At 39.3% G+C, this 220,561-nt stretch overlaps 9 protein-coding genes and 5 long non-coding RNA genes across 18 annotated transcripts; 7 read left to right on the forward strand and 7 right to left on the reverse strand.

Annotated features, from left to right (window-relative positions):
- Positions 1 to 5,306: 5,306 nt before the first annotated feature.
- Positions 5,307 to 6,111, reverse strand: LOC131996939 (uncharacterized). Its single transcript, XM_059367142.1, has 2 exons — positions 5,422 to 6,111; positions 5,307 to 5,312 (listed from the first exon to the last, which is right to left on the reverse strand). Exons 1-2 carry the CDS (start codon positions 6,109 to 6,111, stop codon positions 5,307 to 5,309), a joined length of 696 nt encoding a protein of 231 aa, XP_059223125.1.
- Positions 6,112 to 8,884: 2,773 nt separating this feature from the next.
- On the reverse strand, positions 8,885 to 62,867 carry LOC106094227 (COA8 family protein CG14806, mitochondrial). Its single transcript, XM_059366567.1, has 4 exons — positions 62,746 to 62,867; positions 62,451 to 62,693; positions 14,028 to 14,591; positions 8,885 to 13,966 (listed from the first exon to the last, which is right to left on the reverse strand). The coding sequence occupies exons 1-3, from the start codon at positions 62,779 to 62,781 to the stop codon at positions 14,376 to 14,378; spliced, it is 495 nt and encodes a 164-aa protein (XP_059222550.1). The 5' UTR covers positions 62,782 to 62,867; the 3' UTR covers positions 8,885 to 13,966; positions 14,028 to 14,375.
- Positions 62,868 to 72,559: 9,692 nt separating this feature from the next.
- LOC106094050 (protein YIPF5) lies at positions 72,560 to 125,332 on the forward strand. The gene is made up of 5 exons (XM_059367949.1): positions 72,560 to 72,734; positions 72,788 to 73,025; positions 116,621 to 116,731; positions 116,788 to 116,972; positions 125,110 to 125,332. Exons 1-5 carry the CDS (start codon positions 72,649 to 72,651, stop codon positions 125,270 to 125,272), a joined length of 783 nt encoding a protein of 260 aa, XP_059223932.1. The 5' UTR covers positions 72,560 to 72,648; the 3' UTR covers positions 125,273 to 125,332.
- On the reverse strand, positions 79,979 to 84,392 carry LOC131997271 (uncharacterized). 2 transcript variants are annotated; one of them, XR_009398160.1, is made up of 3 exons: positions 82,626 to 84,392; positions 81,542 to 81,683; positions 79,979 to 81,477 (listed from the first exon to the last, which is right to left on the reverse strand). XR_009398160.1 is itself a non-coding variant. In XM_059367951.1 (2 exons), exon 2 carries the CDS (start codon positions 80,797 to 80,799, stop codon positions 80,179 to 80,181), a length of 621 nt encoding a protein of 206 aa, XP_059223934.1. In that variant the 5' UTR covers positions 80,800 to 81,477; positions 81,542 to 81,710; the 3' UTR covers positions 79,979 to 80,178. The 2 variants fall into 2 exon arrangements, 1 of the variants encoding a protein (XP_059223934.1); XM_059367951.1 differs by lacking the exon at positions 82,626 to 84,392 and having other exon boundaries at positions 81,542 to 81,710.
- LOC131997275 (uncharacterized) lies at positions 88,865 to 89,929 on the forward strand. Its single transcript, XR_009398169.1, has 2 exons — positions 88,865 to 89,803; positions 89,864 to 89,929. It is a non-coding gene; the product is annotated as an uncharacterized LOC131997275 (long non-coding RNA).
- LOC106094052 (uncharacterized) lies at positions 104,105 to 107,091 on the reverse strand. The gene is made up of 5 exons (XR_009398164.1): positions 106,990 to 107,091; positions 105,658 to 105,880; positions 104,871 to 105,596; positions 104,642 to 104,779; positions 104,105 to 104,573 (listed from the first exon to the last, which is right to left on the reverse strand). It is a non-coding gene; the product is annotated as an uncharacterized LOC106094052 (long non-coding RNA).
- LOC106095519 (uncharacterized) lies at positions 106,094 to 107,028 on the forward strand. The gene is made up of 2 exons (XR_001222751.2): positions 106,094 to 106,337; positions 106,396 to 107,028. It is a non-coding gene; the product is annotated as an uncharacterized LOC106095519 (long non-coding RNA).
- A 1,075-nt stretch (positions 125,333 to 126,407) lies between the features above and the next one.
- On the forward strand, positions 126,408 to 132,947 carry LOC106094053 (uncharacterized). 2 transcript variants are annotated; one of them, XR_001222460.2, is made up of 4 exons: positions 126,408 to 126,737; positions 126,911 to 127,408; positions 127,546 to 127,649; positions 132,669 to 132,947. It is a non-coding gene; the product is annotated as an uncharacterized LOC106094053 (long non-coding RNA). The 2 variants fall into 2 exon arrangements; XR_001222461.2 differs by lacking the exon at positions 132,669 to 132,947 and adding an exon at positions 128,897 to 129,341.
- Positions 132,948 to 143,219: 10,272 nt separating this feature from the next.
- LOC106094055 (uncharacterized) lies at positions 143,220 to 145,807 on the reverse strand. Of its 3 annotated transcripts, XR_009398163.1 has the most exons (7): positions 145,720 to 145,807; positions 145,583 to 145,648; positions 145,339 to 145,446; positions 144,218 to 144,374; positions 143,888 to 144,102; positions 143,676 to 143,808; positions 143,220 to 143,612 (listed from the first exon to the last, which is right to left on the reverse strand). XR_009398163.1 is itself a non-coding variant. In XM_059367954.1 (3 exons), the coding sequence occupies exons 1-3, from the start codon at positions 145,689 to 145,691 to the stop codon at positions 144,289 to 144,291; spliced, it is 303 nt and encodes a 100-aa protein (XP_059223937.1). The 3 variants fall into 3 exon arrangements, 1 of the variants encoding a protein (XP_059223937.1); XR_009398162.1 differs by lacking the exon at positions 145,583 to 145,648; XM_059367954.1 differs by lacking the exons at positions 143,220 to 143,612; positions 143,676 to 143,808; positions 143,888 to 144,102; positions 145,720 to 145,807 and having other exon boundaries at positions 144,289 to 144,374; positions 145,583 to 145,691.
- A 904-nt stretch (positions 145,808 to 146,711) lies between these two features.
- Positions 146,712 to 149,809, forward strand: LOC106094054 (uncharacterized). Its single transcript, XR_001222462.2, has 2 exons — positions 146,712 to 149,328; positions 149,391 to 149,809. It is a non-coding gene; the product is annotated as an uncharacterized LOC106094054 (long non-coding RNA).
- Positions 149,810 to 176,668: 26,859 nt separating this feature from the next.
- Positions 176,669 to 180,653, forward strand: LOC131997270 (uncharacterized). Its single transcript, XM_059367950.1, has 2 exons — positions 176,669 to 177,020; positions 177,284 to 180,653. The coding sequence occupies exons 1-2, from the start codon at positions 176,669 to 176,671 to the stop codon at positions 177,607 to 177,609; spliced, it is 678 nt and encodes a 225-aa protein (XP_059223933.1). The 3' UTR covers positions 177,610 to 180,653.
- Positions 178,827 to 180,287, forward strand: LOC131996940 (uncharacterized). Its single transcript, XM_059367143.1, has one exon. The coding sequence runs from the start codon at positions 178,827 to 178,829 to the stop codon at positions 180,285 to 180,287; it is 1,461 nt and encodes a 486-aa protein (XP_059223126.1).
- Positions 180,654 to 184,635: 3,982 nt separating the features above from the next.
- LOC131997272 (uncharacterized) lies at positions 184,636 to 193,673 on the reverse strand. The gene is made up of 2 exons (XM_059367953.1): positions 192,973 to 193,673; positions 184,636 to 185,451 (listed from the first exon to the last, which is right to left on the reverse strand). The coding sequence occupies exons 1-2, from the start codon at positions 193,173 to 193,175 to the stop codon at positions 185,262 to 185,264; spliced, it is 393 nt and encodes a 130-aa protein (XP_059223936.1). The 5' UTR covers positions 193,176 to 193,673; the 3' UTR covers positions 184,636 to 185,261.
- Positions 193,674 to 193,814: 141 nt separating this feature from the next.
- Positions 193,815 to 194,926, reverse strand: LOC106095232 (INO80 complex subunit C). The gene is made up of 2 exons (XM_013262473.2): positions 194,173 to 194,926; positions 193,815 to 194,117 (listed from the first exon to the last, which is right to left on the reverse strand). Exons 1-2 carry the CDS (start codon positions 194,435 to 194,437, stop codon positions 193,918 to 193,920), a joined length of 465 nt encoding a protein of 154 aa, XP_013117927.1. The 5' UTR covers positions 194,438 to 194,926; the 3' UTR covers positions 193,815 to 193,917.
- Between the last annotated feature and the right edge of the window lie 25,635 nt (positions 194,927 to 220,561).

The raw sequence follows: 220,561 nt of genomic DNA on the forward strand, positions 1-220,561 counted from the left end.
ATTGTCACAACAGAGTGTTATATTCAAACTTCTGGTGTGCCTCATGGTAGTAGGGATCGGCTTTCGACTAATCGATTAGTCGACTTTTTGCGTAAAAAAGTCGAAAAGTCGAAGTGGATTTTCAATTATAAAAAAGTCGAATAATCGATTTTGAAGTCGAATAGTCGAAAATAAAGCTGCACAGGGATACAAGTTTGGCTTTGCTAATGATGCTGATAAGTATCTAGGTAAGAAATGTTTCTAATTTTACGATTCATTGCTCTTTGGTTTACTCTTGTTGCCATAAATAACTTGTGCCAAAGTTTGTGTATATCCAAGCCGAATTTTCGGATTATATATTGTATATCATTATAAGCGTAAGATTCATCTTAATAGCTTTATATTTATGGATTCATCTTAATCTTAGATTCATCTTAATAGCTTTATATTTATGGAAGTTAAATTTGGGCACAAATTAATTTTTTATCCGATATGTTCGAGGATGGGCTGTATAGGAGTACATATTTTCATTGCCCCCGCATAGAATGGACTCCAGATTTGAAATCTTCAGCTCCTAAAAGGCGTATTTAATGTCCGATTTTGCTTAAGTTTGGAAAAATTTTTAAAAATATACTAGGAGTCGTACGAACCACGAGCTGTATGACGACGATAGAACAGTGAAACTTATCAAAATAAAACTTTTGCGTTGGCTAGGTCATGTTGTCAGAATGGATGAAGAAGCTTCAGCAAAGAAGTCTTTTGAAGGCGAACATAAAAGCAAACACAAAAGGGGAAGACCAAACTCCGTGGGAGTGATCAAGTGGAGAGCGACATCTCGAAACTGGGTGTCAAATATTGAAGAAGAAATCAATTGAAATCAAATCCTTCTACAAATTTGTGAATTCAAAGCGCCGTTGTAATAGTTTACCGAACTTTCTTAGATATAAAGCTAAAATAGCTGATAACGACTCAGGCATTGCCGACATCTTTGCTGACTTTTTTAGCACTACCTACTCAAATTATTATTATGATTTATGTAGAACATATCCATACACAATCAACAATTCAGCTTTTATAGACGTGTCAGTTAAAGTAAAGTAAAATACTCATCCCAGTCCATATTTTGATGTAGCTACCATATAGATCGATCTCCACATTAAACATCTTAAGCCTATAAAATGCGAATATATCGAATAAGATCGGTCCAACTTAAGGTGTAGGTCCCATATTGACGTACCCCCAATTTTCGGTATTTTTGCCATGAAACCCACATTTTGGCCCAATTTGTCTAAAATTTTCTCGGCCTAGCAAAAGTATAATCCATGGACGAATCGGCCATTATAAGAGTACATTTCACAAATAAAGATTTTGCACCGAATATAGCGAAGTCCAAATGGAATTTCGAATAGATAGACTGCGATTTCGAGTAAACGGGATTTTTTTCATGTTAAATGATGACGACACACAACACAATTTGGAAAATTCTAAATTTTTTATAATGCCGGATACATAAAATCGATTAGAATATAGATATTTTTGTTTCTTTTTGGGTTTTATATACAAAGTGATAGAGAATAAAAGTTCGTTACTCATATTTGCAATAAAATGTGACGTTCTACTTGGGTTTTACCATTCAGAAAAACGCTAGTTGAAAGTCGGCTAGGATATATACAGCGGTCAAAAAAAGTATTCATCATTCAATGTTTTTTTTTTAATAAGTCTACAAAAGACAATTGGAATAAAAACATATTAAACTAATGATGCAGTAGTGCTTGTGTGATATATATGTACACAATTTCATTGTTTTTAAAGAAAAAAATAGTATTTATTGGAACAAAAAGGGCCATTTTACAGCTGAACACAAAAAATTAAACAAAAAAAGTATTCATCATTGCAAAAAAACAAAAAAATAAATAACATAATTTAAAAAAATTAATACTTTGTTATTCGACCACCGCGTCTTATAACTTCTTTTAAACGGTTTGACATCGATTGGACTAATTTAGCGGTTATATTTTGGTCTATATTAGTCCATTCCTCCATTATCACCTGTTGCATTTGACTCTTGCTCGAAAAATTGCGCGTTCTCAATTTGCGTTCGAGATGTTCCCAAAGATGTTCAATTGGGTTCAAGTCGGGACTTTGAGGAGGAGTTTTAATGACTTTGGGGCAGTTATACAGCATCCACATCTTGGTATTTAAAGCAGAATGTTTGGGGTCATTATCTTGATAATATTGAAAGTTATTACCAAGCCCAAGTTTTTTTTTTTTTTTTTTTTTTTTTTTTTTTATTATTCTTAAGTCTATAGATTATAATCCTTACAGACTAAATTATATGCTAAATATTTACGAATATATACATATTTTAGATTCAAAATAAATAAAACTATGTGTTTAAGTGAAGTATTAATTTTCTTTTAACAGAATCACGTTTTTCAGAGAGATCGATGAGGCTATAAAATTTATTAAATTCAACAAAGAGGCGGCGTAAAGGGTCGTTGTTTGCATAGTTTGATGTGAAATAATTTATTTGAAATAGCTGATAGTTTCGGGATGGCCTTAAGGGAACATTTATGTAAATTCTATTCAAAATAAAATCGGAGATTATTTTGCCTTGCATTATATTGATAAGGAAAGTAACATTCAGCATTATTCGTCGGCTTTTTAATGTTGGTAATTTTATTAAGTTTAATCTGTATTCGTACGATGGTAGAGCCCGAGGGTCCCAGCCACGCCCCTTAAGGCAAAATAAAAGAAATTGTTTCTGAACTGACTCAATCGCATTCGAATGAATGGAATAGGCTGGATCCCATATAATGGACCCATATTCCAAAGTAGAACGTACAAAAGAAATATATAATTGTTTCGTTACTAAGGGATCTGAAAATTCTTTACTCCAACGCTTGATAAATCCCAAACTTCTATAAGCTTTGTTCGTAATTAAGGAAATATGTTTTCTAAAATCCAACCTGTGGTCCAACAGAATCCCCAAATCATGAATAGGGTCCACATACTCCACCATACAATCATTCAAATAGTAACTCGTATCAATTCTTCTCAGCCGAAAGAAAGACATATGTTTACATTTTAAAGTGTTTAGTTCTAGCAAGTTAGCATTGCACCATTTATAAAACTCATTAAGATCGGATTGCAGTATACACTGGTTTGCTTCCTCATTAAAAGAGTAGAAAATTTTAACATCATCTGCATACATTAGAACCTTTGATCGATGTATCACGCTGGGCAGGTCATTTAAAAACAATGTAAATAAGACCGGTCCAAGATGACTTCCTTGAGGAACACCGGATGTCACAATTATCTTGTCAGAAATAGCATTTCCTACTTTCACCATCTGAGCTCTGCCCATTAGATATGATCTTATCCACTTCAATAACGCATTGGAGAAACCCATAAGATGCAACTTCAACAACAGTAATTCGTGATTGACCTTATCAAAAGCCTTACTAAAGTCTGTATAAATACAGTCAGTTTGATATCGTCTTCTAAATCCTTCATTTACAATCGTAGTTAACTCTAAAAGATTCGTCACTGTAGACCGATGCTTCCGGAAGCCATGTTGAAATTTACAAAAAACAGATGAGACCTGAAAGGATAATATCTCAGTCACAATTTTTTCAAATAATTTAGGAATTGTATTCAGTTTAGCGATTCCTCTATAGTTCGATGCATCAATTCTACTACCCGATTTAAATAAAGGTACAATAAACGATTCTTTCCATATTGGTGGTAAATAGCCAGTATCCAGGGACTTATTGAACATTATAGAGAGAGGAAGAGCAAAATTCTCTGCACAGTATTTAAGAATGCATGAAGGGATTCCATCGGGACCTGGGACCGTTGTGTCCTTTAGACTCTTTAAATTGGCCAACACCGTTGTAATATCCAATAATGGAATAGTAACGGTTGAGAATTCCTCAATATAGTAGGGATATTGGAAAGTGGAATCATATACATTATCAGAGTAGGTAGTTTTAAAAAATGATGCAAATATATTGGAAATTCCAGTATCATCATCTGCAACATCAGATCCAAAATGTAAGCTCTTTGGACAATCATTAGATCGACGCTTAGACTTTATGAATCCATAAAAAGATTTCGGGTTGGATACCAATTCATTCTTCATTCTCGATATATAGCCCTGATACAGTCTTCTATTTAAGATGGTGTATTCCGATCTTGTGACTGAATAATTTACAAAGTCCAAAGAAGAACCACTTTTTTTAAACTTTTTATAATGCTTATTCTTTCTATTCTTTAATCCTGATAAAGCAGCCGAATTCCACGGAGGACCAGTATTCCCACATTTAATCATCTTCGGAACAGCTATAGACAATCCATCTTTCAAAATAGAATAAAACATTTCAATCATCTCATCCAGTGAGTTTAGTGATTTAAGTACAGACCAATCAATCGATCTTAAAAATGAATTCATCTGATTATAGTTTGTTTTGGAGAAACAATATCTTGTCTCCTCTAAATAAGAATTAGCAGAGTCACTAGAGCATAACAATAAGGGAGCTTGAATTTTTATGGTGGGATGATATCTATCCTCAGGGTGGACTAAAGGATCCCATGGACAAACAAAAATGTCGTGAGGTTGACTTACGAATACAAGGTCAAGAAGTTTACCAAAAACGTTGTGAATATTATTAATTTGTGACAAGCCGGAACCAAATAATGGACCAATACATTGGTTAGTACTCTCACTGATTGCAGTAGGCAAAAGATCATTACTATCTTGACTAAAAGTCCAATTAATACTTGGTAAATTAAAGTCTCCGAGAACAATTAAAATATCGTTTGGTTTTGCTGACTCAAATGCACTTAAAATAGACGACGTGTGGTTGGTATAAATATCAACGCTCGAACTAGGTGGTACATACGAACATGTTACAAAAAGTGTTAAGTTCTTAAGAAACACTTTAACAGCGACTATTTCAGTACCAGTAGACAATGAAAGAGGAATTTCTTCTGCCGTAAATCGAGAAGCTACAGCTATAAGAACCCCGCCACCTCTAGTTTTGGAAGTCTCATTGCGATCACGTCTAAAAATTTGATACTGTTGACATAAAATTTCCCTATCATATACATTATCTTGAAGCCATGTTTCGGTGAAAGCAATTATATCGTAATTAAATTCAAAACTATTAATAAATAAGGAAGATAACTTAGAATTTAAGCCTCTAACATTTTGATATACAAGACTAATGTCTTTAACGGAGGGTGTTGCAATTAGTTTTTTGAATCACTGTTTGGCAAATAAACTACATCAGTTCTTGGAATATCCCTATAAACATATTCGTGAATTACAGCTTTAGGAGGCCAAAAAGATGGGTTTACAATTGTTTCAAAAATATCATCAGGAACAATTATTTTAAATGAAATTTTACTTCTTTTTTCTGCATATTTAAATTTAAAGACCTTTATCTCATGATTAGAGCCAATTTTACTATTAATATATGAAATTATATCGTTCTCAGAAGTTTCAGCCGCAAAACGGGCAGCAAATATAGTTTTCTTCGGTACGACAACACGTAAATTGGGACTAGCCGGAGTATTCGGAGCATTTGGAGATTTCGGCGAAGTTAGAGGGGAATAAAATTGATTAGTTCCGGATGGAATAACTTCCGCTGTTAATTTGTTTGCATCGGTAGGTTTTGACGAGGATACACTTGTAGAGAAAGTATCCGGAAGATTGATTTTCGGAACAGATATGACATTTGTTTCATCGTTTGCTGCAGTACGGACAGTAATATCGGATGGCTTCTTTCTTTTGCGTAAAGAATCAGAAGGAGATTGAAGGAACTGATCCAAACGGGATGAGTTATCAAATACTTGTTTGTATTTATTGAACTTTTCCAAGACAGAGTTGAGTTCCAGGGATATTTTATTAAACTCTATACGTGTAGTTTTGAAAAAGGAATAAAATTCAGCATCGTACGCACGACATTTAATACAGCACCAACGTAGACCTTTATTTTCTCTTAGATTATCAGCAGTTCGGACGGATAATTCTACACATTTGTCGTGATAAGAGTCCAGACAGAGCCAACATGATACCATCGAATCCCCAGACGTCGAACTTTTGCAGTTAACTTTTGAACAGCCCATTTTAACAAGTTAGTTACCTTGCCTGCAGGGAACTTGAATGTAATTGTTATAAAAGCTTTACCACGTTCGGAAACCACTTAGTGAAATGTGTTATAAAAAGCTTTATCACGTTCAACAACCAAACTTTAACACACTGTAGAAAATATAGCTTTTATTTAGGAAGGAACAGCTGCTATGTTAACAATATCAGCAAAATATGCGAAGAGATGTTTAAGGTAATGTTGGTTGACAAGTGTGGATCAAAGCTTTTCGTGATTTGTTACGAACAAAGCACAAAAGGTAAATGGCCAATGAAACACAATGTTCTTTAGTTTATTTGTTTTGTCGAAAACAACTTAAAAGCACCAAATAACAGATATGTTTATAGTCACTTTAATGTAGAAACACTTGCAGGATTAACTTAATCTGTTTTTGTAGTGTAAATTTATCGTTTAATACGAACAATTTATTGTTTTTAAGGAGCGAATAAAAAACACGTCCACACAGTATAGGCTCTGTTCACAAAGCCGACTTTTCGCCTTTTACAGCACTATCTTTTAAATTCCTCTTTAAAATGTCAATGTAATACTTATGATCCATTACTCCATTAATAATTTCAAGATTTCCCGCTCCTGAAGCCGCCATACACCCCCAAACCATTAAACCACCTCCACCATGTTTTACAGTAGCAACTGTGTTTCGTTCTTCAAGCTCTGTATTTGGTTTTCTGTACACTATGACCTTTCCATCGCACCCAAAAAGATTAAACTTGCTCTCGTCTGCAAAAATGACTGTTTTCCAAAATGATTCGGGCTGTTTTACATACATTTTTGCGAAGTTTAGCCTTTTCACTCGGTTTATTTTATTTATAAAGGGCTTCTTACGTGCAGTTCTTCCTCTGTAACTATGCCTTTTGAGTGTATTTCGAATTGTTTGTGTAGTAACTTCCTTCCCTAAATATTCCATAGTGTTTTTACGAAGAATGGTCGCATTTGTCTTCGGAGTTTTCTGAACTTGCCGCACTAGCCAACGCACATCTCCAACTGAAAGTGCTTTTGGTCGACCAGATCTTGGTTTATTGTCAACAGTTTTCGTTTCTGTCCACTTTCTGATGATGGATTGTATAGTAGATCGTGGTCTATTTAATATTTCACTGATAGTTTTTTGAGTTAAACCATTCCTGTGGTGTTTTATTATCAAAACTTTTACCTCATCAGAAACCTCGTTTTGCTTACGACCCATTTTGACAAAAACTATATTTTCAATGAAATTAAATATTTGCTGTCAAGGGCAAAGCCTCCTTTACTAAATAAAACAGAAAAGGGGGATTCCCAAATAATATTTGAATTTGACTTTGATGATAGCACATCAATGATGAATACTTTTTTTGTTCTGTTTTTGGTGTTATTATATAAAATTGCATTTTTTGCGCTAATTAAATTTATTTTTTGAATTTATTTTAAAACATATTACGAAAAATAAACTATATAAACAAATTTTTGAAAAATGTCGAAAGACTACTTTTTGCAAAAGTCGACTTTTTGATAAAGTCAAAAAGTTGACTTTTTGCAAAGAAAAGTCTAAAAATCGCCTTTAAGAGTCGAAAAGTCTAAAAGTCGACTTTTCGCCTCAACTTGGGATCCCTACATGGTAGTAGCTTGGGGCCCCTATTTTATGCTATAAAAATGACATTTCCTCGTCCTTTTTAACATTTATGGGTCCATTATGGATTGCAAATCGACTGCAGTTGCGTTGCCAACAAGTTGAAGTATTAGCAACAAATAAATTTGCAAATTTTGCCCGTGAACATTCCACTAAGGAACAGGGGCTAACTTCTGACATCAATGAGTGCAGTCCGATTCAAGTTTAACCTCAATGATAAGGGGCCTCCTTTTTATAGCCGAGTCCGAAGGGCATGCCGCAGTGCGACACTTCTTTGGAGAGAAGTTTTACATGGCATAGTACCTCACAAATGTTTGTCCCGCCAGGATTCGAACCCAGGCGTTCAGCGTCATAGGCGGACATACTAACTTCTGCGCTACGGTGGCAACAAGCTTCTTATAAATTTATCGAAATGTACTCACGTGTCTTTTACAGATTGCGTCATCCCATCCGAACTGTATTCAAAATTGGAAATTGTTTGCTTGAAAAATCAACGTCAGTTCGAGATCTTATATACAACTTCTGTTAGATCATCGCAATCATTTGGAATCCTTATTGTATTTCACATATTGGTCGTATTGAGCGAATTAAACATTTTTGTTCTGAATTTCTCCCTAGCCCTTTGTTTACTCTGTAACCTTCACCATATCGGTCGCGATGTTTGCTCCTGGGATTCGAGTTTGGATTGTCGTAGAAAATTTCAGTCTGCCTTGTTCTTATTTTTGATTTGATATATAATCTCGTCAATTCTCCAGATTTGTTGGCTTTAGTTGCGTTTTTGTTCCTGTAAGAAGTTTACGATTTATTGATTTATTTATCATAACATTTTATTGTTGCAACTATACCCGCAATAACACGATCATTTTTAAATTTAAATCAAATTAATTTAAATTTTCAAAAAGAACCGAAGCCAAGTATTGATACTATCACAACTAAAGATGTATTTAAGTAAAGTATATATTATGCTTTTCACCTAAATAATTTTTGTAATTTTTTTATATTGTTGAATTTTAATCTAGTCTGTAAGGATATGAATTTCCATTGACTATAATAAATAAATTACACAAAAACTTTCACCTTAGATTTATACTTTGTTAAGTTACATAACTTTGTAACTTTAAAACCCTTTGAGTACAAATATTACTGACAGAACATCTTATATATTTAGAAAAAGTATAATTATGTAAACATGTTTACTTAACATTCCTTCTTAATTTTAATATATTTACTATTTCTACTCGGAAAGCCAAAAATAATATTTCAAAGTTTTTCCAATACCACGAAAAATTGTATAATATATGAAGTCGTCTATTCTTATCCAGGAATAACTTATAAAATTCACTTATTTTATCTGGTGATATATCGTCTATTCCGCCAAAACTGTGGAGTCGAACAAAATCTTTTTTCTCCGTAAACGAAAAAAATAAAAAATTATAAGCGCCAATTGTTCATACATTAAAATCCATTTTCACAATAAACCAAACGTGAAAAGTTTTATGAACTGAATATGAGTACATTTAAATATGATATGAATAAATATATTCTGAGCAAAACAATGTGGAAATCGAATTGTTATGATCTTTGACAAAGATTGCTTGACGTCTATTTGACCTAAAGACGATTTTCTTTGTAAGTATTGGCTTAAGGTATACATATCACATGACACATGTGAAACATTCAATTCAAATGGGTGTTGAATAAATAGTATTCACATATGATTGAAAATATTTGTCCAAATCGCCATTTTTGCTATCACATCTGCAGGTTATATTCGTATGATATAACCTAAAAATGTGAGCAAATCTGATTTTTTGTATGCCTAAATATTGTTAAAGTTGTGAGAAAGGGGGTTAAATCATAAATTTGTGAAAACAATTTAATTTGGGGTTGCTTTCATTCGAATCGACAACAAAAACAGCTGATTTCATAATGTTTTTGTCAGAATGAAAAGAAAGGGAGTGAAGATAAAGTCCCCGATTTAAACTCTCGTTCTTGCCTTGGGTAAACGACGTATACAGAAAATTAAAGTCTCGTATAACTATTATGAAAAAAGAATTTAACGGTCCTAGATAAAGAAAAAGTCCTCCCCTAAAGTCTTGCTGAAAAGTGTCATAAAAATAGGAAGAAGGCAATGAATAAAAAAGGTAATTTAAAAAAAAATAAACATATGAAATCTACTCGATTTATAAATATAATATAAAAATATAAATAATATAAAAATACCAATAAATTTTACGGATTTATTTTCTATATAAAAAATAAGGTAATGTGAAACAAGTAATTAAGCATAGAACCCATTTGGGATTAAAAAAAAATCAAAAACACCAATTTAGTCAGTTAGGCCTTAGGGAGTTCACATCCGGCCAATTTTGTGGATATAAGAACCCTATTTCGATTTTGTTTTATATGGGCCAAATAAGGTCTTGCGAAAAGCCCTAATATGCAATTTTACTAAGTATATGGACGCTAGAAAAAACCAAAAATACTATTTTTTTCCGCTAGACCTTAGGAGCCCCACAAAGCTCAGTAGAAGAGCTCTATGCCGAATTTATTTCTTATTGGTGAGATAAGTTCTTGTGAAAAAACCTTATATGCATTTTTAGCAAGTATTTAGACTCAAGAAAAAAAAATCAAAAATACTCATTTTTTTCAATAGGTCTAGGTAAGGTTTAAGTGGCAGTCTGCCATCAGACTTACTTAAACGTTTTCGCCCATTGTGATACCACAGGAACAGAAGAAGGAAGATGCCTTCACGTTCCTACCGTTGAATCATTCCGATCGCTTTAAAAAGCCCAATAACTTGCGAATGTTCACATCCGTCAAATCAAAGAGGTTCTCAAAGAAATGAGTAGAACCCCTTCCGACTGCTAGTGCGGGACACACACGTAGAAGGTGTTCTATAGTCTCTTCTTCCTCGATGTCCTCACAGCTTCCGCAAAAATAGTTGCTGGCAATCTTCAGTCTGTCAGCATGTTTTGCATGACTTCTCATGACGGACACAGTGACTGAGACGTCTGTTCTAGCCAATGGCAGCAAAGAAGTAGACTTCTTCAAGTCTAGATTAGGCCACATAGTTTTGGAATACTCACAGCCCCCTCTTTGTGATCATTCGTTGTCCTTCGGACAGGTCCTGAAAACTCAGTTTAAATACCTCTAGAGGAATACCCACAGATTCCAGTATCCCTGGAATGTATAAGTTGCTAGTCTCGCAAGCTTGTCCGCAAGCTTGCAAAAAATTTCAAACTAATCGCATTACCAATCTCCGAGATCTGATATTTTTGAAATTAGGGTAATAAGAAAATTGGATATCAAATTCGTTTTCTACTCTCAACTACCTTTCATTTGAGTCCCATATTGCCATAATGGGTCAATTAATCTATTCGACGTATTTTAAGGAAAAGGGCCCCCTTGACTGAAACGTAAGTTTTAATGCCATATTTTTAATCTACTCCCAAAATATTTTTCATATGAATCCTATATAGCCATGGTCGACTGATATGCCCATTTGGGAGTGAGGCGACCTCCCATTACTTGAGCTAATTTTGTATGCCATATTTGCAATCTACTGCCGGATACTTTTCATTAGGGTCCCATATTGATAGGCACGTCGAATATTTCTGTTTAGAGGAGGAGGCGGCCTGCTGGGTACTTGAACCCAAAATTTAATATGATTTTCATTTTCCAGTCTCCACTTCCTTCCATTTCATACCCATATTGTGCCCATCAGTCCTCTTTTGGATTTGGGTGGCGTTTTTGGTGTAAGTGGGAGAGTCAGCCGCCATCCGATATCTTAAAATTATATAACCTATGTTTCCTTTTTTTGATTCTACGGAACAAACAAACAAATCGAGTCCCATATAGTCATGATGGGTCATAAGCCCATTTGGGGAGTTTTTGGGGGGTGGGGTGACCCTCTACACATCGATCTGATTTTGTATGCCAGATACGTAATCTACTCCCGAATACCTTTCATTTAAGCCCCATATTGCTATGGAAGACCAATTTGTCTGTTTTTAGACATTTTGAGGTTTGAGGCGACTTCCTGGGTACTTGGGCCCAATTTTTAATACCATATTCGTATTCTACTTTTTATTAACCTGCATTTGATATCCATATTGTCTTAATCGATCCACTTGTGATTTCGGGTGGTATTTTTGGGGTAACGGGGAGGGTCCGCCGCCTTCCGATATCAACAAATTATAAAGCATATTTCTTCTTCCTAACCATATTCGTAATCTATTCCCGAATACCTTTTATTTGAGTCGCATATTGTCATGATCGTCAAATAAACCTATTTTAAGGGGTTTTGGGGATGGAGCGGCCCCCAAGTACTTGGACCCAACTTTTATTATGAAATTCGTACTCTACTCTTGAATACCTTTCATTTGAATCCCATATTGTCCCGATCGCTCCACTTTTATTTTTGGATAGTAGTTTTGGGGTAAGGGGGAGGGTCCACCCCCTCCCGATATCAAAAAATTATATAGCCTATGTTTCCTTCCAAACCAACCTACGCAATCTGTGAAAATTTAATGTTATCTGTTCAGCCGTTTTTGAGTTTATACGGAACAAACAAACAAACCGACAAACAAACAAACACAAATTCAATTTTATATATAGAATTTTGTTTATTATTTTGCATCTTTGTTAATTTACAATACCAAGTTTTTATTTTCACTGATGATTGCATGTAATGGTAATTTTTGAAATTTCCGAGTTGGACTGTACTCAATGTATTTAATATATAAGGAGATTTTATTCTGATTTTCTATAGAAAATTAGGAGCGAATGCAAAACACGATTTTCTATCTCTTTTATATTTCCTTTCTTCATCTTAGCCATTCCACCACTTCCTTAATTGCAAGGATCTCCGCTTGACACACACTGCGGTGGTCGGGTAACCATTTCGATATGACTAGTTCTAGATCTTTAGAGTACACCCCAAAGCCCACCTGGTCGTTTAGTTTGAAACCATCCGTATAGAAGTCTATGTAACTTATGTTACCAGGGATATCGTAGTTCTAATCGGTTCTATCAGGAATAGTGTTACAGTACCTTTTATCAAAAAGCGGCTCAAGTAAGGTGTAATCCACACTGCCTGGAACATCGGATATTGTATTAAGGATAACACAGTGAGAAAGCTCCCTTAACCTCAGGCAGTGGTCGCTGCAATTTGGGTAGCCGCAATGTCAAGAGGCATAATATGCAGCATTAAATTCAGTGCGTCAGATGGTGTCGTTTTCTGTGCGGCAGTGATGCACAAACAAGCCATCCTTTGGATCCGGTTAAGTATTGAGCAGTAGATGGGCTTTTGAATCCCATTGCAGCCGGTTGCACGCACCGGATTGATCCGATGGAACTTTCACCGGCAAGGGCTGCCGTCTCAGTGTACGTGTTCGTCTTTTTTCGTAAGCTTCTGGTCCGTGCCGAGATTGAAAAGAACCCCAGAACCGCCTCCATCATCGGTTGGGGTCGGTGAGGTGAACCGGTGTATGGAGCGGGTACATTTCCGATCTTGCTATGGCCTCACTTCACTATGCCCCAATATTGCTAGGCCAGTGCCGGGAAATGTATCATTTCTGCAACTTAACTGCAACGGAAAGATATATTGGTCCCAGAGATCCAGGAGACAAAGCTGACCAACACCTGCAGCTTGCGCAGTCACGGATATAATGTTCTACGTAAGGATCGCTCAAGAAATAGAGGTGGGGAATTAGCCTTCATGATACACCATTACGTGCAATATAATTCTATCTCGCCTGCGCCTGGCGGTAGTGACCCCTACATGGAGAGCATGGGGATAGCAGTCAGGTCCGGTACTGCCGACATGGAGCTATACAACGTGTACATACTGCCGGTTGGTAGCTGTGCCTCGATTAATGCCCAAGCTTACAACCCCGACATAAGTGGGTTACTATCTGGCCTTAATCGTCTAGTTCTTATATACAACTTCTGTTAGATCATCGCAATCATTTGGAATCCTTATTGTATTTCACATATTGGTCGTATTGAGCGAATTAAACATTTTTGTTCTGAATTTCTCCCTAGCCCTTTGTTTACTCTGTAACCTTCACCATATCGGTCGCGATGTTTGCTGCTGGGATTCGAGTTTGGATTGTCGTAGAAAATTTCAGTCTGCCTTGTTCTTATTTTTGATTTGATATATAATCTCGTCAATTCTCCAGATTTGTTGGCTTTAGTTGCGTTTTTGTTCCTGTAAGAAGTTTACGATTTATTGATTTATTTATCATAGCATTTTATTGTTGCAACTATACCCGCAATAACACGATCATTTTTAAATTTAAATCAAATTAATTTAAATTTTCAAAAAGAACCGAAGCCAAGTATTGATACTATCACAACTAAAGATGTATTTAAGTAAAGTATATATTATGCTTTTCACCTAAATAATTTTTGTAATTTTTTTATATTGTTGAATTTTAATCTAGTCTGTAAGGATATGAATTTCCATTGACTATAATAAATAAATTACACAAAAACTTTCACCTTAGATTTATACTTTGTTAAGTTACATAACTTTGTAACTTTAAAACCCTTTGAGTACAAATATTACTGACAGAACATCTTATATATTTAGAAAAAGTATAATTATGTAAACATGTTTACTTAACATTCCTTCTTAATTTTAATATATTTACTATTTCTACTCGGAAAGCCAAAAATAATATTTCAAAGTTTTTCCAATACCACGAAAAATTGTATAATATATGAAGTCGTCTATTCTTATCCAGGAATAACTTATAAAATTCACTTATTTTATCTGGTGATATATCGTCTATTCCGCCAAAACTGTGGAGTCGAACAAAATCTTTTTTCTCCTAAAACGAAAAAAATAAAAAATTATAAGCGCCAATTGTTCATACATTAAAATCCATTTTCACAATAAACCAAACGTGAAAAGTTTTATGAACTGAATATGAGTACATTTAAATATATAGAAATTCTGCCACATAAGCATTCAATCCAATGAATAAATATATTCTGAGCAACACAATGTGGAAATCGAATTGTTATAATCTTTGACAAAGATTGCTTGACGTCTATTTGACCTAAAGACGATTTTCTTTGTAAGTATTGGCTTAAGGTATACATATCACATGACACATGTGAAACATTCAATTCAAATGGGTGTTGAATAAATAGTATTCACATATGATTGAAAATATTTGTCCAAATCGCCATTTTTGCTATCACATCTGCAGGTTATATTCGTATGATATAACCTAAAAATGTGAGCAAATCTGATTTTTTGTATGCCTAAATATTGTTAAAGTTGTGAGAAAGGGGGTTAAATCATAAATTTGTGAAAACAATTTAATTTGGGGTTTCTTTCATTCGAATCGACAACAAAAACAGCTGATTTCATAATGTTTTTGTCAGAATGAAAAGAAAGGGAGTGAAGATAAAGTCCCCGATTTAAACTCTCGTTCTTGCCTTGGGTAAACGACGTATACAGAAAATTAAAGTCTCGTATAACTATTATGAAAAAAGAATTTAACGGTCCTAGATAAAGATAAAGTCCTCCACAAAAGTCTTGCTGAAAAGTGTCATAAAAATATGAAGAAGGCAATGAATAAAAAAGGTAATTTAAAAAAAAAATAAACATATGAAATCTACTCGATTTATAAATATAATATAAAAATATAAATAATATAAAAATACCAATAAATTTTACGGATTTATTTTCTATATAAAAAATAAGGTAATGTGAAACAAGTAAATTAAGCATAGAAACCATTTGGGATTAAAAAAAAAATCAAAAACACCAATTTAGTCAGTTAGGCCTTAGGGAGTTCACATCCGGCCAATTTTGTGGATATAAGAACCCTATTTCGATTTTGTTTTATATGGGCCAAATAAGGTCTTGTGAAAAGCCCTAATATGCAATTTTACTAAGTATATGGACGCTAGAAAAAATCAAAAATACTATTTTTTTCCGCTAGACCTTAGGAGCCCCACAAAGCTCAGTAGAAGAGCTCTATGCCGAATTTATTTTTTATTGGTGAGATAAGTTCTTGTGAAAAAAACTTATATGCATTTGTAGCAAGTATTTAGACTCAAGAAAAAAAAACCAAAAATACTCATTTTTTTTCAATAGGTCTAGGTAAGGTTTAAGTGGCAGTCTGCCATCAGACTCACTTAAACGTTTTCGCCCATTGTGATACCACAGGAACAGAAGAAGGAAGATGCCTTCACGTTCCTATCGTTGAATCATTCCGATCGCTTTAAAAAGCCCAATAACTTGCGAATGTTCACATCCGTCAAATCAAAGAGGTTCTCAAAGAAATGAGTAGAACCCCTTCCGACTGCTAGTGCGGGACACACACGTAGAAGGTGTTCTATAGTCTCTTCTTCCTCGATGTCCTCACAGCTTCCGCAAAAATAGTTGCTGGCAATCTTCAGTCCGTCAGCATGTTTTGCATGACTTCTCATGACGGACACAGTGACTGAGACGTCTGTTCTAGCCAATGGCAGCAAAGAAGTAGACTTCTTCAAGTCTAGATTAGGCCACATAGTTTTGGAATACTCACAGCCCCCTCTTTGTGATCATTCGTTGTCCTTCGGACAGGTCCTGAAAACTCAGTTTAAATACCTCTAGAGGAATACCCACAGATTCCAGTATCCCTGGAATGTATAAGTTGCTAGTCTCGCAAGCTTGTCCGCAAGCTTGCAAAAAATTTCAAACTAATCGCATTACCAATCTCCGAGATCTGATATTTTTGAAATTAGGGTAATAAGAAAATTGGATATCAAATTCGTTTTCTACTCTCAACTACCTTTCATTTCATGGGACTCCCATATTGCCATAATGGGTCAATTAATCTATTCGACGTATTTTAAGAAAAAGGGCCCCCTTGACTTGAACGTAAGTTTTAATGCCATATTTTTAATCTACTCCCAAAATATTTTTCATATGAATCCTATATAGCCATGGTCGACTGATATGCCCATTTGGGAGTGAGGCGACCTCCCATTACTTGGCGATAGGCACGTCGAATATTTCTGTTTAGAGGAGTTTTGGGTTGTGGCGGCCTGCTGGGTACTTGAACCCAAAATTTAATATGATTTTCATTTTCCAGTCTCCACTTCCTTCCATTTCATACCCATATTGTGCCCATCAGTCCTCTTTTGGATTTGGGTGGCGTTTTTGGTGTAAGTGGGAGAGTCAGCCGCCATCCGATATCTTAAAATTATATAACCTATGTTTCCTTTTTTTGATTCTACGGAACAAACAAACAAATCGAGTCCCATATAGTCATGATGGGTCATAAGCCCATTTGGGGAGTTTTTGGGGGGTGGGGTGACCCTCTACACATCGATCTGATTTTGTATGCCAGATACGTAATCTACTCCCGAATACCTTTCATTTAAGCCCCATATTGCTATGGAAGACCAATTTGTCTGTTTTTAGACATTTTGAGGTTTGAGGCGACTTCCTGGGTACTTGGGCCCAATTTTTAATACCATATTCGTATTCTACTTTTTATTAACCTGCATTTGATATCCATATTGTCTTAATCGATCCACTTGTGATTTCGGGTGGTATTTTTGGGGTAACGGGGAGGGTCCGCCGCCTTCCGATATCAACAAATTATAAAGCATATTTCTTCTTCCTAACCATATTCGTAATCTATTCCCGAATACCTTTTATTTGAGTCGCATATTGTCATGATCGTCAAATAAACCTATTTTAAGGGGTTTTGGGGATGGAGCGGCCCCCAAGTACTTGGACCCAACTTTTATTATGAAATTCGTACTCTACTCTTGAATACCTTTCATTTGAATCCCATATTGTCCCGATCGCTCCACTTTTATTTTTGGATAGTAGTTTTGGGGTAAGGGGGAGGGTCCACCCCCTCCCGATATCAAAAAATTATATAGCCTATGTTTCCTTCCAAACCAACCTACGCAATCTGTGAAAATTTAATGTTATCTGTTCAGCCGTTTTTGAGTTTATACGGAACAAACAAACAAACCGACAAACAAACAAACACAAATTCAATTTTATATATAGAATTTTGTTTATTATTTTGCATCTTTGTTAATTTACAATACCAAGTTTTTATTTTCACTGATGATTGCATGTAATGGTAATTTTTGAAATTTCCGAGTTGGACTGTACTCAATGTATTTAATATATAAGGAGATTTTATTCTGATTTTCTATAGAAAATTAGGAGCGAATGCAAAACACGATTTTCTATCTCTTTTATATTTCCTTTCTTCATCTTAGCCATTCCACCACTTCCTTAATTGCAAGGATCTCCGCTTGACACACACTGCGGTGGTCGGGTAACCATTTCGATATGACTAGTTCTAGATCTTTAGAGTACACCCCAAAGCCCACCTGGTCGTTTAGTTTGAAACCATCCGTATAGAAGTCTATGTAACTTATGTTACCAGGGATATCGTAGTTCTAATCGGTTCTATCAGGAATAGTGTTACAGTACCTTTTATCAAAAAGCGGCTCAAGTAAGGTGTAATCCACACTGCCTGGAACATCGGATATTGTATTAAGGATAACACAGTGAGAAAGCTCCCTTAACCTCAGGCAGTGGTCGCTGCAATTTGGGTAGCCGCAATGTCAAGAGGCATAATATGCAGCATTAAATTCAGTGCGTCAGATGGTGTCGTTTTCTGTGCGGCAGTGATGCACAAACAAGCCATCCTTTGGATCCGGTTAAGTATTGAGCAGTAGATGGGCTTTTGAATCCCATTGCAGCCGGTTGCACGCACCGGATTGATCCGATGGAACTTTCACCGGCAAGGGCTGCCGTCTCAGTGTACGTGTTCGTCTTTTTTCGTAAGCTTCTGGTCCGTGCCGAGATTGAAAAGAACCCCAGAACCGCCTCCATCATCGGTTGGGGTCGGTGAGGTGAACCGGTGTATGGAGCGGGTACATTTCCGATCTTGCTATGGCCTCACTTCACTATGCCCCAATATTGCTAGGCCAGTGCCGGGAAATGTATCATTTCTGCAACTTAACTGCAACGGAAAGATATATTGGTCCCAGAGATCCAGGAGACAAAGCTGACCAACACCTGCAGCTTGCGCAGTCACGGATATAATGTTCTACGTAAGGATCGCTCAAGAAATAGAGGTGGGGAATTAGCCTTCATGATACACCATTACGTGCAATATAATTCTATCTCGCCTGCGCCTGGCGGTAGTGACCCCTACATGGAGAGCATGGGGATAGCAGTCAGGTCCGGTACTGCCGACATGGAGCTATACAACGTGTACATACTGCCGGTTGGTAGCTGTGCCTCGATTAATGCCCAAGCTTACAACCCCGACATAAGTGGGTTACTATCTGGCCTTAATCGTCTAGTTCTAGGGGAATTTAATGCGCATCACACTTCATGGCATTCTGCCCTAGGTAACGACCAGCGTGGCATAGCTTTGGCAGAGCAGATTGAAGGCTCCACGTTTGCACGGTGAATGAGGATGCCCCCACTAGGATTACCTCCTCGTAATTCTAGTGGGGCAGCTCGCCGGACATTTTCATTGCATCCCCTGATCTCCTGAGAGACGTACCCTGGCAAACCGTCATCTTTTTAAGGTCAGACCAACTCCCGATAATTCTCACAATCGACCGACCCGACCTCATAACCTCTGAGCGCCGGACGTTTATCAATCAGAAGAAGACCGATTGGACTGGCTTCAGAGAGTATACCAATCGCCGCTTCAGTGAAATGCCACCACCCTCAGATGTGCTAGTTGCCGAGAGAAAAATCCGAGACATCATTAACGCAGCAGCCGCTCGCTTTATACCAGCCAGTCGAATACCCCAAGTGAAGCCCCATTTCCCGGTGCACCCAGTGGTACTCTCAGACGAGCGTGATGGGATTCATTGTATGGACCCCACTTACCTCAAAATCAGCGTGTTGAATCTGGAAATAAACAGGGTAGTCAACGAACATAACCGGAATTTGTGGCTGGAACACTTTGAGCAATGTAACTTAGGCACCGGTTTAGGCAAGCTGTGGTCTACTGTTAAGACACTCTCGAACCCCGGTAGACGAGATGACAGGACCTCAGTCACTTTTGGCGCAGTAACCGTGACTGATCCGAAGAGATGCGCAAGGTTGTTCAACCCTCAATTTATTGTACATACCGAGTGTGACAGAGCAAGGAGGAGGGCCCATCGCTGTATTCGCGGTCTCCGAGCCGATGAACAGCCATCGCAATTTGCCGTGGTCAAAGTTACGAATGTCACCCGTGGCACCAAATCATCCAAGGCGTTGGGCCCCGACGGAATCTCTACATTGATGTTGAAGAATCTGGATTTACCTGGAGTTGAGTACCTTACTACCGTCCTCAACCTGTCTTAGAACTCACTCTTATAGTTCCCGATGTCTGGAAAATGGGCAAGGTCACCCCGCTACTGAAGCCTGGAAAGGACCTGAGTTTGGGGGAGTTGACAAACCGATCTCCCTTTTCTCACCAGTAGCAAAGACGCTTGAGGCATTACTCCTCCCAAAACTCGTAGAATTTCCATTCGTCGACCATCAACATGGATTTCCGCAAGACCGCATAGCGCAACAGCTGCTTTGCATGCCATCACTGCACACATTTGCCTTGGCTTCAACCAGCCCAGGACATGTGATAGGAAGCCATTCGACACGGCCAACCGTGGCAAACTATTTGAGGACAACGCCAACACGTATCTCCAGCCAAGCCTGAAACTCTGGGTTGCGAATTATCTGTGTGGTCGCCAGTCATTAGTGGAATTTAGGGATAAGAAGTCGAAGCACCGTAGAGTCAAACAGGGAGTTCCCCAAGGTGGAGTAATATCTCCCGCACTGCTTAACTTCTACCTATCCTCCATTCTACCAACTCCACACGGCATAGAGATAGTATCATATGCGGACGATTGTACGATCATGGCATCAGGCCCCCCACTAATTGTTTACATCTGCGATGGGTTGGACGTCTACCTCAACGAACTTGCGTATTTCGCTGCAATAAATCTGAAAATATCTACCACCAAATACTGAGCTGACTGTGATGGTCGATGGAGAAATGATTCCGACCTTCAAGTGTCCCAAAATACTTGGCATCACATTTGACAGCTTTTACACATTCTCCCGTTATGCCACAACAATTTGCGATAGCCAAAGTAGAAACGAGGTCCTTAAGTCACTTTGGGGTGCAGACAAAGAAACCTTGTTAACCACGTACAAAGCAATTGGCCGGTCTGTGGTAAGTTATGCAGCGTCAGTGTGGTCTCGTCAGCTTTGTGACACTTAGTTGAATAACATTCAGATCTGTCAGAATGCCGCCCTTTGAACTGCGACGGGCTATTTTCTCCGTTCTCATGTGGACCACCTCCATCAGGAGACAAAGATCCTACCAGTGCGAAGACATAACTACATGCTGTCTAAGCAATACCTTTTGGGCTGTTATCGCAGAAACTATCCAAACCATCATCTTGTGGATAGATATCCACCGCCCAGAAGCCTTAAGGTAGATCTACATGATCTAGAGCGCGAGGTTCAGCGCTAAAAGGGAGAACCTCTAGATCAAGCGGCATATTAAGCAGGTCTAGACAATGTAGTCCTGTAGTCCTTGGAGAACGACCGAACGAAGAAATTGATCTCCCCCGGCAAACCAGTGTAGTTCTGGCCCAATTACGTTCCGGCAAATGCAGCCGCCTCAACTCCTACAGAGCAAGGACTGATGCCGACGTGCAAGATGTATGTCCCGATTGTAATCAGGGACCGCACGATACACTTCACCTGTTTAACTGCCCAGCCAGACCCACTCGAGTTAGCCACAGATCCCTGCGGACGCACCCCATGTTAGTCGCAGAGTTCCTGGATGTTGACACTCAACAGAATTAAGCCAACCCAACTTTTGCCAATGGCTCTCTTGCAGGTGTATAGGGCAAGATTTACCTTTCTTGCCCTTTCCAAATTGTTACATGTAGAATGCTGGGAAATTTTCCCCTAACCGCAATTGCAACGTCATCAGCATACGCGACCACTTTTACGCCTTTTTCTTCCGGAGACAATAATATTCTTAGATCCACAGATCTCAAGCCTGCCGTAATGCATCTTTTAGTAAGTAAGTCATTTATATACTTTCTTACGGTAGAGTTGATGCCTAGAAACTCCAGCTCCTTCATGATTGACGTCGGATTTACATTATTGAAAGCACCTTCAGTGTCAAGAAATGCTACCATTGCATATTCCTTGACAGCGAGAGAACCCTCTAGGTCGTGAAGGGCTGTTTCAGTGTATTTGCCTTTATTATATGCATGCTGTTGCCGTGACAGGTGAATTCCTGGGATATTTGCCTTAAGATATGTTTCTATCAACGTCTCAAGAGTCTTCAGCATAAAGAATGATAGACTGATAGGACGAAAATCTTTCGCCTTCGTGTGGTAGGGGTTTCCTGCTTTCGGAATAAAAAAAGACCTTCGTGTCCCTCCATCCCAGTATATCTCCCTAAGCCAGGGAACCAGTGGCAACCTCTTCTGGCGCCTTGTTATCCGTTGGAGAATTTCCCGCGAATGTGTATCAACGAGTAGTTCTAGTGTTCCCTCACTATACATTGTCAATACATTCTCTGACTTCTGAATATACCCCACCGTAATAGGTCTCGAGGACAGAATCTTCCTTAGCCTAGAGGCTTCAGATGTATCCTCCACGGAGCTGCAGAATTCTACCCACGATTCGTGCTGAGCCTTTCGAAGCTCGCCCTTATTTTTTCTTAGCTCAGCCTTATAGATGTCCCAATCGTTTGGTGCTCTTGTGACTTCTGCTGTGTTGAAGAGTTTTCTGCAGGTCTTCCTTAGACCAACCAGATCTGGCGTCCAGCATGGTGGTCGCTGTTTGCCCCGTGGCTTGGCACTAGATCATGCTGACACAAGCGAGTCATTCAGACCCTTCGTGATCCGCTGACCACTATGTCAATATCCTCCATAGTTTCCACATCCTTTTCTGGTCTTGAAGGGATAGACGTGCAGAATTTGTGCCGAAATTTATCACAATCCGTCTTTCGTTTGTTTAGCCGAGGGACCACTTCTGCAGTACTTTCTCTAAGGCTGAAACTAATATTACGATGATCAGAGAAGCTGTGGTCATCTAACACTCCCTAGTCGTATGTTCTTGCGCTTATATCTTCCGATACAAAGGTAATATCTAGTACTTCCTGTCTGTTCCTGGTAATAAAGGTCAGTTTATCCTTTTTATTACAAATCGCCAGATTGCAACTTATAATATATTCAACAAGCAGCTCATCCCTTTCGTTGACATCCGAACTTCCACATATCTAGTGATGTGCATTAGCATCACTTCCTACAATGAGGCTCTTCTTCCCTTCAGAAGTGGCTTCAACCAGCGACTTAAGGATTGAAGGTGGCATCTCTGAAACGTGTACCATATATGGGGAAGCCAACCAGTAATGAGACTTGTTTATTTCCATTCTGGCTACTACTAAATCTTCAGTGCTTAGCGACGGAAGAAGAAAAACAGTTAGTGTACTCTTTGCAAGAATACAGGTTCTGTTTCTCCCGTTCCCCATACCCTTGAGAAGTTTAAATCCCAGAATTCTTAGTCCAAGAACCATTCCTCCACACACCTATGGTTCTTGGGTAAGAACCACGTCAAATCCCTCTGCCATCAGGAGGACCTTAGCGCCTCCGAAGTGGCCTTACAATGGTGGAGATTTATCTGTAGAAACCGGACCAGGATTCAGAACTTACACCACTGTTGTGTAAACCTCGTCTTCTGATTCCACCAGGAGTTCATCCTCACAAGATTCGTTAGATCTTGTCTTGATGACCTTCCGTCGAATCCTTGGCAGGTGAAAAAGCTGTGGAACTACCCTTCCTCAGGTCACTGGACACTTGTGGTGTGGACGATTTTTTCTTAGATGCGTCACTAACTGCTGTTGTCGAAGTAATTCTTGAGTTCCCCGCTGTCGCACGCCTTGAGCCCAGTTCATAGTGGTACAGTACTTTTTATCAAAAAGCGGCTATGGTAGGGTGTAATCCACACTGCCTGGAACATCGGATATTGTATCAAGGATAACACAGTGTTCGTTGCCGACACATGACCAATGAGAAAGCTCCCTTAACCTCATGGCAGTGGTCGCTGCAATTTGTCTAGCCACAATGTCCAGAGGCATAAAATGTAGGATTAATTTTATGCAGGATTATTTTTCGCCTGAGACACTTAAAGAAATGTGGAAAAAACATTGCACCAGACGAGGGATTCCTACCCAGACCACTTCGCTCGCAGTCCTCGACTCTTTCCACTACGCCACGTCACAAGACGTGATAACAGTTGCCAGATCAATAAAATTAAAGAAAAATGTAGAAAAAAAATCAATTTGGAAAAAGGATTGAGAAAAAAATTCCAAACTTCCCAATATTAACAAGAATACTAAAAATGGAAAATATGTAAAAAATTTGGAAAAATGGAAAAATTAATAAAGGGTGATTTTTTTGAGGTTAGGATTTTCATGCATTAGTATTTGACAGATCACGTGGGATTTCAGACATGGTGTCAAAGAGAAAGATGCTCAGTATGCTTTGACATTTCATCATGAATAGACTTACTAACGAGCAACGCTTGCAAATCATTGAATTTTATTACCAAAATCAGTGTTCGGTTCGAAATAAAAAAAAAAAAATAAAATTAAAATTAAAAGAAGAAAAAACGGTTAACTGAAAATGTTGCGATTGAGTCTCCAAATCAGCAAAAGAAATACTTTGCAGCAAAATATCGGTCACCGAACAAACGAGGACAAACTTCGTCCACCTCCAATAATGGTATCTTAAGTGAGTGACTACTTGAAATTTCATCAAGATATGAAAAATGTCGTCAAAGGTTCGTTCTTAATAAAAATGTTGAGCAGTAACACACATATAAATACATACAGCGGTCAAAAAAAGTATTCATCATTCAATGTTTTTTTTTTAATAAGTCTGCAAAAGACAATTGGAATAAAAACATATTAAACTAATGATGCAGTAGTGCTTGTGTGATATATATGTACACAATTTCATTGTTTTTAAAGAAAAAAATAGTATTTATTGGAACAAAAAGGGCCATTTTACAGCTGAACACAAAAAATTAAACAAAAAAAGTATTCATCATTGCAAAAAAACAAAAAAATAAATAACATAATTTAAAAAAATTAATACTTTGTTATTCGACCACCGCGTCTTATAACTTCTTTTAAACGGTTTGACATCAATTGGACTAATTTAGCGGTTATATTTTGGTCTATATTAGTCCATTCCTCCATTATCACCTGTTGCATTTGACTCTTGCTCGAAAAATTGCGCGTTCTCAATTTGCGTTCGAGATGTTCCCAAAGATGTTCAATTGGGTTCAAGTCGGGACTTTGAGGAGGAGTTTTAATGACTTTGGGGCAGTTATACAGCATCCACATCTTGGTATTTAAAGCAGAATGTTTGGGGTCATTATCTTGATAATATTGAAAGTTATTACCAAGCCCAAGTTTTACAGCACTATCTTTTAAATTCCTCTTTAAAATGTCAATGTAATACTTATGATCCATTACTCCATTAATAATTTCAAGATTTCCCGCTCCTGAAGCCGCCATACACCCCCAAACCATTAAACCACCTCCACCATGTTTTACAGTAGCAACTGTGTTTCGTTCTTCAAGCTCTGTATTTGGTTTTCTGTACACTATGACCTTTCCATCGCACCCAAAAAGATTAAACTTGCTCTCGTCTGCAAAAATGACTGTTTTCCAAAATGATTCGGGCTGTTTTACATACATTTTTGCGAAGTTTAGCCTTTTCACTCGGTTTATTTTATTTATAAAGGGCTTCTTACGTGCAGTTCTTCCTCTGTAACTATGCCTTTTGAGTGTATTTCGAATTGTTTGTGTAGTAACTTCCTTCCCTAAATATTCCATAGTGTTTTTACGAAGAATGGTCGCATTTGTCTTCGGAGTTTTCTGAACTTGCCGCACTAGTCAACGCACATCTCCAACTGAAAGTGCTTTTGGTCGACCAGATCTTGGTTTATTGTCAACAGTTTTCGTTTCTGTCCACTTTCTGATGATGGATTGTATAGTAGATCGTGGTCTATTTAATATTTCACTGATAGTTTTTTGAGTTAAACCATTCCTGTGGTGTTTTATTATCAAAACTTTTACCTCATCAGAAACCTCGTTTTGCTTACGACCCATTTTGACAAAAACTATATTTTCAATGAAATTAAATATTTGCTGTCAAGGGCAAAGCCTCCTTTACTAAATAAAACAGAAAAGGGGGATTCCCAAATAATATTTGAATTTGACTTTGATGATAGCACATCAATGATGAATACTTTTTTTGTTCTGTTTTTGGTGTTATTATATAAAATTGCATTTTTTGCGCTAATTAAATTTATTTTTTGAATTTATTTTAAAACATATTACGAAAAATAAACTATTGCATAAAACTGCATTATTTGTTTACTTTAAATGTTCTTCAATTACCCAAAATAAGTGAATTTATTATCAATTTTGCTAATGATGAATACTTTTTTTGACCGCTGTATACAGTAAATACTTTCAATTCAGAAGATTATAGGAATTTGACAAAGTTACTATCATCAAATATGGTACCGATAAGACAACAAAAAATATTGCCCTAGTGTAAAAAATGTCAAAGTTGCGGACATACTACATACTTGGGACCATGCTGCGTTAAATGCGCTGGAAACCATAGTTCAATGGAATATGACAAAGAAATAGAACATCCAAAATGCTGTAACTGTGGCAAACAACATCCCGCATCATACAGAGGATGTGAGGTTGCAAAGGAACTGCAGAAATTGCGAAAAAAAACTACAACACACAGGTATAACCACAAACGCATTCGTCAATCTACGAAAAACTGTTCATGATCCAAAACCAGCAAATTCTTAACGTTCATACAAGAGTGCCACCAAACCAGTCTCTTCTGAGACATCAAATAATGTATTCCCAAATACTTCAAAGATTTTGTGTACAGGAGGAATTTTTTAAAACTATAGAAACCAAAACAAACTACTAAAAAGTCAATTTATTTTCGGAGCATTTTCAGAAGACTTACGATGCGTCAAGAATTATTTGGCAGACAAGTGAGAATGCAAATTTCTATTGGTGAAGTAGTAAATGAAATAAACAATAATATGAAGCTTAAGAAATGTCTCGGCTTCGATCTAATAACTGCAAAAATTTTACGGAAACTTACATACAATTATGTTGCCAAACTTACCCAATATTAAACGCTAGCTTTAATTTAAGATATGTGCCGAAACTTTGGAAAACAGCGGAAGTACTTATGATTCGAGAACCTGGAAAACCAGCTACAGAAGTTAGTTCGTACAGACCAATATCCCTTCTACCAACTATGTCAAAATTACTGGAAAAATTATTCTTAAATAGACTAAAGCCTATTATTAATCAGAACAATCTCATTCCAACCTCCAATTTGAACAGGTTCCAAACTTCCCAATATTAACAAGAATACTAAAAATGGAAAATATGTAAAAAATTTGGAAAAATGGAAAAATTAATAAAGGGTGATTTTTTTGAGGTTAGGATTTTCATGCATTAGTATTTGACAGATCACGTGGGATTTCAGACATGGTGTCAAAGAGAAAGATGCTCAGTATGCTTTGACATTTCATCATGAATAGACTTACTAACGAGCAACGCTTGCAAATCATTGAATTTTATTACCAAAATCAGTGTTCGGTTCGAAATAAAAAAAAAAAATAAAATTAAAATTAAAAGAAGAAAAAACGGTTAACTGAAAATGTTGCGATTGAGTCTCCAAATCAGCAAAAGAAATACTTTGCAGCAAAATATCGGTCACCGAACAAACGAGGACAAACTTCGTCCACCTCCAATAATGGTATCTTAAGTGAGTGACTACTTGAAATTTCATCAAGATATGAAAAATGTCGTCAAAGGTTCGTTCTTAATAAAAATGTTGAGCAGTAACACACATATAAATACATACAGCGGTCAAAAAAAGTATTCATCATTCAATGTTTTTTTTTTAATAAGTCTGCAAAAGACAATTGGAATAAAAACATATTAAACTAATGATGCAGTAGTGCTTGTGTGATATATATGTACACAATTTCATTGTTTTTAAAGAAAAAAATAGTATTTATTGGAACAAAAAGGGCCATTTTACAGCTGAACACAAAAAATTAAACAAAAAAAGTATTCATCATTGCAAAAAAACAAAAAAATAAATAACATAATTTAAAAAAATTAATACTTTGTTATTCGACCACCGCGTCTTATAACTTCTTTTAAACGGTTTGACATCAATTGGACTAATTTAGCGGTTATATTTTGGTCTATATTAGTCCATTCCTCCATTATCACCTGTTGCATTTGACTCTTGCTCGAAAAATTGCGCGTTCTCAATTTGCGTTCGAGATGTTCCCAAAGATGTTCAATTGGGTTCAAGTCGGGACTTTGAGGAGGAGTTTTAATGACTTTGGGGCAGTTATACAGCATCCACATCTTGGTATTTAAAGCTGAATGTTTGGGGTCATTATCTTGATAATATTGAAAGTTATTACCAAGCCCAAGTTTTACAGCACTATCTTTTAAATTCCTCTTTAAAATGTCAATGTAATACTTATGATCCATTACTCCATTAATAATTTCAAGATTTCCCGCTCCTGAACCCGCCATACACCCCCAAACCATTAAACCACCTCCACCATGTTTTACAGTAGCAACTGTGTTTCGTTCTTCAAGCTCTGTATTTGGTTTTCTGTACACTATGACCTTTCCATCGCACCCAAAAAGATTAAACTTGCTCTCGTCTGCAAAAATGACTGTTTTCCAAAATGATTCGGGCTGTTTTACATACATTTTTGCGAAGTTTAGCCTTTTCACTCGGTTTATTTTATTTATAAAGGGCTTCTTACGTGCAGTTCTTCCTCTGTAACTATGCCTTTTGAGTGTATTTCGAATTGTTTGTGTAGTAACTTCCTTCCCTAAATATTCCATAGTGTTTTTACGAAGAATGGTCGCATTTGTCTTCGGAGTTTTCTGAACTTGCCGCACTAGTCAACGCACATCTCCAACTGAAAGTGCTTTTGGTCGACCAGATCTTGGTTTATTGTCAACAGTTTTCGTTTCTGTCCACTTTCTGATGATGGATTGTATAGTAGATCGTGGTCTATTTAATATTTCACTGATAGTTTTTTGAGTTAAACCATTCCTGTGGTGTTTTATTATCAAAACTTTTACCTCATCAGAAACCTCGTTTTGCTTACGACCCATTTTGACAAAAACTATATTTTCAATGAAATTAAATATTTTCTGTCAAGGGCAAAGCCTCCTTTACTAAATAAAACAGAAAAGGGGGATTCCCAAATAATATTTGAATTTGACTTTGATGATAGCACATCAATGATGAATACTTTTTTTGTTCTGTTTTTGGTGTTATTATATAAAATTGCATTTTTTGCGCTAATTAAATTTATTTTTTGAATTTATTTTAAAACATATTACGAAAAATAAACTATTGCATAAAACTGCATTATTTGTTTACTTTAAATGTTCTTCAATTACCCAAAATAAGTGAATTTATTATCAATTTTGCTAATGATGAATACTTTTTTTGACCGCTGTATACAGTAAATACTTTCAATTCAGAAGATTATAGGAATTTGACAAAGTTACTATCATCAAATATGGTACCGATAAGACAACAAAAAATATTGCCCTAGTGTAAAAAATGTCAAAGTTGCGGACATACTACATACTTGGGACCATGCTGCGTTAAATGCGCTGGAAACCATAGTTCAATGGAATATGACAAAGAAATAGAACATCCAAAATGCTGTAACTGTGGCAAACAACATCCCGCATCATACAGAGGATGTGAGGTTGCAAAGGAACTGCAGAAATTGCGAAAAAAAACTACAACACACAGGTATAACCACAAACGCATTCGTCAATCTACGAAAAACTGTTCATGATCCAAAACCAGCAAATTCTTAACGTTCATACAAGAGTGCCACCAAACCAGTCTCTTCTGAGACATCAAATAATGTATTCCCAAATACTTCAAAGATTTTGTGTACAGGAGGAATTTTTTAAAACTATAGAACTCCGCTTAACCCACCTCGAACAAGCATCTAAAATCCAATAAAAATGTCAAACTCACTAAAAATAATGCTATGGATCGCTTATGGGCTCTTCATTTTACAAAACATTCTTTTTTAAACTTTAAAAATTATGACACATACCATACAACTCACCCTATGAACACCGCCCAAGGTGGAAGCGCTGTTATCGTCAGATAAAGTTTGAAGCATATCGAAGAAGATGAAATTCAAACTGAAGAATTTCAAGCAACAACTATCAAATCATATACAAAAGCTAAAAATTTATTAATAACGTCACAATATAGTCCTCCGCTGAATCAAATCAAATCGGATCAATATAAACTTTTGATTAAAAAATATAATACGAGGTTTATAATTGGAGGGGACTTCAACGTAAAACGTACTGATTGGGGATCTCGCGTTACCACTGCTAAGGGAAGAGAGTTGCTCAACGCCGCAAATGCTACAGGTTGTAAAATAGTCTCATCGGGCAGTCCAACTTATTGGCCAACAGATATATTGTAAATAAACTTCCAGATATGATCGACTTCTTCCGTTTCAAAAAAATATCTATTTCGCAAATAAAAGTTGAATGTGGTTTTGATTTGATTTGAATATATTAGAAAAAAATCCCATCGAAACCTAAACTACTTAAAAAATGGCAGCAAACTAAACATCCATTATACAGAACTCTTCTCAATAAATTAAACAAGGAATTAAGTGTGGAGATCAAAAAGTTTTCGGATATGTCAAACAATAAGCATCTTCAAATACTATCAAGTGATAAGACAACTGAATTTTTTTTATGCAAAGCAACGAAGAAGGCCAAACGTCCAGCAATAAGAAATTCTCCAGTTAGAATCGATGACTAGACATGGGCCAAAACAAACTACTAAAAAGTCAATTTATTTTCGGAGCATTTTCAGAAGACTTACGATGCGTCAAGAATTATTTGGCAGACAAGTGAGAATGCAAATTTCTATTGGTGAAGTAGTAAATGAAATAAACAATAATATGAAGCTTAAGAAATGTCTCGGCTTCGATCTAATAACTGCAAAAATTTTACGGAAACTTACATACAATTATGTTGCCAAACTTACCCAATATTAAACGCTAGCTTTAATTTAAGATATGTGCCGAAACTTTGGAAAACAGCGGAAGTACTTATGATTCGAGAACCTGGAAAACCAGCTACAGAAGTTAGTTCGTACAGACCAATATCCCTTCTACCAACTATGTCAAAATTACTGGAAAAATTATTCTTAAATAGACTAAAGCCTATTATTAATCAGAACAATCTCATTCCAACCTCCAATTTGAACAGGTTCGTCGTATAACAAATGTCATTCAACAAAGTTTTGAAAATAAGAAAATATGCTCGGGAGTATTTCTCGATGTATCACAAACATTTGATAAGGTGTGGCATGCTGGATTAATAAGAAAAATGAGAGGCGTTTTACCAGTAATGTATATCAATTTTTTTCAATCGTATCTCGATGACAAGGGAGTATACTTGGGCCAATTTTTTATATCTATTGTATACCTATGATGTACCAGAACCACAAAATACAGTTGTTGCTACCTTTGCCGACGATACCGCAATTATGTCAGTTGCAGATTCTGAAAGTGATGCAAATCATAACTTACAGCAAGGAACATTTAAGAAATGTCAGGAACTTAATATGAAATGGCCTAAACTTAAATATCTAACTAGAAGAAGATCGGTTCTATCAATCGAAAATAAACTTTTAATCTACAACCAACAATTGAAACCAATCTGGCTTTACGGCATACAACTTTGGGGATGCTCCACTAATGAAAACATAGAGGAGATCCATCTATATATAATACCCCACCGTAATAGGTCTCGAGGACAGAATCTTCCTTAGCCTAGAGGCTTCAGATGTATCCTCCACGGAGCTGCAGAATTCTACCCACGATTCGTTCTGAGCCTTTCGAAGCTCGCCCTTATATTTTCTAAGCTCATCCTGCTGTGTTGAAGAGTTTTCTGTATATCTTCCTTAGACCAACCAGCTCAGGCTTCCAGCATGGCGGTCGCTGTTTGCCGCCCCGTGGCTTGGCACTAGAGCATGCTGACACAAGCGAGTCATTCAGGGCCTTCGCGATCCGCTGACCACTATGTCAATATCCTCCGTAGTTTCCACTTCCTTTTCTGGTCTAGAAGGGATAGACGTGCAGAATTTCTTCTGTTTAGCCGAGGGACCACTTCTGCAGTACTTTCTCCAAGGCTGAAACTAATACTACGATGATCAGAGAAGCTGTGGTCATCTAACACTCCCTAGTCGTAAGTTCTTGCGCTTATATCTTCCGATACAAAGGTAATATCTAGTACCTCCTGTCTGTTCCGATTTTTATTACAAATCGCCAGATTGCAACTTATAATATATTCAACAAGCAGCTCATCCCTTTCGTTGACATCCGAACTTCCACATATCTAGTGATGTGCATTAGCATCACTTCCTACAATGAGGCTCTTCATCCCTTCAAAAGTAGCTTTAACCAGCGACTTAAGGATTAAAGGTGGCATCTCTGAAACGTGTGCCATATATGGGGAAGCCAACCAGTAATGAGACTTGTTTATTTCCATTCTTGAGTTCCCCTAAGAATAATTGGAGTGGGATAGTTAATGGACTGCCATCAGTATACTCCGATGCCCTTGCGGAATTTCTTGGGTCTCCTCCAGTTTGTGACGATGCAGGCCAGGTGACCGCAGCCTTTTGGCTGACTACGTTGCTGTTTCCGAATCTATACGTGTAGTCTTTGGGGTACCCTGTACAGCGAGTTCCCGAGCCCAATTCCCATTCGCACAAAGCCTCTCAATAAACCTGAGAGTGATGCGTCTTCTATTATTGCCGGGGAAGGCCGATGGTCTAGAAAAATTATAGGTATACGAAGAAAGAATAAGTTCGGCCTTGTCCTTTAGACTCGAACCAGGTGTCTTCGTCAAAAGGCCCTTCTTCGATGTCCTCACAGCTTCTGCAAAGTCGTTGCTGGCAACCTTAAGTCTGTCAGCATGTTTTCCGATTAGACAGTGACCTGTCATGACGGACACAATGACTGAGACGTCTGTTCTAGCCAATGACAGCAAAGCGTGACCTCTTCAAATCAAGATTAGGCCACATAGTTTTTGAATGCTTACAGCAATTCTTTGTGACCATTTATCATTTGTTGTCCTTCGGAACTAGTCTGGTAAGCTTGTCCACTTTACAATTCCCTGGGATATCTCTGTGGCCCGACACCCAGAACAGGTGAATTTTGAACTGTGAACAGCCATCTCGTTGAGAGATCTGTGACAATCGATGGCGGTTTTTGTGTTCAGGAATACGTTCTCCAGGGATTTAATGGGTGCCTTGCTATCTGAGAAGATATTTATGCCAATCGTTGTAATAATATAATATCTTAGCCATTCCACCACTTCCTTAATTGCAAGGATCTCGATATGACAAGTTCTAGATCTTTACGAGTACACACCAAAGCCCACCAAGTCGTTTAGTTTGGAAACATCCGTATAGAAGTCTATGTAACTTCTGTTACCAGGGATATCGTAATTCCAATCGGTTCTATGAGGAATAGTGGTACAGTACTTTTTATCAAAAAGCGGCTATGGTAGGGTGTAATCCACACTGCCTGGAACATCGGATATTGTATCAAGGATAACACAGTGTCCGTTGCCGACACATGACCAATGAGAAAGCTCCCTTAACCTCATGGCAGTTGTCGCTGCAATTTGTCTAGCCACAATGTCCAGAGGCATAAGATGTAGGATTAATTTTATGCAGGATTATTTTTCGCCTGAGGCACTTAAAGAAATGTGGAAAAAACATTGCACCAGACGAGGGATTCCTACCCAGACCACTACACTCGCAGTCCTCGACTCATCAATAAAATTAAAGAAAAATGTAGAAAAAAATTTAATAAGATGGGAATAATTTTAAAAATTTACAATTTGGAAAAAGGATTGAGAAAAAAATTCCAAACTTCCTATATTAACAAGAATACTAAAAATGGAAAATATGTAAAAAATTTGGAAAAATGGAAAAATTAATACTAATATATTAAAAATACATTAAAATAATAAAATTTAAAAAATAAAAGAAAATAAAGGAAAATTAAATAAAACATTTATGGTGGTCACCCATAGGAGTGGCGATATAATGCCCCCCTGTGGCGTGCCTTGTGCCACTTTCTCCCATGGGACACACAATTTATCCACCTGTTCCTTAGCATATGGTTTATCCAGTCTCTAAGGACCGGGTTCACCCGGTACTGGTCTAAGGATTAGATCAGTGTGTCGGTCCGCACAATGTTAAAAGCCCCCTCGATGTCAATGCATAGCGCCAGATTGTACGTTTTGGCATCGAAGGATTCTTCTATTTTATGCACAACCTTCAACCTCTTCAAGCTCTGTATTTGGTTTTCTGTACACTATGACCTTTCCATCGCACCCAAAAAGATTAAACTTGCTCTCGTCTGCAAAAATGACTGTTTTCCAAAATGATTCGGGCTGTTTTACATACATTTTTGCGAAGTTTAGCCTTTTCACTCGGTTTATTTTATTTATAAAGGGCTTCTTACGTGCAGTTCTTCCTCTGTAACTATGCCTTTTGAGTGTATTTCGAATTGTTTGTGTAGTAACTTCCTTCCCTAAATATTCCATAGTGTTTTTACGAAGAATGGTCGCATTTGTCTTCGGAGTTTTCTGAACTTGCCGCACTAGTCAACGCACATCTCCAACTGAAAGTGCTTTTGGTCGACCAGATCTTGGTTTATTGTCAACAGTTTTCGTTTCTGTCCACTTTCTGATGATGGATTGTATAGTAGATCGTGGTCTATTTAATATTTCACTGATAGTTTTTTGAGTTAAACCATTCCTGTGGTGTTTTATTATCAAAACTTTTACCTCATCAGAAACCTCGTTTTGCTTACGACCCATTTTGACAAAAACTATATTTTCAATGAAATTAAATATTTTCTGTCAAGGGCAAAGCCTCCTTTACTAAATAAAACAGAAAAGGGGGATTCCCAAATAATATTTGAATTTGACTTTGATGATAGCACATCAATGATGAATACTTTTTTTGTTCTGTTTTTGGTGTTATTATATAAAATTGCATTTTTTGCGCTAATTAAATTTATTTTTTGAATTTATTTTAAAACATATTACGAAAAATAAACTATTGCATAAAACTGCATTATTTGTTTACTTTAAATGTTCTTCAATTACCCAAAATAAGTGAATTTATTATCAATTTTGCTAATGATGAATACTTTTTTTGACCGCTGTATACAGTAAATACTTTCAATTCAGAAGATTATAGGAATTTGACAAAGTTACTATCATCAAATATGGTACCGATAAGACAACAAAAAATATTGCCCTAGTGTAAAAAATGTCAAAGTTGCGGACATACTACATACTTGGGACCATGCTGCGTTAAATGCGCTGGAAACCATAGTTCAATGGAATATGACAAAGAAATAGAACATCCAAAATGCTGTAACTGTGGCAAACAACATCCCGCATCATACAGAGGATGTGAGGTTGCAAAGGAACTGCAGAAATTGCGAAAAAAAAACTACAACACACAGGTATAACCACAAACGCATTCGTCAATCTACGAAAAACTGTTCATGATCCAAAACCAGCAAATTCTTAACGTTCATACAAGAGTGTCACCAAACCAGTCTCTTCTGAGACATCAAATAATGTATTCCCAAATACTTCAAAGATTTTGTGTACAGGAGGAATTTTTTAAAACTATAGAACTCCGCTTAACCCACCTCGAACAAGCATCTAAAATCCAATAAAAATGTCAAACTCACTAAAAATAATGCTATGGATCGCTTATGGGCTCTTCATTTTACAAAACATTCTTTTTTAAACTTTAAAAATTATGACACATACCATACAACTCACCCTATGAACACCGCCCAAGGTGGAAGCGCTGTTATCGTCAGATAAAGTTTGAAGCATATCGAAGAAGATGAAATTCAAACTGAAGAATTTCAAGCAACAACTATCAAATCATATACAAAAGCTAAAAATTTATTAATAACGTCACAATATAGTCCTCCGCTTAATCAAATCAAATCGGATCAATATAAACTTTTGATTAAAAAATATAATACGAGGTTTATAATTGGAGGGGACTTCAACGTAAAACGTACTGATTGGGGATCTCGCGTTACCACTGCTAAGGGAAGAGAGTTGCTCAACGCCGCAAATGCTACAGGTTGTAAAATAGTCTCATCGGGCAGTCCAACTTATTGGCCAACAGATATATTGTAAATAAACTTCCAGATATGATCGACTTCTTCCGTTTCAAAAAAATATCTATTTCGCAAATAAAAGTTGAATGTGGTTTTGATTTGATTTGAATATATTAGAAAAAAATCCCATCGAAACCTAAACTACTTAAAAAATGGCAGCAAACTAAACATCCATTATACAGAACTCTTCTCAATAAATTAAACAAGGAATTAAGTGTGGAGATCAAAAAGTTTTCGGATATGTCAAACAATAAGCAACAATAATTCAAATACTATCAAGTGATAAGACAACTGAATTTTTTTTATGCAAAGCAACGAAGAAGGCCAAACGTCCAGCAATAAGAAATTCTCCAGTTAGAATCGATGACTAGACATGGGCCAAAACAAACTACTAAAAAGTCAATTTATTTTCGGAGCATTTTCAGAAGACTTACGATGCGTCAAGAATTATTTGGCAGACAAGTGAGAATGCAAATTTCTATTGGTGAAGTAGTAAATGAAATAAACAATAATATGAAGCTTAAGAAATGTCTCGGCTTCGATCTAATAACTGCAAAAATTTTACGGAAACTTACATACAATTATGTTGCCAAACTTACCCAATATTAAACGCTAGCTTTAATTTAAGATATGTGCCGAAACTTTGGAAAACAGCGGAAGTACTTATGATTCGAGAACCTGGAAAACCAGCTACAGAAGTTAATTCGTACAGACCAATATCCCTTCTACCAACTATGTCAAAATTACTGGAAAAATTATTCTTAAATAGACTAAAGCCTATTATTAATCAGAACAATCTCATTCCAACCTCCAATTTGAACAGGTTCGTCGTATAACAAATGTCATTCAACAAAGTTTTGAAAATAAGAAAATATGCTCGGGAGTATTTCTCGATGTATCACAAACATTTGATAAGGTGTGGCATGCTGGATTAATAAGAAAAATGAGAGGCGTTTTACCAGTAATGTATATCAATTTTTTTCAATCGTATCTCGATGACAAGGGAGTATACTTGGGCCAATTTTTTATATCTATTGTATACCTATGATGTACCAGAACCACAAAATACAGTTGTTGCTACCTTTGCCGACGATACCGCAATTATGTCAGTTGCAGATTCTGAAAGTGATGCAAATCATAACTTACAGCAAGGAACATTTAAGAAATGTCAGGAACTTAATATGAAATGGCCTAAACTTAAATATCTAACTAGAAGAAGATCGGTTCTATCAATCGAAAATAAACTTTTAATCTACAACCAACAATTGAAACCAATCTGGCTTTACGGCATACAACTTTGGGGATGCTCCACTAATGAAAACATAGAGGAGATCCATCTATATATAATACCCCACCGTAATAGGTCTCGAGGACAGAATCTTCCTTAGCCTAGAGGCTTCAGATGTATCCTCCACGGAGCTGCAGAATTCTACCCACGATTCGTTCTGAGCCTTTCGAAGCTCGCCCCTATATTTTCTTAGCTCAGCCTGCTGTGTTGAAGAGTTTTCTGTATATCTTCCTTAGACCAACCAGCTCAGGCTTCCAGCATGGCGGTCGCTGTTTGCCGCCCCGTGGCTTGGCACTAGAGCATGCTGACACAAGCGAGTCATTCAGGGCCTTCGTGATCCGCTGACCACTATGTCAATATCCTCCGTAGTTTCCACTTCCTTTTCTGGTCTAGAAGGGATAGACGTGCAGAATTTCTTCTGTTTAGCCGAGGGACCACTTCTGCAGTACTTTCTCCAAGGCTGAAACTAATACTACGATGATCAGAGAAGCTGTGGTCTTCTAACACTCCCTAGTCGTAAGTTCTTGCGCTTATATCTTCCGATACAAAGGTAATATCTAGTACCTCCTGTCTGTTCCGATTTTTATTACAAATCGCCAGATTGCAACTTATAATATATTCAACAAGCAGCTCATCCCTTTCGTTGACATCCGAACTTCCACATATCTAGTGATGTGCATTAGCATCACTTCCTACAATGAGGCTCTTCTTCCCTTCAAAAGTAGCTTTAACCAGCGACTTAAGGATTAAAGGTGGCATCTCTGAAACGTGTGCCATATATGGGGAAGCCAACCAGTAATGAGACTTGTTTATTTCCATTCTTGAGTTCCCCTAAGAATAATTGGAGTGGGATAGTTAATGGACTGCCATCAGTATACTCCGATGCCCTTGCGGAATTTCTTGGGTCTCCTCCAGTTTGTGACGATGCAGGCCAGGTGACCGCAGCCTTTTGGCTGACTACGTTGCTGTTTCCGAATCTATACGTGTAGTCTTTGGGGTACCCTGTACAGCGAGTTCCCGAGCCCAATTCCCATTCGCACAAAGCCTCTCAATAAACCTGAGAGTGATGCGTCTTCTATTATTGCCGGGGAAGGCCGATGGTCTAGAAAAATTATAGGTATACGAAGAAAGAATAAGTTCGGCCTTGTCCTTTAGACTCGAACCAGGTGTCTTCGTCAAAAGGCCCTTCTTCGATGTCCTCACAGCTTCTGCAAAGTCGTTGCTGGCAACCTTAAGTCTGTCAGCATGTTTTCCGATTAGACAGTGACCTGTCATGACGGACACAATGACTGAGACGTCTGTTCTAGCCAATGACAGCAAAGCGTGACCTCTTCAAATCAAGATTAGGCCACATAGTTTTTGAATGCTTACAGCAATTCTTTGTGACCATTTATCATTTGTTGTCCTTCGGAACTAGTCTGGCAAGCTTGTCCACTTTACAATTCCCTGGGATATCTCTGTGGCCCGACACCCAGAACAGGTGAATTTTGAACTGTGAACAGCCATCTCGTTGAGAGATCTGCGACAATCGATGGCGGTTTTTGTGTTCAGGAATACGTTCTCCAGGGATTTAATGGGTGCCTTGCTATCTGAGAAGATATTTATGCCAATCGTTGTAATAATATAATATCTTAGCCATTCCACCACTTCCTTAATTGCAAGGATCTCGATATGACAAGTTCTAGATCTTTACGAGTACACACCAAAGCCCACCAAGTCGTTTAGTTTGGAAACATCCGTATAGAAGTCTATGTAACTTCTGTTACCAGGGATATCGTAATTCCAATCGGTTCTATGAGGAATAGTGGTACAGTACTTTTTATCAAAAAGCGGCTATGGTAGGGTGTAATCCACACTGCCTGGAACATCGGATATTGTATCAAGGATAACACAGTGTCCGTTGCCGACACATGACCAATGAGAAAGCTCCCTTAACCTCATGGCAGTTGTCGCTGCAATTTGTCTAGCCACAATGTCCAGAGGCATAAGATGTAGGATTAATTTTATGTAGGATTATTTTTCGCCTGAGGCACTTAAAGAAATGTGGAAAAAACATTGCACCAGACGAGGGATTCCTACCCAGACCACTACACTCGCAGTCCTCGACTCATCAATAAAATTAAAGAAAAATGTAGAAAAAAATTTAATAAGATGGGAATAATTTTAAAAATTTACAATTTGGAAAAAGGATTGAGAAAAAAATTCCAAACTTCCTATATTAACAAGAATACTAAAAATGGAAAATATGTAAAAAATTTGGAAAAATGGAAAAATTAATACTAATATATTAAAAATACATTAAAATAATAAAATTTAAAAAATAAAAGAAAATAAAGGAAAATTAAATAAAACATTTATGGTGGTCACCCATAGGAGTGGCGATATAATGCCCCCCTGTGGCGTGCCTTGTGCCACTTTCTCCCATGGGACACACAATTTATCCACCTGTTCCTTAGCATATGGTTTATCCAGTCTCTAAGGACCGGGTTCACCCGGTACTGGTCTAAGGATTAGATCAGTGTGTCGGTCCGCACAATGTTAAAAGCCCCCTCGATGTCAATGCATAGCGCCAGATTGTACGTTTTGGCATCGAAGGATTCTTCTATTTTATGCACAACCTCGTGCAGGGCAATCTCCACCGACCTTCTCTTGACATAGGTATGCTGTTTGTATTATAGAAGTTCGCTGAATGTCCTACTCTTTATCATGGTGTCCACAAAACGTTCCATAATTTTGAGTAGAAAGGACGTAAGGCTTATGGGTCTGTAGACCTTTGGCGTCGCATAACTTACCTTGCCTGGCTTGGGTATAAACACCACCCTTGCCTCCAGCCAGGCTTTCGGGGTATATGTAAATCCTAGGCACACTATGAAAATATTGGCCAGATGAGGTGCCAGATGGTCTCCCTCTTTCTGTAGTAACGCCGGAAATATTCCATCAGGTCCGGGTGACTTAAATAGTTTGAAGCTCCTCAAGGATTCCTTCACCATAAGTTCCGTAATTATAAACCTTCGATCAACGTAGTAATTCAAAGATTCCGGTGTCTCACTGCATTATCTCAGTCATTGATCCTCCAGTAAATGAGCATCTTTGGAGTTGGTGATGATCTCATCGTCTGCTCCCTGTTTTTTAGACTGCATTGACTTTCCTGTCACTGCACTGCCTGATGTCATCGTTTTAGTTTCTTTGCCTAGTTTAGTCTTCCGACTCTTTCAGCCCAATTCTAAAAACCCCCTGGGAATTAACTTCCAGGAACTTAATTTCTCCCTCAAATAAAATCCTCCTATTCTGATTGAATGGGGAGAGGAAATTTTTGGGAGAAGGAACTTCGAATTCTCGAAAACATCTGTTTTGCTTCGGCTGTTTTATTTTGGCTAAACATGTTACTATTATTTTTTTGGAAAAAGAACATAAAATGGAAAAATGGCAAAAATAAGTTATAAAGGTTGACAAAAAAGTTTACAAACATGTTACTTGTTGCTTTTGTAATGTTTTTTTTTTAATTTTTGTATTTTAATAATCCACAATTATGGCCTACAGCTTATCACCATATTTATGTGTTGTGATAACAACTTTCCGTCTTCATCCAACAATCGTTGGCTAAATTAGTTGCTTCCAGAGTGGTCTAGTAGACAGATTATTTGTGGCGTGCGGGGCACACATCCTGCATGATGGCGTTTTCCCTTGCCAAAATGAGTTAAGGTGGCTGAATCATATGAATGCTGTGGTGGTCTGCCTCATACGCCGTTTTATCTAAAGGCCTACTTTTATGGAACTAGAACTTGAAGATCTAATCGACATTTCCGGACGGCGGCCGCTTTTCTTGGTGGTTGGGAGGGCTGCTGGACATAGTGCTGCCCGAAAGCGACTTATGGATTTATTCTTACTCTTGTGGAGGAAATGCTGCCAAATGTGGCGCCAAGTATCTTTGAATAATTGCCCACTAACATTCCATTAAGGAACAGGCAGAAGACTTCTTGCACATCATTGAGTGCCGCCCAATTCTACTTTAAGCTCAATGATAAGGGACCTCCTTTAAGTATCCGAATCGGAACAGAGTGCCAATTAAATTGAAAAACTTAAGAAAATCTTCTATATTGTGTACATGACATATTTAAACTGGGAGAACCTAACAAAATTTGTACTTGTTTTTGATGAAAAAGTGAAAAATAATGTCCATACGTTTTAAATTGGTCGTAAGTAATAAGAAGTGGTACTATTTTTTTATAAAACATAAAATTCACAATTTTTTATCCTAACTCCCTTTTACTTGTTTGGGGGAATTTTTCCCTAGTTTTATCGCCTCATTCTCCCTTTTATATCGATTCAGAATAGCTAATTTTTCCTCTGGGAGAGATTTCCCTTTTTCGAAGTTTGTTTAGAATAAGGGAAAGGAGATTAGGAAAAAAAAACTCCCAGTAAATTGTTATTCAGAATAGGGGAAAAGGGAGTAGGGAATAAACTCCCAGTCGGGTTCGACCCCTGTTCGTTGGGCGGTGTTGAGTCACCTGCCACTGTACGGCCTGATGTCTGCATATCCTATTCTTCCCAATCTTGAAAAAGACAGTTTTGCTCCCGTAGTGCCCATGCCTTTAGTCTTAGCCAAACTCGTCACGGAGACTTTATCAATGCCAACCACAGAGTTCCTTCCTACTTCTCCTCCCTGTGGAAGACCTCCCACTTCTCTGCTACCAAACCTTGGTTTTGCTTGCCCAAGAATCCCAACATGCGTTCCGTCGCAAATTTACTGCCCCATCCCATGATGAAGACCGTCGCCTTTGTGAGCTGGGCCATATCCATCTTTCTCACCAGGTCGAGCTTTGCGTCCTCCCAGGGAGCGCGAATACCTCTGACGAGCTGTTTGACGGGATCAATACATTCCGCCGACGCAAAACACAGCGTAAAGGTGTCCCCTCTATACTCGCAGCTCATCATTTGTATGGGCGGACCCTCTACAGAGTTACACACATCTTCAAAAATCCGATCGTTAACCAGATCCTCCACTTGGGACCGATGATCTGGTGGAATCCTACCGGATGCACAGCCGATATTGATGACTGCATAAGTCAGCTCATCTCTGTTGTGCTTCCTTGCCGCACTGGCCTAAGAGGGCGGCTCCTTACCATTCTCAGCGACCATCTTCCCTCCTATTGGAAGTCACAATCCTCCATGAAGACTCAGGGGCCGTGCGCGCTTCCTTCGTCCCTGTTTCAACTTTATCTACCTCCACAGGTAACTGTCTGGGGTCTCCATTGCGGGATGACTTGCTTGGTTTTTCCAGAGTACTTGAAAGCAAGGAGCTCTTTTTCTTCTTCAGTATTTTAGCAGTGTTATGTTCTTCGAGAGATCTGATTCTTTTTCCAGCTTCCGTAGAAGTGCTTGGAATGTCAGTTCTATCCCTTCCAGCATCCTGCGCCCGATTACGCTGCCGGCACATACTCCTCTGTCTCCTTCGTCGTGCACCGAATCGCTTTCTCGGTCTGCTTGTGAGCATAGCAGAGCCATCGCTCACTTCTGCCGTCATCCCGATGCCCTCATCTCTCGATTCGGCTGCGATGACTGTTTCATTGACACCGTCGCTGTCTGAATCCGAGTCAGAAACACCACCTTTACTTAAAGGCTAGGGACGAACTGTGCATTTTCTGGTTTATCCGTCTCTTCCTCATTAATTAGTCTGACGACTAGTTGTGCGCTTGAAGCATTACTCTCGACTACAGGTGCCAAGACACTCACAGCTATAGGTAGGGAGGACAGCACGCTACGGTCTGACACCACCACCGCACAATCACATGGCAGCCGGTTGTACGCACCGGATTGACCCGATGGAATCCTCATCGGCAAGGGCTGCCGCCTCAGTCTACGTGTTCGTCCTTTTTCGTCATGGGAGAGGCACATCCCGGAGTGCCTTCTCCGTACGCTTCTGGTCCGTGCCGGGATTGAAAAGAACCCCGGATCCTGGTTCTGTTCGGTTTGCCAGAACCGCCTTCATCATCTGTCAGTGTCGGTGAGGTGTAACCGCTACTTGGAGTGGGTACATTTCCGTTCTTGCTCTGGCCTAACTACAGTCGTACAGACCGATCTCCGTTCTCTCACCAGTGGCAAAGACGCTTGAGGCATTACTCCTCCCGAGCCTCGTAGGAGAATTTCCATTCGCCGAGCATCAACATGGATTTCGGAGACTGCACAGCACAACAACAGCTTTGCATGCCATCACCACACACATTTGCCGTGGCTTCAATCAACCCAGGCCATGTGATAGGACGGTCCTCGTGGCACTGGACCTATCGAAGGCATTCGACACGGTCAGCCATGCCAAATTATTTGAGGACATCGCCAACACGTCCCTCCAGCCAGGCCTGAAACGTTGGGTCGCGAATTATCTGTGTGGCCGCCAGTCATTTGTGGAATTTAGGGATAAGAAGTCAAAACACCGTAGAGTGAAACAGGGAGTTCCCCAAGGCGGGGTGATATCTCCGGCTCTGTTTAACCTCTACCTATCCTCCATCCCACCTCCTCCAGACGGCATAGAGATCGTATCATATGCGGACGATTGTACGATCATGGCATCAGGCCCACCACCCATTGATGACATCTGCGATAGGTTGAACGTCTACCTCAACGAGCTTGCCTCATATTTCGCTGCAAGAAATCTGAAGATATCCGCCACCAAATCTTCAGCCACACTGTTCACTACAAATACGCGTGAGGTGAATACTGAGCTGACTGTGATGGTCGATGGAGAAATGATTCCGACCATCAAGTGTCCCAAAATACTTGGCGTCACATTTGACAGCTCCTACACTTTCTCCCCACATGCCACAGCAATCTGTAATAAAGTCAAAAGTAGAAACAAGGTCCTCAAGTCACTCGCTGGCAGCACTTGGGGTGCAGACAAAGAAACCTTGTTGACCACGTACAAAGCAATTGGCCGGTCTGTGGTAAGTTATGCAGCGCCAGTGTGGTCACGTCAACTTTGTGACACGCAGTGGAAAAATATTCAGATCTGTCAGAATGCCGCCCTCCGAACTGCGACGGGCTGTCTCCTCAGTTCTCATGTGGACCACCTCCATCAGGAGACAAAGATCCTACCAGTGCGAAGACATAACTACATGCTGTCTAAGCAATACCTTTTGGGCTGTTATCGCAGAAATCATCCAAATCATCATCTTGTGGATAGATACCCACCGCCCAGAAGCCTTAAGGTAGATCTACACGATCTAGAGCGTGAGGTCCAGCGCTACAAGAGAGAACCTCTAGATCAAGCGGCATATCAAGCGGGTCTGAACAACACTCATGCAGACACGGTAGCGGACGCGTTAATTGGCTACCGGGTGAATGTAGACCTTGGAGAACGACCGCCACCCATTGCACCCGAAGAAATCGACCTCCCCCGGCAAACCAGAGTGGTTCTGGCTCAATTACGTTCCGGCAGATGCAGCCGCCTCAATTCCCACAGAGCTAGGATTGATGCCGACGTGCAAGATGTATGTCCCGATTGTAACCAGGGACCGCACGATACACGTCACCTGTTTAACGGCCCGGCCAGACCCACTCGACTCAGACCCAGATCCCTGTGGACGCACCCCATTTTAGTCGCGGAGTTCCTGGGTCTTGACATTCAACAGAATCAAGCAGACGAAAGATAGTACACAATAAACTGCTACAACAACAACAACAACCACCACCGCAGATGTTGCGTCTTTGGAGTCCATTTCCAGCCTACTCCAAAAGGCTTTAAAATTTTTCGTAATAGGTAGAACCTATTTCGAGATACGGATATATATGTTTTTTCTTTAGGAGCGAAATAAAAACATGTCCGATCCACTTAACGGCTACAATACGGAAGGTGATAACTTTATGCATATGTTTCTGAAAGCTGTTGTAAGTACCATTAATTTAGGGTATATCTTTGAAAGCATGGTAGAACAAATATTGCGGCGTTTAAAAGGCAGATTATTCAAATTGGATATACCCCTAACTGAGAATTTCTTATAATTTTTAACAAAAACTATCGTTTCTCTCTTTTTGGAGTGATTCCTATCGGAATAAATTAAATATATGTAAAAACTCCATTTTTACATCTGGCCAAAAAAATGGGTCATTGGAACCATAGTGCATAGGATGGTGCTATAGTAATTTCGTCATTCCGTTTGCAACACATCGAAATATTGATCTTAAAACCAACAATATATATATTTTCTTGGTCCTATCATTCTGAGTCGATTTAGTCTTGTTCGTCTGTCAGTCTTTCGAAATATCTCCAAAGTGTGTTAAATGCTTGCCGACAACTAAATGTATGCAATCGATTTCTTCTTTATTAGAGAGTTCAGGCTCCAAAAAATGTCTGAGTGACTCGTACTCGTGTGAGTGAGTACTCGTTTTTTGATAGCAAATTCTTTGGAACACATGAATACATAATGGAGGCCACCGTAGCGCACTGTTTAGCTTGTCCGCCTATGACGATGAACGCCTGGATCCAAATCTGAGAACATCAGAAAAAACATTCAGCGGAGACATTTGCGAGGTACTTTGCCATGTAAACACTCTCCCCAAAGAAGTGCTGCACTGCGGTACGCCGTTTAGACTCGTATATAAAAAGGAGGTCCCTTATCATTGAGCTTAAACTTGAATTGTTCATTAATTGAATGTTCATGGGTAAATTTGCATGAAAACATGATGAAATGCTGCATTAGTTTGGTCAAACTTCACATTCGGTAAATCCAATAACATTAATTTTGTGGGGTTTCTTTCTCAAATCAAATCATGTTATTTTCCATTTCCAGTCTGGTAAGTCTATGATTAAGAATTTAGAAATGTAAATACCTTCTGGCATTATCTATTACTATAAAATGTCGTTTTATTATTGCTCAAAGTTATATTTTTTAATAAATTGAGCAAAAATTGAGCAAGTCGAACATTATAACACTATTAGTTAATTTGTCAAAAATATATTTAATTTTGTTTCGCTTTTAGAAATTTTCGATAGGGAACAAAATTCACAACAATTTTTAAAGAAATGTGGATATAAGATAACAAACTTACGTCTTAATATCTTTAAAGCTAAGGGAGATACGTCAAAATGAAAAGTTGAAATTGAAAATTTTGAAAGTACGTACGGTAAAACCCTAGAATGTGATCCCAACTCAAAAAATTCCAAAATGGCTTATGAAATAAAATAGCATTAGATCGACTATAGCAACCGCATAAGTTGACATATCTTTTTCAAACTTCAATTAAAACGCATCTACAATATAGTCACTTTATAAAAGAAAAAAAGCGTGCTAAGTTGGGCCGGGCCGAATCTCCACCCTCCCTCCACCAGGATCGCATTTGTCGAGTTCTTTTCCCGGCATCTCTTCTTAGGCAAAAAAAGGATATAAGAAAAGATTTGCTCTGCTATTAGAGCGATATCAAGATATTGTCCGGTTTGGACCACAATTAAATTATATGTTGGAGACCTGTGTAAAATGTCAGCCAATTCAAATAAGAATTGCCCATTGGGGCTCAAGAAGTAAAATAGAGAGATCGATTTATATGGGAGCTGTATCGGGCAATAGACAGATTCAGACCATAAAAAACACGTATGTTGATGGTCATGAGAGAATCCGTCGTACAAAATTTCAGGCAAATCGGATAATAATTGCGACCTCTAGAGGCTCAAGAAGTCAAGATCCCAGATCGGTTTATATGGCAGCTATATCAGGTTATAAACCGATTTGAACCATGCTTGGCACAGTTGTTGAATATCATAACAAAATACCACGTGCAAAATTTCATTCCAATCGAATAAGAATTGTGCACTCTAGAGGCTCAAGAAATCAAGACCCAAGATCGGTTTATATGACATCTATATCAGGTTATAGACCGATTTGAACCATACTTGGCACAGTTATTGGATATCATAACAAAACACGTCTGCAAAATTTCATCCCAATCGGATAAGAATAGTGCACTCTAGAGACCCAAGAAGTCAAGACCCAAGATCGGTTTATTGGCAGCTATATGAAAACATGGACCGATATGGCCCATTTACAATACCAATCTACCTACACTAATAAGAAGTATTTGTGCAAAATTTCAAGCGGCTAGCTTTACTCCTTCGAAAGTTAGCGTGCTTTCGACAGACTGACAGACGGACGGACATGGCTAGATCGACATAAAATGTCGCGAGGATCAATAATATATATACTTTATGGGGTCTCAAACGAATATTTCGAGTAGTTACAAACAGAATGACGAAATTAGTATACCCCCCATCCTATGGTGGAGGGTATAAAAATTAAGATATAAGCAAGTTGAGATTCCATATTGTCCGACTTTAGACCATTGTTTATTTCTTTCTAGTGTTCTTTTAAATCAATGATAATACATTTGTTGCTTCGTAAATAAGAAGCCAATCTAAGTAAAAATTTAATATAAATAAAAAAAATTGAAAGGTCAAATATCACCGAAACCAGTGGAGATATCTTAAGCGGACTTTTTTGTAGGGATTTTTTTAGTACTATACAGCGCCGAGAGGCGCCAGGACCACATATGGCCTTGAAATTTTGCACATGATCTCGATAACAGCTCAGCATTACCGAATTTGAATTTCAAAGAGTTATCTTCATCCCTTCGCAAGTTCCATATTTTTTCGTTTCTATCCCACTGTGCGATGGTAGGACAATTTTTACGAATTTTATTTTATTATATTCAATACTAACGGCCTTATTCACTAAATTATGTAGACTTGAAATAGGTTTATTTGACGTATTTTCCTTATCGAAATTATTTAGTAGGATATAGAAAGACAAGGCAAATTTAATTTCCACAAAAACAAGTACTTTACACAATACCAAGGTAATTTTCTAAAAAGAAAATTCAAATTTTAAGAAAACGAATATGGAGAGCTTAATATTTTGTTAACCTTATTTCGCAAATAAACACCGCCTTGGTGTGACGCCCCTACGGCCGGCAAAAAAAATTAGTATTTTTGGTTTTTTCTTGTGTCCATATACTTCTTAAAATTAAATATAAAGGCCTTTTTACAAGACCTTATTGCGCCAATAAAAAATAAATACAGCATAGAGCTCTTAAACAAAACTCTTACATGTCGGAAATCGGCCTGTTGTGGGGCCACTACGACCTAGCGGAAAAAATTAGTATTTTCGGTTTTTTCTTGTGTCCATATACTTTCTAAAAATGAATATAAGGATTTTTCACAATACCCTATTTCGCCAATAAAAAATAAATTCGACATAGAGCTCTTACACAGAGCTCCTATATGCCGGAAATTGGCCTCTTCTGAAGCCCCTATGGCCTAGCCAAAAACAATAGTATTTTTGGTTGGTAATACTTGCTAAAAATGCATAAAAGGTCTTTTCAAAAGATCTTATTGCAATAACAACAAATAAATTCAACATAGAGCCCTTACATAGAACTCTTATACGCCGGAAATCGGCATTTTATAGGGCCCCTACGGCCTAGCGAGCCTTTGGTTTTTTCTTGTGTCCATGCATATTAGGTCTTTTCGCAAGATCTTATTTCGCCAATAAAAAATAAATTTGGTATAGAGCTCTTACACTGAGCTCCTTTATGCCGAATATCGGCCTGTTATGGGAATCCTAAGGCCTTGCGGAAAAATTAGTATTTGTGGTTTTTTCTTACGTCCATATACTTCCTAAAAATGCATATAAGGTCTTTTCACAAAACCTTATTTGGCCCATATAAAATTCGAAATAGAGCTCTTATATCTACGAAATTTGCCGGATGTGAGCTCCCTAAGGCCCAACTGACCAAATTGGTGTTGTTGATTTTTTTTAAATCCAAATGAGTTCTAAAAATGTTTAATTACTTGTTTCACATTACCTCATATCGGATATAGAAAATAAATCCGAAAAAATTGATTGGAAGTTTTTATCATTATTCGTATCTGACCAAACAGCCCATGCACAAAATTATTTTCACAACACTTTTCAACTAGACTTTATCTTCACAATAAAATTTTTTTATAACAGCTATACGAGACTAATTTTCTGTATAAGTCGTTTAGCCAAGACAAGAACGAGACTAACTCGGGGACTTTATCTTCACTCGCTTGTTATTCATAGAGGATCTAGACGTCCCCGTTCATCTCTTTGTTGAAATCAAAATGGTCTATATCTTGATATAAAACCCCGATAAGAAATCTTGAGTTCATAAAGTCTTACTTCTACCCCAATTTCAATGGACAATCGTGCCGAGTTTGGACAAAGGGATCTACCAATTTAATAGCCGAATTCACAAAAATGTACTAATGAAGCATTAAAGCGCACAATAGTTATTAAACGATTATTGTACAATAAACCCACATAGCATTTCGTATTCAAAAACCTACAGCAGCTGAAATCCTAAAGCGCGATTATTTATTTGGCACTAGCACTAAATAGACATAGAGTTAGCCTATTTAGTGCTAGTGCCAAAAAAAATAGTTATTGCATAATTTTTTTCACAATCGGTTCCAGATATTGTCAAACTTATTTGTGTAATAATTATTCAAAAAAAGTTGAAATGCATTTGTTTTTGTCAAAAGCATGCAATTTTAAACATAAAATTTTTTTTTTATTTTTATAAACCGGTGCAGGTCGGATGTTGAGTTTGTTTTATTTAGTTTGCATCACCAAATGTAAGCTCGGCTATTTTATTACTAAATCACCAAATTTGCACAAAAAGCCATCGGAACATCTCAAATTACAATGAATTATAAACAGCGTAACTTTAGAACAACTCCTATTTGTTTGTATAACGCCTCTGAATTTTAAATGAATACAATGCATTCTAATATATTTGCAATGAGCTGATTCACACCGTACAAAAAAATGGGAGACATAAATTAAAAAATTTTTATTTTTGTTTTGACTATTTGAGGCTTTCATGTCCACGCTTCAAATATGTATACACGTCCGTTCCAAATGTTTTTGATTATCTGTCAAAGACATACAATATAAAGAAATCGATTTTGCCAATTTTTATTTTAAATTTTTAATACAATTTGTGTTAATTAATAAAGGAGTATAACATACATTTGCTATCACACTATTATGCTATTTTTGTATAGCATACCCTAAAAATGTGAGCAAAAGCTGATTTTTTATGACTACAAATTGTTAAAGTTGTGAAAACAATTTAATTTGGGGTTGCTTTCATTCAACCTACAGCAAAACAGCAGATTTCTTTGTTTCTGTCAGAAGGAAAAGAGCACCGCTCTAATCAAAAAAATAACAGTGCTATTTTAAAAAGTGATTTTCATGTGTTATTTTTATTCGTATCACACTATGTGTACAACTTTAACAATAGCAAGTTTGACATGTCCTAAGACAAGAACACGTAGTGTGATGGCACCTTTAATAGGCTATTTAAGGTTTGTGAATAGGGTTTTTGGTGCAAATGCCTTTTAGTTGTTGTTTTTGTTGTAACAGTTTGTTGTGTTCTATCTTTGGTCTGCTTGATTCTGTTGAGTTTCCAGATCTAGGAACTCTGTGACTAAGATGGGGTGCGACAAAAGGAATCTGGGTCTGAGTCGAGTGGGTCTGGCTTGGCAGTTAAACAGATGATGTGTGTTGTGTGGTCCCTGGTCACAATCGGGACATACATCTTTCACGTCTGTATCAATCCTTGCTCTGTGGGAATTGAGGAGGCTGCATCTGCCGGAACGTAATTGAGTCAGAACTACTCAGGTTTTCCGGAGGAGATCAATTTCTTCAGGAGCAACTGGAGGCGGTCGTTCTCCAAGGACGACATTCACCCGGTAGCTATTTACCGTGTCTGCATGAATGTTGTCTAGACCCGCATGATATGCCGCTTGATACACAGATTTGCTCTTATTGTCAGGCCAGAAATAATACCTCTAATTGGAGGCCACCGCAGCGCAGAGGATTGCATGTCCGCCTATGACGCTGAACGCCTGGGTTCGAATCCTAACGACACCATCAGAAAAAGATTTTAGCGGTGGTTTTCATCTGCTAATGCTGGCAACATTTGCGAGGTACTATGCCATGTAAAACTTCTTTCCAAAGAGGTGTCGCACTGCGGCACGCCGTTCGGACTCGGCTATAAGTAGGAGGCCCCTTATCATTGAGCTTAAACTTGCATCGGACTGCACTCATTAATATGTGAGAAGTTTGCCCCTGTTCCTTAGTGGAATGTTCATGAGCAAAATTTGCTATTGTCAATACAAGTGCATATTTGCTCGGTTGAGCATCGCCGGTTTTGAGTAATTTCAAAAATAATTAACTTTGAATATACAAAGAAAACTAATAAAAAACCAAACAAAATAACCATCGACGAAGCATAAAAAAGCAAAACATAAACAAAAGCAACAACAATGTATGTACTCTTATCAAACGACATACAAGAAAGCGGAGAAGCATACACGTCAAAAAAGTCCAAAGCAGCAAGATACTCTCTTTTAGCAGCACCTCAACGAACAAGAGAAATTGAAATTAAAAGAGTATTCTTGTTCAACAAAAATCCCACGAACTTCTTTTTATGACTCACCGACTCGTTTAATATCATAGAAAGGAGATTCGAGAAGTTACAGCATGGTATTTTTCAAGGAAAATGTTTTGACTTTATCTAATTGTACTTTGGCTGTTGTTCTTCTTGCGCCTGTTCGAAAAAAAAAAACAAACATCAAACAAGGCACCAGAGGCGACGTAATCCACATATTTTTTGTCCTCGTTCACATAAAACAACAATTTATAGTGTAAAAACAGTAACATATCGTAAAAAAAAACAATTGCGTACGGTTTAAAAAGTGTTTTATTTATTTTTTTAAGTAGTAATAACTTTTTTAACAGCAACCATTCGCTTTGTTTACCTTTGAGATGGCAAAATATGCTCAGCGTATCGATTCTTTCTTCCCCAAAATCGATCTTTTTTAAAAATTACGATCGTAAGCTATGATCCAATTTGCACTTACGGAACGGAATAAACTTCGAACAAAAACTCGCTCGATAACGGGTGCGAGAATAAGGCCCCTGGTTTTCGATCAGGTCGTAGCTGCACCACGGTGTTGGTTGATATTGCAGAGGAATTAAGATAGAATATTGATGACGAGTGCTTTTAATACGGTGTGGCACGAAATTTTGTTGAAAAAATTGAGGAATATGTATGGCTTTGATGACACAGCTAGTAATATGATTTCTTTTTATTTGAATGGAAGAGAACTTTACTTACTTTACTTTAATTGGCTATGGCAGAACTTTTGTTCCACTAGCCGAACTTAGAATATCGTTCCATGCGCCTCAAAGTGTCTCCCACCACTTGATCTTTCCACCGGGCTTTTGGATGGAGAAATTATTCCGACCATCAACCCAAAATACTTGGCGTCACATTTGACAGCTCTGACAAATTCTCCCAACATGCCACAGCAATTTGCGATAAAGTCAAAAGTAGAAACAAGATCCTCAAGTCACTTGCTGGCAGCACTTGGGGTGCAGACAAAGAAACCTTGTTGACCACGTACAAAGCTATTGGCCGGTCTGTAAGTTATGCAGCGCCAGTGTGGTCTCGTCAGCTCTGTGTCACGCAGTGGAATAATATTTAGATCTGTCCGAATGCCGCCCTTCGAACTGCGACGGGCTGTCTCCTCAGTTCTCATGTGGACCACTTCCATCAGGAGACAAAGATCCTACCAGTGCGAAGACATAACTACATGTTGTCTAAGCAATACCTTTTGGGCTGGTATCACAGAGTCCATTCAAATCATCATTTTGTGGATAGATATCCAACTCCCAGAAACCTTAATGTAGATCTACATAATCTAGAGCGTGAGGTTCAGCGATATAAGGGAGAACCTCCATATCTCACATTGCACCTGAAGAAATTGATCTCCCCGGGCTTACCAGAGTTGTTCTAGCTCAATTACGTTCCGGCAGATGCAGCTGCCTCAACTCCTATAGAGTAAGGATTGGTGCCGACGTGCAAGATGTATGTCCCGATTGTAACCAGTGACCCCACGATACATGTCACCTGTTTAACTGCCCAGCCAGACCACTCGACTCAGACCTAGATCCCTGTGGATGCACCCCATCTTAGTCGCAGAGTTCCTGGGTCTTGACACTCAACAGAATCAAACAGAAGATAGAACACAACAAACTGATACAACAACAAAAACAACCGGGCTTTTGGTCTTTCTGGTTTGCGTGTACCACCGTGTTTGTCTTCAAAAGACTTCTTTGCTGGAACTTCTTCATCCATTCTGAAAACATGACCTAGCCAACGCAGCCGTTGTATTTTGATGCGGGTAACCATACTATCGCCATCATATAGCTCGTGGTTCATACGACGCCTATATTCTCCATTAACGCAAATGGGTCCATATATTTTACGAAGAATAATTCTCCAATTACTCCAAGCACTGCCTCATCTGCTTTCACAAGTACCCATGCCTCAGAACCATACAACAACACGATACTACCCGTGTTGTTACATGTGTCTTGTATAGTGTAATTTTCGTCTGTCGGTGGCCTTGTTTCTAAACTGCTTACTTAATCCAAAGTAGCATCTGTTTGCCAGTATTATTCTTCAATTTAACTCAAAATTGGTTTCATTCGTTTCGGTTACGCTGTGCCGAGGTAGATAGAGTTGCTGTCTATCCCAAAGTTGTGGTTCCCAACTTTCTCCTTTTTCTTCATCTGCTCGGTTGTACAAGGCGTTTTGGGAGTTGAAACTATCCATTTCGACTTATCTCCATTTACTGCCAGACCCATTTTCACTGTCTCATTTTCGATTCTTTCAAAGGCTGCAGTTACTACTTCCGGTGACCGACCCGATGTCGATGTCGTCGGCATAGGCAAGTAGCATGTTATCTCTTGTCATTACGTGTGCCATATCTATTCACATCTGCATCTCGTTTAACCTTCTCCAGCACGATATTAAAGAGATGACACGATAGGCTGTCTCCTTATCTGAAACCTCGTTTGGTATTAAATAGTTCGGGGAGATTCTTTCCTATTCTTACTGAGGAACGCGTATCAGCAAGCGTAATCCTGCAGAGTCTTATTAATTTTGCAGGGATACCAAACTCAGACACGGCTTTGTAGTCAACAAAGAGATGGTAGAAGCTGATTTGTTCTTCTCGGGTCTTTTTCAAGGATTTGGCGCACTGTAAATATCTGGTCCAGGGTGGATTTACCAGATTTAAATCCGCATTGATAGGGCCCAATTATATTATAGGTTTTAATCTTTCACACAGTACGCTCGAAAATATATTGTATGTGATGGGAAGGAGACTTATTCCTCAGTAGTTGGCACATTCCGTCTTGTCTCCTTCCTAGTGTACGGGACATAGTATGCTGCGGTTCCAATCATCGGGTGTGCGTTCTTCTAGCCAGATTGTACAGATAAACTGAAGCATACCCCTTATCAGCGTGCCGTCTCTGATCTTAAATAGTTCAGCGGGTAACCCGCTCCTGGTGCCTTGTTGTTCATTAGACGGGTCACTGCTACTTGGACCTCGTTCTCACTAGAAGGTAAGCAATCTATACCATCATCGTTGATTGATTCTGCGGTATCCTCATCAGCGCCAACGTCGAACACTAGCAGTTGGGTAAAATGTTTTTTCCATATCCTCAGCATGCTATCTGTGTCAGTTACCAAATTTGTTATTTAATTCTTTGGTAGAATTTCCGGACTTTATTCTGACTCCTGTACATCTCGTTTCGCTCACATTCACGTCTTTCCATTGCCTTTTTCTTTCTGCGGAATAGACGTTTCTCGTTTCTCCTTTTCTCCCCTTCATCTGGTGCGTTGCTTCAGATTGCAGCGTCGCTCTATATGCCACATTCTTGTCTTCGGTAGCATCTCGAAACTCTTGGTCGTACCATGTGTTTCTTGGGGGAGGCTTCCGATTCCCAAGTACGGATTTCGCGCCATTTTCAATGGAGTGGGCAATAGTTTGCCACTGCGCCATTATATCATCGGAACAAGGAGTGCTTTCATCAAGCAGTTGGGACAGTCTAGTGGAGTATGACGCTGTCATCTGTTGTGTTTGCAGCTTTTCAATGGTGAGCTTCCGTGCGGTGTCAGATCGTACTTTCCTCGCCATGTTCAAACGGTGGGAACCTTTGCTTCATACATCTAACATGCTGGATGAATGCCTTTATTTATCACAACGTGATCAATTTGGTCCCGTGTTTTGATCGGATGACAAACATATGGCTTTGTGAACCTGGGAACAGACGCTGATGTTGGCTATTGGTTATCATAAAGCGCCAATAACTCGCCTTGTCATCTCGAGTATCATTGGCACTCAGTATTTTAATAAGAGCCAGTGCCACTTGACTTCTAACTGACACTCTCCTCTCGAAAATTGCTGACTGCCCGCGGCCGCATTTGAGACGATAAGAGAACGGGTAGTATTTTCCAAGGAGACTTATTCACAACCGATTAGAGGATTATCAAGAGGAGTACCGCAGGGGTCTGTTTTAGATCCATTGCTCTTCTCCCTATACATTAATGACATAGTCGGGGTACCTGGTGGATGTCATATTCATATATTGGTTGCCCAAAATTGCGGATTTTTCATATAGTCGGCGTTGACAAATTTTTTCAACGGCTTGTGACTCTGTAATTGCATTCTTTCTTGTGTCAGTTATCAGCTGTTTCTTTTAGTTTGCTTTAGAAAAAAAGTGCGCGAAATTTTGTTTACATTTGTTTGTTTGGCGTCAATTTTAATATGGAGCCCACAAAGGAGCATTTTCGTCATATTTTACTTTATTATTTCCGTAAAGGAAAAAACGCAGGTTGCTAAAAAGTTACGAGATGTGTATGTTGATAAAGCCTTAAAAGGAAGACAGTGTCAAAATTGGTTTCGCAATACCGTTCTGGAGATTTTTCACTTAACGATGAGCCACGTTCAGGTCGGCCAAATGAAGTTGATGATGACCAAATCAAAGCATTAATCGAATTGGATCATGTAACTGAGCGTGAGATAGGAGAGAAGTTAAAAAAATCAACCGTTCATTATCACATAAAAAATCTTGGACTGGTGAAAAAGCTTGATATTTGGGTACCACATGTATTGAAAGAAATTCATTTAACAAACCGAATCAACGCTTGTGATATGCACCTTACGCAATGAATTCGATCCGTTTTTAAAACGAATCATAACTGGAGATGAAAAATGGATTGTTTACAACAACGTTAGTCGAAAACGATCATGGTCCAAGCATGGTGAACCAGCTCAAACTACTTCAAAGGCTGATATCCACCAAAAGAAGGTTATGCTGTCTGTTTGGTGGGATTGGAAGGGTGTGGTATATTTTGAGCTGCTTCCAAGGAACCAAACGACTAATTCGGATGTTTGCTGTCAACAATTGGACAAATTGAATACAGCCAACAAGGAGAAGCGACCAGAATCGTAAAGGTGTCATATTTCACCAGGACAACGCTAGACCGCACACATCTTCGGTCACTCGCCAAGAACTGAGTGAGCTTGGCTGGGAACTTTTGATGCATCCACCATATAGCCCTGACCTTGCACCATCAGACTACCATTTATTTCCAATCAATTACAATCCCATGGCAGCCGGTTGTACGTACCGGATTGACCCGATGGAATCTTCATCGGCAAGGGCTGCCGCCTCAGTGTACGTGTTCGTCTTTTTTCGTCATGGGAGAGGCACATCCCGGAGTGCCTTCTCCGTATGCTTTTGGTCCGTGCCGGGATTGAAAAGAACCCCGGACCCTGGTTCTGTTCCGTTTGCCAGAACCGCCTTCATCATCGGTCAGTGTCGGTGAGGTGTAACAGGTGCTTGGAGTGGGTACATTTCCGTTCTTGCTCTGGCCTAACTTCGCTACGGGAGTATAGTCATACTGGCTATGTCGCTAGGTGCTGTGCGAACTCAGCCAGCAGTGGGTCACAAGCGTCGCCGTCGTCGCCTTCGGCGTCCTCGTCGTCGGACTATGTGACCCCCCCGACCTCTCCCGTACGGCAATTTATGCAAAGACAGCACCCTAGCCCTACTATTGCCAGGCCAGTGTCGGGAAATGTATCGTTCCTGCAGTTAAACTGCAATGGACTGCGAGGCAAGATTGATGAGATTGTGGATTTTATGAGTCGGAAGAGCATATCGGTCGCAGCGATCCAGGAGACAAAGCTGACTAACACCTGCAGCTTGCACAGTTGTCACGGCTACAATGTGCTACGTAAGGATCGCTCAAGGAATGGAGGTGGGGGATTGGCCTTCGTTATACACCATTCCGTGCAGTATAGACCTATCTCGCCTGCGCTTGACGCTAGTGACCCATACATGGAATGTATGGGGGTAGCAGTCAAGTCTGGTACTGCCGAGATAGAGATATACAACGTGTATATACCGCCGGTTGGCAGCTGTGTCCCGATTAATGGCCAGGCCTACAGCCCCGACATAAGTGGGTTGCTATCTGGCCATAGTCGTCTGGTTCTGGGGGATTTCAATGCACATCACTCGTCATGGCATTTTCCCCTAGGCAACGACCAGCGTGGCATAGCTTTGGCAGAGCAGATAGATAGCTCCACGTTTTGCACGGTGAATGAGGATGCCCCCACTAGGATTACGAGGAGGTGCAGCAGCTCGCCAGACATCTCAATCGCATCCCCTGATCTCCTGAGTGACGTATCCTGGCAAGCCGTCATCTCTTTGGGGTCAGACCACCTCCCCATAATCCTCACCATCGACCGACCACCCGACTTCATTACCTCTGAGCGCCGAACGTTCATCAACTATAAGAAGGCCAATTGGACTGGCTTCAGAGAGTATACCAATCGCCGCTTCAATGAACTGCCACCCCCCTCTGATGTGCTTGTGGCCGAGAGGAAATTCCGAGACATCATCAACGCAGCAGCCGCTCGCTTTATTCCAGCCGGTCGAATACCGCAAGTGCGACCCAATTTCCCGGCGCAAGCAGTGGTACTCGCAGACGAGCGTGATGGGATTCGTGCTATGGACCCCGCTAACCCCAGAATCAGCGAGCTGAATCTGGAAATAAACAGGGTAGTCAACGAACATAAGCGGAATTTGTGGCTGGAACACTTGGAGCAATGTAACTTAAGCACCGGTGCAGGCAAATTGTGGGCCACTGTTAAGTCTCTCTCGAACCCCGGGAGACGGGACGATAGGACCTCAGTCACTTTTGGCGAGTTAACCGTGACTGATCCGAAGAGATGCGCCAGGTTGTTCAACCGTCAATTTATCGTGCATCCCGAGAGAGACAGGGCAAGGAGGAGAGCCATTCGCCGTATTCGTGGTCTCCGAGCCGATGAACAGCCATCACAATTTACCGTGGGCGAAGTTACGAATGTCATCTGTGGCGCCAAATCTTCCAAGGCGTTGGGCCCCGACGGAATCTCTACATTGATGCTGAAGAATCTGGATTTACCTGGAGTTGAGTACCTTACCACTGTCCTTAACCTGTCATTGAACACTCTTATAGTTCCCGATGTCTGGAAAATGGGCAGAGTGATCCCGCTACTGAAGCCTGGTAAAGACCCGAGTTTGGGGGAGTCGTACAGACCGATCTCCCTTCTCTCACCAGTGGCTAAGACGCTTGAGGCATTACTCCTCCCGAGCCTCGTAGGAGAATTTCCATTCGCCGAGCATCAACACGGATTTCGGAGACTGCACAGCACAACAACAGCTTTGCATGCCATCACCACACACATTTGCCGTGGCTTCAATCAACCCAGGCCATGTGATAGGACGGTCCTCGTGGCATTGGACCTATCGAAGGCATTCGACACGGTCAGCCATGCCAAATTATTTGAGGACATCGCCAACACGTCCCTCCAGCCAGGCCTGAAACGTTGGGTCGCGAATTATCTGTGTGGCCGCCAGTCATTTGTGGAATTTAGGGATAAGAAGTCAAAACACCGTAGAGTGAAACAGGGAGTTCCCCAAGGTGGGGTGATATCTCCGGCTCTGTTTAACCTCTACCTATCCTCCATCCCACCTCCTCCAGACGGCATAGAGATCGTATCATATGCGTACGATCATGGCATCAGGCCCCCCACCCATTGATGACATCTGCGATAGGTTGAACGTCTACCTCAACGAGCTTGCCTCATATTTCGCTGCAAGAAATCTGAAGATATCCGCCACCAAATCTTCAGCCACACTGTTCACTACAAATACGCGTGAGGTGAATTCTGAGCTGACTGTGATGGTCGATGGAGAATTGATTCCGACCATCAAGTGTCCCAAAATACTTGGCGTCACATTTGACAGCTCCTACACTTTCTCCCCACATGCCACAGCAATCTGCAATAAAGTCAAAAGTAGAAACAAGGTCCTCAAGTCACTCGCTGGCAGCACTTGGGGTGCAGACAAAGAAACCTTGTTGACCACGTACAAAGCAATTGGCCGGTCTGTGGTAAGTTATGCAGCGCCAGTGTGGTCACGTCAGCTTTGTGACACGCAGTGGAATAATATTCAGATCTGTCAGAATGCCGCCCTCCGAACTGCGACGGGCTGCCTCCTTAGTTCTCATGTGGACCACCTCCACCAGGAGACAAAGATCCTACCAGTGCGAAGACATAACTACATGCTGTCTAAGCAATACCTTTTGGGCTGTTATCGCAGAAATCATCCAAATCATCATCTTGTGGATAGATACCCACCGCCCAGAAGCCTTAAGGTAGATCTACATGATCTAGAGCGTGAGGTCCAGCGCTACAAGAGAGAACCTCTAGATCAAGCGGCATATCAAGCGGGTCTGAACAACATTCATGCAGACACGGTAGCAGACGCGTTAACTGGCTACCGGGTGAATGTAGTCCTTGGAGTACGACCGCCACCCATTGCACCCGAAGAAATCGACCTCCCCCGGCAAACCAGAGTGATTCTGGCTCAATTACGTTCCGGCAGATGCAGCCGCCTCAATTCCCACAGAGCTAGGATTGATGCCGACGTGCAAGATGTATGTCCCGACTGTAACCAGGGACCGCACGATACACGTCACCTGTTTAACTGCCCGGCCAGACCCACTCGACTCAGACCCAGATCCCTGTGGACGCACCCCATCTTAGTCGCGGAGTTCCTGGGTCTTGACACTCAACAGAATCAAGCAGACGAAAGATAGTACACAATAAACTGCTACAACAACAACAACAACAACCATTTATTTCCATCTTTGCAGAACTCCTTAAATGGTAAAACTTTCGGCAATGATGAGGCTATAAAATCGCACTTGGTTCAGTTTTTTGCAGATAAAGGCCAGAAGTTCTATGAGCATGGAATACTAAATTTGCCAGGAAGATGGCAAAAGGTTATCGAACAAAATCGCAATTATATATTTGATAAAAGTTCATTCTAAGATTTATTAAAAATGCATTTACTTTCTTTTAAAAAATCCGCAATAACTTTTTGGGCAACCAATATATGGTGATGTTCAGCTTTACTTATCATGCAATATTTCCGATATTTTTCCCAATAAAAGTGTTTGGTTATATCCAGGAACAGATAAAACAGCGATAGTCTTTCATCAAAGAGAATAAATGAATGTGATATTGAGTGCACACCATTTGCTAGAAATCGATCGAGTTGAATCGATTTCAAAGTATTTCTCACTACGTTAAACAATTGTTTTGTATGCCTTTTATAGACTGCTAGACTTCCGATGCTTACTTTTTCTACACAAAATAATTTATCTTGCCGAGCCTTTACCTTTTTGTACCTTTTTGACAAACTAACCTTCTACCGGTCATCGCGCTTAAATTGTATTAAACCACACAAAACCATATATTTAGTGTCAGATAGTCAGTTCTTCATACACGCAATTCGATTGTGGAATAATCTACCATATAATCTTCGTACTATTTCAACTTTTCCCAATTTATGAGAGAATTACAGTTACATATTACTTTGATAGTAAAACAGAAGCAACTTCAAATTCATTTTGTATATTACTTGTTTGTGTCATATTATTTTTTTAACTAAACTATTATGGACCTCTTATTTGTATGCAGCTGCACAAAACCCGCATTTCCTACCCTGATTTACGAAATTTAGTAGAGATCCCTTAACACTCGTACCAGTTAAAGTCAATATGAAAACTTACGCCCTTTTTCCTGAAATTTGAAGCGGTGAGACCCCTTGTAACAGAAACGACATGAAGTGAATTAGTTTTGAGTTGTTGCTGGAAATTTTTCGGTAATAAACTTAGTAATTGAGATCACTTTGCATTTAGAATTCGTCTGAAGTGGACGCTTCGGGATTCGGTGCATAGTCATCGTTATACTCAGTACAGTTATAACTGTACATTGTTTTTTAATTCTGTAATTTTATTACACGTGTCAATATAAAATTACACTTCTCGTTTGACGTTTGGCTGTGTATGTTGTCTGGCTGTGAAGAAAAAATTTTATCGTGAAGCATCGTGGTTGTTCTAACCTGTTAATACGTGTTACACATATTATTGGACTCCTGTGGAGCTCCTAGATTTACTGGAAGCTGTATTTTTTATCAATTTTAACTGGAAAAAGTGTTTTTGGTGTTTTGTGGTCAGCGGGCCTGCTTCGTTTTTAATCAAACACTATTATACCACTCACACTGGGTCTTGGAGCTGTCTCCCACTGCTGCTTGGTCCAACATCGTTTTATCTACACGCCCCTGAGGGAGGGGTATAGGAGAAGCTGTTCATCTGATGTAGACTGGGTCTACATGCAGTAGTTAATAACCTGGCTTTTGGTGCCTTATAAGCATCGCCATAACTCAACCCACAACCCAAAAAGTAATTGAGATCAGCCTGCCAACCTACCAAGAGGATAAAAACCTACCAATTTTGGAAGGAACCTACCAAAAACGGCAACACTGGACGATGATCACCGCTTTCACACGAAAATGTGGCTAAAACAACAAGAACAACAAATATCTACATATTTCATTCAATTAGAAGAACATTTTTTTAGAAGAGTTAAGAATTATGGTTAAGGTGTACGAATATTTTTACCTCCAAGTGTATATATAGCAATATTTTAATAAAAAAGAATGCACTTACATCATAAAAACGTTTATTATGCCTTGACCAAAAAGAATGATTCCATTCTTCCACCGTCGTTCTCTTCAATCTCAGTTTTTTTTGAAGTTCTGTTTCATTGTCAGGTATGCTTCGAACAAACGGCCGAATGTTGGAGATTTTATCTGGTGGACCTATATAGTCACATTTTATCAAATTTGCGTCCGGCTTTTTAAAACATATTTTTGACGGAGGATTGCAGGAAGAACAGAACGTTCTTGATATCTAATATAAAGGCACATGAATAAGTTGAATATTTTAAAGAAAAATAACTTACTCTTCCAATGTTGACAATAACCAGATTTGCGACCATAGCACAGAATAAAAAAAAAACAGAAAAAATAAGCTATTTCTGTGAATACATATGCTCGGGGCATCAGTGTACAAAGCTGAGCTGATTTAAGCAGTAGGCGCACCGCAGTTGTTTTCATCGGCTCGTCCAGCTTAAATTGAGCCGCCGATATCAAGATATTTTCATTAACAGGTAGTGGCAGTTGCCATGACATAATTACCAGGTAAAGTACCGTAAACAGCTGAATGCAATTTTTTCTCGCGAAGTTCACTATCTGTCAACGAGTTTTGGTTGTGTGCGTATTATAGTTACCCTTGAACAGAAACATTTGCCGAAATATTTTCGTTTCGTCATAACTTGTTTGTTATCTAGGGCAAATTTACATTTCGGAACGCCCATTGAGAGAACAACCACAGTCGCTGAGCAACAAGTCATTTTCTTACGCAAAATAAACGCGATCGTCAAACTTCTTGTAACTGGGTGTTTGTTAGGGTTAGTGATGTTGCTCACATGTATTTCCTCTGGGTGAAAAAAATAAAGTGTTTGTGGATGCATAAATAAGAAAGTATTTTTTAAATATAAATAAATATATTTAAAAGAACTATAAATACTTTATTCAAAAAAATTCACTTTAATAATATAATACACATGGACATGTCCAACGCTGGATAAATAAAATGTTGCAATGAAGCAAATAAAATACGTACCTCAAGTGTGTGCTTATAAAAAAACTTTATTAAAACGATTATTTAATACTGGGATACGGTATGCAATATTTTATCTCAGCATGTGTGGCGTAATAAAGGTGCCATCACACTGCATGTTCTTGTCTTATGACATGTCAAGTTTTGCTATTGTAAACGCATAAACAAAATAAGCGAGTTGAGGAGCGTCGCGTTGAAAAATGCAACTCTGCAAACAAATGTTACAAAATCAACACGCAAAAGTTAAACAATTTTTAACTTTGACGATCCAACAAATGTTAAAAAATCAACACGCAAAAGTTTTTTTAACTTTCTCGACCAAACACACTACTTCAAGTGTGGCAACACCGAAAGACGCTTGGTTTCAAGCGTCAAAGTAAAAAGATTTTTAACTTTCCCGCAGGCAGGAGGTACTAGATTTTGCCTTTGTATCGGAAGTTATAGCCCCAGAATACTCCATTGGGATTCTCTGGTCATCGTTATATTAGATCTAGCCTTGGAGAAAAGAAAAGAAGTGGTCCCTCGGTTCAACAGAAGTAAAACGGATTGGAAGTGGCAACTGAGCAGGATATAGACATAATGGTCGATCGGATCACGAAGGCTCTGAATGACACGCTTGTGTCAGCATGTCTTCTCAGACAGCCAATCAATCCCTGGAAAACGTATTTCTGAACACAAAAACCGCTATCGACTGTCGTAGATCTCTCAACGAGATGGCTGAACAGTTCAAAATTCACCTGTTTTAGTTGTCAGGCAACAGATTTAACTCAGGTAATTGTAAAGCGGACAAGCTTGCGAGACTAGGAAATACCTTTCACATTTCAGGGAAACTAGAATATATGGGTATGCCTCTAGCGACATGTAAGCTAAGTTTTCAGGACCGGCCTGAAGGAGAACGAATGATAGATGGTCACAAAGAGGGGTCTTGCAGAGGTCTATCGCTTTGCTGTCACTGTCTAGAATAGACGTTTCGTCATTGTGTGCATTATGACAGGTCACAGGTCAACAAAATATTGAGTGCACTAGCTGTCAAAATCAGCGATTAGTGCAACTCTGACTTTGAGTTAGTTACTACTTCGCACCATTTTGCGTTATTTATGTCATAGAACGAACCATGATATATTAATTTACATGTAGTTGCAGTTGCCCAACAACAAAATATTGAGTGTGTAATATGATAACTTGTTATACTCGTATTTATAAGAAACTTTTAATGAAACTAAGTAGACTAGCTTGTTCCTTTAATGTTGTTTGTTTGAAAAATATAATAAAAAGAGTCAGTTTGTTGACAGAAGCTTTACAATTCAGGTGTGGGGTTCCCAAAAAAAAAAAAAAATAAATAAAAAAAAAAAAGAAGACTCAAAAAAAAAAAAATTTTTTTTTTTTAAATATGGATTCACGCCCTACTCTAGAAAGAATTCTTTCAGCTTTGAAAGCTTCAAATGTGGAATTTCCAGAAACAGCGTCAATTGCACAATTGAGAACATTATATGATTCTTTGCAAGTTAACGGTGGTCCATCAAAGCAGACTGAATTGCCTTCTGGAAATGTGGTTTCTTCTGATTCTGCTGGGAATTCATCTGTAACTGTCACTACAATGTCATCCAATACTTTGAATGAAACTCCCGTTATTAATTCCGCAACTGCCGATCCTGAAAATTTGCTTCAGTCATTTCAATGTAATGGTGAGTCCACAAATCAAACTGAATTGGTTCTTGGAACTGCCGCTTGTTTTTCTGCCGCACGGACTTCAACCGATTTAATATCTAGAAATACATTGAGTGTCGCTTTTAATAACAGCGAAATTGGCGTATCCTGTGCAAATCTTCGGCAAACACAGACTTCAGTGCCTCCTTCCGTAATTTCTTCCGTACCTTCCGTCTATAATTCTTCTGCTTCCGTTCCTGTAAATACAGTTCAAAGACAATTTCCTGGTACTTCAGGGACTGCTGCTTCTGTTTCTGCCGCCCGGACATCATCAGTTATTTCCGATTTAATGAATACAAATACATTGGGTGTCGCTTTTAACAATAGAGCAATTGGCGTGTCCTGTGATGTTCTTCCGCAAACACAAACTTCCGTACCTCCTTCCGTATCTTCTTGTGTTGTTTCTTCCGTACCCTCCGTCAATTATTCCTCAGTTTCCGTTCCTGCAAACTTACTTCGAGGACAATTTTCTAGACCTTCTGTTCCATCACAGGTAACAGACCCTTTCATTCGTTCAAGCGTTTTATCCCGTGAAGCTGATGAACTAGAGAGTGAAATTAGAGTTTTGAGATTGAAGCAAGAAATGTTGGCTCTTCGAAACCAAATTGAATCTTTAGAAAACGGTGGAAAAAAAGTTTCTACAAATATCAATTATGACGAGCTCTCTATGATGGTTCCGAAATTTTCTGGGAATGATGGACGAAATATTGAAAAATGGATAAACTCTTTTGAAAGCTACACTATAAATATGACTGACCAAGAAAAATATATGTGCTTAAGATATTTGCTGGTTGGAACTGCGCGAGAGTTCATGGAAAATTAAAATTACAAAGAATATAAGGAGTCTTAGACATTTTCAAGAGAACGGTAACGCAAGAAGAAGTTTATCAAAAATTGCGTTTGCCCAAGTTGAAGCCAACAGAGCCGTGTATTGCCTATATAAACTATTGCAGCAGAAGGCGAAATCAACGAGCAAGAACTGGTTGACATTATAATAGACGGAATGGAAGATAAAACCAACAACATATCCATTCTATACGGATCAAACTCATTACAAGAATTGATGCATGGAATAGATAGATACGAGAAACGCAGGTCAAAAACAGTCAGTACTCATAAAGAAGGTCGTGACAATACTAAAAGTTTCAGTTGCTCTCAATTTGGACATATGAAGAACACCTGCAATAAGCCTCGACGTCCACCGGGATCTTGTTTCCATTGTTTCCAAATGGGACATTTTTACAAGGATTGTCCTAAAAGGATGAATATTACTGCTCCCATATTTTGTAGTAATGATATTGTAGACACTACACAAATGGTAAGTGTGGCCTTTAAATATTCTTGTGGATCCAAATATACTAATTCTGCGAATATTTCGTGCTTGATCGATTCCGGTAGCCCAATTAGTTTGGTTAAGATGTCTTTATTACCGACTGGTGTGATACGTTCGAAGAATTTAATACCAACTTCGTATGTTGGAGTTGGCAATACCCCTTTGAAAATATATGGAAATATTTCTTGTTTAATAAAATTTAAAAAATCGTCTAAACAAATAGAATTACTTGTTGTTCCGAACGAGAGCATTCATGTTCCAATGATTCTTGGACGGAACTTTATGCATGCATTTAATGTAAAATTACTTCAAGTCAAGGAAACTACGAATGATATACAGCGGTCAAAAAAAGTATTCATCATTCAATGTTTTTTTATTAATAAGTCTACAAAAGACAATTGGAATAAAAACATATTAAACTAATGATGCAGTAGTGCTTGTGTGATATATATGTACACAATTTCATTGTTTTTAAAGAAAAAAATAGTATTTATTGGAACAAAAAGGGCCATTTTACAGCTGAACACAAAAAATTAAACAAAAAAAGTATTCATCATTGCAAAAAAACAAAAAAATAAATAACACAATTTAAAAAAATTAATACTTTGTTATTCGACCACCGCGTCTTATAACTTCTTTTAAACGGTTTGAAATCGATTGGACTAATTTAGCGGTTATATTTTGGTCTATATTAGTCCATTCCTCCATTATCACCTGTTGCATTTGACTCTTGCTCGAAAAATTGCGCGTTCTCAATTTGCGTTCGAGATGTTCCCAAAGATGTTCAATTGGGTTCAAGTCGGGACTTTGAGGAGGAGTTTTAACGACTTTGGGGCAGTTATACAGCATCCACATCTTGGTATTTAAAGCAGAATATTTGGGGTCATTATCTTGATAATATTGAAAGTTATTACCAAGCCCAAGTTTTACAGCACTATCTTTTAAATTCCTCTTTAAAATGTCAATGTAATACTTATGATCCATTACTCCATTAATAATTTCAAGATTTCGCGCTCCTGAAGCCGCCATACACCCCCAAACCATTAAACCACCTCCACCATGTTTTACAGTAGCAACTGTGTTTCGTTCTTCAAGCTCTGTATTTGGTTTTCTGTACACTATGACCTTTCCATCGCACCCAAAAAGATTAAACTTGCTCTCGTCTGCAAAAATGACTGTTTTCCAAAATGATTCGGGCTGTTTTACATACATTTTTGCGAAGTTTAGCCTTTTCACTCGGTTTATTTTATTTATAAAGGGCTTCTTACGTGCAGTTCTTCCTCTGTAACTATGCCTTTTGAGTGTATTTCGAATTGTTTGTGTAGTAACTTCCTTCCCTAAATATTCCATAGTGTTTTTACGAAGAATGGTCGCATTTGTCTTCGGAGTTTTCTGAACTTGCCGCACTAGCCAACGCACATCTCCACCTGAAAGTGCTTTTGGTCGACCAGATCTTGGTTTATTGTCAACAGTTTTCGTTTCTGTCCACTTTCTGATGATGGATTGTATAGTAGATCGTGGTCTATTTAATATTTCACTGATAGGTTTTTGAGTTAAACCATTCCTGTGGTGTTTTATTATCAAAACTTTTACCTCATCAGAAACCTTGTTTTGCTTACGACACATTTTGACAAAAACTATATTTTCAATGAAATTAAATATTTGCTGTCAAGGGCAAAGCCTCCTTTACTAAATAAAACAGAAAAGGGGGATTCCCAAATAATATTTGAATTTGACTTTGATGATAGCACATCAATGATGAATACTTTTTTTGTTCTGTTTTTGGTGTTATTATATAAAATTGCATTTTTTGCGCTAATTAAATTTATTTTTTGAATTTATTTTAAACATATTACGAAAAATAAACTATTGCATAAAACTGCATTATTTGTTTACTTTAAATTTTCTTCAATTACCCAAAATAAGTGAATTTATTATCAATTTTGCTAATGATGAATACTTTTTTTGACCGCTGTAGAAGTATTTGAATCCACAAGAAAAATAAATGACAATAATAATATAACCTCGGTGTCTACACCATCTACGATAAGCAATTCTTATGATAGTCCTGTGAATTCCAAAGTGATACGTACGGACGATATTGATCTAAATCCTTTGTTAAATTCATTCCAGAAGAAGACTTTAGAAGATCTTATTCATAATCGTTATATAACTCCAAAGGGAATTGATAAAAAGTCATCTGATTATAGGATGCAGATTAAATTATCTGATGATATTCCAATACACTGCTCTCCCCGTAGATTGTCGGTTCGTGATCGTGAGGAAACGTAGAAGATTGTTAGTGATTTGTTAGAAAGGAAAATAATACGTTACAGCAATTCTCCATACACGTCAGCAATTGTGTTGGTAAAGAAAAAGACAGGGGAAACGCGGATGTGTGTCGATTATCGAGCGTTAAACAAAAAGACTATTAGGGATAACTTTCCTTTACCCCTCATCGAGGACTGTATTGAGAGCATATCAGGCAAAAAATGGTTTAGCCTCATGGATTTGAAGGATGGATTTTTCAACATAGAAATGCATAATGATTCAATTCCATACACTTCATTTGTAACCCCATTTGGACAGTACGAGTATTTGAAGATGCCATTTGGTTTAAAGAATGCTCCAGCAAACTTTCAACGCTTTATAAATGGTATATTTCGCGACTTAATAGAGGACCATAGAGTGGTTATATATATGGATGACATATTGATTGCATCCTCTGATTTCGATTCTCATGTTCAGACATTGGCGGTTGTACTTGGACGTGCTTTTGAGTACGGATTACGTATCAAGTTAACTAAATGTAAATTTGGTTATCAGAGTTTAGAGTATTTAGGATACTTAATCAGCCCAAAAGGTATACGGCCGACAGAAAATCACTTGCGAGCTGTGAAACAAATACCAATGCCAAGGAATCATAGGGAATTACAAACTTGTCTTGGATTGTTTTCCTACTTTAGGAAATTCGTTCCGTCATTCTCAAATATTGCAAGGCCATTGTTAGATTTGCTTCGTAAAGAGAAAAAATTCGTTTTCTCTGAAGAATGTGTAAAGGCCTTTAGTGAATTAAAGTCTCGTTTACTTCGGGCCCCAGTATTAGCTATCTATAACCCTAAAAGCGATACGGAGTTACATTGTGATGCAAGTTCTCATGGATTCAGAGCAATATTGATGCAGCGTCAGGATGATAAAAAGTTCCACCCCGTAGCATTTTCTTCAAAGGCTAAAACCAATGCAGAATCGAGATATCATAGCTTCGAACTGGAAACACTCGCAATTATTTACGCGTTGCGCCGGTTTCGTGTGTATTTAGAAGGATTACATTTTACCATAGTCACAGATTGCAATTCACTTACAATGACCTTGAACAAGAGACAAGTTAATCCTCGGATATCCCGCTGGGCATTGGAACTAGAGAACTATGACTATTCTATCAAACACAGGAAGGGTTCGTCTATGGGTCATGTGGATATGTTAAGCATATGTATAGAAAAGGAAATATCCCCTCATGTGGGATGTAACATGATTTGCTCTGTAGATTCGAATCAACTCGATGTCCAAATTCAACTGACCCAAGCTAGAGATCCTGTTATTAAGGACTTATGTAATCGTTTGGAAAAGGAAGAGATATGTGATTTTGACCTAATAGACGGTCTCTTATTTAAGAAAGTGCAACCGTTTGTTTATAGGTCCCAAAGGAAATGGAAGATAATGTGACAAGAATGATACATGAGAAGCTTGGACACCTGGGGACAGATAAATGTTATTATAAGATTCGAGAGAATTTTTGGTTCCCAGACATGCGCAATAAGACAGATAGCTTCATTAAGAATTGTATAAAATGTATCATTTATGCTGCTCCAGCTAGAATAAACCAACAGAACATGTACAGCATTCCAAAGGTGGCGGAGCCATTCGATACGATACACGTGGATCACTTCGGACCACTTCCATCATTAAAATCGAAAAGAAAACACATTTTAGTGGTAGTTGATTCTTTTACAAAATTTGTTCGACTTTATCCTGTAAATTTGACGAGCACTAAGGAGGTTTGTTGTTCTCTCGAAAAGTATTTTAGTTATTACAGTAGACCAAGACGCCTAATCTCGGACAGAGGATCATGTTTTACGTCATTGGAGTTTTCTGAATTCATTTTGAAAAATAATATTAATCATGTTAAGGTGGCGGTTGCCTCTCCACAAGCAAATGGGCAGGTTGAGCGTGTAAATCGTATTATTAAGTCCATGTTGAGCAAATTGAGTGACCCAATAGATCATTCCGATTGGTCATTGAAATTGTCCCAGGTGGAATATGCTATCAATAACTGTGTTCACAGTTCTACAAAGGAAACCCCAGCGAAGTTACTCTTTGGAACGAATCAACGAGGGGTGATGGTAGATAAGCTGTCGGAATATCTAGATAAGAAAATGAGTAATGAGGAGAAACTAAATTTGAGGGATATGAGGGTTAAGGCATTGAATTCTATACAGCGATCTCAGAACTACAACGAATTATACTTTTCCAAACATCATGAACCGGCAAAACGTTACGATGAGGGTGATTATGTTGTTATTATGAATATTGACAATACAGTTGGGAAGAATAAGAAATTTTGTGAAAAATATCGTGGTCCCTACATTATTGAAAAAGTATTAGATAATGATCGCTACGTTGTGAGAGATGTTGACAATTGTCAACTGACACAGATCCCATATAAGGGTATAATTGAAGCAAAGCGACTTCGGAAATGGTTGACACCTAGGTTATAGATTTATGTTATTGGTCACACTTATATAATATACACAATTTTTATATCATGATTGTGGGCAATCATATTGTCAGGTTGGCCGAACTGTAATATGATAACTTGTTATACTCGTATTTATAAGAAACTTTTGATGAAACTAAGTAGACTAGCTTGTTCCTTTAATGTTGTTTGTTTGAAAAATATAATAAAAAGAGTCAGTTTGTTGACAGAAGTGCACTATCTGTCAAAGTCAATGATGCGTGCAACCCTGATTTTGTGTATGTTACTAGTTCGCGCCATTTTTCGTTGTTTGTGTGCGTATGTTTCTAAACTAAACTACTCACACTCAACCAAAACTCGTTGATAGATAGTGCACTCGCGAAAAAAAATTGTACTCAGCTGTTTACGGTACTTTACCTAGTAATTATGTCATGGAACGAACGCTGCATTCGACGTCTAGACAGATTAATTAGGGTGGTCTCACGCGAACAACTGTTACCGGCCGGCCAAATTTGACTGTATTAAGATGTCAGATTTTTGTTTGCATTCTCTTTGTTGTTAAATTCTTTCTCGCATATTCTCTGTTCATGTACGCACACGTATACATACACATACACAAATTTCTTTGTGTGTTGGCAAAACGTCGATCAGCTTGATGGCAAGATGGCGGATTGCACCATATGATTTGTAGTTATTGTACAAATGAGACCACCTTTAATTGTTTCGCCATAATTCGATGTCGACAAACTATTGGGTTGCCCAAAAAGTAATTGCGGATTTTTTAAAAGAAAGTAAATTCATTTTTCATAATGAACTTTAATCAAATATACTTTTTACACTTTTTTTCTAAAGCAAGCTAAAAGTAACAGCTGATAACTGACAGAAGAAAGAATGCAATTACAGAGTCACAAGCTGTGAAAAAATTTGTCAACGCCGACTATATGAAAAATCCGCAATTACTTTTTGGGCAACCCAATATTAATTTTATTGGAATGTAAAAAATTGAACGATAAATCTGCAACAAATTAAAATTATCTATCAAAATCAGTTATCAGTGCAACCCTGGTTTTGTATATGTTACTAATGCGCGCCATATTTCGTTGTTTATGTGTGTTATGGTTCTTAACTATAATACTCACACACAACCAAAACTTGATGACAGATAGTGCACTCGCGACAAAAAATTGTACTCAGCTGTTTACGATACACTACCTGATAATTATGTCATGGATGCAGCTGTCGATTTTAATTTTTCAATCGCCTCAGCCGACGAGTCGCCGTCGCCGATCAAGATTTTGGCCAAGCCGCCTTCGTTCACTGTCCCTAGGGTGACGTGGTATTGTATTGTTTTTTGATTTGTAAGATTAAAATATAAAAAAAGTAAATCAAATATGGCCAACTTTGGTGGACAAAATGAATTTTACTCGTCTGGCGATAATTCGTATAACTTTGATATGCCGGAATTTGATCAGGAGTTGTATGTGAAAACTAAAATATTTTTTAGAAAAATTTTATATACTCGTTTTTTAGAGACTTTCAGAATTTTGAAAATACGCAAACATCGGTTCCGCCAAATTATGACTTAAATTACGCGAACACCAATAGCAGTGGAATGAGCTCTTTTTATGACCCAAGCGCATATTCGCAAAATGCTTATGACCAAAGTGACAAACGTTTCAAAGCTGGTGGCAGTGTAGGTAATGACTTCGAAGATGAACCGCCCTTATTGGAAGAGTTGGGTATTAACCCTAATCACATATTTCAAAAGGTAAATTATTCATGATGTGAGTCACAATTTCTGGTATATCTCGCATGTTTCTTTTTGAGACTCATTCGATTTGAATTGTTTTTGTCAATAGGAATTTAAATATTATTGGACCTCCTGCGCCGTTAAGTTAGGTTAGGCTAAGTAGTTAAGTCTGAATTTTAAACTGTTCAGCTATCTCGTTGGAAGATCTGCGAAAGTAGAGGACAGTTTTTCAATTCAGCAATACGATTCCCAGAAATTTAATGGCTACCTGGCTGATTGAGAAGATATGTATGCCAGTCGTTGTTATGACTTAGATATTCCACCACATCTTTAATTGCAGGATCTCCACTTTGTACCTATATTTTAATGTGTAATACTGGCTCATTTCACTATCCGCAACCCTTAGACGTGTCCGGAGGCTCTCAGCTGAGCTATATATGCCAACGGTGATCTTTACAAAAATCGGAGTTCGCAGTCCAATCTGTCGGTTCTCATAATTATCCCGTGCCGCCCGGAACTCTGTTATGCCCTATTATGAACCCAATGACTGCGCCAAAATCATCTTTTCATTGACTATCAAACGTCATTGTTTATTTTGAACGTTCGTACAATAACTTCGACCGCTCGCAGCTTTCGCACGTATTCCAGCGAATAAACCACGCTTCCTAGCAAGGCTCTTAATATGTGACATGGAAATGTTCGTTTCGGACGTTGCAAGTACGTTGGCCTGTCCTTACATTGGCAATCAATCAAGGGTGGCCGCGGGAACAGGTTGGCCATTGGTTATTTAAAGTAGAAGTTATTTAGTAACTTCTTATTATATTTATTTTATATTTAATAAACGTGCCGTTTAAGGCCTGATAATATGAACAGATGACATGTGCCGTGTTGTACAAGCGCGACACAAATCTAGGATATAGGCATCTACCCTCTAGCTCTAGATTATGAAGACGTGTTCGTGTGTGTTTTGGCGGTGGTTCCCCTTCCACAATGATTTGGATGTCTGCTGCGTTAGCATCGCAGTAGATACTGCGTAAGTTGCTATCACACTATATGTGCTTGTTTCATGACATGTCACTTTTGCAATTCAGCATGTATGTCAAAATTGCCAATTTACATATTTTTGCTATCACACCTGTAAACTGAATAAATCGCAATGTTGTGAAAACAATTTAATTTTGGGTTGCCTTCAGCAAAAATTTGATTTCTTTATGTTTTTGTTAGAAGAAATAGAGTTCGCTCTAATCCAAAAAATAACATGTGCTATTTTGAAAAGTTATTTACATATTTTAGTTTAATTTGTATCGCACGACATGTACAACTCTACATGTGCATTATTTGACATGTCGTAAGACTAACACATATAATGGATAACACCTTTAGAAACACAGGTAGGAAGATTTTGGCTCATAATGGAGTTGTTCCACATAAAAACTGAGGAGACAAACCTTCCTGACCTTAGTATATCATTTCGTCAGCAATGCTATAACGTCAGGAGATTATTCCACCGGTCGCTCGGCTTGTAAGTCGACACTGGCGTTGCAAAGGTCACTACTGACCGCCCAATTGTTTTACATGTACATTAGTTTCTCAAAAAACAAAAATTGTTTTTAAGCGCATATCCTTGATTTATTTACTTTTGACGCCAATAATAGCAATACGAAAAATAACGATTAGTAAACGATAACACGTGCCGCATGGGCGTTCAGAATTGGGAAAAATTTTTAATTTTTTGGTGAAACTTTATTTATTTATTTCTTTCTGCACAACAACACAAAAATCTTATAAATTACAATGCAGTTTCATAAGAAAAGCTGCAAAGTCAAGATTAGTTCAAATAAATTAAATTATTAAGGAAAAAAATCTAAGAAAAAAAAAAAGGAAATACCTTTCTGCATAAATTACATTTTAGGTTTGGCTGAAAAGAGGGTGCAGGTATTAATCCGCCCCATGCCACTATGGACGTACACCTAAGCCAGTAATCGGCTTGTTGTGCGCTCTAAAAACTATAAAGTAACCTCTAAAAAGAAAATTTTAAGTTAGGATTTCCGTGCTACTTACAAAATCCTTAATTGTTTTCAATACCACCCGCCTAAGTTGGTTCATGTCTGGTGTTTTGTCTTCACCTAAGTGCCGGTATCTGTTGACGCGAAAGCCGGGCAATGACAAAGGAAATGCTCCAACGTTTCATCATCTTCCCCGCGGGCCCTACACTTGCTATCACTTGCCGCACCGATTTTACATAAGTGAGCTCGTAGTCCTATGTGTCCCGTTATGATACGAATAGCTATACTGACCTCCTCCTTGCTTCTTTTCAGTAATAGTCTCGTCTTCTCACGATCTGGATCCCCCCATAGGATTTTCGCCGTCCTACTGACCGTTTCGCTGTTCCACAATGTTGCATGTGCATTCGTCATCCACTCCCTTAACTCGGACTGCGTCGAATCGAAAGGCTTCGGGTTAATCAAGTTTATTGACTTCAGTCCTCTGGCCTTCACCGCCAAATCGTCTGCCCTTTCATTTCCCCTTACTCCGTTATGGCCCGGCACCCAAACGATGCGGATTTTGACATCCTCAGAGAAGGCATTAATCTGCTTCTGACACTGCAAGACTGTTCGTGACCTTACCGTCCAGGTTGTTATTGCCCTTATGGCAATTTTACTGTTGGTAAAGATGTTCACACTCGACGTCCTCGCGTTAGCACCACACCACTTCACGCATTCCGTGATGCAGGACCGTATTATGTTCAGGCAGTTTAAAACACATTTCAGTCCCTGGGTTCTCAATGTAGACCCCAGGCCAACTCTGTCCCCTAGCGTGGCAATACTAGGATTCCGTTAATCTAAGACTCAGGTGCTGGCAGCAGTGTCTCGCACTCGTCCTCTAGTGTCGTTTCAGGTATCCGATCATGACAATGTGACACTTCCAATTCAGTTTCCTGCCCAAGATCACACACCAGAGTGTACGTTTTGGCATCGAAGGATTCTTCTATTTTATGCACAACCTCGTGCAGGGCACGGCATGCTGTTTGTATTTGAGCAGTTCGCTGGAGGTCCTACTCTTTATCATGGTGTCCACAACACGTTCCATGGTTTTGAGTAGAAAGGACATAAGGCTTATGGGCCTGTAGACCATTAGTGTTGCATAACTTGCCTTGCCGGGCTTGGGTATAAACACCACCCTTGCCTCCTGCCAGGCTTTCCGAGTATATGCAAGTCCTAAGCACGCTGTGAAAATTTTGGCCAGATGAGGCGCCAGATAGTCAGCCTTTTTCTGTAGTAACGTCGGAAATATTCCATTAGGTCCGGGTGACTTAAATAGTTTGAAGCTCCTCAAGGATTCCTTCACCATAAGTTCCGTAATTATAAACCTTCGATCAACGTCATTATTCCAAGATTCCGGTGTCTCCGTGAGTCCTGTCGTATCCTGTGGAAAACGAGTTTTCATTAAAAGCATCAACAAAGACATTTTTGGTTCCAGACTTGCTGCATGGATGTGAAATTTCAGTGCATTGCGATTCGGGAAGTGGCCGTAGAATATAGCACTTAATACGTTATGTTTACGGTTTTAGAAGAACTTTAGGGTGTACTCTAAAGATCTAGAACTGGTCATATCGAAAAGCTTACCCGTCCACTGTGGAATGGCTAAGATATAATGTCATTATGACGATTGGCATAAATACCTTCTCAGACAGACCTTAAATTCCTGGAGAACGTATTTCTGAACACTAAAAATGGACCTCGACTGTCGCAGATCTCTCAACCAAATGCAGTTCAAAATTCACCTGTTCCGGGTGCCGGCCCACAGAGATATCCCAGGGAATTGTAAAGCGGATAAACTTGCGAGACTCGGAACTACCTTACAAATTCCAGGGAATCTGGAATCTGTGGGTATGCCTCCAGCGACATGAAAGCTAAATTTTCAGAACCAGGTCCCAAGGACAACGAACGATAGATGGTCACAAAGAGGGGGCTGTGAGCCTTCCAAAACTATGTGGCCTACAATCCCATGGCAGACGGTTTTCCGCACCGGATTGACCCGATGGAACTCTTCATCGGCAAGGGCTGTAGCCTTAGTGTACGTGTTCTTCTTTTTTCGTCAAGGGAGAGGCACATCCCGGAGTGCCTTCTCGCCACGCTTCTGGTCCCTGCCGGGATTGAAAAGAACCCCGGACCCTGGTTCTGTTCGGTTTGCCAAACCCACCTCCATCATCGGTCGGTGTCGGTGAGGTGTAACCGGTGCATGGAGTGGGCACATTTCCGATCTTGCTCTGGCCTCACTTCACTACGGGAGTATAGTCCTACTGGATAAGTTTTTTTTTTTATTTTAAGTCTGTAGATAATAAATACCCTTACAGACTAATAACAATATATTTACAAATGTATTAACCTAAGAATTTAAAAATAATATAATTTTCCTTTTTAAACTTTCTCGATGCTCATTTAAATCTATTCTATATTTCAGTTGATTAAAATGATAACATAGGTGCCGAAAAGGATAATTATTGGCATAGTTGGTTTTATAATAGGAAGTTTTCAAAATATCTGGTAGGTCTGATAGGAACGTTAAAGAAAATTCGATTAATTTAGTCAAAAACGTAATGTTTAGCATGGTTTTACGACTTTTTAATGTAGGAATCTTTATAAGATTTAATCGGTACTCATACGAAGGTAATGAACTTCTGTCCCACCCATTTCAACGGAGACAAAATATTTAGTAGAATTTGTTTTTGAACCGATTCTATCCAATCAGAATGAATATTGTAGTACGGATCCGATACCATTGAAGCGTACTCGAGATTACTTCTAACTAGCGACGTATATAAGTTTTTCGTCACAGAGAAATCATTAAGTTCTTTACTCCAGCGTTTCATGAAGCCAAGAGCACTACGTGCTTTGTTTACAACAATTGAGATGAGTTAACGGAAGTTTAAGCGTTGATCTAGAAGAAATCCATGGTCTTTAAAGCTATAGACTACTTCAAGTTGATTGGAATCCAAAAAGTAGCTTGTTTTAAGAGAGGTTATTCTTGAAAATGATATGTGTTTGTATTTGGAAATATTACGTTCCATTAAGTTCTGGTTGCACCATTCGTAAAGAGTATCAAGGTCATACTGAAGATAACACTGTTCATCAGAGTCTCTCGTTGATCTGAAGATCTTTACATCATCCGCATACATCAAAATATTCGAGTGCTTTAAAGTAGAAGGGAGATCGTTTATGAACAAACATAACAGCACAGGGCCAAGGTGGCTACCCTGTGGAACACCTGAAGAGACAACAATTGATTTGGAAGCTTCAGTACCAAATTTAACTCTTTGAGTACGTCCAGTCCAATAAGATCTGATCAACTTTAGTAAAGATGGACTGAAACCAATAAGATATATTTTCCTTAACAGAAGGTTGTGGTTGACTTTATCAAATGCTTTACTAAAATCGGTATATATAGTATCCGTTTGGTAGCGTTCCCTAAAGCCATCGTTGACCAAACAAATAAATTCTAAAATATTTGTTATCGTCGATTTCTATTCGACAATATAGAAGAGACTTGATGGGAAATAGTGTCAGTTAGAATTTTCTTTAATAGCTTTGGAATAGCATTCAAAATTGAAATGCCCCTGTAATTAGACATCTCATTGCATTTTCTGGCTTTAAAAAACGGTCTTATATAAGATTGCTTCCACAATTCCGGCAGATATCCATGCTTTAATAAACTGTTAAAAAGTGTACAAAACGGATACGAAAGTTCGAGAGCGCAATGCTTTAAAAAGTTCGATGGAATTCCATCTGGACCGGGATTAAAAGTTATCTTCAGTGACCTTAAATTTTCAAGTACTACTTTTTCGCCAATCCTAGACACGGCTATAAAAGCTGAATTGTTAATTGTGTATGGATATGTTCCACATAAATCATAATAATTATTTGAGTAGGAAGTGCTAAAAAAGTCAGCAAAGATGTCGGCAATGCCTGAATCGTTATCAGCTACATTAGCTTTATATCTAAGAAAGTTCGGTAAACTATTACAACGGCGCTTTGAATTCACAAACTTGTAGAAGGATTTAGGATTTGATTTCAATTGATTCCTAATTTTATTCAAATAACTACCATACGCCGATTTGTTTTTTTTTTATTATATTCGCATCTTGTTAATGAATACATCGAAAAGTCAGACGTTGACCCTGTGCGTTTTAACCTTTTATATAATTTATTCTTCTTGTTCTTCAGCCTAGAAAGATTGATTGTATTCCATGGAGGACCAGATGCGTTGCAAAAAGTAGTTTAGGGACAGATTGAGAAATAAAGTCAAGTAGCACAGTATAAAAAGTTGAAATCATTTCATTGATATCTTTAGATCTGAAAATTTCATTCCAATGAACAGATGAGAGTAGTGAGTTCAGTTTGATGTAATTAGTTTTAGCAAAACAGTACACATTTTCAATTGCTACATCTCTTTTAAATTTAATAGTGGGATAGGGTATAAGTTATTTGAGTGTCGGATGATATCATCCTCAGGACTTACAACCGGATCATTAGAACTTAAAAATAGCTCAGATGGTTGATTAACGAAAACAAGATCAAGTAATTTAGAAATTGAATTGTTTATAAAATTAATTTGAAAAAGACCAAAAATTAACAATATGCCGATACATTCATCGGAAATGCCATTTGGTATCACGGGTGTTAAATCATTTGACTCGGACGAATGAATCCAGTTAATTTGAGGAAGATTAAAATCACCAAGGGCAATCAATGTGTCTCTTGGTTGAGACGACTGAAATGCTGATTGGATTGCAGATACGTATTTTAAATAAATATCCTCACATGAAGAGAGTGGGACGTAAGAACATGAAATAAATATTGAAACATTTTTTAAAAATATTTTTACGCCTACAAATTCAATATCCAAGGAAGATTCCACTATTATTTCTTCAGGAGAAAATTCAGTGGAGACCGCTATTAGCACACCACCGCCAGATTTTTTCATTTTATCGTTCCGATCACGCCTATATATTTGATATTTGGAATGTAGTATTTCAGAATCGTATACCTTATTCTGAAGCCAAGTTTCAGTAAAAGCCATGATATGATAATCGAAAATAAAGCTATCTGAGTAAAGAGACGATAGTTTTGTATTTAACCCTCTAACATTTTGATATACTAGAGATATGTGATCAGCAGCAAATGATAAATTCAGTTTTTTGGCATAATTTTAGAGTTAGAATTAGTGGGAGGTAAACAACATCAGATCGAGGGGTATCCTTAAAGATATATTCTCGGATAAATGCCTTAGCGGGCCAAAAATCTGGTTTTATAACGACTTCAAAAATGTCTTCTGGAACAATGATTCGGAAAGAAGCTTTGGTACGCCTTCCATGGTACTTAAATTTGTAAACACTCAATTCGACATCAATGTCAATCTTTGATTTTAAATAAAATAACATGTCATCAGTGGAAGTTTCAGCAGCGAATTTGGCTGCAAAAATCGCTTTCTTATTCGGGGCAACTTTTAGTGGTTTAGGAGTCGTAGTTGGTAGTTTGGGTGTAGCTTGTGGAGTGTAAAATGTTGTTGTTCCAGACGGTAAGGCAGAGACACTAACAGCACTTGATGAAGCAGCTGTATTCGATGGAGCCAATAGGCCAGAAGGCGGCTGAGTATTAAGTCTCGTGTAATCGGCGACTAAACTGGTTGATGGTTGCTGCTCCATTGAAATTTCAATATTAGATGGAACTGCGTTTATATTAGGATTCAATTCATTGAATCGTTGAGTGATTGCAGAAAATTCTCCAGGCATGATGCATTTTCAAATACTGTTTTGTATCTTGCAAATTTTTCCATTAAGGCGACGAGATCATTAATAATTGTTTCGAATTCACTGCGAGTATTCTTAAAAAGTTGCAAGGTACTGTGCGAACAGAGCCAGCAGTGGGTCACAAGCGTCGTCGTCGTCGGACTATGTGACCCCCGACCTCTCCCTTGCGGCAATATACGCAACAGTAGCATCACAGCCCCAATATTACCAGGCCAGTGCCAGGAAGTGTATCATTTGACAGCTCTTACACATTCTTCTCACATGCCACAGCAACTTGCGATAAAGTCAAAAGTAGAAACAAGGTCCTCAAGTCACTTGCCGGCAGCACTTGGGGGTAGAGAAAGAAACCTTGTTGACCACGTAAAAGCAATTGGCCGATCTGTGGTAAGTTATGCAGCGTCAGTGTGGTCTCGTCAGCTCTGTGACACGCAGTGGAATAATATTCTGATCTGTCAGAATGCCGCCCTCTGAACTGCGACGGGCTGTCTCCTCAGTTCTCATGTGGACCACCTCCATCAGTAGACTCAGATCCTACCAGTTCGAAGACATAACTACATGCTGACCAAGCAATGCCTTTTGGGCTGTTGTAGCAGAGGCCATCCAAATCATCATAGATATCCACGGACCAGATCTACATGATCTAGACCGTGAGGTTCAGCGCTACAAGAGAGAACCTCTAGATCAAATGTCATATGAATCAGGTCTAGACAACATTCATACATACATGGTGGCAGATGCGGTAAAAGGCTACTGGGTTGATGTAGTCCTTGGAGAACGACCGCCTCCCATTGCATCTGAAGAAATTGACCTCCCCCGGGCAAACCAGAGTAGTTCTGGCTCAATTAAGTTCCGGCAGATGCAGCCGCCTCAAATTACATTATGAAATAAATAACATTTGGTATAATCCAGGAAAACCACATATTTGCATGTAAATGAAATATTGATATAAAAAGCCAATTAAAAACAAATATAATTAAAAAGAAAAAAAATTTAACTTAAATATTAGTAATAATTTTGTAACAGTAGGAAAATATTTACATAGACAGATTATTATCAATTGTATGATTAATACTGGTAGCATTTGTGAGTGTTAAAACTTCTCCTCAAAGATTGGACACCACTCAGTGATATGTGAGAAGTTTGCCTCAGTTCCTTAGTGGAATGTTCATGAGCAAATTTGCATTGCATGATTAAAAGTAATGTAAGAAAACTAACTTTTTGAGATATATGCTATGATCACAAGTAAAAGAGAAATCATGTAGCCCTAATTGAGGTAGTAAGTTTTGAAGAGTTTTTTCAATTTATCTACGTTGCTGGTAATCTGCAAATCACGTGGTGGTGTATTCCATTGACGTATAGCACCAGTGAAAAATTGACATTCTGAAACCATTTTTATCCGTCTCAGGGGTATTATTTTCCTACCTCTATTGGATCTTACGAATTGTATCCTTTGAAATAGATTCATAGGACTTGTTTAACAATAATATTGTGCAAAAACTGTAAATCCCTCATATTCAAAAGGAATCGAATTACATTTTTCACACCCACACAAAATGGATATGGGACGAAATTCCATATTAGATTTCGGGACTTGTACAATCTACATTGTAAGATTCATTCAATAGTGACGAATAGGTACTGGACGTAATTATTACATTGAAAAAGTAGCTAAGGTATGGTAAAAGGCGAGGAAGGATTTTTCGAAAAAACTTCGGATCCACTCCATTGGTAAACATTTCAATTAGTTCATCTACATCGCCATGGGAAAAAGAAAAGCCTTTACATTCTCCAACGCAAAAAATACTCACCCTTTCCATTCAATAATCATGGAAGAACTGAAACGACCCATATAATACACAGTCTTGGCCAACTTCCTTCTTGCGGAGCAAAATTCATCATGCGGTTCAGGTGTCTTATAGCTTCCATCTGGCATAGGCCCTATCCCTAGCTTTTATGCATATCTTTACCAAAAAATTAAACTAGGGATTACTGTTCGAAGTGATTCTCCTGGCCACCACAGGAACTGTTGAATTGTATAGTTCAAGTATATTACCTTGAAGAAACTCAAGTTGCTGATCAATGGAAATTAAATCATACTGCCCATTCTAGTTAGGCTAGGTTGGGTTTAAGTGGCATTCTGCCCTCACTCAGACTCACTAGACGTTTTCGTCCATTGATACCACAGGAACAGAAGAAGGAAGATGCCTTCTAGTTCCTACCATTGAACTATCCAGATCTCTTTAAAAAGCCCAACAACTTGCGAGTGTTCACATCCGCTAAATCAGATAGGTTCAAAATGAAATGAAAACTCCTTCTGACTGCCAGTGCGGGACACACACACAGAAGGTGTTCTATAGTCTCTTCTCCTTCGATGTCCTCACGACTTCTGCAAAAGTCGTTACTGGTCAGCATGTTTTCCGAGTCAAGTCTAGATTAGGCCACATAGTTTTGGAATGCTCACAGCCCCCTCTTTGTGACCATCTATCATTCGTTGTCCTTCGGGCCTGGACCTGAAAATTTAGCTTACATGTCGAACTGTTCATCCATCTCGTTGAGAGATCTGCGACAGTCGAGGGCGGTTTTTGAGTTCAGAAATACGTTCTCTAGGGATTTAATGGCTGTCTGAAAATATATTTATGCCAACCGTCTTTATGACGGTTATTATACCTTAGCCATTCCAACACTAGAGTACACTCCAAAGCCCAACAAGCCATCCTTTGGATCCGGTTGAGTGTTCAACAGTAGGTGGACTCGCAGACGAGCGTGATGGGATTCGTTGAATGAACCCCACTAACCCCAGAATAAGTGAGCTGAATCTGGGAATAAACAGAGTAGTCAACGGAAATAAGCGGGCAGGGAGAGACCCATTCGCCGTATCCGTGGTCTCCAAGCCGATGGAAAACTATCACAATTTACCGTGGGCGATGTTACGAATGTCATTCGTGGCGCCAAATCATTCAAGGCGTTGGGCCCCGGCGGAATCTCTACATTGATGTTGAAGAATCTTGATTTTCCTGGAGTTGAGTACCTTACTACTGTTCTCAACCTGTCTTTAAACACTGATAGTTCCCGATGTCTGGAAAATGGGCAGAGTGATCCCGCTACTGAAACAACTGCTTTGCATGCCATCACCGCACATATTTGCCGTGGCTTCAATCAGCCCTGGCCATGTGAAAGGACGGTCCTTGTGGCACTGGACCTATCGAAGGCATTCGATACGGTCAGCCATGCCGAACTATTTGAGGACGTCGCCAACACGTCCCTCCAGCCAGTGGCCGAATTACAGCATACGTGATCGAGTGCGCTTTCGTATCGAATGAAATTTCATCTCGTATTTAATGGAAGTAATGTCACTTGTATATACATTGAGATTGAAACCCTCGCGTTCTTAAAATTAAAAATCCCCGTTCAATAAAAAGATGCACAATTCGTAATAGAGAGATTTCGGCCTGAAACGGTGGGTCGCGAATTATCTGTGTGGTCGCCAGTCATTTGTGGAATTTAGGGATAAGAAGTCGAAGCACCGTAGAGTCAAACAGGGAGTTCCCAAAGGTGGGGTGATATCTCCGGCACTGTTTAACCTCTACCTATCATCCATTCCACCAACTCCAGACGGCATAGAGATCGTATCATATGCGGACGATTGTACGATCATGGCATCAGGCCCCCCACCAATTGTTTACATCTGCGATGGGTTGAACGTCTACCTCAACGAACTTGCCTATTTCGCTGCAATAAATCTGAAGATTTCTACCACCAAATACTGAGCTGAGTGTGATGGTCGATGGAGAAATGATTCCGACCATCAAGTGTCCCAAAATACTAGGCGTCACATTTAACAGCTCTTACACATTCTTCCCACATGCCACAGCAATTTGCGATAGTCAAAAGTAGATACAATGTCCTTAAGTCACTTGCTGACAGTACTTGGGGTGCATGAATGTTGTTTGGACCCGCTTGATATGCCGCTTGATCTAAAGGTTCTCTCTTGTAGCGCTGAACCTCACGCTCTAGATCGTGTAGATCTACCTTAAGGCTTCTGGGCGGTAAATGCGTGCCAGTGACATCCCGATAAATGCGTGCCAGTGACATCCTCTTCTGGCGCCACGTTGTCCGTTGGAGACATTGTCCATACATTCTCTGACTTCTGAATATACTCCACCGTAATAGTTCTCGAGAACAGAATCTTCCTTAGCCTAGAGGCTTCAGATGTATCCTCCACGGAGCTACAGAGTTCCACCCAGGATTTGTGCTGAGCCTTTCTCAGCTCGCCCTTTTATTTTTTTAGCTTAACCTTATAGATATCCCAATCGTCTGGTGCTCTTGCGGCTTTCGCTCTGTTGAAGAGAATCTTCAGTGCTTAGCGACGGAAGAATAAAAACATTTAGACTAGTCTTTGCAAGAATACAGGCTCTGTGTCTCCCATTCCTCGTACCCTTGAGTAGTTAAAATCCCGGAATTCTTAGTCTACGAACCATTCCTCCACACACCCATGGGTCCTGGATAAGAACCACGCCAAATCCGATTTCATCAGGAGGGTATTTAGTGATGATGAGCTTCCTAACGCATCCAGTGGCAGGTGAGAAAACAGTGGAACCACTCTTCCTCAGGACGCTGGACACTTGCAGTGTGGACGATTCCTCCTTAGATGCTTCAAAAGCTGCTGCTGTCGAAGTACTTTTTGAGTTCCGTCCTTCCACTCCGGCGCATACCTTGAGCCCAGTCCAACCGGATGACCTACCGACACAGGGCTTGTCGGGTCCCGTTTCGATGCCTTCCCCCACTGTTTCGACTGTGGCAGGGGGATTTTCAGCCAGACCTTAGCGATGTGGTCGAAGATAACTTTCAACAAATTAAAATGTGTAGGGTAATACAAGAAAAGGTTTTTATTGAAGAAAAAGTTTTGTACGACTGTCAAGAAAAAAAAAAAATTATGCTTCTAATATACATTCAAAAACAAAGCATACTTGATTAAATTAAAATGTAAAAACAAAGTATCAATACCACAATTATTTAATTGCATATACTAACACCCCCATTCAATTAAATAAATCCAACACTATCTTTAAATATTTCAAAAAGAATTTTTGTCAAAGACTTTGTTAAGAAATCTGCGACTTGTTCCTTACTTGATTTGTAAATAATGTTCATTATCTTATCTTGAACCAGATCTCGGAGAAAATGATATTTCATATCAATGTTTCATTCGTTGATTGTTCTTTAGGCTATTCCGCGATCTTTATGCAAGACATATTATCTTCGTAAATAGTTATAGGCAAATCAATAGTTATGTTCAAATCCTGCAATAATTTCAGTAGATACATAATTTCACTAGCTGTAATACAAAGGGCTATGTATTCTGCCTCGGTCGAAGAAAGTGGACCCGTTGGTTGTTTCTTAGTAGACCATGAAACCGTAGATCCAAATAATTTTATTAAATAACCACTCAAAGATTTTCTATCATCGGTATCGTTTTCCCAATCTGCGTCGCAATATGCAACAGATTTTCCATAAAAAAACTTCATATCTTTGGTCTTCTTTAGAAACCGAAGAATTCTTTTCAAATGACTCCAGTTGCAATCTGTAGCACAATTTTGAAAACGGCTTAAATAGTTTTCACTGACACTTATGTATATCAGGCCGCGAAGAAAGTATCAAATACATTAAACAGCCAATCAATTCTTTGTAAGGTTCTTTAGTGAGTTGAGTTTTCTCATTGATATCATTAGGTAAGGACAATTTAGGCTCCAGTGGAGTATCTGCATTTTTACATTTTTCCATTCCAAACTTCTTTAATAGATACAATATGAAACCCTTTTGAGTCATTTCAATTGTGGATTCTTCAATATTTTTACGTACTTTAATTCCCAAATAGACGTCAATGTCTACCATATCCTTCATTTCAAATTCCGATTTTAGCTGTAATTTTAAGTCTTGAATTGCTATCATGTTGTTGCCAACAATAAGAAGATCGTCTACATAAAGCAGTAAATATATTATATTGATAATATAAAGAAAATCTTTAATTTCACATTCTAGGTGATTGCTTTAATCCATACAGGGAACGGTTAAGTTTACACACAACATTTGATTCACATTCAAGACCTTTCGGTGGATCCATGTATATTTCCTCTCGTAGATATCCATTCATCCGTCCATCCATGTGATGTATGATATATTTCATTTTATTCGCGACTGCTAATAAAATACGGAAAGTACCAATTCTAGCCACAGGAGAATAGGTCTCATTGTAGTCAAAACCTTGACACTGAGTAAATCCTCTAGCAACAACTCGTGCTTTGTATTCACCTGGATTCCCGTTTGCATCCAACTTTCGCCGAAATACACATTTGGAATTACGACACTTTTTGCCTTTGGACGTTGAACTAATTCCCATGTGTTGTTCTTGGTCAAAGAATTTAATTCTGAATTAATGGCAGCATACCACTCATTAGCATCAACACAGTTTTCAACATCTTCGTATTTAGTAGGAACTTCTGATACAAATTGTTCTGCACTTAAAACCAAAGTCATATATTGAAATCGTCTAGGGGGATTTATTGTTATTGTACTTCTTCGCAGTTCTACAGTTAGTTCTGTGCTTTCATTAAGCACAAATGGATCTATATCGCCATTTTCCAACATATTTTGTTCTTCCGGGAAATTAACTGTTTCTTCGAATATTTCTTCAGTCCCAGTACTTTGTTCCAGGCTATTTTCATTTTCCTTATACGACTTCTCTAGTACTACAGATACATCCTTTCTTACAGACAGCGGATTAATAATCTCGGTCTCATTAAATAAAACATCTCTTGACAGAACTAGCTTCCTTCTAGCTGTATCCCATAAACGGTAGCCATTTCCACTACAACCAATCATAAGTAGTTTCCTCGATTTCATATCCAGTTTCGTTCGATGAGCTTTTAGAATATGGGAATATGCAGCACAGCCAAACACTCAAGTTTGACAAGTTAGGCTTATTTCCGGACCAGACTTCAGCAGGAGTTTTGTTGGATGAAAAAGAGCTGGTTGAACTTCTGTTTGTAACATAATTAGCACAGCATATTGCTTCAGACCACAAATATTTTGGAACACCACTTTTTCAATTAATCAATTCAATCCTTTCAGATTTTCCATTCTGTTCAGGTGTGTAAGCATGAGTATATTGTATTGTAATCCCAGAATTTCTACAAAAATCCTTAAATGCATTCGATGAATATTCACCGCCGTTATATCACTTCAATTTTGAAATTTTAGTGCCATGCAAATTTTCAGCCATTACCTTGTAGTTTTTAAAATATGTTAAAACTTCTGATTTATTAGCCATTATATAAACACAAGTAAAGTGGACTATTCGCACTTTACTGTGTGTATCTATGATTGTTACAATATACTTCTTTCCATCCCAGGAATTTGGTGGTAAGGGTCCACATACATCGCTATGAATCTGCTGCAAAGGTCTAAGAGAATATTCCTTGTCTTTCTTACCTTTAAAAGGCAATCTGTGTTGCTTTCCGAAAACACATGATTCGCAAAAGGGTTTTTTATTTATTGGGTTTTTTATTTATAATTGGCATTTGCATTTTCATAATTCAGTTGAAATTCATTATTTGCCTATCACACTCCAACATCAAAGTATGCACTTTAAAATTTTCACTCATTTGTTTTCAAATACGGCTTTAAAGCAAAGTAAAACATTTTTTATTGAACACCTTGAAAACTTCCCATTCACTTTGACGTATCCAACAATTGTTCCAGATTTTTCGGCTACAATACTTACACCCTCCTTTGCAACACCAATAATTACTGGATTATCTAGCTTGTGCAACTCGAATAAACATCTCTCATCATTGGCCATGTGATCCCTGGCTCCGGAATCAACTATCCATTTCATATTGCTGTTCACTTGACTTCTATAGCATTCTTCGTCAGCTTTACAGCACAAATCGGAATTTGCCGCGTTTCACGATTTCTCAGATTAATCTCGTTTAAATTTGAAACAGTTTTTCTTTTTGTGTCCAATTTTGCCGCAATAATGGCATTTGAATTTAAATGAAACTTTCATAGCAACACTTTCTTCCAATGGATGTTCATTGGTAGAACACATACGTTTTCTTTCCTCTTCAAGCAAACGATTTTTGACAAAGTCCATTTCAAGACTATCCGGGTTCAATCTTTCAATTGCTGTTATCACGTTGTTGTAAGATTCCGGCAAAGTAAGAAGTAGCAAACAAATGGTATCCAACTTTTCCAACGTAGCTCCCGACGATATCAGTTGTCGAACAAGTTCTGTGAAATCTTTCTGTATCAGTTTCAACAGATCGTGTTCGTTCAAACCCGTTTCCAATCTAAACTTCCAACTATCGTAATTCCGACCCTCGAACAAATGCAGTGCGAATATCTCTTCCGCCATATCTGGGCCCATAACCAGATAACTTTCAACAAATTAAAATGTTTAGGGTAATACAAGAAAATGTTTTGTTGAAGAAAAAGTTTTGTACGATTGACAAGAAAAAATTATGCTTATAATATACATTCAAGAACAAAGAACAAAATTAAAAAGAAAGAACAAAATTAAATTAAAATGTAAAAACAAACTAACCGTCGATATTTCCCCAGGCAAGTGTTCAACAACAACTGCTGACTCGTCTCCTGATTCCCAACCAACCGCTTCTATAAACCTTCAGTTTCAACTTGTTGAATCCGTAGGATACACTCCTTCCGACGTGTTGAGGTCTGCGAGACAGCCGGAGTTTAGTACGAGTACTGCATGTCTCCGCTCATCATCAGCCCTATCAAGGCTGTTATATAAGACTATCAAGGAGTGTGTTCACCGTTGTGGAAAAATGGGTTGGGTTGGTGTCATTCGTAGCAACAAGGCCAAGTGAAAACATGTTGTCCACCAACGAAGGATCAACCAGTGAATTTAAGTCCCCATTGATAATGACATCACAACGTAACATTCCCTAATATCTCGCTAAGATGGGTAAGATCAGTGTTGTTATTAAACCTATTAACACATCTGATTAACATTCTCCGGCCAAAGGATTTCAATTTAATAAATATATGTTCTATCTGGACACCAATAAAGGACCTTATATGAAACTTTGCATTCAGCGTGTTTTTGCAAATATTCCCACACCCCCTCCATGGGATTGTCATCGTGGCAGCCGGTTGTACGTACCGGATTGACCCGATTTATTCTTTCATCGGCAAGGGCTGCCGCCTCAGTGTACAACACACTGCTAAAAAACAATAATGTTCCCTGTCGGATCTAAAAACTGTGTATCCCTTGATATTTACAAAACTATTTGATTTATTTTATTTTTTTCACATGCAAAAAAAATACAAAAATCTTATCATTATAGTATGCGAAGTTACAATGGTATGATTTTGCCAGGAGGAGTCGTATATGCTTTGGAGTACACGATTGCGTTTGATAAAGTATGCGGAGCATGCCAAAAATTTTCGCTGTGACACCGACTATATGGTCAGTCCAAGTAAGGGATTTATTACGCCAAGATTTTTTACTTTATCAATAAGCATAATCGATGTTTTGGGTACGGTGGGAATTTTTTGGATTTAATTGAAGCCTATTTTCCGCATCCCAAATATTAATAGCTTCTAAATCCTCATTAATCTCAGATAAACCTCGAGACGCTTGAGATTTAGGACAACTATGATAAAGTTGCACATCATCTGCATATACGTGAATGTTAAAATGTTTAAGCCGGGACGGCAGGTCGTTACTGTACAGCGAAAATAACAGAGGACCCAGTATCGAACCTTGTATACCTCATTTTAGTTGTAATGGGTTAGTACGGAAGAAATGTAATTGCCGCAGAAAGAAAGTCTGTCATTACACAAAAACATATGCATTGGGAAAAAGTACAGCTAATAGACAGGGTTGTTGAGCGTGGTTAAGGTGGTAATTGTATCATAGATGCCTTTTTGCAATTAATACGATTCAAATACAACATACCAACGCACGGCCCTTGAAGCCATCACACCTAATATGGTTGAAAAGTCTTCTAACCAATGACGAAACTCGTCCCATAGTGGTTGGTGTGTGTTGCTATCTTTGGCTTACCTTTTCCATTTGCAATCTTCGATCATTGAGCTGGTCTCGAAAGAGAAACAAACATAGTGGTTGGTGTTTGTTGCTATCTTTGGCTTTCCTTTTCCATTTGCAATCTTCGATCATTGAGCTCGCATCGAAAGAGAAACAAACTAAAATTGTAAAATTTAATGACACAGAAAACTTGAAAAATGTTAGATATTATGTTTTCTATAATAAGCGACTGTTGGCGTTTACGAAAATAGCTGGAAATCAGTGTAACTGCAGAAGTGGAGAAATTGAAGTTTTAATTTTATGCACAGCATGTCATGATTGACGCAGTGAAAGGTCTTAGAGTGGTCCAAAAGAACTAAACATATAATTAATCCAATACCGCAATTCTATAACTTATAGCGAACATCGTTTAGTTTAATATGTCGACAAAAAATCGTTGGACTAACGATTAAGTCATTCTCTAAATCCTCGTTAACAGAAATCGTTATCTATTTTTACTTTCTGGCAACTCCACAAAAAAAAAAGCCAAAAACACATAGTGGAATCGACAAAAATAAAAAATAATTCTTCTCATAGCCTGAAACTCCATTTTTATTAATTTAAAAACATCACAAATATTAATATTGTAGAATGTACGAAATTATTTGGGAAAAGTGCTATCAATACCAATTTAGTCATATAAAACTTTTGCGGACATTTTTTTTTAAATTAAGAAACATATGTTACCACGCTCATTAATTGATTGTATACATAATAGAAAAGTACTCTAAAGCCATCGTAAATATTTATTTCATTAAAGTAAACACCAAACAAAAGTTAACGAATTTCTATTCGTTCGCGAAAACAACTGATTTTAACAATGTCGATTATCGTTAAAAGTGGCTTCTGAATACCAAATTCGTTAACTTTTCTGTTATCGTCTTTTAACTAAACGATTTTCGTTAAAACACTTTACTGAATTTCACTACAGCATCCATATTGGATCTTATGTCTTCCGCAGCATCAATTAAGGCTGTAATGCAGCTATGTTTTGATCTATCCCAGATTGCTTACTCGATAGGAGGCGGAAGTCACTTAGATAATTGCAGATTTGGTTATTTGTAATATTCTCAAAGGTCTTGGAAAGAAAAGTTAGGATTGATGAAAGAATGGATTTAGGAACTGGTATCACTTTTGACTGGAATTTGCTGGTCGTTAATATTGAGTTGAAGAGGTGTGTGATGTATTGCAGAATGCAAGGTAATGTAGATTTTATAAATGGTGGGTGTAGATTATCCAGTCCAACTGGGTTTGATTTTATTCTCACGCAGCTTTGTTATACATCTATCGGTTGAACGGAAGAAACTTAAAAATTTGTAAGCTCCAATTAATTTTCAGTAATTCGCACTCAAGAGTAAAATAGTTAATTTTCTGGAAGTTGTGGTATTGAGTTCGTTGCGGTGTTTTTGCAGTTACGGCATTATACATCATAAATACAAGGACATATTTAGAGTAGCAGGGTGCACATAGTTGATCATACAATAGAACATTGTTTAGCTTTGCAACTAGGTATAAAACAAAAAAACTATTCGATGTCGTGGTGTAGTGAGCTGGTATAACAGAGTTCACGCAATGTATTCCTATCTGGAATAGATGAATGGAGCCATGTCTTAGAGAGACATACAATGTCGATACCAGACTTTTCAAAAATATGCCTGAACTCTTGTCTTGTTCACCAAACTTTGTGAATTGATATGTCAAATCGTTAAACCCCGTTTCTGCCTGGCTAATATACCAACTAAGCTCTTAGTAACGTCTATGGAACCTCTATATGTACTACCCATTTAAGTAAAAAATAGGGGGAAATGAGTTATGGTGGTACCAACAGCGTAAATAAAAACTATATAACATATCCACAATAAAAGTGCTTAGGAAAGTGGGATTGCATGTAAAGTATGGTTTTTTTTAACTATTGGAAAGTTTTTCAAAAAAAAAAAAGATCTAGAAAAATGCATGAAATCTTCATTTGAATCTATAGTACGGTTCATATAATTTAATGTTTGAAGATTTTTTCATGCAAATGTTGACCGTGACTGCGCCTCAAATGGTCCATCAGCTTAGTCCAATTTTGGCATACTCTTTCCAACATTTCGGCCGGTATGTATCTCACAAATAAATTCTTCAATGTTTTTTTCCAATGCGTCATTTGAAGCGGGCATGTCTGAATAGACATAAGCTTTAACATGGCCAAACAAATAGTCTTACTTTACTTACTTTAATTGGCTATGACAGAATATTTGTTCCACTAGCCGAACGTAGAATAGCGTTTCAAGCGCCTCGATCTTCTGCGCTCATTCTAAAATCTCTGACAACAAGTTCCGAGGCGTCTCCCACAACTTGATCTTTTCATCGGGCTTTTGGTCTTCCCGGTTTGCGTGTACCACCGTGTTTGCCTTCAAAAGACTTCTTTGCTGGAGTTTCTTCATCTATTCTGACAACATGACCTAGCCAACGCAGCCGTTGTATTTTGATGCGTGTAACTATGCTATCGTCGTCATACAGCTCATAAAGTTCTTGGTTCATACGTCGTCTATATTCTCCGTTTACGCAAACTGGTCCATCTATTTCAAATTTTCAGTGCAAATACTCCAAGCACTGCCCCATCGGCTTTTACAAGTACCCATGCTTCAGAACCAAATAACAGCACGGGAAGTATCAGTGTCTTATATAGTGTAATTTTCGTCTGTCGAGAGGTGGCATTGTTCCTAAACTGCTTACTTAGTCCAAAGTAGCATCTGTTTGCCAGTATTATTATTCGCTTTATCTCAAAACTGGTGGTGTAGATAAAGTTACTGACTGTCTCAAAGTTGTGATTCCCAACTTTCTCCATTTTCTTTATCTGCTCGGTTGTGCAAGGCTTTTTGGGCGTTGAAACCATCCATTTCGTCTTATCTCCATTTACTGCCAGACCCATTTTTACTGACTCTCTTTCGATTCTTTCAAAGGCTGCAGTTACTACTTCCGGTGACCGACCTATGATATCGATGTCGTCGGCATAGGCGAATAGCATGTGTTCTCTTGTGATTAGTGGGCCATATATATTTACATCTGCATCTCGTATAATCTTCTCCAGCAGAATATTAAAGAGATCACACGATAGGTTGTCTCCTATTCTGGAACCTCGTTTGGTATTAAATGGCTCGGGGAGATTCTTTCGTATTCTTACTGAGGAACGCGTATCAGCAAGTGCCATCCTGCAGAGTCTTATTAATTTTGCAGGGATACCAAACTCAGTCATGGCTTGAAATACCTTTGAACGTAAAGGAGTATCGAAGGCGGCTTTGTAGTCAACAAAGAGATGGTAGGTGTTGATTTGTCCTTCTCGTCTTACCACGTTTAAAGCCGCATTGATAGGGCCCAATTATCTCATTTTTAGGTTTTAATCTTTCACACAGTACGCTCGAGAGTATCTTGTATGTGATGGGGAGGAGAATTAGTCTAAAGGCGTTAAATCTTTCAATGCGTCAATTGGAGCGGGCAAGTCTGGTGAGACATGAGCTTTAATCTATCTAATGTTCACCGAACTCGCCTCTCAATTAGTCCATTGTTACGCGTGCTGTGTGGCTGTGGCACCGTCTTGTTGAAACTAAGAAAAGTTAAGCTCTTGCATTTTGGGCAAAAAAAAAGTTGAATATCACCTCACGCCACGATCTCCATTCATAGTTACGTTACGATTCGCATCATCTTTCAAGAAGTACGGTCCAATGATGCCACCAGCCCATAAAACACACAAAACTGACTTTTTCTGGATGCATTGGTAGCTCTTGCAATGATTTTGGCTGATCTTCACTCTAAAATCGACGATTTTGCTTATATTTACGTACCCATTGAGCCAAAATGAGCTTCGTTCTTGTACACAATTTGAACACGATGAACTTTCGTGCTCTGCTTACATTTTAATAATTAAATTCAATAATTTGCAAGCGTTGTTCGTTTGTAAGACAATTGATGGTTAAATTATAGACCAAACTGAAGATGTTGGACATTGAAACAAAACTCGAAAAACTCAATGATAAGGAACCTTGTTTTATTTAGACGAGTTCGAACGGTGTGCTGCAGTGCGACACCTCTTTGGAGAAGTTTTTACATGGCATAGTATCTCACAAATGCTGCCAGCATTAGGAGGGAAAAACTACCGCTGAAATGTTTTTCTGATCGTGGATGAGAAAAGAAAAATATCGCAATTATATTATTTTGCAAAATGCAATTTTTACACAACTTTGTTTTTATTATATCGTAATGTATTTCCAAATACTTACCATGAGCACAGCACTATTCGTTTTTCATACTTTTCTTTGATGATTGAGTCTAAACATGTGATTTACATTAAATTTTTATATTTATATACACACGTACGAACATACAGTTCCGCAAACTGTGATATTTATCTATAGACATGTCATACGATATGAACTGCCACTTTCTTTATTCACAAGATTTGTCTCATGTACGTCATAATCGAATAGAGTGCACTCTAATCGGCATGTATTCCCATACTACATGTTTAGTCGATGAAATAAAATTTGATTTAATCGAAAGAGTTGCATATTTATTTCAAAATCTATATAAAAACGACTTGTATTATGTACGTCATAAATGAATAGAGCGCAGTCTAATCGGCATTTTTCTCATACGTATTGTACTTTATTTTATAGGCATGTGTCTACATGTATATTTGATGAAATAAAATTTGATTTAATTGAAAGAGTTGCATATTTATTTCAAAATCCATTTGGCATATAAAATTATTCGTACGAGTTTACACGATGTGTAAAACTTTCAGAATTGCTATCCTAGAAATTACATATGACATGTCTAATCGTGTAATGGCAGCTTTAGCAGTCAATATTTTAATAATTTCCCTATTACGTTTTTCACATTGACTTTCCCGGAGATTTCACCATATCAAGCGTATGTGAATTAAACGAGATTCTATATTCAATATAAGTTCACCCTTCTGAAATCAACAGTTTAACGAAAAATCTGTGATAATAGTCTATCCATTGATGTATACATATTTTCTTATATTTTAATTGTTGAATATTATTCATAGAGACTATTTCCATATTATTTTTTCCACCATTGTATATATATCGCCCGATTGTCACTTAAATGATTGTAGTTGATATGCTAATGAACAGGTGGATAAATTGTGTGTCCCATGACATAAATATGAGGAAAAAAGTGGCACAAGGCTGGGTGAGAAGGAATTGAACCCGCCTGCTAAGGGACAAGGATCCGAATCACCTATGCAGAAGGGCCTAAAGGGTCTTGCAGATGGCACACGACTGGGTTAGACTTGGTGCTCTCAATGTTAACCTAGAGAAGACTGAAATCTGCCTGCTCACGATGAAGACGATGTGGGCCAATTTGACGCACCACGTTTCGCCAGTAGAACGATTTCGATATCTGACAAGGTCAAATACATAGGTGTGATCTAGGACAGGAAACTGAATTAGAAATATCACATTGGCTCGAAGTGGGGCCTGAATCCGAGGAAAGTCCACTGGCTCTACAGGCGTGATTAGACCGATACTTACGCCTTAGTAGTTCGGTGGACTGCGATGGAGAAAAAGTGCAAAGTAAGTATAATTCAACAGGTTCAGATAACATATTGTCTTGGCATCGGCGGAGCGATGAGAATATGAGATATCCGACCCATAGACATACAGAGATTCCGATCGGATACCTGAGACTACACTTGAGGTCAAGTTCGAGGCACTGTTATCTGGGAGATCATGTTACCCGGATGGATCAAAGATAGGGGACAGAGTGGGTCTCGGGGTCTACCTTGAGAACTCACGGACTGAGATCTATATTAGACTGCGGACGATAATACGGTCCTGCGATTACGGAATGCGTGATGTGGTTTTCACACGAGGATGTCGAGTATGAACATATTTACGGAAAGTAAACAGTCCATAAGGGCAATAACAACCAGGACGGTGAGATCAAGAACAGTCTTGGAATGTTAGAAGAGATAATCGCCTTCTCTGAGGATGGCACGATCCGTATCATTTGGGTTGCTGTTGTTGTAGCAGTGTGTTGTACACTGACGTGGCAGCACTTGCCGATGAACGAATGCATCGGGTCATTCCGGTACGTACAACCAGCTGCCATAGGATTCCCTTGCTATTGCGGAGTAATAGGGAATGAGAAAGCAGACGATTTGGCAGTGAAGGTAAGAGAACTGCCGTCAATAAACTTGGTTAACTCGAAGCCTTTCGGGTCGACGCAGCCCGAGTTAAGAGCGTGGGCGACGAATGCGCATATAACCCTATGTAACAGCGAAACGGTCGATATATACTACATATATGTCCTTTATTTACAATTGGAGTATATTCAATATATTACAATGATAAAAAATGGTAAACTGTTCAGTGTGAACATAGGGCATCAACAAGCTCTCTCCAAGGCGTTGGCCAAGCCTTGGCTTGATTCCACGATATATGGGTTAATTCCAAGTCTCTTTTCGTACAGCGGATCCATGTGTTTTTCGGGCGTCCCCTCCTTCGCTTTCCTTGCGGATTCCAGTCTAGGACATTTCTCGCTATACACGCGCGGTCCGCGTAGGATATGACCCAACCAAGTCCATTTTCTCTTACTGATTTCTACATCGACAGGGGAAGTGTTAGTACTTATTTGCAATTCTTCATTTGAAATACATAAAATTCGAAGTATTTGTTGAAAACTTGGACTTTACGGGTAGTCGCTTGTGTCAAGCTGCAAGTTGTAATAATAAAATAAATTTCTCACTACTGTTGAAGATCCTCACTTTTGGATTATGTGAGACGTCACTTCATCTCCAAACTTTGTTGAGTTGAGAAAGGCTCTTCTAGTCTTGTTGATACGTACGCGGATGTCTGCCTCTGATCCTCCGTCCTTTGTAATTTTTCTGCCAAGATAGGAAAAGTTGTCAACGTCTTCAATAATATGGACGTTTATAGTGAGCGGTGTCAGATTTGATATTTCTATCCTCATCAATTTGGTCTTTGCTATGTTTATCCTCAGGCCTACTTTGGCGACATTTTATTTAGTCGTCCCAGTGTCGCCTTTATGTGCTCGAAGCGATGCGCAAAGATAACACTATAATAACGCAATAATAACACTAAATATTGGTAATAGCACTACCTTAGGGAGAAGGTTTTAGATGTGACGATATGTTCGGAAAATCTAATCGATGACGTTCAGGATTGGAGGGTTTCCATGGAACACTCTTTCTCTGACCATTGATACATTAGGTTTAGAATAGCACGGCCAGCGCCGAACCCGATAAGCTTCCGGAATAAGTTTAAAACCAACTGGACAAAATTCGGTGAGGTACTCAGAAGAAGACTTGGGCAAGATAATTTAGATTGTCCAAGCATAGAAGACATTGACGAAAATGTCAACAGGATTGCGACTACACTGGTGGGATTCTTCGAAGATAGTTGTTCTCTTCGGGAAAGGAAATCAGCCCAAGAAAAACCCTGGATGACCGAGGAGATTCGCAATATTGGGAAAGATGTTCGCAGATATTTAACATAGCACGTCATAAAAAATCAGAAGTTTATTGGGATGTGTTACACACGGCTCAAGGGATACAATAAGATTAACAGAGCGTCAAAACGTGCCTCCTGGAAGCTTGTCTGCTAACAGGTCGATAGCGTTAATGACGCCGCCAAGATAAAAAAGTTTCTCTCAAAAACCCATGTCCAAACTAGAACCTTAATAGACGACATGGAATTGAGAGTAGAGACATGTTGAGGCTTTTGATGAAAACGCGTTTTTCACAGGATACGACGGCACTTACGGAAACACCGGAATCTTGGAATAATGACGTTGATCGAAGGTTTATAATTACGGAACTTATGGTGAAGGATTCATTGAGGGGCTTCAAACTATTTAAGTCACCCGGACCTGATGGAATATTTCCGGCGTTACTACAGAAAGAGGGAGACCATCTGGCACCTCATCTGGCCAATATTTTCATAGCGTGCCTAGGACTTACATATACCCCGAAAGCCTGGCTGGAGGCAAGGGTGGTGTTTATACCCAAGCCCGGCAAGGTAAGTTATGCGACGCCAAAGGTCTACAGACCCATAAGCCTTACGTCCTTTCTACTCAAAATCATGGAACGTGTTGTGGACACCATGATAAAGAGTAGGACATTCAGCGAACTTCTATAATACAAACAGCATACCTATGTCAAGAGAAGGTCGGTGGAGATTGCCCTGCACGAGGTTGTGCATAAAATAGAAGAATCCTTCGATGCCAAAACGTACACTCTGGCGGTATGCATTGACATCGAGGGGGTTTTTGGCATTGTGCGGACCGACACACTGATCTAATCCTTAGACCAGTACCGGGTGAACCCGGTCCTTAGAGACTGGATAAACCATATGCTAAGGAACAGGTGGATAAATTGTGTGTCCCATGGGAGAAAGTGGCACAAGGCACGCCACCAACAGAAGGATTTTAATTGTACCAATGCGCCATAAATTGCTGGTATCGGAGTGGCAATTTTTCTTCACCGTTACCCGTCTTTGGAACTCCCTCCCATCATCAATACAACTTAATGGCGACGCAAATAAGTTCAAACAAAATCTTACAAAATACTTTCAAAGCCTATAAATTAAGTGATTTGTTTTTCCTATTCTTCCTCTCAATTAATTATTGTTAATGAATTATTGATTATTGATTATTGATTATTGATTTTTATTGCTAATGTAATTAAAATTAAAGCCGAACTTAATGATCCCTTTTGTTAGAATAACGATTCTAATCACATACTGTAATTATAAGATTTTAAATCTTGTTGTATGTGAAACCAAATAAATAAATAAATAAATAAATAAATAAACAGGGGGGCATTTTATCGCCACTCCTATGGGTGACCACCATTAATGACCTATTACGGATGCTGACTAAGGGGGGATTTGAACCCGTCTGCTACACAGACGACGTTATAATACTTCTAAGGGCTAAGGATCCGAACGAGCTATGCAGAAGGGCCGAAAGGGTCTTGCATATGGCATATGACTGGGCTAGACCCAAAGGTCTCAATGTTAACCCAGAAAAGACTGAAATATGCCCGTTCACTAGGAAGACGAAGGTGGATAAGACGATTTCGATATCTGAGAAAGTCAAATACTTAGTTGTGATTTTGCACAGGAAACTTAATTGGAAGTCTCACATTCAGACGTGTACTGAGAAGGCTCACAGATGTTGGGCACTATGCAGACGGGCTGTAGGAGACTATTCAAGATATCCAACCCATTGACAAACAGATTAAGTGTGAGGCAGCCACTGCGGTTATGAGATTTTAGGCGATGGGAGAATGGATTGAAGATGGGGGCAACTCATACTATCGAAGTATAATCGAGGCGACAGACTGCCTGACCATAATACGGTCCTGCAGGCGAAGATGTGTAAAGTGGTGTGGTGCTAATGGGGGGACGTCGAGAGTGAACATCTTTAACGACAGTAAAATTGCCATAAGGGAATAACAACCAGGACGGTAAGGTCAGGAACAGTCTTGCAATGTAAGATGGAGATTAACGCCTTCTATGAGGATGGCAAAATCCGCATCGTTTGAGTGCCGTGCCATAACGGAGTAAGGGGAAATGAAAGGGCACACGATTTAGCGGTGAAGGCCAGAGGACTGCCGTCAATAAACTTGGTTAACCCGAAGCCTTTCGGGTCGACGCTGTCCGAGTAAAAGGAGTGGGCAACGAATGCGCGTGAAACATTGTGAAACAGCGAAACGGTCGGTAAGACGGCGAAAATCCTATGGGGGGATCCAGATCGTGAGAAGACGACGCTATTACTGAAAGGAAGTAAGAATTAGGTGAGTATAGCTATTGGTATCATAACGGACTACGAGCTCACTTATGTAAAATCGGTGCGGCAAGTTATAGCAAGTGTAGGGCATGCGGGGAAGATGATGAGACGTTGGAGCATTTCCTTTGTCATAGCACGGCTTTCGCGTCCAGCTGATACCGGTGGAGACACAATACCAGATATGGATCAACTCAGGGGAGTGCTTTTGAAAACTTCAAAAGAATTTGGAAGTAGCACGGAATTCATAACTAAAAATTTTCTTTTTGGAGGTTACCTCATAATTTTTAGAGCGCACAACAAGCCGATTACTGGCTTAGATGTATGTCCATAGTGGCATTGGGCGGATTAATATCTGCACCCTCTTTTCAACCTAACCCAACCGTACTTCATTCTGTCTCCGGTCCGTACTTCATTCTGACTCCGGTCCGTACTTCATTCTGACTCCTGTACATCTCAATTCGCTCACACTCACGTCTTTCCATTTCCTTTTTCTTTCTGCGGAATATACGTTTCTCCTCTCTCTTTTTCTCCCGATACCTCTTCTTCATCTGGCGCGTTGCTACTGATTACATGGTTGCTCTATATGCCGCTTTCTTGGCTTCAGTAGCCTCTCGACACTCTTGGTCTCCTCCAAGTAACCCATGGTACTACTTGGAGGAGGCTTCCGTTACCCATGTATGGATTTCGCGGCATTTTCCATGGGGCGCGCAATGGTTTGCCACAGCGACATTATATCGTCGGAACAGGGAGTCTTTACATCAAGCAGTTGGGTCAGCCAAGTGGAGTATGCCGCTGCCATCAGTTCTGTTTGCAGCTTTTCAATGTCGTGTTTTGATGGCGTAGGGTTCCTCGTGTTTTGATGGGGTGACAGCCATATGGCTTTGTGAATATTTTGTGCTACTAACTACCATGTTTTTTACCGCCGCGAAATCTGGGGCAGCGGGCACTCGTAGAAAATATCCTTGGTCTGCTCGTCCTTGTCTTCCGTCGGGTCATTGGCACAAATAAGGCTGATGTTGAAAAATTTGGATTTTATGCGAATTGTGGCTAGCCACCGGAGTAAAGCTGGAGACAAGGTGTTTCAGTCTCCGACAAACCACAAATCCACAGCCAAATTCATGCCTCGTATTATGGCAGCTATAGTGTAGTTCGTCGCTGTTTGGTGTTGTAGTGACGCCATTCCGAGTCCATCGCACTTCCTGTAAGGCGGTAATATCTGCCATGTACTTCTCTAATAGTTCTCATAGTTTTCCGGGGGGCGGGTTACTGGCCCAGATCAACAACCGCATGGGTTTTGTGGGATTGCACATGAATCCCTCGTTGTGGCGAGCCGCTTGCTCCAAGATCCGACGCTCGCCTCCAGCCGCCACTAACCTCGGTTATTTGAATGCGCCAATAACTCGCCTTGTCATCTCGAGTATCGTTGGCACTCAGTATTTAATAAAAAGCCAGTGCCACCTGACTCCTCACTGAGACTCTCCTCTCGAAAATCGTTAACAGCTACTCCGAATAAAAACAAAGCTTTCCACCATCCGTAACCTATGGACGCGCGAAAATAAAGCAAGTTGGTATTTTTCTCTGTTGTATATATTGGGATTGGTAAGGCTTTCGGAAAACCCTGGAATATACGTCGTTTTCTTTAAGATTTTTGATTGCCCCAAGAATTTATGGCTTACCCAAAATCCATAAGGAGGGAACACCACTCGGGCCGATTTGTTCATCGATTAACATATGGACTATCAAAATATCTTACAGACGTATTAACTTGACTAGAGATTCACAATACAACATAAAAGACGGGATAGAATTCAAATCAAAAATTAATGACAAGGAAATTAGAGACAATGAGATATTAATATCTTTCGACGTTGTGTCTCTATTTCCAAGAATACCGGTTAATTTAGCCATAAACACTATAACCGAAAAGTGGAATGACATCCAGGAGCACACAAATGGATTGTAATGGAAACCTTACCAGACGCTTTAATTGAGAAAATCACAACAAAACCAAGATTTCTGACTAAATACGTGGACGATATATTTTGCGTATTGGAAAAAACGGAAGTGGAAAATACTCTACAAGTTCTTAATTCCTTCCACCCACAAGACCAGTTTACAATGGAATGAAAATCAAACAACAAATTGCCATATATTGACACCTTCGTCCACCGACATCAAAATAAGTTAAAATTAAATTGGTATCAAAAAAATACAGCATCTGGGAGACTTATAAATTATTATTCAAATCAGCCGAGAAGAATAAAAATAAATACGACTACTAATTTCATCGACAGAGAACTAAAAATCTGTGACAAAATATATTATCAAGAAAACGAAACGAAAATTCAACATATACTTTGATTAAATGGCTTCCCAAGCAAAGCTATTAAGGACCTTATAAAATTCGTCAAGAATAGAACAGCGAACAACGAAATTGAACCAACACCAAAAAACTTCAAGAAAACGACGTATATTCCAGAGTTTTCCGAAAGGCTTACCAATTCTAATATATACAATAGAGAAAAATACCAGCTTGCTTTAAAAATCCACAACACACTAAACAGTATATTCAGCATGACTAAATCAAGGATGAAAAAGGAGGACAAATCAAATGTAGTTTATAAGATTAAATGTAATGGGGTTGAAACTAATTTATGTCAAATGACATATGTAGAAACAAGCAAAACTAAATTAAAAACAAGATTATCATCTCACAAATCTGACCAGAAAATGAAAGACAACCCTTTGGAACATTGCACTTCAACAGGGCATACACCAAATTTTAAAGACATAGATATACTAGCACAAGAATCCAATCAGAAAAGACGATTTACATTAGAAATGTTATTGACACCCCTACAAACAAACGTATGAACTTTAAGAAAGACACAGACAATTGTGCTCAAATTTACAGGAATTTGGTACAAAAATACAGACACAAATGACAGAGCTTTAGTCGAACTTGTGCGCTGTAAAGGAAAAGTCGATTGTTTTGTTTCAAATGTATAAATGTTTTTAATTTTTTGTAAAATTACTTGTTTGTTAAATTTATAGTTAAAACCCTAATGAAGATCACCGGCGGTGGTCGAAATATTAGTAAAAATTACAAATAAAACACCAACACCTGTTTTTGTAAATTGTTCGATGACCTCGAGCCAAACCAAGAAGACAAAGTTAGAAATAAATATTTATAAAATAATAATTTATTAATACAAATATAACGTATTCACTTCGTTCTGAAAAGAAAATCAATTTTTTTAGAATTCTAATCTTATTTCCATATAAGTCTTTTTTATTACTTTTGTAATTCGCTTATAATATTCATTATTTTCGAAAAGTTTTAAGTGTGTTCTGATCTTATGTTATGAAAATATTTTTGAATAAACAGCCAAACTTGGTAAATTGCGCCTGGAAATTCTAAATTGATTAAAAAAGCTTTCAAAACATGATCTGAAAATCATTTAATTGCATCAAAGTTCGATTTTCTTTCAAAGCTTTCAAAACATGATCTGAAAATCATTTAATTGCATCAAAGTTCGATTTAAATAGACCAGTTGTCGTTGTTGGTACCAGCCAAATTGATATCTCCCATATCAAAGATAAATGGTTGACTATTCTATTTTCATTTCTCCAGAAATTTCAAGAGGTTGTTAACTTCTTGAATATTTTGTGCGATAAATATTGACGAATTCTGCGAATTCCTTATTGTATATTTCCATAGTTAGTTTTTACAATATTTATCTCTTTTGATGTACTTGGAAGTTGGATATAGAAATCCGTGAAGGCGCCACGTCAACTGCATTATAAATAATGACGTTGGAAGCTATAGATAAAATTTAAAAATTTTAAAACATAAGTTTAATTTATTATTATAGAAAATTCAAAAACTACCCGAATTTGTTGGATCCATTTTATTGAAGATTGTTTTTATCCCAGAGACTTTAATAAAGTTTTCGTTCTTTACCAAATTATATACATCCATTAATTTACTTTCCGATTCAAAAATTGGAGTATATTTCTTCTGCAATACTTCAAAATCCATGTAAATCAAATCAAAAGAAAAAGCATATAAATAAACATTAAATAAGTACAGATGTATGTTTTGGGCATAAATACTTACCAGTTTTGGTCCATGAGTATTCTTGTACTGCGGTCAGGCCTTAAATATATCTTTAAGATTAATTCGACTAATTCTGTAGTTAGAGCTGGATTGCCACATTTGTAAAAATAGTTCAACTATGAATAATTTCTTTAGCATTTTCTTCTCAAACTATTTTTACATATTTTAAACTATGCATATTCACTTCTAATGTACCTATCTACCAATATTATTAGCTGATTTTAATATCGTACGCATATTGGTTTCTCTTCATATTGTTATATTTTGTGTATAGTTTTCCACGTCTGTGAGTGCGTTAAGAATAAAGTTTTTCCTTTGGGAACATAGCAATTATTTAATTTTCCATGTGATTGCTCTCCTGCATGTGCATCTCATTAGTTTACAATGGTTGTTACTCATAAATTTCCTTGGTTGGTCAGATGTCCTGGTTTTGGTTTTTCCAATTTTATTTTGGTTCAAATTGGTTCATAACTCAAATCACTATTGTTGCCAAAGCGTTCCATTAGGGTTCCTGAGAAAAGTTAGCTGAAGAGCTACTTGAATTACGCGAGGTTGAGGGAATGTTTGTTAAGTCCCGGAATTTTTTATTTTGATAGGATTACCAATTTCTTTTCTCCATTTTTGAATGTTGGAAAAGGACTCGGTCCCCTAATTAAAATCTTTTGGTAAGTTCATCTAAATCTTTGCAATTTATAATTTTCAAAACTTTTATATTTATATTCTCATCTGTAAAAGAAAAATTAGAAAAAGTCATAACTCAAACTAACTAATCAATCAAATAAATTACCTTTTGAAATAGGAGGTAAATGGATAATATTCCATTTTTGAAGAATATCCTCCAACTCGGGACCACCTGTTGGCATTTTAGATTCTAACTGCTATGTATATAACTCGTTTATTCGTACTATATATTTCCCTATACATATGTATATGGCCCAATCAGACTGTTAACGTTGACCACAGAATTTCCTTCCTCGTTCTTCACACTCACTTCAAATGCTTTGTAATGGCTGCAAAAAAACGTTATCTTTTAATTTTTCTCCGAATATATATATATATATATATATATATATATTTATAAGTTGTTGCACACAAGAAATACTTTCAAACGTTTTATATATCTTGTAGTCAATACCGCATTCAACGACAAAGAGACCTATTTCGTAAACAACATTTTTATCGTAAAAACCTATTTTCCTATACCATATTTTAAATTGGGAACATATAATTTCATTAAATTCGCAGACTGTTTTATCCTTCGGTAGTGCAATGAAATCCTGGCTTTTCGATTTTTTTTAAATGTAGTTGGAAAATAGAAACTCGTATTTTTTCTCCATCGATAAACAGATATTTTTACGTGAAGTTATAGTATGTGTATACAACTTAAAGCTTCTATGTTTAGCTTCGAATTGAAAACTCCAGAATTTTCGCACAGGGTCACATTTTTTCATCACCTCTGGATAGTGCGTCAGTTTGGGTTTCAAATTTATTTTGACAAAAAAACAATAATAGATTATTATTTTAGGTGAATCATTTCCTATATCAAACTGGCCGTAGTCAAAATTGTGTTTTCGAACATTAAGCGTCTCTAAAGAAAAATATTTCTTTGTTCGAATGAAATAAAGGATGGAATAATGCAAATCATAGTGGCAAATTCCCTCGGAATGTATTGTGCATGGCGTCTACGCTGAAGTTGTCAACAACACGAAAAGAAGAATTTAGATGGATCTCTTGGATGGATCTCTGCTACTTACATCTGAACTATAGTTTTCATATGTTCTCTTAGGAGTTGGATTTGCGGAATTTACTTTGCTCAAATTTTTGTCTATTTTCCAAATTCTACAAAAGGTACCACTCAATGATTTTCTAAAGCCTAAAATAGAATTTAGGCCCAAATTAGGCAAGAAATAAAGTGAGGATTATATTTTTTGCCACTGTTTAAAACGATTTCTACTCCTGACACTTCCAAATCTTTTAATTGGCTTACAATCGGTTTCAAACATTTTTCAATAGAAAATTTTTGCAAATCAACACCTTTTACTGATGCTGCTAAAAATATATGATCTAATTTTGTATCTTCATAAGAAAAAGTCGGAAGCGAGAAATAAAAGTTCCTTACTGTATGGGTAGTGGAATATGCTCCCAAAGGATTATTTAATTCAATATTATCGAAATATACAAATTAGGGTATTAAAAGTTTGTTAGGGTACTTCGCACCTTATATTTCCACAGCTCGCCTTGCACAATATTTGTAAATTGTGAAGTATTACTCAAAGATACCATGTGATCAATAATTTGTAATAACAAATTGTTTTTCTGCAGGATTTTTTTTAAGTTCTTTTGTAAGTTACTGAACGTAAAGTTTAATTGCATTTATCAAAAGTTTTGCACACACTCGGTTCTAACTTATAACCAAAGGATTTGAAAACATGTAACAAAGGTGAAATTATAAGAAATTTGCTGTTGTTGTTGTAGCAGTTTATTGTGTACTATCTTTCGTCTGCTTGATTCTGTTGAGTGTCAAGACCCAGGAACTCCGCGACTAAGATGGGGTGCGTCCACAGGGATCTGGGTCTGAGTCGAGTGGGTCTGGCCGGGCAGTTAAACAGGTGACGTGTATCGTGCGGTCCCTGGTTACAGTCGGGACATACATCTTGCACGTCGGCATCAATCCTAGCTCTGTGGGAATTGAGGCGGCTGCATCTGCCGGAACGTAATTGAGCCAGAATCACTCTGGTTTGCCGGGGGAGGTCGATTTCTTCGGGTGCAATGGGTGGCGGTCGTACTCCAAGGACTACATTCACCCGGTAGCCAGTTAACGCGTCTGCTACCGTGTCTGCATGAATGTTGTTCAGACCCGCTTGATATGCCGCTTGATCTAGAGGTTCTCTCTTGTAGCGCTGGACCTCACGCTCTAGATCATGTAGATCTACCTTAAGGCTTCTGGGCGGTGGGTATCTATCCACAAGATGATGATTTGGATGATTTCTGCGATAACAGCCCAAAAGGTATTGCTTAGACAGCATGTAGTTATGTCTTCGCACTGGTAGGATCTTTGTCTCCTGATGGAGGTGGTCCACATGAGAACTGAGGAGACAGCCCGTCGCAGTTCGGAGGGAGGCATTCTGACAGATCTGAATATTATTCCACTGCGTGTCACAAAGTTGACGTGACCACACTGGCGCTGCATAACTTACCACAGACCGGCCAATTGCTTTGTACGTGGTCAACAAGGTTTCTTTGTCTGCACCCCAAGTGCTGCCAGCGAGTGACTTGAGGACCTTGTTTCTACTTTTGACTTTATTGCAGATTGCTGTGGCATGTGGGGAGAAAGTGTAGGAGCTGTCAAATGTGACGCCAAGTATTTTGGGACACTTGATGGTCGGAATCATTTCTCCATCGACCATCACAGTCAGCTCAGAATTCACCTCACGCGTATTTGTAGTGAACAGTGTGGCTGAAGATTTGGTGGCGGATATCTTCAGATTTCTTGCAGCGAAATATGAGGCAAGCTCGTTGAGGTAGACGTTCAACCTATCGCAGATGTCATCAATGGGTGGTGGGCCTGATGCCATGATCGTACAATCGTCCGCATATGATACGATCTCTATGCCGTCTGGAGGAGGTGGGATGGAGGAAAGGTAGAGGTTAAACAGAGCCGGAGATATCACCCCGCCTTGGGGAACTCCCTGTTTCACTCTACGGTGTTTTGACTTCTTATCCCTAAATTCCACAAATGACTGGCGGCCACACAGATAATTCGCGACCCAACGTTTAAGGCCTGGCTGGAGGGACGTGTTGGCGATGTCCTCAAATAATTTGGCATGGCTGACCGTGTCGAATGCCTTCGATAGGTCCAATGCCACGAGGACCGTCCTATCACATGGCCTGGGTTGATTGAAGCCACGGCAAATGTGTGTGGTGATGGCATGCAAAGCTGTTGTTGTGCTGTGCAGTCTCCGAAATCCGTGTTGATGCTCGGCGAATGGAAATTCTCCTACGAGGCTCGGGAGGAGTAATGCCTCAAGCGTCTTAGCCACTGGTGAGAGAAGGGAGATCGGTCTGTACGACTCCCCCAAACTCGGGTCTTTACCAGGCTTCAGTAGCGGGATCACTCTGCCCATTTTCCAGACATCGGGAACTATAAGAGTGTTCAATGACAGGTTAAGGACAGTGGTAAGGTACTCAACTCCAGGTAAATCCAGATTCTTCAGCATCAATGTAGAGATTCCGTCGGGGCCCAACGCCTTGGAAGATTTGGCGCTACGGATGACATTCGTAACTTCGCCCACGGTAAATTGTGATGGCTGTTCATCGGCTCGGAGACCACGAATACGGCGAATGGCTCTCCTCCTTGCCCTGTCTCTCTCGGGATGCACGATAAATTGACGGTTGAACAACCTGGCGCATCTCTTCGGATCAGTCACGGTTAACTCGCCAAAAGTGACTGAGGTCCTGTCGTCCCGTCTACCGGGGTTCGAGAGAGACTTAACAGTGGCCCACAATTTGCCTGCACCGGTGCCTAAGTTACATTGCTCCAAGTGTTCCAGCCACAAATTCCGCTTATGTTCGTTGACTACCCTGTTTATTTCCAGATTCAGCTCGCTGATTCTGGGGTTAGCGGGGTCCATAGCACGAATCCCATCACGCTCGTCTGCGAGTACCACTGCTTGCGCCGGGAAATTGGGTCGCACTTGCGGTATTCGACCGGCTGGAATAAAGCGAGCGGCTGCTGCGTTGATGATGTCTCGGAATTTCCTCTCGGCCACAAGCACATCAGAGGGGGGTGGCAGTTCATTGAAGCGGCGATTGGTATACTCTCTGAAGCCAGTCCAATTGGCCTTCTTATAGTTGATGAACGTTCGGCGCTCAGAGGTAATGAAGTCGGGTGGTCGGTCGATGGTGAGGATTATGGGGAGGTGGTCTGACCCCAAAGAGATGACGGCTTGCCAGGATACGTCACTCAGGAGATCAGGGGATGCGATTGAGATGTCTGGCGAGCTGCTGCACCTCCTCGTAATCCTAGTGGGGGCATCCTCATTCACCGTGCAAAACGTGGAGCTATCTATCTGCTCTGCCAAAGCTATGCCACGCTGGTCGTTGCCTAGGGGAAAATGCCATGACGAGTGATGTGCATTGAAATCCCCCAGAACCAGACGACTATGGCCAGATAGCAACCCACTTATGTCGGGGCTGTAGGCCTGGCCATTAATCGGGACACAGCTGCCAACCGGCGGTATATACACGTTGTATATCTCTATCTCGGCAGTACCAGACTTGACTGCTACCCCCATACATTCCATGTATGGGTCACTAGCGTCAAGCGCAGGCGAGATAGGTCTATACTGCACGGAATGGTGTATAACGAAGGCCAATCCCCCACCTCCATTCCTTGAGCGATCCTTACGTAGCACATTGTAGCCGTGACAACTGTGCAAGCTGCAGGTGTTAGTCAGCTTTGTCTCCTGGATCGCTGCGACCGATATGCTCTTCCGACTCATAAAATCCACAATCTCATCAATCTTGCCTCGCAGTCCATTGCAGTTTAACTGCAGGAACGATACATTTCCCGACACTGGCCTGGCAATAGTAGGGCTAGGGTGCTGTCTTTGCATAAATTGCCGTACGGGAGAGGTCGGGGGGGTCACATAGTCCGACGACGAGGACGCCGAAGGCGACGACGGCGACGCTTGTGACCCACTGCTGGCTGAGTTCGCACAGCACCTAGCGACATAGCCAGTATGACTATACTCCCGTAGCGAAGTTAGGCCAGAGCAAGAACGGAAATGTACCCACTCCAAGCACCTGTTACACCTCACCGACACTGACCGATGATGAAGGCGGTTCTGGCAAACGGAACAGAACCAGGGTCCGGGGTTCTTTTCAATCCCGGCACGGACCAAAAGCATACGGAGAAGGCACTCCGGGATGTGCCTCTCCCATGACGAAAAAAGACGAACACGTACACTGAGGCGGCAGCCCTTGCCGATGAAGATTCCATCGGGTCAATCCGGTACGTACAACCGGCTGCCATGGGATTGATAAGAAATTTGCTGTCCATATTGGCCCTTGATTGATAATTGTTTGTAGAATTATCCAGATTTTTTACAAAAACGTTCCTATGCACATTGCCAAGATGCCTTTTAAAAGCATACTTTGTTGTGAATGCGCTATGGTGCACCTGAATATATCATTGGTTTGAAAAACATGATCACATTTTAAATGCCACAAATATTTTTTTATGTTATCAAAACGGTCCGAGCACGTAGAACAATCAATTTTTGCATAGAACACTTACTTTATTTCGCAAATTATTTTCAATAACTACACACGCGTGCCATCACACCAAAGATTACTTGAAAACTGCATGTGCAATTAAAAATATGTAAGCATCACAGCACAATTACCGCAGCACCATAGGTTTGTACTACAAAATTACCATGTTAGTATTCTTAACCAGTAAGAAAGGACAAAAGTCGGCCGGTGCCGCTGTATAACACCCTACATATACACTATAAGTACAATATGGGACCTATATCCAATTCTGAACCAATTTTGATGGACCTCGGCGAGCAAATATATTAAAACTGTAAAAACTACAGTTGACAAATGGCAACATTATGACAAATTACCCAAAATCTGACGAATTATATATGGGAGTTATATCTAATTCGAGTCGTCGAGGAAAGCGCTGTTCAAAATTTTGCCAAGATTGGTCGAACAATGCGCTTGCAGTGGCTCTTAGGGTGAAAATCTGACGATGTACATATATGACTGCTATATCTGAATCTGTGCCGATTTCTTTGAAATGCACCAGTAGTATCGGAAGTCATAAAAAATCCTTCTTGCAAAATTTCGACAGAATCGGAACACAAATGATCCCTTTTTTTGCAATATTTATCAAAATCGGGCGAACATATATATGAGAGCTATATCTAATCTGAACCGATTTCGAGCAAACTCCTCAGATACTGTGGCAGTCGTCGAGGAAAGCGTTTTGCAAAATTTTGGCAAAATGTATCAATATATGCGCTTGCAGTGACTCTAGAAGTTAAAATCGGGCAAATTTCGAGAGAATCGGTTAACAAATGACCATTTTATTGCATTATTACTGAAAATCCGACGAACATATATATGAGAGCTACATCCAGATTTGGACAGATTTTTTCCAATTTCAATAGGCCGAAAAACATGCCTGTACCAAATTTAAAGACGATCGGATGAAAACTGCGACCTGTACTTTGTACACAAATTAACATGGACAGACGGACGGACATAGCTAAATCGAATCAGAAAGTGATTCTGAGTCCATCGGTATACTTATCAATGGGTCTATATCTCTTCCTTTTGAGTGTTACAAACTAATTCACTAACTTATCATACCCTGTACCACAGTAGTGGTGTAGGGTGTAAAAACATAAATTAAGGTGACACTTTAAAGGAAAAAATCAAAACTTTATTATTTTAAATGCTGAAATGACAACACTGTTACGCTCAAACTCCCACCTCTGAATGAGTATGCTTCAGCAACGCCTTGTTTGTATAGCTAATAGTGGCAGTATTAACAAAAGTTAAACAGTGTTACCATGCAAGTACTTTGTTATCTGCCGACTTGATTTTGTTGGTTTTGAAAATGGAATTGATGAATTTATTAATTTTCCATTATAAATTATGTTATATTAATATAAATTGACATATATCGAAAAGAGAGTTTAAAAAGTTTTCCATTTTTTCTAACACAAGTAACTTCGTTGCGATGGCAACAGTTTTTTTTTTAATTAAAGAAAGAATAACTTGAAATAAATAATTGGTGCTTAATTTTTCTTGACCTCCTTTCATATATATAAATTGACATATATCGAAAAGAGAGTTTAGAAAGTTTTCCATTTTTTCTAATACAAGTAACTTCGTTGCGATGGCAACAGTTTTTTTTAATCAAAGAAAGAGTAACTTCAAATAAATAATTGCTGCTTAATTTTTCCTGACCTGTCATATTTACGTAAATTATGTATCGACGGCATCAACATTTTGCAAATAAAAAAAATAATGAACAATTTTCTTCAAATTGAATATTGAATTCATTAACAGCCCAATTCTAAAAATTTCTAAACTAATTCCCCTCGAATAAAATCCTCCTAATCTGTTTGAATGTAGAGCGGAAACATTTATAAGAGGGAATTTCGAATTTTGGAAAATAGCTGTTTTGCCTCAGCGGTTTTGTTTTGACTAAACATTTGACTATTATTATTTTGGGAAAAATATTATTTTTAGGAAAAAAGAATATAAAATGGAAAAAGAAACAAAAGAAGTTATGAAGTTTGCTTAAGAAGTTTACAAACATGTTTAGTATTGCTTTTGTAATGTTTGTTTTAATTTTTGTTATTTTAATAGTGCACAATTTTGGCCAACAGCTTGTCACCATATTTCTGTGTTGTGATAAAAACTTTCCGTCTTCATCCAAATATTGTTGGTTAAATTTGATGCTTTCAGAGTGGTCTGGTGGACAAATAAATATGTTTATAGTAACGTGTTGTATGCGGTGCGCACATCCTGCATGTAGGCGTTTTCCCTTGCTTAAAAGAATTAAGGTGGCTGAATTTACCAGATCATTCTTGAGCAGAACTACTTTAGTGAGTAGTAAAGAAGTTTGCTTCTATGGTGGTCCGCCTGATACGCCGAAGAAGATCTAATTGACATTTTCGGGCAGCCCGATTCTACTTTAAGTTTAATATCTGTTCGGAGTCGGATACTAAAAGGAGGTCCCTTATTCTTTTAGTATCCGACTCCGAAATGATACTAAGAGGAGAAGTTGCCAATTAGTGACAACCCTTTATACATATGGGTCTAAGAATATTAAAATATGAACCACATATTTTGATACCTATGTTTATTTATATACCAATTCAAGAATGCTCGTCTGTTGTAAATGCTCGTCTGTCAGTAAAACTGAAAAACTTATGCAAATTTTCTATGGTGGGTACATGACATATTTAAACCGGGATAACCTAACAAAATTTGTACTCGATTTTGATGAAAAAGTAAAAATAATATATTTTTTTAAATCTCGTATAAAAACAATTAAGTTCATAATTTTTTTTCCTAACTCCCTTTCATTTGTTTGGGGGATTTTTCCACAGTTTTATCGTCCATCCATTTAGTTCGATTCAGAATAACTACTTTTTCCCTGGGAGATATTTCCCTTTTTCGAAGTTTGGAATTGTTATTCAGAATAGGGCTGTAAATCAATGAAACTTTTTCATTAAATGAACACACAAAAATTAATGAATTTTTATTCATTATCTTAAATTTCACATGAAAAAAAAAATTATCAAATTGAACGCCGATTACATCAAACGAATGAAAATTCTACATCAATTTGATGGAGAAAATTTGAAATAAAAATAATTTCATGATGAACTTTTCTTTCAATGTATAATTGTACAACCAAAACAAAATTCGAACAGGAGTTGGAAACAGTCTGAAATGATCGATTTTCTCAAATCTCAAAATTTTGCACTTACTATTTTTGTCGGTTAGGGGGCGATATGTTAGATAAACCTAAAGTTTTCGGTTCAGCAGTCTTCTAATTGGTAATAGCGGAAGTTACAGGGTATAATGGCAGATGGTCGTAGTTTTGATTACAGTTTTATTGTTTATCATTTTCCATCATTTACATCACATGAGGTTTAAATTGAATGCTGATCCTAGAAGCTTTTATAATTTTGTTACCTTAAAGAGAAAGACGGTAGCTTTTCCTTTCGAAACTAATTGCAGATTTTTTTCAGTCGACTTTCTTTGAACTCCATCCTAACGTGTCAGATTACCCCTATGATATTCAGTCTTGTGATTTTATATCTAATATAACATTAATTTATGATGTTTGCTAGATTGAAATTCATAAAGTGTAATTATTCTCCTGGACCCGACCGTGTACTATCGGCAATTTGATTTATTGTGTGAGATTGTTGTATATGCCTCTGACTGATCTATTTAACTGTTCCTTTATGCGTGATTGTTTTCCATCCATAGGTTTGATATAGAGAATAAGTGAGGGATTGGCAAATTAAATGGAATTCCAAAGTTATTTAAAAAACTGGTTACGCGTAGGCTTGCCCAGAAAATTTCGGTCTATAATTTCAGAAAGTCAACACGCATTTTTGAGGAATAAATCGACAGCTACAAATCTTATGGAGTTTTTAGTCTATGTGTCTGAATTATTATCAGGTGGAAATCAAACAGATGTTATATATACTGATTTAAGCAAGGGATTTGATACGGCTAATCATAGGACTTTACTTCATAAGCTTAACTTGACGGGGTTTTCCCCGAGATTCCTAAAGTGGATATAATCTTATCTGTCGGATAGGTCTCAAACGATCTTGTTTAAGGGACGCGAGTCGAGGCGAATAAAGGGTACGTCAGGTGTTCCGCAGTGTAGTCATCTTGGCCCAATTTTTTTTTTATCTCTATTTGAATGATCTTCCACCATTATACAATCTTCAAAGATATTGATGTATGCAGACGACATAAAACTTTTTTCGTATATTTGTTCAATTTATGATCTATTGGAATACAGAACGATATTAACAGGCTTGTATTACATTACTTGTATGAGCCTTAACAGGAAGAAATGTTAGAGTATGTCCTATTCAAGAAGGCCAGCGTTTTCAACTTCGTATTGTATAGGTGAATCTTGAGAACTTATCATCCTTTAAGGATTAAGGGGTTTGTTTTATACTTAGATGAATTTGTATGATCATATTGATTCTTGCATTGGGAAGGCAATGTCTACACTCGGATTCATAAAAAGGTGGTCTAAAGAGTTCGATGATCCGTACCTGACGAAAAGGCTATATATCTCTCTTGTTCGCCCCATTTTGGAATATTGTTCTGTTGTTTGGTATCCAAGTTATGATAGTCATATTGATATAGTGGAGTCTAGCAGAAGAATTTTCGTTTATTTGCACCAAGGGGCTTAAAATGGAATGGTTTTATGGATCTACCTCTCTATCTGAATCGACTTAAGTTAATTGACTTTACAACACTTGCGAAAAGGCGTCGCATGTTGGATATAGTATTCGTGGCGAAGTTAGTTAATGGTGAAATTGATTCTTATTTTTTGATTGAACATTTACATTTCAATGTACCAATCCGGCCCATGAGATATTATGTCTCACTTAAATTATTAAATTATAAAAAATATTGGGTTGCCCAAAAAGTAATTGCGGGTTTTTTAATATAGTCGGCGTTGACAAATTTTTTCAAAGCTTGTAACTCTGTAATTGCATTCTTTCTTCTGTCTGTTATCAGCTGTTACTTTTAGCTTGCTTTAGAAAAAAGTGTAAAAAAAGTATATTTGATTAAAGTTCATTCAGTTCATTCAGTTTTATTAAAAATGCATTATCTTTCTTTTAAAAAAATCCGCAATTACTTTTTAGGCAACCCAATAAAAACAAAAGGTATTTTTTACAGACGAGAGAATTTGTTGTAAAAAATCAAAGAACTGTACTGTAGCATTTGAATAGCTTTTTGGCGAAAGAAAGAAAAAACGATTTACATTCGTCGATGGTCAATCAAAACTCATAAACATTTATATTGAATGAAGATGTATGACGTATTAGAAATCATGATCCACTAACCAGTCAAAGTGTTTTGAATTATAGCATACACTTGCTCAACTTTTTTAAGTTCTTTGCTATGCTCTTAGCGAGCTGAAAAAAAATTAAATTTAACATTATTTAAAATTTTAGACTTTGGCTGTATTAAATCCAATGCGTGGAGCGGACCAACAAATACTTCAAGACACAGATATGGCGGGTCCATTGGTATTCTGTTTGGCGTTGGGTGGATTTTTATTATTGGTAAGCTTATCCGATGGGCATATAACAATAATATATATAAAATGTTTTACTTTTAGAGTGGAAAAGTCACATTTTCTTACATATACGGCATTGGTGTTATGGGAAGCATTGCATTTTATTGTTTACTTAGTCTAATGGCATCACAAGCTAATGTTACTTTCGGTGCTGTTGTATCTGTTTTAGGATATTGTTTACTACCGATGGTCGTTCTATCAGGCGTAAACGTCTTGATTACTATACAGTAAGTAAATATCGATAAAGTAAGTTTATTAATTTTTTCATTGAATGCAAATTCCATTTGAAATTAAAATTTTTTTATATGAAGTGATTTCAAGACCTTTGCAAAGTTTAAAGTTTTTTAACAAAGTGTAGGCTATTCTCAGAGAACAACATCCATACAAAATTTCGTAACCAACATGACATCGACTTTTATCACAACTTTTCATCTAATGTGGCACTGGATAGCTGCGAGCACCACACATGCTGGAACATTGAGGTGCGATCTGTGTGGTGTTCATTGCTGTTACGAGAAGCTTAACTGCGAGCTACCGGAGCGTCCATATGTTGCGGATAGTGGAATGCTCTATTAGGAGTAGCTGCAACAGCAGTCGCGGACAATCAGCGGCATCGAGCGGAAAGTCTCAGTGAGAGGCCGGGCGGCATCGTATCTTGCACAAATACTGAGTGCCTATGATACTCGATATGACAAGGCGGGTTATTGACGCCTTTAAATAATCAATGGCCATCATGTTCTCGCGGCGATCGGCCCTTTGGACCGGAACGAGCTTACTCATGTACATGAGCATGACGAGGATCGCCACCTCCACATGCATAATGTGGAATCGTTTCTAATCGGTTTAAATGCTTATACCCAAAACTGATAGATAAGGGCTTATTCTTTTTGTCATTCCATTTGCAACACTTCGAAACATGGTCTGTGGTAAGATATGCGGCGCCAGTGTGGTTTCGTCAGCTCTGTGACACGCAGTGCAATAATATTCAATGCGGCTCTTCGAACTGCGATGGGCTGTCTCCTCAATTATCACGTGGACTACATCCCTCAGGAGACAAAGATCCTACCCCTACGAAGACATAGCTACGTGCTGTTTAAGCAATACCTTCTGGACTGTTATCGTAGATACTATCCAAATCATCTTGTGGATAGGTAGATCTATATGATCTAGAGTGCAGGGTTCAGCGCTTTAAGAGAGAACCTGTAAAACAAACGGCATATCAAGCGGGTCTAGACAACATTCAAGCAGAAACGGTAGAAGATGCGGTGAATAGCTACCGGATGATCCGTGGAGAACGAGTGGAATTTGACCTTCCCCAGCAAACTATAGTAGTTCTGACTCAACTAAGATCCGGCAGATGCAGCCGCCTCAACTCCTATATATATCAACTCAAGGATTGATGCCTTCGTAAAGGATGTATGTCCCGTTTATGCCCAGGAGCCACATTACACACGTGACCTGTTCAACTGCCCGGCGGGACCCACTCGACTCAGACCCAGATCCTTCTGGACGCACTTCATCTGAAATGCAGAGTTCCTGGATCTGAATACTCAACAGAATCCAACAGACGAAAGATAGAACACAACAAACTGCTCCAACAACACAACACTAAAATAAGATTTTGCATTCAATGTGAATGAATCTGAACCAAATGAATGAATCTGATACCAAATAGTATATTGGTTAGGTTAGGTTGAGAATATGGTGCGGATGTTAAACCACCCCATGCCACTATGGATAAACACCTAAGCCAGTAATCGGCTTGTTGTGCGCTCTAAATACTAAAAAAAGTAACATTAAAAAAGAAAATCTAATTGTTTTCCCTAAGTAGATTCATGTCTGTCATTGTGTCCCCACGTAAGTGCCGGTGTCTTTTAGTCGCAAAAGCCGTGCAATAACATAGGAAATTCTTCAACATGTCATCTTCTGTATTTTATTTTAGTACTGGATACGCAAGCCGTGTAAGGTAGTTCCTGGTCGTGCAAGCTCGACCGTTTTACAATTCCCTGTGATATCTCTGTGTCTGACACCCAATAGGGTGTCAGCTCTCTCATTGAGAGAGCTATTTTTGTGTTCATAAATACGTTCTGCTGGGATTACATGACTGCCTAACTGTCTGAGAAGATTTATGTCAATCGTCGTTATAACATTATATCTTAGCCATTCCACCACTTCCTTAATTCCAAGGATCTCTGCTTGATGCACACTACAGTGGTCGATATGACCAGTTCTAAATCTTTAGATTACAACCCAAAGCCCATCAGGTCATCTAATTTGGAACCATCCGTATAGAAGTCTATGTAATTTCTATTACCAGGGATATCGTAGTTCCAATCGGTTCTATCAGGAATTGTGGTACAGGTTTATCAGACACAGCTTGTAATTCAGTCTATCAGACACAGCTTGTAATTCAACCAGGGTCCGGCGACTTAAACATCACCAGGGCCTGGCGACTTAAAGGAGTCGAAACTTCTTATCGCCCAAAGGATTTTCGGCTCAGACACACTTTCCCTTCACTTTCCCCTTCTGGCGCCACGTTGACCGTTTGAGAATTTCCCGGGAAATGTGTGACAACGAGTACTAGTGTTTAATCACTAGACATTGTCTATACATTTCTAACTTCTGAATGTACTCCACCGAAATAGGTCTCGAGGGCAGAACCTCTCTTAGCCTAGAAGCCCCAGATGTATCCTCCACGGAGCTGCAGAATTCTACCCAGGATTTATTCTGAGCCTTTCTCAGCTCGCCCTTAAATTTTCTTAGCTCAGCCTTATAGATGTCCCAATAGTGTGGTGCTCTTGTGGCTTTTGCTCTGTTGGAGAGTTGACATTTGAACTTACCCATATCTAGTGATGTGCATTAGCATCACATCCTACAATGAGGCTCTTCTTCCCTACAGAAGCGGCTTGAACCAGCAACTCTAGGTTTGAAGGCGGCATCTCTGAATCTTGAGTAGTTTAAATTCCGGAATTCTTAGTCCACGAACCATTTCTCCACACACGCATGGTTCCTGGATAAGAATCACGTCAAATACCCCTGCCATCAGGAAAACATAATATGCCACCGAAGCGGGCTAAAAATGGTGGAGATTTATCTGTAGAAACTGGGCCATAGCCAGGACTCAAAACTTTCACCACTGTTTGCCTCTTCTTCCGATTTCACCAGGAGTTCATCCTCACAAGATTCGTTAGATCTTGTAATGATGAGCTTCCGTACGCATCCAGGGGCGGTTGAGAAAGCTGTGGAACCAGTTTTCCTCAGGACTCTGGACGGTGTGGACGATTCGTTTTTAGATACTTCACTAGCTGCTGCTGTTGAAGTACTTTGTGAGTTCGTGCTTCCTCGCTGGCGCATACCTTAAGCCCAATCCAATCGGATGACCCACCCACAGAGGCCTTGTCGGCACCTGTTTCGATGCCATCCCCTCATGTCTCGATTGAGGCAGGGGGATTTTCAGTCTCTTGCATTCCACCAGACTTTAGCGATGTGGTCGATAGTTCCTCAGGCAAGTGTTCAGCAACAACTGCTGAGTCGTCTCCTGATTCCCAACCCCACCGTTTCTATAGACCTTCAGTTTCAACTTGTTAAATCCGTAGGATACAACCCCTTCAGACTTGTTGACGTCTGCGAGACAGCCGGAGTTTAGTTGGCTGACTGTGGTGCAGTTTGCGAATCTAGACGTGTAGGCTTTGGGGTAGCCTGTGCAACGAATTCCCGAGCCCAATTTAGGGGACTCTCTCCCTATTAGTGAGAGTCTTAGGATCATTTGCACCAAGCCTCTCAATAAACCTGAGCGTAATGCGTCTTCTATTCAGGTCAGTATAGCTATTGGTATCATGATGGGACACATAGGAGACGAGCTCACTTATGTAAAATCGGTGATAGGATGTGAAGGGCATGCAGGGAAGATGATGAGACGTTGGAGCATTTCCTTTATCATTACCCGGGTTTCGCATCCTGCAGATACTGGCACTTAGGTGGGGACACAATACCAGACACAAAACAACTTAGGGGCGTTACATGTTAAACAATTAAGGATTTTGTAAGTACCACGGAATTCATAACATACATTTTCTTTTTCGGGGTTACTTTTTACTGGCTTGTGTATTTCCCTAGTGGCATGGGACGGAATCATATCTTCACCCTCTTTTCAACCTAACCTAAGCTACAAACTCTCCTTACTTCATCCAAGCGCTAAATCGCTCTCGAATTAGTCTTGAAATAAACGAGTTGAATCAGACAGGTCTGCTCCTAGAAGGGGGTTCTCGAGTTATGGGTATAGACTCATTAGTGGACTTCCTTGACTGCGCATCCTCTCTGTTCACGTTACAAGAATCTGAAAATTCAAAGGAATGAGCCAGGACCATAGCCTGAAAAACAGCTCAATCTGCCCTAGACTCAATAAAACGAGGTATGAAAGCCCGACGAGAAATGATCAGCTGACATTTTAATCGGGAAGTGGTCACCTGCCTCAGGAAGGTCCAGACAATTTCTAAACAAATAAGGCGCTGAAACGGAATCACACATACCAACGTCAACCGCATTGAGGATTTTGCGTATGTTCAGTAAAGTAGGAGAACCATCATTGAAGATGAGAAGACCCCTGTCATTCGCAAATGTCTCCCATAGTTCAACGACTCGTATCGTATATTGAGCCCCAAAGTGTGTTCTGAACATTGAGATCACAAAGTAGAATATGGCGTCCCTCAGCGAAACTGCCGATCTGGCAGAGCCAATACGGAGCTCTAACTCCTTATTAATGTTCGTCACATGTAGGGGGAACCCACTGTCAACAGTAACCGTCTGATAAAGTAGATCTCCCGAAGAAACTACATGACCAGTAACTCCCAAGCTGACACTTACAAATATGGCTATTCCCGACTTGGAACATGTGTAATCCTATTGTAATGAAAAGATGTGAATCAAGGCAGATGGAGAAAATTGAGATCTTTAGAAGAAATGTGCGTCTAGCACGGTAATTTCCGATTTGTGTAGCAATACTAAAAGCTCCAGAGCGTACTTGGTAAATCCTTAAATGTTCCATTGCAATAAAGTAACATTAAAATTAGAAGCCATAATTGAAGTGATTAAAAGAAAAACTAATTGAAAATGTAAGATTATGTATAAGGAGACTTAAGCTATAAAATTGCGATTTAAGATTTAATAATGTTGATCTCGGTGATGTTTTTCTGTAGTTGTTGGGAGATATAAGCACAATCACTAGAGGAAATCTCTTATGTGGATGGAGACATGCCCATCTCTATGTTGCTGTGATCTGAATTGAAAGGTGTTTGTTGTGAATCTGTCAATAGAGAACAGATCGAATCTGATGAATTTGGATAATTTGTGGAAGGTTCAATTCTGCAGTTGTCTTCTGAGACTCTTTTTTTCGTATGTAGTATAGAGTTGCTTGTAGAGAGTTTTGGAAATTGATTTGAAGATGTTGGTATGCTTTCTTGTGGTATATCAATTGAGGAAACCGATGAATTAAAGGCGATGTCGATTGTTGGTGGAGCTGTTTTGTAATGTGAGGTGGTTGATGATTGTAATTTGTTTGCAGCATCTGGTACGTTTGATGTCCACTGCATTAAACCATAATTTATAAACAAATATTTTCAATTTTCTCTAATTTCTTAAAATATTTTTAACCCTGAAAAGTCATCCTTATTTTGTTTACAATAATAATTGCCATCGCGCGTCGTCGTTTTGACAAAGGATGACTGTCAAGGGTTAGACATATGTATAAATTCTTAGTTTTGGTAGTGTATATTTTCATTAAAAGTCATGAAACCATGCCTATTTTTTACAACATATGTATTTCCAAGATATTCAATTACATTGACTCTAAATGTATAAAAGACAATAAATGTTCACTAAAGGCTCTATTACACGGTTTGTAGGTGTCTAATAACAAGTCAAATTCAGCACATGTTTAGTTGTACATGTCCTGTGATACAAATGATACTAATATATGGAATTACTTTTTTAAAATAGCACATGTAAATTTGTGGTTTAGAGTGAGCTCTATTCCTGACAAAAAAAAATAAAGAATTCTCATTCGAATGAAAGCAACACCAAATTAAATTGTTTTTAGAAATGTATGATTAAATCAAGTTTTTAGGTTATGTCTTACGAAAATATACAAATAATATACGTATGTAAACTGACAATTTTGACAAACATTTTAAAATACAAAAAGTGACATGTCATAAGACATTTAGATGCCGTGTAAAAGCGGCTTAAGCAATATGCTATGTAACGATCCATATGCATTTGACTTACATATATGCTTACGTACATATCATTCCAAGCACCATCATTTACTTGCAGTTATTGACATCTTTCTTTTTTCCCAATTCGTTTCATTTTCAATCGTTGCCTTGCCCCAAATCTCGACAACAGACATAAAGGAACAACAACATACCTATGAATGGTGTCCATAGGTATAGAGAATGGAATGTGTTGTTGTTGTTGTAACCAAATTTTCATGTGAAGATGGCGATCCTCAGGAGCTTTACGAGGATTGTAACCTCATAAAAATTTGGCTACAACAACAACACATGCCAAACTCTATTCCCATGGACACCATTCATAGGTATTCTGGTTGTTGTTGCTGTTGACATTGAACTATTTTAAAGCTGAGCTTCAAACAATTAAAGGGCAGCCAAAAGTTGTCGTTCGTCATTATGCAGATCACTTGCAATTAAAAATACGTAGAAGTGAAGTCATTTTCCAGACATCTTAACGTAAAACAAAATACCAAAAGTGAACATATATCGTAAATAACTTTAAATCAAATCAAATCAAGATTGCTTTAATGTAAATAAACTATTAAAACCCCAAGAACAAATTTGTGTTTTGATAACATTAATACAAAGGCAAAGATTTGGTAAAACAGACGGAGATTAAAGCTAAAAAACCAAGGTCATAGTGAACTCTTATTAATGCCCAATTTCAATGACTTTCATAACATTAGAAGCGGAGAAATCGAACATGGATTAGTGAGAACATTTTCTTTATTAACTTAAGTTTTGGCTTATGACTGTTAGGCAGTTGGTGCTTTAATAAATTGAGAAGCTGGGTCATCATTAAAGATACGTGTGCTGTGTTGATGACGTTGTTCTCGAGCTTCATAAATCTTCTGACATTGGATACAAATGGAAGGTCTTTTCTTAACTCAGCAAGAATTTCAACTTCTAAAATGTTGATAATTTAACTCATTAAGAATTTCATCTTCTGAAATGTTGATAAATTTGTCAGAATAAATCTTTCCAAATGATGAATTGAGGTTTTATGAAGGGTAATTTTGACAGGAACGCCAGCAATATATTTTGTATTTAGCAATTTCTGGGCAGTCTTAAGATTATTAATTTTAATAAGCAAACCGCCGCGTGCGATAAGCCTCTACCAATCCGGAATACATTATACGATGCCAGAGGTTTAGGTTCAATTGTTGAGTCAGAGGTAATAGCAGATGCAACTAAAAATCTTTATAAATTGTTATAATTAGGATTTGCAGCATTTTAAAATGCAAACTCATTCATGTCGATTCTGGTTCGTTCGCTTGTTACTAATTTCCGACGTTTATTAGTGGTGTCTAGTACACTAAACCTGTTATGGTTGGGAAACGAAGTCTTCGACCATTGAGCTCGTCTCAAGAAACAAAAATAAATTGTAGAATTAAAAATTAACACAAAGAGAAAACACTCCGTTAATAGGAAAAGAGACAAGTTATCTCCACACAAAGCAAATAAGTCTTCGAAGCAATCAACCGCTTAGCACAATTGCGATGTTTACACGGTCAAAGCCACAACGAGACTGATTCTATATATTGCTCAAAATCCTTTGAAACATTGGCGCTCGGGCAAATTTCCGAAATATTGGGTTGCCCAAAAAGTAATTGCGGATTTTTTAAAAGAAAGTAAATGCATTTTTAATAAAACTTAGAATGAACTTTAATCAAATATACTTCTTTTTCACTTTTTTTCTAAAGGAAGCTAAAAGTAACTGCTGATAACTGACAGAAGAAAGCATGCAATTACAGAATCACAAGCTGTGAAAAAATTTGTCAACGTCGACTATATGAAAAATCCGCAATTACTTTTTGGGCAACCCAATACAATACATGTCTTGTAATCCTGCTAAATAAAATCTTTGTTTTTAAAATTGATTTTATATATGCGTAATTAGAAACATGAACTGAAAATTGTCTTTTATTGCTTAACTGGAAATAACCTTGACTTATCCGAACAACGCTTAATTGAAATTACGGATAAGTGAAACAAAAAAAATGAACGCATGTTCACTTTTTCGCTTATCCGGTTTGGACTATATATCTTTACTAATACTTGAACGTACTTTCAGGGGAACTGTTGGTTTAATTGTTGCTGCAGTTTGTATATTTTGGTGTTCATTGTCAGCCTCCAAACTTTTTGTGACAGCATACTCAATGGATCACCAACAAGTTTTGATTGCATACCCTTGTGCTTTACTATATGGAGTATTCGCATTAATAACAATATTTTAGAAATATCATATTGTAGATTACAGCAAAAATAAAATATATCTATTACTGCAGCAAACAGAAGTATGATTTTTATTGTAGCCACGATCGTAAGTATATTAATCAATTTATTCTGACTCGGTTATAGTCTATAGTACTGGACGCTTCTTAAGAGCGTTCCATTGTTTTGCATGTAGGGTAGATAGGAAAAATGCACTTTACAGGGTGCAACCCCGATTTCTTTACATTTCATTGCACTTCCTCTGATTTTGCCCCAGGAACACGAATATGAAGTCCGTTTTTGGGGGCAAATGCTCCTAGGCAACCCTGGGGCCAAAAACCCCCCTTGTAGCGAAATGGTCCAACTTATAAAATATGGGTATAAATGAAAGGTATTGGCGGTATATTGTTGAGAAGTTATCGAATATGCAGAAACATGTCTAAAAATTGGTCCCGGGAATGACTAGGGAGTCTTGAGAATTTTTAGCCCAAATAACATAGCAACATGGGTATCAAATAAAAGGTACCAAGGAGTAGATTACGTTATATATGCAATAAAATAATTTTTTTTTCTCGAATGAGTGTTAAAAATTGTTTAACTTTTGCACGTTTTTTGGGGAATTTGTGTGCAAAGTTGCATTTTTTATGAGCGCGCATAGTTTGAAACCTTAAGAGAGGTCAATTTGTTGCCCTGGCTTAAAATAAGTGACTATCCGACTCATTTTCCGTATCTCAAGTATTACCAGCGACCACACAACACACGTTACCTGCTTAACTGCCCAGTCAGACCCACTCGTATCCCTCTGGACGCAACCCATCTTAGTCGCAGAGTACCTGGAACTGGACACTCAACAGAATCAAGCAGACGAAAGATAGAACATAACACACTTCTACAACAACCACTAGGGTGAATCTTGATTGGGTATGCGTCAGATATTTGACTCTTCATTCACTCAGATGTTTAAGCATCAGAATCGTTATTCTGTCAGTTTCCATAGCCTTCAACGGATTGGCCCTACTGTTGTGGATGGCAACTTTTTGTTCTTTGCTTCTGCTTTGGTACAATTAGAAGATAAAGTCATAAACCTAGCAACAACGAAATCGAAGATACAACGATGTGGGTATGGTGCAAATTCTCACTAGGCTGTCAAACTTCTGTACACTGTTAAATTGACATTCTTGTTTTTATTGGGTTGTCGCACACCGAACAATGACTTCGTCAAAATCTAATATACATTACAACAATAACAAACAACTGAACCCAAACCGATTTTTATGGATTTGTTGTTTTTTTTTTCTTTGGAATTCGTTGCTCTTTTGTTTTGTTTTGACTTGTCGTTGGCGATTGTCATTGTTATAACTCGGGGACGAAAAAAACGATTTATATTTCGATTATTTGCGCAAAGACATAATGAACTCATAGCTTGGGATTATAGAAGGTGCTTTTGGATTAAGCGAATTTTGAAAGCGAAAAAGATTCGAAAATCAGGTTAATATACCTTTAGAGCTTGTTTAGCTTTGTTTGATGTAGAATTATATGCCATAGGGAAGGTATTTTTTGAAAGTTTATTAATATTATGCTTATTTTTCCACATTTTTAATTTTTTAATTTATAATTTTTTCGTTTGTATTCACAACTCTTTTTAATTTTTTTGGTTGCAGCACGTGGTAATGCAAATAAAAACTTGTATGCCAGTTTGGGTGTGTACAGAAGTTTGACAGAAAAGTGGGAATTTCTACCCTCATTCCCAAAGGGTTGTACCGTTGATTTCGTTGTAATAGTAATAAAAGTTTTTAATAAGTCTTCTTCTTTTTCAATGAATTGACAATAGTATAAACGACTTCTATTAAACATTAAAATTGTTATGAAATGCTACTTGCTATGGTAAATTACATATAAAACAGGAAGCGAGATAAATGGCTTGCTCGCGGCCATTACTGTTACTAGACAAGCAAAAGAGAGCTGTCAAAAATACATAATAAAAACAAAGAAAAACTGTTTTACTATTGACAACAAAGCTCTAAAACGAAAGTTCATTGATATGGCTTTGTAAGAATGCATGTATAAATTTATGCTTATGTCTATATCACAGTTAAAAGTTTTCATAAAACGAGGGAAACGAGCGTTCAGGTACAATAGAACAATTACGAAAATGGAATGTAAGTACATACCTAAATGAATAACAATGTGGTATTTGGTTTTTAAACAAACACAAGTATAACCATTGTGTTTGTACATTTTATACTATTTTGCTTTTACATGTTTATTTACTTATTTATTTATTTTTATCATTCAGCCTCTGTGGGCTACAGGTACTGTTTTCTGGAAGAATAGTGGCACCAGTGATTGGACTGGGTCGTAGTCAATATTTTCATTTAGAATTCCAACAGGAGAGGAGAGGTAAGCAGATCCAGACCATAATATATTCTTTTCCGATTCAAAAATATCGTTTAGCTTAACGACCTTGCGAGACTAGAAACTACCTTACACACTCCAGGGACACTGGAATCAGGACTAGATCCGAAGGGCAACGAATGATATATGGACACAAAGAGGGGGGTGCGAGCATTCCAAAACTATGTGGCCTCATCTAGACTTGAAGAGGTCTACTGCTTTGCTGTCATTGGCTAGAACAAACGTCTCAATCATTGTATCCGTCATGACAAGTCATTGTCTAATCAGAAAACATGCTGATAGACTGAAGGTTGCCAGCAACGAATTTTGCAGAAGGTGTAGAGACATCGAGGAAAACGATGTTATAGAACACCTTCCGTATGTGTGTCCCGCACTAGCAGTTAAAAGGAGTTCCACTTTAGGTCCTCTTTTCTTTGAGAACCTGTCTGATTTAGCGGATGTGAACATTCGCAAGTTACTTTTTAGAGCGATCTGGATGGTTCAACGGTAGGAACTAGAAGGCATCTTCCTTCTTCTGTTCCTGTGGCACCACAATGGACGAAAACGTCTAAGTGAGTCTGATGGCAGACTGTCACTTAAACCTAACCTAAAGTTTTTTTCGACGCCATCCAAAGATACATGTAATGTTTTGCTTTCTGGTACACCAAACCTAGGACATTTTCCTGACGCATTGTGAATACACATGGCTTCAGATTTTGAAGCTTTAATTTTAATTCCCCAAGACTTGTAGTAATCGTTTATAATGTTTAGATGTGTGATTTCTATGAGCTTGAGCATGCGATGTATTGCAAGAAAATATTTAGCAATCGTCGGTGTACAGGATTGCTTTGGTGTTGTGAGTGGTGTGGGGAATGTCATTAAGAAACATATTGAATAGCAGCGGGGCTAAAACACTTCCTTGCGGAACTCCGCTGTTTACAAGCCCTGAAGAAGAGGATGTTTTTGAATGAACACAGAAAATTTTCGGCAGGTAAGAAAGCTCAGAATTACATTTAGAAGATATGGATCAGTTCCTAAATCAATCAGTTTATTCAATATGCCTTTGTGACAGAGTCGAACGCCTTTTCAATATTCAAAGATATTGCCATTGTACATACTTGAGCTCTACGTTTTATGGTAATATCATTGTGAATCTTTAGCAATGCGTGTTGTGTAGAATGACTCCGTTTGAAACCAAATTGAAAGTCTGAGATTGGGTTGATTACGAAATTGTCTTCAATTTTCTCTTTCAGAATGTGCTCGAAAAGCTTAGCCACGTTTGTCAATAAACAAATTGGACGAAATCAGCTGCCGTTTCGCTATTTGGTTTCTTTTTGATTGGAACTATTTTGGCTATCTTCCAATCGTCGGGGAAGTAACCGTTATTAATACAATTGTTGTATGGCGATGTTAGAAATTTAAGCGTAGATTCTGGAAATTTATTTATCTTAAAATTTGTTGGGCAATTGACGCTACCTTCTATAATTGTACAATGTACATGTGTGAGCAACGTGGTATCGTAGACAGCGTTGACAGTTCAGACCAAAATTTTTCCAGGCTACCAAAATTGTAAACTAAGCAAAATTTCCCATCTGCCTTAATTAAATTGTTTAATTCGAAAACAAAAAACAAATGAACTTAAAAAAAACTTTTCTTGTAAACAATTATTTAAGTTCAATTTAATAACACTTACATTCATATTAACAAAAAATATATATTAGTAGTTTTTGATCACTCACATGTTTTGAGATCAATATAAATATTAAGGATTAAATTAATATTATGTTACTTAAAAGTTTTTTTGATTTTTTAAATTTTAAGTTTTTCAGGTTCTTTCGAGCTAACTATACATATTGGGGGCGTTTGTTGTTTTAAAGATCCTTGCATATCATAATGCTATTGATGGTATTAATCTCCAGTTGGTTTCGAAACTTAGCTTTTATCAGGGATACGGAGCGGAGCAGGCCAAATTTTGAAATATTCTTGATCGTCATGACATTTTAAATCCATCCGTCCGTCCTTCTGTCGAAAGCACGCTAACATTCGAAGATGCAAATACTTCTCATTAGTGTAGGTTGGTTGCAATTTTAAATGGGCCAAATCGCTCCTTTTTTTAAATAGCTGCCATATAAAACGATCTTGGGTCTTGATTTCTTGAGCTTTTAGAGGGCGCAATTCTTATCCTATTCGGAAGTGCTTGCATGAAGTGTTTTGTAATGACTTTCAACAACTGTGCTAAGTATGGTCTAAATCAGTCCTTAACCATATAAACCTATCTTCCGACCTTAATTGCACATATCGTCTTGGTATGACTTCCAACAACTGTATTAAGTATGGTCTAAATTAGTCCATACTCTGATACAGCTGGCATATAAACCGATTTCCCGATTACATTTTTGAGCCTTTAGAGAGCGCAATTGTTAGCCAATTCAGTTGAAATTTTGGACATTCGTTTTGGTAGTACTTTTTAACAACTGTGGCGAATATGGTCTAAATTAGTCCTTAACCCTAAATAACCGATTTGGCTGAAATTTCCCACATAACGTATTGCTATGACTTCCAACAACTGTTATGTATGGTCTAAATCAGTCCTGATTTGACTTCTTGAGTCCTAGACGCAATTCTTATCCAATTTGGCTGAAATTTTGCGTATGTCGTTTTGGTATGACTTCCAAAAGCCAAGTATGATCTAAATGGGTTCATAACCTGATATAGCTGCCATATAAACCGATTTCCCAATTTGAGTTTCTGAGCATCTTGAGGGCGCAATTATTATCGCAGAATCTAAAAGGGGTCAAGCAACAAACTCCATGGATTTTTATACCCGCCACCATAGGATTAGGGGGTATACTCATTTAATCATTCCTTTTGCAACACATCGAAATATGCATTTCCGACCCTACAAAGTATATATGTATATTCTGGATCATCGTAAAAGACGATTTAAAGATGTTCGTGTGTCTGTCCCTCCGTCTGTTGCAATCATGCTATGGCATTCAAAAATTGAGATATTGAGCAAAGTTTGGCACAGATTCGTATTTTCTCTATATGCAGGTTAAGTTTTTGAATGAGCAAAATTGAACTATATTACCATATAGCTGTAATGTAGACCGATCTCCCGTTTTCGGGTCTTAATTTAAAAAAAAAAAAAAACCGTTTTTCTTGTCTGATTTCGCTGAAATTTAAGACCGCAAGTGGCACGTGGTCCCCCGATAACTGAACGGAATATGGCCCATATCGGGACAAATTTAGGTATAGCTGCCATATGACCGAGCTACCGGTTTATGATCTTAAGTCTATAACAAGTTAGTTTACCACCCGATTTTATTGAAATTTAAAACAGTGTGTTTTATTGGCCTTGACGAGTATGGTCCAGATCGGACTGTTCTAGATATAGTTGGCTTAAAGACCAATCTGCGTAAAAGGCTTTTCGGCATCTGAACTGAATATGGTCAAAATCGCTATATTCATATTTATAAAGATATTGTAGGTTTATAATGAAAAAGGATAATATATAGATCTATGGTGGTAGGTATACATAATTCAACACGGCCGAACTTTACGCGTTTTTACATGTTGTTTATTATAAATTTGGTTAGTAATTGCTTGTATATTGCGGTATATGCCTAAGAAGTTACGTCGTAAGATCCGTTTATATTGAAGCAATAGAGACGGATTGACATTATACTTGACATGGATGTTGGAGGTTATAGGAGAAATATTTCAGCCAAATCGAATAATAATTGCGCCCTTTAGAGGTATAGAAAGTAAAATCAGGAGGTCGGATTATATGGGAGTTATATCAGGTTATTGACTGGTTTGGACCATATTTGGAAAGAATGTTGGAGAAACTATGCAAATTTCAGACAAATCTAGTTGAAATTGCGCCCTCTAGGGGTCAAGAGTACCATTGGGAGATCGGTTTATATCGGCGTTTTATAAAGACTACGGGCCAATTAATATTATATTTGAGAAGAATGTTGTAAAATATATCGCTTTGTAAAATTTCACCCCAATCGGATGATAATTGCGTCTTTTAGAGGCTCAAGAGGTTAATGCGGTAGATATGCAAAAAATGGGTTTCGTTGGAAGGCGTTATATTAAGAACTGTAGAACAAAGCGACTGTTTAAATTTACATTTTATTTAATCTTTTTATGAATTGCAAGGAGTACAAGCTAAACATATTTTAATAATATTAACAATGAGTTCCAGTCGGAGGCTCCCGTTTGCCATATTTATATTCCACTATAAAATCTTATTTTTTGTTGATTTGAAGCAATCTTATCTGGAAGGAATCATGTTTTGTAAACATAGATAAAATAAATAAAACAAAAATAACCAACTTGATAAAAGTATTTGTAACATTTTTAGTAGATGAAACTCAGATACATATATATGCTAATAAAAACTTGACTCTATCAGAAGTTGAAAAAAAAAAAAAAAAATATATATTACATTTTTATGTTGAGTTTTTAGTTCAAATCAAAACAGATTTGATTTCGAACGCCAATACAAAAAATTATTAATAATAATAAAACCAGAAAAGGTTTTTTCGAGTGAAGATTTACCAATTACATTTTTTTCATAAATGTTACGACAAAATCATTAATATCATTAACATTTTTCCTACAGTGTAGGATTTTAAATGCTACAGCATCTGCTTTGACCACCTCTAGCAGCACATGAAACTTATCCTGAATGCCGAAACCCCAATCAAAATATCAGACTACCAATACAATACATTTTGTGGTGGAATTGTCCTTTGTTTTGTCTACAATTAATGAAAAATTTCAATTTCGCAATATTGATATTGCGAAATATTCGGTTATTTGTGTTGCCTTAGTTCTTCCGCGATGCAGTAGTTTTGCTATTGCTGAATCTGGGCAGCATTCAGGTAGATTATGCCTAATACAAAAAATTACCAACGTAAACTCAGCATTTCTTACTTGATTTTGTTGTTTTTGTTTCTTGCCATTAAAAAAAAGTATTGATCTTCAAATTCTCTTTTTTTTTTCATTTCATAGTTTTTTGGATGTAAAGATGACTTATGGTGCCCCTTAAGAGGCGTGAAGTTACTTAAAATCGGCTTCTTGAACGGCTTCTGGTTGCTCTTCACTCCAAATGCGGCAATTTTGCTTATTTACGTAGCCATTCAACCAGAAATGAGCCTCATCGCTGAACAAAATTTGTCAAAATTTGAACACATTTCGAACCGAATACTGATTTTGGTAATAAAATTCAATGATTTGCAAGCGTTGCTCGTTAGTAAGTCTATTCATGATGAAATGTCAAAGCATACTGAGCATCTTTCTCTTTGACACCATGTCTGAAATCCCACGTGATCTGTCAAATACTAATGCATGAAAATCCTAACCTCAAAAAAATCACCCTTTATAAGCAATGCAAAATGCAGATCCATTCTTATCCTCTAACCAATCAAAAGAATTAAGCCATTCCAACCTGAATTTTCGTGTTGTACTTTCGTTACTTTCATTTTCATTACTACAAAAAAGTGTCAATAAATATCTAAACTACACATTCACTGTTGCTTTTCTGCAAGAAGCATCGTTGTTATGGTTTTTTCGTTGGTCTTGGACTTCTTGGTGATGTATCTAACACATAATATTTAAATAAAATAATTTCTTTTGGAGGAATTGAAAAAAAATGCTTACCTATCAATGCTGCTTTTGATTATTTGTTAAACTGGAAACACATTTGTCACGTCTATACGTTTTATGTATGAACGAGAAGAAGCATTAAGAAGTATAATGACAAGAACTTTGCGCCTTCGCAAGGCGGACTTAAAAAGTTGGTCTCACGCGAACAGATGTTAACAGCGTGTCAGGTTTGACGGTATTAAGATGTAAAATTTTTGTTTGCATTCTCTTTGTTGACGCATCGACCATGTACTGAACCTTTTGGGCCAGTGTGAAGTGCAGTTTGAATTTAAAGGTCAAATTCAGCAATAAATTTTGTGACCCCTAACAACAAGTTGAATGTTATGCTCTCAAAAAATAACTTCAACAATAGTAAAAATGAAATAAAATTGGGAAATATAGAAAATTCTATGGCGCTAAAGAATTATATTCTCGTTAGAAGTTCAACAATGTTTTTATATTGTATTAGTCCTCTTATAACTTCGTTAAGTCTGAACTCCTTGACACATCTTCATTTTACAACACATTTTTCACCACCAGTCTATCCCCTTCACGCACTCAATCGCTCATCTCTTTTGAAGAAAAATTTAATATGAATTATAACAAAGGAAGATATATTAATTTACAGGTAGTGGCAGTGGCCCAACAACAAAATGTTGAGTGCACTATCTGGCATAATCAGTGATTAGTGCAACTCTGATTTTGTGTATGTTACTAGTTCGCGCCACTTTTCGTTGTTTGTGTGTGTTATCGTTCTTAATTAAAATACACACACAACCAAAACTCGTTGACAGATAGTGTACTTCGCGAGAAAAAATTTTCACACAGCTGTTTACGGTACATTACCTGATAATTATGTCATGTTACAAAGCGCATTTATCCATATTATTATTTATTTAAAAATTTGTGCAAATTTAAAGAAATTGTTACTGGAAGTTGTTCGCGTACTTTATTTGCCAGCAGAAGAGAGTGAGAGTAATTGAGAGCTAGCAAATGTCTACTGGAGGTTTTTTCCCAGCTAAAATCTGCAGCAGCGAACAGCTGTTTTATGAAATTCAGCTGTTTAATTCAAATAAATAGCAAAAGAGAGCAAAGACTGTTCTTACTCTCCTGCTAATTTTAAATGAAAAAGTACGCGAACATTATTTGAATCTGACACTAATTTCCCCTTTCAGTATTTGGTAACAACAGACAAGCAAAACATTTTCGATATGTATGTTTGAATTAAAATAACATTTTGGCATAAAAAGGGGAAGAGCTCTGTGGCTTAGAGCATGTGATTCTGGTTTTTCAATACAAAGGTTTGGATTCAAATCTCGGACCAGCAAAACTACTTTTAATTTTTTCATAATTTAAAATAATGCCCGGATCTCCACTTGTACTACCGTATTATGGCCAGACAGTCTAAAACAGATCTCAGTTCCCGTGTTCTCAATGTAGACCCACAGGCCTACTCTGTCCTCTGGCTTTGATCCATCCGTGTAACATGATCTTCCAGATGGTAATACTAGGGTTTCGTCAACCCAAGACTGTCCCGATGGCAGGAGTGCCTCGCACTCGACTTCAAGGTTCATCTCAGGTATACGCTCGGAAACCTCTTCTCTTCCAGGTTTCCTATCGTCGCCTCGATGGTATGAGCTGCTCCCATCCTCAATCCATTCTCAAATCGCCTCACACTTCATCTGTATGTCAATGGGTCGGATATTTAGAATAGTTCTCTGAACATGTTGTATGGTCCTTATGTTGCACTTTTTCTCCATAGCAGTCCACCAAACTGCTGAGGCGTTAAGTATTGGTCTACAGGAGCGTGTCCTGTAGAGCCAATAGACAATCCTCGGATTCTGACCCCATTTCGAGCCCACAGTCCGTCTACATAGTGCCCAACATCTGTGAGCCTTTTCAGTACGCTCCTGAATGTTACACTTCCAATTCAGTTTCCTGTCCAGGATCACACCTAAGTATTTGACCTTGTCAGATATCGAAATCGTCATGTTGAGGAGACGTGGTGTGTTAAATTGGTCCACCTTCGTCTTTCTCGTGAACAGGCATATGTCAGTCTTCTTTGGGTTAACATTGAGAACTCTGGGTCTAGCCCAGTCATATGCCACATGCAAGACCCTTTCGGCCAGGGTGTACGTTTTGGCATCGAAGGATTCTTCTATTTTATGCACAACCTTGTACAGGGCAATCTCCACCGACGTTCAGGCATGCTGTTTGTATTTGAGCAGTTCGCTGGATGTCCTACTCTTTATCATGGTGTTCTGAACGTAAGGTTTATAGGTCTGTAGGCCTTTGGTGTCGCATAACTTGCCTTGCCGGGCTTGGGTATAAACACCACCCTTGACACTATCGACCTGTTCGTACAAAAGGTTCCAGGAGGAACGTTTTGTCGCTTTGGAAATCTTATTGTATTCCTTGAGCCGTGTGTAATACAAATCCCAATAAACTTCCGCCTTTTTACGTCGTGCTCTGTTAAAAAGTCTGCGGACCTCTTTCTCAATATTGCGAATCTCCCCGGTCACCCAGGGTTCTTCTAGGGCCGATTTTCTTTCCCTAAAAGGATAACTGTTGTTACTTTCGTCAATGTCTTCTTCTAAGTACCTCTCCGAATTTTGTCCAGTTTGTTTTGAACTTGTTCCGGAAGCTTATCGGATTCGGCGCTGGCCGTGCTATTTTAAACCTAACGTAGCGACGGTCAGAGGAAGAGTGTTCCATGAATACCCTCCAATCCTGAACGTCATCGATTCGATTTTCCGAACATATCGGTCCTCGGCCGAGTACCAGTATTAGCATAGAATAATTGGTAGCTGATATGGTTCAATCCAGAGACTTTGTTCGGGGTTGTCCATGGCTCCTGAATTAAGGCAATATGAATCTTGCCATTGCTGGTTTTCCCAGAGCGTGTGTAGCAGTCTCGCTCCCGCTGGGGTTTATCTAGATTACCTCAATCATTGGTCCTTCAGTAAATGGGCATCTTGGGGGTAGGTCATGATATCATCGTTTGCTCCCTGTTCTTTAGACTGCATTAACTTTCCTGTCACTGCACCGACTCTTTATAAAGTCGGTAATTGTTCCATCGTCGGATCCCTGTCTTAGCCTTCCAAATCCTAAGTAAATGGGCTTCTTGGAAGTAGGTGAGGTACCATCATCGGCCCCAGTTCGTTGGGTTGCATTGAGACTCCTGTCGCTGCGCTGCCTAATGTTTCAATATTAGGGTTTTTACCTATTTCGAATCTTAAAGTCGGTGATGGGTCCGTCGTCGGGTCTCTGTTTCTTAGGCTGTGTTGGGTCTCTCGCCCCTGCACTGCCTGATGTTTCAGGATCATTGTTTCTCCAAGCCTTCCAATATTGAGAGAGGCCGTGATTGCTCGTCAGCCCCCTGTTGGTTGGGTAGTATTGAGTCACCTGCCCCTGCACGTCCTGATGTCTCAGTATGAGAATTTCTGCCTATCTCAGCCTTCCCAATCTTGAAAAAGACAGCTCTGCTCCCATAGTGCGCCATGCCTTTAGTCTTACCCAAACTCCTCACGGAGACTTGATCAATGTCAACAACAAAATATTTAGTGCCCTATCTGTCAAAATCAATGATTAGTGCAACACTGATTTTGTGTATGTTATTAGTCCGCGCCATTTTTCGTTATTTGTGTGTGTAATGGTTCTTAACTACAATACACGCACACAACCACAACTCGTTGACAGATAGTGCACTTCGCGAAAAAAAATTGTACTCATCTGTTTACGGGACCCTACCAGGTAATTATGTCATGATAATTATGTTTAAATGCCAAAAATTGCTGTTGCCGACGTCGTGAAACAAATTTTTCACACAGAGGTTGCAAATGTCTCAAAAACATTTTGTTTTGCCAATTTCTTTCAACAGTGTAGCATTTATCATCAACTTTCAAATGGTGATGTGAAAATATAATATTTTTAACAAAATCATCAATACATCTTAAACAAATAAATATTTGTGTGCAAGCGGCTAATAATCGCTGCTCGTAAATTGAATTAAACATGCGTATCTATTCACAACTGGCAAAAAGGAATTCTGCTTCATAAACGTCAAGATTTGCTTTGCCAAAAATCTAACCAAGCCCTGGGCCATCACATAATTACCAGGTAGTGTACCGTCAACAGCTGAGTAAAATTTTTTCTCGCGAAGTGCACTATCTGTCAACTACTTTTTGGTTGTGTGTGTATTATAGTTAAGAACCATACCACACACAAACAACGAAAAATGGCGCGAACTAGTAACATACATAAAATCAGAGTTGCACTAATCACTGCTTTTGACGGATGGTATTTTGTTGTTAGGCAACTGCCACTACCTGCAAATAAATATGTCTTGCCCTGGGCTACTCAAAAATTATTCACCACAGTAAACATCAGCACACAGCCAACCACATTAAATTAATGTGGTGGCACAAATAAAAAAACGTTGTGACATCCACATATTAATTTTATACCTTCCACTATAGAAAGTGGCTATAGTAATTTCGTCATTCCATTTGTAGCGCATCGAAATATCCGTGTAAGACCTCATAAAGTATAAATATATATTCGTGATCGTCATGACATTTTAGGTCCATCTGCCTGTCTATTGAAAGCACGTAAACTTTCGAAGGGGTAAAGCTAGGCGCTTGAAATTTTGCACAAATACTTATTATAAGTGTGGGTCGGTTGGGATTGTAAAAGGGTCAAGAAGGTCCATGTTTTAATATAGCTCTATATAAATAGATCTTGTCAATCTTATCCAATTTGCCTAAAATCGTCTAAATCGTCATATATATATATATATATATATATATATATATATATATATATATATATATATATATATATATATATATATATATATATATATATATATATATATATATATATATATATATATATATATATATATAATAGGTATTAGGTAGTATATATAAAATAAATAAATAAATGTCCCTAAAAAGTGCCTGTCATGTAAAACATACTATTTTCCCTTTTCAGACAACAGATTTAAATATTGCAATGAAATTTTGTTTGCGGTATATTGTAAACATGTGATTTGATGCTATTAATAATGAAAAATTTCTATTAAGACCAAAATATAACTATTGGTATAAGTCCCAATTCAAGAAGGAACGAAGAAAAGTAAATTAATTTGATATGAAGTTGGATAACATAAAATGGTCGAAATTGTATTCGACCAATTTTTGGAGTGAGTTTTATAAATGTAAACGAGCTGCTTGGCTGATTCATTCACCTCATACCCAGCAATGAAATCGGATTTTAAACTCCCAGGATGTTGCAGCTGCAAACGGCTGAAGCCAATTACAACATTCTCGTTTAAAGTTGGCAACGCAAAAGGGGTTGGATGTGGTATGAGCCGCATCCATTGAACACTAATTATTATTGCAGTCTGATCATAGACAGTTAAATTGATAATGTAATTGTAAATTTAGCGTCATTTGTGATAGTATAAAAGCCCTTCAGGCCTTGATTCTTTCCGTTTTTGCTTGGACAACTTAACTAAACACATAAGATTAGCCGTTATAACTAGTTAAATTTTTATAAATTTTTTCCTTTATTTTATTAGCGAATAAACATTACACAAACATTTGTCATCAATCATTTAAACAATCAATTGTCTTGTTATTTGTCTTGGGTGCCGACTAGGATTGTATTACTGCCTTTTGATTGGTAACTTGTTTGGTTTATTCACTGCTTCGATGTTTAAATTAAACACTTTATCTGTTTGATGAGCCGTTTATATCGAATATTTTTTGCCAATATTTAATTAGCCATCCTGTATTCAACATTAATTGTTTGATCTGCCAATTTTATCAAACAGAAGAAGTAACAATTGCCGCCGTTACACCATCACTAATTGTTTTGCCAGAATTTATTGTGTATGACAGTTTTTTCCAGCACAGTGTTTCTGCAGACCTGTGTTTTCAAAGAATTTTCTTACTTTTTGTTTTATGTTTAAACCCGTTTTTATGGTCTTTGTTTTACAAATATAATCTTTTCATGTCACAAGCCACAGAAACGCAGCAGAGAAGTAAACGATCGACGCAAGGTGAAGCCCCAGCTCGATTTGACGCATACTTAATCGATATGAGTCTTCAGCATTCACCACCAAATACGCCCAAAATTTCTTCAGCATGCGCCGCTGCTACCAACGACACACATCTACGCACGCCATCAAGTCAAGAACACGAAAACTTTGCAGATCAGCAGCGCACAAAAAAGCCACCATTGACCTCTGCCGGTGACGTCCGCACAGCAGCCAAAAAATATATAATTGCCATTTTGTTCGATAACCTTTTGCCATCTTCCTGGCAAATTTAGTATTCCACGCCCATAGAACTTCTGGCCTTTATCTGCAAAAAACTGAACCAAGTGCGATTTTATAGCCTCATCATTGCCGAAAGTTTTACCATTTAAGGAGTTCTGCAAAGATCGAAATAAATGGTAGTCTGATGGTGCAAGGTCAGGGCTATATGGTGGATGCATCAAAAGTTCCCAGCCAAGCTCACTCAGTTTTTGGCGAGTGACCAAAGATGTGTGCGGTCTAGCGTTGTCCTGGTGGAATATGATAACTTTACGATTGACCAATTCTGGTCGCTTCTCCTTGATGGCTGTATTCAATTTGTCCAATTGTTGGCAGTAAACATCCGAATTATTCGTTTGGTTCCTTGGAAGCAGCTCAAAATATACCACACCCTTCCATTCCCACCAAACAGACAGCATAACCTTCTTTTGGTGGATATCAGCCTTTGAAGTGGTTTGAGCTGGTTCACCATGCTTGGACCATGATCGTTTTCGACTAACGTTGTTGTAAACAATCCATTTTTCATCTCCAGTTAAGATTCGTTTTAAAATCGGATCGAATTCATTGCGTTTAAGGTGCATATCACAAGCGTTGATTCGGTTTGTTAAATGAATTTCTTTCAATACAAGTGGTACCCATATTAAAATTGACGCCAAACAAACAAATATAAACAAAATTTCGGGCACTTTTTTTCTTAAGCAAGCTAAAAGTAACAGCTGATAACTGACAGAAGAAAGAATGCAATTACAGAGTCACAAGCCGTTGAAAAAATTTGTCAACGCCGACTATATTACTACTATATTACCGACAATTACTTTTTGGGCAACCCAATACAAAAGCAAATGTACGAAATGCAACAAAATATGTTTCAAATGCAGACAATGCTGCAGCATCAATTGCAATTGCAACAGACTCAAATGCAGCAGTCAAGACATGGTTGAGGCACTAACATCTAAACACGCGAAGCTGTCCGTCCAGAATCCTCAAACATCGTCGCAGCAGCCATCAGCCAGTAATCAGACATTGGAGCCATCAAGTATATCACAAATCATCTCACAGCCGCCACCACAACAAACCGCCATACGGTCGCCACCACAACAAACCGCCATACCGCCGCCGCCCCAACAATACATCACACAGTCGCACCAGTTAGTCCAGCCAACGCAAGTAACGTAACAGAAAATTCCAAGACAATTTCGTCAACCGTCTACTGCCTTGTATTTGACACCAGAACATGAATTTCAAATAGTGTTTTAAACACGTAAAACCCTTATATTAATTTGTCAAAAAAGAAAATTTACCCGCTTCCAATATTTTCAGAATTGCCCGAGGAATGGCCAACTTTTTCCGAAGCATTTTACAGTACCACCAATGAATTTCTTTACAATGATCTGCACAATATAATGCGCCTGAGGGAATCTATTAAAGGTAGTGCTCGTGAAGCTGTGGAATGTTTATTGGGAAGCTCAGCCAATGTTGAAGCCATAATGAATAATTTAAGGGAAACCTTCGGCAGACCGGAACAACTCATCAAAAGCCAGATCGATAAGGTCCGTAAAATTCCCCCTTTTTGTCAATGATAATTTGGAGGCATTAGTAAGTTTCGCCAATAAGACGACAACCATGGCTACGTTCTTAAAAAACGCTCGTGGAGAACATCATCTTTATAATCCATCTTTGTTAAGTGAGCTGGTGGCCAAACTGCCGATTAATCGATAAATGGAATGGGGTGATGTCTATTTTTAAAAGATGCTCCTTCTATTTTAGATTTCAGCCAATGGTTAGAAACTTTACGTCGTGTAGCTAACATCGTCCACGATGCCTTGCCATATGTACCAAACGTTTCCTCTAATCATCGCCAAGTCACACAACCAAGCCGAAAGTTCGCATGTGTCGCCGTTAAAAATTGTATTGTCTGTAAGGAAGTCTGCACGTCAGTCGAAAAATGGAAATACTTTCTGAAAATGTCTTGCGACGAAAAACGGAAAAAAAATAAAAATGCTGAAAGCCTGTTTCTTCTGCCTTAAAAAAGGCCACCAACTTGGCCAATGCAGGTATAAAAACCATGTGGAAAAAATGAGTGTTGGAAATATCACAACAATTTGCTTCATGAAAAAGCTGGCAACCCTCAAAGAAACAAGATGTACTGTTTTCAATAAATTTTTTTACTCTGATTTTTATTGCTTAAATAAATAAACTATTAATCTTTTCGGGCATCCAATTGCATTTTTCCTGCAATTAAGATGCCTGGATTTTCTCCTCCCGTCATGGAGTGTGATGCGTGATCTCAACGCTATCTGAAAGGCTTTCTTCACATGTTCCAACAGACCAAAACCAATTTGGCTTGTTAAATGTTTTGGCGAATGTTGACATTAAAGGCTCCAGCATTCCAGACAAGCAACGTGAGGCCTCTAAGAAAAAGGAAGACAAGGAAACATCAAAGACTAAATGGTGCCCTCCGATTTTTTTTTAATGTAAATATTAAAACATTAGTGGATAAATTGAAAGATACCATTCCTGACTTCTCCTTTAAGATCAAGAATGTAAACAAAAACAAAAGTAAGCTTTACTTTGCTGACCCAAAAGTTCATTTATCAATGATGGCACTTTTAAAGGCGAAGAATATACACTCATATTCCTTTACTCCAAAGGAAATGAAACAGGTGTCATTGGTCGTAAGGGGATTGTATCATGATTCTGACCCTTACCAAAGAAGAACTGGATGAAATGGTACCTGATACGATTTCCGCTGTGAATAAATTCAAAACGCATTCGTCTGTGAAGGGTAATACTGACACCGGACTTTTCCTGCTTACATTATGCCCTGGGAAGAAAATAGGTGACGTAGCGCACATAAAGGGCATTCAACACCAAATCATTTCGTGGGAGAAACCCAAAAGGAAGGACAGTGACATCCAATGCCACAGATGTCAACGCTGGTGTCATATATCCAGGAATTGCAACTCCGCGTACAGGTACGTCAAATGTGACCAAGACCATGCCCCAGGTGAGTGTCAGAGAATTAGTTCGGATTCATCAGATCCTTATTGTAAGAATTGTGATGCATCAGGACACCCAGCGAATTGGAAAGGGTGTCCAATATATAAAAAATATGTCGCTGCAAGGAAGCAGCGTTTGAATGCTGCAATAGAGCAGAGAGCTGTTGCTTCACGAAATGTAAATAATGTTCTCCAAATGTTATTAAGATCACCAGGAAAATCTTTCGCAAGCTTGCTTCAGCCAACGAGTATTCAGCAACAAACAAGACAAAGTAAACCCTCCTTCATAGAAGAATTTATGCAACTTGCCAGTCATTTTCTCGAACCACAAGAACTTACATTGGAGCAAGAGATAACCATATTTATGAATGAATTTCGATCCATTTCAAAATCAGAGGCCAAAATAGAGTTCTTGCGCCTTTTTAATAAAGTAAAAAGCCAATATGGATATGGACCATAGATTCATAAACTTTTTAACTTTCAATGTTCGATCGCTCATCGAAAAATATAGACAAGTCGAATTATACAAAATTCTAATTCAGAACGACATTGACATTGGATTTATACAAGGGTGCCATCTGCGTAAAAACAAAAATATTAAAATAAATGGGTACTTCTTTATTTACGACAACTCTCAGGTCGGTACTGCTGTTGTGGTTAAAAAATCATATAAATACACTCGGATTGCATTTGTCTACATCCCATGCAGATACTCGCCTCAAAGACTGGAGGCTGACTTGAGCAAATTGTCACAGTTATGTTGTAATTTTGATGGCTTTATATTAGGTGGAGATCTGAATGCTAGAAATTTGGCTTCGGGCGACACTCTTAATAATACAAATGGGAATGTACTGTCAAAGTGGCTGGAAGATAATGCAATGGACGTCGCCAGGTTTTGTGACTCATATCCAAATGGGAATTCTTTTTTAGACCATTTTCTCCTTAGCACCAACTTTATCGATGGAACAATTTCAAATTTCTTCGTTGAAACTGAAAATAGAAATAAAATGCTCAGATATCATTTTGACTCCTGTACAATCTTATACATCTTACAAGAATACCAATTGGGATAACTTCCGTAATGATCTAGATGCTGCATCTCGTCAGATAATGCCTCCCATAAATAAATCATCGCTCTGGAAATCGTCTCAGCAGTGAGTACAAAGTTCTTCCTAAGCAACTTCAACTACTTAAAGTAATAATAAAAGAAACAGTAGCGTTAGATCAAGCTAAATTGTTCAACAACAAATTGTCAAATATCAAACCTGGTTCGTCTGCATCAAAAGTTGGCATTTGCCAACATCTGCAACAGAATAATAATATTTTCACAACTAGCAATGATATTGCTGAGCAATTCAAAATTTTCTATTCATCTTCCTTCCGCAAAACAATTCCGGAGAGGCTTGTTCGTGATCTTGATGAAAAAATATCTTCCTGCATACTGCTCTTGAAAATACAGACAACTTTCACTTCACGAATTCTGAAAAAATTAAAAATTTTATTCATTGTTTGAACAATAAAAAATCCAGTGGCATTGATGGAATAACAAATTTCGTAATTAAGAAATTTGCAGAATCTACGCTAAAATTACTTACGTCACTATACAACAATTGTATTAATAACGGTTACTTTCCCGAAGATTGGAAAATAGCTAAAATTGTTCCAATCAAGAAGAAACCAAACAGCGAAACTGCAGCAGATTTTCGTCCAATTTCTTTACTGTCAAACGTGGGTAAACTTTTCGAGCGCATTCTGAAAGAGAAAATTGAAAATGATTTCGTATTCAACCCAATCTCTGACTTTCAATTTGGTTTCAAACGGAGCCATTCTACACAACACGCATTGCTGAAGTTTCGTAATGATATTATCACAAATCTTCGAACTCAAGTCTGCACAGTGGCAATATCTTTGGACATTGAAAAGGCGTTTGGCTCTGTTTGTCACAAGGGCATATTGTATAAACTGATTGATTTGGGAACTGATCCATATCTGGTAAAATTAATTCTGAGCTTTCTTACTGGCCGAAAATTTTCTGTAATAGTGGAGTTTCGCAAGGAAGTGTTCTAGCCCCGTTGCTGTTCAATCTGTTTCTTAATGATTTTCCCCACATCACTCACAACTCTAAAGCAATCCTGTACGCCGACGATTGTTTAATTTATTCTCACAATATATCGCCTGCTCAAGCGCTAAGTAATGCTGTCACATATCTGAATTTTATAAACGATTATTACAAATCTTGGGGCATTAAGATTAATGCTTCGATATCTGAAGCCATTTGCATTCGCAATGCGTCAGGAAAATGCCCCAGGTTTGTAGTACCAGATACAAAACATTGCATGTATTATTGGAAGGCGTCGAAATAAACTTTAAACCCAATATCAAATATTTAGGGGTATCATTTGATAAACTGATGAAATTTAACCAACACGCGCGTTCAATTCTGCAAAAAGCCAAGAAAATTGCCCCAATAGTCGCCAAAGAAATGGAAATCTTTGAGAGGAAGATCTTACGAAAATGTATTAATAGACACTATGCAACTCGAACCAAGAAGCACTCCAACTCATATGTATATGATGTTTCTGGAGTTGAGCCACTATGCAGCTATGTTTTGTGCCACCAAAAACTTTTTGTTGATAAACTGCCTATGCACGAAAACGTCTTGTTAAACGATATTTTTGAATCGGAAAAAAATATATTATGGTCTGGATGTGCTTACCTCTCTCCTGTAGGAATTCTAAATGATAATATTGACAACGATCCAGCCCAATGTCTGCTGCCACTATTCTTCCAGAAAACAGTACCTGGAGCCCACAGGGGTTAAATGCTAAAGATAAATAAAAAATAAATAATAAAAAAAACACTTAAAAACGAAAATAATATAAAATGTACAAACACTAAACACAAGTATAATCATAAGAAAAACCAAATACTTTATTTTATTCATTTATATATGTACTTACAATTCCATTGTCGCAATTGTTCTATTGTACCTGAACGTTCGTTTACCATTTTATAAAAATATTTAACTGATATAGACATAAGCATTAAATTATATACATATACACGCATACATACAAAGTCATATCAATGAACTTACGTTTATGAGCTCTGTTGTCAATAGTAAAACAGACCACCGTTGTTAACTAGTTTTAAGCATCTTTGTTTTTATTATATATTTATTGACAGCTCTCTTTTGCCTGTCCAGTAACAGTAAGGGCCGCGAGCAAGCCTTTGCTCCCGCTTTCTGTTTTATATGTAATACATCATATTATACTTTTCAATATTGCAAGTAGCATTTCATAACAAGTCCAATGTGTAATAGAATAAGACAACAATAGTTCTATGTGTTCATGTTAACCACTCGTTTATACCATTGTCAATTCATTGAAAAAGAAGAAGACTCAATAAAAACCTATTACTACAACTACTACTACTACTACAATCTGCTTCATAACGATGTCGCGGACGCTGATAAGAACGGTAAGAGCAATGTAAATCCAGCACCATCACAACAGCCCGAGCAGAGAAATTGTCATGCACTAAGTGAAACCGGCAACATTTTGTTCCAAATATTACCCATCCGAATATATGGAAAATATAAAATTATTTCTACTTATGCTTTTATAGATGACGGTGCAAATGTATCCATGCTCGATAAAACAATTGCCAACGAGTGAGATCTTCGTGGTAAGCAGCAAAAATTATCGTTACAGTGGCTGAATGAACATTGTGTGGCTCAAGACTACGAAGTTATCGATGTGATACTTAGTGGAATCGGGGAAGGAGATAAAAGATACACCATTAAAAATTTTTATACGACGTCAGACCTATCTTTGCAAATACAAAGTTTTAATTTGGAAAGTATGGTAAAATGTAAAACAAATCTTGATGTATCGAAAATAAAATTTGTTAATTACAAAAATGTTCAACCAAAACTAATACTTAGCCTACATCATTGCTTTTTAACAGTTCCCTTGGAAGTGCCCTGCTAGTTGTCAGCCGCTGGACCGATCGTAACCACCACCAGATTGGGCGTCATCATTTATGGACCGACACCAGTAGAGAAAGCCCCACCTACAAAACGTGTCCTTTATGCCCTTTATTGGAGTGCAAAATATAAACAAGAAGGGAATCCGAATCGTTTTCGATGCCGCCGCTGAAGTTCAGAATGTGTCTTTGAACAAATGTCTCTTAAGCGGGCCGGACATAAATAATACGTTAATTTCAACTATTTTTAAATTTTGGGAAGCTCCAGTTGCCGTTTGTGGAGATATTAAAGAAATGTTCCATCAGATCAAAATCGAAAAAAAGAAGACCAGGACTGTCAGCGATTCTTGTGGAGAAATGGGGACAAAAAATATAAAAGTGGAAGTGTACGTTATGCAAAGGATGATATTTGGAGCTACATGTTCGCCAACAATTGGCAAGTTTATTAAAAACTTAAATGCCCAAAGTTTTTTGGAAGAAGCCCCTCGAGCAGTCCATGGTATAATCGACCGTCACTACGTCGACGATTACGTCGATAGTTTTGACACTGAGGACGAAGCTGTAAGTGTTGTAAAAGATGTTATCAAGATTCATGGTGCTGGTGGATTTGAGCTAAGAAATATCATTTCCAATTCGGAACGGGTGGTGAGATCTTGTGGACAATCGGCCAGCGGAGGAAACAACGGTTTTTATATAAAGATAATATAGAAAGAATTTTGGGAATACATTGGTTACCAAGTCCAAATGTTTTTTGTTTTCGTATCAATTTCCATAAAGTGGAGAAATCTATTTTAGAATTTACCAAGGTTCCCACCAAACGTGAAATGCTTTCACTAAACATGTCAATTTATGACCCATTTGGATTCTTATGCGAATTTATGATTACATCAAAAATTTTAATGCAACGAGTATGGAAGGCAGGTATCGGTTGGGACGAAGAGTTGCCTATTGAAATTTATAGAGATTGGAAGCTATGGTTGATAGAATTTGAAAATTTAAAGTAATTCCAGATTCCACGTTTTTATTGCCAAAATTTTGTCAACACCATGGTTGATTTGCATATTTTCACTGATGCTAGCGAAGAGGCGATGGCGACAGTAGCGTATTGGCGTGTGGTAAGTGTGGTCGGAATTAAAGTCGTATTTGTAATGAGCAAATCCGCGTGTGCTTCTACCAGATATCATACTATACCCAAATAGGAACTGCAGGCAGCAGTAATGGGTGCTCGTATGAAGGATTTGATAATTGCTAACCATAATAAAAAAGTTAATAAAATTAATTTCGCACAGATTCCCGTACTGTTATTCGCTGGATTCGTTCTGATCACCGGAAGTATAAACAATATGTGGCCAACAGGGTGGCCGAGATTCTAGACAGCAGCGAAATGGATAATGATGCAACAAGGGCAAAATTTCCCATTAAGTATGAAGCGGACTGACGGTGGACAAATGGACCTTGAAGTTGCAAATGGAAAGCTGCCTGGATGCTAGCAAAACAGAACTACGATCTAAATGTCATAAATGTGGCTCGTCAGGTTTGCAAATTACGTCCTGATATTAACAGATTTTCCAAATATTCCAGATTAAAACACACTATGGCTTGGGTTTATCGATATGTCAAAAAAGCTGAGCGTGAAAGAAGAAGCATTGGCCGAAACGCACTTATGTCGACAAATACAACGCGAAGTTTTTTCGGATGACATTGTGAATATTGAACGGCAAGGACATGTGAGCCAAGACAGCAAATTGAAGACGTTAAATCCAATGATCAGTGAGGACGGATTATTAAAAGTCTCTGGACGTATTCAGAATGCACCGTGCCTTCCAATTCAAGCCAAAAATCCCATCGTTCTTCCAAGTCAACATGCTTTCACTCGTCTACTAGTGGAGTCGTACCATGCTAGACTTTGCCACATAAATTTGTCAACCGTAATAAGCGAAGTGCGCTTGAAGTTCTGGGTTCCATCGTTACGCCGATTGCTGAATAGTATTCAGTCACGATGTCAAATCAGTCGCATACGGAGAGCAAGACCTTGCCAACCTCAAATGGGTCCATTGCCGATAGATCGTGTTACACCATATGTTCGTGCTTTCACTTACACTAGTTTGGATTATTTTGGGCCGGTAAGCGTTACTATCCGTCGCCAGCGAGAGAAGAGGTGGGTGGCCTTGTTCACTTGCTTAACCGTTCGTGCTACCCATCTGGAGATAGCCAATGATCTTTCCAGTGATGCTTGTCTGTTATGCATTAGGAACTTCATAAACCGACGTGGTGTGCCGCTTGTAATTCGCAGTGATAACGGCACTAATTTTGTTGGTATCCAGAAAGAGTTGCAGGGTGAGAAAAACGTTATTGATAATGATAAGATGACTTCTCTTACAGTATTAGGTATCCAATGGAAGTTCAACACACCAGCGAACCCAAGTGAGGGTGGTGCATAGGAGAGGCTCGTGCAATTGGTCAAAAAGGTCCTTCATATGATGCTGCGCGAACATATACCCAGACTTGGAAACCCTGCAAAGTTTTTTAATTGAAGCCGAGAATATAGTTAATTCCAGACCACTGACGCATTTGGCTGTTACACCAGAAGATCCCGACCCATTGACGCCAAATCACTTTTTATTGGGCTGTGCAAATTCAACCCAAACACCAGTGCCATATGAACCTCGTCTAATGTGTCTTCGTAAGCAATGGCGTATTGTGCAAAATTTGAAGAATGGTATGGGTTCGGGAATATTTGCCAGAGCTAACTAAGGCCAATATCCAAACTTGCCGTTTTAGATGTGGATGCAGAAGATTTGAATGGTGAAGCCTCCCCATCCGGGTCATTTCACGGGCGAGGATGTCGATGATGGTCACTCTAAAGTGGGCGGTAAAGATGGTCACCCCTAAAGTGGGCGGAGAAGATGGTCACCCCTAAAGTGGGCAACGCAAAAGGGGCTGGATGTGGTATGAACCACATTCATTGAACACTAATTATTATTGCAGTCTGATCATAGACAGTAAAATTGATAATTTATTTGTGAATTTAGCGCCATTTGTGATAGTATAAATGCCCTTCAGGCCTTGATTCTTTCCTTTTTTGCTTGGACAACTTAACTAAACACGTAAGGTTATCCTTTATAACTTAAATTAAATTTTTATAAATTTTTTCCTTTATTTTATTAGCGAATAAACATTACACAAACATTTGTCATCAATCATTTAAACAATCAATTGTTATTTGTCTTGGGTGCCGACTAGGATTGTATTGCTGCATTTTGATTGGTAACTTGTTTGGTTTATTCACTGCCGTCAGGCTGCGCTATTTGTTGAAACTTAAAGGGCATTTCACCAAAAATAAAAATAATTAAAAATTTGGCATTATTTCCAATATTGTTAGTATCCAAGTTAGACCATATACACATATAGTTCCATGGAAATAAAGTCTTTCGCTTGATCTACATCTTCCATTTTACAAAATCCATGTATCACGTTTTTCAATGAGATATTCACTTTTTTGTCAACACCTTTCTTCTTTTCCTGTTTCAAATTCGATATTTTGATGAAAAAAGAACTGTATTATGGAGCGTTTAGGCAAAAGTACCGTTATAAATTGCGAAAAATCGATTCTAGTTAAATAATTTGACATGTTCTAAGAAGATTTAACTAAATAAAAGCATTGACTTCTGTTTTTTTATTTTTATCGTATGAGCGGGACCATTGTGCAATAGTCGTAATCTCTCTCCAGGCCCTTGAAGAAATATTCTTAGTCTTCTCTTCCTTGTTTTGACAAATGCATTCCATGGTGGAGGGTATATAAGAAGGGGATCGCAAATGAAAAAGGGACTTAGGAACTAAGAAAAGGAACAAGTTTCTTTTGTGGAACGGAACTAAAATGCCCACATCTCGTTGTATCCAGCTTTACTCCGATTGATGAGAGGCTAGCCACAAACCGCATAAAAGCAAAATTTTCAACATCAGCCTTATTTGTGCCCATGGCACGAAGGAAGACAAGGAAGAGCAGACTAAGAATATTTCTACATCGGCCTGGAGAGAGATTACGACTAATGCACAATGGTGAAATGCCATTTAAGTTTCAACAAATAGCACAGCCGACACAACGACCGTATGTACATTGTTTAAAAGCCCCGGAACCCTAGAAGACAAGAATGTTGCAATTGGCTTCAGCCGTTTGCAGCTGTGTGTGTAGTATTCGATTTAGTGGCATAACCTCAATGTGAGAACTAACTGAATATTGAGTTGACACATGGGTTTAACATAAGTAATCCTTTTAAAATGCCAGTAAATGTTATAAATTGTTGTTGTTGCATGAAGTAATCTATATTCTTTTCGTTATATATTTATCCTATAATAATATGTTATATTAAATTTCGAGAGGTTGATGGTTTTTGTTTTCTGTGGGCGGAGTTTAACTATTTCGTACGATTTTATACATTTTTGCAACATGCTGGGAATTTAAAATCCGATTTCATTGCTGAGTATGAAGTCAATGAATCAGCCAAGCAGCTCGTTTACATTTATAAAACTCACTCCAAAAATTGGTCGTAATTGTATATTTGCATTTTATGTTATCCAACTTCATATCTAATAAATTTACTTTCCTTCATTCCTTCTTGAATTGGGACTTATGTATACCAATAGTTATATTTTGGTCTTAATATCACTTTTTTCATTGTTAATAGCATCAAATCACATGTTTACAATATTGCCGCAAACAAAATTTCATTGTTATATTTAAATCTGTTGTCTGAAAAGGGAAAATAGTATGTTTTACATGACTGGCACTTTTTAGGGCCATATTATAGTCTTTTATGCCAAATAGTACTTATTGGTACCAAATATTACTTTTTGGTACCTATTAGTACTAATTGGTACCAAATAGTACTTTTTGGCATTAAATATTATTTTTAATACCAAATTGTACTTTTTAATACCAAATTGTACTTTTTGGTACCAAATAGTACTTTTCTGTGCCAATCAGTACTATATATACCACGATTTTCATACAAAATTTTTAGTGTTGCAGAAAAATCTGTATACCAAATTTCAGATTTCCTACTCCATTTGATAGGTGGTACGGAAAAGAGTGCAATTCGAACAGCTAAACGAAAAATGGTACATTTCGTACCGCCAGAAGGATCTTGATTTGTACACATTTGTAGTAAATGTGTACAAATCTAAATCCTTCCGGCCCCTCTAAATTCCTTGCAACCTTCATTCAAAATTTCAAAATTCTTGTTTTAACCCCTTTGTATAGATGTTGTCTATTATTCCTCCTTGAAAGATACATATATACTATAATACAGGTAAAACCGATCCGATCATGCCCAAATTTTAATATATTTTACCATTGTGCCAATGATCCTTACCTATAAATTTGAAGTCGGAAGAGAGATTTTAGTGCGAGAATATGGGAGATTTTAGTGCGAAGATAGGGAATACAATTTTTTTGTCCAAGAGTCGGAAAGTTTAGCATCCACGTGATAACTCCCGATTATGGGTTGAGACTTTGAGACTAATGTATTTTGTCGCGGAAAAACATGGTAGTTAGCAGCACAAGATTTCAGCATATACAACTCATAAAGCAACATGGTTGTAGCCAAATCAAGAAGTAAAGATCCAAATTGATCATATGGTGATAGATGGAAGCCATTCATCCAGCGTGTTAGTTGAACGATCGATCCGTGGAGCGAATATAAATTCGGATCGCTACCTTGTTGCAGCGAAGGCTTACACCCGTTTAAATATGGCGAGAAAAGTGCGTTCTAAAACTGCACGGAAGTTGGATATTGAAAATCTGCAAGCGCAACAGATGGCAACGTCATACTTCACTCGACTTACCCAACTGCTTGATGAAAGCACTCCATGTCCCTGTTATATAACGGCGCAGTGGCAAACCCTTACCAACTCCCAGCCTCCTCCAAGAAATCCATGGTACCATCAAGATAGTTGTTGTTGTTGTTGTAGCAGTGTATTGTACACTGAGGCGGCAGCCCTTGCCGATGAAGTACTCCATCGGGTCAACCCGGCACGTACAACCGGCTGCCACGGGATTGCCATCAAGATAGTCAAGACTGATAGTGTGCTTGGGAAATCAAAAGAACATTCTTCCTAGCTATGAGAGTCCGACAGTGGCGGCGAGAGGTTACTGCAGAACCAATCCCTGATAATGGTATCGAGTGTTTTCCTCCTATTGCCTATGATGCTCCATATTACAAGGCGAGTTGTTGGCGCCTTTAATTAACCAATAGCCACCCTGTTCCCATGGCGATCGGTCTCTTGGACCGGAAAAAGCTTGTTTAGCCACAGGAGCTTAACGAGGATCGCACCTTCCACATGAAAATGTGAATACAATAACAACATAGCGAAAAGCTCATCAGATATGATGAAATAAAACAAAAAAGATAGCACAAGCAGGTAGAGTCCTACTTGTCTATGATAGGACCGTGCAATAAGTTCGGAAGCGAAGGGGCCAAAAAGGATGACCTAAAGATTTACCTGACTTGATCACTACGCGGGTTGGAATTCTCATTAGACTGGTGCTTATTGTTATCGCGATAAACCATAAAAAGGTAAAAATAGAGAAAAAAATCTTCAAAAAAATTGCCAAGCCTTAAATTCGACTTTTTCATTTAGATTTCGAAATTTTTCGGCAGGCAAAGAACGAGGAAGAACGGTTGGAACTTTGAGCTTCTATGTATGTGGTGCTGTCTTCTGCCACACGGGAGGGTACTGAGATCTGATTTGGATTGACATTTTATAAGATACTAGCAGAACCGGGCCCGCTCCACTGCGCGTTCTTTAACTCTCTAATATCTTTTGATGGGTGTTTTGGGGCTGGTGCGGCCACCGGCACTTTGCACTGAAAATAGATATCAAATTCGTTATTTATTCCCAACGGAAATGAAGTTCAGTTTGGATGGTGGTTTAGGGCGTACCCCAAAACACTTGGCTCCATAATTGGATATCAAATTCATGTTCTACTCTCAAATACCATTCATTTGAGTCCTATATTATCATAATGCGTCAAATAACCGATTTGACGAATCTTTAGGAGGAAAAGCGCCACCTAGACTTGAACTCAAATGTTAATGTCCGCTGTTTACTTGGACCCAAATTTTAATACCATATTCGTTTTCTGGTCTCCTATACCTTTCATTTGATACTCTTATTGTGCTCATCGGACCACTTTCGGATATGGGTGGCGTTTTTGGGGTAAGGGTATCTAAATATTATATAGCTTATGTTTCCATCCAGACAAACGTACACAATCTTTGAAAATTTTAAGAATTTCGGTTCAGCCAACTATCGCATAGTCATAATGGGTCTAATGGCATATTTGAGGGGTGGAGTGACCCCCTATACTTCGATCTGATTTTGTATGCCAGATTCGAAATCTACGCCCGAATACCTTTCAAAAAAAATTGCGAAAATTTCGAGAAAATCGGTTCTGCCGTTTTTCAGTCTATATGGAACAAACAAACCGAGTCCCATATATCCGTGATTGGCTAATGTGTTCATTTTGGGGGCTTTGTGAGGATGGGGTGACCCCCTATAATTCGACATGCTTTAGTATGCCAGATTCGTTGTCTACTCCCGCATACTTTTCGTTGGATACTCATATTGTCCTCATCGGTCCACTTTTGATTTTGGGTGATGTTTTTGGGGTTAAGGTGAAGGGTCCGCCCCCTTCCGTTATCAATAAATTATAAAGCCTATTCCTACTTCTTGACCATATTCGTACCTTTTGGGGTAAGGGGGATGGTCAGCCCCCCTCCCGATATCAAAAAATTATATAGCCTATGTTTCCTTCCGAACCAACCTACGCAATCTGTGAAAATTTAAAGGTAATCGGTTCAGCGGTTTTTGAGTTTATACGGAACAAAAAACAAAATGACAAACAAACTTACAAACAAAGAAACATAAATTGACCTTTATATATAGAGATGTTTCCTTCCAGATCAACCTACACAATCTGTGAAAATTTCAAGGTAATCGGTTCAGCCGTTTTTGAGTGTTTACGGAACAAACTATGACATCATTACCAGGTAGTGTACCGTAAACAGCTGAATACAATTTTTCCTTGCGAAGTGCACTATCTGTCAAAGAGTTTTGACTGTGTGTGTGTGAATTATAGTTAAGAACCAGAACACATAAACAACGAAAAATGGCACGAAGTAGTAACATACTCAAAATCAGAGTTGCACTAATCATTGATTTTGACAGATAGTGTACTCAATATTTTGTTGTTGGGCAACTGCCACTACCTGACAATGAATATATCTTGGAAAAAATTAACAAACCGACAAACAAACATTCAAACACAAATTGAATTTTATATATAAGATTTTAAAGAATAAATGCGGTAATTTAATTGACAAAAATTTAACATTGATTACCGAGAATAATACCACATCAAATGCACTTGGAATGTAAGGTTTTTATATGTGCCGATTCTTCTTAGTTTTGGAATTCTGTAATCAGTAGCTGCCGTCGTGTTGCGCAAAAAAAATAAATTACATTGTTTGCCTTCCGTTGTGCAGAGTGTAAGACGTTCCTTGGTAAAACATTTTTTAAAAATGTCAATAAAACTTTTTCTTACACACGGTCTAAAACACACCATTTTTCGATAGAGGTGCTATATAAATCACTCTGCTGAAAACCCCTTCATTGTTTATTAAAAGGCGGGTATATGGCTGATTTTGCCTTCACATCTATGCCAAATACATTTTAAATCGAACCATATTTGGGTTTAATTGCTAGATAACCGATCTCTCAATTAATTTCTTTGGCTTCTTAAAAGGTGAAACTAAATCGAAGGATATTAATTTCACTTTTCCCCATCATTTCGGTTGAACTAGCTGCATTATTGAAAATAGATACTGCCAGATGCAATAAAAATTTCAAAAACAAAAGAGACAAAAGGACTTCCCACGGAATCACCAGCTTCACCAATTGTGGCGGAAATTGTAATGGATAAAATATTAGTTGAAGTATAGTACAACAAGTTTTACAACTAATCTATCAGAGACTTCTGAACCAATATATATTAATTTACAAAATATTGAGTGCACTATCTGTCATAATCTGTGATTAGTATAACCCTGATTTTGTGTATATTACTAGTTCGCGCCATTTTTCGTTGTTGGTGTGTTTTATGGTTCCTAGCTATAATAAACACACACACAAGCAAAACTCGTTGACAGATAGTGCACTTCGCGAGAAAAAATTGCACTCAGCTGTTTACGGCACATTACCTGGTAATTATGTCATGTTCTGAACTGTATCAAGAAGTTGTTTACGTGTACATATTATTATCGCTGCTGGAACGTTTTGCATTATATACAAATCTGACAATGTCGTTTGCAAGTATTTTAATTTATTCTTGCGGGCATAAGTTAGTATATAATACGCTGCGATGCAATATTCTTGGAAGGGAGTAAGATTTGGCGATAATGTATCTTACTGCCAAGTGCAAAGTACAAGGTATTGTACATGCCATAGAGACCTCAACATACCGTAAACTTGACATACAACGCTATTAATATGTTTATGCCTAGACAAAGAATTGTTAAATATAGCACCTAAATTGCTAGCGGAGTTCACGTGCTGAATTCAAAATAAGGCATGGAAGACATGAAGTATCCAGGTTATTTCTCGATATAACTATGCATTTTGTTTTGGATGGGTTGAGTTAAGATTCTCAGAAGCCCATCTGTAAATGGCTCCCAGACTGGCATTAATTTGATCTACAAAACTAAGAACGATATCGACACTGTATGAATAACAGACTTGAGAGTCATCAGCATATATATGCATATTAGGAGGATTTCTTATATTCATAATGTCATTTATGTATGAAATAAACAAAAGGGGACATAGAATAGATTAAGTGTAATAAATCTCACTCTTAAGATAAGTATCAATCATTGTCACTGCTGATGCTCCAAAATTAAAGAATCGTTTGAGCTTCAGAATTAACATCTTGTGATCGGCTGAATCAAAAGCCTTCGAATGATCCAAAAGAACAAGGAAACTGACTATTAATAATGCATCTGATGCCTTCGATTAGAGCAGTGGCACAGCTATGACCAGCTCGATAGCCAGACTGTCGTTCAGTTAGTGGCCTATGTTCTTCGAAAAACAACTTCATCTGTTCATGCATGAGCCGTTCTACGGGTAATACTTTCGACAAATAGGGTAATATCACACTCGGGCGGAACTCATTACTCGATTTCGGCAGTGGAATTATTTTTGCCCTCTTCCAACTTTTTTGAAAATATGATGTCATGAAAACATTGTTAAAAATGTATGTGATATAGGGAAACAAATAGGTATGAGAGGAAAACAAAGGACTAATATCATCGAAACCAGTGGCAGAAGACTTGATACTGAAAAAAGCTTCAAGCCTCGTTCAGTCTTTCAACTCATCAGCTAAGAGACGGTTGGCGGTTTTAAGCCCGATTTTCTTAATTTCACACCATTTCTTTCTTGTCATTATGACTGATCTGGATTTGTCACTAAAGATTGCAGTCATTGCTGCGTTTATTGCCTTCACAACTTTTCGCCTACATGACCTATATTTTTCACAAAGCCTGCTTGTCTTGAGTGTCTTCCATCTCCTGTATGACCAATCTCTTACCAAAACTTATCTTCTTATGATCTCACTGAACCAAGGCTAATGTATATGTGATATAGTCTTAGTTTTCAAAGGCACAAGTTTGTCAAACAGTATAAGATTATTTACTTCTAAAATTTTAGAATAGGTAGGTTAGGTTTAAGTGACAGACGTTTTCGTCCATTGCGGTGCCACAGGAACAGAAGAAGGAAGATGCCTTTCATTTCTATCTTCTATTTGAACCATCCAGATCGCTTTAAAAAGCCTAACGACTTGCAAATGTGCACCTCCGCTATATAAGACAAGTTCTCAAAGAAATGAGAACCTAAAGTAGAACTCCTTCTGACTGCTAGTGCGGGACACACACAGAAGGTGTTCTATAGTCTCTTCTTCTTCGATGTCCTCACAGCTTCTACAAAAGTCGTTGCTGGCAAACTTTAGCCTGTCAGCATGTTTTCCGATTAGACAGTGACCTGTCATGACGGACACATAGACTGAGACGTCTGTTCTAGTCCGCTTTAGAATTCCCTGGAATACCTCTGTGGCCCGGCACCCAGAACAGGTGAATTTTGAACTGTTCAGCCATTTCGTTGAGAGATCTGCGACAGTCGAAGGCGGTTTTTGTGTTCAGAAATACTTTCTCCAGGGATTAAATGTCTGCCTGGCTGTCTGAGAAGATATTTTCGCCAGTTGACGTAATGACATTATATCTAAGACATTCCACCACTTTCTTAATTGCAAGGATCTCTGCTTGATACACACTGTAGTGGTCTGGTAACCTTTCCGATATAGCCAGTTCAAGATCACCCCAAAGCCCATCTGGTTATTTAGTTTGGAACCATCCGTATAAAAGTGTATGTAACTTCTGTTACCAGAGATATCGTAGTTCCAATCGGTTCTATGAGTAATAGTGGTACATTAATTTTTATCAAAAAGCTGCTGAGGTAGGGCGTAATCCACCATGCCTAGAACGTCGGATATGGTATCAAGGATAACACAGTGTCCGTAGCTGCCACATGACCAATGATGCACAAAGAAGCCATCCTTTGGATCCGGTTAAGTATTGAGCAGTAGGTGGACTCCAGTTTGTGAGGCTAACACAATAGTGGCGGAAGTTCTGAATCCTGACGATGGTCCGGTTTCGGAGAATGTTTGGACAGTATCTAGTGAGGAAACACTAGCAATATATATATATATATATATATATATATATATATATAAATATATATATATATTTTGTTGATTAAAACTAGTGCTGCACCTGGCCAGATCTCACCAATCCTAGGTAAGCAGTTCTTCTCCCTTGTCTACAACTGCCATTACCAAACTATCTTATTGTTGTTCACCCTAGTTCTTTTAGGTATGGGATTCCCTCTAGGTTACCGCAGTCTTTTGGCTGACTGCGGCGCAGTTTCCGAATCTAGACGTGTAGACTTTGGGATAGCCTGTGCAGCGAACCGAGCCCAATTTAAGGAGTCTCTCTCCCGATCTGTCAGAATCGTAGGATCATTCGCAACAAGCCTCTCAATCAATCTGAGAGCGATGCGTCTTCTATTATTCCAACCTCTTAAAGAGTGTGTTGGTTCGCCGGGGAAGGCCGATAGCCTAGGCAAATTATGGACATGCGAAGAAAGAATAGGTTCAGCCTTGTCCTTAAGACTCGAACCAGGCGTCTTCGTCAAAAGCCCCGGCTGACCAGTCGTCCGTCGGCAGGTGGAGCCTGGATCAGCCGCTCCACCAGTCGAGGTTTCAGTAGCAGACAATATGCTATGACCTGTTACCACCAGCGCAGCTGTTGATTCTTTGGAGTCCATTCTAAGCCTACTCCCGGGCTCTAGATTTGCCGCTCCACTGGAAACAGACGCAGATCATTAAACCCCTAAGGGATACCTCTTTCGCAGGTATCCTTGAGAAATTAAATTTTTCTTCCAAAAATAATGGCCTATTACGAGTTACAGGAAAATTCTTGCGGGGTGAAATAACAAAATGTCCGCTCCACTTAACGGTTCAAACAAGAATCTCTCAAAACTTAACCTTCTCATCAATATCAATCAAAGTATATATGTACATTTTCCCACTGAACAGAAGCTAAATCACTCAGCAAATCATGAGATTTAATATTTTTGAAATCTCTATATGAAATAGTCTCATTCGAAACGTGCAATGAAAAACTATACGTTAGAAATATAAGGTCATGGTTTGAGGAATTACTTGCCGAGAGTTGATCATAAAGAAGCACATTATCACAAGATATCTTTATCATAACATATTCGCGGTTTTTGAATAATGAGTCGGTGAGAATTCGTTAACTGAATAGAGATCTAGTGACTTAAACTCATCAATAAGAATTCTATTGTTGAGCAAATTGGAATTGAAACTACGTCTTGAAATGGAAAGGATATTTTCGAATAGTCCGAAGTAGATAGTTTATGTCAACTGAGTTGTTAAGTCTGCAACCGCTTCCTAAAAGAATTTACATGTTACGATCACCTTATGAAATAAATAAATACTCAATGCACTTATTAGCGACAGATTTCACACAATCCTTGAGTTAAAGTTACGCCTTAAGTAAATCGCTGCCTCACCCGCATGCCCTAGTCTATCGGCTCGGAATGAGCGGTTTCCTTCCAGTTCCTTCAAGCCCATCAGGAATATCATCTCTAAACCATGTCTCACTAATGCATATGAGATCAATGCCAGAGTTAGTGAATATGTATCTAAATTCTTATATTTTAGTTAACAAGCTTTGTGCATTAATATGGACAATTCTGAGACCCTGCCTTACTTTGCACATAATTTTAACCATAGAGTACATGTTATTTATTTATTTATTTATTTAAAAATTTGAAGGGCCCCAACACATGAAGGTTATATAGACCCTGTATAGTTCAAATTAATTATTTTGTGTTTTTAATTTACAGGATGTACATATTTTTACAATGCAATATTATACTAATGTACAAATTAAATCAAATTATACATATTTATTTCTGTTAGAAATTTTTTAACGTTGTTGAAATTATTTACATTTGATAATATAGTGATGTCCTTTATATTATATTTATTTTTAGTAGGTAGAAATTTGTTACATGTGTTAAAAATATGATATATTGATAATAGTTGGCCACATTCGCAGCACGGTGGAGATGATTTTTCAATAAGATATTTGTGTGTTATAAGACAGTGTCCTATTTTTAGTCTATTTAATTTAACTAGATCTGTTCGTCGTAAGGACGGTTGGGTATATTTATATGGGATTTGATTTTGAATTTGAAATAATTTTGTTTGGTTATTAGAGGTCCAGTGATCGTTCCATAAGCCATGTAAGTATTTTTTGATCTGAGTCTTATAGTCCGCGGACTGAAATTTGAAGCCATAGTTGGTGTTTCCATTTAGTGCATCTTTTGCCAACTTGTCAACTTTTTCATTTTCTGTGATACCAAAGTGACTGGGAATCCACATAAATTCAATATTTTCATTAGGTATTCTTGATAATATGGTTCCTATTTGTTGAATAATTTGGTTTCTACTAAAAGGGTCACCCATTCCTTCCAAAGAGCTTTTACTATCACTCAATATGAGAGTTTTCTGTCCAGAAGAATAAGGTATAATTCTCTCAAGGCATGTTCTAATTGCCAGCAGTTCACAGCTGTAGATGGACGAATAGTTGTGGATGCGTTCGTATGCAGTAAGGTTCTCCCCAAGGACTGCAAATCCAGCCTTTTCATTTATAACTGAGCCATCTGTATAATAACGCACATAGTGTCTATATTTCGTATTCATCATCTCTAAGTAGCGTTTTCGAAGTACCGTGGATGACATATTGTCCTTGTTGCAGTATGCAAGTGAAAGATCAATTTTCACATTAGGGTAGGTCCAAGGTGGTGTATTAGGTATCTTCATCGATTCAATACTATCTATATCAAGAGTATATTTCGAGGTAAGTTCCCTGAATTCTCTGTGTGCTCTTATGTACAATGGATGATATCTTGGAGGTTTTAAGATAAATCTGTCAATCCTATGTCTGTCAAAAAGCATTTGCGAAAAAGGATGGTCTTTTACAGAGAGCATTTTGAGAGTGTAGTTGAGCAGTTGTCCTAATCTCCTTATGTGTAGTGGGGGACACGATGAGATTGCCTGTAAACAAATAACTGGACTAGTCCTAAAAGCCCCTGTAGATAACCTCAAGGCGGTGTTTAATATCGGGTCGAGAAGTTTCAAACGAGTTTTCGAGGCAGATGAATAAATCATGGAGGCATAATCAATGGTGGGTAATACTATCGAATTCATTATCCTTAGTAGTGTCCGTTGGTCTGACCCAAATTGTGAGCACCTTAACATTTTGAGAATATTCAATTTCGAGTTAGCCTTTGCCTTGATATGCAGAATATGGTTATGAAAGGTCATTTTTCTATCAAAGATCACACCCAAAAATTTGTAGTTGTCTACAAATTGAATGTTTCTATCAGACAATCTCAAAAAAAGATCTCCAACCATGCCGTTCCTTCGTACAGAAAATCTCATAGCTACTGTCTTCTCCTCATGAAACTGAAAACCACTGGTATCGGTCCATGCTACAAGTTTGTCGATGGTCCTTTGTAATTTATTCGTTATCGCAGAAATTTTCTTACCAGAACTATAAATGACCAGATCGTCAGCGTAAAGTAGGGCCTTTACATCGCTCGTAATCTTATCGAAAATGAAATCTATCGCCAATAGGAAGAGTGTCACACTGAGAACGGATCCCTGAGGGACTCCGTTCTCAAGGCAATATTGTTCAGAGGGAGAGTTTCCCACCACAGTGCAAAAAATGCGTTCCTTTAGAAAATTACTGATAAAAGCAGCCATATTACCATTCACCATAGCAGAGTTCAGCTTCTGAAGAATTAGGGCCCTCCAGACACGATCATATGCCTTTGTCATATCAAAAAAAACTGCAATCAAATCCTTCTTGCAAGAGAAACTTTCCATGATGTCCGAATGTAGTATCGCCAGGTTGTCGACCGTACCTCTATTTCTCCGAAATCCCGATTGGTTCCTGTCAAGTACATTACCTCTCTCAATCACCCAAATTAGTCTCCTATTGACCATTCTCTCAAACAGCTTGCAGAGGCAGTTTGTAAGAGATATTGGCCGATAATTGTCCTTATTCGTAGGATCTTTACCAGATTTCAGAATCGGTATTACGAGTGCCTTCCTCCAGTTGGCAGGAAACACTTGTCTTGTCCAGATATAATTGTAAAAGTCCAGTATGTATTGTCTCGAATTACTATCCAAGTTCTTTAACATTTCATATCTAACGTTGTCAGGCCCAGGAGAAGTCCCTCCACATGATCTTAAAGCAGATCTGAATTCAATGAGAGAAAAAGGAATATTATATACCCCAGCGTTATCCGTGGTGTTCAAACTTATATTCCGAGTAGCCGCATAAGATCTGAATCGTGGTGAGAAATTTCGGGAGGAAGAATTATTAGAAAAATTTAGGGCCAATATATCAGCTATATTCTTCGGATCAGTTTCCAAGGTACCATTATCCTCCATAGCTGTTATCTGTCGGTTACTGGAGCATCCATTCAGAGATCTTATCTTCCTGTATACGAGGGAAGATGGAGTTCGTAAGTCTATGCTTTCGCAAAATTCCACCCATGTCCTTCTTCGGCTATCCCTGATTTCTTTCCGCACTTTGGATTTAATATGGCGGTATTTCGCCAAATTCTCCGACGTTATATTCCTCTTGAACTGTTTAAGAAGCTTTCTTCTTTCTCTAATCAAAGAACGTATCTTTTCGTTCCACCAAGGAACTTCCCTTCCTCTACACTCCGGTTTCCTGCATGGTATGGATTTCTGGGCGGCGGTTATTATGGTGTCGGTAATATAGTGTTCGATTTCGTCTATGTCATTAAATTCGGTAAATGGTCTATTAAGATTGCAGTCAAACATTTCCCAATTTGCTTTCCGCATGTTCCACATTGGCCTACGTTGAAAGGAAGGGGTGTGCCCATTATATCTAATTTGTATCGGGTAATGGTCGCTATTATGTAGGTCATCACAGACATTCCAATCAAAATATTGTGAAATTACGGGTGATATAAGGCTCAGATCAATATGACTAAATGTTCTATACGCAAGGCTAAAATGAGTGGGGCAATCTATATTGTTAAGAATATTAAGTTCATTATCATCAATAAATTTATTTACAACTTTTCCCCTGGCGTCGGTTCTTCCTGATCCCCAGATAGAATTGTGGGCGTTAAAATCTCCTAATATAATGTAAGGGAGGTTAAATTGATTTACAATGTTATTGAGAGCATTTTCAGAAATATTTTCTGACCCGGGAAGATATATTGAGCATATAATACACTTAATAGGAAATTTAATTTTAATTGCTACTACTTGTATATCAGAATTTATGTTGATCTCTTCGGACTCAACTGTATTGTTAACATATATGCATACTCCACCGTGTGCTATTTGTGATGTGTTAACATTCTTATGATAACATGTAAAGTTACGTAGCGTTACATGATTGTTTGATTTAAATCTAGTTTCTTGGATACAAATTGCAAGACAGTTAATTTTAGAAAGTAGTAACTTAATTTCATTCAAATGGCTTGAAAATCCGTTACAGTTCCATTGAATTATTTGGTAATCATTCATTTTCATAGACACTAGAGTTACTTGACAGTGCACCTTCCGTGATGTCATTTGCTTCTCCTTCATTTGTGTTTCGTTTCTTTTTCTTTTCAGCATTCGAGATCTCACGTTTTTTTCTCTTTGATAAACCTTTAGGTAATAAAGCTATTTTTGATCCATTGGGTTGTTTTACCTCTCGAATAGAAGAGACAGAAGAGAGAGCTTCTTTCAATGTTTTTGTTGGTGTTGCTTCCTCCGATCTATTAGTTTGTCTAACTTCATTGCTTTGTTGACATTTGCAAGGGCATGTGCATGCTTTGGATGTTGTTGTTGGTGGTGACACTGCTATGGCTGCATTGGCATATGATGTGGGGAGAGGATTTCGTCTGTCATATTCTTTTTTTGCTTCATACATACTTCTCTTTTCTTTGATACGTATGGTTTGAATTGCGTATTCTTTTTTATAAGCTGGGCATTCTTTCGAGAAACTGTTGTGATCTTTTTGACAGTTGTTACATTTTGGTTGATTATTGCATTTTTCTCGTTTGCCATTTTCGTCAACAAGAGTATGATCAGAGTTACTGCAGTGAGGGCAGATCTTTACTTGTGAGAGACATTTTTCAGAAATATGACCAAATTTAAAGCAATTGTAACAGCGCAATGGATTTGGGATGTAGTGCCTTACTGTGGTATGAAAATATCCAATAAAAATGCTGTCCGGCGTTTCTCTAGTATTAAATGTTGCAATGTAAAGTCCGGAATCGATGTTTGTCAGTTTCTTAGTTTCTGGATCGCGTTTTTTTAAACGTTTTATTTCCACTATTGTTTTGTTTGCTTTAATCATTTCCTCTTTTACCTCCTTGTCATCCAACTCACGTAATTCATTGGTATAAAAAATACCTTTTGAGAGATTAAGTGATTTATGCTCTTCAACTTTTATAAAAATATCTGGTGACAACGATAACATTTTAACTATTTTATTGGCCTGTTTTCCGTTTATGCACTGTATTAGTAGTTCTCCGCTTTTTAATTTTTTACAATTCATAATTTTACCTCCAACAGTGTCTATAGATTTTTGTATGAGGAAAGGCGATATGTTTGTGAAACCCTTATCGGCATGAATTCCCGCTCTGGACATCAGTAAGAAAACTGGTTCCAATGAGTCTGGGTTGAGGACTGCCTTGTCTCTATCGAAGAGTAGGCCTCCCATGTCGGGAGAGGCTTTAAATATTCACTTGTAGCACAAAGATTCAAGCTTAGTGTTGATAAGAAGTTAGAAAAAAAGGTTGTTTTTTTGATATGATTTGTAGTTGTTGTTTGTTTATTTGAGTTTTATACTTTCACGCAGAAGTAGATGTGTACGCAGTGAGAGTTAAACACACACTGAGAGTACATGTTATCCCTGGAACTTATAAACCCTAAATTTACTCATAAATCCAAAATTCTTTTGAAATATGTTGTTATTTGTTTACAATACATCTGCAGAGTAGTATCAGACCAACGGCATCAAGGAGATATATAATTTTCTATTCAAAACACGCCGTGCAGAGTTTCCATGCTACTTCTCGGGCTTCTTTCCAGGTGATGGATTGGTCGTCAGCGGATAAGGCAGAACAAATGGCCAACGGTGGCTCTCTCAGTCTTTTAATTTTTTTTCGCTAGCAGCCACAGCACTAGGTACCGATGCAATGGCCCAATCCGCCGTCCATTAAAAATCACGATTACAGAAAAATGAACAAGAAATAATAGAACTGACAACCCCCTGATGACGACCTATCGATTCAGACCACTTTATGATTAGAACATGGAACGTAAGAACTCTCTCAGAAGCAACGAGACTTCACCAAGTCCAGAACGAGACGTCAAAATACAACCTAGATATCCTGTGTTTAAGTGAAGTACAATGGCCGAAACCCGGACCTATGTACCCTCAAGGGGACTACTACTTAATTTTTCAGGCAATGAAAGCCACCGAATAAATGGGATCGGTCTTTTACTTTCGCCGAAAGCAAAGCGAGCTCTTTTATTATAAAATATTATATCCGAAAGCATCGTGACAGCAGGATTAAATTCATTTCCACAAAATATTTATTGTATAATGCTACGCGCCAACCGAACCCGATGAAGACGAAACGAAGGATCAATTCTATTCCCAACTGGACTCAGCGACACACTCTCTACTAAAAGAAGACATTAAACTTGTTATGGAAGATTTTAATGCCAAGGTGAGCAATAACAACAATAACCTACAATTAATCATGGGAATGAAAGGACTTGGCAATACAAGGACAAACTTTCTCCATAAAAAAATACACAAATATACTTGGGAATCACTTGATATAAATACCCGAAATCAAATCGCCAACGTTTTTATCAGCAAACCCTTTCTTGGTTCGCTGATGGATGTAAAAACTAGACGAGGAGCCAACATCGATAGTGACCACATGCTCTTAGTGGCCACTCTACGTCTACGCCCAGTTTTCTTTAAAAAGACTCAAACAAATAACACAAAGTTCAGCCTCCTAAAAAAAGCAAAATAACATCCATATATGGACCGACATAACAGCAGTGTTTCCGGAGAGGGCCACATCAATAATAGACATTGTTTGACGATCCTAAAAACTATGGATAAGCAACGAAACTATAGAGGAAATAAAACATCGGAAACATCTACGCAACGCTCTGCTACGGGCAAAATCAAGTGTAACAAAAACCGCAGCCAGGACTGACTATCGCGCCTCCGCCTCCCTGGTCGAACTTCTAGTTCGCAGACATAAGTGAATGCATTTCAATATGCTGGCAGAGCAAGCCAAAAATGTAGTTAATATTGGGAAAATGAGTTTATGAGTAGATAAAACAAATGAGCGCCTCCGCCTCCCTGGTCGAACTTCTAGTTCGCAGAGATAAGTGAATGTATTTCAATATGCTGGCAGAGCAAGCCAAAAATGTAATAAATATTGGGAAAATGCGAGGTGTTTATGAGTAGATAAAACAAATGAGCGGCAACAATATAAGGCCAAAGGCAATAATAAAAGATGAGGGCGGATCATAATTATTCAACTTCGAAGGAGCTGCAACCGAGGACGCATGCTCCGACCCTCCTAATCCCCCTATGCGCCGAAACCCATGCGGGGATATATCTACAGCCCCAACCACCTGTGAAAAAAATTTAAGCCGTTCTGGTTTCACTCAAAAACAGCAAATAAGCCGGCCCTGGCCGTGACCACACCCAGTGTACAAACTGGAGGGAGATTACATTGCTAAAGGCAATAAATAAAGTAATGGCAAGTCTTCTTCTGCAGGATATTTCAGGTTTTCGGCCAGGCTGTTCTTGTGTCTACCAGGCTGTTCTTGTGTCTACCACATTAACTCCCTGCGCATAATCATTGAATCTACAGAACTTAATATACACCTATACCTTTTATTCATCGACTTCGTGCGTGCGTTTCACACAGTTTCAAGAACTTAATAGGGAGCTTCTACTCCCAAGAACCCCATTTACTTAAGATTTAGAATACTAAGATAGGCAAAGATCGTAGTACTGAAACATCAGGCAGTACAGAGAGTGGAAACTAAATACAGTCTAACGAACACGGACCCGAAGATGGATCCATTACAGACTTTATAAAAAAAGACTAGGATAGGCAAAGAACCTAATACGATGACATCAGGCAGTGCAGAGACAGGAAAGGCAATGCAGTCTAAAGAACAGGGAGTAGACGATGAGATCATCACCAACTCCCAAGATGCCCAACTACTGGCGGATTAACGAATGAGGCAATCCAGATAATCCTCCACCGGAGCGAGACTGTTACATACGCTCTGTTGGAGAAAATCAGCAATGGCAAAATTTTTTTGCTATAATTCAGGAGCCATGGATGACCTGAACCAAATTTCTGGACTGAACCACATCAACTACCAATTATTCTTTGCTAACTCCGGTACTTTGCCGAGGACCTGCATTATTTGTCATAAAAATTTGAATTATATATTTTCCCCAGAGTAGTCAAAGTCGGATGCAACGGTGGTGAGACAGGGAGACGGTGGACCATACCTTGCATTACTTTTTCCGCCTTTCGACTCTCCGACACCGCCACACACGTCGGAACTGCAACGGCTGGTGAGGAAAGCAACACAGACAGGAAATGAGGTACTAATAAGGTGCGATGCGAACTCTTACCTAAATACCGGTATCTGTTGGACGCGAAAGCCGGGCAATGAAAAGGAAAGGAAATGCTCCAACGTCTCATAATCTTCCCCGCATGCCCTACACATGCTATCACTTGCCGCGCCGATTTTACATAAGTGAGCTCGTAGTCCTATGTGTCCCGTTATGATACCAATAGCTATACTCACCTCCTTCTTGCTTCCCTTCAGTAATAGCCTCGTCTTCTCTCGATCTGGATCCCCCCATAGGATTTTCGCCGTCCTACTGACCGTTTCGCTGTTCCACAATGTTGCATGCGCATTCGTCGCCCACGCCCTTCGATCTGCGTCGACCCGAAAGGCTTCGGGTTAACCAAGTTTATTGACGGCAGTCATTGGCCTTCACCGCCAAATCGTCCGCCATTTCATTTCACCTTACTCCTTTATGGCCCCAAACGATGCGGCCTTAAGGCGTTAATCTCCTTCTTACACTGCAAGACTGTTCGTGACCTTACCGTCCCGGTTGTTATTAACCTTATGGCAATTTTACTGCCGGTAAAGATGTTCACACTCGACGTCCTCGCGTTAGCATCACACCACTTCACGCATTCCGTGATCGCCCGGAACACCGCCTGCCAGACCGTATTATGGTCAGGCAGTCTAAAACAGATCTCAGTTCCTGGGTTCTCAATGTAAACCCCAAGTCCATGATCTTCCAGAGGGCAATACTAGGGTTCCGTCAATCAAAAACTGCGCCGATGGCAGCAATGCCTCGCACTCGACTTCAAGGTTCATCTCAGGTATCCGATCGGAAACCTCTTCCCTTCCTTCCAGGTTTCCTATCGTCTCCTCGATTATACCGCGTTGATATGAGCTGCTCCCATTCCATTCTCCCATCACCTTAAGTCTCAAAGCCGCAGTGGCTGCCTTACACTTAATCTGTATGTCAATGGGTCGGATATCTAGAATAGTCTCCAGTACCCTACTGGGCGTGGTGCTCATCGCTCCGTCTATGCCAAGACAACATCTTCTCTGAACATGTTGTTTGGTCTTTATGTTGCACTTTTTCTCCATAGCAGTCCACCAAACTACTGAGACGTAAGTAAGTATTGGTCTAATCACGCTGCTGTAGAGCCAGTGGACTATCCTAGGATTCAGGCCCATTTCGAGCCCACGGCCCGTCTACATAGTGCCCAACATCTGTGAGCCTACTCAGTACGCTCCTGAATGTGACACTTCCAATTAAGTTTCCTGTCCAATATCACACCTAAGTATTTGACCTTGTTAGATATCGAAATCGTCTTATTGAGGAAACGTAGTGCGTTAAATTGGCCCACCATCGTCTTCCTCGTGAACAGGCACATTTCAGTGTTCTTTGGGTTAACATTGAGACCTCTTAGTCTAGCCCAGTCATATGCCGTATGCAAGACCCTTTCGCCCCTTCTGCATAACTCGTTCGGATCCTTACCTCATAGAAGTAATATCACATCGTCCGCGTAGCAGACGGGCTCAAATCAGTCAGCATCCGTAATAGGTCATTATGGTGGCCTTGAATTCTAACAACCTGATCGCACTTAATATTGGAAACATCGCTGCCTTCGTTAATAGGATTAGGGAGGAGGTATTAGAAAGGACGATATGTTAGGAAAATCTAATCGATGACGTTCAGGATTGGAGGGTCTCAATGCTACACTTTTTCTCTGACCATCGCTACATTAGGTTTAGAATAGCACGGCAAGCGCCGAATCAGATAAGCATAGAAAACGTTGACGAAACTGTCAACAGGATTACGACTGCACTAGTTGGATCTCTCGAAGATAGTTGTCCTCTTCGGGAAAGGAAATCAGCCCAAGAAAAACACTGGATGACCGGAGAGATTCGCAATATTGGGAAAGAGGTCGGGAGACTTTTTAACAGAGCACGTCGTCAAAAAGCGGAAGTTTATTGGGATGTGTATTACACACGGCTCAAGGACTACAATAAGATTACCAGAGCGGCAAAACGTGCCTCCTGGAAGCTTTTCTGCTAACAGGTCGATAGCGTTAATGACGCCGCCAAGATAAAAAAGTTTCTCTCAAAAACCAATGTCCAAACTGAAACTTTTGTAGACGACATGGGAGTGAGAGCAGAGACAACGGAAAACATGTTGATGAAAACCCATTTTCCCCATTTACCAAAATATCCATCCAGCGAACAGCTTAAATACAAAAAGCATGCCCATGTCAAGGAAAGGACGGTGGAGACTGCCCTGCCAGAGTTTGTGCATAAAATAGAAGAATCCTTCGATGCGAAAACGGTACACACTGGCGGCATGCATTGGCATCAAGGGGCTTTTAACAATGTGCGGCATACTGATCCAATCCTTAGACCAGTATCGGGTGGACCCGGACCTTAGAGACTGGATAAACCATATGCTAAGGAACAGGTGGATAAATTGTATGTCCCATGGCATAAATATAAGGAAGAAAGTGGCACAGGGGGAATTTTATTGCCTCTCCTATACATGACCACCATAAATTACCTATTACGGATGCTGACTGAGGAGGGATTTGAACCCGCCTGCTACGCAGACGATGTTATAATATTTCTAAGGGGTAAGGATCCGAACAAGCTATGCAGAAGGGCCGAAAGGGTCTTGCATATGGCATATGACTTGGCTAGACCCAGAGGTCTTAATGTTAACCCAGAAAACACTACGTTTCCTCAATAGAACAATTTCGATATGTGACAAGGTCAAATACTTCGGTCTGATGTTGGACAGGAAACTGAATTAGAAGTGTCACATTCAGGAGCGTACTGAGAAGGCTCACAGATGTTGGGCACTATGTGGGCGGGCCTGAATCCGAGGATAGTCCTGGCTCTACAGGGGCGTGATAAGACCAATACTTAACGCCTCAGTAGTTTGGTGGACTGCTATGGAGAAAAAGCGCAACATAAGGACAATATAACAGGTTCAGAGAACATGTTATCTTGGCATAGGCGGGGCGATGTGGACCACGCACACTAGGGCACTGGAGACTATTCTAGATATCCGACCCATTGACATACAGATTAAGTGTGAGGCAGCTACTGCGGCTATGAGACTTAAGGCGATGGGAGAATGGAAAGGGAGCAGCTTATACCATCGCGGTATAATCGAGGCGACGATAGGAAATCTGGAAGGAAGGGAAGAGGTTTCCGATCGGCTATCTGAGGTGAACCTTGAAGTCGAGTGCGATTCGCTGTTACCATCGGCACAGTCTTGGATTGACGGAACCCTAGTATTGCCATCTGGAAGATCATGTTACACGGATGGATCAAAGCTAGAGGACAGAGTGGGCCTGGGGGTTTACATTGAGAACCCAGGAACTGAGAGCTGTTTTAGACTGCCTGACCATAATACGGTCCTGCAAGCGGAGATCCGGGCGATCACGGAATGCGTGAAGTGGTGTGGTGCTAACATTGTGGAACAGCGAAACGGTCGGTAGGACGGCGAAATCCTATGGGGGGATTCAGATCGAGAGAAGACAAGGCTATTACTGAAAGGAAGCAAGGAGGTCAGTGTAGCTATTGGTATCATAACGGGACACACAGGACTACGAGCTCACTTATGTAAAATCGGTGCGGCAGGTAATAGCATGTGTAGGGCTTGCGGGGAAGATGTTGAGAAGTTGGAGCATTTCCTTTGTCATTGCCCGGCTTTCGCGTCCAACAGATACTGGTACTTAGGTGGAGTCACAATATCAGACATTTACCGACTTGGGGGAGTGGTATTGAAATCAATTAAAGATTTTGTAAGTAGCACAGAATTCCTAACATAAAATTTTCTTTTTAGAGGTTACTTTATAGTCTTAAGAGCTCACAACAAGCCGATTACTGGCTTAGGTGAATATCCATGGTGTCATGGGGCGGATTAATATCTGCACCCTCTTTTCAACCTAACCTAAAATATTGGTCTTTTTAAAGCGGTCGGGATGGTTCAACGGTAGGAACAAGAAGGCTTCTTCCTTCTTCTGTTCCTGTGGAATCACAATAAACGAAAACGTCTTATTGAGTCTGATGACAGACTGTTACTGAATGCAAATGTAAAGTTTTTAAAACAAATTTCGGTCTATAATTTTAAAAAGTCAACACGTATTTTTGACGATTCAATCGACGGCTACAAATCTTGTGGAAATCAAACAGATGTTATATATACTGATTTTAGCAAGGCATTTGATAGGGTAATCATAGGATTTTACTTTATAAGCTTAACTTGTTAAGAATTCCCACGAGACTCCTAAAGTGGATATCATCTTATCTGTGAGATAGGTCTTAAAGGATCTCGTTTAACGGAGGCGAGTCTAGACAAATAAAGGTTACGTCTGGTGTTCCTCGGTGTAGTCATCTTGGCCCGATTTTATTTGCTCTGTATTTGAATGATTTTCCATACTGATGTATGCAGACGATATAATACAATACTTTTTTCGAACATTTGTTCACCTTCTGTTTCTTTTGGAATACAGAAAGATTTTGACAGGCTGATAGAATGGTGTGATATTAATTATATGAGCCTTAATAGGAAGAAATGTAAAAGTATATCCTATTCTAGAAAGTCTGCTTTTCGTATTGTATAGCAGATTATGTTATTGAGAGCGTGGTTTCTTCTAACGATTCAGGAATTTTGTTTTGTACTTAGATAATGATCAAGATGCGTCTACTGAGCCAAGCGCTCAGTAGACCTGAATAGAGAAACCGTTATTGCGGGTTTATCGTTATTTTATTCGTCTTCAAATTTGTCCAAGATTGTGTATTTGGAAACATGATAGTTCAATTTTATGATTTTTATTTATATATTTTATTTTTTATTTTACAAGAAAAGAGTGTCGTATAGCGCTATATCGTGAGCCTGGAGTCTACTCGGAGATTTCGAACACTCTGCCACACACTTCAATCTCACTCTCCTCAAACCCAATGCCCTGAGGGCCGCCATACTGTTCACATAAATCCAGAGTTTAGAAGATGGTGAATCCCTTCCTAGAATATTTTTTACGGCTATCGTTATGACACAGAACTCTGCCTGAAACAGCCATCTGTGAAGACCGTCAAAAGACGGGAGTCTAAAAACCTGTTACTTATATTTGCAAGTGAAAAGGACCAGCTTTACCATCCTCAGTTTTGTTATAGCCCATCTCAACAGTGGCCTTTCCATTATGTCGCTGATTTTCGACAGAAATTTGTGTCGTATCAGTAGAACGACGTCGTCCGCATATGCGGTCATTCACCTCCCTGAGGTGTTCCCATTATCAACCGGCTTCTGACCACACTATTTTCGAAATCCGCGTTGATAGTGCTGTCACGTAGCATACAGTCCGTAGGGAGAAAATCGGGTGGATCCCCGAGAGGCTTAGAGCGGTGACAATCTACCCATTTCCTCGTTGTTATATTCAGGAAGGCCGCCATCGCGTACTCCTTCAGTTAGAGAGCCGCCTCGACTCATCACTGCGTGGAGGGCCGTCTTTCTGACCTGTCCTTTAGGTATACACGACGTTAGACCCTCCCTTACCTTCAAGTCTTTTTTTAATAAAATTGTTTGGTTTGAAATGTCAAATGCAACGTTTTGTAATAAGCATAATTGCTTCTTTACACCTACAATACATTTGTTCTGCATTCACGGTACATTTACCAAGATATATTTGTCGTTTGAGGGCAACCCTGCTCGACGGTAACCCTGTTGTTGCAAAATGCTGGTGCAACTGTCAGCAATGAAGTACAATGGCTGAAATATCCCAAGCCAATTTGCAACATATCTTCATTTTGTTTATTGTTTTTGTTTATTTTTAAGCCAATTTTTTTTGTATAAATAGGCCCTTCTGGCAAATACTTGTTTTTTTCTATTCGTGATACCAAAAAAACACTGAATAAACAACACAAGGCCAACTGGTGTGAGACGTTTATTCATCGGTTCACGAAGAAATGAAAAGCAACAATTTTATTCAATGTTTAAAGTCATTTTGTGTTATATGTTTGACGGCAAGTAAACAACGTTAAAAAAAAGCCGTGGACGGACGGACATTTTGTGTTATTTTTAATGCAAAATTTATTTTGAAGAAGCCAGCCCTCAAATTTTTGCCAAATTTTGCATTAAAATCAAGCCAGCCTTTTGTGTGAATTGTGTTACTTACCTTTGTGATCGAGATTCAGCCAAGTTTATGTCCAATTGTCAAGATCAGCCAAGAAGAACAAGCAGCAGAAGCACAAAAGGAACCCCGCCAGCCCGATATCAGCAATACGTCAGCGAAATGTCTGTCAACCACTCACCAAAGTCAGATACGCCAGCAAAAAGCCAACAAAAACAGCCACAGCTACAGCCAATGGACGGTACTACTCATGTCAATACGATTAATCCGCCTTCTCAATTACAGCATCAGAAAACTGCAGCCAATTCACCAGCCGGGACATCAAAACATGTAAATGAAGTCGGTGAGTTCATGAAGCAAATGAGAGTGCAAATGGAGCAGATGCAGCGTCAAATGCAGGTAATGCAAAGTGAGTACATTGCATCAATCAAATGACGTCGACGTCGCTGTCCGCATTACCTACATCGACGCTGCCACAGCCGCCATCAAATATGCCAGAATCCATACTGCCAACATCTCAGCCATCAATACCTCCACCAAATCAGTCACAATATCAGCCGCCACAGAATCTTTTACAACAGCCGCCACAACTGTCGCCTCTACAACAGCAAGCTTATCAGCCAACGCCACAATATCCGCCGCCATCACGGTCTATAAATTCGGATATGTCTGTCCACAATTCGTATCCACAAAGTTTTATATCTGTTCCACACAAGAAAATTTATCCTCTTCCCACATTTTCAGGTCTTCCAGAAGAATGGCAAACCTTTTATGAAGCGTACGAAAGCACCACAGGCGAATTTGGATATAACAGCCTCCACAACATTATGCGCCACAGAGATGCTATCAAGGGTCGAGCCAGAGAAACCGTCGAATCGCTGCTAGGTAATTCTGCCAACGTCGACACCATTATACGAACGCTGCTTGAAACCTTTGGTCGTCCGGAACAGCTGATTAGAAGCCAAATTGAAAAGGTTCGTGCCATTCCACCTTTAGCCAATGACAACCTCGAAGCCCTGGTAAACTTCCCCAACAAAATCTCGAACATGGCCACATTTGTCAAGAACGTGAAGGGAGATCACCATCTTTCCAACCCTTCATTGTTGAGCGAACTGGTCGCTAAACTTTCCACAAGCCGCCAAATGCAGTGGGCCGAAAAATGCTTCCAATTACAACAACCAGCCACCATAGTTGACTTTGCAGAAAGGCTATCAGTACTGCGCCGCCTGGCCAATATCGTCCATGACACCTTGCCGTCAACTTCGACCAATGCCGCATCAAACCGCCGCCATTTTGCTGCTACTGCACCGCCACCAAACCGAAAATACGTCAACGTCACTGTCAGCCAATGTCCAGTATGTAAGGGTGAGTACACTAACATAAAACACTGTACAGAATTTTTAAACATGTCCATCGACAAAAGATGGAACACTATAAAGGGCTCAAGATTTGCTTTTGTTGTTTAAAACGTGGACATCAAGTTAAATTTTGCCACACAAAACGCCGTTGTGGCGTTAATGATTGCCCAAAGCCACACAACAATTTATTACACAGTACACTTTCACAATCACAACCGGAGCCAGCGACCGAGCCAACTCATTTGTCCACGACGTGTGGGACACAAAATAACCGCACGGTCACGTCCGAAGCACAACGACCACAAACCGAAAGACGAAATTGCCATGCAGCTCATTCTCCCGATAATGTGCTTTTCCAGATTTTACCCATAACTTTGTATGGGCTGCACAAAACAATAAGCACTTACGCCTTCATTGACGATGGCGCCAACGTTTCTATGCTGGATCTGGAAATAGCACGAGAACTTGAACTCCATGGAGAACCTGAGCACTTGGAGCTGCAATGGCTTAATACTCACCGCGTAACACAGAAAACGGAAAAAATTCGCGTGACCATCAGTGGAGTTGGCCAATTTAACAGAAAATACTTACTTTCCAATGTTTACGTTTCATCGGATATGTCATTGCCAGTACAGAGTTGCCATATAGCACATTTTATGAAATCCCAAAAAAGTGACAAAATCGCCAATTTAAATATGCGGGATTATTCTAATGTTCAACCAAAAATGATTTTAAGCTTAGCCCATTCTTTCCTAACAGTTCCCATTGAGACGCCTACACTTTTATTCGAATTTGGACCCATTGTGTCAACCACCAGATTAGGCGCTGTTATATATGGACCAATTCCTGGTGAAGAACCAACAAACATAAAGAGGGCTTTACACGTAAGGAAGTGTGTGTACCAAAATGATGTTTTGAAGGAGTTGAGCGATATGATGCGTGGTTATTTTGATGTGGAAACCCTTGGAACCAAAATACCCGTGAAACCTATAAAATCCAAAGAAGATGAGAGAGCAATGGGCATATTGGAAACAAACACAAAGCAAGTAAATGACCGATATGAATGTTCGTTGTTGTGGAGAGAAGATGTGAGACCGATCCCTGACTCATACAACATGGCTTTGAATCGTTTGTACTCTGTGGAACGTAAGATGGCAAAAGACAGTGAGTATAAAATGGAATATTGCGATAAAATAGCAGATTATGTTTAAAAAAGGATATTTCCGTAAATTATCGGATGAAGAAAAATCTATAATGCGCGAACGGGCTTTACACGTAAGGAAGTGTGTGTACCAAAATGATGTTTTGAAGGAGTTGAGCGATATGATGCGTGGTTATTTTGATGTGGAAACCCTTGGAACCAAAATACCCGTGAAACCTATAAAATCCAAAGAAGATGAGAGAGCAATGGGCATATTGGAAACAAACACAAAGCAAGTAAATGACCGATATGAATGTTCGTTGTTGTGGAGAGAAGATGTGAGACCGATCCCTGACTCATACAACATGGCTTTGAATCGTTTGTACTCTGTGGAACGTAAGATGGCAAAAGACAGTGAGTATAAAATGGAATATTGCGATAAAATAGCAGATTATGTTTAAAAAAGGATATTTCCGTAAATTATCGGATGAAGAAAAATCTATAATGCGCGAACGGACCTTTTATTTGCCCCATTTTGGTGTAATAAATCCAAATAAAAAAGGAATTCGGCTGGTTTTTGATGCGGCGGCCGAGGTTATGAACTTCTCATTAAACAAAGCCTTACTTCCTGGTCCTGACATTAATAACTCATTAATTTCAATTCTTTTTAAATTTAGAGAATCCCCCATTGCTGTATGTGGTGACATACAAGAGATGTTTTACCAGATCGCCATTGCCAGGAAAGACCAAGATAGCCAAAGATTTCTGTGGAGAGATGGCAATCCTGATCAGCCTGTGGACACTTATGTTATGGAAAGGCTTATTTTTGGAGCCACCTGTTCACCAACCATTGCCCAATATGTCAAGAATAAAAATGCGACAAAATACATCGAAAAGTCACCAAGAGCCGTCCATGGTATCATCGAACGTCATTATGTGGATGATTATGTCGATTGTTTCGAAATTGAAGATGAAGCCCTTAATGTTGTTCGCGAAGTGGTAAGGATCCATAAATCCGGTGGTTTCCATCTTCGCAACATAATATCCAACAGTGAACGAGTGGCAATACTATGTGGTAATAATCCTGGCAATGGCGAGAACAGTGGCAACTTTTTTTTTTGGTGACAGCATAGAACGGGTACTCGGTATTCATTGGGCACCAAAGACAGATGATTTTTGTTTTCATTTGCGTTTGGCCAAAGTGGACAAAAATATATTAAATTTTATAAAGGTGCCAACAAAAAGGGAGATGCTCGGCCTAAATATGTCCGTATACGACTCATACGGATTCCTGTGCGACTTTATGGTGACGTCAAAGGTGCTAATGCAAAAGGTCTGGAAATGTGGGGTAAGTTGGGACGAGCAATTGCCGTCAGAAATTTATAGCCAGTGGAAGTACTGGTTGGAGCAGTTATCGAGATTGGTGGAATTTAAGATTCCAAGATGTTACGCCGGTGGTTTTAGCAGCAGCAATGTTGATCTACATGTCTTTGTGGATGCAAGCGAAGAGGCTATGGCAGTTGTGGCATATTGGAGAGTGGTAAGTGTCAGTGGTGTTAAAGTGATGTTTGTAATGGGCAAAACAAGCTGTGCCCCGACACGGTATCACACAATACCAAAACTGGAATTGCAAGCTGCTGTAATGGGCGTTCGAATGAAAGAGGCCATATTAAAAAACCATTTGTGCTGTGTTAATAATGTTTTCTTTTGGTCAGATTCTTTTACGGTGATACAGTGGATTCGGTCAGATCACCAAAAATACAAGCAATATGTGGCAAATCGTGTGGCTGAGATATTGGACTGCAGCAGCATTGAACAATGGAGGTGGTGCCCTGGTAACGAGAACACTGCAGACGAAGGAACTCGCTCAAAACTGTTCAAGCCATATGAACCCGAAGGACGTTGGAAAAATGGACCAACGTTTTTGCTGAAGGCGGAATCGTATTGGCCGAGTGAGGTGCACAATCAAACGAAAAAGGATGAAAGTGGCTCAGAACTGCGATCCAAGCACAGAGTTCTGGTGGCTCAGAAGGTATGTTGGTGCATTCCCCTCCTTGGGGAACTCCCTGTTTCACTCTGCGGTGTTTCGATTTCTTACATTCCACAAACGACTAGCGAGCACTGAAGGCCTCGTCCCTCAGGCGTCTTTGCTACTGGTGAGAGAATGGTGTACGAAGGCTGAAACGGGCTATGGCATGGGTGTTCCGGTATGTGCAAAACATGAGGCGTAAAATCAAAGGTGAGGCGTTGTTCTTGTGTGATCTGTCCCTGGAAGAAGAAGAGAATGCCGTGTCTTATCTGTGCCGTCATGTGCAACGTCAACAATACGAAGACGAACTTGAGGACCTGAAAAAACAACACTCAGTGAGCCAAAGCAGCCAATTATTGTCGCTGAATCCCTTTGTTGGCCAAGATGGCTTAATTCGTGCGTTTGGGAGAATCCAAAATGGTGCCTTTTTGAATCTGGAAGCCAGGCAGCCCATAATTTTGCCGAAAAATCATCGGTTCACCAGGTTATTGGTGGAATTCTACCACAGAAAGTTCCTGCACATCAACACTGCCACTGCTATGAGCGAAATACGTCAAAAGTACTGGGTGCCATCACTGCGTCAACTATTAAACAGCATCCAGAGCCACTGTTCCGCCTGCAAACTTCGTCGAGCCAGGCCACTTCAACCCCAGATGTCTGCCTTACCGATGGAGAGGGTGACCTCATACGATCGAGCCTTCACATACACAGGACTTGATTATTTTGGCCCAGTAAGTGTTGGAATCCGCCGTCAACGTGAGAAAAGGTGGGTTGCTCTTTTTACCTGCTTTACAACCCGTGCCATCCACCTGGAGATTGCCACAGACCTATCCAGCGATGCTTGCCTGATGTGTATCCGCAACTTCATTAATAGAAGAGGTGTCCCTGTATCCATAAGAAGCGACAACGGGACCAATTTTGTTGGCATAGCAAAGGAATTACAAGGTATTGATATGTTTTTGGATACTAATAGTCTCTCTTCAGGTTTGACGGCACTGGGCATCAAATGGATATTCAACACTCCGTTGAATCCAAGTGAAGGCGGCGTATGGGAACGGCTTGTGCAGTCCGTGAAGAAGGCATTGTACATCATGTTGAAGGAGCAGGCTCCAAAGCTCGAAACGCTCCAATCGTTTCTAATCGAAGCAGAGAACATCATCAATTCGAGACCCTTGACTCATCTACCTGTGACTCCCGAAGACCCGGAACCATTGACCCCGAATCATTTTCTGCTTGGGTGCACTAATTCAACCCAAACTCCGGCACCATATGAGCCCAGATTGATGTGTCTTCGAAAGCAGTGGCGTGTGGTGCAGAACTTAAAGAACGGCATGTGGCATCAATGGCTGCATGAATATCTTCCTGAGCTGACGAGAAGGACGAAATGGTGTTTGCCATCACAACCGTTGGACGTGGGCTGCGTTGTTTTTATTTGTGACCTAGATCTTCCAAGAAGCCAATGGAAAAGAGGGCGTGTCATCGAGCTCCATCGCGGCAAAGATGGTGTAGCACGTTCAGCCGAAGTGCGCACAGATGTGGGTGTCTACCGCCGTCCTGTTTCCAAGTTGGCCATACTAGACGTTGAAGACTCTGCTGGTGAAGGTGAAGCCTCCCCCTCTGGGTCAGTTCACGGGGGTGGGGATGTCGTTTGAGGGGGATGTCGTTTGTCGAGCAACCCTGCTCGACGGTAACCCTGTTGTTGCAAAATGCTGGTGCAACTGTCAGCAATGAAGTACAATGGCTGAAATATCCCAAGCCAATTTGCAACATATCTTCATTTTGTTTATTGTTTTTGTTTATTTTTAAGCCAATTTTTTTGTATAAATAGGCCCTTCTGGCAAATACTTGTTTTTTTCTATTCGTGATACCAAAAAAACATTGAATAAACAACACATTAACGTAATCTCACACCTTAAACACACACACACACATCAAATGTACAACCCTTATATTTAAAATACAAAACACATATCAAGCAAAATAAATATATCCAGCAGTGTCATCATTTCAAACATAAAGCCATACTTCAGTTTTATTATTTTGGAAGGCCAACTGGTGTGAGACGTTTATTCATCGGTTCACGAAGAAATGAAAAGCAACAATATTTCCCAACAACTAAATGTTGAGTGCACTATCTGTCAAAATCAGTGATAAGTGCAACTCTGATTTTGTGTATGTTACTAGTTCGCGCAATTTTTCGTTGTTTGTGTGTATTATGGTTCTTAACTAATACACACAACCAAAACTCGTTGAGAGATACTGTACTTCAAGAGAAAAAATTGTACTCAACAATTTACGGTACACTACCTACGCACACATGTACCGACAATACGTCCATGACATGTAAAAAAATCTAATTAGATGTGTATACATAGTAGATCAGTATGTTTATAGGTTAAAGCAGCAGCAAAAGAACAACAGATTGGAAATATGTATGTACGTATGTGAATACCGTCCTTTAAGTTTATTTTAAGTAATGTTGGTACTATGTTCGTTTTTCGCGACATTTTTTCGTGATTACTTTTTTAGATAATACATTTTGAAGCAAAAAACCTTGCTGATTTCTTTCTGTAGGACATTCTCTCATTACTTATAAAAAACTTGATAACAGAAGTATTCACGCTCCCTGGGAGGGCGCAAAGCTCGACCTGGTGAGAAAGATGGATATGCCCCAGCTCACAAAGGCGACGGTCTTCATCAAGGGATAGGGCAGTAAATTTGCGACGGAACGCATATTGGGATCCTTGGGCAAGCAAAACTAAGGTTTGGTAGCAGAGAAGTGGGAGGTCTTCCACAGGGAGGAGAAGGAGGGAGGAACTCTCTTTGTGGTTGGCATTGATCAAGTCTCCGTGACGAGTTTGACTAAGACTAAAGGCATGGGGCACTACGGAAGCAAAGCAGTCTTTTTCAAGATTGAGAAGAATAGGATAGGTAGAAATTCTCATTTTGAGACATCAGGCCGTGCAGTGGCAGGTGACTCAGGACCGAGGACCTGCGTTATTTGTCATAAAAAATTGAATTATATATTTTCCCCAGAGTTGTCAACGTCGGATGCAACAGTGAGACGGTGGAGCATACCTGGCATCACTTTATCTCCCTTTTGATGCTCCGAAACCCCCACCCACGTCGGAGCTGCAACGACTGGTGAGGAAAGCAAGATAGACAGGAAATGAGGTACTAATAGGGGCGATGCGAATTCTGACATGTCGTGATGTAGTACCAACACTAATAAGCGGGGCCAAGCCCTGGCAGAGTTCTTGAATACCAACGACCTAACACATAATATTGGTAACACCGCTACCTTTGTTAATAGGATTAGGGAGGAGGTATTAGATGTGACGATATGTTCGGAAAATCTAATCGGTGAGGTTCAAGATTGGAGGGTCTCCATGGAACACTCTTTCTCTGACCATCGCTACATTAGGTTTGGAGTAGCACGGCCATCGTTGAATCCGATAAGCTTCCAGAATAAGTTGAAAACCATCCGGACAAAATTCGGAAGGCTACTCAGAAGAAGACTTGAGCAAGATAATTTAGATTGTTCAAGCATGGAACACATTGACGAAATTGTCAAAAGGATTACGACTGCACTGGTGGGGTCCATCGAAGCTAGTTGTCCTCTTCGGGAAAGGAACGCACGTCGTTAAAAAGCGGAAGTTTATTGGGATGTGTATTACACACGGCTCAAGAAATACATTAAGAATACCAGAGCGGCAAAACGTGCCTCCTGGAAGCTTTTCTGCGAACAAGTCGATAGCGGCGATTAATGACCCCGCCAAGATAAAAAAGTTTCTCTCAAAAACCCATGTCCAAACTGAAACTTTAGTAGACGACATGGGAGTGAGAACAGAGACAATGGAAGACATATTGAAGCTTTTGATGAAAACCCATTTTCCACAGGATACGACGGGGCTCACGGAGACTCCGGAATCTTGAAATAATGAGTTTGATCGAAGGTTTATAATTATGGAATTTATGGTGAAGGAATCCTTGGAGAACTGCAAACTATTTAAGTCAGAATGAGGGAGGCTATCTGGCACCTCATCTGGCCAAAATTTTCATAGCGTGCCTAGGACTTGCATATACTCCGAAAGCCTGTCAGGAGGCAAGGGTGGCGTTTATACCCAAGCCCGGCAAGGCAAGTTATGCGACGCCAAAGGTCTACAGACCCAAAAGCCTTACGTCCTTTCTACTTAAAACCTTGGAACGTATTGTGGACACCATGATAAAGAGTATGACATCCAGCGAACTGCTCAAAAACAAACAGCATGCCTATATTAAGGGAAGTTCGGTGGAGACTGCCCTGCACGAGGTTGTGCATAAAATAGAAGAATCCTTCGATTCCAAAACGTACACACTGGCGGTATGCATTGACATCGAGGGGCTTTTAGCAATGCGCGGGCCGACACGCTGATCCAATCCTTAGACCAGTACCGGGTGAACCCGGTCTTTAGAGACTGGATAAACCATATGCTAAACATGTGCGTCCCGTGGCATAAATATAAGGAAGAAAGTGGCGCAGGGCACGCCACAGGGGGGCATTTTATCACCACTCCTATGGGTGATCACGATAAATGACCTATTACGGATGCTCACTGGGGAGGGATTTGAACCCGTATGCTACGCGGACGATGTTATAATACTTCTTAGGGGTAAGGATCCAAACGAACTATGCAGAAGGGTCGAAAGGGTTTTTCATATGGCATATGACTGGGCTAGACCCAGAGGTCTCAATGTTAACCCAGAGAAGACTGAAATATGTCTGTTCACGAGGAAGACGAAGGTGGTCCAATTTAACGCACCACGTTTCCTCAATAAGATGATAAGACGAGGCGACGATAGGAAACCTGGAAGGAAGGGAACAGTTTTCCGATCGGCTATCTGAGGTGAACCTTGAAGTCGAGTGCGTGTCACTGTTACCATCGGCACAGTCTTGGATTGACGGAACCCTAGTATTGCCATCTGGAAGATCATGTTACACGGATGGATCAAAGCTTGAGGACAGAATGGGCCTGGGGTTTTACATTGAGAACCCAGGGACTGAGATCTGTTTTAGACTGCCTGACCATAATACGGTCCTGCAGGCGGTGATCCCGGTGTGGTGCTAACGCGAGGAAGTCGAGTCTGAACGTCTTTACCGACAGTAAAATTGATGGCAAAATCCCCTTCGTTTGGGGCCATAAAGGAATAAGGTGAAATGAAATGGCAGACGATTTGGCGGTAAAGGCCAGAGGACTGCCGTCAATAAACTTAGTTAACCCGAAGCCTTTTGGGTCGACGCAGTCCGAGTTAAGGGAGTGGGCGACGAATGCGCATGCAACATTGCGGAGTAGCGAAACGGTCGGTAGGGCGGCAAAACCCTTTGGGGGGATCCAGATCGTGAGAAGACGAGGCTATTACTGAAAGGAAGCAAGAAGGAGGTCAGTATAGCTGTTGGTGTCATAACGGGACACATAGGACTACGAGCTCACTTATGTAAAATCGGTGCGGCAAGTGATAGAATGTGGAGAAGATGATGAGACTTTGGACCATTTGCTTTGACACTGCCCGGCTTTCGCGGCTAACAGCCGCCGCTACATAGGTGGGGACGCGATACCAGGCATGAACCCACTTGAGGAGTGGCACTGAAAACAATTAAGGAATTTTGTAAGTAGGACGGAATTCCTGATTTGAAATTTTCTTTGAGTTGCAATCCATAATCGACCCATTATTCTGACTTTCCTCCTCAGGAAAAGTTCTGAAGGCGATTTACTTAAAGTTGTGCTGTTGTTGCTGGTTGCTCTGTAGTAGAAATCTTGTATGGCCTTGAGACCATTGGTGTTTTTTTAAAGCTCGTTTAAATCTGTCAACAAAACGCTCAACTTTGTCATTTGTTTGCGGGTGGAATGGGGCGGTACGAAAATGCTTTGTGCCGTTTTCACTACAAAACAAACTCTTTTGAAGTAAGCTGAGTACCATTATCACTCACCAAAAATCAAATTTTAAACAATAGTCCCTGAGGCACTCTATTGGTCATGATGACGTCATCGACTTTATTTGGCAGACTTCATGGTACTTGGAAAAGGCATCAATTATCAAAAGGCATGTTGATTGATTCACAGGACAAGCGAAATCAATATGAATACATTTTAGCATGTTTTGTGTAGGTTTTACTCTCTCTATCTTTTGAAAAATAATCAAGCCGATCGGACCATAAATGAATGTTTGGCAAGCAATTCAAAATTGGACATGCTCGAGGTGACCAACTATGACTATGTTAAGTTTCGTGTCCATATCACTATCAATTTAAAAATTCCCAATTAATTCCAAGATTTTTCGATTTGCGAAAATTGTGCGACGTCTTCCAAAGAGAAATGAAATAACAGAGAAATTTTTGTGCTCTCAAAATTTTACAGCAAAAGTATAAGCTTGACATTTTCTCTGCCGAAAAAATTAAAATAAAAATGTATGTAATTTAAAGCAAAAAGAAAAGAATAGCTCCGCTCTGCACGTGTCAAAGAACGTGACACATGATACACTGCCTTCACGCAATTATGGGGGAAAATGTGGCAAATGTAGGCGCCAATGCCTACATTCGATGCATCTGCTGCCACTTTGATTGGGTCTCGGATCATAATGGGTCAGCATCAGTTAGGAAGCCAGGATGTTTTCGAATTCCTGGAAAGGGTTCTCACAGGCATTACTCCATTTCCATTCGCGGTCAACTCACGGTCAAAGATGCGCATTTTCTGTAGTAGTTTACTGCATCCATAGGTGTTCAAAATGGCGGAAATCTTCAAAGGGTTAGGACAAATTCCACTGACATCGAATTTGTATCTAAAATAGTTAGTTACGGAAAAAATAACAATTATTTATTTTTATGGGTGGCAAATGTGGTGTAGCCGTTGAGTGAAGCGGACGTGTTTTTATTTCGCTCTTCGAAGAAAAGAAAAAAAATATCCGTACCTCGGAATAGGTACTACCTGTTACGAAAAAAATGTAAAGCCTTTTTGGAGTAGGCTAGAAATGGACTTCAAAGACCCAACAGCTGCGTTGGTGGCATCAGACCCTAGCGTGTTGTCCTCCCCTCCTATAAGTGTGGGTGTCTTGGCACCTTTAGTAGTGAGTAATGCTTCAAGCACACAACTAGTCGTCAGACTCCCCAGGCTTTAAGTAAAGGTGGAGTATCCGATTTCAGACAGCGACGATGTCAATGAAAAAGTTATCGCAGCCGAATCGAGAGATGAGGGCATCGGGATGACAGCAGAAGTGAGCGATGGCTTTGCTAAGCTCACAAGCAGATCGAGTATGTACCGGCAGCGCAATCGGGCGAAAGTGCAGTATGCTGTAAGGGATAAAACTGACATTTCAAGCACTTCTGCGGAAGCTGGAAAAAGAATCAGATTTCCCGAAGAGCATAACGCTGCTAAAATTCTGAAAAAGAAAAAGAGCTCCCCGATTTCAAGTACTCAGGAAAAACCAAACAAACCATGCAATGAAGATTCCAGACAGTGTCCTGCGGAGGTAGACAAAGTCGGAATAGGAACGAAAGCAGCGCGCACGTCCCCTGAGTCTTCATGGAGGACTGTGACTTCCAATAGGAGGCCACAGTCATCACGGAAGGGCAAGACGGTAGTTGAGAATGGAAAGGAGCCATCCTCTTTGGCCAAAGTGGCAAGGAAGCACACGAGAGATAAGTTGAATTATGCAGTTATCAAATATCGGCTGTGCATCCAGTAGGATTCCACCAGATCATCGGTCCCAAGTGAAGGATCTGGTAAACGATCGGATTTTCGAACATGTGTGTAACTCTGTAGAGGGTCCACCCATATGACCTGCGAGTATAGAGGGGACATCTTTACGCTGCGTTGTCGGAATGTATTGATACCGTCAAACAACTCGTCAGAGGCATCTACGCTTCCTATGAGGGCGCAAAGCTCGATCCTGTGTGGAAGATGGATATGCCCCAGCTCACAAAGGCGGCGGTCTTCATCAAGGGACGGGGATGCGACCATTTCATAAATAAATAGAATTAAATTCAAGCGCAGGTAAATAAGTAAATTCAAAATTAATTTGTAAAATTGTAAAATTCAAATCTCAAATTGATACCCTAATCCAAAAAGTGATTACGTAAAAATCGAAGCTATTTGTATAAAACGTGAAATAAAAACGTACTTGAAATGCGTGACTTGTTGGAGATAGTTTTTTCAAGGGACGATAAGATGAAGAGTAGGGTATATGTTTTAATAAAACTATCAAACGCCAGTTCTACTAAAATTGTATTGCTTCCTTACAGGTTTGTGGGTACTTCGGATGCAATCTTATCAATGGAAAGGAATATCTCACGCAGACCTCGACCGGCCAGATGACTGGTGGATACTAGCCGAGTTCTGAGTCCGGTGACTAGAACCTCAAACAATCCCTTCAGTCGGACATTGGCAAGATATTCTTGGTCTATTGCTATATTATGTTAATATATGGATGGTTCAATAGTATACTACTAACTAAACTAAGTCCAAAAACTAAGGCAGCATACCAAAATCCATGTTAACTAGGAGCCTCCTGCTTAAATACCAAGAAGATTAACGGCTTCGCGAACTAATCTCCTTGAACCTTCGTCGGGTCCGGAAACTCCTGGTCTATTGCATAAAAACTATTGTAGAAACAATGAAAAAATTGCCTCTAATCTGATCTATGGCTAGCAACCTTACCTATCTTAAGATTCCGATCGCGTCCTTATATAGATTAGAATTATGTTTGCCTTCTTAATGGTGCAATATAGAGCTTTAGAAAAGCAGAGGACTCTTGCGCTTAACCCTACGTGACCTAAAACCTAAACAGTACTGCTAAACTAAATGCTGTGTTTCTTTTTCGTGCCCCATGTTGGGTGCCATTTTGTCCTGTCCTGATCCAATGATTTCTATGTATTTTCTGGCCACTTGTCGCTGTGCTGGCATAGTGGCGTATACGCGGCTAGTGCTCGGCGGATAGGGTTGTTTTTGCTCAAGTGTATCACTTATCAGAGTGTATCACTTCAATCCCATGGCAGCCGGTTGTACGCACCGGATTGACCCGATGGAATCTTCATCGGCAAGGGCTGCCGCCTCAGTGTACCTGTTCGTCTTTTTTCGTCATGGGAGAGGCACATCCCGGAGTGCCTTCTCCGTATGCTTCTGGTCCGTGCCGGGATTGAAAAGAACCCCGGAACCTGGTTCTGTTCCGTTTGCCAGAACCGCCTTCATCATCGGTCAGTGTCGGTGAGGTGTAACCGGTGCTTGGAGTGGGTACATTTCCGTTCTTGCTCTGGCCTAACCTCGCTACGGGAGTATAGTCATACTGGCTATGTCGCTAGGTGCTGTGCGAACATAGCCAGCAGTGGGCCACAAGCGTCGCCGTCGTCGCCTTCGGCGTCCTCGTCGTCGGACTATGTGACCCCCCCGACCTCTCCCGTACGGCAAATTATGCAACGACAGCACCCTAGCCCTACTATTGCCAGGCCAGTGTCGGGAAATGTATCGTTCTTGCAGTTAAACTGCAATGGACTGCGAGGCAAGATTGATGAGATTGTAGATTTTATGAGTCGGAAGAGCATATCGGTCGCAGCGATCCAGGAGACAAAGCTGACTAACATCTGCAGCTTGCACAGTTGTCACGGCTACAATGTGCTACGTAAGGATCGCTCAAGGAATGGAGGTGGGGGATTGGCCTTCGTTATACACCATTCCGTGCAGTATAGACCTATCTCGCCTGCGCTTGACGCTAATGACCCATACATGGAATGTATGGGGGTAGCAGTCAGGTCCGGTACAGCCGAGATAGAGATATACAACGTGTATATACCGCCGGTTGGTAGCTGTGTCCCGATTAATGGCCAGGCCTACAGCCCCGACATTAGTGGGTTGCTATCTGGCCATAGTCGTCTGGTTCTGGGGGATTTTAATGCACATCACTCGTCATGGCATTCTCCCCTAGGTAACGACCAGCGTGGCAGAGCAGATAGATAGCTCCACGTTTTGCACGGTGAATGAGGATGCCCCCACTAGGATTACGAGGAGGTGCAGCAGCTCGCCAGACATCTCAATTGCATCCCCTGATCTCCTGAGTGACGTATCCTGGCAAGCCGTCATCTCTTTGGGGTCAGACCACCTCCCCATAGTCCTCACCATCGACCGACCACCCGACTTCATAACCTCTGAGCGCCGGACGTTCATCAATTACAAGAAGGCCAATTGGACTGACTTCAGAGACTATACCAATCGCCGCTTCAATGAACTGCCACCCCCCTCTGATGTGCTTGTGGCCGAGAGGAAATTCCGAGACATCATCAACGCAGCAGCCGCTCGCTTTATACCAGCCGGTCGAATACCGCAAGTGCGACCCAATTTCCCGGCGCAAGCAGTGGTACTCGCAGACGATCGTGATGAGATTCGTGCTATGGACCCCGCTAACCCCAGAATCAGCGAGCTGAATCTGGAAATAAACAGGGTAGTCAACGAACATAAGCGGAATTTGTGGCTGGAACACTTGGAGCAATGTAACTTAGGCACCGGTGAAGGCAAATTGTGGGCCACTGTTAAATCTCTCACGAACCCCGGTAGACGGGACGACAGGACCTCAGTCACTTTTGGCGAGTTAACCGTGACTGATCCGAAGAGATGCGCCAGGTTGTTCAACCGTCAATTTATTGTGCATCCCGAGAGAGACAGGGCAAGGAGGAGAGCCATTCGCCGTATTCGTGGTCTCCGAGCCGATGAACAGCCATCACAATTTACCGTGGGCGAAGTTACGAATGTCATCCGTGGCGCCAAATCTTCCAAGGCGTTGGGCCCCGACGGAATCTCTACATTGATGCTGAAGAATCTGGATTTACCTGGAGTTGAGTACCTTACCACAGTCCTTAACCTGTCATTGAACACTCTTATAGTTCCCGATGTCTGGAAAATGGGCAGAGTGATCCCGCTACTGAAGCCTGGTAAGGACCCGAGTTTGGGGGAGTCGTACAGACCGATCTCCCTTCTCTCACCAGTGGCTAAGACGCTTGAGGCATTACTCCTCCCGAGCCTCGTAGGAGAATTTCCATTCGCCGAGCATCAACACGGATTTCGGAGACTGCACAGCACAACAACAGCTTTGCATGCCATCACCACACACATTTGCCGTGGCTTCAATCAACCCAGGCCATGTGATAGGACGGTCCTTGTGGCACTGGACCTATCGAAGGCATTCGACACGGTCAGCCATGCCAAATTATTTGAGGACATCGCCAACACGTCCCTCCAGCCAGGCCTGAAACGTTGGGTCGCGAATTATCTGTGTGGCCGCCAGTCATTTGTGGAATTTAGGGATAAGAAGTCAAAACACCGTAGAGTGAAACAGGGAGTTCCCCAAGGTGGGGTGATATCTCCGGCTCTGTTTAACCTCTACCTATCCTCCATCCCACCTCCTCCAGACGGCATAGAGATCGTATCATATGCGTACGATCATGGCATCAGGCCCCCCACCCATTGATGACATCTGCGATAGGTTGAACGTCTACCTCAACGAGCTTGCCTCATATTTCGCTGCAAGAAATCTGAAGATATCCGCCACCAAATCTTCAGCCACACTGTTCACTACAAATACGCGTGAGGTGAATTCTGAGCTGACTGTGATGGTCGATGGAGAAATGATTCCGACCATCAAGTGTCCCAAAATACTTGGCGTCACATTTGACAGCTCCTACACTTTCTCCCCACATGCCACAGCAATCTGCAATAAAGTCAAAAGTAGAAACAAGGTCCTCAAGTCACTCGCTGGCAGCACTTGGGGTGCAGACAAAGAAACCTTGTTGACCACGTACAAAGCAATTGGCCGGTCTGTGGTAAGTTATGCAGCGCCAGTGTGGTCACGTCAACTTTGTGACACGCAGTGGAATAATATTCAGATCTGTCAGAATGCCTCCCTCCGAACTGCGACGGGCTGTCTCCTCAGTTCTCATGTGGACCACCTCCATCAGGAGACAAAGATCCTACCAGTGCGAAGACATAACTACATGCTGTCTAAGCAATACCTTCTGGGCTGTTATCGCAGAAATCATCCAAATCATCATCTTGTGGATAGATACCCACCGCCCAGAAGCCTTAAGGTTGATCTACACGATCTAGAGCGTGAGGTCCAACGCTACAAGAGAGAACCTCTAGATCAAGCGGCATATCAAGCGGGTCTGAACAACATTCATGCAAACACGGTAGCAGACGCGTTAATTGGCTGCCGGGTGAATGTAGTCCTTGGAGAACGACCGCCACCCATTGCACCCGAAGAAATCGACCTCCCCCGGCAAACCAGAGTGGTTCTGGCTCAATTACGTTCCGGCAGATGCAGCCGCCTCAATTCCCACAGAGCTAGGATTGATGCCGACGTGCAAGATGTATGTCCCGATTGTAACCGGGGACCGCACGATACACGTCACCTGTTTAACTGCCCGGCCAGACCCAGATCCCTGTGGACGCACCCCATCTTAGTCGCGGAGTTCCTGGGTCTTGACACTCAACAGAATCAAGCAGACGAAAGATAGTACACAATAAACTGCTACAACAACAACAACAACTTATCAGAAACAATAGTTTTACATGCCAGGCTTACAATATTTGTTTGTATCTCTTTCGAGACGAGCTCAATGATCGGAGATGCAAATGGAAAAGGAAAGCCAAAGATAGCAACACACACCAACCACTATGGGACGCGTTTCGTCTTTGAATAGAAGACTTTTCAACCATATTAGGTGTGATGGCTTCAAGGGCCGTGCGTTGGTATGTTGTATTTGAATCGAATTAATTGCGAAAACGCATCTATGATACAATTACTACATTAACCAAGCTTGACAACCCTGCTTATTAGCTGTACTTTTTCCAATGCATTTATTTTTGTGTAATGGCAGACTGAAAAAAATTAAATATCTAATGTCTAACTATAAAAAAGGAAGCACCACACCTACCTGTTGGAATGCCTTCTCGCCTGGTCTTATGGCGAGGAATATCCCTCCCTCTGAAACAAGAGCTCCACCATGGCCCACACCCAACCCTTCATCTTACCTCCTTCCTAACCCCTTCTTAAGACCTACATACATGATCTCAGCGAAAGACATGAGTTCCGTTAAACGTTATGAACATTTTTTTCAAGAACGTGTTTATTTGCTATAAAATGCCTCCATTACTAAATTCATTTCAAATTTATAAATTCATGAATTGCTATTCCATTTAGCAATCATATTTAAAATATAAAAAAAACATTATTTGGCTTTAGCCTAAATATTTAAAATCATCCATATCGGACAAATACGCATAAATGTTTATCTCCATGGATCTGATGGGATCTGCATTCTCGTCAATTTTAATCCTCCTGCCGCCAATAATGAAGTTTAGTCCCAATTGGATGCTAAGGCTCCGTCCGTCCGTCTCTGTATACATTAGTTTACTCTTATTCTTTCTAGGCCATTTTCAATGCCAAAAAATACGACATCGTCTACCTACTCAGCCGGGACAAAAATCCCTGTGGATAACTTCTACCTATGTACCTAAAGAGAGATATTTCTATTGGGGAAGGGCAAGGACCATAAATTGACGATAAGGGTCCAATAAAAGATAAACATCGGGAGAAAACTGCCTGTATGAAAACTGCCTGCCTTTAATATATTATTAATTCAGTTCCCTTTAGGATTAGTCTGCAATGTAGTTTACCTTGTAATTCAGTTTTGTAATTGCTTTTAGTTTAGCTTTAAGATAAGGTTAGTGTGTAATAATTTTTTTAGTTCATCTTTTAACGTTAGCGTCTAATTCAGTCTTTAAACTTGGCGTGTAACACCGTTTTTAAGGTTAACTTGCATGTCGATTTTCAGATTAGCACGTTATTTAGCTTTAAGAATAGGTTGTAATTAAGTTCATTAAGATTAGATCTTTAAAATTAGCCTGTATTTAGTTCTTCACGATTAGCTTTTAAAGTAATTGTCTTTCTTTCAATAAAATATACAGAACGGTCTGCCATGACCGTTTACACTCTTTTTATTATTGTATTTAAACTTCTCCTTTTCTTTCAAAAAAAAACAGAAATGCCCATCATTGTGGTTGTAAGGATATAATAGCACCCAAGATATATTCATTTACAGGTAGTGGCAGTTGCCTAACAACAAAATATCGAGTGCACTATCAGTCAAAATCAGCGATTAGTGCAATTCTGATTTTGCGTACGTTTTTAATTCGCGCTATTTTTCGTTGTTTGTGTGTGTAATGGTTCTTAACTAAAATGCACACACACAACCAAAACTCGTTGACAGATAGTGCACTTCGCAAGAAAAATTGTACTTAGCTGGTAACGGTACACTACCTGGTAATTATGTCAATATTCCAACGAGGCTCGGAAGTAGTCCCCCAAGCGTCTCGGCTACCCATGAGGAAAGAAAGGTCGTTCTGTACAACTGTACGACCCTTGGATGACTTGGCGCCACGGATGACATTCCAAACTTGTGATAGCTGAAACGGCTCGGAGACAACGGATACGACGAATGACTGTCCTTCTAGCCCTGTCATTCTCGGGATGAGCAATAAATTGACGGTTGAACAACCTGGCGCATCTCTTCCGATCAGTCACAGTTATGTCGCCAAAAGTGACTAAGGTCCTGTCATTCCAGCTTTTCCCTATCTACCACCCACGGAGGCGTCCGATGGGAGAAGTCGCAAAAAAATTCCGCACAGAGTTACACGCAGGAACCTGAAACATTGGTTTTTAATTTAGTTTGTTTATTTGCTTGTTTTCATTTCGTCTGTCATTAATTTTTTTTGGCACAAATGGGTTAGTGACCAGGTTTATGGCTCTGCAAGAGGAAATCCACTGATCCCAATAACAATAGGTAAGCCCAATCCCATGGCAGCCGGTTGTTCGTAGCAGATTGACCCTACGGAATCATTCATCGGCAAAGGGCTGCCTCCTCAGTGTGCAACACACTGCTACAACAACAACAATAGGTAAGTCTTTTAGAACTCTACCCATTGCATTGGATTTAAAAATTTTGCGCAACAAAACCTAAAGATAGGTATTTCAATACTTATTGTACATTTCATTCTTCATTTCGACCCAGTTTCAACATTCAACCGCATATAAATTTGCTAGTTTTAATTCGCATGCTTGTCTATAGTTTGTCCATAAGTTCAATTACATTACAATATGCATTTTCAAAAAAGTGACATCTCGAATATTCATCCAATTTAATAACCGTTTTAAAAATTGTTAAACAATATTAATTTTATGTTGTCAAAATTCTTAAAAGTATTATTAACCTACAATATTTGTGGCTCCTCTAAGTGCTAAATAACCCTGTACTATGTCGGACGGTAAAGTGCGAATAATTCGGAATTCGTCAGAGTTATGGTAGTGCAGTCTCGTTTGCGGATCGGTGTAGGGTGCATGTAATCCGGATATATCAGAATACTTCTTAGGTGGTTTTAGAGACGGAGGTGCATTCAAAGAATTATCTGCAAGGATATAAGAATCAACTCAGATCAGTTAGGCCAACTAAAAAAAACTTACACAAAATTATATCATCCGGCCAAATAAGTGATCTCTCCTGAGTTATAATCTGTTTCAATGATTTCCAAACAAATCTTTTTCCACAAGTTTCAAAATAGCTAAACTTGGTGTTTTTGCATAAAATTTTAGGTCGCTGCAGTACAGATGTTGAGGGTAAAGTTGGATTTGAGCACGGCGCGGCATGTGCTGAGTCAACCTTCTCGACAAGAATGCCGTCGGAGTCAGGTTTATGTTTTTTGTGAGGTACTTCTTCCCCTTGGTACATTTTAATCTAGTAGTCAGTTAAATTTTCCAAATACAATATAATCACATATGTTTTATTTAATTTGGCTGCGTGCCAATTGATAGTAAAATTGCAAGGCTAATTTAAAAAGGTTGTCACAGGGTTCACTAAAATAAGTTAGGTCACTTGCCCAGCTGATGGAATTATCCAATTACAGATCACACTAGAATACAAAATCCTATGTTTAGATTTTTAAATTTGTTCCTTTCTTCACGTTTATATTAACAAATCTTTTGAACTTTTGGTTGCTACAAATGATAATGCAAATAAAAACTAAAATGTCAATTAGGAAGTGTCTACGCGATGCCCCACCATCGTTCTGGATGCGATATACGACGTCATTTATTTTCTTATCTATATGATAACTAAAATTTCGGTATGTGCACATCCCAGTATTTCTCCCATGGCAACCGATTTTATGTACCGGATTGACCCAATGGAATCCTTCATCGGCAAGGCCTGCAACCTCAGTGTACAGCACACCCCTACAAGAACAAGCAGTATTTCTTGTAATTGTATATCACATGGTTAAATTAACAAGGTTGGATCACTTGCATTTGGATCCAGGGTAGACTTATAAGGTGAAGTCATGCGAACAGCGTAGTAAATTTTTTTAATACATGACTTAAACTCAAGTGTCAAATATTGGCACTTTGCATTTACAAGCTTGCTGTTTACCACTAAAGAGCACGCAATTTGTTTGCCAAGATCATTTTTTGGCCAATGGTGTTGTAGGTGGTCGCAGGCTTTTGCTTCCAAATGCTTTACCATGTGTTTTACCCGAGCTAAATGAGTATTCCTTACCAAGCCCCCAGCTTTCAGTACCAAAAATTAATAATTCTGAAGAAATGGATGTCTCTTTTTGAGTAAGTATTAGAATAATTTAACAAAGATATGGACCCTCTAAAATATTATTTTTTAATTTTCAGGGAGCTTTCTTACTTCGACGATATTTTTTGGAATTAAAGGACAAGGAAACACAATCCCAGTAGGTATAATTTTAGACGTTAGTCTGCCAGGCCATACTATATATATAGACAAACAAATTGCTTGGTCACTCAGCTCTTCCCTGAGACTCTCCCCTCGAAATCGGTGACTGTCCGCAGTAACCCATCCGTGAACAGTACAAGCTTAGTGTATTGTTTATGCCAATACCATTGACCATAGCTCATCTAGACAGTTCCTCAATACTCTTTCAATAGCATGTGTATTAGTAGAAAGGAATCGGTTACCGTCCATGATAATAACGCTATTTGCCTAGGCAACAACCTTCACAGCATACTGTTCAATAGACATAAGAATCACATTGATGGCCAAGATCTTTAATGTTCCTCATCAACAGTTTTCGAATTGAGCCCACTGACGGTAGTATATGACAGCCACGTATGTGGTGTGGTTTTTTTTTATAAGTGGGGCATACATCCTTGACGTTGACATTAATCCTTTGAGAGCTAGTGGTAATTATGAATATGGAAGTGTTTACAGTCCCGATTTTATTTTAAGAACAAAATTAAGAACCAACCAATGGACATATATTGCACATTTGTGCTTAAATCTAATTTTACTGATTGATACAAAACAAACAACACATTACAAGTTTTTAATAAGACTGATACCGCTTTTCGCGATGAAAATCAAAATTTTTACGAATCCTTTTGTATGGATAAAAGATTTCAAAACCAAAATAATTACTTATGATAGAATTTAAATAAAGTATTAAGTTATTATTGAGATTTTTGTAATACCTAAAAAAATTAATCCGGGAATTTTTTTAATTTTCGTCGCGAAAATCGGATATGTTACCAGCCTTAAGGATTTTTTTTTCGAATTGGGAGGAAACTATTCTATTGTAGGGACCTAACTGCTTCAAGCTTGTTGAGGCAGGCAAAGATATGTAACCGATGTATTCTGAAATAGAAAGGGATTTAGGATAAAAATGTGGAGAGAAACTTAGAAAAATATGAACCCTATTCCCTGTAAATTAAAAAGTAAATTTCATATATTTAAAATCCAAAAGGTGTTTGATCCGTACGGCTGAACCGAATTGCCTGAAACTGGCATGCAGGTCGATCGAGTCAATATGGGAATCAAATGAAGTCTATGGAAGTTTGTTGTGAATTTGAAAATAAGTCTAATGATATAATAAAACAAAACTGCTTTTAACGATTTATGAGTATTGATTAAAATTATTTATTTCTAAGGAAACATTTGGTCTTAACCTAGATAAATAAGCAAATTTTTGCGTGAAATGACCGAGGTGAAGCCACAACCCATTATTCTCAATTAAAAATCTGTGGATTATTTCCAATAGGATATAATTATGACAAATACACTGTTAATGGTGTTTAATTATGTCCAAGAAAGGTACCCAATGAAATATATTTTAACACAGTGATTAAACCAGAATATATTGGAGCATTTATTTGGCGCAATTCGTAGCAGGGCCGCCTTCATGATCATCCTTCACCCAAGCAATTTTAATAATAGACTAAGGAAAATATCTTGGGTTCGTATAAATAGAATCTATATATGTATGAATATCATATATATATGTATATCTATATATATATATATATATATATATATATATATATATATATATATATATATATATATATATATATATATATATATATATATATATATATATATATATATATATATATATATATATATATATATATATATATATATATATATATATATAGCTGAAGATTTGGTGGCGGATATCTTCAGATTTCTTGCAGCGAAATATGAGGCAAGCTCTTTGCTACGATCTCTATGCCGTCTGGAGGGGGTGGGATGGAGGATAGGTAGAGGTTAAACAGAGCCGGAGATATCACCCCACCTTGGGGAACTCCCTGTTTCACTCTACGGTGTTTCGACTTCTTATCCATAAATACCACAAATGACTGGCGGCCACACAGATAATTCGCGACCCAACGTTTCAGGCCTGGCTGGAGGGACGTGTTGGCGAAATTCTCAAATAATTTGGCATAGCTGACCGTGTCGAATGCCTTCGATAGGTCCAGTGCCACAAGGACCGTCCTATCACATGGCCTGGGTTGATTGAAGCCACGGCAAATGTGTGCGGTGATGGCATGCAAAGCTGTTGTTGTGCTATGCAGTCTCCGAAATCCATGTTGATGCTCGGCGAATGGAAATTCTCCTACGAGGCTCGGGAGGAGTAAGGCCTCAAGCGTCTTTGCTACTGGTGAGAGAAGGGAGATCGGTCTGTACGACTCCCACAAACTCGGGTCTTTTCCAGGCTTCAGTAGCGGGATCACTCACATCGGGAACTATAAGAGTGTTCAATGACAGGTTAAGGACAGTGGTAAAGTACTCAACTCCAGGTGAATCCAGATTCTTCAGCATCAATGTAGAGATTCCGTCGGGGCCCAACGCCTTGGAAGATTTGGCGCTACGGATGACATTCGTAACTTCGCCCACGGTAAATTGTGATGGCTGATCATCGGCTCGGAGACCACGAATACGTCGAATGGCTCTCCTCCTTGCCCTGTCTCTCTCGGGATGCACAATAAATTGACGGTTGAACAACCTGGCGCATCTCTTCGGATCAGTCACGGTTATCTCGCCCGCCTGCCGGGGTTCGAGAGAGACTTAACAGTGGCTCACAGTTTGCCTGCACCGGTGCCTAAGTTACATTGCTCCAAGTGTTCCAGCCACAAATTCCGCTTATGTTCGTTGACTACCCTGTTTATTTCCAGATTCAGCTCGCTGATTCTGGGGTTAGCGGGGTCCATAGCACGAATCCCATCACGCTTGTCTGCGAGTAGCACTGCTTGCGCCGGGAAATTGGGTCGCACTTGTGGTATTCGACCGCCTGGTATAAAGCGAGCGGCTGCTGCGTTGATGATGTCTCGGAATTTCCTCTCGGCCACAAGCACATCAGAGGGGGGTGGTAGTTCATTGAAGCGGCGATTGGTATACTCTCTGAAGCTAGTCCAATCGGCCTTCTTATAATTGATGAACGTCCGGCGCTCAGAGGTTATGAAGTCGGGTGGTCGGTCGATGGTGAGAATTATGGGGAGGTGGTCTGACCCCAAAGAGATGACGGCTTGCCAGGATACGTCACTCAGGAGATCAGGGGATGCAATTGAGATGTCTGGCGAGCTGCTGCACCTCCTCGTAATCCTAGTGGGGGTATCCTCATTCACCGTGCAAAACGTGGAGCTATCTATCTGCTCTGCCAAAGCTATGCCACGCTGGTCGTTACCTAGGGGAGAATGCCATGACGTGTGATGTGCATTAAAATCCCCCAGAACCAGACGACTATGGCCAGATAGCAACCCACTTATGTCGTGGTTGTAAGCCTGGCCATAAATCGGGACACAGCTACCAACCGGCGGTATATACACGTTGTATATCTCTATCTCGGCAGTACCAGACCTGACTGCTACCCCCATACATACCATGTATGGGTCACTAGCGTCAAGCGCAGGCGAGATAGATCTATACTGCACGGAATGAAGAATGTTCTCCTTATTTTTAATAGGATTTTTTTACATGTGGATATACCAATATCTTTCACACAATCTATATTGATTCCCCTTTTTAAAAAAGGCGATCCTAACATTGCTTCAAATTATAGAGGATTATCGCTCATGGATACAATTTCGAAAATTTTCAATACCATCCTATTAAATCGTATTACAGGTTGGCTGGAACGTGAAAATATCCTTAACGAATTTCAAGCAGGTTTTAGAAAGGAATATTCAACGGTGGATAACATTTTTAACCTTGTGAATACTGTATATCTCAATATGAATGATAATAAGCCCACTTATAGTTTTTTCGTCGATTTTTCGACAGCATTCGATTTGATACCTAGAAACAGCCTTTTTTACAAATTATCAGGTATGGGTTTATCTACGAAGGTAATAAAAATATTACAAGGTCTGTATAATAATACAACTACAAAGATTTGGGACGGTTGCAGTTTTTCGAAGGCATTTAGCGTAAATTCGGGTGTGAAACAGGGATGTATTCTAAGTCCGACACTGTTTTCATTATACATCAACGATCTACCAGACGAATTACCGGGTGGAGTCAGTGTCGCAGGTTGTAATATTAAAGTATTACTTTACGCAGATGACATAGTAATTCTATCTGATTCCCCCAATGGTTTACAAACGATGATAAACTCTTTGCAAGGGTATTGCACTAAATGGCGTTTGAAAGTCAACTTATTGAAATCGAAGATACTTGTTTTTCGTAGAGGTAGTCGAATAAAGTCAGGTCTGAAATGGTATTATGATAATCAAGAGATTGAGATTGTAAACCGATACACCTATCTTGGAGTTGAACTTGCATACAATTTATCATTCAATACTCACTTACAGACTAAACTTTTGTCTTCCAAGATGGCTATAAATTCTACATGGTCGAAATATTTAGCCCAACCTAGAATATCGAAAAGTAATAAATTGAAGATTTTCACAGCATGCTCTAGATCAATAATGTTTTATGCTTCACAAATATGGGGTTTCCAGAAATATGAATGTGTGGAGAAACTGCTAAGATTTTTCATTAAAAAAATGTTGTACCTTCCAAATAATACGCCAAACTATATCATACACTTAGAAACTGGTCTACCCACTTTATATATGTCTACGTTAAAGAATCATTTTTGTTATGTCAGCAGAGTTCTGCGTTTAGGATCACACAGATTGCCACGAGTACTTGCAGAAAAAGTTTTGGAGTTGAAAATATATTGGGCGAAAGAATGGTCAAATATATGCGAAAAGATACAATACTTTCCTCCCAATCATAACGTCCCCGTTTGTTATTATTGGAAGGAGATTATTGACAATTTGAGTACTCACGAACGTAATGATTTTTGTAGCAGTGCAAATAACTCGCAATTCCATGATCTTTATTCTTGCTTACAATACAGTCAAATCCCTTCTTGTACTGCAGATCTATCTGCATATGCAACAGGTTTGATTATAAAAGCTAGAGGTGGCCTGCTTGACTTGAATGCCAAACATTTCACTGGAAGAAATAACTCAAATGTATTTTGTTCAATTTGTAATTTAAACCAGCCCGAAGACACATTACATTTTATTGGAGCTTGCCCTATTTTAGCAGAATACAGAACAATATTTTTTGGCAAGCGTGTTCTTGAAGAGAGTGAAGTTATTCAGATACTAAATGGCACGAATTTTCTTTCACTGTACAAATATATTATTGCAAGTTGTAAATATAGAAAATTAATTCTAAATGAATACAATATCTAATCACATTTGAATTCTTTTTATTGTATAACTTAATATGAGAAAATGGCAAACAGCAAATCGCTAAGCCAAACATAGATGTAGAATACGAATCATTTATATATAATTTATCGAGGAAGTAACATAAGCAATTTGTAAACTCATCTATTAATTAAATAATAAAATAATAATACTGCACGGAATGGTGTATAACGAAGGCCAATCCCCCACCTCCATTCCTTGAGCGATCCTTACGTAGCACATTGTAACCGTGACAACTGTGCAAGCTGCAGGTGTTGGTCAGCTTTGTCTCCTGGATTGACTCTAATTTGTGCATGCTACTAGTTTGCGCCATTTTTCGTTGTTTGTGTGTGGTATGGTTCCTAATATATTGGAGGCCACCGTAGCGCCTGGGTTCGAATCCTAGCGAGACCACCAGAAAGAAAATTGTCACTGAAAGTTTTCCCCTCTTAATGCTGGCAACATTTGAGAGGTACCATGCCATGTAAAACTTCTCTGAACTTCTGAGTTTGAATCATGACGAGTGGTTATCCCCTCCTAATGCTGGCGTCAGGTGTGAGTTAATATGCTATTAATAGAAGTCAAGGAAGCCATGTCGCACTGGGGCACGTCGTTTGGACTCAACTATAAAATGGAAGTCCCTTATATGTGAGACGTTTGCCCCTGTTCCTCAATGGAATGTCCATGGGCTAATTTGCAATAATGTAAGGCAACGAATACGATGTTGTTGTGTTGTACATTTTGTATGCTTATTTCCGATGAATATCCAGATCCAGAAACTGCGTCGAGTCGAGTTGTTTGGCTGGGTTGTTAAACAGATGACGTGTGTCGTGTGGTCCCAGGTCACTATGCGGACACACGTCGGTATCAATCGGTGCTCTGTAGGAGTTGATGCGGCTACATCTGCCGGATCGTTATTGAGCCAGAACTGCTCTGGTCTGCCAATTTCTTCAGGTGCAATGGGAGGCGTACGTTCTCCAAGGACTACATTCGCCCGGTAGCTATTTACTTCATCTACTACCGTTTTTGCATAAATGTTGTCTACACCCGCTTGATCTTAAGCTTTACTTTTTTTTTTTTAATTTAATTTTTTTTAAGGTATTGTTTGACCAGCATATATTGCCCAAAAAGTAATTGCGGATTTTTCATATAGTCAGCGTTGACAAATTTTTTCATAGCTTGTGACTCTGTAATTGCATTCTTTCTTCTGTCAGTTATCAGCTGTTACTTTTAGCTTGCTTTAGAAAAAAAGTGTAAAAAAAGTATATTTGATTAAAGTTTATTCTAAGTCTTTTTAACAATGCATTTACTTTCTTTTAAAAAATCCACAATTACTTTTTGGGCAACCCAATACAAACAACATGTCTATGTCAAGGGAAGGTCGGTGGAGACTGCCCTGTACGACGTTGTGCATAAAATAGAACAATCCTTCGATGCCAAAACGTACACACTAGCGGTATGAATTGACATCGAGGGAGCTTTTGACAATGTGCGGACCGACATACTGATCCAATCCTTAGACTAGTACTGGGTGGACCCGGTCCTTAGAGACTGTGTCCCATGGCATAAATATAAGGGAGAAAGTGGCACAGGGGGCATTTTATCGCCATTCCTAAGGGTGACCACCATAAATTACTTATTATGAGAGTAAGGATCCGAACGAGCTATGCAGAAGGGCCGAAAGGGTTTTGCATATGGCATACGACTTGGCGAGACCCAGAGTTCTCATTGTTAACCCTGAGAAGACTGAAATATGACTGTTCACGAGGAAGACGAAGGAGGGCCAATTTAACGCACCACGTTTCCTCAATAGGACGATTTCGATATCTGACAAGGTCAAATACTTAGGTGTGATCTTGGACAGGATACTTAATTGGAAGTGTCATATTCAGGCTCGAAATTGGGCCTGAATCCGAGGATAGTCCAATGGCTTTACAGGTGCGTGATTAGACCAATACTTACTAACGCCTCAGTAGTTTGGTGGACTGCTAAGAAAAAGTGTAACATTAAGACCATACAACAGGTTTAGAGAACATGTTATCTTGGCATAGGCGGAGCGATGAGGACCACACCCACTAGGGCACTGGAGACTATTCTAGGTATCCGACCCATTGACATACAGATTAAGTGTGAGGCAGCCACTGCGGCTATGAGACTTAAGGCGATGGGAGAATGGATTGAGGATGGGAGCAGCTCATACCGTCTCGGTATAATGGAGGCGACGATAGGAAACCTGGAAGGAAGAGAAGAGGTTTCCGATCGGATACCTGAGATGAACCCTAAAATTGAGTGCCAGGCACTGCTGCCATCGGCGCAGTTTTTGATTGACGGAAGCCTAGTATTGCCCTCTGGAAGATCATGGCCTTGGGGTTTACATTGAGAACCCACGGACTGAGATCTGTTTAAGACTGCCTGACCATAATACGGTCCTGCAGGCGGAGATCCGGGCGATCACGGAATGCGTGAAGTGGTGTGGTGCTAACGCGATGACGTCGAGTGTAAACATCTTTACCGACAGTAAAATTGCCATAAGGGCAATAACAAGCAGGTCACGAACAGTTTTGCAGTGTAAAAAGGAGATTAACGCCTTCTCTGAGGATGGCAAAATCCGCATCGCTTGGGAGCCGGGCCATAACGAAATAAGGGGAAATAAAAGGGCACACGATTTAGCGGTAAAGGCCAGAGGAATGCCGTCAATAAACTTGGTTAATCCGAAGCCTCTCGGGTCGACGCAGTCCCAGTTAAGATAGTGGGCAACGAATGCGCATGAAACATTGTGAAACAGCGAAACGGTCGGTAAGACGGCGAAAATCCTATGGGGGGTCCAGATCGTGAGAAGACGACGCTATTACTGAAAGGAAGTAAGAATTTAGTCAGTATTGCTATTGGTATCATAACGGGACACATAGGACTACGAGCTCACTTATGTAAAATCGTTGAGGCAAGTGATAGCAGGCATGCGTTGGAGCATTTCCTTTGCCATTGCCCGGCTTTCGCGTCCAAAAGATACCGGTAATTAGGTGGAGACACAATATCTGACATAAACCAACTTAGGGGAGTGGTATTGAAAACAATTAAGGATTTTGTAAGTATGCACATAAAAAGTCCATGTTGTTGTAGTAGCAGTGTGTGGTACACTGAGGCGGCAGCCCTTGCCGATGAAGGAATTCATCGGGTCAATCCGGTACGTACAACCGGCTGCCATGGGATTGGCTGCCATGGGATTGAAAAAGTCCATAGTGGCATGGGGTGGATTAATATCTGCACCCTCTTTTCAACCTAACCTAACCAAAATGGCTCTTACTCTCCTGCAAATTATTACTGGAAAAGTACGCTAACAGACTTAATATAACTACCAGGTAGTGTACCGCAAAACAGCTGAGTACAATTTTTTCTCGCGAAGTCCTTTATCTTTCAACGAGTTTTGGTCATTATTGTTAAGAACCATAACAAACACAAACGAAATATGGCGCGAACTAGTAACCATGACCTAATTAACAGGTAGTGTACCGTAAACAGCTGAGTACAATTTTTTCTCGCGAGTGCACTTTCTGTTAACAAGTTTTGGTTGTATTTTGTAAGTATTATAGTTAAGAACCATAACACACACAAACAATGAAAATGGCGCGAACTAGTAACATAAACAAAATCAGGGTTGCACTGATCACTGATTTTGACAGATTGTGCACACTACCTGTAAATGAATATTTCTTGTCTATACAAAGTCATATCAATGAACTTACGTTTATGAGCTCTTTTATGACCATCTTTGTTTTTATTATATATTTATTGCCTGTCCAGTAACAGTAAGGGCCGCGGGGAAGCCTTTTCTCCCGCTTTCTGTTTTATATGTAATACATCATATTATACATTTCAATATTGCAAGTAGCATTTCATAACAAGTCCAATGTGTAATAGAATAAGACAACAATAGTTCTATGTGTTCATGTTAACCACTCGTTTATACCATTGTCAATTCATTGAAAAAGAAGAAGACTCAATAAAAACCTATTACTACTACTACTACTACTATATCTTGTCTATGTGTCTTTGTTTGTTTGTTTTTTTGTTATGAAATCCTCTGCTTGCTTTGGCTTCATATGACACTCATCTAAATAGTTCTTATTCGCAAACAGCATACGATGTCCGACACTCAAATTGAAAAGCACATCCACTGAACGATTGCTGAAACGTTCGATCAACTCTTGCTCTATTGTCATATGAAGAGCATTTCTAGTTAACATTGTTTTGATGTGGCATGCATAACAGGCGCTTGTTTTGGCACGAGTGGCATTTGAGTGCCAAATTTAGGGTCTCATGCAGTTCTCTGGTGCATACCAAGCTTTGCCATAAAAATGCATTGACATATCCCGAAATGCATTGACATATCGTTACTGTGACCGAAAATTTCGCTTGCAGGTACGCAGCTAAAATGAAATTTTCATTGCACAACAAGGTGACATAAGAGGCATTTTTTCTTGCGACTACAAATGTACCATAACAAACACAAACGAAATATGGCGCGAACTAGTAACCATGACCTAATTAACAGGTAGTGTACCGTAGACAGCTGAGTACAATTTTTTCTCGCGAGTGCACTTTCTGTTAACAAGTTTTGGTTGTATTTTGTAAGTATTATAGTTAAGAACCATAACACACACAAACAATGAAAATGGCGCGAACTAGTAACATAAACAAAATCAGGGTTGCACTAATCACTGATTTTGACAGATTGTGCACACTACCTGTAAATGAATATATCTTGCCTATACAAAGTCATATCAATGAACTTACGTTTATGAGCTCTTTTATGAGCATCTTTGTTTTTATTATATATTTATTGCCTGTCCAGTAACAGTAAGGGCCGCGGGGAAGCCTTTTCTCCCGCTTTCTGTTTTATATGTAATACATCATATTATACATTTCAATATTGCAAGTAGCATTTCATAACAAGTCCAGTGTGTAATAGAATAAGACAACAATAGTTCTATGTGTTCATGTTAACCACTCGTTTATACCATTGTCAATTCATTGAAAAAGAAGAAGACTCAATAAAATCTATTACTACTACTACTACTATATCTTGTCTATGTGTCTTTGTTTGTTTGTTTTTTTGTTATGAAATCCTCTGCTTGCTTTGGCTTCATATGGCACTCATCTAAATAGTTCTTATTCGCAAACAGCATACGATGTCCGACACTCAAATTGAAAAGCACATCCACTGAACGATTGCTGAAACGTTCGATCAACTCTTGCTCTATTGTCATATGAAGAGCATTTCTAGTTAACATTGTTTTGATGTGGCATGCATAACAGGCGCTTGTTTTGGCACGAGTGGCATTTGAGTGCCAAATTTAGGGTCTCATGCAGTTCTCTGGTGCATACCAAGCTTTGCCATAAAAATGCATTGACATATCCCGAAATGCATTGACATATCGTTACTGTGACCGAAAATTTCGCTTCCAGGTACGCAGCTAAAATGAAATTTTCATTGCACAACAAGGTGACATAAGAGGCATTTTTTCTTGCGACTACGAATGAAATTGTATGTTTTTAAAGCTCGATGCTAAATGAAATAAAGTTATATGTAAATAAAAACGATTAATTACGGCACACATATACCATATTGAAGCCACTACCCGTCAAAATCAGGGATTAGTGCAACTCTAATTTGTTGTTGTTGTTGTAGCAGTTTATTGTGTTCTATCTTTAGTCTGCTTGATTCTGTTGAGTGTCAAGACCCAGGAACTCCGCGACTAAGATGGGGTGCGTCCACAGGGATGTGGGTCTGGCCGGGCAGTTAAACAGGTGACGTGTATCGTGCGGTCCCTGGTTACAATCGGGACATACATCTTGCACGTCGGCATCAATCCTAGCTCTGTGGGAATTGAGGCGGCTGCATCTGCCGGAACGTAATTGAGCCAGAACCACTCTGGTTTGCCGGGGGAGGTCGATTTCTTCGGGTGCAATGGGTGGCGGTCGTTCTCCAAGGACTACATTCACCCGGTAGCCAATTAACGCGTCTGCTACCGTGTTTGCATGAATGTTGTTCAGACCCGCTTGATATGCCGCTTGATCTAGAGGTTCTCTCTTGTAGCGTTGGACCTCACGCTCTAGATCGTGTAGATCAACCTTAAGGCTTCTGGGCGGTGGGTATCTATCCACAAGATGATGATTTGGATGATTTCTGCGATAACAGCCCAGAAGGTATTGCTTAGACAGCATGTAGTTATGTCTTCGCACTGGTAGGATCTTTGTCTCCTGATGGAGGTGGTCCACATGAGAACTGAGGAGACAGCCCGTCGCAGTTCGGAGGGCTGCATTCTGACAGATCTGAATATTATTCCACTGCGTGTCACAAAGTTGACGTGACCACACTGGCGCTGCATAACTTACCACAGACCGGCCAATTGCTTTGTACGTGGTCAACAAGGTTTCTTTGTCTGCACCCCAAGTGCTGCCAGCGAGTGACTTGAGGACCTTGTTTCTACTTTTGACTTTATTGCAGATTGCTGTGGCATGTGGGGAGAAAGTGTAGGAGCAGTCAAATGTGACGCCAAGTATTTTGGGACACTTGATGGTCGGAATCATTTCTCCATCGACCATCACAGTCAGCTCAGAATTCACCTCACGCGTATTTGTAGTGAACAGTGTGGCTGAAGATTTGGTGGCGGATATCTTCAGATTTCTTGCAGCGAAATATGAGGCAAGCTCGTTGAGGTAGACGTTCAACCTATCGCAGATGTCATCAATGGGTGGGGGGCCTGATGCCATGATCGTACGCATATGATACGATCTCTATGCCGTCTGGAGGAGGTGGGATGGAGGATAGGTAGAGGTTAAACAGAGCCGGAGATATCACCCCACCTTGGGGAACTCCCTGTTTCACTCTACGGTGTTTTGACTTCTTATCCCTAAATTCCACAAATGACTGGCGGCCACACAGATAATTCGCGACCCAACGTTTCAGGCCTGGCTGGAGGGACGTGTTGGCGAAATTCTCAAATAATTTGGCATGGCTGACCGTGTCGAATGCCTTCGATAGGTCCAGTGCCACAAGGACCGTCCTATCACATATTAAGAGGTCAGCTAATGCAAGAAGACGAAGAATGTTTCGAATTGTTTTCAATTCAAAGGTTTTATTAGAAGTAACAAGAAGATTTTTCACAAATGAAAAATATGTATACTATGTGAGAAATTACTTCAAAGACTACCTTGGTAAAACATAAAAAATAATAAATGAAAGTAACAAAGTGTTATTGTTAAAGTAAATCCAATACCCCTTCTCAATAACACTATATAAATATTATATAATTAATCCGCCAAGTTCTTTGAGTGTTCTCAATTTTATGTTGCCTAATGGCTTAGTTAACATATCGGCAATCATAGTAGCCGTAGGACAGTACTTATATTCTATTTCATTGGAATTCTTAACATCTTTAATATAAAAGTATTTAATATCAATATGTTTGCAGCGTGGGTTAATTCTTTCCGAGTCTAGTATTTTTAGACAGCTTTGATTATCTTCAAATATAAGTGGCTTTTCGATAAGATCAATTTTGAAATCCTTCAGCAATTGCTGCAACCATATACACTCTTGTGTTGCTTCCGCAAGTGACACCAACTCTGCTTCAGTTGATGAAGTGATACGATGTTTTGTTTTCGGCTTGCATAGCTGATAGTGGCTTGACCAAGTTTGAATAAATATCCACTAGTTGACTTGCGATCTTTGTTGTCACCTGCCCAATCGGCATCTGCATAACCCGTCAACTTTACGTCTTTTGTGCCTACACAAAGCTTTTCACATCGAGTCCCTTTCAGATATTTGAACACACGTTTCACTTCATTCCAATCCCTTTTGGACGGCTTGCTTACTTTGCGCGATAAAATAGAAACGGCAGCAGAAATATCTGGCCTGGAATTACCAGCCAAGTAAAGTAGTGAACCAATAGTCATGCGATATTTGTTGTCGGTTTCCAATAAATCTTCATCTTTTATTTCTTTGAAGTAGCCTGTATCTAGCGGGATAAGTGATGGTTTTGCTTTATCAAGGGCATACTGGTTAATAATTTTGTCTATATATCTAGTTTGTGATATATAAAATAATCCATTATCATCTCTTGATACCTCCATCCCTAGATACAATTTAAGTTCTCCCATGTCTGTTACTTTGAATTTTGACGATATATAAGATATTACTTCTTGAACAATATCATCGCAGTTGGCTGCTACAAGTATATCATCTACGTACACTAGGACGTATACGTAATTACCAGACACTTCCTTCACGTACAAACAATTATCCGCTTTTCCCCTTCTGAATCCGAAATTTGTGAGCACATCATTAATTCTTTGATTCCAACATCTAGCGGATTGTTTGAGCCCGTAAATACTTTGGTTTAACTTACAAACCAGATTCTCTTTTCCTTCCTCGATGAAACCTTTTGGCTGTTTTATAAAAATTTCTCTGTCAATATTCCCGTTCAAAAACGCCGTTTTTATATCAATGTGATGAACTTTCAAATTGTTATGTGAAGCAACAGCAAGTAATGTTCGAAAGGTTGTGTGTTTCACAACTGGAGCAAAAATATGGTCGTAGTCTTCACCATATTTCTGTGAAAAACCTCTTGCAACAAGTCGTGCCTTATATCGACTTCCTCCGTCAACCAAAGTTTTTATTTTAAAAATCCATTTGCAACTTATAGCTTTTCTGCCTTTGGGTAATTCTACCAAATCCCAGGTGTTATTGTTGTACATGGACTGGATTTCATCTTTCATTGCAAGAATCCACTTTTCTTTCTCTGGATGGTTCATAACTTCCTCGTACGTTTGAGGTTCTGATTTCATTGCTGTCATATTCGCTTCATATCGCTTGGGCTTCTTACCTTTTGTTGACCTTAGTGCAACCCTTTTTGGGATAACTGCATTTTCTTCTTCATCTTCTTCGGAAGTAAATGAATCACTTGCGGTTTCGAATGGTTCATCTCCTGATGCAATTTCGATGGCATCTGGTATCTCATTTATAACTTCTTTGTTGTCATTTGATGTTTGCCCGATTTCGCAATTTTCTTCGAATGTAGTTTCAGCAAATTCAACTTTCGACTTGTCTTCTTCCAAAAAACTAACGTCTCTACTTATGATAATGGTGTTATCATTGGGATCCAGCAGACGATAACCTTTTGTTTCATCAGAATATCCCACGAAGATGTATTTTCTTGCAACAGCATCCAGCTTTTGGCGCTTCTTCTTTGTGACGTGAGCATATGCAACAGAACCAAAAATCTTAATATGTTTCATGCTTGGCTTTTTCGAATGCCATTCCTCATAGGGTGTTACTTCGGTTGCAAACGTTGGTAGACGATTTTGTAGATAATTTGCAGTGTTAACTGCCTCTGCCCAATATTTCACATCCATATCCGCATCAAAGAGCATGCATCTTGCCATTTCCATTAGGCTTCTGTTTTTCCTTTCAGCTACACCATTCTGTTCGGGTGTATATGGAGCAGTTAACTCGTGATGAATCCCTTTGCTATTTAGAAATGATTTCATCTCCTTGCTGCAAAATTCTCTGCCTCTGTCTGTCCGCAAGGTTTTCATACGCTTACCAAATTTTGTTTCAGTGTATGCCACAAAATCTTTGATTTTATGAATTGCTTCCCCTTTATTTTTCAAAAAATAAACAGTACAATATCTGCTCTTGTCATCAATTAGGGTCAGAACATAGCGATTACCAGTTGGTGTGCAATTTCGCATGGGACCACACAAGTCACTGTGTATTAAGTCGAGTGTGCTTTTTGCGCGATTTTCTGCAATCTTCGGAAAGGGTTTCCGGGTCATCTTCCCTTTTAAACACACTTCACACTTACTTTCACAATTGCATCTCTCCAATTGTATCCCAGCCATTAGTGACTTATTCACACCAGATTTTATTGCATTCATATCACGGTGACCAAATCGACGGTGCCAAGTGTGAATACACGACGTCATCATAGCCGTATGTTTTTCATCCATTACAAATAGATTTCCGCTTAATGTAGCACTAGCATACAACTCACCTTTCAGAGTTATCAAACACTTCTGTCCTACGAATTTTATTGTGAAGCCTTGCATTGTCAACTTTGGGACTGATAACAAGCTTCCCTCTAATTTCGGCATAAAAAGAACGTTTTTCATTTTAATTTCCTTATGTAAACCATAAAATATTCCTTCGCCAACACCATTGGACTTCAAAATTGTACCATCAGCTAGATAAACATCATTGGCACAATTTTTATCAAGCTCCGTGAAAAAACTCTCGTTACACGTCATATGGCAAGTTGCAGCCGAATCTATGAACCACATGTTCTCATTTCTAGATGAAGCGGCAACAAAACACGCATTTGAGTCCACTTTTGACGTATATTTAGCATTTTCTCTCTGCTTATTTTGACGTTGATTGCAATTTCTTTTAATGTGTCCGTTCTTACCACACTGATAGCATTTCGGGTTATAACTTGGTTTCTTGCTTCTGATTTTCAGCACAGCTTCTTGTCCGATAAATGCACCATTTCTCCGTTTTGCCTCTTGCGTTAATTTTTCTTTTACCATCTCCAATGTTAAATCCTTTTCCGGGCGAACTTCCAAGGCTGACACCAAGATATTATAATCTTCCGGCAAGCTTCCAAGAAGGAAAGACACGACCTTATGCTCGGGAAATTCTTCTCCGAGATCCTCCAATTTACCCACAATTTCCAAGAATTCTGAGATGTGACTCTCCATCGACTGGCTTTCGTTCATACGCTTCGATGATAGCTGTCGGAGGAGACTGACACGGTTGCTCAAATTTGACTTTTCATGTTGTGTCTTGAGGGCATTCCAATATGCTTTTGCCGATGTTAGCTTTCTTATATGAATTTTTTGTGAATCTTCTATGGACAATCCAATCACAGCACGAGCTTTACCATCTTTTAGAGTCCATGCTGCATTCGGGGATTCAGGTATGGCGTCCGTAATATGATTCCACAATTCCCTTTCCAAGAGAACCATTTCAACATTAAATTTCCAGGAATGGTAATTATTGGTACTTAAATTGGGAAATGTTAGCTTTAAATCCATTTTCAGCTTCCTTTTATATTTTTCCTTTGATGATTATTGTTCCCGAAAGATTTTAGCGTAGGCCCATAACCTATTAAGAGGTCAGCTAATGCAAGAAGACGAAGAATGTTTCGAATTGTTTTCAATTCAAAGGTTTTATTAGAAGTAACAAGAAGATTTTTCACAAATGAAAAATATGTATACTATGTGAGAAATTACTTCAAAGACTACCTTGGTAAAACATAAAAAATAATAAATGAAAGTAACAAAGTGTTATTGTTAAAGTAAATCCAATATCACATGGCCTGGGTTGATTGAAGCCACGGCAAATGTGTGCGGTGATGGCATGCAAAGCTGTTGTTGTGCTATGCAGTCTCCGAAATCCATGTTGATGCTCGGCGAATGGAAATTCTCCTACGAGGCTCGGGAGGAGTAAGGCCTCAAGCGTCTTTGCTACTGGTGAGAGAAGGGAGATCGGTCTGTACGACTCCCCCAAACTCGGGTCTTTTCCAGGCTTCAGTAGCGGGATCACTCTGCCCATTTTCCAGACATCGGGAACTATAAGAGTGTTCAATGGCAGGTTAAGGACAGTGGTGAAGTACTCAACTCCAGGTGAATCCAGATTCTTCAGCATCAATGTAGAGATTCCGTCGGGGCCCAACGCCTTAAATGATTTGGCGCCATGAATGACATTCGTAACTTCGCCCACGGTAAATTGTGATGGCTGATCATCGGCTCGGAGACCACGAATACGGCGAATGGCTCTCCTCTTTGCCCTGTCTCTCTCGGGATGCACAATAAATTGACGGTTGAACAACCTGGCGCATCTCTTCGGATCAGTCACGGTTATCTCGCCAGCCTGCCGGGGTTCGAGAGAGTCTTAACAGTGGCTCACAGTTTGCCTGCACCGGTGCCTAAGTTACATTGCTCCAAGTGTTCCAGCCACAAATTCCGCTTATGTTCGTTGACTACCCTGTTTATTTCCAGATTCAGCTCGCTGATTCTGGGGTTAGCGGGGTCCATAGCACGAATCCCATCACGCTCGTCTGCGAGTAGCACTGCTTGCGTCGGGAAATTGGGTCGCACATGTGGTATTCGAGCGCCTGGTATAAAGCGAGCGGCTGCTGCGTTGAGGATGTCTCGGAATTTCCTCTCGGCCACAAGCACAACAGAGGGGGGTGGCAGTTCATTGAAGCGGCGATTGGTATACTCTCTGAAGCCAGTCCAATCGGCCTTCTTATAATTGATGAACGTCCGGCGCTCAGAGGTTATGAAGTCGGGTGGTCGGTCGATGGTGAGAATTATATATATATATATATATATATATATATATATATATATATATATATATATATATATATATATATATATATATATATATATATATATATATATATATATATATATATATATATATATATATATATATATATATATATATATATATATATATATATATATATATATATATATATATATATATATATTTATATTTATATATATATATATATATATGTATATATATATATATATATATATATATATATATATATATATATATTTATATATATATATATATATATAAATATCGTCATAGGAAAAGTCAATGGTTTGGGATAGCCCATCCGTAGAATTGCTGGTTTCATGAATATTTAGCCCTTCTGTAGGTTGTAGCCAATGTGTAGAGTCTATATGAACATTTCCCGTTTCGTTAAGCAGTTCCGTATGTATTTTTGCTGAAACGGTATCGTTGGCTTCGATACGCAGTGGCATAATATTCAGATGTGCAGGATGCCGCTCATCGAACTGCGACGGCCTGTCTATTCAGTTCTCACGTGGACCACCTTCATCAGGAGAAAAAGTTCCTACCCATGCGAAGACATAACTATTGGCTTACCCAAAAAGTAATTGCGGATTTTATAAAAGAAAGTAAATGCATTTTTAATAATACTTAGAATAAACTTTAATCAAATATACTTTTTTTACACTTTTTTTCCAAAGCAAGCTAAAAGTCACAGCTGATAACTGACAGAAGAAAGAATGCAATTACAGAGTCACAAGCTATGAAAAAAGACAACATTTATGCAAAAACGGTAGTAGATGAAGTAAATAGCTACCGGGCGAATGTAGTCCTTGGAGAACGTACGCCTCCCATTGCACCTGAAGAAATTGGCAGACCAGAGCAGTTCTGGCTCAATAACGATCCGGCAGATGTAGACGCATCAACTCCTACAGAGCACCGATTGATACCGACGTGTGTCCGCATAGTGACCTGGGACCACACGACACACGTCATCTGTTTAACAACCCAGCCAAACAACTCGACTCGACGCAGTTTCTGGATCTGGATATTCATCGGAAATAAGCATACAAAATGTACAACACAACAACATCGTATTCGTTGCCTTACATTATTGCAAATTAGCCCATGGACATTCCATTGAGGAACAGGGGCAAACGTCTCAGATATAATTGAGTGCCGTCCGATTCAAGTTTTAGCTCAATGATAGGGACTTCCATTTTATAGTTGAGTCCAAACGACGTGCCCCAGTGCGACATGGCTTCCTTGACTTCTATTAATAGCATATTAACTCACACCTGACGCCAGCATTAGGAGGGGATAACCACCGCTGATATTCTCGTCATGATTCAAACTCAGAAGTTCAGAGAAGTTTTACATGGCATGGTACCTCTCAAATGTTGCCAGCATTAAGAGGGGAAAACTTTCGGTGACAATTTTCTTTCTGGTGGTCTCGCTAGGATTCGAATCCAGGCGTTCAGCGTCATAGGCGGACATGCTAAATTTTGCGCTACGGTGGCCTCCAATATATTAGGAACCATACCACCCACAAACAACGAAAAATGGCGCAAACTAGTAGCATGCACAAATTAGAGTCAATCCCATGGCAGCCGGGTGTACGCACCGGATTGACCCGATGGAATCCTCATCGGCAAGGGCTGCCGCCTCAGTGTACGTGTTCGTCTTTTTTCGTCATGGGAGAGGCACATCCCGGATTGCCTTCTCCGTACGCTTCTGGTCCGTGCCGGGATTGAAAAGAACCCCGGACCCTGGTTCTGTTCGGTTTGCCAGAACCGCCTTCATCATCGGTCGGTCGGTGAGGTGTAACCGGTGCTTGGAGTGGGTACATTTCCGTTCTTGCTCTGGCCTAACTTCGCTACGGGAGTATAGTCATACTGGCTATGTCGCCAGGTGCTGTGCGAACATAGCCAGCAGTGGGTCACAAGCGTCGCCGTCGTCGCCTTCGGCGTCCTAGTCGTCGGACTATGTGACCCCCCGACCTCTCCCGTACGGCAATTTATGCAACGACAGCACCCTAGCCCCACTACTGCCAGGCTAGCGCCGGGAACTGTATCGTTCTTGCAGTTAAACTGCAAGGGACTGCGTGGCAGGATTGATGAGATCGTAGATTTTATGAGTCGGAAGAGCATATGGGTCGCAGCGATCCAGGAGACAAAGCTGACCAAAACCTGCAGCTTGCACAGTTGTCACGGTTACAATGTGCTACGTAAGGATCGCTCAAGGAATGGAGGTGGGGGATTGGCCTTCGTTATACACCATTCCGTGCAGTATAGACCTATCTCGCCTGCGCTTGACGCTAATGACCCATACATGGAATGTATGGGGGTAGCAGTCAGGTCCGGTACAGCCGAGATAGAGATATACAACGTGTATATACCGCCGGTTGGTAGCTGTGTCCCGATTAATGGCCAGGCCTACAGCCCCGACATTAGTGGGTTGCTATCTGGCCATAGTCGTCTGGTTCTGGGGGATTTTAATGCACATCACTCGTCATGGCATTCTCCCCTAGGTAACGACCAGCGTGGCATAGCTTTGGCAGAGCAGATAGATAGCTCCACGTTTTGCACGGTGAATGAGGATGCCCCCACTAGGATTACGAGGAGGTGCAGCAGCTCGCCAGACATCTCAATTGCATCCCCTGATCTCCTGAGTGACGTATCCTGGCAAGCCGTCATCTCTTTGGGGTCAGACCACCTCCCCATAGTCCTCACCATCGACCGACCACCCGACTTCATAACCTCTGAGCGCCGGACGTTCATCAATTACAAGAAGGCCAATTGGACTGACTTCAGAGACTATACCAATCGCCGCTTCAATGAACTGCCACCCCCCTCTGATGTGCTTGTGGCCGAGAGGAAATTCCGAGACATCATCAACGCAGCAGCCGCTCGCTTTATACCAGCCGGTCGAATACCGCAAGTGCGACCCAATTTCCCGGCGCAAGCAGTGGTACTCGCAGACGATCGTGATGAGATTCGTGCTATGGACCCCGCTAACCCCAGAATCAGCGAGCTGAATCTGGAAATAAACAGGGTAGTCAACGAACATAAGCGGAATTTGTGGCTGGAACACTTGGAGCAATGTAACTTAGGCACCGGTGAAGGCAAATTGTGGGCCACTGTTAAATCTCTCACGAACCCCGGTAGACGGGACGACAGGACCTCAGTCACTTTTGGCGAGTTAACCGTGACTGATCCGAAGAGATGCGCCAGGTTGTTCAACCGTCAATTTATTGTGCATCCCGAGAGAGACAGGGCAAGGAGGAGAGCCATTCGCCGTATTCGTGGTCTCCGAGCCGATGAACAGCCATCACAATTTACCGTGGGCGAAGTTACGAATGTCATCCGTGGCGCCAAATCTTCCAAGGCGTTGGGCCCCGACGGAATCTCTACATTGATGCTGAAGAATCTGGATTTACCTGGAGTTGAGTACCTTACCACAGTCCTTAACCTGTCATTGAACACTCTTATAGTTCCCGATGTCTGGAAAATGGGCAGAGTGATCCCGCTACTGAAGCCTGGTAAGGACCCGAGTTTGGGGGAGTCGTACAGACCGATCTCCCTTCTCTCACCAGTGGCTAAGACGCTTGAGGCATTACTCCTCCCGAGCCTCGTAGGAGAATTTCCATTCGCCGAGCATCAACACGGATTTCGGAGACTGCACAGCACAACAACAGCTTTGCATGCCATCACCACACACATTTGCCGTGGCTTCAATCAACCCAGGCCATGTGATAGGACGGTCCTTGTGGCACTGGACCTATCGAAGGCATTCGACACGGTCAGCCATGCCAAATTATTTGAGGACATCGCCAACACGTCCCTCCAGCCAGGCCTGAAACGTTGGGTCGCGAATTATCTGTGTGGCCGCCAGTCATTTGTGGAATTTAGGGATAAGAAGTCAAAACACCGTAGAGTGAAACAGGGAGTTCCCCAAGGTGGGGTGATATCTCCGGCTCTGTTTAACCTCTACCTATCCTCCATCCCACCTCCTCCAGACGGCATAGAGATCGTATCATATGCGTACGATCATGGCATCAGGCCCCCCACCCATTGATGACATCTGCGATAGGTTGAACGTCTACCTCAACGAGCTTGCCTCATATTTCGCTGCAAGAAATCTGAAGATATCCGCCACCAAATCTTCAGCCACACTGTTCACTACAAATACGCGTGAGGTGAATTCTGAGCTGACTGTGATGGTCGATGGAGAAATGATTCCGACCATCAAGTGTCCCAAAATACTTGGCGTCACATTTGACAGCTCCTACACTTTCTCCCCACATGCCACAGCAATCTGCAATAAAGTCAAAAGTAGAAACAAGGTCCTCAAGTCACTCGCTGGCAGCACTTGGGGTGCAGACAAAGAAACCTTGTTGACCACGTACAAAGCAATTGGCCGGTCTGTGGTAAGTTATGCAGCGCCAGTGTGGTCACGTCAACTTTGTGACACGCAGTGGAATAATATTCAGATCTGTCAGAATGCCTCCCTCCGAACTGCGACGGGCTGTCTCCTCAGTTCTCATGTGGACCACCTCCATCAGGAGACAAAGATCCTACCAGTGCGAAGACATAACTACATGCTGTCTAAGCAATACCTTCTGGGCTGTTATCGCAGAAATCATCCAAATCATCATCTTGTGGATAGATACCCACCGCCCAGAAGCCTTAAGGTTGATCTACACGATCTAGAGCGTGAGGTCCAACGCTACAAGAGAGAACCTCTAGATCAAGCGGCATATCAAGCGGGTCTGAACAACATTCATGCAAACACGGTAGCAGACGCGTTAATTGGCTGCCGGGTGAATGTAGTCCTTGGAGAACGACCGCCACCCATTGCACCCGAAGAAATCGACCTCCCCCGGCAAACCAGAGTGGTTCTGGCTCAATTACGTTCCGGCAGATGCAGCCGCCTCAATTCCCACAGAGCTAGGATTGATGCCGACGTGCAAGATGTATGTCCCGATTGTAACCGGGGACCGCACGATACACGTCACCTGTTTAACTGCCCGGCCAGACCCAGATCCCTGTGGACGCACCCCATCTTAGTCGCGGAGTTCCTGGGTCTTGACACTCAACAGAATCAAGCAGACGAAAGATAGTACACAATAAACTGCTACAACAACAACAACAACTTATCAGAAACAATAGTTTTACATGCCAGGCTTACAATATTTGTTTGTATCTCTTTCGAGACGAGCTCAATGATCGGAGATGCAAATGGAAAAGGAAAGCCAAAGATAGCAACACACACCAACCACTATGGGACGCGTTTCGTCTTTGAATAGAAGACTTTTCAACCATATTAGGTGTGATGGCTTCAAGGGCCGTGCGTTGGTATGTTGTATTTGAATCGAATTAATTGCGAAAACGCATCTATGATACAATTACTACATTAACCAAGCTTGACAACCCTGCTTATTAGCTGTACTTTTTCCAATGCATTTATTTTTGTGTAATGGCAGACTGAAAAAAATTAAATATCTAATGTCTAACTATAAAAAAGGAAGCACCACACCTACCTGTTGGAATGCCTTCTCGCCTGGTCTTATGGCGAGGAATATCCCTCCCTCTGAAACAAGAGCTCCACCATGGCCCACACCCAACCCTTCATCTTACCTCCTTCCTAACCCCTTCTTAAGACCTACATACATGATCTCAGCGAAAGACATGAGTTCCGTTAAACGTTATGAACATTTTTTTCAAGAACGTGTTTATTTGCTATAAAATGCCTCCATTACTAAATTCATTTCAAATTTATAAATTCATGAATTGCTATTCCATTTAGCAATCATATTTAAAATATAAAAAAAACATTATTTGGCTTTAGCCTAAATATTTAAAATCATCCATATCGGACAAATACGCATAAATGTTTATCTCCATGGATCTGATGGGATCTGCATTCTCGTCAATTTTAATCCTCCTGCCGCCAATAATGAAGTTTAGTCCCAATTGGATGCTAAGGCTCCGTCCGTCCGTCTCTGTATACATTAGTTTACTCTTATTCTTTCTAGGCCATTTTCAATGCCAAAAAATACGACATCGTCTACCTACTCAGCCGGGACAAAAATCCCTGTGGATAACTTCTACCTATGTACCTAAAGAGAGATATTTCTATTGGGGAAGGGCAAGGACCATAAATTGACGATAAGGGTCCAATAAAAGATAAACATCGGGAGAAAACTGCCTGTATGAAAACTGCCTGCCTTTAATATATTATTAATTCAGTTCCCTTTAGGATTAGTCTGCAATGTAGTTTACCTTGTAATTCAGTTTTGTAATTGCTTTTAGTTTAGCTTTAAGATAAGGTTAGTGTGTAATAATTTTTTTAGTTCATCTTTTAACGTTAGCGTCTAATTCAGTCTTTAAACTTGGCGTGTAACACCGTTTTTAAGGTTAACTTGCATGTCGATTTTCAGATTAGCACGTTATTTAGCTTTAAGAATAGGTTGTAATTAAGTTCATTAAGATTAGATCTTTAAAATTAGCCTGTATTTAGTTCTTCACGATTAGCTTTTAAAGTAATTGTCTTTCTTTCAATAAAATATACAGAACGGTCTGCCATGACCGTTTACACTCTTTTTATTATTGTATTTAAACTTCTCCTTTTCTTTCAAAAAAAAACAGAAATGCCCATCATTGTGGTTGTAAGGATATAATAGCACCCAAGATATATTCATTTACAGGTAGTGGCAGTTGCCTAACAACAAAATATCGAGTGCACTATCAGTCAAAATCAGCGATTAGTGCAATTCTGATTTTGCGTACGTTTTTAATTCGCGCTATTTTTCGTTGTTTGTGTGTGTAATGGTTCTTAACTAAAATGCACACACACAACCAAAACTCGTTGACAGATAGTGCACTTCGCAAGAAAAATTGTACTTAGCTGGTAACGGTACACTACCTGGTAATTATGTCAATATTCCAACGAGGCTCGGAAGTAGTCCCCCAAGCGTCTCGGCTACCCATGAGGAAAGAAAGGTCGTTCTGTACAACTGTACGACCCTTGGATGACTTGGCGCCACGGATGACATTCCAAACTTGTGATAGCTGAAACGGCTCGGAGACAACGGATACGACGAATGACTGTCCTTCTAGCCCTGTCATTCTCGGGATGAGCAATAAATTGACGGTTGAACAACCTGGCGCATCTCTTCCGATCAGTCACAGTTATGTCGCCAAAAGTGACTAAGGTCCTGTCATTCCAGCTTTTCCCTATCTACCACCCACGGAGGCGTCCGATGGGAGAAGTCGCAAAAAAATTCCGCACAGAGTTACACGCAGGAACCTGAAACATTGGTTTTTAATTTAGTTTGTTTATTTGCTTGTTTTCATTTCGTCTGTCATTAATTTTTTTTGGCACAAATGGGTTAGTGACCAGGTTTATGGCTCTGCAAGAGGAAATCCACTGATCCCAATAACAATAGGTAAGCCCAATCCCATGGCAGCCGGT

This window comes from Stomoxys calcitrans, chromosome 4 (genome assembly GCF_963082655.1).
Source record: "Stomoxys calcitrans chromosome 4, idStoCalc2.1, whole genome shotgun sequence".
Classification (NCBI taxonomy): Eukaryota; Metazoa; Arthropoda; class Insecta; order Diptera; family Muscidae; genus Stomoxys; species Stomoxys calcitrans.

Bases quoted from the DNA above. Each gene is read 5' to 3' on its own strand.
- LOC131996939 (XM_059367142.1), bottom strand. From the start codon at position 6,111: ATGGGCTGTTCAAAAGTTAACTGCAAAAGTTCGACGTCTGGGGATTCG.
- LOC106094227 (XM_059366567.1), bottom strand. From the start codon at position 62,781: ATGGTCGCAAATCTGGTTATTGTCAACATTGGAAGA. The intron at 62,694-62,745 runs GTAAGTTATTTT...CCTTTATATTAG, and splicing joins TTATTGTCAACATTGGAAGA to ATATCAAGAACGTTCTGTTC. The intron at 14,592-62,450 runs GTAAGTGCATTC...TTTTCGTTTTAG, and splicing joins ATAATAAACGTTTTTATGAT to GAGAAAAAAGATTTTGTTCG.
- LOC106094050 (XM_059367949.1), top strand. From the start codon at position 72,649: ATGGCCAACTTTGGTGGACAAAATGAATTTTACTCGTCTGGCGATAAT. The intron at 73,026-116,620 runs GTAAATTATTCA...TTAAAATTTTAG, and splicing joins CTAATCACATATTTCAAAAG to ACTTTGGCTGTATTAAATCC. The intron at 116,732-116,787 runs GTAAGCTTATCC...TTTTACTTTTAG, and splicing joins TGGGTGGATTTTTATTATTG to AGTGGAAAAGTCACATTTTC.
- LOC131997271 (XM_059367951.1), bottom strand. From the start codon at position 80,799: ATGCCTGGAGAATTTTCTGCAATCACTCAACGATTCAATGAATTGAAT.
- LOC106094055 (XM_059367954.1), bottom strand. From the start codon at position 145,691: ATGCGTGTATATGTATATAATTTAATGCTTATGTCTATATCAGTTAAA. The intron at 145,447-145,582 runs GTAAGTACATAT...ATTTATCTTTAG, and splicing joins ACAATTGCGACAATGGAATT to CATTTAACCCCTGTGGGCTC. The intron at 144,375-145,338 runs GTAAGCACATCC...TTTCTCTTTCAG, and splicing joins AGAATTCCTACAGGAGAGAG to AATGCGCTCGAAAAGTTTAC.
- LOC131997270 (XM_059367950.1), top strand. From the start codon at position 176,669: ATGTTTAAAAAAGGATATTTCCGTAAATTATCGGATGAAGAAAAATCT. The intron at 177,021-177,283 runs GTGAGTATAAAA...TTTTAAATTTAG, and splicing joins ACGTAAGATGGCAAAAGACA to AGAATCCCCCATTGCTGTAT.
- LOC131996940 (XM_059367143.1), top strand. From the start codon at position 178,827: ATGAGGCGTAAAATCAAAGGTGAGGCGTTGTTCTTGTGTGATCTGTCC.
- LOC131997272 (XM_059367953.1), bottom strand. From the start codon at position 193,175: ATGACAGGGCTAGAAGGACAGTCATTCGTCGTATCCGTTGTCTCCGAG. The intron at 185,452-192,972 runs GTAGTGTACCGT...TAACTATTTTAG, and splicing joins AATATTGACATAATTACCAG to ATACAAATTCGATGTCAGTG.
- LOC106095232 (XM_013262473.2), bottom strand. From the start codon at position 194,437: ATGTACCAAGGGGAAGAAGTACCTCACAAAAAACATAAACCTGACTCC. The intron at 194,118-194,172 runs GTAAGTTTTTTT...ATATCCTTGCAG, and splicing joins GCCGGATGATATAATTTTGT to ATAATTCTTTGAATGCACCT.